The sequence below is a fragment of the Sus scrofa genome, chromosome 8, assembly GCF_054392235.1.
Source record: "Sus scrofa isolate SSC_HxYL_T2T_F1_AM1 chromosome 8, Sscrofa_HxYL_maternal_Yorkshire_Landrace_v2.0, whole genome shotgun sequence".
NCBI classification, from domain to species: domain Eukaryota; kingdom Metazoa; phylum Chordata; class Mammalia; order Artiodactyla; family Suidae; genus Sus; species Sus scrofa.
Window position 1 is genome coordinate 109,343,903 of NC_139390.1, and position 288,358 is coordinate 109,632,260.

Consider the following 288,358-nt stretch of genomic DNA (forward strand, 5'->3'; position numbering starts at 1 on the left):
ATTTAATGCTTTGGATAGTATGGCCTATCAAATTACCCATGACATTTTTCACATAACTAGAACAAATAATCCAAAAATTTATATGGAACCATAAAAGACCCAGAATTGCCAGAGTAATCCTGAGGGAAAAAAAACAAAGCAGGAGGCAAAACTCTCCCAGACTTCAGACAATATAACAAAGCTACAGTAATCAAGACAGTGTGGTACTGGCACAAAAACAGACATACAGATCAGTGGAGCAGATTAGAGAGCCCAGAAACAAAACCAGACAACTAGAGTCAATTAATCTTTAACAAAGTTGGCAAGAACATAAAATGGGGTAAAGACAGTCTCTTCAGCAAGTGGTGCTGGAAAAACTGGACAACTGCATGTAAATCGATGAAACTAGAACACACCCTCACACCATGCACAAAAATAAACTCCAAATGGCTTAAAGACTTAAACATAAGACAAAATACCATCAAACTCCTAGAAGAGAATATAGGCAAAACATTCTAACATCAATTATACAAATGTTTTCCTGGATAAATCTCCCAAGACAATAGAAATAAAAACAAAAGTAAATGCTGTACAGTAGAAATTGACAGAACACTTTAAATCAAGTATAATGGAAAAAATAAAAATCTTAAAAAAATAAAAAGTAAAAATAAAATAAATAAATGGGACCTAATCAAACTTGTAAGCTTTTGCACAGCAAAGGAAACCATAAGAAAAATTAAAAGACAGCCCATGGAATGGGAGAAAAAAGCCAATAGCATTTTAAAGAGCAAGAAGCCCAAACAATCTGTCCCTAATGCCCCTCTAACCTCTACTCCTTCACTTCAACACATTCCCTTCCAGGGCCTTGGCTCTTGCTGTTCCCTCTGCCTGGAATACTCTCCTGCAGAGATTTACATACTCCCCCCACCCCCTCACCTCCTCTTTTGGCCTGAATATCACCTTGCCAGTGTCACCTTCTCTGACTACCAATTCCCACACCCTCACCCACTTCCAGGTTCTATGTTTCTCTATACCACTTATCACCATCTGACATATTATGTTTTATTTGCCTATCTCTCCAATTAATCTTATATTAAATTTTGTTCTGTTTACTTCTGGTCTTCACTTAGCTCAGAGTCTGGCACAGAGTAGGTACTCATAGAGACTGGCCAAATGAATGAATGACAAAAATAAATTGCTATTTCCATTACATAACCTCCTCCTCCCTCCAAAGAGATTAAATTTAGTTAATAATGTTACTCTTGGGAGTTCCCTTCGTGTTCAGTGGTCAACGAAACCAACTAGGAACCAGGAGGATGTGGGTTTGATCCCTGGCCTCGCTCGGTGGGTTAAGGATCCAGCGTCACTGTGAGCTGTGGTGTAGGTCGCAGACAGCTCAGATCCCAAGTTGTTGTGGCTGTGGTGTAGTCCGGCAGCTGTAAGTCCAGTTCAGCCTCTAGCCTGGGAACTTCCATATGCCATGGGTGTGGCCCTAAAAAGCAAAAAAATAAAAAATAAAAAGTAAAATAATGTTACTCTTTATAGGCAGTTTTAAAGACACATTTTCCCTCACTCATTTTATGAATCATGGCTTTATTATATAAGTTTCAAGATATTTAAGTATTTAAAATAAACAAAATATTGAGGGAAAAAAAGCTGATGAGAGATAAGATTTTCAGAATATTAAATGTAGGAGTTCCCATCATGGTCCAGAGGAAATGAATCTGACAAGTATTCATGAGGATGTGCGTTTGATTCCTGGATATCAGGTGTTGCCGTGAGCTGTGGTGTAGGATGCAGATCTGGCTAGGATCTGGCATTGCTGTGGCTGTGGCATAGGCCAGCGGCTACAGCTCCAATACAACACCTAGACTGGGAACTCCATGCGCCACAGGTGTGACCTTAAAAAAAATGACAAAAAAAAGAATATTAAATGTAGACAAAAATTTTAGAATATAATGATTATAAAAGATTGAGGGGAATATCCCACTTGGGGAATATAATTTCAAAGCAAACATTAAAAAATTTAAATGGGTAGATATAGGCATGTCTTAAAAAAAGTTGAAGCCAAAGGACAAATTATCACTCCTGTTATTAATCTGCTATGAAACCTTTAGATTCTAGATAATATAGTAATTTGGAGCAAATAGAGATTTTGCTTAAGCCAAGAAATGCTTTACCTCATCCACACAATGCCACTTGGAAGAGTTCTGAGATAATTACAATGACATTCAACAGTCCCTGACCAACTTTAACAAAGTGTGATTTCAGACACCATTTTTCTGCTAAAACATTAATGATATCTAAGCCAAGACATTGAGCAATGGGAAAGTTCAGTATCAAATGGAAAAATGCCACTTCAGTATCATTTTCATCAATAGAGACATGAAACCTTTCTTTGTTATATTAAAAATCAGAGAATTATTTTGGCAACAATTTACCTATAAATGAATTAAATCCATTTGAGACTTTCAAATAAAATTTTGTAAAATACATCCTAGAGATTTTTTTCTCTCACAAAAGGAGTGTTTAAGACTATCCCCAAAGGACTAATTTTCAATACTTTGAGATTAATGCTAGGAATCCCAGAGGTTGAGATGGTTGAATGCAGGTTTAAGTTTGCTAATAATGAGGAGGAACACTGAGAGGAAGATGCCAGATAAACCAGAAGGTAAATCTGAAAATGTCCGGCTTTTTACCAGCAAATCCATTGCATGCTCTTTGTGTCTACCAACTGCAGAGGATTCCAAGAACTGAAAATATGCTGGGAATATGTGAGGCAGTTCCCTATTTCCCCCTGTTCATTTCCTTTATCTCATCCTTGGTCTACCCTCCTGTCGTCTTCTCCTTTCCTATCTCATTGGAATCAAATCCTCCCAGAAGCACCCTTAGTTAAAGAGACACAAGCATATTAGGCATGCACAGCCCCCAACGCGCGCGCGCGCACACACACACACACACACACACACACACACACACACATCCAATGCTCACACATTTTATACTATAATATATGGTGCTTCTATAGACAACAGGACCAATAAACTAGTTTACAAATCCTAAGGCCAATGTTGGCAGAAGCTGAAAAAGGAAATATTAAATCCATTTTATTTGTCAACTATACCTCAACAAAGTTGGAAAAAAATTAAATATACGTTTTTCAGATTGAAATATAAAGAAAGAAATTAACAGGATTTTTACTTATATGTAATTCATTAATGTCAAATCATTGAAGAAATGTCATTACACATTAGGACATAAATACAAGTAATAGACTCTAATCTGCTTGAAAGGCTTATTTGTTGACATTATTTTTTTTCTAGAAGGTTGAAATTCTCTTTATCTTATTATTTGGTTAGTAGGATTTTTTTTTCTTTTTCCTTTGAATGTTTCCCTTGTTTCCTGGAGATTGTAGACATGGATATTTTACTCAGTTTATAAGTATATTAGGAGATTTTTAGCAAATAGTTTGCAAAAGAAGAAAAGAACTGGGGCGAGGGTGGGGGCTGTAGTTTCCAATGAGAGCATTTGTTTCTCTAGGGCAACATTTGGGTTGGTTCTGAGCTCAGCACAAGGTGAGGTTCTTCATGTCACTGGCTTTAAGCTATGAGAACATTACATGGAATGAACATCCTCACCCTTCAAATGAAGGGTAAACAGATGTTTTCCCATTTAACCACCAGGCTTATTTCTCATGTCATGTTTTTATAAAATGTCCTCCATTTTAATTGCCCAAATTAAAGGGTCAGAAAAGTAACTATAATAAAAAGTTTCCCACAAAAATCACCACCCATTCTTAATTTTTCCATGCATCAGAATGGAAGCTTGGCAGTCTTGTCCAAGTCTCCCAAGGTCTAGCCATATCCTTGACACATGAATTAGTTAATGTACAGCCCAAGTGGATTGTATGTTCATTTCTGTCATCCAAATGTCTGCTGTTACTTTGAAACTCTTCATAAACTCTTTTGAGTGTTTTGCACACAGTGCCCAATTTTGAAAGACCTTTTCTAAAAAGAAAAAAATACTTTTTAGACAAAGCATCAGTGAACTAGCCATCAAAATTCTCCAGACCTCTGCAAAGAGTTGAATTCAGAGAGTTAAGCACTTCATCCAGAAAGTGCCGCTGTGATACAGATGAAAGGAAATGAAAGTAATCTTTATACGAGAAAAAATCTAGGCCTGGAGAAATCTTATAAATGCTTGCTGGTTCAGTCTTTAAACTATGACTCATGAGCCATGGTTAATGAAGTATTCCTCTTCAGCTTTCAGTAATCATGAAGGTAGTTTTTATAAAAGTAGTTTTTACTCTACCCATAGTGATAGCTAGAAAAGATAAACTCCCACACCCGGCAGTGGTGGGGGCAGCGGGGGAGGAGCTTCCGATCTGTGTGGGAAGCTGTGGGTGGTCAGGGACGGGACGCCTCACGGTCCATGATTGGTGTCCCACTCATTTAGCTCCAGCTGACTTTTAGTTGCTTAGTTGATCTGTTCTCTCTCTCTCCCTCAAATTCAACACATACATTCAAAAAGCAGGTTACAGTTCTCCTTAAATGCTTCAGTTTGTATCAACTTGCATCAGCAAACGGAATAAATTATTAAGAGCTTATTCACACACATTTTATCATTCAAGCTATGTGTTCCTGTAAATATCTTATTGGGTTGTTCCGTTTGAAAATAAAGATGCTGTGTCATTCAATATATTAAATTCAGCATTTCATTTGAAATTCTCTTAAGGCCTTGGGTCATAGCCAAGGAAATAATTTCTATCTCTGCATCATTCAATTTAAGATCATGGCTCAAAATTACTTTAGGAGAGAGTGCACCCTCCCACAGAAACACCTACCAAAGAGGAACTGATGTTCTGAATTTTATTTTTTTCCTCTTAAAAGGATTAGCTTTTAAATCTTTTTTTAAATGTTAATTAGTATACTTCAATTAAAAAATCTTGTTAAGGAATTCCCTTTGTGGCTCAGTAGTAACGAACCCAACTAGTATCCATAAGGATGTGGCTTAAGGATCCAGTGTTGCCATGAGCTATGATGTAGGTGGCAGAGGAGGCTTGGATCTGATGTTGCTGTGCCTATGGTGTGGGCTGGCAGCTACATCTTCAATTCAACCCCTAGCCTGGGAACTTCCATATGCTACACCTGCAGCATCCCCCCAAAAAATCCTGTTAAATATGAAATAATAACTCTGTACAATTGCAGGGCCTCTCAATGTATATCACTATTGAAAAATTTGCTCAAACATCCAATAGTGTATTAAAGTACATTTATACTTATGTTAAAACATTTACAAAGAAAAAATGTTAATTAGCTTTTATTCCATCAAAGATCAAATGACATCAAATTGCCATTTTTGCATATTTTGTGTAATGTATTTATATGCGTAAGTATCTGTCTTTTCATATGTTAGTGTGTGTACACACACTCACAGACACACATATGGAAAGGTAATGAAAACAAAAAATAAAACAGAAGTCACAGTAGCACATTACATTTTCACAATCTGTTATTTTTACAAGCCTGCCAACACCAGAAAAGGTCTCTGGTGGGCATTGAAAATTTAGCAGATGGAGATGACTACAGACATGCCAACATTCCCAAAAGAGCTTTGAAATCATTGTGAGGCCATGCCTCTCTGTCATTTTAGCAGCCTTTTGCTCCTCATTAGTATAGGACAACTGGGCTGAGTGCAGCACTTTCTTCCCCAGTTTCAACACCCATAACCACAATCAGAGGAAGGACTTCCTCTTTATGCATAGTTTTGGCACAGGTTTCTTTGGAGTAATTTCCAGAAATTAGCCCCTGTCAAATTATCCACCCAGTTACATCTGAGAGCCCAATGGAACCATGTCAAATACCCTCTGGGAGAAAGACCCCAGGTCTTCAGATTCTAGCAGACTTGTCCCACAGTCACTCAGCTGCCATGGCTGAAAGACCCTCACAAGCTTATGGTCTTTTGAGAACATTGTGATTCTGCTGGTGCTCCCTCGATAACCACGAGAAGGATCCAGCTCTCCCTAATTTTCAAAGCACAACGAAGACTAGGATGTAATTTTAATCAAGAATTTCCTAAAGCGTTAAAGATAAGAGACATGTAACTCAAAAAGTAGTTTACAACTGCTTCCAGAGACCCAAAGATAACCCTTTATAACCTGGGAGCCTGTGGTGGAGGACGACACAACCTCCGACACAAAGGAAGCTTCAGACATCCACGCTTCAGGGTTCAGGTTCCACCGGAGGAAAGTATTCTCTTCTGCCCAAGCTGATTGACAGACCTCCTGCTATGTTCTATTTCCTTGATATGCACCGTCTTCAATCCTTATCACAACCAGGTGATAATGATAATTACCACCACCATAATAATCCTCTTTACAGCTGAGGAAAATAAGACTCAAATAAGTTAAAAGCCCTTTTGCTCAACAACACAAAGCCACGATTTGAAAAGCACAAGTATCTGACTCCCTCACTTCAGAAATCTAGAGGCAACTAAAACTCTGGTACTGTTCCCAGCGCTAACAGTACCAGATTTAGTAAAATTTACTAAATTTACTCAAATATGATTTAGTAAAATTCTGACAGATTATTGGGTGAAGGAGATGAGGGGGTACTTGGCCATGAGGAGGGAGGGAACGACCTATGCTCTGAATGGGCTAGAAGGAAGCACTGGCTGTGAAAGAGCACCTGCGGCACCACGCCTCATTCAGACTGGTTTATGCATTCTGAATGCAGAGGAAAAGATACTCCTCCAGCCTCACAGGGCCACATCTGCCTCACCCTGCAGCAGGAATCCCAACAGATCCTAATACTGCACCCCCAAAGGCATGAACAGCAGGGAGGAAAGAGAGAGAAGACAATGTTATTTCTATTGTCCTTAAGAAAGCTTCCTTCCAGAGTTCCTGCTGTGGTTCAATGTTAACAAACCTGACTAGTATGCATGAGGACATGGGTTCAATCCTTTGCCTCTCTCAGTGGGTTAAGGATCTGGCATTGCCGTGAGCTACGGTGTAGGTTGCAGATGGGGCACTGCTGTGTCTGTCTTGTAGGCCAGCAACTGCAACTCCAATTTGACCCCTAGCCTGGGAACTTGCACACGCTGCAGGTGTGGCCCTAAAAAGACCAAAAAAAATTAAAAATAAAAAATGAAAATAAAGAAAAGAAAAGGCTTCCTTCTAATCCCAAACTAAGTCCACTCTTACAGATAAACATCGGGTAAGCCAAAATCCATCTGCTGACTTGGACTGAGAAGGTGAATGTAGATATAAGAAGTCAGAAGCTACAGTAGCTGCAAACTACAGAAGCTTGCAGAGATTTGAAAAGTTATATGGACATTATGGAGCCAAAAGCCAGACTCTGGGGATCCAAAGGCCAAGACTGAGGATATGGTTTGTGAAGTCCAGAAGAAGATTTCATTGCTGGAGAGAAGAGAGGCCAGAGGTGAAGGACAAATAGTGGGTCTCCACCTGGCAGTCAAGAGTCAATATAAGATCAAGTTATTTGACAGTAAGGCAGGCAAGAATGCACATTGTTCTTCTCAAAAATGAGTGACAATTTGTAGTTGTGCCTACCTGACATAATTAAACTCACTGCAGATAGTATAATTCTTTGCATTGTCATGTAGATTATTCAACTGCTCTGAAAATACAGCCATTGTAATGGCCCATTATTTCATTTCTTCTGCTCTCTCAAATATTTGATGTAACAGCTGCATCTTTAAGCCATAGCACTTTTACCTTCAAGATTCTGCAAGTAACTATGGTGACAACAATTCCTATAGAATTTATGAAGTGTGTTCAAGATAAACTCTGAGCTTTTATGAGATTTGATTGCAGAAATCTCTATCTTACAGCATGACACTCTTCAAGGTGGTTAATACAGGACCAAGATAGCACACTTCTTTCCCAGTCGTGGTGTAAAGACAATTACTAATGATGTACAAATATTGCAAATATTCATAAACAATATATTTTAGCTTTACCCTCTAAATATAACTAAACTTGACTTCATAACCCTAAATTCTCAGACTAACAAAGAAACCTTTTAAACTGAGCTGCCAGAGTTGCACAAGCAAAACCAGCCATGCAGTAATCCTAAAGATTAGTGTCCGTATGGTAACACTAGAATCTGCTCAACCTACAATGACCTTTTCCCCAGAAGTCACATTTTAGCAAACTCTCCAGACTCTGACTCAATATAATTTAGTGCTTTTGTTCAACCACACACATGCAAGATCTCAAGTCATCCTTCATCGATCAAGATTATTAACAAACGGAAAATGGATGAAATCATAATCACTGAGGAAATTTCTCCAGGTCAGAAATAGACTGAGATCCCCATTTCGTATACACACACACACACATATTTATGCATATATACATATAATTTGTATTAAGTTAACAATTATTTCATAGATCCCTTCCCAATATTTTCAAGACTACTTTATTGTAACTGCTACATTCACATTTACCTTGATTCCTCTTCTTTTTCACCAGCTTAGTTTTACTGTCTACCTACAACCATCACAGTGGGAATCAGAAAGGATTTTTAGTCCAAGACAAGTCCTTTGATCTCCAATACATCTGTTCCACGATGGTGATGATGTGGACCCAAAGAAAGGTCCTGGGAATTGGATGATTACACTTGAGGCCCTTTGTCTTTTCCACCTTCTCTTACCCAACAAGCTTAAGCCTCCTCTTACTCTCCACCTGGGGGTTTTCCTAACAGCAGCGTAGGGACATACAGTTAGCTCTGTACAACTTTTCATTCATAGATACAGAGTCCTTTTAAAAAAAGAGAGAGAACCAAGTAAGAAATTTTAGTGTCTCATCTCAAGAAATTCTGGGTATAATAGTTTTTCTTACTCCTGACCCTCACGGCTGATTTCAAGATGTGATAACTGGTTCTGACCCAGCTCCCTATCTGGATACTTTGGCTTTTTTGCCCCTTGATTTTCATTCCTGAATTTCTCCAGTAACTTAGTATCCCGATTCCATTGCTTTGACTGAGTTTTCTGTACTAATTGGCAAGTCAGACCTCCGAGTCTCCTTCAGAAAGCACCCTGATACCCACAGTTTACCCATGCAGCACTCAACGAGCACTAACACTGTCTAGCAGTCCTGTCAGCTGAAGCTGAACCTATGCTGAGACATTACCCATTGAAGTTCTAGGAACTAGAACAGTTACGTTCAGATTTCCACTTGTTTTGGAACCACTTGCCTGTGTGAGGGCATTATGTATATTTATAAAAAGTTATCTTCTACTTATAAATTCTGTTTGCCTCATCTCACTTTTTTTCCTCACTCAAATTCCTGGTCTGGGTATATTACTCAGGGATGGTTTTGGCACTATGTCCAGAAGACAGTATAAACAGCCCTCATCTGAAGGTGTGAATCAGTCTCACACTCCCAGGCTCCTTTACTTCTATTTCAGCATCCCCAGTTGAATTTGCTTAGGTAACAAGAGGAGATGTGGGTTTAGGGTTTGGGTGTTTTTGATTTTTTTTTTTTTTTTGGAAGTTTTTTAGGAGGTTTCTTTGTAAGGAAATCAATCAGAGTGAGAAAAAAGCCCAGCTTTTCCAAGAAGCCCCAGCCACAGTTGTCTTTGTGAGCAAGCAAGGACAAGAGGGCAGGCAGCTGCTGGATCCTCTGGCTGCCCCCTCGCAGCCAAGGGCAGGTCCCCAGAATCACTCCGTCATAGGGTCAGCGAAGCAAACTGTGGCTTTTTGAGACAGGAAGTGAGGAGCGTGGGTGGGCAGGGTATTCGACAGAAGTTTGAGGAGTGGTTTCAGAATGAGGCAAGAAGGGCTCCAGATCTGCTGGAGGGATTATAGCGTGAAGGATAAGGGATTGTTCATGCTCTTTTGTTTATTTTTCTCAGAAGTGGGGCTGTAGGCTGTGAGTTAGATACCCTTTAATGTCTTCCAAAAGACAAAAATAAAACCAGAATTAAATTTGAATGTAAATAGTTACAGTAATTTTTTTTTTTAGTATCTTATAGGACAGTCTATCACTTAGTTTTTGCTGGGTATCAATCTTTCTAAAAGTTAGTGAGGTAATAAAACAATAACTATTTAGTTCACAATTCCATGGATTGCCAGTTGGCCTGGGCTTAGAGAGACAGTTCTGGTCTCAATGGGACTTGTGTATGTTTGTAGTCAGCAGCTTGTCAAGGGAGGCAATTAGGGTTTGGGGGAGGTTGCTGGCCATTAACTAATCCACAAGCAGGGAGCATCTGGAATACTCCCTTTGTTGGGAGTAGTTGAAAAGTCACATTGCATCTCATCATTAGGGTAGAATCTGTTTCTCTACTCCCTGAATCTGGGCTGGCAGAGTCATTTGCTTTCCGAATATAATATGCAGGATGCCAAGTTGTAGCATTTCTAAGCCTGTTTGCTCCTGCTCTCTTTTTTTAGATCTCTACTGGGTTACTAATGAAACATTGATGAAATATCAATGAAATTCAAATTGCATCTAGAATTGAAAATATGGTCAAAACCATCTGCCTCAGGTAGGAAATCAAACTTATGTGATATTGTGTTGCTTCAATAACTTAAGGAAAAGTTAATTTCTCTCTTATGGAGTTTGAAAGCTGTCATCACTTTTCACCCAACATCCATAAAGCACTAAATTTCCTGAAAAATGACAAATATTTAAGTTGGGTTTCTTCTTGCTTTGATTATTGCACACTTGTTACTGCTTCAGTAGTAAATCCCAGCTTCTTTATGGAGGTGGATATTACCGTGTGACTTGGTCAGAAGATACTTCTACCAAAAACTGGAGAAATTAACAGACGGCATGTCTCCAAGATCCTAAGAGTCTTTGGGTCTTGTTAAACTATACCAGTGACACAGGAGAGGATGGAAGTCTTAGAGGCTGAGAAATAACAATGGCCACAAGAGAGATTTCTGGGATGGTTCATGGCTTTAGAAACATACAAACCATGTAGAATGACCTCACCTCCCAAGGACCAGTGATTCCAAGTACAGCAACTGGGATTCCCATGACTTCCCACTCCAATTGGAAGGAAACTTGTGGACAAAGAATGTCACTTGCCATATCAGTAAATAAAAGATGTTGCAGCCATCAAGCCATCAGGCACTGCAGCCATCACACATGATTATGCACCTTAAAGGGATTCAGGATGGAAAAAACAGGATACGGGCCCTAAATAGCTAAGGTGCATATTAAAGCACTGTTTTCAATGAGCCCAGATTCTTGCATCTTCCCATACAAAGAAAAGAGCTAAATTCACTGACCTATCTTATTTTTCTTTATTTAGCAATAATCTTTTGATGTTCTGACTACCCATTTTTGTTTGTTTTGCAAAAACTCCTATACATGTTTGTTCCCTTACCTCTTTGAAACAGTCTCTCAGAGCTATCTGAGAGGCTGACTTCAGGAATTAAGTTCTCAGTAAGTCTGCCAAATAAAATAATTCTTAACTCTTAGGTCATGCCTTCCCCCCGCCCCCACTGGCACACCACAACAGATCAACTAGGAGAAATCACTGGAAGATGTTTGATGAAAGAGAAAAAAGACCAGTCCAAGTGGAATATACTATAGCTAACAATGGCTGACCAATCTTGCTAATCTCATGCTAAGATGAAGTAAAAAAAGATGAGGCCCTCCAGGACAGGATAAGGGAGGGAAATTCTATTCTAGAAAATGCAGTGGACTTTGAGAGCTGCAAATAATGCCACAACTTCTGATGCAAGACCTAACAAATGAGAACTTGAACATAATCAAGTTTTCCCATTCTAATGAGTAAACACCCCACCCACAACTTACTCTCCAGCTATCAGCCTGCAACTCAGTTTGTGGCTACGTTCACAAATTTGACTTCTTCAGAATGAGATGGGTTATAATCAGGAGGGCTGTTTACCCCTGGCAATTCACAAAGCCTGCCATAAATGGGCAGTTAAAAGACTGTCCCATTGGTGATGTTTCATTTGTTGAACAGGGTGTTGGTTACGTGGGTTTATTCAGTTTTTGAAAATTCATAAATCTGTATATGTGTGATATATGTACCATTTCAAAAATATATTATACATCAATAAAAAGTTTAAAAGAAAAAATAAGACTACCCCCAAATGCTTCCAACACTGAAGTTTGGATATATCTGTGATTTTGCTTGTAACCGTGAGATGATGTTTTCCAGAGAAATAAATAACTTGTTTTCCTATTGCCTGTGGTCACAGCTCTAAGAATGAAAAAGAGAATCAGGCAGGTATTTCCCCAGCTGAGCCTGGCGAAAGCTCCTGGGTATGGTGACAATGACAAGGGAAGAATGAGAAAAGGATTTCTCTGCACTGTGAATAAGAGGACTGTAGGGAGTAAAGTGAACATGGACTTCCTCCAAACAGAGGGTGACAGGGATTTCACCAGAGTGTCACCAGAAAAACTCCATGATCTCTTACTGTGGAAATAGCAGTCTCAGAGACAAAATCTCTACATTTTGGTAAATGTGTTAGAAAACACCCAAATTTTCCACCCGTGAGTCTTTCTCCTATTTTGTCTCCTGTATATATACACTCCTACCACACTAACGCAGGACACTTCACTTCCAACGCTTCTGCTCACTTTATGTGTGGAGTGTTTCCCCCACAGCAAATAATTTTCTGCCACATAAGCTGGGTGTCCATGAATTCAACTCAATTCTGACACCACCTACCTGGAAGTAGAATCAGACCCCACACTTTAAGGGCTCAGTCCTACAAGACTGTTCCCCACCAGTTCAGACACCCATTGAAAGTCCAGGTTGTCATCTGTGCTTCTGACTGACAGGCTATAGATCAGAGGTTTGCATGATCTCCTCAAGCTCGGTTAACTTGCTAGAGTGGATAACAAAACTCAGAGAAATATTTTACCCACTAGATTACCCATTTGCTATAAAAGAATATAACTCAAGAACAGTGAGATGGAAGAGATGCATAGGGCAAGTTATGGGGAAAGGGCATCCAGTGGCTCCCATGCCCTCTCCCCAAATCTCCACGTGGTCACCCACCTTGAAAGCTCTCTGACTCCTGTCCTTTTGGGTGTTTGTGGAGGTGGCATTACATAGCCATGATTGATTAAATCATTGGACATTGGTGATTGATTCAACCTCCAGCCCCTCTCCGCTCCTGGAGGTGGGACTGCTTGGTTGAGGAGTTCCCGTCGTGGCGCAGTGGTTAACGAATCCGACTAGGAACCGTGAGGTTCGGTCCCTGCCCTTGCTCAGTGGGTTAACGATCCAGCGTTGCCGTGAGCTGTGGTGTAGGTTGCAGACGCGGCTCGGATCCCGCGTTGCTGTGGCCCTGGTGTAGGCCGGTGGCTACAGCTCCGATTCAACCCCTAGCCTGGGAACCTCCATATGCCACAGGAGCGGCCCAAGAAATAGCAAAAAGACAAAAAAAAAAAAAAAAAAAAAAAAATTGCTTGGTTGATTCTCTAGGCAACAAACTTCCATCCTTAGGGTGGTCCCAAAGTTGCCTCACTAACATAACAAAAGATATCATCTGCTCACATCTCTTAAGGAATTTCAAGGGTTTTAGGAACTTGGTGCCACAATATCACAGAGGGTCTTTGCAGGTAAATGAACTGACCCATGGAATATCACACTGTATCCATCCCCAAAGGGCCTGGCCTTTATTTCTTTGACAGAAACTCCACACCATCTGGCCCATTCTGGGGCTGGATAGCTTCAAGTAGAGTGTTAGGGCAGAGGGTTTAAAATGAAATAAAGAAGTGGATGGACAGAGGGAAATTTGACACAGTACAGTCTTTTAAATTTTGTATCTATTTTGTATCTGCTTCTCACCCCAGGTGACTTTAGAAATTCTTGGTTTATTAGTGTAACAGTCATAATAATCACTCTGGGATTGTGTGAGAAGTATATGTTTCTGTGACTCACAAAGCAGGATCTGAATCCTAGCTCTACTGATCAGGGTCTGAGATCAGACATCTCAGCTGGGTCCTTCAGATCTTGGCAGGGCTGATATTGGATACCTACTCCCACTCCCATTCAGGTCTCCTCTCTTACTGCTGATGCCTGTGTTGAATCAGGGGCCAAATATTTTGAATATTACCTCTGCTTCTCTAGTTCTCCTCATAGATAATAGGGGCTGGTTACCTTATTTGCTAGTTACTGGAAAGAACACATGAGATAATGCAATGCTTCTCAGAATTTACTGTTTATTAACGAGATTCTCTCTCATACCCAGAGGTCTTATTAAAGTGTAGATTTTTGATTCAGTAAGTTTGAGATGGGGTCTGAGATTCTGTTTTTCTTACAAAATCTTGCTAATCTGAAGACCTTACTTTAAGTAGCAAAGACCTTACTTTGTGAAGCATCTGGTACACAATAGATGATCAGAAACTATTGCCAGTCATTATTCCCAGTTATTATCATTATCAAACTTATAAATGTAAATTGCTTCCATTTATATTTAACTATCATGCAACACAACAATGACAATAAAGTCATTCAATTATCCAAGCTAATTTTTCTTATAAACATAATTTTATCAATGGGCTCTGTCCATATGTGCTTATTCTTTATATTGCATGGCTCATTTATTCACAATTTTAGAAACCAGAGAGAATGACCATGAAAATCTCTTCAATTTATATATTTTTTAAATTCTCTCTCCATTTTTATAGATAAAGGAGAAACTACAATTCATTGAACTACAAGAAGTATTCTTAGTTTCACCCAATCAAAAATATTGTCAATCATAATTCTTATTAGAGTCATCCAGTAACAAAAGATTACACTCAGTAATGATACCAATATAATGTGTATGGAGAAGAAAAACATTGGAGGAATATGCAGCAAATTTTATGAAAATGGTGTTATTTTTGGGAACCATAGCCTAATAACAGAAGTTATTTCTCCATTTTATTCTATTTCTATATAATATAGTTTTATACTCTTAGACTTTGCATAAGTCCTATGTTTGACATTTATAATTTAAAAATTAAAAAGAGAAAATAATTATTATTTTGAATTCTTGGTTACTCTTAACTTTCCAGAACACTAGCATCTTTGTAAGACAGAGAAAATTTCCTTCAGAGTGAAGTACTTTCCTTTACTGTCAAATATTTTTATAGAACAATGAAGGACATGATGATAACAGTTTTTCCTAAGGCCTAGGTACTGCTTGGCAGTTAATTGGGCATTCAAGTATACAACTTCTTAATTGTGCTGGAAGTTCAACTCCTCTAGGTCTGGTACTTTGCTTTAAGAGCTGAAAGAGTTAATGTAATTCCATATATAGAATCCACTCAGAGTAGACACACTGTAGAACAAAGTGAGAGTTATATTTTTTGTGATTTTTTTCTCATCTACACAAGAGACCTTAAAAAGCATAAAACCAATCAAAATGAAAAAATTTTTGCTATTCAGGGTGATACTGAACCATAGAATCTTTGACCCTGATGGGATTTTAAGCATTATCTGTCCCAATCACATTTTTAGGTAAAGGAATTGAAATTTCCAGGGGTTAAATGACTTTCATATGTAATGACACTGTTAGAATGTATGCCATGGGGGAATAACGCATTGGTTTAAATTAAACTTCTATAAAGAGATCTCAGCATTTTGCTCCTTGGTATACAAAATTATTTCCAATACAAGCTTCAAAATTACCTTGTGAGTTTCAAAGTTTTACATTTGTTATGTAATCTTCTGAGTCCCTAGGGATAAAATACTGAGGGCCCCTTCTCAAACTTTAGCACAGTAAATGACTTTTCCATAAAATATCCATAAAGCTAATCATTTTAATGACAGTATCTACAGTTTTAAAGTTCCGGTCTATTCCCAAGTGTACAAACTCTACAATGCTGCAGATTTGGACTCAAGATCTGAAGATCACATGAAAACAATTGGCAGCAGATGAGGGTCATGGAAAGTGGAAATCACAGCTTAAGATCAAAAGTCATTTTTCTAATTTAGATTTTCAATTGAAAACAAGAAGCTTCTATAAGAAAAATGTCCCTTTGCGCAGAATGTCTAGGCTTTCTAATGCTCAAACTCAGTTTTTGCACAGATGGAGAATGTGTAGACTATTCAAGGCTGGTCTTGCAAAATTCAGTCCAAAATGCCTGACTTCCAAGTTAATGCTCTTTGGGTGGTAATTCCTGCAAGATAGGAATGATGAAAAGCAAATTTAATGTTGAAAACAGGTATGGTTCTTGAATTTGGATGAGAAAATACACTCATGTCTATTGAAGACAGGAAGGGATTCAGTTGTGGTGAGGGTAAAAGTCTTCGGGATCGAGTGTCAAAGAGGTCTCCTGAGATGTCTCCACTCTGTCAACACCTGCGGTGTCTTATAAAGATCTCCACATCTTTGGGCCAGGCGCATAGTGATAACTAGACTTTGTCCCAAACAGCTGCATTTCTGATTTATCTACATCTGTGATTCATGTCTATGGTTTCTTTCTCTTTAGAAATGAGATTTATGCCCCTTCTCCTCCCTAATTGTTTTTCTGATGTACCCTCTTTTTGTCAGAATTTTATAGAAAAAAAAAAAAAGGTCTAGTTCTTAGGGAAAAGTAGAACTGTGATATTTTAATAGTTTAAATTATATTCCATTTAGCCTTTTGTTATCCGTGCTAGAATTTAAAAAAAACAATGTATGCATACACATACACACACACACACACACACGCACGCACACGCACACACACACACACAGTAATGAAGAACTCAGTGAAAATGCATAGAATTACTCAATTCTTGAAAAGGATAGTTCTGTGGGGGGGGGGATAGACAAAAAGAAATCAAATTTGACCATTAAAGCACAACTATAACTGTTCCCAGAGTTTTATGAACAGGTATTCAATTTTTCAAAATGAAGAAAAAATTGTTCTCTATGTAAATTTTCTTCCAGATGAAGATTTATCAAATAGCGAAATCATCTGTACTCCGCATTGTTATGGGAATTTGAATCTGGGAGGGAAAAAAGTGACATTTTTATGAAGTAGAAAGGGGAAATTAACACTAAGTTTTATTCTTCATAAAATAGGCTAGGAGACAGTAGAGCAGAAGTCCTAATATTACTGTTCTGGTTTGATATCCATCCAGCTGAGGCTGCTGGCGTAACCATCTCCGTCCCTTAAGTACTATTACAGGTGATATCCTGAGTTCTAATGGAAATACACTCTCTGGTTGAACCTCTCATAGAAACCATGAGGACCAAAGTCTGGCAAGAGGCCATGGCCTCCCTCTTGAAGGACTCTGGAGGATTATCAAATGTCCTTCATCTGCAGGAAGCTCTCGCCCAACAGATGGAATCTAGCTTGAACAACTCCTGAGAAAACTGTATTTTAATGCGACAAACATTATTAGGTTGATTTTACCACATTTCTTGGAAAACCTTACAGTGATGAAGGCTTTGAAAGTCAATTTCTTATCTGTGGTACCTGGGTGATTGTCTGCATTCAACCTCCATTCTTCCTCATGATTTGGAATCTGGGATGTTGGGAAGCTGAGAGGAAAAGGAGCCAGAGTTATGGCAGAGAGGGAGAGAAGCAGGCCTGGAATTGGGCCAGAAAGCAAGCATGTGGAAGTACTTTGCTGTCTGCCTGAGGACGCCTGTGGACGGCCTGTACATGAAGCACAGCTGAGGTCCATTGGAGCTTTGTGACTGAGTGACACATTCAGTTCATCTTTAGAGACAGGTTGGATTTGCCCTTTCCCAAGCCTAAATTTGGGAAACTTCCTTACCTTAGCCCCTCTAATACTCTCAATATTACTTCTGGACAAAGGAAGAAATATTGAATATGACTTTTTTTTCCCAAATTCAACTGTCAATGGCTTTGTCTTACTTTTCCCTCAGTCACTTGTACCCTCAAGCCATATGAAATTAATTTTAGATCAATCACATTAGGTACTAGTCTTTGGGTTTTATTTTCCACCCACTTTCTTATTTTTCCCAAAAGGTAAATCACTAAACAATATGCTCTTTCGTGAACAGTAAAAATCACTTGGTCAGCAGATAGCCAGCTTTTGCTTGCAGTGGATGTTAAGTGGCTAGGATGTGTACTAGAGGCAATATAGTGCTCTATGGACCAGGAATGCCTTTATTTCATGACAGTGTTCTAGAGAGGGTCCAGCTTCCCCTTTATAGTTGTGTGAGGTAGAGATAATAAGACCTGTCCTTCTGTTTTAGAGACCCCTCCCTTCTCCAACATTTTCGTAAGGTAAATGAAAATAATGTCTTATTCCATCTTCCGTTGATAAGCATCACCATCCTCACTGTCCATCCCATGGTTTTTAATGGAAAGAGTGTTCCTGCTTCATCTTCAATAAACTCTGAAAGAAACTTCCAGGCTTTCTTCACACCTTTTAATTTAGGGGGTCGTCACAAGATTGATCCTTGGATACACTCTGGGAACACTTCAAAGTGTTTACAGCAACAATGACATGGTACATTTGTATAGCACTCTGTCATTTTAAAAGAAATTTCAGAAAAGGAAAATATCAGTTAGAACTAAAGCTTCCAGGGTATAAGAATGACTTGGCTTTCCACCTTATTGTTGTTGGCTGATAAATGTCTCCTTGCTCTTTTGGTATTACACTAAAATGGCATATTCTTGTGAAAGTATGTATTTTCCTCACATGGATAGAAACTAATGGTGTAAATGTCATTTTGTGTTAACTCAAAAGACCTTTTAAAAGACATACTCAGAAGACTTTAGGAGATCTTAAAACAATCATAGTGGTATTTTCACATCAAATATGTTTACATTAATAAATCAGATTAAAGACTGATTATTTACCCCCTAATTTCTGTTTAGATTTTTTTATACTGATTGTATGTACAAACTACATTGCACTCTGGACTTTTTTTCTTGTGGAAAAAATTTGAAGTTATAGAAAAAGCAAAAAAAAAATCATAAACTCTCATGACCTCATCACTCAGCATGGATATTTATGACATTTTTGTCATTAAAAGAAGATACCTTTGAAGTTCTTTTTGGGAGTCACTGAGTTTCCAGTGTGTGTTTGTGGAGTGAAATTATAGAAGTGGAATCTTCTCACTGTGTCAATCTGTGTTTCTGAAGTACAATGCCTCTTCTGATGAGAGTTGAAATGCAATAACAACAAACTCTGATATAATCTATCTTCTCAAGAGTGTTGATCACATACTATTGGCTGTTTACTTAATCTCACCATGTCCACCAGAAAAAATGAATATCCAGTATAATCAAATGGCATAAATAACCACTAATTATTACTCTTGGGTATTTCATCCACAATGATTTCATTTATGAGATGGTATATTTTTTTTTACTATTTTGGAGAGGTTTGCCCCTGCCAATAATTATACAGACTATCGTCCAGTGCAATGAGAAAAAATATGCATAATTCCTATCTTATAATGCCAGTGAAGCAATACAATTTCCCCTGTAGGAAAACACTCAGCAACTCCTTTTTATTTTATTTTTTTATAAGAGAGTGGGCTTATTTCTAAACTATTTTAAAGAGTGGTTAAATGTTAACCGGGGTGCTAGCTCTCTCAGGGAAAGAAATAGGAAGATGAAACAGGGGAACATTCCTAGAAATGAGTGTGTGACCTATGTGGTCTTTACAGTAAATTATACTAATTCTACATTTATGTTTATGTGTTGTGGCCCTATTAAGCTGATATAACTTTTCCATTAAGTGGGCAGGTGGATTTCCTGTAGTACCTTCAAGTGCCTGAAGAGGTATATTGTTTTCTTGTGTTTCCATTACAACATAGAGACTAAGAGGGAATCCTCTGTGGTATTTTTTTACATAGGTTGTGAATCTTGTTATCTGTAGGCTGTATTTGTATCCGAAAGGTGAATATTAATAGCCTCTTGGCAGCAGAGTGACTTTCTTAAAAAAGGGGTTTCCCTGTGTATGGGTGGATTAACCTTTCAAAATATATGTTTCTACTTAAACCACTTAGTTACTGTTTGATTCAAAGGTTGTCATAAAGACAACCTCTCCACATCTTTATTAGACCTTGTAGTACGCTTACCTAGATCTGAGCGGAACTTTCAGTATAGAGCATGGTGAGTAACGGATGCCTTGTGCCTCTACTTTCGTTTCGCTTACTTGCTAGAGTTTGCTATAACGTATTTCTTTTTAAAATGCCTGAAGTTTTTGTATTAAGACGGCATGTGTGATTTTTGAGTTCGCTAATATTAGCAAGTAAGATCTGGGTGCATGTATTCCAGGTGGGAAATGAGATAGAATTTATAAAATGTAATAATGTGTGATGTTCTCCTGTAAAATTTTTATAGCTTTCATGAGTTATCCCCTTTGTCCATGTCAGATAAAGTAAGCTTTTAAAATGACACATTTAACCATATGGTGTTATCCTATACACTTAACTATTCCTAACAATCCTGTAAATACTAACTAAATTTAAGTACTCACAAGAATAATCTTACTGTGTTTGTCCTCTTAGGCTATATTTCAGGGTTCAACAATCTTAATTAAGCAATGATCAGTGCAAGGTGCCAGGCAGAGTGTGTCACAGTAGTGGAGAGCCTTGCTTGTATTCTTCACGGTATTATGTAATCCTGTTGATGGGAAGCATAAAAGTTCTAAAATGATGTATTTCTAAATATGAAGTCACTGGGTTGTTTTATTTAAATAGTCAAATTTTCCAAAAGAGATTGGAAAAAAAAACTTCCCTAGGTAAAATTTAGTTGTAAGCCATCAGATTGACATCCAAGGAAGCTTCATTTTAAAATCCAGCAGTGGACAAAGACAGACCAGATAACTATGAGCACAGTGATGATTTATTTTAATTAATTTAGCTACATTAAATTTCTGGCTTAGCCACAAAAAACTTTCTGCTGTGACATTCTAAGAGACTTCATTCTTCTTGGGAATCTCGGTCAATGCCTTGTTAAAGAAACTCTGAAAGAACTTTTTTAAATGGCAAAGCATCCAAGGACCTGCTCCCATAGCCGGCCCACACAGGAGCTTAACGTTATGGGTGACAAATAAGTATATGCAGGATGGGTCAGTCTTAACACAGACTATTTTTAGAAATGCTTTCCTCAAATTTTTGAGGCTATTTTTAAAAAATCAGATTTGTAATATATTTTTAGAGCCCAGAAAATAAAAGGGAAAAATTTCTCTAATTTTCTCCTTTGCTTTTCACTCTCTGTCTCTCAGCTGGCTTTTCTCTCTCTCTACCAAGTCTACACTAGTACATCATAGGCTTCCAGGATAATTTTTCCATTGAAATTTGAAACCACTGTACAATTTCCCAATATTAATGAGATAAATGAGGCATGAATTTGTAAGAAATAATAATTCTTAAACATGGGAAATTTAGTATTAAACTCAATTCCTCCTGCTAAAGGAACCTGAAACAAAGGCATCAGAGGGAACTGTGGAACAACAGAAGAGACAGGCACTGTTCTACATGCCTCATCAATCAAGGTCCCTGACTCCTTGACCATCTTTTTCCACTGAGTTTAAGCATCTTCACCTAGATTGTGAGGGGGGAGGGGAAGGAGACTGAAGATGCTTAGTAAGTTCTTTGTCAACTGAATACTTCCTGCCGAGGATAAAACCTTAGGCCTCATTTTAACTGCTAACTTTTTAAAAAATTGCTCTTTAATGTTTTATTCTTAAGCACTTTAGCTATCAATTTCTAAGCTTTGCTTCCTCATTAAGATTAGATAATGCAGAACTCTCAGAGGAAAACCTTTTAGTCACGGTTGTTCTCCTATCTGTTTGGTGTTGTGACAGTTTAAATCTTTCAAATATTGTTTTCGTGAAGGAAGAAGGACTTGAAAGAAATGGACTTTACACACACATGCCCCCAAGACTTTAAGAAAGAGGTGGGAATTTTTAAAAATGTCTTTCTACTGAAATTGCACAGAACATGAGTAAAAAATTAATTTTATTTGAAAACACGGTGAAGATTAAATATCTCCAGGGTTTTTAAATAAACTCAGTATATGGAGGAAAATTATCCTAGTGGCTGCAAAGCACAGTCCCATCAAATGGATCTCTTGATGGACCTAAGAATGTAAAAAGTCTTGGAAGACAGAGAGAGTCACAGTGGGGCAGTTAGTACACAGTTAATAGAATATTAAAATAATCAAAGCTAATTATTCTATGTTTTTGCTAATCTGACACAAAAATTATGCAAGAAGAAATATATTAAGTAGCATAATTAATAAATATATTTGAAAGTAAATTACCCCTTTTATAGTTTTAAGTTACATCTTAAATTATAAAGATGGCAAAATGTTTCCTTTTGCTGTAAATAAATATTGATCAGTAGAACAGGTTATGTCCTGATGCCTCTGAGATAGTTTGTATGCTCACAAGTATATCAGTACATTCTTCAATGGGTTGCTCTATTCACTTCTTTTCCTTCAATATTAAAGAATACATTACCATTTTTCACAAGCTCTTTACCAGGAGAAGTTGTTCAAAATTGTTCTGGGAAGACAGCTTACATTATTTTAACTACAAAAGGGAAAGCAGTGGTAGATATTAAAAATAAAAGAAAAATTGTTCAGCCTAAACATGAAAATATGCTTCCCTTTTGAATTTTTCTTATAGAGAGGAACATAAAATACTGGAACACTATCAAAACAATCAAATTTGATTTACAATTGAAAAAAGTGAGTAGGAAGGTTTTCAACTTTAAAGTGTATCATAAAGACAAATTTAATCCTACCTAAATATGTGTCAAAAAGATAAAATTCTAATTAGAGATCTTTCAGTTGCATATTTAAAAACAAAAAATATATCAAAATCTAAAACCATAACATTAACATTTAGATAAGACTAAGGCAGATACTATATAATTAGTCTGAAAGAATCTTGAACTTTACATGTAAAAACCAAAGGATAGATGCTGTATCTGAATGACCATGGGTCAGTTCTCATTCCAACTTTTCATTACCAACAGAATGAAATTTATTTATTAAAATTTATTATTATTATTATTTATTAAAATCTCCAGGCTGAGCCCAGTAATTATCAGTTCTTATCATGCTAAAGAGTTTTTAATTTATTTTCATTTGAGTCACATTGATATAGCATAGTTCTTTAAACATAAGTTTGTTAATCTTGTGATAATCATCTGGATGTTAAAATTCCAGGTAATTTCTACGTAGTCATAGCTATTTAGATTTATCACAATTGCTTGATTTTAATAATATTTATTTTGAAAGTATAGTCAATGACATGAGTGTTTTTGCTAAAAATTTGGTTCAAGTCAGAATACACTCACCTGAAGCACATTCCCATAGAACAAACAATACTGGCTTTCATGATTTTCATGATTTTCAAGAAAACAATCAACATTCATAAATAATAACATACATAAAACAATCATGTCCCCAAAAAATCACTTTCTCTACAGGCTTTCCAATGAGTTTTGAATGTTAAACAGTATTTAAATTTTACAATGTTTATTTAGACCTTACTATTCACCAGGTAATTTGGGCAAATTTCCTTGTAGAGGAGGTGAACTGGAAATGCTTTCAGACATAATCTGTTGTTTAATCTTTATGTTTTTTCCTGTTGAAGGTAGGAAGTATTTTTCCTGCTTCACAGAGGAGGATATTGGGGCTCAGAGAGTTAAAATAATTTGCCAAAATTCACTAAGTTTGTTGAGTATAAACTCACTACGTTTGTTGAGTTAAAATAATTTGCCAAAATTCACTAAGTTTGTTGAGTATAAGAGATAGTTTGTTAAGTATAAGAGATAGTCGGGACTCACATCTTTTGACTCTTAATCCAGTTATCTTTCTAATACACATATTAAGAAAGATGAATTTATAATTTGGGGGACTTCACCGAAGTTCTTCAACAGAAATCCACAGTATGAAAACAATTCCTCAGAGAGGAATAAAGACCAAAAGTAAGTACATGCTTGTCTTGCTGTGGGGTGAAGGACTATTCTATGGACAAGATCTTCTCTATGGGATAAAAACTGGCCATTGGTCATGTTTCAGTAAGCCTCTAAGACACATGCATCACAAGCGATACTGCACTATATATAATTCCAAGATGACCCATTTCACAGCAACTGAGTGTTGGAAAGGCTCTTAGCCATTATAATGTCCAAAGGCCCCAGATTTGAGAGATGGTGATAAACAATTTACCCAGGGACAAACAAGTTTACGGACAGCCCTGGTGACAGAATCTTGGTCTCTTGACTCCTGTTTCAGGAAATTTTCCACTTTCAGTCCCCAAATGTTAGTTTTTCATATAGAAGTTGTTCAGGTGCCCTGAAGTGCTTGAGTTGTACAGGTGCCCAGAAGTGGTGGTAAAGAATTTTACTTTATTGCTATAAAACAAAAAAGACTTCTTAGAAGGAAATAGATGATAAAAGTCCCCTGATTTGGCACCTTTCTCAGAAATAAGAAATGGAAAAAGGGGGGGGGGGTTCTTCTTTTAGGTATTTCTTTCTTTTGGTTTAACCAAACAATGTGTAGCCAAAAATCTTTCTTAGTCTCAATTTCCTTCGAGTTGTTACCGTAAATGTGAGTGAGATAAAATTTTCCTCTCTTCCAATTCCTTCCACAACCACAATCAAAAGGCCTTAAGTACCTGTTTTGAAAAAGGAATCATATTTGCTAGAGAAAATAAATGAATGAAACCTAAAACGTATATGTATTTTTAATGGCATTATCATATTCTTAAAAAATAAAACCTTGAGCATTTGCCAAATTTAGCATAGAAATTATCTGAAATATCTTAATGAAATCCTAGCTTTGTGCTTATAAATTTTAGGTTGATTTTTGTAATCACCTGATATACTTTATAGTCTCTGTTCCTAGGTTAATTCGATTCCTTTTTTTTTTTTCTAATTTTTTTCAAGATAAAATGACTTTGATGGGGAATTCTGGGGATAAATTTTCTTGAACATACAAACCAGTTTAAAGAGTAATTTAGACTGAACTAAAGTATCATTAGGAAACCATGTTCAAGATTTTTAATTAAAAATATTACAATTCCATATACCACTAGCAGCTGACATAATTAATATCCTTCAATTCAATCATTCATTATGTGTGACACATTTAGCATATTTTGGCACTGTACCAGGTACAGGGAATTCAGCTGAGAGCAAAACAGATGTAAAAATCACAGGACTTAGAGTCTAGTGGAGAAGATGGCCTTAAGCAAATACTCATTTCATACCAAAACGGTGAAATTACAATTATGATAAATGCTACAAAGGGGAGATGCATACAGTTGTAAGAGTGCATTTTAAAGGAATTTGTCCAGTGTAAATCAGGAAAGATTTAATTTGATGGAGGAAGAATCTCACGAGAAGGAACAGTACCTTCAAAGATAATAGCAGAAGGGAGAATGGCACCTTCAAGGAACTAACAAAAAGGCCAATGGGTAATTTTTAAAAAAGAGAAAAAAAGAGGCTGGAAGATACTTCTGAGTCAGTGGGGGAAGAAGGTAGCATTTTTGGTTATCTTAATGACTATGGCTGGTAATGTTAAGCACCTTGCCATACCAGAAGAGTTGCGACAAAACAAAGAACCATCACTACCAGTTATCCAATAGTGACAGTTTTGAGACATGAGAGCCCTTTAAGCTATCTTAAGGACTTTGGTCACTGTAATGGAAACCCATGAAGGTGGTTTTATTGTGGGGATGAAGAGATGGGAGACGACAAGATCAAATATGTGTTTTGAAAAGTATTCTGGAGTTCCCGTCGTGGCTCAGTGGTTAAGGAATCCGACTAGGAACCATGAGGTTGCAGGTTGGATCCCTGGCCTCGCTCGGTGGGTTAAGGGAGGGTCTGGCATTGCCCTGAGCTGTGGTGTAGGTTGCAGACGCTGCTCGGATCCCACATTGCCGTGGCTCCGGCGTAGGCCGGCAGCTACCACTCTGATTTGACCCCCAGCCTGGGAACCTCCATGTGCTGCGCATGGGTGTGGCCCAACAAAAAGACCAAAAAAAAAAAAAAGAAAGAAAGAAAGAAAAGTATTCTATGTCTACCATGGAGAGAGCAGATTGAAGGGAGCCAGCAGTGGGAAGGGGCACACCAGTTAGGATGCTCCTTAAGTGGTCCAGGTAAAAAGAAATGGTATTGTCAGTGGTTTGCAAGCATTGGAAAGAACCTGTAAAATACATGAAGTTATTTCTTTCCAGCCAATGTAACATAACATTAAACATAAAGAAAATTTATTTGGCCCATTAGCTCCCCACTTCTTTCTTGAGTTTTGTACAAGTCATTTAATCCTACTTTAAGGAGAACCAAACACAGACAACAATAGACCCCTGTCACCTTCCTGCCATAAGTATTAACCCAGTAGTGATCCTGGTCATTGTACCCAGTGCTGACAACAAATATTTGGCAATGATCATCATGGAATTTTAGAACCCACGGAACATTAGATATAATCCAATCAGGCCTTGATTCTGCAGTAGAGGGCTAAAACCTAGAGAAAAGAATTAAAATGCTTAAAATTTTAATCTAATTAATTTAGGAATTGGGACCAGAAAAAAAAGTAAAAACAAACAAAAAATTTTCTGATTTCTAATCTAGTGCATTTTTTTCATCATTTTTTTTTCTTATTAATAATGGCAAGAGTCTCAAAACTCATGTATTACTACCTACATATTGGCAACAAATATGCTCATACTTCAGAAAGTTACAAAAGGCTGTGAAAAATAGATCTGATGGTTGCTGAAAGTCAACAGAAATATTGTTTAGGCATATTGCTCTTTGTTCACTTTGCTTTTTGGAGTTTTTTTAAATTGAATTTTAAAAACTTTAGGCAGGACATTCATTTACTTGTTCTCCACAGGCCCAACCACTGCCTACTGTCACCAATTTATCTTAACTTCTTGACCCTGCCGGCATTTTCCCACTCCTGACTGAAACCGCTGCTATTTTTCCAACCTCCATTTAACCTGCTCAGCATGAACTGACCATGCATGCTACCTATTCTGTTTGTAAAATGTAGATTGGCACTCAAGGCATGCCTAATGCTGGAAGCTAAGGACATTCACTTACTTCTGTCTCCACAAGTTTAGTGGTACATTTACCAAGTCAGTCATATTTATCCCCCCAAGCTATAGGGAATTGCATGATTTACTTTTTTTACAATTACGTGATTTAAATAAAAGTTGTATAAGCTGATGATACATGAGTACAAAAAAATATAGTTGGTCTATGCATGGATTTCCTGTCGTGGCTCAGTGGTTAACGAATCCGACTAGGAACCATGGGGTTGTGGGTTTGATCCCTGGCCTTGCTCAGTGGGTTAAGGATCCGGTGCTTCCCTGAGCTGTGGTGTAGTTCACAGACGCGGCTCAGATCCCGAGTTGCTGTGGCTGTGGCTTACACTGGTGGCTACAGCTCCAATTATATCCCTAGCCTGGGAACCTCCATATGCCACGAGTGAGGCCCTAGAAAAGACAAAAAGACACACACACAAAATTGTTCTATGCAAGATAATTTGAGTATCTTGGAAACATCCAATAAAGGTGAGTTGTCAAATTTAGATTGGATGTGGGTGAGGCAAATTTAAAAGATTGGAAAAATAACAAAAAACCTAAAAGCATTCTATTTTCAGACAGCTTTGTAAATGTCTTATAAGTTTAATTCTCTTGTAAAGAAATTAAAATTCACAGATTTGTTGTGGGCCAGAAAGCCTAAGTGGAACACCATCGGTAGATCCCTACTGAGAAAAGAGGTCTTGGCAACTGACATGCACTTGCATACTTTAAGTTACAATAAATTAATGTGGTTTTAATATATTATTCTTTATGAGTCCCAGTTTTAACCAATTTTTGGATCAATTGACTACTTGTAGGTCTCTTATGTGATCAATAAGAAAGCATTTATATATTAGGCTCCAGTATGTCATTTCTTTAAAAATTAATGTAAGACTATAAGTGCTTTTATATATGTACTGAGAATATAGGTATGCATGGTTTTCAAAACATCATAAAATCTTTATTATTTATCACATAAAGATGTAAGGATAATAATTTTCATGATGGTTTAGTACCTAGGACACTTCATCTTAAAAATATATTGAACCTAGTTAACATTTGATTTTGAATTCTGTTAATTAAGGTGGACTCTGGAATGAAACAGATTTTCTGGGGAAGTATTATGAGTTCTAAATTATATGCCCCAGAGAGCAGAGCATTTTATGCAGATAAAAATCACTTGTCAGCCTCAGGTTTTACTGCTTTTAGTAAAATGTTCAAGTTTTTGATTGCACATTTATTTTGATACATTCCAATGCTATAGCGTAGACTTGACCAACATAACAAATTTATACAATGGTAGAATTCTTTGGCAATTTTTAATGTGATATTTCCAGGGTCTGTAAAACCCATTTCTGCATAGTTAGCAGGTAATACTCTCACCATAGTCCCTGAACCTGACTTTAAAAATCCAAGTGTATTAAATGGCAAAAAGTTAATAAAACTTGGTTTACTTCCAAAAGTAAGTTTATCCTCTAAAGTTGGGTTATTTTGGAACTGCGAATTGTGTAAACTTCTGTTTAAACAATCAAACAGTTTATGATCTTCACTGATGTTCTGAAATCCATCCAAGAATCCAGGACATCTTTTGGTTAAATTAAACAGAAAGCAACAACTGCTTCTTGACCAGTAAGACACTCCTTAAAAAGAGGAAGAACTGGTAGGAGAGAAGAAAAGGAAGAATAAAGTAACCAAACAATGGAAACAAAGAAATGTGTTTGCTTTTAGCTAAGAGGATGCTGTCAGCCAGTTAGGTATTCTAACTTTATGATCTTTTAATTGTAAATCTTTTGGTTCCCAGAAATTATATGTGGTTTATACCGGTTTTCTCCCATGAAAACAAAAATATAAAACAACTTTAAGTAAAAATTTAAGCCCTCTCATTTTCAAATTTCCTTGATTTAAAAGACAAAAATAAAACAATGAAAACAAACCGCTAATGTCTGAGCACTTCTGTTGGCTATAGTGAGTCCTTTTGTCCCCAAACTCTTAATTGTCACTATCACTCATTTTTCATTTTAACATCTCTCCTTTCACACAGTTAGGTATCTTAATTCTACCGTTAAAATATTTGGTCCTCACTGTGCTTTAAGCACCATGTAGGATTCTGGGGATGAAAATAAGAAACACCTGGATTTGTGCCTCTTAAGTATAGCGTTCTATTTTCTCAGTAGGATGATGAATTCTTTGAAAGCAAGCACCTGTTTCTTTACTTGGAATCTTAGAAGCTGAGAATTTGAGAGTCAAAAGGAGCCTTCAAAGATATCACATCTGCTAACACCTATACCAAGCTCTCCCAGTATGAGTTCCTCCCAACCACCAAGAGTTAAAGTGGTGAAATGACCATGATTACTTCCCTCTTCCCTCCAAGATTCCATTACAATGACACCCGTTAGCAATTAGAACTCACAAATCATATGCCAGGCACTACTGTATAAATTTTATTTTCCACTTTTAGATCTGTATGCTGGCTTATTTAAGTGATTGCTTTCCAATTGTGGTTTCCTCCATCCTGTCTCATCTTACTTCTTTTTTATTTAGAGAAGTCTTTTCAGTATTTCTTCTAGAATGGGTTTAGTATCGCTGTTCTCTTTTAGCTTTTGTTTGTTGGAGAAATTCTTTATTTCCCCTTCTATTTCAATAATATTCTTGCTGGATAGAGTATTCTAGACTGCAAATTTTTTCCTTTCAGAAATTTGAATATATCTTACCACTCTCTTCTGGTTTGTAGCGTTTCTGTAGAGAAGTCAGCTGATAGACTTACGGGGGTTCCCTTATAATTAACGCTTTGTGTTTCTCTTGCTGCCCTTAGAATCCTCTCTTTATTTTTAACTTTTGCCATTTTTATTATAATATGTCTTGGTGTGGGCCTGTTTGGGTTCAACCTGTTTGGGGCCCTCTGTACTTCCTGTATCTTGATATCAGTTTCCTTTAGATTTGGAAAGTTTTCAGACATAATTTTTTCAAATATATTTTCAATTCCCTTTCCTTTTTCTCCTCCTTCTGGAATTCCTAATATGCATAGATTATTATATTATCCCATAGATCTCTTACACTGCCTTCATGTTTTTTCATTTGGTTTTCTATCTGCTGTCCTGATGGGGTGATGTCCATGATTCTATCCTCCAAGTCACTAATTCATCCATCTGCATCACTCATTCTGCTCTTTTCTGGCTTTAGCTCATTTTGCATCTCTGCAAATGAATTTTCTAACTTTTCTATGTTCCTCCTTATATTTTCTAGTTCCTTCCTAAAGGAATCTGCATTACTGTTCACATCTGCTCTTAGTTCCTTGATATTCAGCCTGAATTCCCTCAGTATTTTCACTATCTCCCTTTTGAACTCAGTGTCTGTCAGACTGCAGGGGTCTGTTTCATTGCTTGCTGCTTCAGGTGACTTCTCCTGCTCTTTTAGCTGGGAATGGTTCCTGAGCTTCTTCATCTTGCTTATGTTTTTTCTTTTTCTGTGAGTTTAGGGAAGCCAGACCGTAGTCTTGGGGGGCTACTTCTGTGCAAGAACACCCCTTTGTATCTTGTAGGAGGTTACTGTTTATTTCTGGTGTGGGAGTTTGGATATTTGCTGTTTCTTTCTTCAGTGTGAGCAGGCTGTTATCCCCACGGTGCTGAGTGTGTTTCCAGGGAGAAGGAGGCAGTGGGTAGGGCTAGTAGTCAGTGCCTGGTTGCTGGGCTCTTCACAGCAGCAAGGACCTGCAGGAAGGTGGTGCAGGCTACTCCTGGTCACAGGGCCCTGGGAAATGGTAATGAGCCTGAGGCAGATTTACAAGGTGGCCGGAGCATTTGGCAGTGGCAGGCGCAGGGTATGAGTTCCCAGGGAATGAGAGCAACAGCAGGTAGTGTTGGGTCGCAGTGCCCTCCTCTGAGGTGATTGGGCTGCAGGTGGTGTCTGTTCTTGGACCCCTAGGGGTGGCAGGCCATGCCAAGCTTGTGGGCACTGCCCAGAGTGTTCAGCAGTAGCAGCAGTAGGGCCAGTTTGCTCCCAGGGGTGGGAGAGCAACAACGGGTGGTGTTTGGTCACAATGCCCTCCTCTGTGGTGCCCTCTGAGGTGGTTGGGACCACAGGTGGTGCCTGTTCACGGTCCTCTAGTGGTGACAGGCCACACCCTCCTCTGGAGTCAGTGATAACTGTGGTGGTTTGCCTTGCCAACTGTAGACCATCCAAGAGGCACCCTGTCCCACTTAGGCCACACAGGAGGTGCTGCACAGGCTGTTCCTAGTTGCAGGATCCTGGAAGTGACAGTGATCAAGCTTGTGAGTTGAGGATTCACCTGAAGCAGCAAGCAATGAAACAGATCTCTGCAATTTGATTGGGGTGCTTGTTCACGGAGTGCCCACCTCTCAAGTCAGAGATAACCTCAGTGGCTTGCCCTTGCCACCTCTGGACCATGCAAGAAGCACCTCGTCCTCTTAGCCCCCACAGGAGGCACTGCAAAGGTTGCTCCTAATTGTAGGTTCCTGGGAAGGGACAGTGATCAAGCATCTGGGCACTGCCCAGAGCATTTGGCAATGGCAGCAGCAGTGTGTGAGAGCCCCCAGGGGAGCTAGAGCAACAACAGATGGTGTTCAGGTGCAATGCCCTCCTCTGTGGTGCCCTCTTGAGGTGGTTGGAGCTGCAAGTGTTGTGTTGCCTGTCCTCGACCCTTAGTGGCAGTAGGCCATGCCTACCCCTGGAGTCAGAGATAACTGCAGTGGTTTGCCCCCGCCACCTGTAGACCACACAAGAAACACTCCGTCCTGCTTAGCCCATATAGGAAGTGCTGCACAGTCTGCTCCTAGTTGCAGGGTCTTGAGAAGGGACAGTAATCAAGCACCTTGGAGCTGCCCAGAATGTTTGGCAGTGGTAGCGGCAGGGCAGGTGTGTTCCCAGGGAAGTGAGAGCAACAGTGGGTTGTGCTCATTGGCAGTGCCTGCTGTTTTTTTGCAGACCCCTGAGGTGACTGGGGCTGCAGCTGGAGCCCACTCACAGGTTCCCAATGGTGGCAGACCCTCTGAGATGAATGCCGCAGTCCATCCCTGCTGCATATACATCAGGCAAGGCCACACTTAGCGCCCCCCCCGCCCCCGCTGCCCTTAGCCCACATAAGAGGTGACCATTCCTCTGAGAGCCCAACCTCAGGTGCAAGGAAATTCCTATGAGCTTCCTATTCCGCTAGCCTGCACAAGAAGTGCCCAGTCTGCTATAGCCAACACAAGAGGCTTCTTGCCACCCTTAGCCTGCACCAGAGGGGCCCCGCCCTCTGAAAGCCCAAGCGCATGCGCACGGGGATTCCTATGGCCGGCCGCCCCTCCTCCTCTCACGTCCCCAAGAATGGCTCTTGGCTTCTCCTGCAGGACCAGACCTCCTCCCAGGATCCCTCTGCCATGGCGTCCCACTCCCCAGACCATAGGACATTGCTCCTCCACCTGCTACGCTTCTTAGCCCCTCAGGCTGTGCCCACACACCCAGCCTTAGGCCTCTCCCCTGAACTGACCTCTGGAGCCTGAATCTCAGCGCCCAGCCGCCACCTAAGCATTTCAGGCTGTGGTGTCCGGGTAAGTGGTGCAGATGATCTGAGCGGCTCTCGCTCTGCTTTGTCCTCCTCAGTCCAGCTGCTGCACTTTTCTCTCGACTGTGAGGTCCTTCCATCTCAGCTGATCTCCCCATCGGTTAGGTGACTTCTCAGGATTTGGGTTCCTTTTCTCTTTCACAGCTCCCTCTCAGGATTCCTTTTCTCTCTCTCTCTCTCTCCCTCTCCCTTTTTCCTTTTTTTTCTTTAGTTCTACCCAGTTATGTCAAGAGTTTCCTGCTCTTTTTGGAGGTTTAAGTTCTTCTGCCGGCATTCAGTAGAGGTTCTGTGCAAATTGTTTTATATGTAGATGTGGTTTTTTAATGTGTTTGTGGGAGAGGGTGCCATCTTGATACTTTAACGTATAAATTTTACACATATCAACATATTCAAACTTCATTATAGCCCTAATGAGGTAGGTACTGTTATTATGACCCTCTTACCACAGAGGCACAGAAAGGTTGCAATCTCTCAGTCAACGAGTCACTAGAGGAGAAAGGACTGGACTTGGGCAGTCTGGCTTCCAAGCCTGCTCTTAGTCGCTATGCTACTCTGCTTCTGTATATGCAGAGAAAATACATTTTAAACGTTTACAAACAGGAGAAGGAAGCCAGCTCCATTATTTTTCACCCTACATTTTTAAACCGCTAATAGGACTAAGCTTTCCTATCTTCACTTTATTTACCAAAATTTAGCCTGATAATTTAGGCCTTTTCCAAAAATTTTCAAAAGAATGCTAATCTAATCTACTTCTTAGATTCTAGAAGTAATTTCAGAGGAGAGATTTCAGTATTTAAGTCATAGTAGTTTTGTTGGCAGAGAGGAGTCACCTTATGGTCACACTTCTTATCAATGATAATAGTGTACAAAGCTTCTGTGTCTGGTGCACCACAAACATGAACATTTCTGGGAGAAATAAGGACTTCTCAGATGACCCTGCAGGGTAAAGGACAAATGTCACAGACATGAGAGAAAGGAAACATCTGTTGAGTTCTACCTAAAAGTTAACAGAACTAGGAGTAGAGCAAGCAGAGACCATAATTAGTGTACAAAATTGAGCCGTTTATATTGTAAAGACTTCAGGATAAACTATCTGAGAAATTCACCTTGAATGGGCAAAGGTTAAGAGGAGTCTAGTATCCGATCTTTCCTTTATCTTTCTACTATTCAATATTGATACAATTTGCTTAAATGAAAGTTGCATGATCTGTGTCTCGCTTGTCCAATTTAGGATTTGTTTCAAGTATTCAAAATGTTTATCAAGGCAAAAATGTTTGTGAACCTCACTTAAACTGCAACAGGCTGCAGCATGCTGCTAGAACTCAGAGTTCTGACTACCGTGTTTCCTGGTTTGGTGGAGCAGGTGCTTTGCTTCCTGCCCATTTTCATGTTTCCACGCCTGTCAATTAAAATCCGGGAAGTCCATGCCCTCCCTTCCAGGCTGGTTTTGAGAAAAATTAAACGGAGTGAGAACTTCAGTAGAATTCCTTGTTTTATGGTTTAATGTCCTCCTGACTTACAATTAGTAAAGTGCAGAGAGGCACGTAAATTTCTGCTATGTCTTGGGAGACTTCTGAAGTTGTTCGTTTTCTCTCAGACTCAGAAAAAGTGAGGCACTGATACTGAGAAAGGCCCTTGGTCCTCAGGGTTGGTTTAATTTTATTTGCTTCCACTTGAAAGAGAAGCCCTTTAATTGCTGAGTGTCTTTTTCTGATTGTCTTCTTTGTTATTGTCTTCTTTGTTCCATGTGGTAGAAATGGGTAAACTATTATAAATTACAACTGTTCCTGGGAAATGGACCTTTCTGACTATTGCTAATTGATATTTGGCTTCCTGGAGAAGAATAACAAGTGTAAAATTCCAACCTATGAAAAGTCTCTTTAGAAAGGAAGTACAATATTTGGTAAACTGCACCATTGAGACTATACCTATCTTGTCTGTTTCTAGTGCCTTGGAGGCATTTTCTGTCAATTTTTAACTGTAAAATTTTAAGTTTGGAATTTTCCCTCTCCACCTGCTGTTTTGGGGGTTGTTCACCAGCAGAGCTTAAATAATACAATGCCATTGACTAAGAAATATATTTTTATGAGTTTTCATTTATAATATAAACATTTCATATTTTACTGTTTAAATATTTCAGTATTAAAATTGGATCTCACCTTGTTTCAAATGTGAAATTTCATCTGTTCATTAATGGAACAACAATAGAAAATCATTGAGTCAAACAGCTTGACATCTAATCTTAGATCAGCCACTAATTGGCCAAATCATTTCCTCTTTGGGCTTCTGTTTTCTCTGCTGTAAAACGATGGTGTTATAATTCTCAGTATTCCCCAAGGTCTCAAATTCTCTGATTCTCTGATACTCCAAGACTCTGAGTGTCATTTTAGTTCTACTGAGAAATTAGCATTTTTAAAAGGAATAGTGAAACCATTGAAAACATTTTTTAAACTTATTGCAATTTTACTTTATAAATTAAATTTTAAAAACATCATCTTCCAGAAATTAGAGGGAATACTCAGGCAAGTTACTTCTGTCAGGTAGGACCTCACTTGTGTGCCTTTTTGATGCATCTGCAGAATTGTGTATAATTTCCAGAGTGTCACATGAAGAAACTGGACAATTTTGCGATTTTGTATAGGTAAAAGATTAGTTGGTGGTCTAATTCCTCCAACAGTCCTGAAAGACATTTGCTTTCATCTAGAAACTGGCTGCCATGGTGGTAATGAATGACTTTTAAACAGCTGTCACAAGCTGAAAACCAAACAAAATTAAAAAGCCACCCTCCCACACTATGTAAAGACAGCTTGCCAATAGCAAAAACAAATCCTTCTTGGAGCATTTTAACAAACAAGCCTTTTTTTTTTTTTTTTTTTTTGCTACAATTAAATAGAAACTCATAAAATTCAAACAAATGCCACATTTCAAACATGGCTTCATGTTTCCCACAGACCTGAACTGCCTAACTTTTCTAATGGGATCCCAGCAATTAGTGGTTTCCAGATGCATTTAAAATGTGTTAAGTGCCTGCAGGAATTGGCTTGTAAAATATACACAAAGTCTTCACATGTTTCAATCTCAAGAATCTACTATAATCCCCATGAGGGACTATGATGTCTGTATAATGTTCCGCCACAGTTTGGTGCTTAAGTTGCAATTAATATTAAATAGGAAAAAAAGTGGGAAATGAAAAAATTTCTGTATCTTAAACACATTTAAAAAAAAATTTCCTCCTTCTGTTTTAATGATCACATTACCAGTCCCCTTGCTATCTTGAAAATCACAGAAATAGTCTCTAACTCCTATTGGAGAAAAGAGTTGAGAAGAAAACTCTTGGTGCCATTGGGTTGTTAGGCACTCCTGGAAAACTTATTCCTGGACTGTGGCTAATTGAACTACAAACATGTCAATCTGACAACATTAACAGTTTATGACTCGTGCGTTGGAATGTCCAGCTTTCTTTACTTGCTCCTGGACAATTTCTCCCTGTCATGACACTCTTCCTTCACTGAAAGACTGGGTCCTTATGTTTACACTCCATATTTTACTTCTGATTAAAACTAGGCAGAAGGCAAGTTTGCAGTCTGTCTTCTTATAATTGGCAGAACTGGAAACAAGACATGAGAATAAAAACATGGCTTTGGGGGGAAATGCATTTAACAGGTGGTTTTTCCTCCAGTGACTGACATAGTTATCTTCCCTTGAGACACAGCCAAGCCTCATGTCCTTTACATTTTTTTTTTATTTTAGATTCCAAGGGGAAGACTCTTAAGTAAAAACGAGAAACACGAAGAGAAACTGGTCATGTTCACCAATCAATCAGAAGATTCCGAAAGGTAATAACATTTTATTTGGAGGATGTATGCCTCTAATAGTTATGTTCTAGTAGGAGCACTTTGCTTTCAGACAAGAGTGATGAGTCTATTAAGAGTAGATGAGAATCTATCTGGATACAACCATAAAGCACTGATAAGTAAGATATGGTGGGTAACAGTGTGGACTATTTGAACACATTTTCTTTCTTTCGTGGCTATTCAAGGGGCAAGAAGCATGGTAGATTATGGAAGTTATTTGATTTTTTAAAAGTATGTGATAAATTTCCCTTAACAAGTTTGGATCTTAAGAAAATTCCCCTTGAATAGCACACATTTTCTCCTGGGAATCAGTTCTATTCCGTTAATAAGGGGAAGAGTAGCTATACCTTCTCTCCTGAGTTATTAAATCCTGAGCTCAGGTATAGGATGAGAAATATGCTAGGTCCCTTGCCAAAAACATCTTCTTCAGTCACTTTCCTCATTCTGGCTTCAAGCTTCTCTCTATTCATTGACTTAACATAGTTTTTTCTATGACTTCTAATTTGGCACCTTTAATGTGCAAGATATTGTGCTAGCTGTTTGCAAACCATGAATCAGATCCAGTGCTTTTCCTCTAGCTGCTTGCAGTTTAGAAGTGAAAAGCTGCATATGTAAGTGTATGTTGAATCTTTTGTCTCATAAAAGAGGCACTGATAATCTGTTCTGAGAAATCATAGGAAGGTAAGATTCCTAGTTGTAAGCATAGAGAAATACATAAAGAAGGATTTGTTTGACTTAATTTCTGGCAAAAATAAAACAGGGAGAAAGATGAAAAAGGAGAAAAAAAAAGAGTATTCCAGGCTGAAGGAATGTGTATGAAAATGTCGTGTAGGTAAGTTGGTTGAGGACTTGTGTTGAGACCAGTGAGTGATTCAGTTTAGTCTCCACATCCAGCATGTAATACAAAACCTATCATGACTGAGAGACTAACTAGCTGAGAACTTATTCTAATAGGCCAATGTTTCTTCGTCTATAGAGACAAAACTTTTTTCAAGTGAAAGATAATTTAAAGAAATAATAACCATCAAGTTCTTGAGTTGCTCAAACTAAGATTCTCATAACCTGTGGATTTGGAGACATATTCTCAGGGTTCTTATTCTGTGAAAAACTTTTCATTAAAAGGGGCCCATATGTACTTCCTATGTGAGAATCAAGACTGTGCACAAGGGGACCCATTTAGAATTTTGAACAAGGATTAACAATAAGCTAATCTGGTAACAGTGTTTGAAACTGGCAAGAGGGACAACTAGAAACCTGAATAAACATAGAAATGCTGATTTCTCCTGTTCCTCTCAACCAGCTACATTTAGTATCAACAAGCATTTTAGCCTTTGATTTCATAAATTTGGCATTTTATTATGCATTACTCTTTATTATTCTGTAACTGTACTATGTGTATGTTTTATCTCCTTGATAAGATTTTATCTTCCTCGAGGGAAAGAACTTGACATACAACAGTATTACCTTCTTTAACAGTAGGTTTATAATAAGCATTAATTAATTTTATATAAATTGTCATAAAATGTGTAAGTAAAACATAAATTCACATCACAGGAATAGTTTGAGGATTTACTGATTACATTGACAATCTCTAGAAACTATGGCTATTACAGAAGCATAGAAAACAACATATGATAGTGAATGACTTCCAGGAAAGATGATCCCAACGCTCCATTAGTAGAAAAGGTCCATATTTGGCAAATTTTGCATTTAAAAAAAAAGAATGAAAGAGAAGAAAGGAAAGAAGAATAAAGAAAGGAAGGCAGACAGACCTGTTGTTTCTGTGTTCTGAAAATATGTATATCCTGGCTTTTCTTTCAGTATGGCCATGATGCAAAAAGCAGGGATTATCCCCCCAACACACACGCGTGTGCACACAGGCACACACGCACACACACCATTTTCTTCCATATGGAGAATTATAAAGACTCTGCTCCTGAGCCCCATTCTATTACCTCCTCTCCTCAGCCACCCATATTAATGTTTAGACTCTCTCTATTTACCCATGATGAAAATTACTCAGAATTTAGTAGTTAACATGGTTTCTGCAGTAGTACAATTTTGTATTTCTGAGAGAATGAGAGGTAGGTCCTTTGACAGTAGTTTAAAATGTTCCGGAGATACTTTTCAGGTTACCCTTTATGATGTATATGACTTGGGGTCCAGAAGAAGGATAGATGGATGAGGCAGATGCTGCAGTCCATGCCTCTGTCTCAGGGAAGTTGAGAAAGAGAGAAGGAAGAATGGCATGAAGACATGCCACAGGATAGGAACAGAATAGAGAGTGCTGGGCATCTTTCTCTCCTGAACCTACTCCTTCTACTTGGACTATTTCAGGTTCTGCAGGATGAAACTTGCTACCTCTTGAAGGTGATACATTGGTATCATAGTTGTCAAACCAAACTTCTTTTCAGAGTAAAGGAGCAGAGTAAACAAACTTGGACCCCAGTGAAAAATTATCAAAGTGAATACAATACTTTATGGTTTTTATACTTTTCTTTAACAAAACCTTGAAGCATATTGTTTAAAAACAGCTCCACTCAACATATTATGATCCTGGGCTCATCTTTGTTTTGACATACTCTTATAGGACCAGCTCCTCACTTGAATTTTTCTAAAGCACATTATTCTAAAGCATTTAAATTTTTCCCTGTACTAACACTTATTGTAAGGAATGTATTTTTAATAAATTATGTGTTCAGAAAATTATAACCTAGCAAGGAAAACTGTTATGATTCATTATAGCCTCAAGTAAAGTAGTCTCTGGAGAATAAAATGAATATTAAATTCTTATGATGTGCCCCCTTTACCTGGCATTAAACTCCTTCATGTTAGTACTTGTTCAACCTACGTATTAAACAGTCAAATACAGTCTCTGTTATTCACTGCCTTCTGGGAAAAATACACTGATTTCAGATGCACTTAAGGAGCTCCCGTGTACTTCCCCATATTCAAAGTATTCAAATGTCCTTATGTAAAACACTGACGTACTTTAAAAATTAAACAATAGGGTTTTTTTCCATGTGTATAGTATAGTAATAGTACTATAAAAATAGTATTTGTTAGCCAACAACTTCTGGCTATTAAATGTCATTTAAATATTCATATTTTTGCTCATAAAGGGAAGAGTGGCGTAGGGCGGTTTATGGGGTGATAGGCAGATGTTTTGGTTGGAGCAAGACTGTGTGGTAAGCGAAAGCTAAAATGATTATTTTTATAATAGTCTCCACATTTTTACAGTTCTTTTGGCCTCTTTGTTCTTAACTTTCTTCTTACCTGACCCTAAATTAAACTATTCTGGAAGGGCAGCAATAAAGGGCCATTTATATAGTTGCTATCTACATTGTAGAGAAGTTAATGGCATCGTCTACTTTCTCAGACAGACATACATTATTTTCTACCCATTCACATTGTTTTGTCAGATAAGAGAAATTACTTTATATATATAATGATTTACTTTATATAATGATTACTTTATATATATAATGATTTTTATTTTTTTCCATTATAGCTGGTTTATAGTGTTTTGTCAATTTTCTACTGTACAGTACAGCATGGTGACCCAGTTACACATACATGTATACATTCTTTTTTCTCACATTATCATGTTCCATCATAAGTGACCAGACATAGTTCCCAGTGCTGCACAGCAGGATCTCATTGTTAATCCATTCCAAAGGCAACAGTCTGCATCTATTAACCCCAACCACCCCATCCATCCCACTCCCTCCCCCTCCCCCTTGGCAACCACACTGGCATGTTCATTGCAGCACTATTCACAATAGCCAAGACATGGAAATAACCCAAATGTCCATCAATAGATGATTGGATTAGAAATTACTTTTGAAGTGCTGAATAAGTATTTTTAATGAGTCACAGAACATTACAGATCATAACATTTTTTCTCATAAATTTTACTAATTCTTAGTCATGCTTTAATTTAAATAGTTTCAGTATTAAAATTCATGAAACAAATGTGTTAGTTTTTCAGAAATTATACTTTTTCAAACTAATAAACATCCACAGTTATATTGGGCTTCTGGACAACAGTCTAATTAAGTCTCTTCTCTTTCCAAAATAAAGAAGTAGCATCTCAAGCATGTGTTTATGTGTAGTATATTACATAAAGTTAACTTTCATTGGATGGATACATTCACAGAGATTTAAGATAGGGTGGCTTTTAGAAAACTTGTGTTTTCAGCCAGGCTCCACACATTTCAGAAAAACTTTTTCCACACAAACCACACCCATCGGGAGTTCCCATTGTGGCTCAGTGGTTAACAAATCCAACTAGGAACCATGAGGTTGTGGGTTCAATCCATGGCCTTGCTCAGTGGGTTAAGGATCTGGCATTGCCGTGAGCTGTGGTGTAGATTGCAGACACGGCTCGGATCCCACATTGCTGTGACTGTGCTGTAGGCCAGCGGCTATAGCTCCAATTCGACCCATAGCCTGGGAACCTCCATATACCGAGGGTGCAGCCCTAGAAAAGACAAAATAAAAAAAAAACCCACACCCATGGGATGAACACAGACATTCCATTTTCTAAGGTCCATCTTATACAAAATGCCCAAGAAGATATCTATAGTATATCTTTTATTTTTTTATTTTTATTTTTATTTATTTATTTATTTCGCTTTTTAGAGCTGCACCCACGGCATGTGGAGGTTCCCAGGCTAGGGGTTGAATTGGAGCTACAGCTGCTGGCCTTCGCCACAGCCACAGAAACACAGGATCTGAGCCACATCTGCAACCTACACCACAGCTCATGGCAATGCCAGATCCTTAACCCACTGAGCAAGGCCAGGGATTGAACCCACATCCTCATGGTTACTAGTCCGATTCATTTCCGCTGCACCACAACGGGAACTCCTTTTATTCAGTTTTTAATATGGCTACATAAATTCTTTGATTGATCCAATGCAACAATCTCTTATAAAGTTTCTGCTATGTGCTAGGAAGTGTCTGGGGAAATGTTATTGAAAGGAATACCAAATTAAAATTCTGCAAAGGAGCTTATCAGTAACCTGTGAAAACTGGTACTACCTCTTAGCATGAAATTTGTGTGTCTGGAGACTGGATCTGCCAGCTTTTACCTCAGTGGAAAAGTCTTTGAGATTAACTGTGAAGGCACAGAACTTACTTGGAGGTCTATAGTAGGCCCCAGGCAGGCGGCAGAAAACATGCAGCCAGTAGAAAGATTTATTAGTCTGTTCTTTGGTGTGTGTGACTACTCTTAAGATTTGCCCTTTTTTCACAGAAGGCTTCAGAGTTTAAGCTAACTGCATGTCCTCCAACATGGTAATTAAATACACATACCCTTTTAAAGCAATACATTTAGTTTCTGTGGCTTGAATTTGACATTGTTTAAAGCCAATTAGCATGATGGAAGATTTGGCATTAGCAAAATTCCAGTTTTCAGGGAAAGTTGGAAATAACAAATTCACAACTCTTTATGCTGACAGGAAATTATGTAAAAGCACTAAGTGAGGAAATAATGTGGAAAAATGAAGGGACTTGGAGTTTGAAAAATTCACTTTGGTTTTGGTTTGAATCCTTCTCTTTTATTCCTTTATATATATAAATTGAAATTTTAAATTTAATATCCTCAGCGAATTGGATTTTTTCATCTCTTGTAGGCTTCTACTTTGAATACTAGTACCTCTTTGTTCAAACATAGGTTTACTTTAGAAAGTAGTCAGGTTATGTTCAGAATTTGTTTGAAATAAATTTTTATTCCCTGCTTTTAGTCATTTATATCATGTGCTAATTTTTATATTGAGATAGTGCTCACTTTATATGCTGAATATATTGCTCTGCTAGGAAGGATAGCAATTTCATAAATCCCACATCACCTCACTTTCCAAGGCAACTGCACTAGACAATCATTTTTCCATTTGACATCAAGGAAATATTTCTAAGTTAGAGACATCTGCTCTCCAAATACAATTACTTTCATTGTTCTAACCATGGAAGTGCCATTATTCTCTTTATATCACCAGATCAATGTTTACAATTATTGCAGAAAATATCAGCACATTAAAAAGTAAAATAAAATTTATTTAAAGACACATCTTTTAGATGATTTGCCTTTTTTAAGTAATTTTTTTCTCTGTGCAGTATCACACTTTTATTAGTTTAGAATATAAACAGGAAGGGAAATGTAAATTAAGATGAGCTTCACACTCTATATTGTTATTGTCAGTATTTGATTATGAGATTCTTAGGGTCATATTCATAATCAGATTTACATTTATTTAATATTTTACACAGCATTGACAGTCTTTTCACATTTAAATCTAAATTTAGAGTAGATTACAAGATACACAGAAAAGTAAATTTCCGTATGTGATTCTTGATTACGTCCAATTGCTTCTGTGTCTTACCTGCTGAATAGTGATTTGCTCTTTATGGAAAAAAGAGCTGATCACAGTGAGTAGCACACAATAAATACTCTGAAATGTTTGTTGAAGGAGTAGGGGAATGGATACTAATTTGGCCTATAAGGTTTCTCTACTTCTCTGCTAAACAGAGCATTTTTCTGATCATTACAAATTAAACTGCCACCTTCTTATTCTCTTTGTCTTCATCTTTCTCTTTCCTTTTGAAAATAGCTTTTTTATTTTCTAACTATCACATTGAAACATAAGTTATAAGTCAGTTCTTTCTCTATGTAGCAACTTCTTGTTCAGTTACTTTTTTTCTAACACCCTCATTTCTTGAGCTTTCTGTCCTTCTCTCCAATCTGGATTGTCACTCTTTGGCCAATGGTGCAGCCTTTTTCCTAGAACTGTCTTTACTACCTGATAACATCTAATCATTGGTTCTTTTCTGATCAGTTTTTCTCGTGAGGGTTTTTCCAATTTGTAGTCTTGAGATACATGAATGGCTGTAGGTATTTAGAGCAAAGTGAGGGAGGACTTAGACTACTACAGTTTATTGTGCAGATTTTCATGCAACCCCTCATTCCCAAACCAGACCTCTTCTATGTCTTCTGTCCCTGAATCCAGAGGCTTTTAGTTTCGTCTTCCTCAAAGAATCAACCTCTGGCCGTGTGAGTGGTAGTTGCTTGGCCACCGAGGTTCACGTGAGAAGAGATCTGGGGGTTCGAATGCTCCAAAAATCAGAGAACAAATCACTTCCCTTGTTTTCAACTTTTTCTTCTTCGGTCCTTTCAAGTACTCAAGCTTCTCAAAGACCCTATGGGGCAAATTGGCCTCACTTCTTGGTGGCTTCTCTCTCTAAAGACATGGGTTTTAACTTCCTCTGCTCCAGTAATTCTGTTACAACTTCTGCTTTTCTTTTTCTAAAAATGGATTGTGAAGACTTTCATCCAGTGTTGTCTCCTCTCCCAGTTCTCTTTGTCCTTGTGGGTTTATGATGGTCTAAAAAATTCATTTTTTAGGATTTTAACAGGACTTTAAGGAAAAGAGTTAAATTCATATGTGCTATATACCTTACAGGTATCTTTTTGTTACAGAAGCAGACTAAGTCAAGATCAATTTTGAGGATTATTTTATAAATGAGACTTGGTGTTTAGATACTATCTGAAGCTTAATGTTTTCTGACATTTTCAATTTAATGGCCAGAGACCCAGTAAATCATCAAGTGTATTTGCATCCAGTTAACTTCATAGAGTGTTAATGTGTTTCATTCAATACTTTGCACCCGAATTCTCCACATTGCTGATTTCAACCCTGGCATTTGCTGTTGTTTTCACTTGTATACTTTGCCTTGGTCCAGTCCCTTACCTTTAGCCTCTCAGAATCACTTGGTTTTGGAAAGTCTTTTCTACTCACCATAGTTAGGGGTTTTGCTTTGTAAGCTGCATTCAAACCTTGCTCATTAATAATCCAAGTTAAGCCTATTTATATATGTTGATTTGATCAGCATGTGTGTTCTCAATACTGTCTTATTAATGTTAATATTAATTTTAGATTTACTGTGTTTCTCAATTTGTCTTCTTTGCTTATTTTTAGTACTTATTTTTGCATTTAGGAAAACTTATATTTCAATGAACTTATTCTAATTTATACTTTTTCCCTTCTACAATTTTTAATTTTGTCAGAACACATAATTTACATAATGCTTTTTCATACTTGTTCTCACCTTTTAATCTTGGGCATATTTTTAGATACATTATTCTAATACTAATCAGTAGTCCTTTTGTCAAAATTTCTTTTAGTTTTGATACATGTAAAGCAGCTTATTTGGATACAAGATACTTTACTCATATTTTCCTAAAATTTTTTTAAGTGCTGTGTCATTTTTGTCTTGCTTTTTATATTTCAGTCAAGAAACTTCGTAAGTTTCTTGGTATTATTTTCCCAGAGGGCCAATTCTTAAAAATTGAATAGTTTCACTAGACTCTGTCTTGTAATTTTAAAGGTAAGTGGTGGTCTGGGGGGACTTTCAACAAGATTTTTTTACTTTGATTATAGTTTTAATTGTAGTTTTATTTCATTGTTTTATTTTTCTTATTCAGAAAAATCAAATGTGTATTGGATCATTTTTGCTGTTCTATACCAAGTACTTTCTTTCTGATCCTATTTATTTCTTCATTTTATTTTTGTTCCTTTACTCAAAATCTCTTATGAGTCTCTATGAGACTATCCTTCCTTGTGTACTTTGTAATTTTTTCTTCACCCATCCGATAATTTTTATCTTTTTTTCAATTTTCTTTCCTGAATTTAGTTGTATCTCATTTTAGTTTGTGCTTTTATTCACTTCTGTCCTGGGTTTTTTTGAATTTATGATTTAAGGTCCACCTTTATAACCAGAAATGCTTAATTAGAGCTGTTTAATTCTCATTAGGGTATGTGTTTTATTACAATTTTCCTGTGCTTTGAGTCTGGATTTTTAGAGAATATTTTCATTGGCTAAAATCTTTTGATTCTCACTTGCTGTTTTCTTCTTATAGTTTATTTGTTTGTTTGTTTTCTTTTTTTTAGGGCCGCACCCGTGGCACATGGAAGTTCCCAGGTTAGGGGGTGAATCAGAACTACAGCTGCCGGCCTACACCATAGCCACAGCACATGGAATCCTTTACTCACTGAGCAAGGCCAAGGACCGAAGGGTTCGTTACCACTGAGCCACGAAGGGAACCCCTCTTAAAGTTTTTAATGTTCATCGCTCATCACTTTATAATCATTTTCCTGGACTAGGAATAATGTCTCTATGTAGCCTTGATGAGAATGTCTCTCTAGTTTTCTTAGTTCAAGAGAACCCTCCTCTGCTAGAAAAAAGAAACACTTTTTTGGTATACTAGTTCCAGGTTGATGTGTATCCTGATTTTATTTCCCTGGAGTTCAATTCCGCAGCCTGATTTCTTAGATCTCTTCACCACCAGACTCCACAGGATGCTTCTTCCTTCCAAGTCTCATCCTCTCCTTCCCACCGGTGCCCTCCGAAGGCCACCACTGTCAAGAGACAGATCTCCTTGCATCTCTCACATTCATGTGTGTCTTACAAGTACAGGCACTGATTAATTGTTCTGGGTTACATTTTCAAAGATATTTATTTTTAAAAATTCTTAGAAGACAAAAGCAATGTCTTCTCTGGACTAAAGCACATAATTGCTTAAGTCTCATAATACAGTGTCTCCCTTTGTAGCTGGGGCAGGCAGATTTATTCATTTTCCTAAGATCAGGACTCCGCCTCTGTAATGCAATAAACTTGGTCACAAGTGCCACCTGGCTTCCTTTGCACCTCATTGTGAAAACTAAACTTGAGGAATTAGCCCAGTTTAGCAAAACACTGACACACTGGCTATTGCTATTTCTGTGAGCAATAAAATTCTTTGTTTCTCATATAGAAGTCCCTCTCCTTGTCAATATCTATGAAACAACCGATGAGCTAAATTGTTAGCCTACAAGTGGGTTAAAGTCTCAGCCTCTTCACAGTTCTTGATGGTAGCATTTTAATCTTTGAGTCCCTAGGAGCTAGTTTTCAGACATATTTTGAGCATTTTCCCATTCAGAATGGGAATTTTTCCTGTTTTTTTTTTATCAAAATATCTGGTATATTCCTTTTTAAAAAAACACATTATGAATATTTTCAAGTATACACAAAAGCAGAGAAGGTTTTATGATGAACCCCATAATCATCATGGCATTTTTTTATTACATTAAATACATGCGCAGTCTTATTTCATAAACATCCACAGCTACATCTCAACTTTGGAAATTTTTTAAAGAAAATCCAAAATGTCATTTCATCTGTGAATATTTCAGTATTTCTGAAAGATAAGACTTTCTTTTAAAAAAGTATAGCCACAATATCACTGTTAAACTTCACATATTTAACAATATTAACAACACAACTTTCACATCAAAAAATATCTAGTGTTAAGCTTTTTCCCAATTCACTTATTTCTATTCACACTTTATTGAGTTAGGATAAAGCATTTGAGTTTATTGATCTAGCTGCTAATTATCTTTTGGTCTACAGCTTCCTCTTATCTTTCTCTTCTTTTTTTCTTACAGTTTTGTTGTTTTGTTTTGCTGTTGTTGTCTCTTAAAGAAATTGGGTAATTTATAACATTTGCCAACAGCAATCATGTTGATCATATAATAGATGTTCTTCTGTCTGGTGTATTTACTATAAATTGCTCTTTAGATCGAAAGGCTTGGTCAGAATCAGATTTTATTTATTCATTTGGCAAGACTACTTTATAGGTGGCAGTGTATACGTCTACCAGAAAATACTTAATGTTTGTTCGTCTCTTTTTTGAATTACTATCAGCCTCTGACAGTTGTCTAGATCCATTCACATATTGTTATGATTATAAAATAGAAATGGAACATTCTACCATTTCTTCTTTATTGTGTAAAATACTTCTATAAATAAAAGTTTCTCCCAAAACCATGATTATTTTGAGGTACAAATTATAAAAGAGAGGCAATGTAAATAATGTGATTCTGTCATTCTGTTTTTGAAATAATGAGGATTTTTCCTTTCTCAGGGAGATTTTATTGATACTCATCACCACTAGAACCCAATGCTCATCACCAAGAAGACTCCAATTGCTCCTCTTTTCAACCCAGTCCTAATCAGACTCCATTGTGGCATGGTTCCCAAACCTAGCTCTATTGGTTTGGGATTGAAATTTGTAGTATTCTCTGCCTCCTATTGCTATGGACTGAATTATATTCCTCCAAATTTTATGCATTGAAGCCTTAAACCCATGTGACAGTATTTGGAGTTAGGTCCTTTAGAGGATGATTAAAGTTAAATGAGATCATAAGGGTGGGGTCCTGATGCAATAGGATTAATGTCTTTATGGAAAGAGACACCAGAGAGCTGGCTTGAGCTCTTTCTCGCCACACATAAACACACACACACACACACACAGAAGAAGAAATCATATGCGCATGCAGCAAGATGACACAATGTGCAAGCCAAGAGAACAGCCCTCAGAATAAAATCCACTTTGCTGGCACCTTGAACTTGAACTTCCTAGCATCCAGAACTGTTAGAAATAAATTTCTGTAGTTGAAGCCACCACTCGGTCTGTGCTATTTTCTTATGGAAATTCAAGTAGACTAAGATACTTATTTATGCTACAGATACCAATTATGGTTTTTATTTGCCCTTCTTGTTAATCTTAAAAATTTTGGAGAATGTGTGGAGGAATGTGGATTACACAACTGCTAAAATCTAACAGAAATCTAGAAGTCCAGGCAATATACTGGGAAATATTCTCCTAAAGAAATACACATACTTTTATTATCAAAGTTAGGATTATCAAACCTGGCTCAAGACTATTAGAAATGTTGCAGAGTTCAAGGATTTATTTTCTCTATATATAGTGGTAATCTTTCTTTTTTTATTATATAGTGTAACTTATTAGAAGATAATGAAAACTCTTCTTATCAATGGCTCAGGGAAGCTTACCCACATCATTTGAGCAAAGTTGATATAGTTCTTATTTATTGACAAGTAAAGAGTATCAAGCAAAGCTGATATAGTCCTTATTTATTGAAAGTATGGTGTTTCTTTTCATAAAGACACTAATCCTATTGCACCAGGACCTATCCTATTGCACCAGGACTCCACCCTATATTTATTCATTCTCTATATCAATGTCACCATTTAAAGGCAGGACTGTGGTTGAGAGTGTGGTTTCTTGAGTCAGACTGCCTGAGTTCAGGTCGTACTTTTTAGGTAAGTTACTTAACCTCTCTAAAATCCTCATTTTCTCATCTTCCTGATGGGGATAATAATAGTTGTGAGGATTAAATAATACATACAGAGCTCTTGATGCATAGTAAGCATTCAATCATCTGACAGATGTATTTAAAGCAACCAACAACCAACCAGCTTGGTTTATGTATAGAAAATGTTTTGTCTTAAGAATATTTCAAATTTCAATAATTTTTTTCCTTAGAAACAGTCATTAAAATTAGGTACAAGTCTATATAATACTCCAAAATGTGTCACCGACTTACTTCTTATAATAAGAAATATAAGAAGCATCTAGGACAATTTTTAGGCCATACTAAACGTCAATAAATATTTGTTGAGTGAGTGAAGTAAAATCACATAATAAAATTGTGAAACTGATATTTATCTCACCCCATTTGGGATCAAGGATAGAGGATCTTGAGTCTTTTGTAATTATGTTATAGAGCTTCAGAGACACACATGAGTATATGTGAGATTTTCCATGACTTTACTGATCTGAATGTACAAGGCTGTATGGAACTTTGTTATTCTCTCTGGGATCAATAGCCTTTCTATTTATAATTCTACTTGGGTTTATATAAGCATCACTTATACCCACTATAGCATCTTTTTTCTGACACCAAAAGAGTGATTTTTTTCCACACCCAATTCTCCAAAACCTCTGGGTGTCCAACAATTCAATTCAATTCTGATACTAACTACCCCACAGATTAAGGGCTCAACCCACAAGACTACCCCCACTTTGAACTCTAGTCACAGGGGCCACCTATATTTCTGACTGACCAAGTATAAACTTGGAGGTCCCATAACCCTCTCCTCGAGTTCTATAATTCACTATAATATTAATACCTTAACTCAGAGTTAGAACAGCTAAATAGAACATTTAAAAATCATCAGACTTACAAAATAGTGTAGAGAGCTTTAAAGAAATACGGTGTCTACATAAAATTAGTTGCTTAATACACTGGCATTTAATAAATCACGTACAGAGACCCCCAACTTAAGATTTATTGAATTTATGATGGTGCAAAAGCGATATGCCTTCAGCTGGAAAGGTACATCAGATTTTGAATTTTGATCTTTTCCCAGGCTAGCAAAGTACAGTGCCTTACTCTCATGATGCAGGGCAGCAGCAGTGAGTGGGAGTTCCCACTCAGACAAGCGATCTCAAGGGTAAACAACCAATACACTTACAATCATTCTGTACCCATACAGCCATTCTGTTTTTCACTTTCAGTAAAATATTCAACAAATTACATGAGATATTCAACTCTTTATTATAAAATGGGCTCCATGTTCGATGATTTCTCCCAATTTTAGGGTAATATATAAATGTCTTAGCACCTCTAAGGTAAACTAAGCTAAGCCATGATGTTCAGTATGTCAGGTGTATTAAATGTATTTTCAACTTATGATGGGTTTACTGAGATATAGACCCATCATAAATTGAAGAAGATCTGTATTGGTGCGTCCTGGTTCCTACCAAACTTGAATAGATTTAATATTGATGGAATCTTCTTTGGATTTTCCTGAGATTTGGTCATTATTTTCCCTGTGTAATTTAGGAGTTCCTGAATTATAGCTGTCAAAGCTTAATGCCTTCTTTATGTTTTGAGCTATATATTGTTTTTTTGTTTGCTTGTTTTATTTTTTTACTGATCTTGAGGCTGCTTTCCTCTGCACTTCTGAACAATTCTCTGAACTTTCACAGTCCCTTCACCTTTTCTCTTCAATTGTGGGTAGTTAACAATACCAACAAACAGCAAAAAAAAATAAAACAAATCAAAAACCCCAGACCACACACATGGTATTCTCATTAATGTGACTCTCCATAACTGTTCTTTTCCAATGAGAAGATTTTCCTCCACCTGACCACCTTTTTTTTGCTCTTAGCTCTTTGCCCTTTGGAGTCAATTTAAATTTATTTATGTTTTGAAGCAAAATGTCAAGATGGACATACACACCCCATAAATATAAAATTAGATAGCTCTGTACCCTCAGGAGCTTAAAACAAGGAAAAAATCCAGGTTATATCCAAGTGTAACATTTCAACACCTTTAAGTAAATTTGTATTTAAAACGTCAGAACACTAAATAATGTGTTTATGATAAAATGCCTCTGACAATAATAATTCCTAGACTTCTCATTTCTCAAACAACCCAAATTTGCTCCTCCCTGAGTCTTCTGTCTCAGTAAAGGGCAACCAGCGTCTCTGCGCAGATTGCTGAGTGGCTTTCTGACTAGACTCCTTGCATTTACCCTTGCCTCCCTACAGACTACTCTAAACCCAGCAACCAGAGTGATCTTTCTAAAGTATGTCACATATTACTCTTTTGCTCAAAACCCTCATCTCTTCATAGTAAAAGTCAAGATTTCTTAATACCCACAAGCTTCCTCGAGCTGGCTCCCTTTTGCTTTGGTAGCATGAACTACAGCTCACCCTCCAGCTCCCTCTACTCCAGTCAGACCTTCCTCCTTGAGTTCCTTGGACACAGCCGGCAAGCTCTAGTCTTGGCACTAGCTACCTCAACAGGGAATACTCTTTCCAGTAAGCCATGTGGCTCAGTCCTACACCTCCTGCAAATCTTGCTGAAATGTCACCTTCTCAATGGGCCCTGCCTTTGATCACACTATGTAAAGTTGCAATCCTTACCTCCCCAGGCCAACATTCCATAGTTTTGATCACACTTACCTTGCTTTGTATTTTTTCTATCACATCTCTACCTGCTGAAATGCTAGCTAGACAGAGAAGTGCTGCAAATGCAAAAGAGAAAAGACATCCATAAAGAAAAATCAGTCAAGCACCAAGACTAATAACTACAGAAGAGAACAAGCAAATAAAAATAAAGATATTGAAATGAGATCAACATGATTGTTAATTAGGAAAATACAAATTAAAACAACAATGGAATACTAATTGTTGGCAAAGATATTAATACATCTAGAGCTGACATCAGTTGTAGGAAAATCATGGCTGATATAAATAAAAATTGCTATAACAAATTTTGAAAGTAATCTAGAAGCATTTTTCAAATATTAAACTTTTATATCCTTTGACTTGATAACCTAACTTTGGTAAATCTATTCTATGTAAATAAAGTACCAGTATGTAAGAATGTATCTAGACAAATATTTCTTTTACAGCATTGATTATAGTGACATTAAAAAGAAAAAACAATTAGAAACAAATTAATATTCCATCATAAGATAACACAAATTTGATCCATTTATAATTCTCAATATTTGGCCGTGAAAAATGATTAGTTAGGAGTTCCCATCGTGGCTCAGTGGTTAATGAATCCAACTAGGAACCATGAAGTTGCGGGTTCAATCCCTGGCCTTGCTCGGGGGGTTAAGGATCTGGCGTTGCCATGAGCTGTGGTGTAGGTTGCACACGTGGCTCGGATCCCATGTTGCTGTGGCTCTGGCATAGGCCGGTGGCTACGGCTCCGATTGGACCCCTAGCCTGGGAACCTCCATATGCCGCAGAGTCCTGGGAACCTCCATATGCCGCGGGAGTGGCCCTAGAAAAGGCAAAAAGCCAAAAAATAAATAAATAAAAAATAAAAATGATTAGTTAGATCTATGTGTATGAACCTAGAAGAATGTTCATAAACATGCAAGATAGCCAAATAATTAGCAGAGTAATATATAATATGACAAAATTTTAATTTTTTTGAAAAAGGAAGAAAAGAAATATATATAAATATCATATAAATATACACATGTCTGTATAAGCATAGAGAAAAGCATAGATACTGGTGCTAACACTAATTATCACATAAAGTGGAACTGAGAGAAGAAAAGATTTTTTTTAAAGTCTTCTTTCATGTTTGCTTGTTAAAGTGTGAAAATATCCTATACAGAAAAAAATAAAATGCACTATTATTTGAAAATACATGTCTTAGTACTTTGATAATGCATAATGAGGTTATGTATCATAGCAAAGTACCTATATTTTTATCTTAGTCCTCAAAAAAAGTTTTAAAATCAATTATGTGATTCCATTATTGAGTTGATCTAGGGTAGTTCCTTTAATTTGCATAGCAGGAAAATGAGCTCCTCATGGCCCAAGGCAGGTTCTCAGTATATGACTAAGGAATAAATGAATGGATGCATTAATTACTAGACAAAGAATGAGCTAAGTACTTGCCCAAATCACTGCTAGCAGTGGCAGATGTACATCGAGAATGCAGATTCCAGGTCCAGGGCTCTTTCCATTAGGAAGTAGGCATGGGAAAACAACAAGGAGAAAGATGTGTGTATTGCTTACAGCAATGATAGGCTTATTTGGAAAACTCTTATAGCAGTCTGGCTCTGATTTTGCCTAAGGCCAAAATCAAGATGCACACAGTAAAGAACCATAATTATCTTTCCCTCTTAGAAAGCTTATTACTTTCTGTTTTGGTTGTTTTGTTGTTGTGTTTGTATTTTGCATTTTAAAGCACACAGAATAATCCTTGGAAACTGCTTTTAAACAGATGAGACACAAGACAGTGCCTAATACCCAAATGTTCTACCCTGGAGCCTACTGCTCTGTCAGAAGCAGGCCAGTGACCACACACCATCTTGCATGGAACGGGCTTGTGGTTTCTGCAGTGAGGCCTCCCGCAGTCCTTCCAAGCACTAAATAAAGCTTCAGTACGGCTACCCAGTTGTTCTCTTTTGTGGAACATTTGATTAGCATGTTTTCTGGACTTTCCTTACACCCCAAAACTTCCTCTCTTGCCCCCTACTCATTCAGGCTCGTCAGAAGTGTCCACTGACGTAGCTTAAGGTCCATTCATAAATTAACCGTGGTTATCGTAGCCACCAAATTTCCCACTTGACCTTCAACTCCTACTCTCTTCCCCAACACACAGTTCTGCTTTTACTAATATTGAGCCTCTTACCAAAAAGTGACCTTTACTTTCACTCTCACCTAGCAGATCCAAAGAACCAGTTTCGCTTTGTAATACTGCCCTTGAGGTTTAGTTCCACCTAAGGTATGTTATTTTCCAGGGCAGTTCTGTTTTCTCTCTTAATAGAGACTGAGCAGAGGACTTGAAATGGCCAGCTGGCCTCGGGGCTCTAGAAATCTGCTGGATGAAAAGGAACAAAAAGCTCTTTGAGGGAATAAAAACAAAAACAAACAAAAAATCTGTTGAGGAAACAATAGCCAACATGCCTGTTTGCTGGCAGTAATCCCCTGATCATTAAATCAACCACACAGTAAGTGTCAGCCACAGTTCTGTCTGAACCAGATTGTTGTGTCATAGGAAAAAGATGTTTTCTAATCGGCAGTCGGTTGGTGGTTACCTAAAGCGCCAAGGGAGCTGGGAGCCTGCTGGTCAGGACGTGTGTGCTCCAGGGTCTCTTTATGCATCCAGAGACTGCCAGTGACCCAACAGCTGCCAACTGCCAGTGACCCAGCAGCTGCCAACTGCCAAAACTTTGTGTAATGATGAAAAACGTTGCTCAGAAATGTGGAAAACCCCCTGAGCCTGGCAAGTACTAACTAGGTACAGTTTTGAGAAACTGGGTCTAAATAAAGACAGTTGAGGCCCCTACTATAAGGTTTTTGAGAAACTTTGGACTTACAAGTGTCCTCTTAATTTAAGATTATGCGAAGGGAATTTATAATTGTTATGGTGTCCTCTTTGTGAAGACCTTTCTGAAGTTGTCCCAGTAAAGCCATTGTCTAACACTCTTAGGTGTGGTTGGTGTCACCTATTTGGGTGAGAACAAAGGCAAGAGGAATTTCCTTTAGTGAATCTGTGTCCATTTGGGGGCATTAAAGGAACCCATTCAAAGTGGTTTCAGTGTCTCAACAAATGAACAGAAGAAATGCCAGATGCCACTCCAGTGTTGCCAGGTAAGGGCTTTATCTCCGACGATGGTTTTTCAGAGAGGACATAGTTACCAGGGCACCACTAGCCAATAGTTGCCTTTGTCTAATTGAGAAACAGGTGTTCCTTCTCCTGGGTGTACACAGCCCCATGCAAGAGCACCTGGCTTGGCAAAAGGAGAATGGATGAAATTCCAGCCTTCCCCAACACCAGCCAGGTGCTCTTACACAGCAATCTACACAGCTGTCATCAGTGAGTTACCCTGACAAGTTACCTGCTCTGATGTCGCTTCCCAAAGTTTAAGCAAGCTTCCTTAGATTCCTTTCTTATCCTAGGGTATCAAAGGGCTGCTTCAACTCCAGACCTTGTGATGTGGGGTTGACATGACCCATTTCTTCTTCTCTGGGACATTCTTCCCCAGCCATTGCAGCTTGGTACACACAAGCAGTTCCAGTTCAGTGTAGGGGAATTTGGAAGATAAAAATCAGTTCAGTTACCGGTTTAATTTCACATCTCTCAGCTTGTCAAGGGTTGAAACCTTCAATCAATTGTTCCCAGTTGCCACTTCCTTTTCTAATCCATTGACCCCCAACTCATGCCAGGAAACTCGGAGTCCTTGTTTTCCCTGCCCACTTACTTCTGCCAGGCAGGGATATTTCCAATCTACACGTGTAGCATGTTTCATATAGGCCTCATGCCTAATTTTTTAGCTTTTTATTTTTTAATTTAAAAGAAAATTTTTGGCTGTACCCTAAGCATGCAGAAGTTCCCAGGCCAGGGGTTGAGCTTGTGTCAAGGCAGTGACAACGCAGGATCAGGCCTGCTGAGCCATGAGGGTACTCCCTGACTTCTTTTACTTTTAAATGGAAACTGCTTGCAAAGTAAAAACAAACTCCATTGACTTTGCCCTGTCGCTATTACTAATATTTTACTCAACTCTTCCTGGCTCTCACATCCATCCCTTACGTCCTTGAGGTTGGTTCCCCACACACACCCCCTATCTCCTGGAACACTTCTCAGGTTTCCTTTTCTTTGGATTTCCTCCAGATTTTCTATTTGGGGGGGTTTTGGGGTTGGGGGGTTGTTTTTGTTTGTTTTTTTGGCTTGAACTATCACTTCTCTCTTGTCCTTGCACTGTGTTTTCAACTGGGCCTGCCATGTTGCATCTAGGTTCTCAAGTTTTTTATTTGCTTTGTTTTCATGTTCCACTAAACATTCTCTTAATTTTTCTACAAATTTGTATTTCTAGCCATCACAGAAGATCTATACCCCTTTTGAAAAGATCTCTTTAAAAATATTATGTTGAGGGAGTTCCCGTCGTGGCTCAGTGGTTAACGAATCCGACTAGGAACCATGAGGTTGCGGGTTCAATCCCTGGCCTTGCTCATCCCTGGCCTTGCTCAGTGGGTTAAAGATCTGGCATTGCCGTGAGCTGTGGTGTAGGTTGCAGACTCTGCTCGGATCCCGTGTTGCTGTGGCTCTGGCATAGACCGGCAGCTACAGCTCCGATTCAACCCCTAGCCTGGGAACTTCCATATGCTGCAGGAGCCACCCAAGAAATGGCAAAAAGACAAAAAAAAAAAAAAGTTAAAAATATTATGTTGATAATCTCTTTCCTAGTAAACTCCATAATTCTACTTTTTTTTTAAATTTAAATATCTTGGAGCTGTGTGAGTGTTTTATGAGGTAAAATTCTAGGTTCACATATTCACTTTTGAGAAGGTATTGTTTTCATAACATTCCATGATTTTATTAACATTCTCTTTGAACCTACTCAAGTAGATATACTAAACTCTTGATTACCTTAAGGCAGTTAATCTTGATCAGCATAGTTAGTCCTCACTAGATCGTCTAAGCCATGTTTATTAACCAAATTGACACCAAATTCCCTGTGAGTTTGTTCAGAGGCAGGAAGATGTTATAGCTGCTATTTTTAAGAGATTCTGAAATGTAAATTCTACAAGCATAGGGATCTTTTTTTTTTTCTTTTCTGTTCATTGATATACCAGGAAGAGTGTCTGGCATATAATAGATGTTCAGTAGTTATTTGCTGAGTGGATAAGTGATAAAATCTAGTCTTTTGTGTTTTCACCTCTGTAGCTCTGCGAGGATGATTTCATAAGGAAAAAATCTTCAAAGCCTTCAAGGCCAAGTAAACCTCTTTGTAACTAAAAATTTAGGCCACAGATATCAAACTCATATGTTTTGGGCTATTTTTTCCTCTGAAAATGATTCTCTACAATGAAGCTCATGTACTAATTTTCAGACTATTTCTGTAAGTTTATGTATCTTTCCTGTAGTCCAGTCCTTTTGTCTTAGCATTTTGGTTTGAAAGTCTTTTTAAAATGTCATTGCTATTGTTTACCTTTTCTTTCCTGTAGTTTACAAAAAAAAAAAAAAAAAAAAAAAGAAATCTTCCCTCGCCCAGATTCCTGAAAGAAACCAAATATTTATGCTACCCAGAAATTTGTCTATTACATACATCCCTTAGTTCTTTTCTAAAACATGTTTGAAAAACACAACAGAACATTTTTATATTTACTCAATTTTTGAAATTGCCTTTGCCTATAACCTTGGCGAAAAGATTTTTTTTGTATATTTAATCAATCAAGCAAGATTTATCCTTATGGAAATTCTTTCCACAGATTAAATGACTTTCATGTTAGTAAATCTCTATCATAAATTCCACTGCTCACTGAAAATAATAATAATAGTCTTCTTATATGACGATTCTTATTAATTAAAATAGTATTAACAACACTTGTGTCTCTGGTAGCTAACACATTTTAAGGAAAAATCCTAAATGTGTCTTCAAGTTGTTTCAGAATTCTTGGATGAATCCCAATATTTTGTTTATGTTTAGCTTTATAGCTAGGTTTAGAATAGATCTTGTGTATACTTAAGCTTGGACTTAGATGTTAAAGAACACTCAAAGTCTTTAACAGTTAAGTCAAAAATCATTCTTAACAACCATCTACTTGATAAATACAACTTTTGCATTGTACCGATATCCCCCTCCCTGCTGTTTTTTGAGTGGTTTTTGCCTGTCTTTGGTGTATTGAAATACATTGTATTTTCTTAAAGTTCATTAAGCCTAATACTTGGCGCCAAGTCTATTAATGTTTGTTCTTACATGTTTTAAACCGAATTTCTATTCTACCCACGGATCTCTTTACTAAAGGAAAAGCCTTTAATGCTCTGATGATGTATTAACAAGAAAAGGTAAAATATAATACTTTACATTCTCATATTCCCAATTTACAAAAATACATGTGCATATAAAGAAAAAGGATAAATTTACCATGATTTTACTCTAAAATTTCTATATTAAAGTTGTATTACTATTATAGTAATTATTATAAAATTTTTACTACAGAGGATTGCAATATGTGTTATCCCTATTTATCCATTTAGCATTTATTATGACTTGATGCTGCTAGAGATGCATACTTATATTTGGTACGAATGTATGTTTTTAAGCAATTATTAATTTTTTTCATCTTCAAAACTAAATACCTTTCCCTGAGTATTTTATAATTCCATTTTTCTAAAAATAAGTCTAATTCCTTGGTTATCTAAATTTCACTAGAATTCGGAATATAATTGTGTTATGATCTCCATTAAACAGTCAAGCATACATAATTACTTCCTGTTCCAGTTCCTAATTTTTAGCTTTTAAAAACCAAATGTCATACATGGCCCTTTCTTGTCTTACTGTCTTTAAACGAAAGCACATATCATAGAAAAAAGAACTGTTTATGAAAAGATATTAAAAAAAAAAAAAAGGAGTTCCTGTCATGGCTCAGTGGTTAACGAACCAACTAGTATACATGAGGATGTGGGTTCGATCCCCGACCTTGCACAGTGGGTTGAGAATCCCGCGTTGCCATGGGCTGTGGTGTAGGTCACAGACACAGCTCGTATCCTGAGTAGCTGTGGTTGTGGCATAGGTCAGCAGCTACAGCTCCAATTCAGCCATTAGCTGGGAACCTCCATATGCCTAGGAAGACCAAAAAACCAAAAAAAATTGTTTTAAATAAAAAGATCTATCACTACAACTACCACTGGTTGATCTGTTCTAATTTTTTTACCTTTGGCAATCTATACAAAAGCCCTGCTCAATAAAACACAATGGTTGAGAAGAACTCAACTTGGGCAAGTTACTTCATCTCTATGAACTTCCATTTCCTAAACTATGAGACAAGGGAAGCAGTCCCTACCTCAAGGAGCCTTTCTATGGATTGAATGGGATAAAGCATAGACAGTGCTTAATGCAGTGCCTGGCTAAATAGATGCTGTCATCACTGTGACTAGCCTGGCCAGGGGACTGTGTGTACATGTTTCAGTACGTGTCATCTGAGTAAGAGTAAATGTCATTTTTTTAGTAGAATGCTACTGTTTCCCATACATTCTATCATCACTCATAAAAACAATGTCATCTCATCCACCTGCTGGTCCTTGTTTTCACTACAGAATGCTTCTGGGCCTTTGGAGGTGATCTTTTTTCACTTGTTCACAGAAATGCCAGGTATATGTGAGGTTCACTTCTGCTTGCCAAATATTCTAACTTACTCAGTTTTTTTAATTCCTTCCCTGGTCTTTGTATGGTTGCATTTATACAAATATGTGAATTGCTTTTATGTCCATCCTGTAGGGATATTTGAAGAACAACAGCAAAAAAAAATTATACCAAATAACCATTTCACTTCACTGGTTTCTCACATAATCATGACCCTTGATAATTTCTATCTGAATTAAATAATTTGATATTTTGTAAAAAAAAAAAAAAAAAAAAAAAAGGGAAGCCAGTGTTTTTTTCCATTTCACTCTAGAATAAATGATCCATTTTCTATACTCAGAAATAGACAAAGTCAATAATAGTTTTATTTTATAGGTTTTGTATCTAAAAATAATGCTGTGATTAAAAATCCATTTTAAATCCCTGTGATAGTCTTTGATGCCAAAGATCATGTCACTGTGTTTTAAAAAAGTAATTAATGAAAAAAATCTTATTTGATGTGCATTTCTTTTAGAATCCTATCCAAAATCATGAGGAAATAGACTTTTGAAGGTTAATGGGCTTTTTACATAAAGAAGTTTTAGAGAAATATTTGTTGAATTAAAAGAAAAAGTCTTTGAGTTTGGGTTTTTGGTTGGTTTGGTATTTTTTGGTGTTTTTTTGTTTGTTGGTTTTGTTTTTTTCGATTGTGCATGGGTTTTAGCACTAGCTCACATTTCTAAACTCAGGCTTCTATAATCTGAGGATTTCAACAGATCCTGTATGTTTATTGTAAGAAATCCACGGGGAGGTGAAATGCCAGACATTACAGAGCAAAGATGAAGACATTCAAGGTTTGAGGCCTTTCTTTTGTGTTTTTTTCCTATCTGGGCTTAAAATATTATGGTGAAAATAGCTCGTTTCATTTTTGGAATCCCTTTGCTAGACCAGACTATCAGAGTAATTTAATTCACATGAATGCTTTTCTTCCATAATCTTTGAGAAAAGCACAAAACACTAAATCATCTTGCTTTCTTTTGGTTTGCACTAATTTCACAGTCTGAAAGATTTGTTGGCCTGCGTCTTAGTTTCTGCAACATAATGAAATGCTAATTTCATTTTTAAATTCTATTTTTATTATAGTTGATTTACAGTGTTGTGTTCATTTCTGCTATACAGCATACTGACCCAGTTCTAATACATTGAGTATAGATGTCAAATCCAATTTTGTTTTATAGGTTTACTCTTTACATACATTTTTATTCTAAAATAATTTCAAGCTTCCAAGAATATCCAAGTGTACAAAGATTTGTTTTTCCCCCCAAGTCATTCAGAAACAAATTGCCACTGGATTATTTAGTGTGATGTTCCCACAACCAAGGACATTCTCCTATGTAATCACCAGATGAGCATCTATCAAGAAGGAAAGCACATTTCCTCTACCTTCTTAGGTTCAGGGTCAGGGCCTGCTAATTTTAACTGACAAAGACAGTAACAGGAGAAAGAAATATACATTATTAATATTTTATTTGCATTTGAGTTCACAGAAAAGAAATAAAATTTAAAAAAGCAATTAGACTAAGGAGCTTCTATACCCTTCTTAGCAAAGGAAAGAAGGTTTGGACTTGAGGGGACAATAACTTGTAGAGAAGTGACTGGGAGACACATGTGCATCTTAGTAAGGTTTATGCAGACTCACTTTGGTTGCCAGCTCTTCAGCTGCAGCGATGAGTTCTTCCTCTCATCCTGGGACAGGAAAAAGGCAAAAATTATGCTACCTTCACAAAAAGAAATTTATGCCCTGCTTTTAGGAAGATCAGGGAAGAGCACATGCCTCTTCCAGTACTAGTTTTTAATTGCCTTCAGCTCAAAATAATCCTCATATCAAAGTGGCATATTTTGAGGGTGGTATATCCTGATCCTTTTCATATCCAAATCAGAAAATGAACATTACAATACTACTATCTAATCCGTGAAGCCATTCAATCTTTTGCCAGTTTTTCTGTTTGTGTCCTTAGAGAAAGAAGGATCCAATCCAGGATAATAGATTGCAAGTAGTTTTCATGATTTTTAGCCTCCTTTCAATCTGGGACAGTTTCCCAATTTTTGCTTGACTTTCATGACCTGACACTTGATATATATTTTCAGCAGGAATACCACAGATATGAAGCTATGTTTTTGATACATCCTATCAGATAGTCAGTGTGGATTTTCCTCACTACAGCTGATTTTAATCTTGATCATTTGATTCAGGTGGAGTCTGCCAAGATTCTCCAATGTAAAGTTACTCTTAAATATTTCCTTTAATGTTCACTAAGTATTAGGGGAGGAAATTACATAAATATGAAATTATGTAACTATCTCATTCCTCATCAAAATTTCAGCCCCAACTTTTAGCATCCATTGATATTTCCTATTTAAATTATTACTATAATGGCTGGAGTTCCCATAGTGGCTCAGTCGTTAACGACTCTGACTAGCATCCATGAGGACACAGACTCGATCAGTGGGATGCAGGCTTGCTTAGTAGGTTAAGGATCTGGAGTTGCCGTGAGCTGTGGTGTAAGTTGCAGATGTGGCTCGGATCCGGTGTTGCTGTGGCTGTGGCGTAGCACTGCAGCTATAGTACCGATTTGACCCCTAGTCTGGGAACATCCACATGCCATGGGTGAAGCCTAAAAAAAACGCTACGATGGCTATGAAACTGATTTTCTAATACCGTAATTTCTTCTATATTTATTAGTAAGTATTCTAATATAAAGATTTCTCCTGTCCCCACTTATGTCTATTTCTAAATTTATTATCAGTATAAATTAACTAATCCTATTTAATGAGTTATAATGCATTTTTATCAGTACTTATTTTGATGCTGAAATTGTTCTATATTTAACCAGTTCTTTAAGTACTTCCTAATTTCTGGCACAAAAAATTTCTAGGCTCATCAATTTCACATCCACATGAACATCACAGGAAAAAAAAAGAAAAAAGAAATAAATTAATATGGACCATTGCAATCTTTAATAAAGTCAACTTACACTGTAGCAGGAAAGTTATCAGAGGAAAATCTATTATATAAAATTTAAACAATGACTGCAAACTAAAATAAAAAACTTTTATTAAAAAAGGAATGTAACTTTATTAAAAGTTTAAAATCCAGAAAAAAAAATGACTTGCAGTTACTACAGAGGTATACACCACACATTTCTTTTTCCTGAACTCAAAATTTAAAGTAAAAAAATTTTTTCCTTATAATTTTTATTAAAATATAGTTGATTTACGATGTTTTATCAAGTTCTGTTATACAAAGTGATCCAGTCACACACATTTCCCTGTGCTGTACAGTAGGATCCCATTGCCCATCCATTCCAAATACAATAGTTTGCATCCCCAAACCCCCCAAATGCCCATCCATCCTACTCCCTCCCTTCCCCCCCCAAGGAACCCAAAGTCTGCTCTTCTTGGCCATGATCTGTTTCTGTTTTTTGTTTGTTTGTTATTTTTACATAGGATCATCTGTTTCATATTTTCAATTCCACAAATAAGTGAAAATTTTAACAAAATGTGAGCAACATCAGAAACTAGTTTCTACCTGAACTGAATGCACAGTGCCCTCTAGAGGGATCATTTAATCAATGCACTATTTCCAACTGCAAAAGAACCTGTTTGTATCTCGGGACAAAGTTTCAGAAGTTCTCATTAAATACATAGGTTTACTCTACACATTCTAATAACTGATCATGATATGATTCATAATATTATTTACTACCTCTAACAAAACTAATGTAAGGAATCCAACAAAAAGTGGCTGGCACTTTATGAGGTAAAGAATTGGGTCATGTGATCACAAGATAAGAAAAGACATCAAATTTTCATATGTCAGTTTGTGATTTTTGGTAAAGCTTTTATTAATCTCCCAAAAATTTCATGCAGAAAAAATGCCTCCATAATTTATTCCATTATTTCCTCACCATCCATAGACAAATCAGGTGTAGATTCAGCTTGGAATCTGCTTCAATTGTCAGTCTTCCCTTGGCTCTGTTCTGCAAGTCCTGCTGCAAATTCCAAAACTGCTGATTAATTAAAATCAGAACTGTAGTCATGTCTTGAAATGACATTCTCGTACAGATGTGAAAAATTCACATTTAAACTGATAGAGTTTAAATAAATATTACTTGATGGTCAAATAAATAGAAAGATAAACTATTTCTCCCATTATAAAAATTTTATACTGCTCTCAAGTATATGGCATTTAAATTACTTAATACCTCAGATATAGTTATAAAAAGTATCTCTTTTTTATATCCCTTGCAGTAATGCTAAATAATCTGAATAAAATTATTTCACTAGTGGCTATCCATTTTTTTTTTCTTTATTCATTTTTAGGGCTGCACCCAGGGCATATGGAAGTTCCCAGCTAGGGAGTCAAATCGGAGCTACAGCTGCTGGCTTACACCACAGCCACAGTTACACAGCATCCAGACTGCATCTGCAACCTACACAACAGCCCACAGCAGTGCTGGGTCCTTAACCCAGTAAGCAGGGCAAGGGATCGAGCCTGTATCCTCATGATACTAGTGGGATTCGTTTCTGCTGCGCCACCATGGGAACTCCCTGGCTATCCATTAAAAAAAGTTCTTTCCAATATTTTCCCCAATAAAATTCAGCTTTAACAATACAAATTTGAGTTGAGAATAGTTTTAACATAATATTGTTTTATTTGATGATATTTTTACCTAACTATATAGTCAAGACTAAATAGAAATGAGATTCTAGGGAAAATATAAATATTAGACATGACTCAAATTTACTCTTCCGGTCTTCCTAGGTAATGTTGCAACTTGATATTGTGTAGAGATTTGAGAGATACATTTTGATAAAACAAGGGAAAACTATAGTTGACACCAAAATGTGGTTACATCAGAGGTGTATAACCAGATCTCACTGATCTACTTTGCTTTTTTGATACAGATATAATTTCATAATATATAATTTAATGTACCTGTTAAAAATGCCCATTTCCAAATACAGTGTAGTAGAGGAAAGTTCTCAACTGGGGCTCATAAGAAAAGACAGCTTAGTAACAGAAAAACACACAAACAAATTTTCTGTAACATGGGAGCCCTCTTAAGGAAATGAAGACCCAATGAAGTGGCAAAACCTAAATGCTTTTATTCTAAATCGAACAAAGACAGACAATTGTGGAAAACTAACTGAAGCATATGGTGAGGCTAAAGGAAGATAAGAATTATTTTAACAAGGTCTGTTTGAACAGATTTCTCTTGGTCTGAATTTCCCATCCTCAACAATAAGAATGCTTCTTTCTTCCTAGATAGGGAGGGCATCTTTCCCAAGGGAGCTTCATCTCATTTTCAGGAAGAAAGCAGGGAGATTAGAATGCTCTTTTTATATCTGCTGTTTTTCAAGAATCTTTTGCTCAGAATAATCCTTGTGCTGAAGTGGCATATTTTGGGGTGGCATACTCTGATTGTTCAACATTCACAGTAAAATATATAATTTTGCTCTGCATGTAATTTGTTTTCAATAAATAAATGTTAGCATATTTTCCCTGTAGAACAATATCCAAAAATATTCACTACATGATACAAGGTTAGATTAAGTGCCAAGGTTTCCTTGACCTAAAAATAGAAGGTCTTAACTTACAATGCCGGTTGAGAATTATGTTTCCTATCACCTGAATCTTTGAGATTTTTCACTTTTTATAGTCTCTGCTTCTTCAAAAGAATGAAATTTTAAATAAATAAGAAACAACCTTGATGATACAGTACGTATATATTATACATAATATAAACAACCTTGATGATGATGATAGTATCAAAACAATAATAATAACAAAAACACCAAGGACTCTACCCCTCTAATGACCCATAAAGCTGTTAAGCTATGTCCTTTCTATATCCTTGTTAGAGGGTGCATTTTGCATCATTTTCAATTCTGCAATATATGGCAGGGAGGGGAGCAATGTTCTCATGACTTTTCCATTTTTCTGCTGTTCCTCTACTAGGGTCTCTGCTCCCTGAAGGAGAGAAATTCACATTCTAACAAATTCACATCCTGGTTTTCTAGGCTCAGAGAGCTTGCTGGAGGAAAGAATTACGCTTACTGCTTGCTCCTGGATAAGATTGTAGCCTCACTTATATTTCTTCTCAAGAATCAACCTGACTGCACGTTTAATTCCAGGGAACTGGGAATGACTCCTCAACTCCTAAATCCCTCCAGAATCCTGTTTGCTGATGCCTAAAACTCTATGGCTTGTCACAGATAGGTGTGTCCCCCCCATCATCTTCATAGCAAGAGGGCTTTGTCAGCTCCTCTTGCCAGAGGCAGATGTATTAAAATGAGGAAGGAAGAAATTACATTGGTTCCATGGAAAGAATGCAGAGAGGACAGAGGAGCAGCCTACATGTGACTTTTTAATACAAGCATCCCCTCCTTAAGGACTACCTGGCATCCTTATTGGCCTCAGACCTAGTTCTTGACTATTTGTTCTCTTGCCAAACATTCAATGACCGCACTGAGGCTCTGGAGATACGGTGATAAGCAAGCAAGTGGAGCCTGTGTCTGGCTCCAGGGGCTTCTGATCTAAGGGAGGATCTATGTGAGGAAACACACAATTACAATCAAGTGTAATAAGCTGCCTAACGGGGGAGATACAGGTTGCTGTGGAAATACATAGCTGGAATATCTCATGCAACCTAGGATTTGGTCACCATCCCATATTTAAGGTGAGAAGTGCAGGATGGCTAACATTTAGACAGACAGAAAGGCCAAGTTATGTGTATCAGAGTATCTTCCAGTGAAACTGTGTGTATTCACAGAGGCCGTCTCCTGTCTCTGTCACTCCGTTCTTGTGAACCAGAATGCTTCGCTGGTGCAAAACAGTTCCAATAAGGAGACCAAACCTGTCTCAGTAGGATAGTTGTTGGAGGATGTAGTTTCTACAGAAGTGTGCTCACCTGTAATTTCTCACGGTCTAAGCAGCACCTGCAGCCCCCCTTTATCTCCACTCCAATCTGACTCCTCTGCCTGTGTGTTCATCCAGCACACAGCCACAAGTGGTTTGGCTTGGGTATGGGGCATCAGTTCAGCAACCTGGCCCATCACAAAAGCAGAGAGGAAATAAACAGGGATCCAGCCAAGAATACAGATTGAGGGCAATAACAGAGTCCATATTTATAAGAAATATCCATATCCTCTAGGCTTTCATTTCAGACATGCAAAGACCATTTTCAGACACATATATAAATTATTAAGCCACAGAGCCTTGGGTTAAACTCTAGGAATATTCATTCTTGCCTAAGGCCAATGCTACTTTGAAAATTCTGTTCGCAAAACTTTTCTATTACTTCCTTAAGCCACAACTGTTAGAGTTCTCAAACAATGAAGACGCCATGACTTGTGGACCTAAAACAAATTTACACAGAGTCACTTCTTCAGTAGGTAATTTGTTTCTCCTCAAAATAGCCAGGAGCATGCTTAGGGTACTAATCATAATCACAAAAAGTAAAACCTAAAAATTACTGCTTAATTATACTCTTTTATACAACAATTCTCATTCTGGATCCCAAAGGTTACAATTCCTGGTCTTTGAACATCTGGAAGCATTTCTATTATAGAAGAAACTGCTCTTGATTTTTCCTTGTCTTATGTTTGGAAATATGCTTTGTTCTCCAGAACCTTCCCTAAAAAGACTTGGCTTGTGACATAAGATCAAAGCATAACATATGACCTTGGCAGTAGGGTAGGAGGAAGTGTGGACATTTGAGGGGGGTGCATGTGTGCAGGAAGAACAGTAGTGTCCTTAATTCTTGCTCTGGCTTTGCTCTCTGCCGCTTAACCCCTCTGAGCCTCATTCCTCTATTTTCTAAATTCAGGGGAGGAATTAAATGATCTTCAGGGTATTTCCAAAATTGTGGTTTATGTTTTGTCTATTGATTGTAATTCTTTTCTTTAGGAATTTACACGACTTGCCAATACTAATGAGGCAACCACAAGTAACCATGAAAACCGGGTCTGGGGGTTTGGGTTGCCTGCTCCTCAGAAATCGTTATTAGCGACTGGACATTCCATGGTCTCAAAGTGTAGATATCCAGTGGTGTTAATGTACAAGGCACAAAAAGTTAAAAACATGACAGTCCTACAGATATAAGATGAATGTATGTCTTCTGTTTTAATTCAACTTATTAATTAATGAGTTATCCAGAGAGGTAAGAAGGCTCATTCAAAGAGCATTTGAAGAGCTGGATGTTTACAGGCAATTTAGTAAAGGAATGGCAGAACAGGATATTGGATTAGATGCAAAAATGGTAATGCCTTGCAAGGCAGTAAACCAAAGATTTTGAGGTTATCTTTTCTACAAATTAACAATATATTGACTCTAATCAAATAATAAAATGTAAATAAATATTTCTTTGTACTGGTGACCCTTGAATATGTAATAGAAGTCTGAGGGTACCAAATATACCAAAAACCTATTCACCTCTTTCCCTGTTCTCTCTGGTTGCTCACCAGGCAGATTGCTACCTCCCAACCCTAGACTAGGGGAAACCAGTTTGTACATCATATGTAACTTAGAGAAAACTTAAAAAAAAAAAAAAAAAGCTTCGTATTCACATTGGCTTATCCTCTTGGTAAAATCTAATTCATATTAATATCATTTCTATTTAATTTATTCTTCTGAGTGAAAGACAGGAAGAAGGGACAGTAACATGGGAGATTTATATCCATGTAAGTTTAAAACAACCAACAAATAAGCCAAGGGTCCAACAGGGATTTACTGGACTTAGTAGAATTCTGTTATCCTCATCTTGAAAAACTCCTAGCCTAGCAGTACTGCCTTGTAATTCTCTCTTCACTTGCAGTGTCCTAAAGAGGCCACTTTGAAGTTCCCACTGTGGAACAAAGGGTCAAGGATCCAGCACTGTCTCTGAGGCGGTGCAGGTTTGATCCCTGGCATGACGCAGTGGGTTAAGGTTTCAGCATTGCCACAGCCGTGGTGTAGGTCACAGCTGCAGCTTGTATTCATTCCTTGGCCCAGGAACTTCCAAATACCATGGGTGTGGCCAAAAAAGAAAAAGATGAGGCTACCTCAAATAGACTTTAGTTAATAGTATTTGATTCAGAGTGATTTCTGAATTTTCATAGATCCTCCACAGTTTAAAAAAAATAATAATCAAAGTACATTCTTAAAGAAACCATGATGAGATTTGAATTTAAAACAGTCACTCGTGGCAATAACAAACTGGGTCAGTGATTTTTAGCATTTGGGGAGATCAAGAAAAAGCTATAGACTCTCTCCAGAAAGAGACAATAAGCATATAAGACATACAATATAATGTATATGATTTTATACTTAATTTGATTTGGGATGATTCCTGGACCCCATGTGTCTCATCCTGGATGCTGGTCCACAGCTCCCAACTTAGGAAAACAAGGAGCCACACAAAGGCTATCGGTGAAACACCTGGACCTCAAAGCTTGTCTCTCAAGCCTCTCCTGAAACTGGTCTTTTTAAGTCAGCTGTATTTCATTTGCAGGCACCAATAGGTTGTTTTTTGGGGGACTGAAACAGAAATGCCCATCAGAATGGAAAACCTAAACCCAATTATTTGGGAATAACACAGTTCTCTATGGTCCTGCAGTAGTTAACAGCTCCTAAAATCACTGGCAACCCAAAGGTAAATTAAAAAGTCATGGGCTTCAGGGTACATTTTCACTCTGTCCCTCATAAGTCAAGTGACCTTAAGAAAAGATACTTGGAGTTCCCTTCGTGGCGCAGTGGTTGACGAATCTGACTAGGAACCATGAGGTTGCGGGTTTGGTCCCTGCCCTTGCTCAGTGGGTTAACGATCCGGCGTTGCCGTTAGCTGTGGTGTAGGTTGCAGACGCGGCTCGGATCCCACATTGCTATGGCTCTGGTGTAGGCCGGTGGCTACAGCTCCGATTAGACCCCTAGCCTGGGAACCTCCATATGCCGAGGGAGCGGCCCTAGAAAAGGCAAAACAAAAAACAAAAAAAAAGAAAAGATACTTAACCTCACTGAGACTCAAGTTTCTTAACTGAAAAATAAGAATAATTAGGGGGTAGGGCCCAGAACACAGAAAACTAGAGCCAAATCCCTTACCTAATCAGCCGAGTAGAATCAGGGAACATGCTCCCCATGAATGGCATGGGGGGTGCAAGACGTGTGGAGGAAACAGCAAACACCAATCCCCAGTGAGGGAAGCAGGTTTGGTATGTTCTGTACACTGTGCTGGGGCAGGTGTGCCTGGAAGAATGAGGCAAGGTGGAGGGGAGCAGAAGATGAGCTCAGAAACACAGCAAGGGAGCCAGTTTGTTTTGGGACTTGAAGGTGACAGCAGGTTGTATCAAAATGATCCCCTTTGGGATTTGGGCTCAGTAATATGTGACATGCCACAGAGGAATGGATTACCAGAAAGGATTGTGACCTGTCGAAAGCCAAGTCTGGTTCAGAATAGGTCATAATGCTGCCCCAGGGCTAAACATTCAGTCTAGTCCAAGTCCATTGGACTAATTAGTTAATTGGGAATCTAATTAACCTGAAGGATTTGGAGGGAGGTTATGAAAGGAGTTTTGTGATTCTTCTCTGGGGGTTGTGGGAAATCTCGAGGATAGGTCCAAACTCAAGGCTGCATATGTACAAAATTTTGGGCCATGAAGGGTTTACTGTACACCCAGTAGCTTGCTGTATATGGTGGCATCATACAGCAGACATGAGGTACAGATATTTCACAGCCCAAAAGAAAGAAAAATATAAATATGGAGGTTAAGTTATCTAGAGTTTTTTTCTATAACAAGTAAAGGACACCAAAAAGCTAGCTTAAGAAAAATAAAAAACATAATTCGTTATAAAGATAAGGAGCGATTAGCAGAATGTAGAGGTAGGAAGGCAGCCATGCCTTAGAAAAAGCTGATTTGGCACTAGAAAATTGCCAAGCCTCTCTCTAGCTCCCTTCCTCTCTGCATTTCCCTTCCTAGCTGCTTCATTCTTAGCTCCCTCAACACACAGAAGAAAATCTCATTGGCCAAGCTGGGATCAGTTGTTTACTTTTGGTCCAATCAGCTATAACTAAGGAAGTGAGGCCACAGAACATCAGCACGCATGGCTGTCAGTCCTCTTCCTGGGAACCACTCTCAAAGAAGCCAGCGCTTTGGGCAGACAGCCCAGGCAACAACTGCCACAGGGACATGCCATTAAGTCATCCACCTAAATATTTATTTTACTTGGGGACAATTTTGAGAAGTACTCCTGAAAGAGCTCCTACCCCAATCCAAGGGATTATTTTTAGAGGGTGAAAATGAAGATAGGTTAAAAAAATATATATATATATAAATATATATAAATTGCAAATATATATAAATATATATATTTATTATTTTTATATTATATTTAATATATAAAAATATATATTATATATAATATTTTTATATATAAATATATATAAATCGCAAAATGAATGCATTTTTCTCTTGAATTCAGTTTTTAATAAGAAAATTTCTCCATCATGCCAACATGATATAGTGGAGAGAAAAATGGACTTGAGTCAGAAAATCTGATTTAAATATTGATATTATCAGTTAATAGTCATAGGAATGTAGGCAGTTCATTCTGGTTCTCATATAAATTATGCCAGTTAGACAAGATTCTCCTTAACATAACTTCCAGATACTCTTTGATTCTAATATACTATTTTCATTTGGTGACAAATAATTGCTTAAGGATTTGTTCTCAGGTTAATTGAAGACATACAGCAAAAACAGACAAGAGACAGGTTATAGGATCTGAGCTTGATCTTAGCCTTGCCAATGTTTTTTGGTTTGATGTCACATAAATAAGTAGATTAGTTAAATTCCTAAGCCCAAGTTTGTTCACCTGTAAAATGCAGGCAGTGCTGACTACTTCAATGGGTTACTGTGTCCACTTAATAAGAAAATGGTTGTAAAGCACCTGGTTTACTGTGAGTGCTCAGTCCTGGTCATTGTTATCAGTGAAACAATAAATCCCTAAACTTGCCTGTATCTTACTCAATTACTTTTAATAAACCTGTAAGTAAGGGAAAATTAAACTCTAATGCTCTTTAAAGTTCTCTAATGGCAGCAACTAATGACTACAAAATGAGATTAGAGATCTGGAGATTCTAAAGGGGTATCATACACAAATAACACCCCCATATCATTCACAGGCTCATAATAATTTTTAATTACCTTGTAAAATGTGCCTTTCCCACGTCCCCGGGGCAGATGCGAAAGCATGGAGCTGGATAATAAAATCTGCGATCTGATTGAGAGGAATGCTTCTTTTGATCCCAAAGGGGTCACTCCGGGGGCCATGCTGAGTCACAAAAGTCTGTGTCCTGTAAAGGTAAGAAAACACCTTCTTTCTACCATTTCTCAATATAGCCTTCAGCAGCTTGTTCACCAAGAAGAACGCATGGGGACAGTCCTCAAATCATTTACAGTAATGCACTTCCTTGATGGCAGAGAGGACAAAAGTGAACCCATATAAACTTCTTTTACACAGTCACTTCCTGTTACCAAAGAAACCCTCACCAGATGGTCTTTCCAGTTTAAAGTGTGGTATCAGGCAACTGTGACTACAGGAAAGGGAGGCGGAGCTCAAGCCATTAGCAAGAATGCATAATGCCATGACAGCTCTTTTACTGGGAGGAGTTCATCTAATTTGCGTAAACCCACTTACATTGGGTTACTAAAATCAGCACATCTCATGTCCACTTTTTAAAGAAAACATAAGACTTTTGAAAACATAAGAAAATTCAAAGGAGTTGTTTGAATTTCCTCTTGTTTCAGGATACTTGTCTATGGTGTTTCAAGCAAATAAAATTCAGTGGTAAGCTCAAGCTAGGAGTTTTGTGGATGACTTTCCAGAAATAATCATAAATGACAACATAAGTGCTTAAGCTCTGCAGCCCTTATGAAACTGTCTCTAATGATCATTAAAAAAAAAAAAAAAAAAGAAGAAGAAGACCTAACATAAGTCAGTTAGAGAGTATGGCTGACTTTAAAAACATGTACCTAACTTCTACTTTGGCTCTTAGTTCTAAAGTAATTCATGCTCATTGTGGAAAAGATGTACTAAGCACAGGGAAAACTATAAAAATCATGAAGAGACATGATTTTTTGAGATTTATTGTAGAGCTAATGAAGCTTGAATTCCCCTAAATAAATATTAACTCTTGTAACTAAATTGCATTCACAAATTTGTGTCTTTTTCTCTTAGAGAAGTTCCTGGAATTGTATAAGCCTCAGGTTTCGCCAAACCTGTATCAGCCTCAGAAATCCCCTCCATGTCCACTGCTCCTAGAGAGCCTAGCCTCTCTTAGCACTGGGGTCTGTCTGTGTTTCTCCTTTCCTCTCTCTCTGTCTCTCCCACATACACACACACATACACACACACACACACACACACACACACACACACACACACACACTTTGTTAAACTTAACCTTTTTGCACTTAATAATATGTTGTGGATTCTTTCCTTTATTTAATGAACAAATAGTATTGTGTATGTTCTTCCCACTTCTCCCTGAAAAAGAAGTATGTCTTTTCCAAGTTAGAAATGACCCTTGCTAGCATAAGGGGCCAAGAGGCTTCTCCCCCACTCCTTCCTTTCTTCTCTTCTCACCCCCATTCCCAACCCATACCTCTAACTTGCACTTTCTTCCTTCATGGAAATATGTGCTTTTTTGTAGTGGCCGTCTTGTCCAATCCCGGAAAGTTAACAATAACAACTTCAAAATATATGCTGATGACTTCCAACACATACACTTACTAAACATGGAGATCTTTTCTATTTTTATATCAACTTCACTCGGGATTTTTAAAGGTGAAGTCAATATCTTTCCTGCTAAAACTGCTTAATTTTTTTCCCACTCTCCATTTCCCACTTCCCCAAATACGTGTTTGTCCTACCACCCCATAATCCTTTAATGGACCACTCAGTTTCATGTGCTAGACCTTTTCACATGCTGTTTATTCTTCATGGAAACCCTTGCCTCCTTGCCATTGGATTAATTGTCTTTTATAACAAGGTTTGAACATTTCACGGTACCTCTTTAGTCCCATAGAGTTCTCCAGCCCCTTTTTGCTCTGTTCCAAATAAATACCTTCTTTATGCCTCATTTGGAGGCTTTATCACCTTAGTTCTATAATTATTTAGGTATAGACGTGTCTTTCCCACTAGTCATGGACTTCCTAAGGATGGGATATTGTGTCACCTGAATATATAAAGTATCACAACATAAGTTTTTCTAGAAAGTACCAATGTTATGTAACATGTTCAGCTTCATGAACCATAATAAAACTAGATTTACAATCACTTTATCTCTAGAATCCCTCCATAAATAATTCTCAAAATCTACAGGGGAATATTGCATGTACACTCATAAACCTAGTCTCTTATCCTAAAGCTGTTGACTGCCAGTGGTTGTCAGATGCTCACCTACACTGCTGCTTCTAGAGTCAGCTGTACCACTCTCGATGGCATTACTGTGGTACCACTCATTGTGACAAGTAAGCCTAATATTTAGATATATTCTCCAGAGCCCAAGTGCAGCTAAACACTATTGTTCTCTCCACTTCAGTGCAAAGGACTTTTTCTTTCTCAACTTTTGTCTCATGGGTTCCCAGTGCTACTTTATACATCCAGTGTTTGCCAGAAATATGTGTAACAGTCTTTTTGATGTTCCGTTCTTTGGGTTTTAGCTATCATCTATTGAGTGACTATTCTAGGTCAGCAGTTTGCAAAGCATTTCTATACATCAACTTACTTGATCCTTATCTTTCTACAGATGGGAAAACTGAGGTTCACTGAGGTGAAATAATTCTCTCATGATCTTACAGCTAATAGAATTGGATCCTGGACCTAAACCTAGATCTGTCTGACTGTCCACTGCCCTGTACATCCTGCTCTTAATATTCCCTCCCTCACACAAGAATCATTTGGTGACTGGGCCCACGCCCAAGCTGGTATCAGGAACATTGCTGTTGTCAGAGGAACCCCTCCTTTTCTGGCTTAAATCATCACTCTTGGAGCAAGCTACTGTGCCTTTACTCTCTCTGAAGGTGAGGTCTCCCAGGAACAAGCCGTGGAAGTTTTTCTCTATCTCACCAACTTCCGGCATTTCCTCTTCAATTGTCGTCTGATGTATCTTCAAATATTTGATTCCTTAGGTAAACACAGCTTAGTTTCCAGCTGGAATCTCTGCCAAATTACTATTTACATTAGCACTCTGCAGAAGGAAATCCTACATTCAAAACAAACAAAAGCTTTTATATTGTGAGATATTGATGAAACTGAAAAAAAGTTTAAGAAAAACTCTTTGGGGGTGAGATGAAGTTAAGCCAATGACAGAGGAACAGTAACGTGCATTTCTCATTTTCCCACTGAATGAAGTAAGCATAACAACAGTAAGACAGACTCCCATTCCAGGAGGAGGAAATAAATTTATGACTTTATGAGATGGGAAGAGTGTAGCTGAATAAAATTAATATGATTTAATGAAGAGGCCTAAGACATATGTCATGTTCCCTTTTTGCTCTATCTTTGCCAAGGATAACAGGGAGAATTACTATAAGAGAGAATGAACAGACTGACTCATTGGTTTGAGGAAACAAAAAAAATTATTGATAAACATGAGGAATTCCATCAAGTATTAAAGTAGGTTTTAATATTCTAGGGGAACTCAAGAAGAAAGTTGGCAAACAGAAGGCATTGAAAGTCTTGTAAACAAAGGATAAATAATTTTCTCAGTAGGAATAATATTCAATTCCAAAATGAGTCAAATGGAAGTTATATTAAACTAAGACATGGTTTTAATACTATGAGAAAATTAATATATAAACATTAATTTATAACTCTCTAATTTTATGTCTTCAAATACGAAAGAAAATGATAGAAGGCTTGAGCTATATATCCTGAACAAAGACATTCCAGTAATGCTTGCAAACAAGGATGCAGCTTGGTATCGGGAAGAGAAAGTGTCCAGATTTTAAGAAGATACACCAGAACCAAATTTTCTTGAGATCATTTTCTTATCTTTAGACACTATTTTGCTTTTCTGATTTTAACTAAGAAACAGCACTAGAAATTGGCTTTTAATAAATTCTGTGCTAGCTGAGGGAAGATTTCAAAGTAACTAAAGACAAATTCTAGCTCTGGACATTCTTCTCACAGTGAAAAGCCTTGGGAAAATGCTTTGAATGGTCCAGAGAGTAATACGAACTTATGACACTTTGAAAGATTATAAGGGAAAAAACTTCTTGGAAACTACAGTAAGTTGACACACGTTTTCTGTAACCACATTGAAAAAAAAAAGGTCTAGTTTCCCTTTCCTTATTTCTCGTTTTCGAAAGTTAAGCTATTTCTTTATCAAAACCAAAGTTTGATTAGCAGAATCTTGTTTTCTCATCTCTAAAATGGGTTGAGACAAGACTATAATGAAGTGAGCGAAAGCGTGAAAGCATTTTGTAAGTGTAAAGAGCTAAAGAAACACAACACTCTCTATTATGATGATGATGTCATGATGATGATGATGCTATGCTAGTGGAATTAGCTTGAGCTTCAAAGTCCTCTTGGGTTTTTTAATACAATTACTGGCTTGCTTTTTGAATCCCATTTTTTAATTTTCAGTGGTGGTAACTATGGAGTATTTCAATCCTTTTTTTCTGTTAGGAAGAAAAGTTGCATTGTTGTGTGAGGATCTGTTTACTATTCTCTAAGAAATGTCTGAATAACGGGTTAGAAAAACAGAAAGTTAAACACCAAGAAGGCCCTGTCTCAATTTAGCTGCTGCACTTTGTGGTGTTTGAGGCTCACAGTTGGCAACCTGGATGAAGTCATTTAAAAGAACTATGTATCTTTCTATTATCTCTAAATTTGACTAGTAGTTTTTAGTCTTATAGTTCTAAAAATATATTCAAATCTCAGAAGCAAATAGATTAGTGGATAGAGAAGCCAGGATGTGTTTCCCAAAATATCACCATAGAGGCTAATCTGTGACATATTACTCCTTCCATTCATCACAAAGATTTTAAAAGCTTCTGCTCTCTGTGAATATCATGTATATGCCCAGATAAGGAGATCCTGCCATGTGTGCTCATCTTGAACTTGAAGACCATAAGATATAACACCACCAGATGCCACAGGAAAACAAAGATACAAGTCTGTAAGCTAAAATCGAAACCTGAGGCTTGAGAATTAAAATTCTTACTAAAGAAGGGAGACAAAAGCTCTCACCGATATTTGAGAAGCAGACGGCCATCTATAGGACGAGAGAAGTGAGGCAATGAACTCAGGCTCCTCTTGGTTGACAGTAAGAGATACTTTTGAATAGGACACTCTTTCTTACTCAAAGGTTTTCTTTTCCTTCACTGGGAGGATTTGACCCAAGTTCTAAAGAGAGGGAGTTAGACAAAACTTGAAGATTCAAGTTTGGAAGATGTAAGCAGTAATAATTCTGGAAGCTCCAATGCAAGCTGCATTGGTGGCCAGAGGAGCAATGCAACAACACGAAGGGGTGCTGGTGGATGATGCCACCAAGCGTTAAGGAGAAGGGTGACATCCGGGTGGAAATTATAGTATGTGTTATAATTTAACAATTTAAAGAATGTAAGGCACCCAGGAGCCTGCAAAGAAAAGAAAGAGAATTTAGAGTCTCAGGATTTCTACTGAACAGCCACTTGGAGTTAAAGGTATTAGACATACTTTCGGAATCATCACTCTAATTTTGGTTGTCTTCTCTTAAAGTTATATGACTTCAGAAATTACATTTGAAAAGAATTTAGATACGTCTCTCTTATGCAAAAGGAATAACATCAGCCTCTGTGTTCAGAAATTTGTAAATTTAAGGAAGCAAAATTCTTGGCTTGGGAGATACTATAAATGAACATGTTCATAAGAGTTGTTTAGCAAATATGTGTTCTTTAATCTGTTTAGATTTGTGACAGAATGTGGATCTCTTATAGAGAATTCAAAACCTAAGCCGGGGTTTGGAATATAATGTCTCAATTAGCCTTCTTTCTCAAGCAAGCCTTCTAGTTTGGTTAGAAATATTTTATTTAACATGTATGTGGAAAATACTAGCAAAATGGGCACCTTCGTCTCTCACTGAAGAAGGCTCATATCCTTCTAACATCTACCTTCTAGATGAAATGCATCTTAAGACTCTTGTTACCTTCTTTTATACTTGGAAGGAGAATGAAGCTTGACCCACCAAATATATAGATTTATTTTCCTATGGGATTCTGGGACAAGTAGCAAAAAGTGAGATCATTTATTATTTTTTTTCCCTCCAGTGCAAAAATTTACTTTTTAAAATAAATGTTCTTTAAACCATTAAAATGGGTTAACAAATATTTGCAATTTTTTTAGGCTATCATATTGAGAGATTTTCTTTAAGTCAGGCTCATTTTCGGACAAAACCCTCCCAAAAGACAGTATTTGATCACTTGTGTTTCCACAAGTCATTGCTATAGGCTCCCTTTATTTCTGTCATCTCTACAAGTACATGCTCTTTCTTAGTTATTATACATAATTATCTAAAAATAGTACCTAAATCTAGGGTCTGTTGTTGTCTCGGGAAAGGACTGTCTCTTTCACCTGAGTTCTTGAAGCTGATCACTGGTGATTATGAAACAATGAGGAAAGGATGTCATCATCAATGGAGTGGTCCCTTTAATCTTTAGGTTTTATACTCAAAACCCAGAAAATACATGAAAGATATATCTGTGTTGCTCATCTGGTACTTAGCAGATGAGCCAATCCACAATCCATAATCAATAAACATTTATTATAAGAATGAGTACATGAATGAAGCAGAGTACAAGAGAAAAATAAAATGATTTGCAGTGATAGTGAGTGATGCATCATGGATTAAGCTCCTGGCAGATAAGAGAACATTTTTAGAAAGTTCAAATGCAGAATTACAGTTTTGAAGGGTAAATTTCTCTTTTCTGACCACCAGTCATGAGAAATAGAAATTAATCTCTAGGCAAGTAGTGGTGAGAACTGGCAAGATTTTGTTTGGATATGATCTGAGGTCAAGCCAGTTCATATGTAGACCTCAAGAAAGTTTAATTCCCTTGAAACTTTTCTAAATTACATTTCTAATGGTTCAATATCCTGCATCAAACAAGCAACTTATGTTTTGTCCAATAACTTTTAGCTATGTTATTCCTGTCTCCTAATATAGGTAAAAGATAGTTTGTAGTGAAAAGCCAGGGGAGGACTCAGTTCTGGTATGAGTTCAGCCACGCACTCATCATGGAATGACCATGTGCAAAAGTCACTTCACATCTCTCAACTTCAACTTACTCCTCATTAACATCAAATATGCCTCTGCTGACAGCCTCACAGCTGTCAGGAAGTTCAAATTTAAGTAGATAAAATGCTTCAAACCACAGAACTCACACCTGTAAAATTGTAATTTTCCTTGTTTTTTAAGTTGAATTTAGTTCCTAGGACCCCTATCCTGTCTTTCAGAAGATAATTTAATCCAGTTGACTGCAAGAAATCTCAGCCACTCTGGTGCTTTCTCAGGCAATTTATAGTTTCAATGCAGTCATATTTAGGAATTCTTTCCTCTGTCTCAGTCTCCCCATAGCAGCACCTACAGTCTATGAAGCAGATTTTGTGAAGAAATCCAGATGGAGTAGGGTTGCCAGACATGGAAGATAAAAATACAAGGTGCCCAGATAAATTTGAATTTCATATAAACAACAAAATACTACATGTTTACTTTTACCAAAAAAAAGTATTGTTCGTCTAAAATTCAGATGTATCTAGACGTCCTATCTTTTTCTGGCAACTTTAGAGTCAGGGCACTGGTTTGCGGTACTCCACCATCACTGCCATCAGCACTAGTGTAATCCACTCCTATGGTCTTTTCATTGGCTTAGAGCCTCACTAATAATCACTGAAGCTTCTAGGTCTCTCTTCTCATCTCCCTTCCTCAGATACATGTGGTAAACATTGCATTTCCCTTAATCTGACACCCAAGTATCTTAAATCCACAAAATTGTAGTTAACCACTTTTACATCCTTCTCAGGAATGCAGGAAATTTCTGGCTCTGCTTCCACACCACCCTGGGGTTGAAGTATCTATTTCAGGACTTCTCTAGGTAGACATGCCCCAAAGTCCCAGCTGTGTGCCGTCGTGTTATGGAGGATTTCTCTTCAAGCCTTGCCCCTTCCCCAGGTTTAAGCCAAGGGGTAAGGCTAAAGCTCTGCCTGCTCTGTTCAATCTGAGCAGTTTAGTAGATGATGAATCAGTCCCTGGGAGTAGAAAAGTTGGGCTCAGTTTCCTCAAGAGGACTCTTAGCATTCAGTACTCTTTTCCTCTGATTCTTTTCCCATTTTCCCTCAGCCCTTGATATGTTAATCTGCTCCTCTCTGGGTGGTTGATGTGGAAAGAGGTAAGGAATAAGTTATACTATCTCTTCCCTGCCCTCTTCTCTACTAGTTGTTTATGGCATAAGACTTTATGCCTCAATTCTGATTGTTTCTCAAACATTTTATTATGAAAATTTCAAATATATAGCCAAGTTAAAAGGATGTTATGGTGTCTGCCACATAGATTTTACCATTAAAAATTTCGTTCTGCTTGGTTATCCTATATCTATCCACTCATCCACTGCTTCTTTCATCTATTGATCCATGTTAGTTTTTGAGGCATTTCAACTGTCACAAAAGGAATTCATCTTTAAAATTTTGTTTTAATATACTATTTTCAAAAACACTCACTCTTGCAATTCAAAGTTTTGGTTTTCAGGATGATCTGTAGAATTTGGAGAATCTGTTTTGAAATTCAAAGGCTGAACTGGGGCTGTTTTGCCCTTTGCATTCAATGGCAAACTTATTCAGCCCTTACACAAAAAATATCTCTTATGAGCAAAAAAAGGACTAGTCACATGAAGACAAAGTACTGTGTGTTCAGAGGATCATCGGTTATTACTTCAAGATATTAACTTATAAGATATAATAAAGCATTTTATACACATAGGAAATGCTATTGAAGACCATATGTATGCCTTTTAAAAATTCCCTCAAAGCATGTATAATTATTTGTATTCTTATTAGATGTTCACCAAGATCAGGAGAAAAAAAAAATATTGAGGGGGTTTTGTGTGAAAGAAAAATAGTAGTGATCACATAGCCAAAATAAGAAAGGATGAAATATTCACCTATGAAATGAATGAAAATACATTGAAACAGAACAGTTTTTTAAAAACATGGATTGATATTCTTACTTGATCCTTTCTGATTTGAAGGCAAAACATGTAACTTTGTCTATCCCTGTGAACATTCTCCTCTGGACTATGTTCCAAGAAGCAGGAGTTTACTATGATTTCCTACTAAAGATTTATGCATAAATAGATTAAGTAAAAATGTATATATCACTATACTGAACTCTGAAGTTAGTATGTTAGTTCTGAAGGCTAAGATGATGTATATCGACCCTACCTTCCAGAAGCTTACAGCCTCTCTGATGAGAAAGGCACATAAAATCAATGACAGTTTTACAATAAGTGCTAGAATTGATGCTTCACAAAGTGCCCTGGGATCACAGAAGATAACTAACTGCTCTGGAAAACCAGGGGAGCCTCCAAAGGGGTTGGTGGCCAGACGGGGTCAAATGGTTTACTGCTTTGGGCAGCACTGAGAAATCTTTAGACATGGAAGTTTCATAAAGTCTGCAGTTTCCTAAAGATTACCGACTAGTCAACGAAATCCAGTTTGCCCTGTGATGAATGTGAGATGCACTAAAATCTAAAAGTGTGCAGTGGAAGTAGACATCTATGTACTGCACGGAAGAACTGCTTCAGAGTTCCAACCTGGAGAGACACGAGCGTATGTCCCCCATGAGACACATCCCTCATGGGGCTCTTCTGGTCCAAGTCCAGGTTTGGTGTTTGAAAGAGAGCAGTTTATTAGTTTGGAGGTCAAGCAGTTGATATTTCTGAACTTTAGATCTTTTACAAACTCTTGAGAAGATATCCAATTCAACATTATAGATTTAGTCTGGGGTAAGAAGGAAGCTTTATGTGTGTATGGGCACTATGTCTACTTGCATAGGCACTAAGATAATTGGCACTATTTTAGGTTCAAGAAATATAGAATGAACACATAAGCTAAAAATTTCTGTCATGGAGTTTACATTCTAATGGTGGGAGGCAATGAACAAAGAAGAAAATTATATAGAATATGATATACAGTGTTATGGAAAAATATACCAGGGAAGCTCTGGGATGGAGAGCAATTTTAAGTAGGGAGACCAGGTAAGATCTCAATAATAAAGAGATGACATTGAAGCAATTGCCTGTTGCAGGTGAAGGGATGGATGGGGATGTGGTTATTTAAGAGAAAGACAGTTCTGGGCAGACAGAATAGGAAGTGTACATAATAGGTTCATGGACCAGCAGTGTGGCCAGGGCATAAAGCAGAGTAAGCAGGAGTGCACTGAGAAAGAGGTCAGAGCAGTACAGATTTGAGTGTGTAGGACCCTGTGGGCCACTCTAAAGTGTTCTGCTTTACTCTGAGTGAGATGGGAAGCCACTGAAAGGTTTTGAGTAGAGGAGTGATGTGAGATGGCATATTTTAAAGATTTACAGTGGCTACCGGATTGATAATATATGGGAGAGGAGCAAGTGGGAGCAAGGAGACTATCAGGTTATTGCAATAAACCAGGTAGGAGATGATTGTGGTTTGGTCAAGTCAAAAGATGCTAATCATCTTGCTCAAGGTCACATAACTAGTAAATGATGTAACAAGGATTTGACAGGCATATATCAGTTACTGCTGGTTGCTCCCTTAAGAATTTTCATGTGAATAAAATCAGAAAGAAAACATTAAAGTTCTCATTTTGAAAAGCTATAAAAATGAACCTGGGAAGTCTCTAGGCTTTTGTGGCAATATGCTCCTCTCCTTTCAGAGAGCTTAAAAAATGTTCAGATCGATTGAGCACATAAGGTTCTTAGTTCAGAGCATGAAAGTTGTCACTGATTGTGCTGGAGAAGACAAGTTTTGTGGGAGAAGATCAGGGAATAGCTTTTATACAAGTGGAGAAGGAGATACCTATTAAACATCCGAATAGGGATGGCAAGTAGGCAATTAATATAGGCATTTGTAGTTCAGAGCTGTGGTTCATTCTGAGTGCCCCAGGTGAACTGATTATTAAATATTTTTATTACCAGGAGTTGTGAAATATTTTGAATATTACTTTTGATACTGTCTATTAAGTTGGTATTGCATCTGTCAATCTAGTCCTTCAATATATAGTGTATATATCCAGTGTTATTTTTATTAAAGAGCCACTTTGATCATTTAATTCCTTTACTCAAGGGTCTTCAGTATTGCCCTATGCAATCAACTTAAAATTTCTTGGTCTGATACTGAAAGTTTTTCACAATTTGGTCCAAGTCAACTTTAGATAGACCCAACAAGCCCCACTCTAGTTATAATGGTCTTGCTAGAATCCTTCATACTTAGGTTTGTCCATCTCTATTTCATTTAAGCTGCTTCCCTTATGGTAATATAGCTCAGCTATGAGATTGATGGCCTTATATTTAAGGTCATAATATTATTAATATCTAAGCTTTTATTTATATTATCATAGACAGCAACCCTAGGAAGAGGACACTATTACTATCCCTATTTTACAAAAAGTAGAAGTTGAGCCTTAGAGCCCTCAAGTGTCATTTCCAAATTTACAACCAGTGAATGGCAGAGCTGAGATATGAATTCAAATGACTGGACTAAAAGCATTTAGTCACCACTAGACACACTGTCCCCTACCTGGAAAGAACATTCACTTAAAAGTCCATGCACATAGATCTGAGGTGCAAAGGAGTTTTTTCAACTCCAATTTCTAAAAGGATATTAAAGAAAAAGCTATGTTTATTTTGCCTGCTAAAAATACCCCTCCAAGCATTTATAGAAATATGATGATCTCTCTTGGACTAAGAGAGATCACATTGGTGAATTATCACCAATGTGAATGGTAGTTACAGACCACTGGTAGTTCCTTGGTCCTTTACTTCACCGTATTTCTCTTTGTTATTTTCCTCTAGATGTTATTTTAGTCACTTAAGGAATGAGGACTCTTCAGAATTGCTTTGGAACCATGGAATGATATCTCCATTTCTCTGAAAGTTATTGCAGCTAGTAAGACTTCTCAGGAAACAAAACTTGACTAAAAGGCAGACTCTTAAAGTAGATAGCACATGTGAAAGGGGTGGAGGTGAGGGGAAGAGAAACAGAAAATATCCAGTTTAGTCCTAGGACTGCACTAATGCAAATTCCTCTTTTCTCAAACCCAACTTGGGGCTCTCCAGAAGAGTTATTCCATAAATAAAAACATATTCATAAATCACCACAGGTTCTCTGGAGCTAACAGGAAATCTGTTTGTTGTTAAACTACCATTAGCAGAAGAGGCAAAGAAATTATACTGAAAACTGCAAAGATACAGGATTTCCATTCAGTGGAATCAATCACACCATGATGGGCTATAAAAATGTGTGTATAAAGGACACCTGTACAGAGAGGACCCAAAGGCAGTAGTGCCAAGGATAGTACTTTCAGCAAGAAAACGTTCCAACTACTTCTTTTGGCAGAGTTACCACATCCACTGGGTTGTTCTTATCAATCACCCAGATAAAGGTAAAGAGAACCTTAAACCATATATAACTGTAAAGGAGGGGGAGCTGAGGCAGAGGTATTGGGGTGGCAAGAACAGTATGTTATTGTCCTTCTTTTCTGATGAGGAAATTTTAGTGTTAATGAAGTGTCAGTCTCCAGGAAACCCCTGCTTTATATCCTCTAAAATCAGATCATGTGTGAGTCATGAGCTTTACCTTTAGAACTCTGAACAATTTGATTCCCACTTGTATTTTTGGATGTTGCCTTAAGGAAGTATCATTCTATTTCACTCAAGTGCACCCCTAAAACAGACTAAGAAACCAGCAGGAAGCAAACACACCCACACATTCTAGGTGGAGAAAGCCACTGATATCAGGAAGCAAAGAGAATTCAGCAGGGCTGGGACACAGGGGAAGTTGGGGAGTGGCAGATCTGAAGGAGACAAAGGAAGGTCAAATCGTGGCCACCCATTCATTCCCTTTTAAAGGATTTTAATTGGGGGGGATGTACAATTTATCCTACTTAAATTGTGGATATCAGCTGGGGGCGGTGATCTAAAGAAAAATGTAAATTAAGTGATTTACTGTAAACTTTCTTTTCTCCTTTCATCAACACATTCTTTCCTTTCATATTCTTGCCTTTTCTTTTTGCTCTCTCTCCTCCAAGTCCAGAAGGGGGTCTTCTGCTCTGTCTTAGCCCAAGTGTATAGCTTCAAGCATTTGTTTTTCATGCTTTAATCTGAGTAACTATCAAGTGCTCCATTACCTCAATGCCCTGTAAAATGACAATTCAACCTCATTAAAGCTAGATGTTAGTGCAAAAAATGATTTGTGCATGACCTATGGAAAAGATAGTCTTAAGCTTGAGAACCAAGTTTATAATGAATAAATGAATGAATTCTTTGTAATGAATTCTTTTCTCTTTCAATTCCATAAGAATTAGTATCACTTACAGAATTATGTATGACTCATTAAATTCCAAATAGCTAAGCTGACATGTATAAGGCATTGCCAGAAAATCCTGCCTTTAGGGAAGCAATAACCGAGTTGTCAAAAAGTCAACAGTTACCTAACCACCCTGGGAAACACAATGAAGTTTTGGCAGTTAGGCTGCTGAGGGAAGACTTGGTTTGCCCAGGCTTTCTGTGGTAACTTCCTCCTCTAGTGGGAGAAACTGCCAGTAAAGGAAGAATGACAATTTACATACCAAGGCAAGGCTAATCTGCCTTGTGTGTTAGTCACAGCCTGCCTACTTGAGACATCCTGGGAAATCCCTAGCTGGTAGAGAAGAAAAGTTAAAATCATAGTTGCTGTGTTTATAACCTTACTCTGTGTAATTCACATACAGAGTTACTTCTGTACATTTTAGTGAAAAACTGTTACTATTATTTTCTATCATGAGTTAATTATTTGTGCAGTATTTTTAAAATTATGTGTATTTGCTCTCACTTTAAAAGACACCGTAAGAGGCATTTTCTTTGTTTTTTTCTTTTGGTTCTCCAAGACTCCAGGAAAAACGGCTTCTGTGGCACATTTTGTCCCGAGCACAAGTAGAATGAGTGGTGCAGAAAGTTCTACAGAGCATGCAGAGGTAAGAACACATTTCTAGGGTATCAATGGACCATGTGAAGCTTGGGCAGCATTGCTAATGCAATGATTAATAAGAGTAGAAATGGCTAGTTTGTTTTCTTTAGCTAAGATCTGCTCTAAATTTTTCAACAATGTTATTCAACAAGGAAAAATATCTAGGTTATCGTTGCATTTCCCATGGCTTCTCTGAAGTGCATTTCTTCTTCTACAAAATGAGAAATTAAATCCTGTCCTTTCAGCTTTTCAATTCCGTGTTTCATACTTTGCTCTTGATTTAAAGGAATCAGGTTTAATGTAAATTTAAAAATATTATGTTGGTGTGGTTAGAAATACAATCTATTATAGCAATAGAGTACCTAGGGTAAAACATTTATAGACATGCAATTAATACCATAGTTTTTGTTCTGTTATTGGTTAGTGTACCAGACTTACTAATTGAATGAATGTGTTTTCTTAAAGTTTTTCTTAAAGATAACTAAGATGTAATAGGAAACAGATTCTTTTGTCCATTTAGGTGTTTAATTTAGCAATGTCAGAACTTGAATATCTTAGAAGTTGGTCTGGATATTAGGGGAAATGAGAAAGCAAGGCCCAAATACTTTGAACACAGATTACATTTTATAGGGAATAATTGCTGTTCTCTAAATGGGACTTAGAAGGACTAGTGTGACTAAAAATCTTTCTAATGCTTCATCAGAAACTGGCAAGCAAAACAAATACAAGTGAAAAGTTTCGACCAAACTATTTACTTAATTGATCTTTTTTCATTTTAATACACACCCAAGACATATGAACTGAATGATGATTAGTCGCTAAAGAAGTCTCTAGTGATAAACTTATGGCTTATAAACCATACCTGTTGCTGTGCTCGCTCTCCCTCAGATTTAGTATTTTAACTAAATTATTTTATAATTTTTATAAAGAGTCATTTATAAATAACTCTTATGTATAAAAAAATCCAGTGTCAAAATATTTCATAATTTTTTCTAGAGAAAATTATATATGGAAAAAAGTGTATACTATCTGATTACTCTTAATCTAGATTCCCAGAAGGCAGGGTCATACAAATGTTTGCTGGACACAGATTTTTTTTCTTTTTTCTTTTGTCTATATCATACACACACAAAAAGACTTTTTGAGGACCCCAAATCCATGTTCCCAAGCATAGTTTGCAGTGAAAGAAACTTGATCTTTAGAATGAATCATGACAACCTGTGTGTGAAATGTTTTAAAAATAGAGGTGGGATAAATAGGTGGAACACATGGAACACAGGATTTTTAGAACAGTGAAACTACTGGGCATGATATTATACTGATATTACTGATATACATGTCATTACACATTCATCTAAATCTATAGAATGTACAACAGCGAGAGGGAACCCTAATGTAAACTGTGAATTTGGGTGATGATGTGTCACTGTCGGCTCATCTGTTAATAAATATGCCAACCTGGTGGAGGAATGGCAATAACTGGGGAAGCCTACATCTACAGGTATAAGAGAAATCTTTATACTTTCCACTCAATTTGGCTGGCAACCTAAAACTGCTATAAAAGGTAAGGTCTATTAAAAATTTTGATCAATGTCAGGGTGCCCTATGTTTGGCAAGCTCCCAGGGTGACTCTGATGCATTCCTGGGTTGAGAACCACTAGTCTAGAATCCAGTTTCCCTGCACCTCTGCTTTGCTCCACCCACCCAGGACACACTAAGGTTGGCTTGCAGCATTTTCCAAATCAAAGATGCCTATATTTCATCTGCTCTGATCCAGAATAAGTCCAGTCCCTGGGAAGTCTTCCTAAAAAAAGAGAAAGGTCAATTGTAGGACCTAATATACCTGTCATCTGGAAAGTGATGTCACTTTTAACCCTGGGCCAAACCAGCTTGAGGTCAGAAGCAGGTAAAATCATTCTGATTTTGTGGACCTACAGAAGAATGTTTTTTGTTAAATGCAGTCTTACTTATACATGGGTCTGAATAGGAAGTGACTAAGAAAACTAAAAACAGCATCTATGAAAATGTAAAATACCATCAAACACTAAAGCATTGAGTGAGACAAAGGTAATTAGAGAAAAGATAGGAAAATAGTTTTATAGGAGTTCCTGTTGTGGTACAGCAGAAATTAATTTGACTAGGAACCAAGAGATTGCAGGTTAGATCCCTGGCCTTGCTCATTGGGTTAAGGATCTGGTGTTGCTGTGAGCTGTGGTATCCGTCGCAGACATGGCTCCGATCCTGCATTGCTGTGGCTCTGGCATAGGCCAGCAGCTGTAGCTCTGATTCGACCCCTAGCCTGGGACCCTCCATATGCCGTGAGTGTGGCCCTGAAAAAAAAAAAAAAAGAAAAAGAAAAAAAAGTAGTTTCATAAATAATTTCTAATGAAAAAAGTCCTTGAAATCCCTTGATGATTGCAAAACAACATTTCCTGTAATATTTCTGGCAAAGGCCAACATGTTTTGAAAATATTTCTTAATTGTTCATGAATACCCTTAAGCAAGTTCATTGTCCACAATAACAATTGAGCCTGAAACTGAATAGCAGATTCAGGGGCTATCTTCATTTTATTTATTACTTATATGACTCAGCCATGAGATGATTATAAGACTATTGAGTTAGAACAAACAATACTTAAGTGAACTTTGTTGGTGGTCGATTTAGACAGATGGCAGGCAGAGCCTTTGTACTTTCTTTAAGAAAACTGAAAAGGATGATTAATTTTCACTGTGCCAGTGATTTATTGTTAATCTAAATTTGTAACCTAAGGGCTTTATACAAAGAGCTGGTTAAAAGTACACAATACCAGATCATCTATACCCGCCTCTGTAACATAAGCATATGATGGTCACTGAGGTAGCTAGTTTATTGTACTATTATTTCAGAATCAGTTTGTTGCCATTTAACTGTAATTGGTCTTTTTTTCTTGATGATTCTATCACTCTTCTGACTTTTGCCAGAGGCCACGCTTCAGATCATGGCACATCTATAAAAATGATTTTTTAGAAATGTTTACTGGGTAAATACCTAACATGTGTCCATGAAACTTACCTGATTTCTATACACATTATACTCTGAATATTCATTTTTTGGAAAAAGAAAGAAATCCAAATTCATAAAATCCTAATATCTTGCATGCCTATTCTACAGATACATTTGTAACTTATTACAGAATTATTTTGGTAGTTCATTCATATAAAGGAATCTAAAATATAAAGCTTATTTATCAACAGGTCTCTATGGAGGACTACAGTGTGAGGATTATTACTGCTAAAATATCTTTTTTTTTTTTTTTGGTCTTTTTGCTATTTTGTGGGCCGCTCTCGCGGCATATGGAGGTTCCCAGGCTAGGGGTCTAATCGGAGCTGTAGCCACCGGCCTACGCCAGAGCCACAGCAACGCAGGATCCGAGCTGCGTCTGCGACCTACACCACAGCTCACAGCTCATGGCAATGCCGGATCGTTAACCCACTGAGCAAGGGCAGGGATCGAACCCGAAACCTCATGGTTCCTAGTCGAATTCGTTAACCACTGCGCCATGATGGGAACTCCTAAAATATCTTTATAAATCACATGAGAGTTTGTGAAGGACAGCATTTCTTCTGTTTATTTCATAGACTATTTTGATTCACTCTTTTTTTTTTTTTTTCCTTTTTTAAGTGTGCTCAATCGTCTAGAAGAAAGAATTTAAATTCTCTTGAACAAAAGATACGGTCCCTGGAAAAACAGAGAAAAGAGGTAATTTTGAAATAGCAGTTAAAGCAACATGTGCCATGGATTATTGCTGAAAATAAAATAGTGTGTCACCTAGCACCTTTTACTTTTGTTACTGGGTCACAGTACTTTTCCTCTAGGATACTTGACCGCATTATTTTGAGGGCAAATATTTCTTTCTTGAAATATTCACCTATATATCTCTTACTCGGTCTCTTGGTGTTTGAGCAAATGATTTTTAAAAAATGACAAAGTCATAAATCCAGTAATTATAATCTTAATTTTTTTTTAAAACTGAAAATGTTTCTTCTACATGCACTAGTTGAATTTATCATCTGTGCCTTTTATGCCCTGCAAATTGACACACCCTAAAACTCAAATTGTCAGAGGCTTTGTTGTGTGGTTGACTTAGGTGCTATGACATCATGAGTTGGGCATCCCACCAATTGGGGTTAAGGAGCATTATCATTTCAAAAAGCTTGTTTCTAAAGTATTATTGGGAATCTGATGGATATTATCTTAAGTTCTGTTTTTCTCAGTTTAATAAGTATTCGAACCTCTCTTTTCTCCTTGACAGAAGAGGTGAAAAAAGTTAACAATTTTAGCACTATGTTACCAATTTTGTAATTTCTTTTCTAAATCATTTTCTGTATTACAGCCTTCATCTTTTTTTCTACCATACCTTTTACCCTTCTTTGATACTATATAAAATATTGTGCCCATCTGGAAAATTACTGAACTATAGCAGAGTGATGTTACCATAGCATAGAAATGTCCCTAAAATGACAACAGATCAGAGATCTTTATATAATAATAAAATATAGTCTTATACTAAACAGTCACATCTATTTCCAGCATAAGAGTTATCTAGTAACTGCCACTCTGGCTTAGATATTTTGTTTTTTAATTAAGAGAAAGTCTTGCTGACTATCTTCTTAATGTCTGTCCCATATGGATAGGTGTTGGAATTTCTCTAAATGTGGCAAGTTGTAAACTTCCCTTAAGAAAACTAAGAACAGATCATAGGTTAAGAACAGATCATAGGTTTGTTCTTTTTAATCTACTTAGCACATATTTTTAAAACTTTCAAGTTGTTTGCAGCCTGAATTATTTCTAAATATTATTATTAACTATTCTTCCTTAAAATCTATGTTTTCAAAAAGCTGATATTATCCACTTGGTGAGTATATATTACAAATCATGTGCTGACTTTAAAAAACACATTATTGCAAATAAATCATTATCCATTAATAGAGCTTAGAATTTTTAAATACATATTCTGCTTTTAAAAAACTAGAAGAAATATTTCATTAAAATAATCAATGTAAACATACAGAAAAACATAAAGAGGTTTAAAAAAGACCCTTCATATATTAATAGATCAGAAAACCATTAATACTTAAAATTTTTACCAGATTCTGGTTGGCTTAAACAAAGATGAATATTCATATAACTAAGCAAAGTTAAAAGTTGCTTATTGACTGCTCAGCTGACTAGTCAAGGTATATCTAAAACTTAATAGTTTTTCATATGTGAACCAAGTATGAAAGAGTGCAGGGTGTTCAATTAAATCATCCCAGATTTACCAGAATTTAGTGGAAGGAATACTGTCTTCACACACACAGCTTCAAAAATCTTAGTAACCTCGAAAAATGATTTTATTTTGGCTAAATTTCCAAATGGGCAGAAATCCTTTGTTGATTTACTAACTTTTAATCATTTCAGCTCCTGGAAGTTAACCAGCAATGGGATCAGCAATTTAGAAGTATGAAAGAGTTATATGAAAGAAAGGTAAACATCTCTCTGTCTGGTATTTCCTTTAAATTAGTAATCTGGGGGAGCCAGTTCTGTGAAGATTCTCATTGATTTCAACTACAGGAAATTTGTGAATAGCCAGCCATCTGTTGAAAAATGATAAAGGGGAGGGTGCCAGGTTCATCATTGGCCTGTTGGTGCTGAAAATTAAGGAAGGAAGGAACAGTATCAGTGAATTGTCTTGAGCATGGCAAAAGAAAGGTACTAAAAATAGCCTCTAGTGATGTCTCCAGTGTTCTTATGCACATTTATCACAGCTCACAGAGTATCCTGGCCTCAGCTTTGTTACAAGCAGCCATAAAAACACAAGGTGATAATGTGAGGTGAGAGATGGCTTTCAAGTTCATACTGTGTTATTCAAGGCTAGCTCTCCAATTCTTTAAAGCATGAAGCTATTCTCCATAGATAAAGAAACAGTGTTAACAGTGTAAGGGGAAGTGGGGCTATCCTCTCTTTTCTCCAAAGCATGTTCTCTATACATAAACTGGCTTCAGTGAGAGAGAAATTTTTTTGGAGAAAATATATTTTAATGGCTAAAAGTCAACATAATTTAAAATCACTCCACATTCAAAAGAGAGAAAAAAAGTAATTCCCCCTAGATAATTCAGAATTAAGAAACGTGACCACAAGTGAGTAATACAGCAGTATTGGTCTTTTCTTCCCCATTTTGATACTCAGAAGTATTATATTTAGCAAGAGCAGGATAGTGTTCCCACTACACCTGGCCATGGTCACCCATCTTGTACTATTCAATCTGGGGCAGTTTGGGGGTCTCCAAGAACATGATCCCAGAGAGAATGTTTAAATTTCCTTCCTGAATGGCTTTCAAGTGCTTGAAGACTAGGGTTAACAGTGGGCACAATCCCCATTCTTGATTAAGTGCCTGTTCCTAAGGCTTCTGTCTCAGAGTGTTGGCATTTGGTAGCAGGTCTAGTGCTACAGGTTACTGAGCGGGCAAGGCCATGTCTGTTTTTCTGTGATGTAGGCATATTCATTTATCCCCTGACCCGCGCTGTCGTTTTCAGCTTAGGCCTGGCACACATTGAGACTTGAAAATAGAATGACAATTAGAAGACCCTCTGAGGCCCAAAGATTTATTCCCTCGAAGGTGGTTTGAGAAAGGAGGGAAGCGCTGAAGGCTTAGTGTTGGCTTTTATCTGTGGGGGAAGCTTCTTTTTAAATGCACATGTCCTAGTAATGGTTTGGGGCGGCGGGAAGTAGAGCCTCCCTAGGGGACGCCTAGAGGTAGGCCGTTCTGTCCAGGGTGCTTAAGGCGCCAATAAACTCAAGGGTTATATGGACCTCAGACCAGGTGCCTGCAACTGCCTGTGAACCACTTTCTCAGGTCGCAGAGCTGAAAACGAAATTGGATGCAGCAGAAAAAGTCCTGGGCACGCTGGAGAAAGAGCGGCAGCCAAGTTTGAGAGAGAGCGGCGCACGGAGCGACCAGACCTGGGAGAAGCTGCGTGAGGAGGTGGGCGGAGCTCGGGGGGCACCGCCCCGCCCCCAGGAGCGGGCTGGGCTCCGCCTGCAGACGGTTGAAAACCGACCGTTTATTCAGATTTACTGTCTGCCTAGCAGGACCGACGTGCAAGGGTGTACAGGTTGCGCAAGTCCCCCGAGCCAAAAATAAGGGCCGCTTCTCTAGAATCTAAAGGAAGGGGGTGCCAAACAGGCAGGCCTTAATTTTCCAGGCATCACCCGCAGGGAGAACTGATTCGGGGATTTGAGGATATCTTTCTATCGCCTTTCAGCCTTAGAGAAAATTTCATTCTGCGTTTTTGCTTTTACTCACAAAGATTAGTTTTAGGACCAGTGTTGATAACATGACAATACCTTGTGTTTTTGCAGCTGCTTTTCAGCTTACAGACAGCTTTACAAATAAGTATTACTTTTGTCATCTTAAAAAAGTAACATTTTTAAAAAGTATCTCACCATCATCTCATTTAATATTCTCAGCCCATCTGTGAGGAGAATCTTACCTTTGCCATTTTAAAGATGAGAAGGCAGAGATGTAGAGTTTAGATGCTTTGTCAACGTCGATAATGTAATACATAAGAAAATGGTACTTGAACCCAGTCTCCAGGTTCTAAGACCCACTTACATCCTCCCCTGAGATGGCAACTTCTCTGAAAATAGATTCCCCGCGGTTTATTTTAAGTTATGGAACCTCCTGGATATTGTAGAAAATGGGAGGAGGCCCTTGAACCTAGATGACTTCACATTTTTTGAGGTATGTTAGGAGATAACAGAAAGTGTAAATTTTCTCAGGTCAAGTCTGGTGGCTGATACTGTAATGCACTGGCTGTATTTTAAAATGTGAACAAATCTTAAGGCAATGTCACAAGATGCACAAGACAGTCCAGTTTTCCTGCCTCACTAAAGGTATCTTTGGCACAGTAAGTCTGAGGAAAACAAAGTTTAGCTACTTGATTTCTGCCATTTAAGAGCCCCTTTCTGTTCCATGTACACCCAGCACAGGAATCATGGCAATTTTTTCCTTAGGACCATTTTCTAGTTGAAATAAATTTCTCTAACATCATACTAAAGTAGAAAAAGACTGGTAAGTTTTCTACCTGTAGAAATAGGCCTATTTAAAATAAACCAAAGAGAAATGTTTTCACTTTTGGAGTTTCCACTGTGGTGCAATGGGATTGGCGGCATCTTGGAAGCACTGGGACTGGGTTGGACCCCCATCCAGAGTTGCAACGCAGCAGCAGCTGCGGCTTAGACTGAGTCTGGGATCTAATTCCTGGCCCAGATCTCCGTGGGCCCCGGGGCAGCCAAAAAAGAAAAAAAAAAAGTTTTCATTTTTAAAGAAAGCCACTCACCTAAAGTAGATTTCCTAAATCTAACCATTGTGTTGAGAAATATTAATTATCAAAATAATATACATTTAACATATATATTAGCTATTTTCTCATCTTGGTTTTCCTAAATTCCAGAATGTTTATTTTACTAGATTAAAATCACAATCTCATTAAGATCCAGTTTACGCCACAAAAAGCTTATTGTCTAGAATATAAAATTAATAGTAGGAGATAGACATTGTCTGAACCCAGAGCTTATTAATATCTAAACCACCAACCTTGCTTCAGTTATTAAGAACACTGGATTCCTTGAAGGTCATCTAAAATGTGAAGGAGTGATAGCAGTTGCACTAGCTCATCTCTACTTTTTAAAAGTAATAATTGCAACAATACAGTATTCTGAATAATTATCTGTAGTGAAGGGTTTTATTAGCCTGATATTTTATCCTCTTCTTCCTCTCTCTAGTCAGAATGATGCAGGACTGGACTTTGGTATTTTTTGTTGCGATGACCCTTTTTGTTTTTTCAGAACTTTCAAGTACTTTTACTGAATCACTTATTCACCACCTTGTAACAGTACATGGCAAGTAGCTTATTATGCAGATTCATTTGACCCTGGAAAGTGAGGAATGGATTTTTCTATCTTCTTCTGGGGTCACAAAACTTAGCACCACTAGGGTAACAAAGATTTCTTCTATCCTTATTCTGACCTCCACCCAGAGAGTATTGCTCAAATGGAAATGTTAAGTGAAAAATCTAGCAGGTCCTATTTTTATTTATATTGTTTTATTATATCTAAGAAGCATTATCACCTACAGGATCATCTACAATTTCATCTCATCTGAATTTTATTAATTTTGATTTTGTTTTCTTGCTCTTTACCTCAGAAGGAAAAGGAGAGCCTAAACGAAGAATTACATGAATTGAAGAAAGAAAATAAGCTGTTGAAGGAAAAAAATGCTCTGGCAAACCAGAAGAAGCAATGTTATGAATATGAAATAAAACGCCTCAATAAGGTATCAAGCCAGCTCAAGCTAGAGAGGTCAGATGAGAAGTCTCTGTATAAAAAGCACTTTCTTGCCTGAGACACAGCAAAATCTACAATGCAGTTTGGCTCACAGTCCAGGGGTCTTGCACAGAGTCTCTGTAATTTTACAAATCACACTCACTTGCCTTGTTCAGCCGTATTTAGCTAGGTAGTGTTTTGGGAATTCATGTCCCTGCAAAGAATTGTCATGAAAAAGAGAGATGAGAAGACATTATAGAAGAGAGTAATAACTTTGTGTGTGTGTGTGTGTGTGTGTAGTTCAAAAAACCACATAAAGCTAGTGGGTGTTTGTGAACAGTAACATATCTCTTGGTCAACCACAAAAGTTTCCTGAGGAAACAGGCTGCTCTTTAAAATCATCACAGTGGAGCTGCCGGGTGTGATGTAGACTATGTGGAAGCAAGCTAAATGCCAAACTCAAGGCTGAGATGGTGATCTTCCTGGGAATAAGCCTAAAACTCACCAGCAGTGGGACATGAGGAAGTAGGGGGTAGGTCTATTAAGAAAATGCTGGTGATTTAATGACTTTGCTCCAACTTAACTATTCAAAGGGGCTGCCCATGAATTGCTGCAAAAGGATGACATGTGTGCGTGTTCATGTGTGTGTATGTGTGTGGTTTTATGGACTAAACTAAACCCTAAGTTTCTGGGGGAAGGGGTTACTGACTTGTTCAGGAAAAAATTAGGTCCTTTGCTGCTGACTTTTCCAAGAGCCATGTCATATGTGGACCACAGGAATACTTGCATTGCATGATTGAATAGAGATATTCATCTCTCAAGCTAAATTTTTTGACCAAAGTAACAGAAATTGTCTTCTAAAACAAGAATAGGTGACTAGCTGTCTTCTAAAACAAGAGTAATTAAACACATGCTTGATGCTTATATTTTGGACTAAGTCATCTTGCCGTTAACTAGTGTTCAGAGATGTTCAAATCCCCAAGGTATTAAGTACATGCCTGTACAGTTGATAAGGTGCTTTACAAAGGTGATTCTATATTTGATCTGGTTGTGGGGCAAGTGATATGGGAGAAAATGGGAAATTTGGGGGACTGACTTAATAAACAATGTATTTTGCTATCCTTTAAGAGAGAAAACCAATGTTCAGAGATACAAATTCGGGGCAAATGAATTTCCCTTTTTATTCTCTGCTGGAAATCCTCTACAAATGAATTAGAGGAACTAACATTAATTGAGATTATCTTTGAAATCTCTCCCTATTTGATATGTTATTTACTTATCAGTTTTCTTCTATTCCCTAATTCATTTCTGTGTCATGTATGCACAAGGATATAAAGTCTATAAAAATTAGAACAGCCAAGAACTTTTTGTAAAACTAAGTGTACCCAGTTATACTTATTTTTGTTGAAGAAGATACCCAAGGGCATTCTTTTCATCAAGTTCTTGATGAGACTCCAGACGAGAAGCCAAAGTGGGAGAAATTACATAAGTCTAGTTAACCAGTACCCCCATGGGCAAAATTGATTTGTCTGACATCTCACCTTTGTGAGATGAGTAGATATGTTTAATATATTTGTGGTGATGGTAAATTGCTATTCTAGAATAGGTTACGTGTATTTGTTCAAGGAAGTTGGGAAACCCCAAGATGAAATAAATGTCGATTAGACTCACCTTTCATTTATGACTCATTTGCAAAATTTCTAGAAATCTAAATAGCATGAAAGGTATAGCAGGAAATTCAAATATAATAAGACCCATAAAAATAGTCTATTCATAGTTATAGAATATTGACCCAACATGTTAGACTGTCTCAACTTATTTGGCTCACCCCACTCTGCTACTACTACTGACACATTTTAAAAATATACAATTATTATGATACTTCCTAGAACCATGTAGCTTAGCAACAAATTCTAACAAAACATAAATTATTAAACAACTTCTGCTGTTTAGTAATTCCTGGAGGAAGAAAAACATTCTTGTTTTTCTTATGACTTCCTGAAAAATGATATTTACATCAGGCTAGACAGTATCCATAGACCTTTAAGACATCTATAAGGAAATTTCTAGGCTAACTACACATAAATTTAAGACCATAAACTTGCTTTTTGTTTCCACTGTTATGACAATATTGTATAGTAATGCAGGTAAGTGAATTACTAATAGTGTCATCAAATGAACATCATTGAAGCTACTAAAGAAATACAGAGGAAGTGGATTTTTGGAGCTCTGAAAGTGAACCTATTTGTATAGAGGACTCATTTGATAATAAGCAAGTAGTTATATTGTGGGTGGGCTCTGAGACCACAACAGAATGAGATATGTTCTGTCACAGTTTTCGAAAGTCATTTTATTGAGCCCATCATGTACCAAACCTCTTCAGAATAGACAGTGTCTTTTATATAATCTTAACAAAGTATTATATATGTGAGAGTGCCATGGCCTCATGAGTAAGGATGATGATCTGGTGGCAAACCTAAGTGTCTGTTATTTCCTTCACTTCCTCACCCCATGGTGAAAACACCAAGTTGTAAGTTGTCAAAAACCAGAGCACTCTCTTCACCCTATAGTGGGTTAACCGATGTTTTATTGGAGAATAAATATGACTGTGGTTAGGTCAGAGCATGGTATGCTGAAGGTGTACAGAGCAGAAGAGTATGGATGTAATGGATAGTGAATCTGCATGGGTTCCCATTTATGAATTTCCCTCTCTGTTGTTGGGGAGGTGATTATATAGCAGAAATATATTACTCAAAATATCATCTGAGATCAGCAGCATCAGCTTTAGAAGAATGCAGGTTCTCAGACCCTATCCCTAGATGCACTGATTCAGGATCCTTGATGGCAATGCCCAGGGGTGGGCATGTTTGTTACCTCTCCTGGTGATTATGATGCTCCCTAAAGTTTGAGCTTTATTGCTAAAGCATATATTTGACTGAAGCAGAGACTCTAGAGAAGGCTATAGATGTTTTTTTTTTTTTTTTTTTTTCCATGGTTGGCTAGGTGGAGGGGGCTCTAGCATCAAGGCCTTCTCAAATAACAATGAGTTGAATAACATAAGCAGAAAAGAAAAGACAGAGATTCTGAAAAAAAAAATGCATATAAGCTAGAAAATCAGAAGAAAGTTATTCAATGATGAAAGTGGCATTAAAAGTGAAATTCTGGAGTTCCCGTCATGGCGCAGTGGTTAACGAATCCGACTGGGAACCATGAGGTTGCGGGTTCGATCCCTGCCCTTGCTCAGTGGGTTAAGGATCCAGCGTTGCCGTGAGCTATGGTGTAGGTTGCAGACGCGGCTCGGATCCCGCATTGCTGTGCTCTGGCGTAGGCCGGTGGCTATGGCCGATTAGACCCCTAGCCTGGGAATCTCCATATGCCGTGGGAGCGGCCTAAGAAATAGCAAAAAGACAAAATAAATAAATAAATAAATAAATAAAAGTGAAATTCTACCTTATGAGTACATTTGATATTAGTGTAACAATTGTAGAGAAATTCATATGAAGTGGAAACACTTAGGTCAACAGTGTGCTTATCTTATAACATAGGCTCTTCAGGATGCCTTGAAATTAGAAAGTTCTTCGTCTCCTGAAGACTGTTTGGGGAAGTGTGAAATGGAGTGCAGCCATAAGGAGATGAAAACAGAAATGGAAGTTCTCAAACAGCAGGTGAGAATTTGAAAGTGGCATGATTGTGCGGTGAATTTACGTCTGTTGTTCATGCTGTTTTCGACATTTCTAGCAGTCCTGCTATTCAAAATGTGCCAAAGATTTTTTCATGTGTTTTAATGAGAATTACCTAATTTTAAAGCTTGATGGAAAAATATAGATCAACTAGCCCAACTCTCACACTTTATAAATGAGAAAATTGAGTTTCAGTTGGGTTAAGTGGCTTGCCCAAGATCACACACTTAAAAGAGGGGCAATCTAATTAACCTTTTGGTGAGATTCTATTAGCACTGAGTCTAGAGAGTCTCATGTAGACACAATTTATTTTGAAGATGCTATTAACCCAAACTCTGGACCTTTTCAGAAAATGGTAGTAGCTGGGCTGTTATTCAGTAGCTACAGGCCTCCAGGCTTTTGAACAGTGAGGGCAGTTTTCAAGGGAATACTCTGCTCTGATGACTGAAGAGCCAGATTTGTTCATCTACCCTTACATACTGTTGGTACAGCCTAGGAATTTATTGATGCACAATGGCTTCCTCTTTCCCACTCACCCAGCTTCACTGACTGTTGCCAAGTGCATAGCAAGTGTAAGGGATGTTCTCTCTACACTTCTGCACATGTCAACAGCATAGGGTTGTGGAGATAGAACATACTTGAGTCTAAATTTAGTTCAGCCAGCTGGAGCTAGCTTAGCTTAGGGACCACCCATCATATCACATCTCTTTTCCTAAGAGAGCTTAAATAAGCTAATATAGGTAAAGGGCTAGAACAACTCATGGTGATATAGATAAATACAGAAAATATAAAAATTCCAGTCTCTGAAGCATACATTGTCAGTAATACATTAGCAGTGAGGGAGAGGGTGTCATATAACAAAACTTGGAAAGTACTATTTTCTGATGTCCCTGGGTATGACTTGGCTGTTTTGCTCTGATCAAGTTCCAGTTACAAGGATTCATGATGCAATACATGGAAGTATTGAGCAATTGTGATATTGTTGTTACTCACTTTATTATTACTTCATAGGAAGTAATCTATAAATCTAAAAAATTCAGAGCATTTGATTTAAAGTTGATTTTTTTTCTTCTATCAACCCCATTTGAATAATCTGCTTCATTACACTCAGGATCAAATATATAGCTTAAATAAATCCATGGAGAGAATAAGGTTATAGTCAGAACATCAAATCTCTGCCAAATTCTCAACCCCTAAAGTACCATTGGCACTAGCCAGGATTCCTCTGAAAAAAGTACTGCTTACATTCAAACACTTGAGTCATCTTCAATGCTCTCACGTAATATATACCACATGCCAGAAAATTGCTCTTAAACATGGTGTGCTTGCTTACACATGCTCTTTACAGTAATGGTTTAGTTCATATTCGATACAAACAATGGCAGGTTTTCTGTTTTTCATAATCCCCAGGAGTAGACCAGAATCAATCTCCTTAGTTTTTGTGTGGCTCTTTTGCTTACTTTTTACATTCGCATTTTAACTGTGTACATTTCTAATTGAACACCTACAATCATTATATCACCAATGCTGCATAAAACCCTAAAGGATTTAAATTCACAAAGAAACTGAACTAGAATCTTGGCCACCTAAGTGATGACATCGCTCTCAGTGTTGTGTTTGATAGAGTGTTCTGTTCTAATCAGATGGGCTTCTCCCACTTCAAATGCCTCTGGTAATTATTTACAGAGCCTTGGTTTAACTCATCTGGATTTGAACCTCAGCTCTCAATCAAAAAACAAAAAACAAAACAGAGCAAAAGGTCAGCTTGGCTGGGTAAATTCCCTTGCAACACTTCTGCCAAATAAAAGCCTTAAAATTAATAAGTATATATATAAAATCTGCCTCTAGGGTCAGGTAAAATGTTTAATTTCTTCCTCTCTTGGCTATTACATTTGGTCTTGTTATTATTGACTTAAATTGGATAATCATTTAGTTAAAATTTGTTGCACTGTTAGCAATGATGGTATAATGTGCATTAATGTTAATAGACAAAATCTAGCTGCTGAGTTCCCATGTAAGTTGTAATTTAAATCTGGTTTTAGAGGAATTCCTTTGTCTCATTCCTTAAACTTCATTGTGTTCATAACTCTGCATTCTAGTCTCCAGGCCATCAGTCAACACTATGCCAATTAAAACAACAATAATTAAATCTGGGTTTTTGTTTTGTTTTGTTTTGTTCTGGTTTGATTACTTTTCCGGAATATTTGGAGTCCCTCTCAAAAGGCATTACTTCTTTTTTAATGATACACCCCCACAATTGCTTATAAAGGGCAACTCTGTTGAACATATTTCAACAAACATGCTCTGCTTTCCCATGTATATGAGCCTTTCATTTCTATCTTCTGCTCAGCTTATAAGTTATATTTAGAAACTTGGGCATGCCAATATTTAGTGGCTTCACTTAACAGCTATTGTCAGTAAACTGTCTTTAAGAACTTCAAGCAGTATTCATACATCAAAGCCTTGTTTTAAGGACGGATGATTTGCCCAAAACTGTGACAACACTGGGTAGGGGGAGGGGAGAGTGGAGTGAGGTGTCATGAAATAGAGGTGAGGGGAATTTTTTTTCTCAAAGTATCCATGTTATTATTTTACTTCTGAATTCCTGATACATGCTCAAGGAGGAAAACATTGCAAACTTCCCTCCTGGACAAAGTGAAAAAATAAAATTATAGCCATATGTATCAAGGTGGAGTCCCCCCCTTGAAGAAATATTCATGAAAACAGGACAGGAGTATCTCAGATTGGACAAACCCAGGTAACACTTCTTCTGAACTCATTTAAATTACTTAAGAGAAAAGGAAGCTAAGAGTAACAGCAAGTTAATATTTCTTAGGTACAAATATATGAAGAAGACTTCAAAAAGGAGCGATCAGACCGAGAAAGACTTAATCAAGAAAAAGTGGAACTACAGAAAATTAATCAAACTTCTCAATCCCAGCTGAACAAGCTGAATTCTCAGGTATAGGTCAAAATCATCTTTGCCAGAACATGTATATTTTATTTTTATTTTCTTAATTTAAAAAAATAGACTTTTTGGCTTCTGTTAATTGGCACTGGAATTTTTTTTTTTTTTTTTTTTTTGAGAGAGAGAGAGAGAAAGAGGTTAGCACCTGGAATGAAATCATTCTTAAACCATCCTGTAAAGAGATGAAAATGACTGGAGAGTCCTTTTAACTTAAGTATATTAAGAAGTTACCAAGAACTTGGATTCCAAAGTCTTTTATAAAATCCAATTCTTTTGATCTTTTTCTCATAATATTTATCTTGCTAGAAAAGGAATTGAACTACCTAGCACTCAAACTCAAAGCCAAAACACTCCAGTACAGTGAAATTGTTTCTAAACTTGTCATTTTCTTTGAAGGACTATGTTAGAATGTTCCTGGCTTCCAAAAACATAACATATTGCTAAATGTCATTAGTGAAACCAAGAATTTTGTTCAATAGGTTCCCAGATTTAATGTAAGTGGAGCACTCTCAAGGAAGCCAGAGAGTGTTAGCCAGTTTATTAGAATAGAGTATTAAATGTAAGTATACTAAAATTAAGAGTAATAGAATTTATTAAAAGTAAGCTCAAGAAGTTGCCATGTGGGTAAATATTGCTGTTAATGAGGAAAATGTAGCTAACTCAATTTTGGCTTGAGTAAAGAAAATAAAACACAAATTTCAATTTGCAAAATTATGCTGTGCTTTTCAATAAATAGGAAATCGCTGTGGGACATGGCTGTGACAGCTCTTTAGCTTCAAAATTCTTAGTCTTAGAAGCGAATTTAAACTATTTGTCATCCTCTCTTTCCTAATACAAAGTAGACTGTGAATTAAATTTAATTTCTTCTTTGACATCTTTTTTAAGGAGTAACTTGAAATCCCTAGTTTTATACGGAAAATTATTTGACAGAACCATTTCCTTTCTAAAAAATTAGAAGGAATAAGATAGTGGTAAAACTATAATAAAGACACTTTTTCTGAAAATAATTCATACAATCTACTTTCTACAGCAATGGGTAAGAAAATGTTCTGATTGCTCTCAACAAAGAAATTACTGTCTCAACTTTAGGTCTTTATATGCAAAGCAGCCTTAATTTCTTTTAAGTTGTCACTGCACAAATTATTTTACTTCCTGCCATATTTTAATTTTATTCATTCTGCTATGTTAAATTCAGATTCATTATAAATATTTGTCTGAATTGGCAATGTTCCTGCCATTATAGAAGTTCTAGTACAACCAGAAACACACAACCATCTACTTAAATTATAGACTATAATCCATAGTTATTTTTGTTCCCGTGTCATCTGTGATTTTATGTTATCAACAAAATAAATGTATTGTCTATAGTATGGTATAACCGTGCTTATGATATGTTAAAACTATCAAAATTTTCCTTATAATGTTAGTACAAGCATCTGTTCTTCAGAAGTCTCATTTCTTCAGGTTAAAGGATGATAGAATTCAAGATAAGTAACAGATAGCTTAAAAGTGTATGTTAAATGAATTAACAGCCAATTAAATGCCATTATATTATCGAATCAGCTTTACCTTTTGAATAGCATATTACTTGAGGTCCAAATTGGCCATTTGACCAAAAAGGAAATTTTAGGTCAGATAAAAGGTATTAGTTGGTATTATATTGCTGGTATTAGTTGCTTGTATACCAGAGTTTATCCCTCCTATCACTGAGGATGTTTTAAGACAATCACCGGTAAAATAGTCAGTGTGGAGAGAGATACTTAGGAAGAATTCAAAGATGAGAGCCCAGTGTTCATGCTTGCTTTGACAATAGGTGAGAACCTTGAGCAAATATTCAAATTTTCTCTGCTTCCTTTTCTTCATCTGTAAAATGACAAAGTTGTTTCTAATAACTCTGAAACCTCTGTCTCAAAGTAAGTTGCTTAGCCTCTCTCAGTACATTCATCTGTAAAATAGAGTAATGATACCTACCTCATAATTCACAAAGTTGTTCTCAGGATTAAGTTAAAAAAAAAATCTATATAAAAACATCTAGCGCAAGCTATGGCTCATAGGTATTTCATAGTCTCTTGGAAGGGGAAGTTTTGTCTTTTGTCTTTTTTTGTTGTTGTTGTTATTGTTGCTATTTCTTGGGCCGCTTCCACGGCATATGGAGGTTCCCAGGCTAGGGGTCGAATTGGAGCTGTAGCCACCGGCCTACGCCAGAGCCACAGCAACGCAGGATCCGAGCCACGTCTGCAACCTACACCACAGCTCACGGCAACGCCGGATCGTTAACCCACTGAGCAAGGGCAGGGATCGAACCCGCAACCTCATGGTTCCTAGTCGGATTCGTTAACCACTGCGCCACGACGGGAACTCCCGGAAGGGGAAGTTTTAATGCTTCATTATAATTAGCCTGCTACATTCAGTTCCTCATAATTTTGATGCTTTCTTTCTGCAAGGCATTCTGCTATATGCTGTGAGGGAATTTAAGTGATCTGTGCTACTATAAGACTCATATATTGTGGGGGACATATCTAGTCTATGGCAATGGCAATGCAGATTCCATTTCTGTGAATTTGTCTACTCACTAAAATATTCTTGTCACACCAAATCAATGTTTGTGCCACCTTCAAGGTCATTTGCAAATTTGCAGAGAGCAGCAAAAAACTTCACTTTCCTCACACACTTGTTCCCAGTGGAGGTCCAACAAGATGATGCTGTCTCCTTGTTTTAGCTCTCATACTGCAAGAAGTGTCCTTTTCATGATCTATTTAGTGCCACATTTTTCATATTTTTATGCTTTTTGTTGGTGATTTCATGGGGGGGGGGGGTTGGTTTTTTTAGGGCCATACCTGTGACATATGGAAGTTCCCAGGCTAGGGATCCAATCGGAGCTGTAGCTGCCAGCCTACGCCACAGCCACAGCAACTCCAGATCCAAGCCATGTCTGCAACCTACACCACTACTCACAGCAACACTGGATCCTTAACCCACTGAACAAGGCCAGGGATTGAACCTGAGTCTTCATGGATGCTAGTCAGATTCATTATTGCTAAGCCACAATGGGACTCTGATTCCATTTTTTAAGGGGCACGCCAGGCTTAGTGCTGAAGTGTTGGTCAGTGTTCCTAAGCACAGGAAGACTGTGAGGTGCCTTACAGAGAAAAGATGTGTCAGATAGGTTCAATCAGGGATTACTATAGTGCTATTGGCCATGAGTTCAATGATCGTGGGTCTATAATATACATTAAATAAGGTATCTTTAACAGAAACACACATAACACAAGATTATGTATTGATTTGTTAACAAAAATGATATGACCAGAAGCTGGTAGGAACCTAAACCTGCATTTCCCTGAGAGCAGTGGTTCAGTACTTGCTGCTTCAGTGTTCACGGTGACTTTATGGAACATAACTACTGTGAATCATGAGAATTGACTGTACATAGTACACATTAGGCTATAAAAAGTCATGGTAAGTATAAAATGCTATATGAAAGGACCAGGAAGGAAGGAATAATTCTGATAGATGGGCATTGGAAAGGTGTCATTCAGTAGGAGACATTTGACCATGCTATATAGGGATGTGGAACATTGGGTATAGGGAAGAAAGTAGCATGACTTGAGTCCAGGAAAACCAGCTTTCCCTAGGTGTGTCAGATGTTGGGGGAACCCAGGATAAGTGGCTCTTCTGAATGAGGTTGGCCTTTAATAGTGAGAAGCATAGGAAGTTCCCTTCATGGCTCAGCAGTTAACGACCCTGAGTAGGATCCAGGAGGATGCGGGTTCAATCCCTGGCCTCACTCACTGGGTTAAGGATCTGGCATAGGTCACAGACATGGCTGGGATCCCAAGTTGCTATGGCTGTGGTGTAGGCCTACAGCTGTAGCACCGATTTGACCCCTAGCCTGGTAACTTCCATATGCTACAGGTGCACCCCCTCCCCCAAAAAAAGCAAAAAAAAAATAGAAGCATAAAGTATAACTGTGACTTTGAACAGGTTACTAGGCATCTCATGCCTCAGTGACCTCATCTGTAAAATAGGAATAATAACATTAAATATCACATTGGAGTTTGAATGTGAGTTATTAAGTGTAAAGCACTGATCAGTGTCTAGATATATTAAGTGCATAAACAGCTTCTAAAACTTCTTAAAATTTATTTAAGCCTTTGAATGTATAATGACCAATTCCAATTACATTCAACAAACAATAGAAGATGTTTTTATATCCATAGCTGTATCTATATTTATAGAGAGAGCTAAATATATCAACCTAAAACTGAGAATTATAATGACTTCAACAAATTGGAACAATTTTAAATTATCCCAACTTTCCAAACTTCATTTGGGAATTTCAAGATAGAACCAATGCATGTGTGGAAAATCCAAAACTCAACTATTTTCGTCAGCATTGCTGTTATCAATGCATCACTTCTGAGCAGATCACTGCCAGCTGGGTCAAGAGTAGCTTTAGGACATTTGAGTTCTTTCTGATATACAAATGCCTTTATTTTTTCCACAGATAAAAGCTTGTCAGATGGAGAAAGAAAAACTAGAAAGGCAGTTAAAACAGGTATGTTGATCTTTATTTAAATTCAGCAGCACCCTTAACAACGTTAAAATTTCCAACTTTGTTTTACCCACACATTTATTCCCAAGAACGGCAGTTCCTTGTAGTCCAAATTAAAGACATATTCAAACTCTGCTACAGATGACCTAGAAAAATCTGTGTTTTTCATTGTTGACTGAAAGGTCAGTGAAGAGATAATGCTTAATACCTTCAAGGCCTCTCAACCCTAACACTCATGAAATACACATACTTTACAGACATGTTTTTACAGTAGCACAAGCCTCGGTGTGTTTCCATTCAAATGAAGGTTCCTTCATAGACCCACAAACACCTGAGAAATACATTTCTTTGGTATTTCTTGCAGTGGCTTACACAATTTAGAGTGGAATGCTACTTCAAAGACTTGTGCCTTCTTTTAGAAAGTAGAGTGTCTTCTTGGGCATTGAAGCATTCTATCTCATTGATTCTCCAGTAGCTTTAAGGAATGGATATTATTTTTCTTATTCCTAATTTCCTCTCTGGACTTTAGTTATATCATAGGAGTCTCTGGCTGGAGTTTAAGAAAATATTTTAAGGCTTAATGGCTGTTTCTTCTTAAGCAGGGACCCTCTGTGAAGAACTCAGAAACATAAAGTTAACTCTACATACATTTCAAGCATTTCTCATTTATTTAACATGGAAAAATAGCTGCAGTTTCATCTGAAGTAAAATTTGTTCTTTGAACATGTTCTGTATCAGTCCAGAGTCTGCATTGACAGGCCTTCTATCTTGAATTAGGATTATGCCAGATTTAGGACAAACCTTAAGATTTAAACCAAACCTTGTGGTTGTATAAAGCAAGTGTCGGCATGGCTCCCCAATTTCACCCACTTTCAGTGAACCAACAGTATTGTTCTCCTCAGATGTATTTCCCAACCTGTAATTGTGGCTGGAATTTCCATCTGCGGGATCCATGTGTACCAACAGGTCCTGGGGCTGTGCAGGATCTACAAAAGCACCCAGTAAGTAAGAGCTCTTATTCCAACAAATAAGCATTTATATCTCTAATAAGTGCTAATATTCTCTTTTGGTAGAAATTATGTCTGCCTTTGGAATTTTGGCACATAATACTGTCGACATAAAAAAACCTCTATTGATCTCAGCCTCTAATTTTCAGAGTTACAGTGGCCAATGTACATTACAGTTATCTTTGAGACACTATATCCACAGGATATATAGATATAAATAAAATAGCTGAAAGGTATCAAATTCAGCTAAAATTACTTGAATGAACATATAACACATGAGTCTTTTTAAATAACATACTTGACTCTACCTAAAGGACATTTCTATGAATAAAGAAGAACAAAGTGAATATAACAAAGCAATCTGGAAGATGCTATTTTCAGTTTTAAACTTATATTGAACTACTATGAATATTGCTACATTTGTGCAAAATAGTTTTTGACATTTTCCAATTGAAAGGATATTCTTAAAGGATCCAAGAAAAAGTGACCCACTTAAGTTTCTCTCATGTCTACCCAGGCAAAATGAAGTGAACAGTAGAGCAATTATTTATGAGTAAAATTGATTGAGACAGTCAACCTGAATAAGTCAGAGCCAAAGCACCCTCCTTTTCCTTCTCTGTAGTGGTATTCCACCTACCCTCTCCCATGATCTGGATGCTTGTCTCTACTCTCTATTTTGCCTACACAGACAGAATCTTTATACAGGAAATATATTATGCAGTTTTCGGCATCTTGGATTGGCTCAGACAACCACCTCCCATGTAGTTATTATTAACTGCATTTGTAACTATGCAAAGAATCTGAAATTTTTCCAGCAGAGGTCTAAAGGAGTGCATGTTGCTCTTTGTTGCCTAAACTGCTCATACTTTTGTATTTGAGTGTGGTGCAAAGGCGTTTTCCCAAGGGAGGAGATAACGGCTCTTTGGGTGGCGGAAGGATGTCAGAATTTAATGAGCATCTTTTATTTGACCCTGATGTGACACTGCACACAGCTGAGAATTTGGTTCTTTTTGTGTTGTTGTTACTTCTGTCTGCTCTCCCTCCTCCATTTTCTTTTTTCCTTTACTTGTTTGCTTACTTTTTACTGTACACCAGAAACATTTCTGGCAATCTCCAAATGCAAATATCATTTCTTAGATTTTTTTTCAGAATGTAGATGTAAATTAATATCATAGGAAACATAAAGAGATAGAAATTTACTAAGGAGATAGTGTCTTCAGATTGGGGAACTAGGGAAATACTCTTGTGAAGAGTTAACTATTAAAACCAAGTTTATCTAGAAGTAAAAATGACTATTTTCTTCAAAATGTCATTTATGGAAAGAAGGCAGAAATTCACCTACTATAAAAAAGCTCATCAAACTTTTTCTATCCATTACAAGAGATAAGGTAGTCCAGATCATATAAAATTATCACCAGATAAAGGTCTGTATTTGAAAATATATTCCAAGTCATGTATAATGGCCACATTTTCAACCAGCTAAACAAAATCTCGGTATAATGATAGAACTTAGAAAAATTCCTGGAGTTCATTTTAAAAGCATATTTCATGTTCCATACTTATTTCTAAGCCTGAATTAAAGCTGGTGCTATAGTTTTTGTAAAATTATGGTATATTCACCTTCCTTTGGCAACTGTCCTGGAATATAAAACTGAGGCTCACGTCACTTATCCTATGTGTTATTTGATACATCTAAAAATAAACGAGGAGATGAAAAACAGAGGTGATCTCATTTCCTCTTTTAGATTTTTCATGGACCAAAGGGAGCCAAGAGCCTAGGTGTCTGAGTGAGGGTAAAGTGGGGTCAGACTATACAAGTGCAGAATTTCTTAGTGTCTTGTCAGATAATTGAACTTTTAGGCTACTTTCAGTGGTATGGCAGCCCTGTAAAATGCTCCCTATTGGCTTGTTGTCAGAGAAATTTTCCCTAAGTTATTTTCAGAAGGTAATTGAATAATAGAACAAAAAGTCTATATTCTCTGTGTCTTAAGAAGGGGTCGGAGACAGGGATAAGCATCTGGATCATGAAGACAGACCCACCTCTTGGGTAGGCAAAGCTGAGATTGCTCTGTTCCAAGTGGTTAAATGCAAAGATTCTGGCCCTCAAACTGTATTTAGAAATTCAGGTCTATTGCTTATGATTTATCTCAATGCGGTTTGTTTGACATGTTCCCTGATGTTCAATATCTAGCTGTTCTAATTGGTGTAAATCTAAGAGAAAATCCCAAGAGAAAAATCCCAGTCTGCCCTCTCTTCACATTGCCTCTCTAGTCTAAACTATCTGAGCAATTTAGAATAGTTTCTGCAGAGGCACAATACAGAGGAAAAGATTTTCTCTGCTTTATCATCATGAGCCTCTATAAGCCATGTCCTCACTTAATGACCTAGATTTCTTCCTTGAACCACCGGAAGACATTAAACGTGTACCTTTTTGTCGTAGTCACCCCATTGCCTCCTGTGTGAGGGTTTTTTTTAAAAAAAGTTTTTGTTGATAATAAATTGTTTAATTTACAGGCTATAGTAAGTTTTACAAAAGTGTTTATACTTCTGCACATATATCCAAAACACATCTGTATCCAAAAAAAAAAAAAAGCCATAATCCCAAAGTAGTAGAAATTCTGACCAAATACAGAGTGGATTTAGGAGGGAGGTAGGGAGATGTAAGAGTGATAAGAGAAGTAAAAGAGGTGGACAAGACTGGCAACAGGTTTGGATAGAAACTACTTTCGTATTGCCTGCATAACAAAAACAACATAGTATAGTTATATTTTTAACACGCCACTATGTTTTGTTTGAAGCCCATATTGCTATAATAACTTTTTATTGTTCCACACAGCCAGACTATCGGTGGTATGCTCCTGACCAATTTCCGCCAGATGTGCAGCACAAGGCAAATGGTAAGACCACAGCTGTATTGAGCATTCTTTCATGTTTACATTTTAATGGGATCTTTTGGGGATGTTTACTCAACATCCACTCACTGGTACTCAGGGAGGACCTACTATAAAGTTGTGTTGCATACACAACTGTAATGTGATGCACCTGGGGTTAAATTGCACTCCTTTAAAAAAGAAAATGTTGGAATGCAGAAATGCATGGATCTCAATTCTGGCTTCTGTTCCTGTTCAGTCTCAGAGTCAGTATTCCATCTGGGGTTAGAAATGACAACTTCCATTTCTAACCCCAGCAGAGCTGTATTATAACAACAACAGCAACAAAGCTCTGTGATTCTACTACAAAGGACAGATGCACATCCACCAACCTAGGTTGAGTTTGCTAGACAGATGTTTTAAATGTCACTGGCAGACAGACAGAGGAAACCAAAGGCTCAGAGCTGTATTCCTTAATGACCAAATGTCAGACTCCAAGTTCAGGCCAGAGATGCCCCCAGCGCCCTTCTCTAAGTATGCCGGGAAAACCTAAAAAGTCACCTACGAAGTACTCACAACTAAGAGCACTCATTTATTTTTCTTTGGTTTTCCATTCTCCTCTTTCTTTCCAGAATCTGCTATACTCTCTACTGCTTATTCTTCTGGTCTCATGAGGCCACCAGGTGTGGGCTGGATAAACTGGGCTATATTCATAATCTCACTTCTGTTCTCATCACCTATAATCAAAGTGAGCAATGTCTGCTGCATGTTTAAAATCCCATATGACACACACCTGTTACTCTTAAGTTGTTAATTTTGAAATATTGGAATCTATCTAAAAACCTGAACATGAACCGTATTTCAATTTCAGGCCATACTTGAAATGTTATCTCATTTAGTTCAGATCTGAGATCACAAAATTCTCATTTTCAGTACAAGGAGTCCATTGCAGAGTGAAAGTAAGGAGCCAGGGATACCACATGTAGTTTTTCAGGCTGTGAACTTCACAAGTTCAAGAGGCTTTTCATGGTAGTTGTAAATGGAGCCTCCTACAGTTGTGCAGTGCACAACCTGGACAGCTTTTCATAGCGGCACTGGGAGTGGCACTGTACACAGCCGCATTTGGAGAAAAAAGATAAAAAGTGAGAACTCTATAATAAAATGTCTAGGTGTTTATCAGAAAACTGTAGGGCTTTCTTTTTTTCTTTCTGTTACTAATATAATAATTAGTTTTAATGAAGTTCTTGGGTTCCAATCATAATGGAGAGTTTTTAATAGAAAGGCATACTATTGACCATGATTGTTGCATAATGCCTTTGTTTTAGAAATCCATCATTGTTTAATAGCTCACCAAATTATAATTGCCACCCAATTATAATTTTCCATTTTATTATTCTATTGGTCTGGAATGAATATTAAAGATATTTTCTCCTGAATTGGAATTTAATCACTGGAAAATACAACTGTGCAGTAGAGAATTCAGTAACATCATAAAGCCATTTATATATCGCTGTTGCATTCTTCCTGGATCAATGTAATAGAAATAATGATTATGTAAAATAGAAATGAATTGTGATGGCCTTCATAAACTAAATAATATGTAAAAATTATTGAAACCTACTGATTTTTATATACTTGGGAAGAAACATAGAGCTTTGGGATATATAAACTATTGTGTGAGAGTGTCTACAGAAGAAAAATTACAATAAAAAATAAACCTCTATTAGGTAGCAACTTAAATATTTTTAAAACATTCTTTTTTGATCTTCACAGCAATGCTATAAAGTAGGTTTTATTATCAAACCCTTTACAGATTAGGAAATTGAGGCTTGGGGAATTTAAATATATAGATTTTTTTTTTCTTTTTCAGATTCTTTTCCTTTATAGGTGATTACAAAATATTGAGTTTAGTTTCTTGTGCTATGCAGTAGATCCTTGTTGATTATTTTATATATAGGAAATATTTTATTTATGTATAAATGAAATGTATCCTTAAAATGTGTAAATTTAAATTAATATTAATTTGTACATGTGCTTTATAGATTGTCCTAGTTCTCACTTTCTATGAATTTCCTTTGACTCCTGACAAATTTATTTTTCTGACCTCAATATATGTAGGATATTTTTATCCTAGTATCTTCCTTTATAATTATTTCTCTTATTATAATCTAACCTGAAATAATGGCTCTGATGTCTATGTGTGAAATGTTTCTAGAGCAGTAGGTAGACTTGTGATTTTTAAAAGGTACTGTGGATGTGTAATTGGCAACTAAATTTCTGTGACACCACTGATCCTCCTCTGACATCCCCAAGGTCTGGGGCAAGCATACAAGGAAAGCTACATAATTTATGTATAAATAGTTAAATGTTATGAATCAAGCTTAGAAGCTATTAAAGGATAGTCTATCCTCCTATTGATAAATACACCTTGGAGGCTAGGGTCAAATTTAGAATGCTCAAATTCCAACCAGTTCTGGGCCAGAACACAGTGGACACAGAGGACAGCCCAGCTGGCACATCCCAACTTCGTCTATATTCCTCGTCACCCCACTGCAAACAGCACCCCTTGGCTTCCAGCCTATGGAAGAGGACCACATGGGGCCTGGAAACATTCACATGGCGGAGAATTTAGGGATCTGCGTGTGGTTGCCAGGAGCTTGTTCCAAAGGAAGGCAGGCTCACACAGTGAGGAGGTCTGGCTGGAGGAGGGCCAGACCAGGGTCTTCTGAACAGTGGGGACACAGGGAAGAACTCCCTGGCCCTGGCCGAGGATTAAGGTCAGTAGCTACTGAGTACCACATGGAATAGTCTTCAGGTCAACTAATTTTCAGCCTTGCTCTCAGTTACCATCTGCCATTATTTTAGAGTGTTTGGGGGACACATTGAAAATCAAATTTCTTTCAAAACTAAAGATTTAAATAAAGGTTTTCAAGGCTTTGAGAATTACTTGACTTTCCCTCTGCATAGCATTAAATAATGGCATTTTTCTACATTGCAGTCCACAGATGTTAATGGGTTACAGTTTCTGTTTAAACATGTAGTTTTATGAAGAACATTTTAATCTCATTTTATCTGTTATCAGAATGGGATGCAAAATGAGTTCCATGTTTCCAAAACAATTATGGCACAGTAGAGTCAGTATAACCTTGAAAGCATGTTGTTTCCTTTCTCCTTTGTGAAATGTCAAAAGGCTATGCTTTCTGACTGTATTGTATGCAGTCACTTCCATAACTTCCAAACTTTTCATGTGGGGCGGAGTTGAACTTTGTCTAATGAGCTGAAGCTCAATTGTTACCCACTTGGAACAGCATGAAATGTAGGTATATGAAAGCGTGTTGTGAGCAGACATTATTTCTTTACAGTATAAAAAATAAAAGCCCAGCTATTTTAACTGGCCTTTACCAATGCCTAAGAACAACTAGTTAACTGAACACTGACTGATTTTGTTTCCTAGGGCTACCATAACAGAGTGTACCACAAACTAGGGGCTTTAAAACAGCAAAAACCTTATGCTCTCACAGCCCTGGAGGCTAGGAGTCCAAAATCAAGGTGTTGGCAGGGTCGTTCTCCCTTCACAGCCTCTAGGGGAGGGTCCTTCCTTGCCTCTTTCAGTCTATGGCAGGCTCAGGTGTTCCTTGGCCCTGGCAGCATAATTCCAATCTCTGCCTCTAACTTCACATGGTCATCTTTCCTCTGTGTCCATCTGTGTCTAAATACTCCTCTTATTATAAGGACACTGGACATATTGGATTAGGCTAATCATGAGTAACCTCATATTAACCTGATTAAGTCTTCAAAGTCCCCATTCCCAAATAAGGACATGTTCACAGGGGCAAGTCCTTCAACTTATCTTTGGAGGGAACAAGATTAACCCCATAACACTAACTGTGTGCCAGAAACTATTTTTAGGTGCTTTATATTTATTTCTTCTCGTTTTGTAAGTGTGGAAACCCAGGAGCAGGGAGAAAATGTAACTTATCCAATCCCCATGGCTAGTTATTGGCTAGGATACAAACAAGCCCTATCTAGCTCCAAAGCCCACGTTGTAACCACTAGGCAATATGGAACACCCCATGTTCTACATTAAGTAAAATGTAATAAGCACTTTTGGATTTAAATACATTCTAACAGTCCTGTGCTGAAAGCCAGAATCTTTATTTCTCAGTGTGTGTGTCTTTTTATAACTGCCTTTATATTTTATACGTTACAGATGATTTTATATTGGTAAATGGCTTGGATTAGTTGGATTTTTTTTCCCCAGTTCCTTATAGTGATGAAGAGATAAAGGAACCAGTGTAAAACATTAAAAACTACTTAAGAAATATAAGAAATAGGAGAAACTTAAGAGACCATACTTTTTATAATTTTGAATACAGATGAATAAAGTATGAATAATATTTTTCTTTTATAAGACACCCTACTTTTTAAATTATCTTACCAGTGGTTAATAGACTTGCCCCTGTGAACATTAACCACTGGTAGTGGTTAAGAGAGAAGATTAATTGAAACTTAGATGATTTTAGCCTGTTTCTAGATTGTTAGAGAAGAATTACAGAAGAAGTGCCACCTCACCTTCAAAACTCTAAAATTCAGCCTATCAGTAAACTAAGTGATTTTGCTAAGGAAATATTAAATAAACTGCAAGGGTACATTTACATTTCAGGAACATATGAAAATACAGATGAGTAAATATATTCCTTCTCAAACATTGAGTTTATAAGCAAAGACTAAACATTCAAATTAACGGTCTGTGTAGAAAGGCAGATAGATAGAGCTTAGAAGAGAAAAATACCCACAATCTCGACTAGTCACAATCCTACCAGGTAAACTGAACTGTAGTAATTTTTTTAAATGAAAGATAAAAATCCATAGGGAAGGAAAGCAAAGTGTATATTATATAGTTGCATCTCAAATGGGAAGAACATTTAGTAACCCAGGTTTCCTTACTGTTCGTGCCATTCTCAGAGGTTAGCAGGTATATAGAGAGTAGAGTCCCTGCAATCCTTTTAAAACCTCTCTGCTGCCCTAGTCCCCCTCCCCTCTTAGTACCAACTGTACTTCAGATTCAGCTAATCCTTGATGTGGAGTAGCCACAGACATGGCCTCGGCCACCAAGATTTCAGGGTCCTGTTCAGATCACTTTGGCATCAGGCTACTTAACCAGCAATTTTGTGACCACAGAAGCCTAGAGTGTAACTGACACCATTATTAAATAGTCAGGCACACAATTAGTGGGTGGAATTTCTCACCAACAAATAAGGCAAAGCCAAGGCTTCCTAGCACTGGGATGACCCATGTTCCCTTGTGGCATTTCTCTTGTCTGCCCTCAGAACTGTGGAGCCAAGTCTCATGACAGAAGTCTCTTTCCACCTTCACTGCCTTCCTTTCAAGGAACTGAGAACCTCTCTTTGCCTTTGTTCAGACTTCCATGCTGCTGTGGATCACCTCATGGGCCACAGCCTCTATCCATCTAAAACACGGGGATAGTAACAACTCTTGCCTCTGTACCTATTTCACAAGAGTACAGTAAAAACTACACAGGAACTAATTTTCCCCAATGTTTTCCTAAGATACCTAAGGATAGGTGCCATCAGTGGATTAATTCTAAACTTCAGGATTGATTAGACCACTGGGATTATGCTTCTGGGTCCAAATTTATGTTCTCACCATATCAGGTATCTTTTTTTTTTTTAACATGTAAAAGCTTTTTAATCAAATTAAGGAATGATTCCAGACTTTTAAAAATTATTATAAAGTTATCATAGTCCCATGTAAATACATTCTACCTATATTTCTTAATTTTGTCCAATTTAGTGCATAATCATATAAATTCTGTCTTAAAAATATTCCAAAAATTCAGAAACATACATACATATCAATTATAATTTGGTGCCATAAATTGCATGTAATTTCAAAAATAGTACAAATATGTTAGGAATGTTAAATGGCTAGGTTCCTATAGAAAATGTAGATATCATTTCCAAGAAAGTATGATATTGCTATATTTAATATAACTTTAAAAAAGGCATTTTCAATTGATATATAGTTGATTTAACATTATATGTTTCAGATACACAACATAGAGACTCACAGTTTAAAGGTTATACTCTATTTATAGTTATAAAAATATTGGCTATATTCCCTGTGCTATACAATAAACCTCTGTAACATTTATTTTATACATAGTAGTTTGTATCACTTAATCCCCTACCCTTATCCTTCCCCTTCCCTCTTCCCCTTCCCCACTGGTAACCACTAGTTTCTTCTCTATATCTGAGAATCTGTTTTTTTTCCTTTTTTAATTTACTTTTTTCTTTTTTTTTAGGGCCACGCCCATGGCACATGGAGGTTCCCAGGCTAGAGGTTGAATTGAAGCTGTAGCCACCGGCCTACACCAGAGCCACAGCAACATGGGATCCAAACCGTGCCTTCGAACCTACACCACAGCGCGCAGCAACAGCGGATCCTTAACCCACTAAGTTGAGGCCAGGGATCAAACCTGTGTCCTTATGGATGCTAGTCAGATTTATTTCTGCTGAGCCACGACAGGAACTCTTTTTTTTTTTTTTGCTTTTTTTAATTTAATTTATTTTTTGAGAGTGAACTCCAAGAGTCTGTTTCTTTTTGTTGTTGTTATATTCACTAGTTTATTTTTTACATTCCACATATAAGTGATATCATAGAATATTTTCCTTTCTCTGACTTATTTCACTAAGCATAATACCCTCTAAGTTCTCCATGTTGTTGCAAATGGCACAGTGGAACAATTTCATTCTTTTTTATGGCCAAGTAGTATTCCAGTGTGTGTGTGTGTGTGTGTGTGTGTGTGTGTGTGTGTGTGTGTGTGTGTATAAACCTCTTCTGTATTATCCATTCATCTAATGGCGGAATTTAGGTTGTCTTTTCATTTTGTCAGTGGTTTCCTTTGCAGTGCAAAAGCTTTTTTTTTTTTTTTTTTTTTTTTTTGTAATGGCTGCATCCATGGCATTAAGAACTTTCTGGGCCAGGGATTGAACCTGCACCTCTGCAGTGACCTGAGCCACTGCAGTCAGATTCTTAAACCACTGTACCACATCAGAAACTCCACAAAAGCTTTTAAGTTTGATTAGGTCCCATTTGTTTATTTTTGCATTTGTTTCCTTAGCTTTAGGAGGTAAATCCAAAAAAATACAGCTACAATTTATGTCAAAAAAAGTTCTGCCTATGTTTTCCTCTAGGAGTTTTTATGGTTTCTGGTAAATATCTTTTTAATGTAATAGCCACAGTTCTCAGAAGAATACTTTTTAAGGCTGGAAAAGTAATTTATATTGTTCCTATTACTAGAATGTTAATTTAGCATATCTTTGAAATACCAAATGCAGGGCAGGAGGTATAAAATGCTTAACATATACTAAATTGTTATCATGAATAAGGAAAACCCCTTACTTCCTGGCATTTATGATTCTTTTTCCTGTGACTATGAGTAGACTTTGATTTTGTCTTCCCTGTGATACTTATTTGTGGCATTCTATCTTCCTCCTATTAAAATATTCTGAATTTTTCATATTGGCTTCCCTGATATATGATCACATCTTAGAAACTGTGATCTTTTCTATGGCTTTGGCAATAAGGCATCCAGTACCATATTTTTAAAGTAGTTTATTTGCAGTTAGCCCTCTGTGGGGTGAGTACTGAACTGAATAATAACATATGACTTACTTTTGTAAGCAAATGCCCAAGCCATCAAAATGCCAACAAGAATGGAAAGTAGTATAGAACATTCTTCTTCAGGCATGATTAGAACTAGGCCACGAGTGATTTCACAAAATGCTAAGCCTATGTCAATTCTGAAAATAATAACTCTCCATTTGCTGCCTCTTGATTTCTCAGTGTAAACTTGTGGGGGCTCATGAGTGAAATATTTCTTTTCTTGCCAGCCACGAAGTTTATGTTAGCCCTAAGCCAGGGGAAGAGAAATGAATTTTTAATTTTTAATCTGAAACATTTTCTGATGTTTTTCATAGCTTTCTCCTCAGAAAAGAAAGCCAATCAGTAGAAGCACACCAGTGGAGGAGCACAGAGGCCAAGGGAGCCCTTGGCCCGAGGCCCTCGTTCTTCTCTCTACTGTGGTCTGTGCCTGCACATCGTCTACTCCACCATTTGCGCTGGTAATGTTTCCCTTTGGCATGGATGGAGGATAAGGCTGTGACAGCTGAGATCCTGACCAAGTCTGAGGAGGCGGAATCTCACAACCTCATAACATCAGTTTCCTCGAAATGAGATTTGACAGATGGATTATGGGCCTTTCCTAGAAACTCTCTTCAGCATATTGCTATTGGATTTTCAGGGATGACTTCATGATTTCAGCCACTCCACTTGAAGTGCAGTGATATTGTATGTTGATTTAAATATATGTTCCCTGGGGGAAAAGTTTTTGCAGTTGTAAAATTTTAACATTGCTCCCATTATTTTTATAGGGGCATAGTTCTTTAGTCAGTTTAACTCGATGCCACTATGTTCGTCATTGTTGGCCTTAGTGAACTGTAAATAGAACTGAAGAGATGTATGTACTTCACCTCTATACTAAATGAGTGGTTAAATCTGTATAAAATGGTAAACTTGAAACTATTCTTTAAACAAATCATTTCTTTAAGATGAGAAATTGTGAGCATACCTCATTTTTAGGTGAACTAGATTGTGAAAGATAAAATCCTTATGTGATGGTGATAGCTTTGCTGTGTACATGTATACTCACAGAAGTAGTTCAGAGATAGATGGATTTGCATTAAATCTATGTTTTTTCTTCCTGTACATTTGAGTAATCATTACCAAAAAAACATGGCTCTGTTTTCTCAAACCAACAAAAAATGGAAAATGAATGTCTCCAAATTTTATTGCAATTAAATTATACAGTGACATGACAGATGTCTAAAAAATAAGCAGATTTAAAAAGGATTAAGTTCATCTATTTAATAAGGATTCTGCTAGGACCAACTGGAGATCCTTCGTGGGCTGGTATAAAGCAGGAGTGTGAGGTCCACAGATAAAAGAAAACCAGGAGTATCTGCTGTAGCTGCAGTCAAACAATCCAGAGATGTAGCTGAGACTATCTGGCTCCAACTTCCAGAAGTTAGTCTGCTTAATTCCAGCTCAGTTTTTTTTTCAATTTCTGGAAATATTTGAAGCTTTGTCTAACACAATGGCAAAAGAGCCTTAGGCAGTTGAATACTTTCAATCTCAGTCTGGCTACTTAATTCTTGATAATTCTTGAGAATGAATTATCCTTCTCTTATGTTAATTCACTAAAGGGTTGTTTCTTCTATTCCTTTTTAAAGAAACAAACCATTCTTGGCCACTACTTCAGTATAAGTGAATCAGAAAAACAACAATTGTATCAAAACATTCCCTTGTGGCACAGAGGAAAGGAACCCGATTGGTATCCATGAGGATTTGCATTCGATCCCTGGCCTTGCTCAGTGTGCCGGGGATCCAGCATTGTGGTGAGCTGTGGTGAAGGCCACAGATGCAGCTTGGATCCAGCGTTGCTGTGGCTGTGGAGAAGGCCAACAGCTGTAGCTCTGGACTCAACCCCTAGCTTGGGAACTTCCATATGCCACAGGTGTGGCCTTAAAAAAGCGAAATTTAAAAAAAAAATAGTGTATTTTTTAAAATTACTATTTCCTTGGATTAGTGAAAAAGTCATTGTAATACCAACTTCTAGTTGTGGATTAAGTTTGTCTAATGTTTCCATCAGAAAAAAAAAAATTGAACAAACATGCAAGAAGTACCCTTTGATTGGCTTGTTATAGGTCAATTCAACAGCAGTAAAACATGATTTAACCATTCTATTACTATCACTGAAGTCATCCTATCAACTAATTAGCAAGCTACCAAGCACTGACAAGATTGTGCAAATACTAATGTATTGGGAAAAAATCCAATTTAGGTGAGACCTAATTTTATTTCAATTCCCAGCAGGTGACTACAAATGTGCAAAGAGGACCCCCTTGCTCAGAGTACTATTGTCGTTCTGAAAGGACAGATTTCCACAGCCCTGGCCTGAGAATCAGCCAGTTGCTCCCGTGTCCTTTTCCCCAGAACATTTCTTTGGAGACTCTCTGTCTCAGATCATTATAAAGGCTATACTCTTCTGCTGTGGCACTTACTTCATTATCATACATAATTTGTAGAAACTGTTTGAGGAAAAAATGTGCCACTTTGAAAGGAGAGGAAGTCATACCACATAGTCTGTTTACTTTGGAAATGTAAGATCAGGCATATTTTAAGTTTTCAGTGATCATGGAGAATTTGATCTTTGACTTGAAGGCGTATTCACTTTGCCATGGTTGTGATGTGATGTCAGAAAGAAACATTCTTCCTTGGGGTCTAGTTAAGTCTGGGAGTTAGGCCAGCCTCTAACACTCACTGGCATAGATTTCTTAATTCCGTTTTCTTTATCAAAAAAAAAGGATATATTAGTCCAAAATCCTAACATTATTAAGCATAGACTAACTTCCAGATAATTTTCCTTCGTTTAGTTATTGAGTTCTGTCACCCAGTAAGAGAGGTTTAATTATCCCCTTGTTATAGGTGATTGATCAGTGTCTCATGGAAAGAAAATGGCAGAGCCAGGATTCAAAACTAACTGGCCCAGGGCCAACAAGTTCTTTTACATGCTATAATTCTGCTTCCTAGATTACACCAGCAGGTTCTATTTGTTTTAATGGTTCTTTGGTTCTTCATCAAGTTTCAGGACAAGAGCATAACTTCTTAAAAGAAAATATCTTTTTTTTTTTTTTTCCTTTTTATGACCACACCTGCAGTACATGGAAATTCCCAGGCTTGGGGTTGAATTAGGAGCTACAGCTTCTGGCCTACACCATAGCTCACAGCAACACCAGGATCCTTAACCCACTGAACAGGGCCAGGGATTGAACCCTAATCCTCATGGATACTAGTTGGGTTCTTAACCCACTGAGCCACAATAAGAACTCCCAGAAGATAATATCTTGTTAAGAAAAAATACCATATAATGTGTAGAATGTATGTTACCCTCTGAATTAAAAGAAGTTAGGAGAAGTATCTCATTTAAGCTCCTACATAGAAAAATAGACACTTAATGTTAAAATGTATTAAAGGTACAAGTGTGGGCCTTATTGGTTGCTTTTGTGTATTAATACTTTTTCATGTAGCTTGGTCACAGGTAGAATTGAATCTAAAAGACATACCTCCCAATTCAATATTTCAATTTAACAATTATTCTTAAAATACTCATTTTCAAAAATGTCCAGGTAACTCAAAACATCTCACACTGCTTCTTTATGTGTTAATTTTGGTTGAATCTATATTTGGAGGAAAGGGCACAGTCATTTAGCAGCCATCATTCTCCACAATTTGAGGGTCCCTTCTCCACATTTCATTTCTGTTGTTTTTCTCCTAATCTCCCTGGGCACCTGAATGATATTAAATCCTAGGGAGATATAAAATCATTTGCATTGCTCCTACAGCCACACTATGATCTTTTTACTAGCTTAAAATTGCTTAAGATCATCCTAGTACATACTCAAAAGAAAGAAAAATATTTGCTATAATCCTTACTTTCAGTAGTTTTGAAATTTTAATTAAAATGATTTTAATTTTTCTTGCCTAGTTTTTTTCATATATATATATACCTCTTCAATTACATCAGTCTTTGCTCCAAGGGAAAAATATGTCATGGGGAAATAGGTTCTACCTGCAGCCTTTGTAATTCATAGAAAAGGAAAGTTTTACCACCATATACACATACTACACATATACACACATACACCAGACACCACAAACATACCACCCAGGCTTCACATGCACATGCACCACACACACACACATGCACACACATGTACACGCTGCCTCTACCTCCTTAACCTTCCAGGCAACACTGTGGGTCTCTAGGTTTTCCATTTGTGGCTGGGTAGATTTATTCAAATTGGAAATTTTGTATAATAAAGCTAATTTTTTCCATTTTGCTTCAAATCCTTGTGTGTATAATATATTGCCAAGAATATTGACAAACTCTATGTTAAGCCTCTACAGGAAGTGATAATGTTGAGATCTAGAGCCAATTAACTTGCCAGTAATTGCTGACTAATATGAGAGGAATGTAATGTTTGGAGAAATGTGTGAGTTTGTGTGTCCTACACTCAGAAGTTAAAATAACTTCTCTCTGCTCGTCTTCCAATTTATTCACTCCAACATAAGAAGAAAGAACACTATTTATGAGGCTCACGAAGTACTGCTTTGATCAAATAAATCCAACCCTTAGGGCTTCCCAATATGCTTGACTTATTAACAAGAATTAATTTGCAGGGAGAAATCCATCTCATGAACTCCTTTTCCTCAGTCTGCCCTTGAAGGGTGGAGTGTGCCTAGATGGACTGGTGATCCTGTTTGCACATCTGTGGGAGAAACTCACGTCTCCGTTCTTCCTCCTCTGCTGCCATAGGGCCATAGCGTGATGAACTATGTCAGCCAACACAGATCCACAGGCAGCTGGCGAGCACCAGCCCTATCCACTCAGAGACACATCTGTAGACAGGGGCTGGCTTTGTGCTGTTGAAGCTGTTCAGAGTGTCACTTCACATTCATTTACCACATGTGAGCCGTATCCATGTGCTCTAGGAAGGGAGGCTGAGGAATATGTATGCAAGATCTCAGGGTCTGGTCTAGGCTGAGATACCCTGCATTTCTCACAAGGGATTATAGCACTGAGCAAGATTTAGCACATAAAGAATGAAATAGGTCTCCTCCCCTCCTTTGATTCTAACTTCCATAGGTTCTTTCTGTCTTCCTGCTTCCTGACGTCTCCTGAATTCCTTAAACCAAAAATGTCTTTCCCTTAAATTTCCTCTATTTCTTCTTTCGTCTTCTCGTATTTCTTTTAAGTAACTGAAGTTTCAAAAGGACAATCTGGATGCTAGCATAAATGTAAACAGTATGATCTCGAGTTCTCTTAGGAAATGTAGTAACTTATGTGGGGTCTCAAGATTCCAGTTTCTGAATCCAGACCCCTCTCCTGATTCTTAATAAAGAGCTCAATGTGTCCCAAACTGTTATGAGTGGCATCTTCACTTCCAAACACACTCTGTCTTCTCTTCCCTATTTTTATCTACAGAATTGTCATGCATCAAGTCCCACAAACCAGAGACCTGGGAAATATCAGCCCCTCCACACTCTGCTTCTTCTAATCAACCTTCAGCTGCAACCCATTCTGCCTCCCCAACACCTCTTGTTCCTCTCCAGAACCTCACCTTTGGCATCTGTTCATGCTTGCATCACCTCTCACCAGAGCTACCCCTGTATCCAAATGTCAGTGGACACCTTGCCCTGCACCCTCCTAACCTCTCCAGGAGTGGCTTACATTTTTTAGTAGCACAGGGCCCTGAGCTCCTGCTTCTGCTGAATGAGCTCAGCTTTGTGGAACATCTCAGTGCTGCTCATGCTGCACACTAAGCAACCCCAGTCATTCGGCCACATCCCTGAATTCTTTCCTCTGCACCCTAACACATACTTTTGTGTGTAATGAAAGATTTGGAGGAAATCAGTGAGGACACTACCATAGTGAAACACAGCTGGACTCCATGGTTCCCCGCCCCCATGTTCTCCCCTTGCCTTCCATTTATAGAAAAAAACTTTGGTCAAAGAATAAGTTTAATCAGAAAAGTGAGAAAATGCAGAAGCAAAGCAAAAGAGTCAAAGGAGGCCAAATAATAATAGTTTAGTATAACCATTAAGCAAAATCAGGGACCGTCTCAATTCCTTCTCAAGAGCTATAGATAGTATTTGGAGCCATATCCTTTGCCTTGTAGAGACTGAAACACCCTTTTAAAAGCTCTTGTCCACTAATTATCAGTGGAGGGAGTTGGCTTTGGACCCGAATCTGCTCTCCCCTGCTCCCCGCAGTTGCCAGCCTCTGAAATAAACTTTCCTTTGAATCCACCTTGCCTTTGTATTTTATTGGCTTTAGAGCAGCAAGCCGGACCCCACCTTTGCTAACAGCTTCTGGTACCCAGCGTGACGCTGAGCTCTCGCGATAACTGGCTCCTCCGGGTTTTCCAGAGGAGAGGCGCCCGCCATGACACGACAGGCGGATGGCTGCTTTGCTCCAACTTCTTGTGGCCAGCTGATCCTGAGAGGGGTTTGGGGGACAGTTTTTCAGCAGCTGCTAAAACCGTTTCGGGGATCCTCCCTGTTTCTCTCGTGCTCAGCACTGGCTGCCAACTTAAAATTTCCCTTGGTGGAAAGGAAAGGTGCATCTGGACAAGCCGAAAACCTCCAAGCCCGGGTAAGTCCACCCAAGAGCACCACACAAACTTCTGTTTTGAGTATGAAGAGCTATTGGGGCATTTTGCCAATTGGTTCTGACGTGTATCTAACACGAGGACTGTGTGTTTGCGGGAAGTACTTGTTTGGGCCTCCATATCAGTCGTCATCAGAGGTTTTGTGACATTTCTGTTTTCTGGTGTATCTGTGTTCCATTTGTGTGATTGGTGGTCTTGTTGTCTTTTGTAAAATGACAAACTCAGAGTCAATTCATTAGAAAGATTTTACCTCTGAAACTATGACTAAAGAAAAAAAGATGATTTAAAAAAAAAAAAAAAAAAACATATGGCAGCAGTACTCTTTGGACTCCAAAAAAAGTTGATTAAATGAAACTCAAAAAAAATAATAGGGAGTTCCCGTTGTGGTGCAGTGGAAATGAATCCAACTAGTATCCCTGAGGGTGCGGGTTTGATCCCTGGCCTCGCTTAGTGGGTCGGGGATCTGGCATTGCCCTGAGCTGTGGTGTAGGTCGCAGTCTGGTGGGCTTGGATCCCGAGTTGCTGTGGCTGTGGCATAGGCCAACAGCTGCAGCTCTGATTCAACCGCTTAGCCTGGGAACTTCCATATGCTGTGGGTGTGGACCTAAAACAAAGGAAAAAAAAGTGGGCAAATTAATATGGATACAGAAGGTGATAAAAGTTTTGTAAAGGTGATTTGATAAGAGAATTGTGTACATTGTTAAGATCAATTTAAGATTAGATTGAATTTAGGTAAATGAATTTTATCATTAACAATAACCTGGTGCTAAGCTGAAATTTGGTTTCCTGTTAAGAGAACAGTTTTCCTGGAATATTGAGGTGCTTTTGATAACAGATTATAACTTTCTATATCTAGCTAATTTTGAGATTTCCAGAGGACCCCAAGGCATCTCAGTGAGAAATATTGGTTAAAAAATTTAAAGAATTCTAATAAAAAGATATTATTTTACTTGATTTTTTTTTTTTTTTTTTTTTTTTTTTTTTTTTTTGCTTTTTAGAGCCGCATATGTGGCACATGGAGGTTCCCAGGCTAGGGGTCTAATCGGAGCTACAGCTGCCAGTCTGTGTCCCAGCCACAGCAACACAGGATCCGAGCTGTTTGCTACCTGCACCACAGCTCACAGCAATGCTGGATCCTTAACCCACTGAGGGAGGCCAGGGATCAAACCTGCAATGTCATGGTTCCTAGTCAGATTCGTTTCGTTTCCGCTGTGACGGGAACTCCTATTTTACTTCTGATCATGCTTTTGACCCCAAAATTCAGGATGGAAAAACTTATTCAGTGAAGTTGTCACAGAGAATAAATACTTATGATATGTGTCACTGCTGGCTTTAAGTTTACTGCTTGAAGCACATATACAACGTTTATGTGATGATTGGGTATAATTGATAAAATGTATAACCATCTATAAAATGTTTCGCATTCAACATACCTCTGTACTTGTTTGTTATGTCTGATTAGTTTACCCTCATGTGAATAACTAGGCCAATATGTAACAAAAAGTAGGCCTGGCACCAAGGGACATAAATGGACCCAAAGTAGGCCACTGAGCCACTCTGGAAACATTGGGAAAATATATTATCAATGCTTTCTATGGAAACATTTGCAATTAAACTGGGGGGAAATGATAGAAAAATCTTCACATACTGAGATATGGGGAAGTCATTCTGGCCTATACATGATTTAATTTGAACTTTAGGCCAACCAAAACAGCCTGTGCTTTAATCATTAGGGGGAAAGAAAAACACATTCAGGGAATAATACAAATATGCATTTTGATTATTACACTCATTGTACTACTAATTTTCAAATGTTTTTCCGGGTACTATGACAAAGTAATCAAAGAGAGAGGTAATGTTTTCGTAATACAAAATACTGATTTTAAGCTTGGAACTTGAAATTATTTCCAACTGTGTCCATTCCCCAAATTAGGTAGGACTACTCCCCATTTCAGCAGAAAGTAACCAAAGCAATCAGTGCCCCATTCCCTCAAGCACTGGAAAAAATTGGAATGGAAATGGAACTAAAACAGAGTTCCTCAGCCAAGTTTATGATTAACCTCTCTATCCAAAACTTGATTCCCTTTCTTGTTTTGTACCTGTCCCTCCTCAAGACTGAGGAGTGTTAAAGAAAAGGGGGAAACTAAAACACAGCTGGACTCTATGCCCCCACCCCACCCCCCACCCGCCATGTACTTTGCCTGCCTTTTGCCTGCAGGAAAACTTTGGTCAAAGTTTAATCAGAGAAGTGAGAAAATGCAGAAGTAAAGCAAAAGAGTTAAATGAGACCAAATAATAATAGTTTAGTTTAGTCGTTAAGCAAAATCAAGGACCTTCTTAAGGTTCCTTCTCGAGAGCTGTAGATAATATTTGGAGCTATATCCTGTGAGCTGCCTTGTAGAGACTGCAATTCCTGTTTACAAGCTATTTTCACTGATTGTCAATGGGGAAAGTCAGCCTTTGGACGTGAGTCTACTCTCCCCTGCTCCCCCAGTTACCAGCCTCTGAAATAAAGCAAACTTTCCTTTCTATCTACCTTGCCTCTTTATTAGCTTTAGAGTGATGAGCAGCCAGACCCCACTTTTGATACCAGTAGTATTTGATACCAATATTATCATATATAATATGTTAGTGTATGATACCAATTGTGTACGATACCGGTAGTATATTATTGCTTGTAAACAAGGCTCTCTGTAATTGCTTAGGTCTTCTAGGGGAGATATTGTGGGACCATAGTTCATGTTGTGAAAAAATGAATCCGTGTACAGCTCCAGTACACTCACAGAGAATAGAATGGGAGAGAAAAAGTGGAAACAATAAATTTCAAGTAATGAATCTGAGAGTTTATTTTCACTTTTTGGCAGCCCAGTAAAACAGTTAGGAGCTCTGGTATTTTCAAACTGTGTGTAGTGAAGCCCTAGGAAGCAATCCTAAGAGCCACCACCAGGGGGTGAAAAAGAGACAAGTGCTCAAGGTCCTGGCCATTTACCTGATCCACCGAGAGAAGTTCCACTGCCCTGGGATGTGGCGATTAGAGCTCCATTTAAGAGTTAACTTGAGGAGACCCTGTCCTGGCTCAGTGGAAACAAATCTGAGTAGCATCCATGAGGATGCAGGTTTGATCCCTGGCCCCACTCAGCAGGTTAAGGATCCCGCCTTGCCATGAGCTCTGGTGTAGGTTGCAAACACAGCTAGGATCCAGTGCGGCTGTGGTGCAGGCCAGGAGCTACAACTCCGATTCGCCCCCTAGCCTGGGAACCTCCATATGTCACAGGTGCGGCCCTAAAAAGACAGAAAAGAAAAAAAAAAAAAAAAGCTTAAAAAGCAGTGGCCTGAATAATGCACAAATCCTTATTATGGCTTCCAAGACAATTCACTTCCAAGTAGTTCCTCCTCAGACATCCTCCCACTGCCAATAATCAGTGGCCTCCTTCCTGGCCTCCTAGAGATCTTCCCTCAGAGAAGTCTTCCCCAGACACTGGCTCATTCCCTCTTCTATGCTTTCAACCACACCTGCTTCATACATTTAGCCATCATTATATTAGTAACATTGTTTTAGAAACTTTTGGTTTATGTACCAGTTTTCCTTGCTTATCTATTTGCTCTAGAGAGAAGCACTTTAGTTATTTTTATATCTCTGACATGCAGCACAGTAATTCTGTGAGTTTGACAAAAATACTCAGCCTCCATGAGCTTCAGATTTTCCTTGAATAAGTATCCCACATATTATTTGGGGCCTTCGAGACCCTCTGATATGGCTTGTCATCTCTGTCTTACCAACTCACCATGACTTCCAAAGCTCATGTCACCCTGGATGTAAACCTGAATATAAAATTCAGAACCTTCCAGAGTTTCCACAAGTAATCTAATCCCTACAAAGAGTTTCTCACAGTTTGTAAAGTCCTTCCTGAAGATTTGTGGGGTCAAAGGGAATGCGTTCATACAATCCTACAAGTTCCTGTCTAGTATTTATGTACCCTGCCTTGCCTTCTATTACAGTTTTATTGCCCTGTTATTTTTATTTTTACTTTCTCTTTTGCCTTTTTCCACTTAGTATTCAGTTTCTGAGCTTTTATCCAACTTCCACTTCTTTCTTTTATGTCAATAGCAACAAATATTCTCCCCTTTGTCATAAATACAATGATGGTCACTTATTTTTCAAATGTGTGCTTGAGGTCTTACCCTGTTCCCGAGAAGATTATCTTTACATTCTGTCACCAAAACAACAAACAAAAGGCAAGGCTCTCTCTGAAATGAATTCTGATAAATTCAATTTTCTCTAGATGTTAAGGCACAAAATGAAGAAAATAGTTAATATATGGAATTATTTAAGGATTAAATTATATAATGTATATAAAGAGCATAACATGGTGACTGGTACATGGTAGGAACTCAATACATTCTTTGGTTTCTATAAAGAAAAATGTCAATGTTGATAAAGGCTGATCAAGAACTGTACAAGTCAGCCTGCCACAGTTTCAGGGATGAGCAGAAGACGAATGACTCCAGGGTCAGAGACAGAAGATTTCATTACTCCCAGTGATAGGAGTAGCCACAGTATCAGCATTTTCTCATGTCATTTCTCTGAGCCTGATTCCCACAGAATAAAGTAGAGACTGCCAGGTGACATCTTCACATGCAGTCGGCTGCATTACAGGAAAGGAACCCTGACTTAAAGGACCCAAGCCTTTTATGATGGGCAGTAAGCCTGCCTGAACTTTGCTCTGGAAAGAGACATTGTCTTTATTATACCAGACTGAAAACCAGTCTGCCATTTCCTCCAGGAGATAGTTCCTCTATTTACTGAATCTGTTTACTATGAAAATATTAAAAAAAAAAAAAACAGAATTTTTTGCAGAATTTCTGTTTGCAAGATGTACAGAAATGGGAGACCCCAATGGAGAATTATCTCCCAGCAGATATTTATGAATAAAATCACAAATTTTCTAAAAACTGTAATAAATTTAATCTGTATGAGCTCTGAACTAAAACTTGGGTTACATGTACAATAACTATCATTTATAAAATGGGAAGCTTCCAATTAACTCAGTCTTAGATATATCTTGATACCCTTATCAACAGTATGTCTTAAAGTCAGAGTTCTCATCATGGCTCAGCAGAAACAAATCCAACTAGGAATCATGAGGTTGCAGGGTTAAGGATCCTTACTCAGTGGGTTAAGGATCCAGCGTTGCTGTGAGCTGTGGTGTAGGTCACAGATGTGGCTCAGATCTGGCATGGCTGTGGCGTAGGCTGACAGCTATAGCTCCAAGTAGACCTCTAGCCTGGAAAGCTCCATATGCCACGGGTGCGGCCCTCAAAAGCCAAAAGAAAAGACCAAAAAAAAAAAAAAAAAAAAAAAAAAAACCAGTATGTCTTAAAGTCAGTTATTAGGCAGTATCATTCCTTATATATCTTTGGTTTCTATTGTATGTGATACTCAAAAGAATGATTAAAAAAATAAGATTTCCTCGTTCTCTGAAGAAAGTTACTCTAGCATAATACTTTTTTAAAGGTATTCAAGAAATCGTTGCTTTCTTGCTTTCCACCATCTTTTTGGAATAGCACCTCAATGCCCTTTAGGAAAATTATCTTTTTCCTCTCCGGACCCATTTTGATCGAAAGTGTCCTGTTCTCTCCTAGGCAAGAGATAACCATGTGATCCAAAACAGGCCAGTTGGATACTCCTTTGCTGGAATTTGAATTTCAAGCCAGCAATTTGCCTTGAGGAATCAGTGGTTTCTACATTTCCCCCTTAGATTGACCATGTTCTACAACTTTCCTGATATTCATGTGAGTAACTCAGCATCTCTTTGATCAATTCTTTGTCAGTCAGAGTTAGTTTCTCTAGTTTGAAACAAAAGAATCTTAATCACAAATGTTGTCCTTAAAGCTGAGATTATTTCAAGGGTGTTATGAGAAATATACATACCATGCATATACTTTTTTTTCTTTATCTTTGAAAATGCTAAGTCGGACTGGTGGTAGCCTTATAATGACATAATCAGATCCAGTATGATCAAATGAGCTAAACAATTCAAATGTTACGCTTGCCAGTCTTACAAAATATTACGTCGGATCATTACACAGTACATTTTAATATATTTTAAAGTGGAAAACACCATAATAAAAATAAACAATTATTCACTTGGATTTTCTCTGAAATCTGACAAAATGCCTTAAGAAGATATTTTAATGAAGCACCTTTGGGAAAAATTCCAATGAAATAAAACCACCAAAGCCCACATCTAATGTCCTTATTTATTTAGCCAAAGTGCTTACTTGCATGTAACTGATAATTTACGTTTTAATAGATTGTTAATAAATAAATCATAGGAAATAGAATTCTTTTGTGTAAAAACTATACCAAATGAGTTTTGTTTTAAAAAAAAATCAATGGGATGATGGTGTTTCTTTCCAGCAAAGTTAAATTCTAGTGTTATAAACTTCAGATTATTCTGTAGCAAAATGTTAACTCAGTACAGAGCAGCTCCTCAATGAGAAATTAAGGTAAAATTCCTGATGGCTTCCACATTTTCTGTAAATCAGTACATTTTGGACAGTTGTTTGATTCCACACATATCCTAACTCTAACCTTGATCAACTGTCTATTTTGGATGTTATTGTTTGTCAGTGTCATTTACTAGAAATTCCTTTTGTGTGCATGAAACTATTGTGTGTGGAGTGTTGGGTGATATAAAAGAGAGGCCATTCCCATGTTTTCTGTTGTCTATGGAAAAGCATTCTAGCAGCTCTGGGGAGAATGCATTGAAGCCAGGGGAGCTTGAAGCTCCTTTTAATTTCCAATCTACTCCTTGGTCTTTCAATGTCTCTAGCAGTATCATCTTCCTTCTATATATCACAGGAGGCAATCAGTCAAATTTGGCAATTTAAAGTGAGCAAAATATTGTAATATTCAAGTATTCTACCAAAATTTTGTAAGGTTTTTTTTTTTGCCAAAATATATTATTTAACAATTCACAAAATGTGGAATCATTTTTTCCAAAAAGATTACTAGCTTTTAATTTATTTTTATGTTATACCTAGTTTGATAATGTTCTAACAGTATGACAGAAATCTGTCTTTAATGTAAAATATTAAAATTAATCCCAGAATACAAATTAATTACCAAGAAAATTAACAAATTTAAAATGAATTTTTTATAACATAGGGAAATGGAGAACCAATATTTCTGATATAACTTCATATTATAATCATAAATTTAATTTTTTCCACTTTTATTATGTGTTTTTCAGAAGGAATTACCATTAACAATATTTGGCAAACTTTTAATTTACCTTTGGACATTAATTATTGCTTTATTACCAAATAATTTAGCATCTATTTTCTTTACCCTCTACAGATTGCTTTCAAGTAAACTGAAAAAAAAAATCATCAGGTTAAAATAAGGTTTTTACTGATAGATGTAGTTGAGATTGTTTAAGAGCTTTTATCCTAAGTCCTGCAAAAGATTCACTTTTATCAAATAAGAAAGTAATAAATAAGCAAATTTTGTAGAAAATTTTATAGAAAGTGCATAGAATTTGGAGTCAGGTACAGATTCTGTTCCAGCCAATGCTGGACAACTTGACATGCAAGGAGATAATGGAGCAGCAGTTGTCATTCTTTTTTGACATTATACTTTCATTTTTCATTTACCTTTTCAGTCATCTTTCAGGTATCCTTATATAAATAATATGCAAAAAATTAAATTACATTGCATTTTATATAAATAGCTTTATAATATCTTTATGACAAATCAATTATAAATACTTGGTGTTAGTAATATATACTTACATTTTAAAAATACATTAAAGTGCTACCATACCTAGGGTTAGTAAGAATGTAGCAATTGTACAATTCAAGGAACAGGCTTCCCTGAGAGTTTATCTTTCAGTTTTAAAAATCTGAGTTATTAAGTTCATAATATTTAAGTCACAATTCAAAGCCAAGGGCTACTTGAGTCAGAAGTGTTTATTTTTAAAACGCCAGAGTATTTAACATTTTAGCTATTACACAAAATTCTTTTCATAATTTTTATTCTTTCTTGAAATTCTGAAAAATTTCAAGGTAAACTCAGGTTCCAGGAGCATTTATCTTTAGAAAAATAAATCATATCACTCAAGGAGAAGCTAAATCACAGGTGTGGATTTAGGGTTAACAATTTGTAGAATGAGGACTTTTTATGTTATAGTCTAGTTTGGAGGCATCCTGATGAAGCCGAGCTTATGTATATCATTTTATGTAGAGACATTTTATAGATCAGACAATATTCCAGAGTAAAGAGTTTCAAGCACATTCTTGATATTAGTGTCTGCAAGACATCTCCAGTTTCCAAAAGACAATCAGATTGTCAATTAGTTTCTACAGAATATGCACCCTAGTTCCTAATTAGATTATTTCAAAGACTGGAGGTACAGATTCTCCTAGGTGCCCCTGAAATTTAAGTAAAAGGACATTAATGGTAAGAAGTATATAAGCCAAATGCCTTTCTTTTACAATTCCCTGTGAAAATGATTTATATATGATTTTATGCATGTTAAATCTCTTATATATAAATATTTAATTATAGCATTAAATAGTCAGATTGACAATTAAACTATTCCAACAAAAAACTAACCAAGAAAGAAAAGCTAAGATTCTGGTAAACATTTTTCTTCCTTCTGATAACTTTCTGAACGTTCTTTTACACCAAAAACATGCCACCTTAGTGCATTTCAAATTCTTTATAAAGGATGTCCAAATTGATTGCTAAAGAAGTTACGTGGCAGCTTGTAAAAGTTAGCAACAGTCATGCCAGTGTGGCATTTACATGTCCTTGAACCGAGGATTGCTGGAATAAGAAGCAGAATTTAAAGCTTTAAAAAATTATTCTCCCATTTTCATCTGAATTGGCCTCTTCGCAATCTTCTGTTTGACTAGGCTTTGGCAGGGGGAAAGAGGGAGTTGGCAGAAAGAGGGAAGGTTGAGGGTTGTTAGTGGAATGGAGGAAGGATGACATCAAAGAACATCCATCGTCTGACACTCCATAAGAAAAACCAGTTAACTTCATACATTGCAGCCAGAGGCCAATTTAAGTGTCAGTGCCTTGGAGGCATTGAGGTCATCTTTGGTAAATTAGCAGCCACATCATGATGCAAAGCTACATCATGATCATCAGCCAGGCCAACAGAGAACACTTCCTGAGAAAGGCCATCTGTTATGGTTCTTTGTAGAATAAGAGTCATCAAGTTCTTTTTTGGAGTTTCTGAATCTTGGCATGTGGTTCATGGCCTAAGATTTGATGTGCAGAAGCAACCATAAGTGTGTAAATGCTGCATTTACCATATGTGGTATTTAAAGGTAACACATGTAAATATTTTTAAAACAATATAGGGAGTTCCTCTTGTGGCTCAGCAGGTTACAAACCTGGCTAGTAGCCATGAGGATGCAGATTTGATCCCTGGCCTCACCCAGTGGGTTAAGGATCTGGCAATGCTGTGAGCTGTGGCATAGGCCGCAGCTACAGCTCCAGTTTGACCCCTATCCCAGGAACTTCCATATGCCACACCTGCAGCCCTGAAAAATAAGCAACAATAAAGTTTCCATTGCTGACCAAGCCCTTTGAGTAAAAGCCAAGGGCATGCCTCTTCAGCATCATGGTGGCAGCTAATTTGCACACACTTGAGCCTGGCTTAGCTACTTGCTATATAGCAATGCATCCTTACATGTTTTGGGTTGGTTCTTATTTTTGCCAACTTCAGTCTTTGATTTCATTTTGAGAAATCATTTAGAAATTTTGAAGTGGTCTCTGTATTGTTGGGCTGCACCTAAGTCCTTTACTTTCTGATAAAGCAAAATAGAACTCAAAGGCACGTGTGACAAAAAAAAAATCTGAGTATCTAATTAGGGCAAACCAAACAACAAATAGACTCACAGCAGTCTTATTTCAAAGCTATTCTTTGAACTTAAATTTTCAGCCTTAATTTGAGTCCTTCATTATATGGAATAGATGTTTTTCAGAATGTTGGCTGTGATATGAAGCTAATACTGGTGATTTTTTCATTGTCTTACATGATAAAGGCATATTTCTAACCCCAAACTCCTCCAAACAGAATTGAATTCCAAAATTTCTAGCAAAAAGAGACTGAGTATCAGGTTAGACATGAGATTGCTCTTGGCCTTACTAGACTTCACGCAAAGTCCCTTGAGAATTTGCAGAATTACCACCCCTACTGGAGATGTTTATTCTATCATTGCTGCCAATTTTCAATGATTCCGAAGTGATAGAACTCCCCACATTCCCCAAATTCTTTTGACCACATGTTCATGATTCCCTAAATTGAACATGTTTTTCTCTTTTGATTGGGTATATACTATACAAATGTGGGTCCTGCAGTGAATTCAGATGGAACAAATGAAGAACGAGTCTGGAACTCGGTCTTCTCTGAACTTGTCTCTGAGGCTAGACTCAGAGCTAGACCATGATTCCTACATGTTCCACATCTTTCCTACAAAGGAAATGAGCTAAACCCAATATTTCTAAAAGATTTCACTGAAGAACCTCTATTGAGAAGAAAAAATGAATGTGTTTGAAACATAGACCCTTTAGGAAGATTTCTATCATAGGCTAAAAATTCAGACTATTTGTGAAGTCTTAAGTCACAATATGTATTTGTTTTCATATATAAAATATTGAATAAAACTGAGATGTCAGCAAGATGGACCATGCATATTTTGTAACGACTTATACTCCAGACTAGTATATTTCTCCGGTAAGATGCATTCTGTAGTTTTAAAACCTGACAAGAAGTTTCTTCCTGTATTAAAGTCTTCAGAACTTGTTTCTAATGATGCTAGGCTGTAATACCATACATCGTCAGTAGGTGTCACCACTTCACATAATTTACTAGAAGGTGAAATTCCTTTGTTCACTGTCCAGCAACAAAGTAGTATATTTTAAATTTAGCATCATTAATGTAGAAGGGGCAGAAGGTAGCTTTATTTAAAATCAGGATATTTTCTACTAGGAATCTAGAAAAAGTTAAATTCTGTAGATAAATGCTATGTGAAATCAATGGGGGGATAATGGCTGCGTCCCTTGGAGAGGCATCCATTGTTTTCCTAGAATTTGGGATAACAAATGTACTTTTTTGATAGATTTTATTCCTATTCTGCCTGCAAAATTTTAAAATAAATATATAATATTGTTTCTAAATATACTAAAATAACTTTCTTCTTAAAGGGGAAAAAAAAATAACACAGTATTGTGGAAACTCATGGGATTTGGAGTCAGACCTAAATTTGAGCCCATCTCTTCCACTTACTATGTGGACACTTAAACAATTTACTTAAACTTTTTCTTTTCTTTTCTTTTTTTGCCAGAGTCCTTATATCTTACTTACAAGGTTTACACATCTGACAGTTTTTAGATGATGAATAATGTATGTAAATCTCCTTGCACATAGTAGGCATTCAAAGGCCATAGTTATTAGCAGTAGTCATGTTTCAGCAAAGCCTCAGAAACTACATTACCAGCATGGCATATGGTAGTGTTGAACATTATTATTAATAGTAGTAATATTAAAGTTAATTTTAATTTGCTCTAATGCAATATGAATCTAACATTGAAGAAGTAAGTATATTTCCATATCAAATCAAGTTCCACTTAACTTTGAATTTGATATTAAATCTGCTCTTTTCCTTGGACTCATTTACAATAAGCACACTGTCTGAAGGCCAGGCAGTAGGGAATAAACTGTAAAGATCAGGACATCCTCCCCAATGGGAAGGCCCAAATCCAAATATGGAGGATATAAGGGTGCTGGGTACATTGTAGTGCTTAAAAGAACATGAGCTGCATGATTGAGTCTTTTCCAATCAGCCCATCTGGGATTTTGATTACCTACCTCTGTCCCATGCACAGAATGGAAAACGGCAACCATTGAAAAACTTACATCATGGGCAGAGGTCTAATTGAGGTTTTGTGTGTACAGTTAAAACAACATTCTACATTGGTCTTGGCATTTTGCATTTATAGGGACACATTCAGCACACTCATACCACATAAGCATAGCATGCAACTAGAAGGGAAACAAACATGTTTTTTCCCAGTATAACAGAGCCATATCTGCCGAGGCTCTGACACATTGATCTCAGCTGGTCTTTATTTCACCATCTGGCCCCCTTTCCAGAGCTCCCTCAAAAGGGATATCTCTCTAACTAACCCATCAGGGCCTTCTCTCCCATACATCAGTCTATGTAGAAACAACAAAGGAAGTCAATTGTGCTGATTTTCTGTGTAAGGCACCATACCAGGCTTGTTAGCAGAAGCCTCCTCCTTCACCCAGCCTGGCTGGCCTCCCCTTCGCAGTCAGGAGTCTCCATTTAAGTCCCTTTTAATGAGAGGAGCTGAGAGCGAACTCAATAGTCCCAACCTTCCTCTTAAAGGAACTAGGCTCCACCCTCCCATCACAGCTACTTCCAACAGCATTCCTAATAAGACTCAATAATGTTTTCCTGTGATACTTATTCAGTGCCTACGCATTTTTATTTTCGGAAACAACAGTGCTGTTGGTTCACCTGTTTGAGCTTATTCCATTAGTAGTTCTGGACCACTTCTCAGTTTGTTGGGTGAAACTTTTTTACTGATGAGATGTGTTCAAAGAGAGGACAGTGTGCAGAAGCTCTTTCTGCTTCCAATTATTTCAGTGATTTATTTGGAGCCAAATAAGCCACTTAATCAAGGAGTGTTTAAATAATGCAGGGGTCAGCTGTAGCTGAATCTTTGATAGCTTTTTTGATTTAAGATGCATACGGACTCCCAGACCTGCCTATGGACATCACCAGGAAATCTATTCTATAGTATTCTCTTTATGTTTGTTTCCACCTGATGGTGTTCTTCAAATATGGAGTGGCACATTCAAAGATACATGTAGCACAAATCTCGCTCTCACAAATGATTGAAGCAAATATATGTCATCACATTTTCCTCCAAGAAAACTTTTTGTGGAAAATTAAAAACTTGTCCACAGTTTTCACATCCTCTGTTTACTTGGTATGACCTAGTCAGCCTTGCCTGACAGTATAATCAGCTCTCACCCACTGAGGTCACATTTACACAACACTTCCAGATTGCACTTGTCACTTGGGTTATGAGATCTTTGGCAAGCAGACCGGGCAAAATCGGCAGTATCTCTTTGTGGTAGAGATAGAGGTGCCCATATTTCCTCGGGTGTTGTTTTGACTCAATGGCTTTACCACAATGCTTTATGAACTGTCCAAAAGCTGTGATTTTGGGCATTAAGACACTGATTTCTTTACTGTAAAAAAATGACATTAACATTTATAAACGATGGTTCTCAAGTGTGGCGCCCAGACCAGTATATCAGCAACAGTACAGAACTTGTTAGCAATACAAATTCTCAGGTCATACTCGAGAAGTTGAATCAGAAACACCAGCGGGTGTTTTAACAGTCTCTCCTGGGGCCTTTGATGCATGCTGAGCTTTCACCTGTGAGATCCTTAGCAGACAGCAGATTTTACCTGCACCTTAATTGGATAACAGAGAAGATTCTCTCTTGCTGAGAAAAGTCTGAACAAAGCACTGTACAAAGGTGCCTAAATAATGTTTTTGAAGCCTTTTGCCTTTACTACAGAATCTGAATCTGAAAGCCCTGTTGAAAAGAAGCAGGTAAATAATTCTAGGCAGTGGAAACAGCCTAGGTGTATACAGCAGGTTCCCACAAAATAACTGGAAGGCTGTGTGCCTCTTTTACTTGTTTTAAAAATGAGAATCTTCATCTGTAGGCTATTCCCTTTTTTCCCTACTAAGCACAACCTCTTATTTAGGATGTTATTTTGCCCAAGTACTCTAGACTTCTCCTAATAGGCTTTCTTCTCAAGCACGGTTTTCTTAATCCTCTCAGGTCAACTCCAAACATAGCCATTCTAATCATCTTTTCTGTTGTTGTTTCTTGACTTGATGTGCTGGTAATTTCCTTTAATCTCCTCCCATTAATCACCAAGTTTATGTCTTGGGCATTTATATTCTCCAGTAATCTTCACCAGGCTTTTTGGTCCTGTATGGTCTTCTGCACTCATTCACCATCTCTATCCAAGCCATTATTTTATTAGTTTCCTTCAGTTGGTCCTTTGAGTCCCTTATCTTTGCCTTTTCCTGGCATCTGTTTAATATCTTACAGCATCACGTGGCCTAAATGTAGGTAAGCTGAAGGGCTGTCCACAGTGACAGGATGGATCCAAGACAAGATGAAATGGGGACAACCTCCTTGTGGGTGAAACATTTTAAAATAGAATCTCTGGAAGAGGATCAAGGTTGTTGGGGGTAATAGACCACAGATGGAGGTCAGGTTGGCCAGCTTGGAGCCATATCCTTGTCATCACTTTTTTTGTTCCAGGCACTGTGAGCTACCTCCAGTTTTGTCCTACATGCCTTGCATGTTGCTTCCCATCTTTGGTTTACCCCATGCCTTTGTGCAAGTTACGCAAGGTGGTCCCTCTGAGCAAGTATACCCACAAGGCAGACATTTATTAAAGGGGCCCGCCTGGGTGGACAAAATACAGACAGGTGGCCCTTCTCTTATAGGGCTCTGGTCTTAGAAAGTACAGAAGGGGCTGGATTTCAATGTCCATTGTCACTCCACTGCTCTCCCTAGTGCCTTTGTTTTATGCTAAAACTGTATAATACGACCCATTGCGCTGCTTGTCTTTTCCCCCATTTCTCACTGCTCTGTCTAAAAACGTGGTTCTCAAAATACACTTCTTGGATCTATAGCACCATCACCTAGAAACACGTTAAAAATACAAATTCTCAAACCCTGCTGCAGACCTTCTGCCTCAGCAAGCAGCAGTCTGTGTTTAAACAGGCCTTCTGGATGGTTCTGATGCATATGAAAGTTTGGAGACAATGGAAAAATACCTGGCACATAGCAGGTACTTAGTAAATATTGGTTGGTTAAATGAGTAAATTAATTTCTCTATCAAAATTAAGCTCAAGCACTATTTCCCTGAGGCTTCCCTGGCCTCCATCTCATTTGGCTATGCCCCTTCTGTGTTCTCACCTGCACTGTGCAGTGAGGTTTAATGCCCTGCAGGAAATCAGTGGACCACTTAGCTGTTTCTATGACTTAAATTGGTGCTCCTTCAGGAGGAGGATAGGGTAGGAACTCTGTTTACTGAACTTTGTCTTTGTACCCCTCAGCACATTCCTTTATCCATAATAAGAACTCAGTTCACATAGAAGGAAGCAAAGGAGGAAGATGCAAACAAGCAAATAGGCAAAGAACAACACAGTAGTCACCAGGCTGGGAATTGATACTCCCCAAAGGACCTGGACTAGAAGTTTTCTCTGTATAAAATTCCAATCAGTTCAAAAGCTCACGCTCGAAAAGATCTGTCCTTATTGTGCCTGAAATAATGTGCTATTTCCTCTTGCACATTATTAAGTTGTCTTGCTTTTACCTTAATAAGCAATGTATTTATTCAAGTATTTAAGCCACTCGTGTCTAAGGCAGCGTTCGTTTTTATTTCTAGGTCTATACCGAAACAGGGTCAGAGAATGAACATGGCCAGATCCTTAAAATACCAATCCAGTCAAGAGCAAGAGTCCAAGGATACTGGGAAGTTGGCCTCATGTGGGTGAAGCCCCAGGGGAGGGAATGTTTGACAACCGTAGAAAATGGTCCTTGAATCTTCCTGTCTTGACAACTGCTCCTCAGGTCACCACAAAACCATGCTTATCAGGGTTTTCCCCTTCACTTCCCCTTTAGCATCCTTCTTCAGCACAGCCTATGAAGGATTAGCACCTATATCTATAAAACTATAGAACTAGGATGTCCCAAGAAACTTGTTTTAGTGTTTTAGTTTGCTAGGGCTACCACAGCAAAACACCACAGACTAGGGGCTTAAATGTCAGAAATTTATTTTTTCACGGTTCTGAAGGCTGAAAGGCCAAGATAATGTGTCAGCTTGGTTTCCTCTTGGCTTGCAGATGGCTGCCTTCTCTCAGTCCTCACATGGTCTTTCTTCTGTGTGTTCTCCTTGGAATCTCTGTGTGTATCCAAATTTCATCTTCTTGCAAGGATACCAGTCATATGGGATTAGGGTCCACTGTAATGGCCTCATTTCAACTTAGTCATCTCTTTAAAGGTCTTATCTTCAAATACAGTCATATTCTGAGCTACTGAGCACCAGCTTCAACATACACATTTGGCCCATGTCATATGGGAAAGCCTGTCCCTGGGTTGATTTGGAAGTAGGTTCAGCCATTAATCAAGATCTTAGGCAAATAAATGCACTTTCTCAGGTAGGTTGATGTGCTCTTTGCCCTATCTCCCTTGATTACCTGTACACAGACTTACCTGTATCTAGACTTATCTGAACTCTTGATCCCAACTCAGTACCAGAAATGTCCAGGATCTATCCTCTGGCTTTTCTGGATGTGCAAACTACCATTTTAACCATTTTTAAGTGTCCAACTCAGTATCATTAAATATATTCACTATGGCTCTTTCCACCATGAGGGTTTTGCAGAGAAGCTGGCAGTCTGCAACATGGATGAGGAATCTCATCAGAATCTGACTGTGCTGACATGCTAATCTCAGACTTTCAGCCTCTAAACTTACCCACTGAGCAGAAGATTGTCATCCTCATTTTGCAGTGAGAAGCCAAGTCCAAAAAGGTTCAAGTGACCATACTCTTCAGGTGTTTTATAACTTCCCCGTATATAGAGAAGGGATTAAGATGGCAGAATAGAAGGACTGGAACTCAACTTCTCTCCTAAAAACAACAAAATTTGCAACTAAATACTGATCAATCTTCACCTAAATGGACAGGAAACTTTCGAAAAGATATCCTACTCCAGAAGACAAAGAGGAGGCCACATCAAGAGGTAGGAGGGGCAATTATGCAATATAAACAACCTCATACCTCCCGGGTGGGAAGCCCCACAGACTGGAAGGTAACTGGTTCACAGAGAATCACCTATAGGAGTGAGAGTTCTGAGCCCCACATCAAACTCCCACGTGTGGGGATCTGGTACTGGGAGAAGGAGCCCCTGGAGCATCTGGCATTGAAGGCCAGTGGGGCTTGTGCACAGGAGCTCCACAGGACTGGGGGAAACAGAGACCCCATTCTTGAAAGACGCACACAGATTTTCATGTGCACTGGGACTCGGCAAAGCAAAGCCTCCATAGGAATCTGGGGCAGGCCTGAATGCAGTTCTTGGTGGATCTCCTGGGAAAACGGGGTGAATGTGGCTTGTTGTGGGGGAAGGGCATAGGAGGCAAAGCTTTTGGAAATATTTATCAGTATGGTTTCTCTGCAGGTGGCTATTTTGGGAAAATCTGTCCCTACCCATCAGTGCTGAGAAGCCCCAGGCCAAACAACAATCCAGGTGGGATCACAGCTTTGCCCATCAGTAAACAGGGGGCCTAAAGACCCCCTAGGCACACAGCTGCCTTTAATATTACCAAGAGACAAAGCCCCACCCACCAGAGGGATGGGAGCCAGCTCCACCCACCAGTGGGCAGGCACCAGTCCCTCCCATCAGGAAGCCTACAGCAAGCCCCTGTACCAGCTTCAGCCACAAGGGGGGCAGACACCAGAAGTAAGAGAAGCTAAACTCTGTTATCTGCAAAAAGGTCACCACACCAAAAACCTATAAAAATGAAAAGACAGAGAACTATAACTCAGATAAGGGAGAAAGAAAAAAAACCCAGAAAAACAGCTAAGTGATCAGGAGATTCTCAGCCCCCAGGAAAAAGACTTTAGACTGTTGATACTGAAGATGATGCAAGACATTGGAAATAAACTGGAGGCAAAGATGGATAATTTACAGGAAATAGCAAAAAAATACAAGATATAAAACTTAAGAAATGCAGAATATAATAACTGAAATTAAAAATTCATTAGTAGCAGCTAACAGCAGAATACAGGAGGCAGAAGAACAAAAAGTGAGGTGGACAGACTAGTGGAAATCACTGATATGGAAAAGAAAAGAGAAAAAAGATTGAAAAGAAATGAATACAGTCTAAGAGTACTCTGGGACAACATTAAATGCACCAACGTCTGTATTATAGGGGTGCCAGAAGGAGAAGAGAGAGAGAGAAAGGGACAGAAAAATTATTCAAAGAGATAATAGCTGAAAACTTCCCTAACATGGGAAAGCAACCACTCACTCAAATCCAGGAAGCACAATGAGTACCATATAAAATAAACCCAAGGAGGAACACCCCAAGAGACATATTAATCAAACAGATTAAATATATTCAGTGTTGCATAGTCATCATCACTATTTTCAGAATTACTCATTATCCCAAACTGTACTTATTAAACAGTAACTTCTCATCTCTCCCCCAACCTCCAGCCTTTGGTAACCTCCATTCTATTTTCAGTATTAATGAATTAGCCCTTTATGTGTACCTCATAGAAGTGAAATCATAAAATATTTGTCCTTTTGTGTCTGGCTTATTTCACTTAGCTTATTTCACTTAATGTTTTCAAGGTTCATCCTTGTTGTAGTGTGTATCAGAAAGTCACTCCTTTTGAAGGCTGAATACTATCCCATCGATGTACACACCACATTTGCTTATCCACACACCTCTTGATGGACACTTGGGTTGTTTCCACCTTTGGAACTACTGTGAATAACGCTACTGTGAACAATAGAGCTTTTACTGTATAGAGTAATGTAATAGTTTCAAATTGCTGGAGGGGGTGTGGAGAAAAGGGAACTATTGGTGGGAAGGTAAGCTGGTACAACTACTATGGAGATCAGTATGAAGATACCTTAGAAATCTATATGTAGAACTACCATATGACCCAGCAATCCCACTCTTGGGCATATATCCAGACAAAACTTTCCTTAAAAAAGACACATGCACCTGCACGTTCATTGCAGCTCTATTCACAATAGCCAAGACATGGAAACAACCCAAATGTCCATCGACAGATGATTGGATTTGGACCATGTGGTATATATACACAATGGAATACTACTCAGCCATAAAAAAAGAATAAAATAATGCCATTTGCAGCAACATGGATGGAACTAGAGACTCTCATCCTGAGTGAAGTTAAGCCAGAAAGAGAAAGACAAATACCATATGAAATCACTTATATCTAGAATCTAATATAAGGCACAAATGAACCTTTCCACAGAAAAGAAAATCATGGACTTGCAGAATAGATGTGTGGTTTCCAAGGGGGATGTGGAGAGAGTGGGGTGGTTGGGGAGCTTGGGGTTAATAGATACAAACTGTTGCCTTTGGAGTGGATTGGCAATGAGATCCTGCTGTGTAACACTGGGAACTATGTCTAGTCACTTATGATGGAGCATGATAATGTGGAAAAACAGAATGTATACATGTATGTAATGTGTACATGTATGTAATGTGCAAAAATAGAATGTGTACACCATGCTGTACAGTAGAAAAAAAAATTGTATTGGGGAAATAACTATTAAAAATAAATAAATTAGTTAATTACTTTCCATGAATTTTTATTTGCTTTGTATATCAGCGTTCTATTTGAGGGTTAAAAATAATAGTTTTATTGGTAAAGTAGAACAAACTAATGCTTTAAACTCAAACTAGATGCCATTTCTGCCTTCTATTTACCATGTACACTTGGGCAAGTGACTTAACTTCTCTGGGACTTACTTTCTTCATCTGTTAAATAGATTGATATAATAATGCCTGTTGTATAGGTTGTAGTGAGGATGAATGAAAGAGCATACATAAAGCACCTGATCTAATGTTTGGCAACAAGTACAATAGTAGAAACTGGTAGCCATTAGCATTATTTCCAAATGGCCAAATACTCCAACCCCTATACTTTTCATTTAACCAAACTGCTTTCTTCATCCCATTGTCACCTATCTGACCTTTGTTCCCATTGCTGTTAAGAGTTATTTCAGTCACTTGCATAGGTCATACCACCACTTCCCAATTTTCTACCTGTTTAATATTTTATTATCAGAGATCTGTTTTATCAAGTTTACCTTCTGCTCTAGTTTATAACTTCAAGAAAGATTGTAGGAAAATATATTTTTAGGTGTTTTTAGAAATTTAAGATTGTTCATGTATGAATTAATTTCAGGCCCATCTATTAAAAAGTGCTTATATGACAAAGACTCCTTCCATCTCAGTGAAAGGGCAAGGGTGATTGACCTTTAAGGCCTAGATAGAAGACATTCATGGACCATATGACTGAACTATTCATTTTTAATTTCAAAGTGGCATTTTGTTACCCTGCAAATACATGGGGATCCCTGGGTGGGGGCCTCCCAGCTCATAGGCCTAAATCCAAGAAAAACATTGAGAAGCCCTGGAATTGGTCCCAGTGTAGGCAAAAGGTGCAGAGATTCTACTCAACCCAAGACTGCCCTGGTATACAGTTTGTCTGCTCTGGGTTGACCCACTCATAGTCAAGGAATATAAGGGATAAAAGAAATGTCCTGCTTCAATCCAGAGACCCTCTCACCTGGAAATACAATCTGCAAGTTTTAAAAGTTTTGTTCAGAACTTAATCATTTTAATTTTAAACCAAATGAAAAATAATGATCCAATTAGCCTTGTCAGTCTTTTGAAATAAAAGGCATCAGCTTTACACAGATCCATTCATTTGTAGATTTGGGTTTTAAGTTCATGAAACCAAGATAACAATAATAAGAACTTTGACTTCAGAATTACTTTATTCCAAGTGTCCAGAGGTTTTTTACTCAATAGGCTTTTTTTTTTATTACTCAAATGAATTCATCACATCTGTAGTTGTATAATGATCATAACAGTCCAATTTCACAGGATTTCCATCCCATAGCCTAAGCACATCCCCCCACCCCCCAAACTGTCTCCACTGGAGACCATAAGGTTTTCAATGTCTGTGAGTCAGCATCTGCTCTGCAAAGAAGTTCAGTCTGTCCTTTTTTCAGATTCCACATGTCAGTGAAAGCATTTGATGTTGATGTCTCATTGTATGGCTGACTTCACTTAGCATGATAGTTTCTAGGTCCATCCATGTTGCTAAAAATGCTGGATTTCGTTCTTTTTGATGGCTGAGTAATATTCCATTGTGTATATGTACCACATCTTCTGGATCCACTCCTCTGTCGATGGACATTTAGGTTGTTTCCATGTCTTGGCTACTGCAAATAGTGCTGAGATGAGCATTGGAGTACATGTGTCTTTGCAAGTCGTGGTTTTCTCTGGGTAGATGCCCAGGAGTGGGATTGCTAGATCAAATGGGAGTTCTATGTTTAGTTTTCTGAGGACTCTCCATACTGCTTTCCACAGTGGTTGCACCAATTTACAATCCCACCAACAGTGTACTAGGGTTCCTTTTGCTCCACACCCTCTCCAGCACTTATTGTTTCTAGACTTTTGGATGATGGCCATTCTTGCTGGTGTAAGGTGGTACCTCATCGTGGTTTTGTTTTGCATTTCTCTAATCAATAGGCTTTTAATCTGCTTTTAGACACAATGTGATTGGAAGTAGCACTGCCAAATCAATAAAAAAATATCCAGTCCAGCTACTATTTTGGAATCATTTAAATGAAACATTTGAATAGATTGACCATTTTGCTAGTATGTTGCAAATTAGAGCCATTTTCAGAGGTCAAGTTTTCATGTTTCTAATATTTCACTTTAGAGGGCACTGATATTGAGAGGAAGCCCTTCTTGTGCTGTATGACTAAAGCAGTTGTCATTGTCATAGCTAGGGAGTGACCAGCATATATCTGAAGTCAGAGTCTAATAAATATTGCTGAAATGAATAAATGAATCGTTTATATTACTCTGTATTTTTGGAGACATTTGTACCAGATTGTTTTAAATTAAATCGTAATTTTATCTCATCACAGTCACTCCAGAGTTATGTAGTTTGTCCACATTGTTTAGATTATCTAATTTTTTCTATCAAATTCCTAGTGTGTTCTTTTTTTTTTTTTTTTTTTTTGGCCATTTCTTGGGCCGCTCCCGCGGCATATGGAGGTTCCCAGGCTAGGGGTAGGGGTCCAATCGGAGCTGTAGCCACCGGCCCACGCCAGAGCCACAACAACGTGGGATCTGAGCCGCGTCTGCAACCTACACCACAGCTCACGGAGAGCCACAGCAACGTGGGATCTGAGCCGCGTCTGCAACCTACACCACAGCTCACGGCAACGCCGGATCGTTAACCCACTGAGCAAGGGCAGGGACCGAACCCACAACCTCATGGTTCCTAGTCGGATTCGTTAACCACTGCGCCACGACGGGAACTCCCCTAGTGTGTTCTTAAACATAGGAAAGTGTTTTATTCACAGGTAGATAATTCTCTTTGTTTTTCAGCTTAATCATTTGGTTTCTACCTTGTTAATTGTAATTTTAATATTTTAAATTACTTCTGCTATTATCCTTGTTATTTTCCTTTAATGCTGATTTCATTAAAGAGGAAAAAAAAAAAACAGCCCCTAACTTTTGGAATCAAAGGTTTGTTTCTAAGTAAATGTCCACTAGATGGAACTATTGTTTCAAAAGAACAAGAGTGATGCCTTAGCATTTCTAAAGCTTTCCCATTGAAACTTACCTCATAAAAACTGATAGATAACATCTTTTTCTTTCTTTTTTTGCTAACTCTTTTTATATAAGTGACATTACCATTTACAACATATGCCATTCAAAGGCTTATGTTTTAAAAATCTTTGCATCTCTAAGACTTTATTTAGTTGAGGCTTCAACGCATTGATAAGCTTCCTCTACATGTTATCCTACAAGTGTATGCTTTCAGCAATTGATAAAGAGAAATCTATTTGCTCCTCAGCAAACTCCTTGAGGTAGTGATTGAATATCAAAGGGTACATATTTCATAAAACAAGTCTGAGTTACCATGATATCATTGAAAATACTGTGATTCCTTTTTTCTTTATAAAAACTGAATTTTTTGATCATTATTATATAAGTTTCAGGTATACAGCATCGTAATTCAGGTATACAGCATCGTAATCTATATATGCTACAAAGTGATCACTACCACAAATCTAGTTGCTATCCATCACCATAGAGTTTACTTTTTAAAAAGTAAACTTTTAAAAAGTAGAGGAGACTTTTTAAAAATTAAATTGTAATAGTCATAATACCTTCTTAAAGCCTTTCTTCAAAGCCCTCACAACTAAAAAGTAATTTTTAAAGTTTTGAGAGTAAATGTTCTTCCTTACATAATTTACTTAATAGTAAAACTTGGGGAATAAATTAAGGTTCTCAAAAACTAATAGCAAAATAAAGTCAAATGTTAGAGTTTTTTCCCAGTTTATTGAGAAATAATTGACACACATCACTGTATAAGTTTAGGGCATACAGCAGGTTTGATTTACATATGTTGCGAAAAGTATCATCATTATAGGTTCAGCTAATATTCATTTTCTCATGTAGATACAATAAATAGAAAAGAAAGAAGAAAAGAAGAAAGGGAAATAATTTTTCCTTGTGATGAAAACTTAGGATTTACTTTCTTAGCAACTTTCCTATATGTCATACATCAGTATTAGCTGTAGTCACCATGTTGTACATTACATCCCTAGAATTTACTTATCTTAAAACCAGAAATTTCTACCTTTTGATCCCTTTCTTCCAATTCTCCCTCCTTCCACCCACCACCTCTGATAAGCACAAGATCTCTTTTTCTATGATTTTTTAAAAAACATATTCCACAGATTAGTGAGATCATACAGTATTTGTCTCTGTCTGACATTTCACTTAGCGTAACGCCTACAGGGTCCACTTGTGTTGTCACAAATGGTAGGAGTTCCTCATTTTTTATGGCTGAATAATATTCCTGTGTGTGTGTGTGTGTGTGTGTGTGTGTGTGTGTGTACCACAACTTCTTATCTATTCATTCATCAGTGAACACTGAGGATATTTCCATGTCATGGCTGTTGTAAATAATGCAGCATTGAACACTGGGGTATGGATGTCTTTCCAAGTTGGTATCTTTGTTCCCTTTGGATGTATTCCCAGAAGTGGATTGCTGGATCATGTAGAAGTTCCACTTGTGCCTTGGATGTCATATCCAAAAAATCATTACCAAGACCCATGTCAAGGAGCTGTATTCCTCTGTCTTCTTCTGGGAGTCTTTTGGTAATACATTTAAGCCTTAATCCATTTGGAGTTAATTTTCGTGAATGTAAGATATGGATCTCTTTTCATGCTTTTACATGTGAATATCCAATTATTCCAACACCAGTTGTTAAGTAGACTGTCTTTCTTCATTAAGTACTCTTGGATCACTTGACAAATATTAGCCCTTGGGTTTATTTGTGGGCTCTTTACTTTGTTCCACTAATTGTCTATTTTTATGCCAGTACTGTACAGCTTGATGCCTGTGTGGTATTATGATATTGCTTGAAATAAGAAAGTGTGATGCCTCCTGCTTTGTTGTCCTTTCTCATGATTTCCTTGGCTATTCAGCATCTTTGTGGTTTCATATAAATTTAGGAGTGTTTTTTCCACTTCTGTAAAAAATGCCATTGGAATCTTGATAGGGATTACATTGAATGTAGAGATGGCTTTTGAATGTAGAGACACTTTAACAATATTAATTCTTCCAATCCATGAATGATATACCTTTCCATCTATTTGTGTCTTCTTTTATTTCTTTCATTAATGTCTTGTAGTTCTCAGAGTAGAGATCTTTCACCTCCTTAGGTAAATTTATTATAAATATGTTGTTTTTTGATGCTATTATAAATGAAATTGATTTCTTTCTTTTTTCCCTGAAAGTTTGGTTTTAGTGTATGGAAACGCCACTGATTTTTGTATGTTAATTTTGTATCCTGCAACTTTACTGGATTAACTGATTAGACCTCATAATTTTTTAATTTTTTTCTGGTCCGATTGCTCTAGCTGGGACTTCTAGTACTATGTTAAATAGGAGGGGTGAGAATAGCCATTCTTTCCTTCCTCCTGATCTTAGAGGAAAAGTTTCAGCCTTTCAAATTAGTATGATCTTAGCTGTGGTGTTATCATCTATAGCCTTTACTGTGTTGTTTTGTTACTTCTATGACTAGATTTTAGAGTTTTTATCATGAATCGATGTTGAATTTTGTCAAATGCTTTTTCCACATCTATTGAGATGATCATCTTGAGATGATTCTTATCTTTCATTCTAGTTGGTTTTTGTTTGTTTTTGTTTTTTTTTTTTTTGTCCACACCTGTGGCATGTAGAAATTCCCCGGCCAGGGAGTAAACCCATGCCACAGCAGCAACCCAAGATGCTGAGTGACAATGCTGGATCCTTAACCCACTGAGTCACAAGAGAACACCTTGTCTTTCAATCTGTTAATGCGATGCATTGATTTGTGTATGTTGAACCATTCTTATATCCCAAAGATATCAAAAATTTAGTTTTGACTTAATGTTATATGTACAAATACAAAAGTAGTTCACACACTGTAAGTTTCACTTATAAAATCTTTATACTTTGAAACATCTAGAAACTCTTTTTCCAGGCCTAAAAGATAAACAACGAAGTTAATCTACTGTGAGATTGTGAGCCAGTTTGTTATATAAATAGCTACATGCTATTGTTGTTTGGCATAAATGGCAGAGGTAGAACTGAAGTCAGCCTCCTCACGTAATTTCGCTAGTAAATGCAAAGCAGTGTGAATCCTTAACTCCAGTGTTAGAATGATTGCATGATCATTGTTTGTTTATCCATCCAGTTACCCCTTCATTCACTAACTAGCATTTCTCAGATTCCTAATAATAGTGTTTTTAGCATTCAGTGTTTTCTACGTCTTTGTTTTTAGTATGTTGTCGTGCTTTTCTCATTTGATTCCCAAATGTTCTACATTTTTAAACATAAAAAAAAAAATTCTATAACTTCCCACCACCTATTGAAAACTAGTCCAGCTCTAGACTCCTTGGTCTGACGTGGTGGATTTCTTTATTGCAGCCCCAACTTACATTTTGACATTCATCATCTATTATTTCATCTATTTTACCTTTCATTCAGATATTATCTAGTCACCATTCCCTAAAGATCACCTTCATTTCATTTATATTTTCCCTTTGCTTAAACTGTTCTCTTGGTAATGAGCTCCACCTCTGAGTTCCTCACAGATTTCAAGAATTGTCTCAGATTTTACCTCCATTATGAGTTCCTAATCCATCCCAAATCACTACCAACCTTTCCATTCAGTAAGCTATCATTCTTTGCCTTTTATTTCTAAGTCTCTCATGTCATCTATCATTTTCTTTTTTTCTTTTTAGGGCCACACCAGTGGCACATGGAGGGTCCCAGGCTTGGGGTCCAGTCGGAGCTGTAGCAACCAGCCTACGCCAGAGCCACAGCAATGCAGGATCCGAACTGCATCTGCGACCTACACCACAGCTTATGGCAATGCTGGATCCTCAATCCACTGAGCAGGGCCAAGGACAGAACCCTCATCCTCATGGATGCCTGTCAGGCTCGTTAACCACTGAGCCAAAACAGGAACTCCCATCCATCACTTTTCACTTAACAACAGAGTTATTAGCATGTTTTATCTCCCTCTTCCAAACTGAGAGAGATGACTGAGATCTTGGCATATTTGTCTTTGCATCTTGAAAGCTCTTATCACGCTATCTCCCATTACCCAACGTGGGACCAACTGGACCCTCATCGCTCTGTCCTCCTGATACTAGAAGGGATTACCTCTTCCTGGTAAAGACTAATGCTTCCACCAGTGCACTGTATCTCATACCCTCATTCCCACCTCCTTAGGGATCTCCTGTCACTGGCTATTCTCTTTTCCTCCTTTATTGGATTCTTCCCATCAGTACATAAACAAGCTTAAGCCTCTCCTAAAATCTTTTCAACCTGATACACTCTTTCAACTAGCACACTGTCTTCTCCCTTAACAGCCAAACTTCTTGAAAGCATTTTCTACACACACTGTCACCATGTCCTTGTCCACTCACTTCTGAACCCTGTATGATCTGGCTTGCGTCCCCATCACTCAAATGAAGCTGTTAGCACAAAGGGATACCCATTACCTTCTGGTTGCTAAATCCAATGGGTACTTCTTAAAATATTTTTTTTGGGGGGAGTGGTCTTTAGATCACCTAAGACTATTGACCATTCTTTCCTCTTTCAAGTACCCTCTTTCCTTGAACTTCTGTGACATTTTATGTTCCTGGATATCCTCCTGAGTCTCAAATCACCTCTTAAAATGTGAATTTTGGCCAGTGTTCTGTCCTTGGCTTACCTCTGTTCTAAGTCTACCTGCTTTCCCTGAATGGTCATCTAATCCATAGTTTCAAATGCCATTAGACTGGTAACTTTTTGGTCTTTGTTTTATCTCCAGCCTAGTCTTCTAAACTTTATACCTACATAAAACCTGATAGACTTTCTGTTTGAATGGTCCATATGCACCCAAAGTACAACATATCCCAAAAAAATGCATCACATTTTCTCCCTTAACTGAAATCTGTTACTTATTTTTTAACTCCTCATCACATGGAAAGGTAGTACCATAAATCAAATTTCCCAAGTCAGAAACCAGAGTATCTTCCCGGAATTAATCCTTCTTTTTTATTCTGTGTATTCAATTAATTCCTGAACCCTGCTAATTCTAACTTCAGAGCTTTTGATTACTATTCCTTTTCTCCAATCTCTCTCCCTTTACCCTGGTTAAGACCACCAAAATTTCTAACCTGAATTTCTGCCATAACTTCTAACTCATCATTCTGCCTTTCAGTCTTGGGTTTTGGTAATTGATTTTCCATACTGAGGGTTGAGTAAACTTGACAAATACAAATCACCACACTGGTCCAACACATCAGTCATGCTAATGATTTGTAGAAGAAAGTCCGACTTCCTTAAGATAGTTTATAATAGTGTGCATGACCTGATTGCTGCTCATATTTTTGGCCTTTTCTGTGGTCACAGCCCCTTCAAACTCAACATTCCTGCTCTCTTAATATCTCCAAGTTCCCTCCACATACTCTGCTCTCTCACCTTGGGCTCTATATATGTGCTGTTTCCTGTATCTAGACCATACTTTTTCCCATGTCTCAACCCTTTTGCAAGGCTAATTCCTTCTCCTCTACCACGTCTCTTAGCTCACATGTCATTTCCTCCAGAAAATCTCCACTATCTTACTGCACCTGGGTCAGGTATTTTATATACTTCCAGTGGCATCTTATACATTGTAAATCATGCATAATTGTTATTGCCTATTTACCTATCTATATGCTCACAAATTGGGCCTGTGTCTATTTTGTGCACAGCCATAACCTAATGGCTAATACAGTGCCTAATGAAATGCCTAGTATATAGCCATGACCAACATGCACTGAAGAGATCGTAGGTGTTGAAAAAATGTATGTAGTATGGATTTTAAAAAGTAATCAAACCTACCACAGTGGGGAGATAAGGGCTTCTGGGCTTGGTTAAATAGGTTTTTCTGTTTTGTTTTTGCTCTGTGAACTATACGATAACAGTGGTTTTATCTAAGCAAGTCAATAACATGGTCATACACATAAACCATATTATGAAATAGTAGGGCAGTTCTATCAAATTACATTTTCGTATGTACTTAGATGGACAAGTCTACAGTAATCGCCACATCATAACACTTGGGTCATCCTGAGGTAATCAACACTAACCTTTAACGGGGTCTGAATAAATGAATTAGCTTGTTGAAACTCTGTACATTCATGGCTTTACACTCAGCCTGTGCATGTATTTACACATTATAATATTTATGTCAAAGAAGTAACTTATCATAGATTATACAGAATTATGGGAGCAATTACTTTCCTTTTTGCTGGATAATTCTAGTCATTCACAAATTGAAATGAATTCTTCAGCTCGGTTTTTAGAGCCATTATCAAATGTAACATTTGATCCAAAATAGCCCAAAATGGCTAACTGCATAGAATAAATACATAGTAGTGTGCCTAAATCCCAGAAAGTCTTTAGTACATAATTGGCAATAGCTAGACAAGCAAGGATCATTGTTTAAATTCCCACATCATAGAGATGAGGAAAAAGGTGTCCTGAGAGGTCAGATTTTGTTGTTAAGGTCACCTCACTACATAGACACAAATCTCTCCTGTTGTTAATAGGCACATTGTAGAATCATTTGTCACATCTTCCTACCCAGTGCTGTTTCCATTACACTGTGCTGTCTCTGACCACCCTTACTTCTTTTCATTTGCAGCTTGTCTGAGCACTCTCACTTTGGCTTAGAATTTCCAAGTCTTGCAACCTTGAGAAGGTATTTCAATGCAGTATGTGTTCTACCTCGGGTTGTAAAAAAAGAAAAAAAATTAATGAAGTCTTATCTAGAATTACAATGTAAAATACAGATAAGGAGTTCCCGTTGTGGCGCAGCGGAAATGAATCTGGCTCGGAACCATGAGGTTGTGGGTTCAATCCCTGGCTTTACTCAGTGGGTTAAGGATCTGGCATTGCCATGAGCTGTGGTGTGAGTCGCAGACGTGGCTTGGATCTGGCATTGCTGCAGCTGTGGTGTAGACCAGCAGCTCTAGCTCCAATTAGACCTCTAGCCTGGAAACGTCCATATGCCGTGGGTGTGGCCCTAAAACAAACAAATAAATAAATAAATAAATAAATGGCAGATAAAATTGGAAGATCCCCTTATGGCTCGGCAGTAATGAGCCTGACTAGTATCCCTGAGGATGGGGGTCCAATCTCTGGTCCTGCTCAGTGGGTTAAGGATCTGGTGTTGCCATGAGCTGTGGTGGAAGTCTCATACGTGGCTCAGATCCCACGTTGCTGTGGCTGTGGTGTAAGCCAGCAGCTGTAGCTCAGTTTGACCCTTAGCTTGGGAACTTCCATATGCTGCTGGTGCGGCTCTCAAAACAAAACAGATAAAATTGATGATTAAGTTTTTCAGGCAGTTTAATCTTCATTGTTTGTGGAACTCCTGATATCCTTTCAAAAGTTTGATATATCTAGGGAGGGGAGTTTGCAAACTACTCTAAACTGAGGGACTTAGATATTTGGTAGCAGGAGTTCTGGAGTCTGCCATTCTCCTTGGACTTGGAGCAAGCTTGTTGACATGGTAAGGCATTATTTTAGCATTCTTATTGTTCTAATAGTGTTAATTTTTTTTAACTACAATCAAGCACTAAATAATTACTACAGTAAGATAATAACCTAACTCAAGAGTCCAACGAGAAAATGGGGGGAGAGTTCTCATGCTTTGTCTCCTTGTCAGCTTACATGCATTCATTCAACAACTTAAACATTGTTTGTGTATTTTTTGTACTATTTTCCCTTGAAGGAATTCTCACTTAGTGCTCCTATAATCAGAGACTTGACCTAAATAGACAATTTTTTTTTTTAGTAGCATAGTTTATGTTGCAGACACTGGCCAGTGGTTAAAACAGTCACATGTTCCATCTGCCATGTTTTGCTTTCCTCCCATTCATGACTCCAAATCCTCTCCATATTTCATTTCCTAGTAATTCTTCAATGTCTATTTCACCCTCACTCTCTCATGAATGAAGCCAGATCTAATTCATCAAAAAGAGACTGATTGCTTTCTCGCTTAAACCCTTATGGCATTTACTCACATTTCTTGTATGCTATTTGGATTCATCCATTTTAGAGTTTTCACAGTACTTGTCTTCTCTCTGTCCCATCATCCACTCCTCTCCATACCACACAATGCACACTTCTGCTTCTACTTTGAGACACTTGCTTTCTTATTTATCTATACATCCACTGGAGCAACTAGCTCAATGCCTTGAAAAAGAATGGGCTTTGAGAAAGATGAATTGATGACAAATCCTTGCCTTACAATTGTTTTAACCTAATACGTTGGTGATGTAACCTTTTTGCATCTCAATTTCCCCATCTGCAAAATGGGGAGAATATTTGTCTATAGTTTTTAGTTAAGATTGCAAACATAAGTGGGAGTTCCCATTGTGGCTCAGCGGTAACAAACCTGAGTAGTATCAATCCCTGGCCTTGCTTATTGGGTTAAGGATCTGGGATTGCGGTGAGTTGTTAGTATAGGTCACAGAGGTGGCTAGGCTCCCATGTTGCTGTGGCTGTGGTACAGGCCAGCAGCTACAGCTCTGATTTGACCCCTAGCCTGGGAACTTCCATATGCCAGGGGTGCAGCCCTAAAAGATTAAAAAAAAAAAAAATTGCAAACATGCATATAATGTCCTCAACCCTGGGCTAGAAGGAAGTCTATCATTACTGAATACATGATGTAATTTGTAGCATGGAGCTTTTGTCTACAGATTCCTGTGAGTGCAATTTTAACAGTCTTTCTACCAGTGGTATATAGCTACAGGTATGTAAATACATAGGCCAGAGCTTGCCTTGTAAATTCAGTTTTGTAAAGGCTGGATTTCTTTCTACCAAATCTGTTTTGTAGTCCTGAGCCCACCTAAGGCAGTGCAAAATGATAGAAATTTGGAGCAAGAAAACATTGTTTTTAACCTAAGCTGTAATTGTTTGTATGATAACTGAAGAAGTCAGACATTTGTGTCCTCAGGTTTATGTGCCTAAAATGAGAAGAATTCTGCCACATTTGCCTCACAGGCTTTTAGTGACGAGCGGAGAGAATTACAGAAGTGAGAGCCATTTGGAAACTGTGAAAAAAAATACAAATATGAATTAAACATTTAGTTGGCTTTTGTAAAATTTTTAAATAGGTACTATATATACTTTATACTCAATTTTAAATATACAAATGGGTACCCAATGAAAGGCAAGTCCTTCTCCCACTCCCTTCCCCAAGCCACTTAGCTCCCCTCACTAGGGGCAACAGATGTTATCATTTTTTTTGTTTATCCTTCCAAACATATTTATATATTTATATGCAATATATTATGTAATTTTTTATAAAAGTCTCTAAGAGCCTCCCACACCTTCCTCCAGTCTAACTTTCCACTTAACACTTTTAAAGCCAGAAATAACTAGTTGGTCAGCTTGCACTGTTTACTGTATTTACTACTAAGAGTGACTCACTCACTGAGATTTTGTCATAAGTCTGAAAAGGCCATCATTCTCAGCACACAGTACCTCCCTCATTCCCTGCCCCCCTGTTCCCAGGGAGTAGAAGGCCCAGTGAAGCCCAAAGTTTTATGTCTTCTGCTCAAAAACATAATAACTAAATGGTTCCTGTTTTCACATGTTCCAGCTGAAACCACAATCCATTGAAAATCAGTTGTTTTACCTTTTTCATCTACATGCCCTTGTTCAACTTGGATACATGTGAAATTATTTATTTGGATTTTCCCCTACATTTACTTGAAACCATTGTTCATATACTTGAAACAATCTTTTTTTTTAATTTTTTAAAATATTTTTTTAAATTTTCCCACTGTACAGCAAGGGGGTCAGGTTATCCTTACATGTATACATTACAATTACAGTTTTTCCCCACCCTTTCTTCTGTTGCAACATGAGTATCTAGACATAGTTCTCAATGCTATTCAGCAGGATCTCCTTGTAAATCTATTCTAAGTTGTGTCTGATAAGCCCAAGCTCCCGATCCCTCCCACTCCCTCCCCCTCCCATCAGGCAGCCACAAGTCTTTTCTCCAAGTCTATGATTTTCTTTTCTGAGGAGATGTTCATTTGTGCTGGATATTAGATTCCAGTTATAAGTGATATCATATGGTATTTGTCTTTGTCTTTCTGGCTCCTTTCACTCAGTATGAGATTCTCTAGTTCCATCCATGTTGCTGCAAATGGCATGATGTCATCCTTTTTTATGGCTGAGTAGCATTCCATTGTGTATATATACCACATCTTCCGAATCCAGTCATCTGTCGATGGACATTTGGATTGTTTCCATGTCCTGGCTATTGTGAATAGTGCTGCAATGAACATGTGGGTGCATGTGTCTCTTTTAAGTAGAGTTTTGTCTGGATAGATGCCCAAGAGTGGGATTGCGGGGTCATATGGAAGTTCTATGTATAGATTTCTAAGGTATCTCCTACTTGAAACAATCTTAATCTTTGCTAGTCTTTTGTGTGATATTTATATCCTATCATATTCACAAGATTATTTTTCAGGTTAATTAAAAGTGTCACTATTTCCAAGTTCTTCCAAATGTTTAGGTGAAAAGTCTACATTATCTTAAGTATGTGGCTTTAATATTAGAGACTTTCTTTAATATTAAAGCTCTTCAAAGGAACATTGTAAACCCTGAAAGTTCTTAGAGATTGTGTTCTTTGAAATCTTCTGGTAGGTACATTCTGAATTTTGAAGATCATGCTTAAAATAATCAAGATGAATGTTTTAAGTGATCATCTGTGTTACTCTTTGGTCACCTATTCAGTCAGGGTCCAATCAGATGAAAGAAACCTGTCTGTTCTTTAAATAGAATTTAATATAACCAGAGAACTGAAAAGGGCAAAAAGGGAACATGGAGGTCTCCCAGAGGTAGCAACTGAGAAAGCAGAGGGCCCCCCAGGGCACAAGGAGAAGAGGTGGTATTATTTAATCTACCAGCCTGGAGTTCAAAGTGTAGAGGAGCTGAAACTCAGATCTCTTTGGATGAGGCAATCAAACTCACACTGCTGTGTCTGAGCTGTGACCTGTGACCTGAACCTCTGAGGACAGGACCCCAGTGTCCCTAACAGGGTCTGATGAGGCTGACTCTACAGAAAACTGCGAGTAGGCACCAACTGCTACTACTGCAAAATACCACCATGGCCAACAGGCGAAGCCCCTCTGGGGCGGAGCAAGTGAAAGCAGCACAGGGGATAAAACAGGAAGCGCTGAGGAAGGAAGTGCTCCTCCTCCCTCCTCCAGTCTTGCTTTCTGCCCCCAGCATCCCCTGGCAGAGCTGAGCCGGAGCAGCTGGCAAAGCCAAAATATGTTTTGTCAGGTCCCAGCATCAACGCCACAAAGCCGGGAGCACGAGAGAGGTGGGTGCAAATCAGAGTGAAAAGAACTTAGCGCCAGGCACAAAATGCTGTACATATAGCCTATGTATTTATATATTCAAAGGGGAGCCTCATACATGTAAAGACATTGAAAAGAGACTCATTCCCAAACCGTAGCAATGAGGTTTTTACCCCTCATTATTTTTTAGGAACCTGTGAGCTTTCCACTGCTTCTCAAGCCCTGGTTAATAGAATTTATAAATTATTCTCTTCTATGCTTTTATAATAACAAAAATATACTAGAAGTGTTTGCTAAAACACCATAACATTACTCTTAGTTAAGAATTAAGTGGAACATAAATCCTTTATCTCCACTCTGAAACAGAACTATTCCTCCTCCCTAAATGAACATTTGTCTCTTGAGATGCGTGAATTAGGTGTTTTACTCACTTAAGGATGCCGTATAAAAACAAGACATTTTATGTTTACTTTAGGTTAAACTAAATTAAGTTGGCCTTTAATTTGGTTCTTCCCATTTTCTAGTTCACTTGAACAAAGATAGTGCAAGAAACCCATAATAGACCTGGAGGGGTGTGTGTATTTCTGGGAGTGTGTATACTTATATCAAGTACAATCTACAGGAATCAGCATCCCAAAATAAAAGTGAGAGTTAGAACAAAACTGTCGCTATATTCCTCTTATAACTGACCTAATTCTGTAAAACTTAGCCCCAAATATATCTTCAAAAGCACAAAAAAATGGCATTCCAAATTAATATCACCTCTTTTGAATTATGTTGATGACTTTCTGTTGAGTTTTTGAGACTGTGATTATATGAGTTGGTGTAGATTGAAAATGGCCACAAACTCTTTACAGATCCTTCTGTCAAGAAGTGGAATCTACCTCACATCTCAAATCTAGTCTGGCTTTGTGAGTTGCTTTGATCAATAGAATGGGGCAGAAGTGACATTGTGCCACCTCCATGCCAGACCTCAAGGAGGACCATCTCGATCCCCATTCTTCCAGCCTCAGGAGCTCACTGCCCATTGCTCTCTTTCCTGTATATTTCCTGCCTCTGTAGGGTCCTTCAGCAGCTTCCCACCGCTGTGGATCAGATAGGAAAGGCTATCTCACTTCCCATGTATACAAAGCAGCTATGTCATAAGATATTATTTTAAGTGGTACCATAGCAAATATTTTATTTATTTTAATGTGTATAAGAAAAAAAAAAACCAGAATGTGAAAGAGATATCACTGTTTAGGTTGTTAATTTCCTTTTAAAGTAAGCTATTTAATAAAAAAGAACGTCTACAGTTTAAACAAATCAAGTAAGTAATAGTAAAGACTTTAAATATGGAAAACTTTTGGGAAATTCAGCTTTAAGGCATACTGGCTCAAATCCCACTTGGTGCAAATACACAATCCAATTTACTTTCTCTCCTTTTACCAAGAGTGCCCCTCTAACTTCAAGATCCTCCCCACTTCAGCTTTCTGTCTTCTTTCCTTTCACTCAAATTTCCCATGAAAATCAAGCAACTATTCGAAGCTTTTCTAACTAGTGGTGAGATGGGAATTCTTAAAATATGCTACTTTCCACCCCAGTAGATGTCATCATACCATTTTGTTTTCTCATTACATAAATATTGACTCTGTGATGTTACCTCTAGATGTGGTGCTAAGTCATATATCAACCCTTTTATCTTGGGTTTCTTGACTCCTCTGATGCACATGGTCCTCTGTGTTTTCCTGCCTCCTTTACTTCTCAAATCCTCTGCTTCCATGTACTCCACTGACTATCCTTAAGCCTAATCATTTTGCCACCTGTCTTAATTTTCTCATCATTGTTTAGTTTAAATTCTTATCCACGCTCTCTTTTCTCTCTTCTCTCTTTTCTCTCCTTTTTCTCCCTACCTCCCATTGCCTTTATTCATTTTCTTGTGTTTCTTCTGCTACATGTACATTCTTGGACTTGCCTCGAAATACAGAGGAGAAGGTAGGTTTATAAACGTATTTGCTCATGTAAAGATGAACAGAATCAAACATTTTAGCACTTTGAAATTCTTTCTGCACTTAGATCCCACATCACCTATTCCCTTAAGAACATTCTCACTCAAAATAAATCACAGAAATTCTGGTGTAGAATTGATTGGATAAAAGATTGTCTTTAGTTCTTGAATGAGACTTTGTATTTAACACAAATTACACATTCCTCATAGGTCAGCATGCAGTTTCCCACATAGATAAGGTTTTTGAAAAGTACTTTCAAAATTGGAATGATTTTTCTATGTTTTGACAGATGTACAAATGAGTTCTTTGGAGTTTAATGTTTCAAATGACCTCTGAGTTTCCAACCTATTTGCATTTTCATGATGTTGTTCTCTTCTAATTGCATAAAAAATGTCCAACTCCTAAATGTTCATTTTCTTCACAATAGGAATTCCCTCAGGTTTTGACTGAGTAGTTTAAGGTTTGGGGATTTGAAGTGATATGATACCACTGTGATTATCACCTTAATAGAAATTTATGTACTTGGAAATACAGAGTTATTGATAAAATGCTAGGAAGAAAAAAAGAGAAAAAATTCGAGGTTTTATATTGGGAATATTTTATAGAGAGAATATGTCATATAAGGATTAATCTGAATAAATGAAGTTGATTTAGACCAATAATCTAAATTTATATTGGCAAAAATCAAATTTTTCCTTTATAACACCAAGAGTGTTAAGATTCACATCAGACTATCAGAATGAAGCTGTTTTGCCTATTGTGAATAGTGCTGCTATGAACACAGGGGTACATGTATCTTTTTTAATGAAAGTTTTGTCTGGATATAAGCCCAGCAGTGGAATTGCTGGATCATATGGTGGCTCTATATTTAGTTTCCTGAGGTACCTCCATACTGTTTTACATAGTGGCTGTACCAATTTACATTCCCACCAACAGTGAAGGAAGGTACCTTTTTCTCCAGACCCCCTTTAGCATTTGTTATTTGTTGACTTGTTAATGATGGCCATTCTGACTGGTGTGAGGTGATACCTTGTAGTTTTGATTTGCATTTCTCTAATTAGTGATATTGAGCATTTTGCATATGCCTGTCGGCCATCCATGTGTCTTCTTTGGAGAAATGTCTATTTAGGTCTTCTGACCATTTTTCAATTGGGTTGGTTTTTTGTTGTTGAGTTGCATGAGTTGTTCACATATTTTGGAGATAGGCTCTTGTCTGTTGCATCATTGGCAAAGATTTTCTCCCATTCTGTGGGTTGTCTTTTTGTTTTTTTAATGTTTTCCTTTGCTGTACAAAAGCTTTTGAGTTTGATTAGGTCCCATTGGTTTATTTGTGTCTTTATTTTCATTATTCTAGGAGCTAGATCAAACAAGATGTTGCTGTGATTTATGTCAAAGAGCATTCTGCCTGTGTTTTCCACTAGGAGTTTTATAGTGTCTGGCCTTATATTTTAGTTTTAATCCATTTTGAGTTTATTTTTGTATCTGGTGTTAGATAGTGTTCTACTTTCATTCTTTTACATACAGTTTTCCAGTTTTCCTGGCACCATTTATTGAAGAGGCTTTCTTCCACTGCATGTTCTGTCCTCCTTTTCATAGATTAGTTGCCCATAGGTACTTGGGTTTATATCTGGGATTTCTATCATGTTCCATTGGTCTATATTTCTGTTTTTGTGCCTGTACCATATTGTTTTGTAATATTGCCTAAAGTCAGGAAGCTTGATTGCTCCATTTTTGTTTTTCTTTTTCAATATTGCTTTGGCTATTCAGGGTCTCATGTGTTTCCATGCAAATTTTAAAATATTCTGTTCTAGTTCATGTAAACAACCTAAATGTCCATTGACAGATGAATGGATTAAGAAGATGTGTACATATACAATGGAATATTATTCAGCTATAAAAAAGACATACTAATGCATTTGCAGCAACATGGATGGATCTAGAGACTCATACTAAGTGAAGTAAGCCAGAAAGAAAAAGGCAAATACCATATGATACCACTTATTTGTGGAATCTAAAATATGGAACAGATAATCTTATCTAAAAATAACAAACAAAGAAACAAAAAACAGAAACAGATCATGGCCAAGAAGAGATGACTTGGATTTCCTGGGAGAAAAAGGGGAGGGAGTGGGATTTGGGGGTTTTGGGGGATGCAAACTGTTGTATTTGGAATGGATGGGCAATGAGAACCTACTGTATAGCCCGGGGAAATGTGTGTGATTGGGTCAGTTTATTGTACAACAACTTGCTGAAACATTGTAAATTAACTATACAATAATAATAATAACAAAGCAGACACAATTTTTTAAGTCAAAAAAAAATGAAAGCTGTTTCCTCAGAATAATTTCAGTGGTTCACTTACAATTTATTATCTAGAAAAAATGGCTTTACTCTTTTTAAGTGACCTGGAATAGTGCAATTTTTTTCTTCAATAGAGCATATGAGAGGCAAGAAGTTACTTCAGAAAATGAGAACCACCTCTGTTTCTCATTACCTTGCACATACAGATTTTGAATTTTATAGGGTAGTGATTCCTATTTGATCTAGTTTTATAATAGAATCTGACTTGGCACAATGAAGTAAATATTAATATACTTGTTTCCTAGATGTGATATTTAAAACTAGAAATGTGACAAAATCCAGTGTTAACTGGTCTAATCCAGTAAGGAATTTAATATATTTGAGTCTGTTAATGCACACTGAGAAGCTTAATAGAATTTTAACAGAATGCTATTCTGTTCAAGAAAAGTTTTATTTTCTCAGAGGGAAATTTTTAATATGCCATACTACCAAGAAACAGTTAAAAACGGATGTTGATATGACTGTACTTGGCTTATTCTTGAATTCTTTAGTTCACTCCCCATGTTTATGAGGGATTACCTAGAATCCATTCCAAAGGGAAGGAGAGAGTGTCATAGCCAAAAGCATTGTTTGAGTCCAAATTTCTTGTTGCAAATTTCTTATAGAGTGACAAGTTCTGACAGCCTCAGTAGCCTCATCTCTAAAATGAGCATCATGACAGTACCTACTGATGATTACTCTTGTGGGGAAAAGTGAGCAGTAAACTGTGGCAGGCATGGAAACCACCCAGTTAATAAAACAGGGATTAGACAGTCAAAAGGTTAATGCTGGGATTCCTCTTTTTTCTTTTCTTTTCTTTCTTTTTTGTTAAAGTAATTGAGCTCTAAGGTTAACAAGTTCCTTGTAATGGAAACATGGAAATTGGCTGAATCAAACATATATGTAATCACATGTCTACTTTTCATGAGCTGCACATGTGAAAATTTTTAAAAATTATGTTAGCCCTCTTAGCCACACTGTTTTCCTAGACAAACTAGTTTATCAATACCTTTAGGGAAGGACCCATACTATGTCAATTGGATGGAGTTTAAATGATTTTTGAGTAAAAGACTCAAGCAGCTAAATCAGGTTGGACTCTTCCCTCCCTCTGGTTGAATCTTGCAGACTTGAGACCTGGGAAGTCTGGGGCTAGAATTGACAAATTGGTACACTTTGTGAAATCAGTTATATGTGGTTAAATTTGCTCTTATAGAGTGACAAGGAGCCACCAACTCAAATTCTGTGGTAAAATCTTTTTGTTTTTTACTGCCTATTAACATAAAGAATCAAAAAGAGAAATGAATATGTGAAAATAGTTGATAGAGAGGTTCTAAGTAATATACCTGGACAGCCTGGGGCGCTGGTTAAGAGCAGAGGCTTCAGGATCAGACAGGATTCAGGGTCACTTCTGTCCCTAAACCTCAGTTTCCTCATTTGTGAAATGTGGAAAATTTTGTTTTTCACTCTTTGTTTAGAGGAATCAACTAGATAAAATTTGTAAAAGGAAGGATATTAGATATTGCACATTTTGTAAACATGAAATCACTCCTTTTGATCATTAGAGCAGGTTTTGAATGATTCTATTCATTTTATGTTTTCACTTACAAAGTGCTTTCTCATTAGGCAGGGGCAAATGTTTTGGTACATTTTAAGGCAAGTTGAATTCAGGGAACAAGAATGCGCACTTATTTAGTCCCTATTTATGTATCTAGCTTACATATTCAAAACAGTTTAATTCTGACAATAAAATTCCTCTCAGGGAATTATTATTATTTCCCTTTTACAGATGATAAGACAGAGCTTGAAAGAGATTAAATAGGAGTTCTCATTGTGGTGCAGCAGAAATGAACCCAATGAACCCTGAGGACTCAGCTTCAATCCCTGGCCTAACTCAGTGGTTCAAGGATCCAGCATTGCTGAGAGCTGTGGTAGAGCCTGCAGACGGGGCTTGGATCCTGCATTGCTGTGGCTAGGGTATAGGCCAGCAGCTGCAGCTCCAGTTTGACCCCTGGCCTGGAAACTTCCATATGCCATGGATGCAGACCTAAAAAGAAAAAAAGAGAGAGAGAGAAGTTAATCAGATTAACTTCCCAAGTCATACTGTCTCCAAGTTGTTAAGGGGCAATGTAGGACACTGTACATAAGACCTCTGATTCAAAAGCCTGTGTTCTTTCCATTCTATTTGATGACACTGGGCCTCACAACATTTAAAAAATAACCAGGCTTTGTCTGAATGGCCTTAAGGCAGTATGATATCACTGGCATGTAGCTACCAGGCACTTGAGCCAAACTTTCTGCATAAAAGAGTTTTCTTCTTAGCTGTAACCAAACAAGCCATGGGAGGTAGAAAACAAAGAAATTTTTAAATGATCTCAAATTATAGGAACATACTAATCACATAATCCAGGACTCCTTGTTATATCTAAGAATATCTCCCCACCCCTGTTTATTTCAGCCCTTTTTCTACTCTAGACTGGTCCAGTGTTTTTTGAATCTCTTTTGTGTGTGCACACAGCCCAGCATCCTCACCACAGTGCTGCTAGCTTGGCTTGCACAATCTGATCTCCCATCACTACATAACTGACACAGTGCAAGCTATTGAAAACAATCCATGGTTATTTGGTCAGCAAGCCTGGACCAAAGAATACTGGTCGAATACCAAAGGCTGTCACCAATGGATTCCTTCTTCCAGAACATTGGATGCACTCAGGAAATGTTTTTCTGGATTAACATTTTCTATCACATAACCGATAAGATGTAATATATCAATTAGTAAAATTATTCACAGGAAATGCAATGAATGAGCAAATATATAAGTTGATCCTTGAAAAACACAAGTTTGAGTTACACAGGTCCACTTATACATGAACTTTTTTCAATAAATACTGCAGCACTGCATGAACCTAGGTTGGCTGAATCAATAGATGAGGAACCACAGATAGGAAAGGCTGACTCTGGAACTTGAGGATCAGAGGATTTTGATATCCACATCAGGTCCTGGAAACAGTCACTCAGAGTTACCAAGGAAAGACTATACGTTGAAGTGAGATAAATAGGAGATTTTATTCAAGAGGGACCTATTTACTATAATCAAAAGAATGACTCTTTTACAAACCAGGAGTGTTGTTCTTAAGTGTGGCAAACAATCCTTGCTTTAATGTTTTATTCATTTATGCTTTACTCCTTGCCAAGAGGAATGAAACCCAAACCCTGACTTATAACATGATCACTCCAATCTGCTGAACTTATATATCTAATTTCTTTTATTAGATTAATTTCACTACCAAACACATCCCAGCTAAACTATTTTATTTTCTGCTTCTTAATGCATCTTGATACTTCCTTCCCCTGAACTTTTCTCTGGCTTTCAGCTCTCACTCACTTTTCCATCAATTCAAACCATTTCCAATGGTAAAAAAAAAAGTTACATCCAGCAAATTTTACTACTCCCTTGGCAATTATCTCTTGGTGTCTTATGTTGTGACCAATATTTGAAAGCCAACTGACCTGTCACTATTATGTTATATGCTCTCTGAGGGCAGGGCAACATGTCTTTTTAATAATATAGCATCAGGATCTATTGGGTAATAGGCACTCAATAAATATTTATTGAATGTCTAAAGGAAGGAAAGAAAATATATCTGAACTCATATTGTGGACTTTACCCAAACACTATACTTTAGATTTTGTTTTGTACTCTTTAGCATTAAGTTCAGTGCCTTGAATAAAGATTAAAAAATTTTTGATATACTGAATTAATCTTTGAAAAGACATGCAAAATTATGTTTCAGGTTTCTAACAAAATTTTTAATTTTAATCCAGTGATTCTTTTGTAAGATGATAATTCTGATTACATTAAATGTATTTAAATGAACTGTAAAGATTTTAAAATATCTCATTCTACTTCTCAAACAAGCTAAAACTCAGGAAAAATATATTGATCTTTCCTGCACCTTTAAACTTAAGGTTCTTTCCAATAACAGTGGGTCTTTTAGGTAACATTTTCTGAATATGTCACAGTCTATGCTGTTTCTTCTTCCTTCAAACCCTCATTGACTCCACACCCCCAGCCTTCTAACCCAAGGTGACTGACCCATCCTCTGAGTCTCAAATCTTTTATTTAGATACTGCTTTTTCTAAGACTCTTTCCCTGATGCTGCGCACTCCCATCTTTCTCATGGATTTGCATAGCACTCCACTATTCCCTTATTATATCACATGGTAATTACCTACTTCCCTACTAAACTAGATTCCTGAGAGCAAGTGCCCTGCTTACCCTTTTCTTCCCAGCAGCTAGCATAGAGCTGGGCATATAATAAATAGGTCCTCAACAAGTATTTATGACGTGAATAAAGGCCCTCAGGAAGAATGGTGACTCAAGATTAATGTTTCCATTTAACATTGGTTCCCTGTGTAGGAGTCAGCAAATTAGAGTAATCATTGGGAATTCTCTTTGTGGCTCAGCGGTTACAAACCTGGCTGTTACCCATGAGTAAGCAGGTTCGATCCCTGGCCTCACTAAGTGGGTTAAGTATCCAGCATTGCCATGAGCTGTAGTGTAGGTTGCAGACACAGTTTGGATCCCACGTTGCTGTGGCTGTGGTATAGGCCAGCAGCTGCAGCTTCTATTTGACCCCTGGCCTGGGAACTTCCATATGCTGCAGGTGCCGCCCTAAAAAGGAAAAAAAAAAAAAAAATTAGAGTAATCGTTAATTCTGAAGGGAATTTAGAGAACTACTTCAAGAATTGTGTTACAACCTCTGCCGTGGAGAGGGTAAGGTAAGGAAGGGATGAAATTGAGCCAACAGACAAAAGAATGTCCAGTACTGATTCGGTAGAATTCTCAGGCCTGGTGTGATACTGTTTTATCCAAGCTTCAAGATTTGTATGATGGTCTCCACCAGTTCTTTTCTTCTCGTCCCCAGAGTAGAAATCTTAACTACAACACTCTATAGAGTTAAATACACACACACACACACACACACACACACACACACACATCTATGAGTCTATTTACATCTGTGTTAAATATATATAATATATATATGAGTCTATTTACATTTGTGTAAAATAAGAAATATGTTAGACAAATAAATACACCATGAGATGGTGGCCATTCATTAGTCAGAATACTCTAATAAGGCTTTGATGATCTTTAAATTTGTTTTCATGCTTAGACCTATTCCACATGGCCGTGGTTCTCAGGAACCACTTCAAATCACTGAGAATCTTAGAATCACTGAAGATCCCAAGCAGTTTTTGTTTATGTGGGTTATTTCTATCAGTATGCAATGTATTAGAAATTAAAACAAAAATTTTAAAAATACATGTTATTTTAAAAGAACCATAGCATATCTACATTAACATAAATAATATCATTTTTTTTCTGAAAATAACTGTACTTTCCAAAGAATATAGTTTAGTGAGGAAAGTGGCATTGTTTTACATTTTTGCAAGTCTCTTTAATGTCTGGCGTAGTAGAAAACTGGATTCTTATACCATTTCTGTTCAGTCTGCTGTGATATGTTTTGTTTGAAGTAAATGAGGAATATCTGGTTTCATACAGATATATAGTTGGAAAATTAAATAACAGTTTTAATAACCTTTTCAAATAATTTTGAATATTTTTCTTTGATGCTACACCAAAACTCAACAAGTGGTAGTTCCTTAAATCTTATAATTGCAATGCAGAATGTGAAACCATATCAGTTTACTTTTCATACTCTATTATATTGAAATTCATTGGTCTCTCTTGTGCTTTGAGTGGATCCTTAACTCATGCATGACTTTAGAACATCCATTGTGTTATTGGTCATTTGGAAAATATGCTCACTACATTATGCAGATCTTGCAAATATCAATACATTTCATTGTACAGTATCAAAAACCACATTAATTAAAAAGATCACAATGCTATTAGAAAAGAGTCTGTGTACTGGGAAGCTGTCAAGTTCATGGTGGCAGATAAAAGTTTTCTAAATTTCTATATTTTTTACTTGAAAGCTCAAATTTTTCATTGGAAATAAATACTGCTAGTTGTTTACCTTGAAGTGACAGGCTCACTTAATTTGTTTTAGAAAAAAATGTGTGCCAGATATTCAAATGTGAATAACCATAGTTTGTCAGTTTTTCTTTCAAGTAAAAGTGTATTTCATGAAAAAAATCAGCTAATTTAGCTCATGGCTCAATTACACAAGTGTTTTAATTCAGGACAAACACTGTAAATTGGTTATTCAGCGGAAAGGTTTTATGTGTGCCTCTCACTTTGCTGTACAGAATATAAAAAAGATAGAGACACGGGTTAAAATTTAATAAATAACTACTAGTACAGTGTGGTGCCTTGATTGGTGCTAAGGTGCTAGCAGTTTTAACCACCATTGCTTTTGTACTATTGTGCAAATATACAGTAAAAAAAGGCGAAGCACCATATTAGAATAAATATGATAATACTTTTGACCTAAAAGACCTCCCTGAAAGGGTCTCATGAACTTCCAGAGGTGTGTGGACCACACTTTGAGAAGTGCTACCTTAAGAACAGGGGCTTAGGAGTTCCCTTCATGGCTCAGCAGTTAACGAACCTGACCAGGATCCATGAGGATGCAGGTTTGAGCCCTCACCTCGCTCAGTGGGTTAAGGATCTGGGGTTGCCATGAGCTGTGGTATAGGTCATAGATGCTGCTTAGGTCCTGTGTTGCTCTGGCTGTCGCGTAGGCCAGCAGCTATAGCTCTAATTAGATCCTAGCCTGGGAACCTCTATATGCCGCAAGTACAGCCCTAAAAAGAAAAAAAAAAAAGAACATGGACTTAAACTAGGACTGCTCTTAAATAGACTTAAATTACACTCTGAAGTTTATAATAGTTTTGGACTTTTAATTTTTTCCCAATTGACTGAATATTTATAAATTTCATAGTTTAAAAGTAAATTTATAAATAATCAAGTACCAACCAAACACTTGAGTACAGTGGAGAACCTAATCCTCACAAAACACCTGTAAGTTAGCTATAATTTGTTCCATTTTTATATTTAAAAAACAAAACACTGAAGCTCAATTGAGATTAACCTCTTTGTCCCACAGCAAATAATTATTAGGGTTTAGAATTAAATTCAAATCTTTCTGACTAAATAATGCATGTTCTAACTTATATGGCACATCACCCAATTCTCTCAAAACATATTGAGGAAACTTATATAAATATAAATATACACAATACCATGTACATTGGCATATGTTTTTGAGAAGACAGCTATATTGATATATGCAAAGCCTTATGTTCAAAACAAGGGATATTTGGCAGAGCTTTCCCAAAAATATCTTCCAGAGTTCTTACAGAACTTCCCCCCCTCATTAACTGGCTGACTTAATAAGTCACTCTAACATTTTTTTGGACTCACTTTCTTCCTAATAGCAATTTTAAAGCACTATCGCAATCCCTAGTTTATTTGCACTCACACCAACCCTGTGAAATCATAGGGTACATACTGTTGCCACCACAGTATTGAGGTAGAAACTGATTCTCAGAGAACTTCCTAGACTCCTTAGCCTTTCCCTCTCCACCTGCTTTCCCCTCAGCATCATGCAAATAAGATCCGGTGTCCCACATAAGAAAAACAGAAGTACAACTACAAAAAAATACTTATCTTTTCATCCCTTCAGGGCCAAACTACTAGGGAAATGAGTTATGTTCTCTGTTCCTGTGATCTCACCTTCTCTATCTGCTATTATCTGGATCTATTACACAAGCACAATAGAAACTATAACTGCTTAGACCAAGATCACTGAGACATTCTGAAAAGAGTAGTAGTCACTTTTTAGCCCAATTGTCTCAATCACTTGGCCACTTTCTGCCCGGTCACCAATTCCATACTCTCTCAGCTTCATCAATACTGCTTCTTCTTAGTCTCCTCTTACCTCTGTGGTCTCTGTTTCTTTTGAGTGCTTCTCTTCCCCCATCCAGCCCTAGAACATAGGTGTTCTGCCATGTTCCTTCCTATGTCTTCTCTTCCTGGCTGCCCTTCCATTCTCCCTGGCTTCAAGACATATCTGGATGCTGTTAATTCCTGAGGGATCACTCCACCTTGGATCTTCTCTCTGAAGAACTCAGGTTCTGGATGCCTACATATTGCTGCACTCAGATGGCCCACATGTGCCCCCAACTCAACAAATTTAAGACAACTCATTCAATTTCTCCTAAAACTGTTCCTCTCTATACCTTGCTTCTCTTGGCAAATGGCACCTTCATCCATTTGCTTGCCCCAGTCAGATGCCTAGAAAGCAGTCTAGACTATTCCTCCTCTACATTACCCTCCATGACCAATCAATCACTGGGTCCTGAGGTTCTCTTTCTAAACATCTCTAGAGCTGTCCTGATCTTCCAGCTGGATTTCCCTACCTTAAATTTTCCTCTGGAAATAACATCCTCACTATTATCTGTCTTCCACAATGATTCCAGAAAGGTACTTTTCCAAAATTCATATTTGATGACATTTAAAAACCTTAAAATCTGTCCTTGCTTAAAATCCTCAGTAGTTCCCCAACCACCTTCAGAAAGTTCTGGTTCTTTGGGCCTTTACAGTGTGATGGGACCTGACCTTGCTTGTTTCATCTGCAGTCCAGCCACACCTAACTTCTCCCAGTTCCCAGGACAGACCTTGCACTTTGACACTTTTCTAACCTTTTCATTTTTCTTTTCTCTGTTCGTAGAAGTCCTTTCCTCCCCCATCCTTGTTTGCTTGGCATTCGTTTCCTCATCCTTCAGAACTCTACACTAAAACCTCTACCAAGAGTAACTTCTAAAGGGGAGTTAGCCGCTTCCTTTTTCATGCTCCTACAGAAACAGGTAAAAACACACATTATAGCACTAATAAACTTTTCATTGATGCCTGTCTCCCCTCCAGGCTGTGAACTCCTTAAAGGCCGGAATCATGTCTTACCTTGAAATCTCAGCGCCAAGACATATATGGTACACAGTAGACACTTAATAAATGTTTGTTAATGAATTCTCCAATGACTCCTTTGGGGCCATATCTTAAATGCAGAAGTTGCTTCTCCAGATCTTCTGAGCAAAGATCCAGAGATTCCTTTTTCCCACCTCATCCCTTTTTCCCTTTCAACTGATAAAAATGTTGGCACAGTGAGCTCAACATCCTTTTTGGCGTTTAAAAATTCTAAGTCTTTTATACAATGATTTTGCGGAGTGAATGCGTTTTAGAAATTCACCTGTTGCAGTGTTCTCATTCAGGACCTGCACTGGACAGCCCTCTGTGACCAAGTATTTAACAAAAATATGACCTCGGTAGGGTTGATTTTTCATCTTCGTTTTTCTGTGGCGATGAGAAGCAGTCAAGTTATTTTTCATACTTTCACTATTGACACTAAATCTTAATAAACTATATGTTCTGAGAATCTAAAGTGTCTAAATTTCCAGGTTTGCTGGAAACTAGGTTCACAGTAGCAAAAGTGAGATTACTAAATAACTTAGTCTTTTTTCTTTCTTTCCCCTTTGTTTTCCTGCGCCACGGCCAGGTTGCTAATTAGGTAACTTTTTCTCATAATTACCTAGTCAGCCTTAATGGCTTCACACGCTCTGCTGTCTCACTGGTCCTGTAGGGCGGCTTTTCAATTGTTAAAACAGCTGCTGAGTTTCTAACCGGAGAAGGCTCGGACTCAGAGTGCGCCAAGAGGGAAGAGCTCCCCGAGTGAAGGCTGTGGTAGGCAGGCGGCCGGGTGAAAAATGGGACATGAATACACAGTTTGCACACTCTGCTTTCAGCCTCCACCTTCTAGATTTAGCTCGTCTTCCCACCCTGCCCTCGAATTAACCCCAGAGTTCCCCCTTATTGTGCACCCAGGTCTCGAAGACAGTGTGATGGTCCCGCGTATACTTCTGAGTTTCGTAGCTCTGAGGGGGTCTCGGTGGGCCTCCATCTGCTTCCCCGCCACTGACGGGGAGGTAAGGACTAGAGTACATTCCCCAGCGATGCCGCCAGCTAGGATCCCTGTTTGGGGAGCGTTGGGAAGGCTTGCGTGAGTGGGGGCGGCGGGGGTGTGTGTTGGGGGGTGCGCGCGCGCGATGGCGCGCAGCGGGAGGGAGGGAGAAACTGAGCGGGAGGCAGTGGGCAGAGGAGGGAGGAGGAGGGAGGGGAAGGGCGGGCAGTGGTGAGGCGGGAGGGGGAGTGACTCTGGGCTTCGGCAGTGACACTCTGGAGTGATCACACACTCCCAGCTCAGAGCCGCGAGAGAGCGGGGGGAACCCAGTCGCGTACCCGCCGCCGCCGCCCGGTGCGCCCTGCTCTCCCAGCGCAGCGCCCCAGCCTGGCGCCAGTGCCCGGAGCTGCTGCCCGCGGAGCCCTCGCCAGCTCTGCTCTCAGCTGAAGCATCCTCCCGCCGCCCAGCGCCGCACTCTCCCTGCTATTTAAAAGGACCTCCCGCCACTCCCTGGCTCTGCCCGGGGATCCCCTAGTCCCGCGCTTCTCCCCGCTCCACTTCGCAGCAACTTAGGCGGCGGCGCTCAGCCAGTCTTCGACCGCCTTTGAAGTTTGCAGCGCCGGCCGCAAAGTTGAGACACTTTGGCCGATTTAATTCTTCTCTTTTAACTGCCTTCTCCTCCATCACCCATCCACCCTTCACTCCGCAAGTCCCTTTGGTTCATGAGTACTGGTGCTTAGTATCTTGGCCCGCGCCGGGGACGTGGACTGTTGCGCACACCACACCTTGGGGGAGGAATATTTCTTCTCCCCTGGAGAAGCAAACATTTTAAGGTAAGTAACGAGAGAAAAGCAAACCTCCTATGTTTCGACACCTTAGCCGGCCACTCGAGACCTAGCGCAAGGACAGTTCACACCCGAGGGCTTATTTGGGGTGGGGGTAGGGGTGGAAGCACGCACCCCCTCACTTTGTGGGGTCCCGCTAGGTTCTCAGTCACCGCTGGGCAAAGGCGCCGGATCCTGGGTTGCTGAGGGCGTGAGTGGCGTTGAGCAGGTCTCCCTCGGTTCTCCAGGGTGGCTTCGCGGCAGGGTGGCCCCAGCTGTGTTAGGAGGTGGAGAGAGTGCACAGGCCTGGGACACCGAGTTCGATGCCCCGGGTGAGGCGGAGTCCCGGGAGCGGTAAAGCCTTTATCCCCGACTTGGCCTGGACAATTTCTTTGCCCGCCTGCCGGGAGGGCCGCTGCCTCCGTCCCAGGGTTCATGCCTCCGCCCACTGCTGGAGAAAGACTGTGGGACCGGGGACTTGCAAGGCACATCTGCTAGTGAGGCGAAAACCTAGGGGTCTGGACAGCGCGCGAGGCTCGCCCGCCGGCAGCTTGGACGCGGGTTCCAGGCGGGCTGTCCGGAGCCGCACAGCCGGGGACGCTCGGATCTGTGCTGGCTTCACCCAGCGGACCCCCCGCCGTTCTGGCTCCTTATTTGTCCTCTGCTTAGTAGGCGAGAAACTTACTCGACCTGGCCTGGGACCCGATCCCACTTTTGCGGGGAAAGCAGAGCGGTCACCAAGAGGACGTTCCTTCCCGCCCCAGATGGAGTGACGGGGCGTCGTGCCCTAGACTCCCATTCGAGAGTCGGGGTTCGGTCTAGTCTGCGCCACCCTCAGGGTTGCAGCTGGGGCGGCCCTGACCCTCAGGAATCCGAACGAGTGGTTCCAGGTCCCAGCTGCTTTTTGGGGGCCCTTCGAAAACTGCTGAATTTAGGGTGCGGTTTCATTTCATTGTGCGCCCTTTGAGCCCCTTACTCACTGCACACCCCAGACCTCAGAGGTAAAGGCGGGAGAATTTTCTTCAGTTCCAAGCACCCGCGTCGCCAGAGTCACCGAGGCCGTTGCAGTTTACCGTGGCCACCTCTGGGCTGCTGCTGAGCTGTCTTTAGGGTTAGGTCGTGGTTCCCCTCCCAGTCCCCTTTGGGGCGCTGTCCATCTCCTGCTCTGGGTACAAGTAGCTCCCTGAAACCAAGACCTTGAGCGGGAAATGAACCTGAGAAAATGTTTTGGGGTTGGTTTGTTTTCAACAGAGTTCTTTTTAGCAACTTAGTTGGATTGTAAATTTATTTCTCATCCTTCAATCCCTTTAAATCATACAAAATATATACATACATATCTTCATTTTGTTGCTGATTCCCCAAAACACACTACCCTCTTTCCCCCCTCCCCCCTCCTCCCGCCTTGCTTCCTGAACCCTTTTTATTTTCTGAAGGAGGGAATCTCCACACCTCCTCCTCTCCTCCCACCCGACCCCTGAGTGCCTGTGAGAACCAGGGGAGTCGTCAATGGAAATAAATAGGACCCTGCTCCATTCTCCGCCCCCTTCAAACAAGTAAAATCCTCCCTGGGCTCGCAGAAGAAGAGATAAAACATCCTTCCCGAGGGAGCAGTTGTGAGGATTTGATGGGATTGAATTGTTTTATTATCTTGAAAGACGTGATGGATGGATGCGGGAGCAAATAGAGAGCAAATATGCGTACAGCGCAGAGTGTACTGAGGGCGATCAGTATTTATTATCACTCGTTATTGTTTATTAAGAGTGATAATAAGACCATAACCCTAGGTGAAGACTGTTTTATATTTGGTTTTGATTTTATGTCAGTCTCTTGTTACAGTGGTTTCAGGAAGTGAAAACACCAAAAGGGTATTAATTCCTCACACTCATTCTGCATATGGAATTAATCAAATGTCCAAAAGATACTGTCATTTTACCAAAGTTTTAACCCATGGCCTTTTATAAGGTTACAGTCTTATAAGTGTCCTCATTTGCCTCAGTCTGTCTCCTTAAAGTTCAAAAAACTTGGCAACATAATTAATTATGGTCCCAATTCCCATTTTCAATCTTAACCTATATTCAGGATTATATTAAAATATCCCACCATTTATCCTTTAAAAGTGATTCTGATGAGTTTAAATTCTTGTGGGGGGGTTGGGAGTGAGGGGCCCAGAAGTTTGAGAAATTAATGCTATTTCAGATTTCTCTCAAAAATCCTTCACTTCTTCCTTTAAAAAAGAAATTACAATTGTTTTGCCTGCACAGTTCTTAACTTCAGTAAATGTACTTAATCCATACCACACACTCGAAACATAACAGCTAGCAGCTTTGTCTGTATTAGTGTTTTCATTTTTATGTCAGGACGTTTTATTCATTAGACCTGTTTGTCAAAGTCCGAGACTCAGTGTGGCAGTAACACTCTGTTTTAATTAGAAGCTATCACAAAATAAGCTAGAACTCTGTAATGGGCCTAAATTGCTATGAATTATGTGTGGTTTAAATTATTTATTTCAGCAGAAATGAAACGATGAATATAAAACATCTTTTAATTCCTTGCAGGTACTGCTTTTCTCTCTTTAAAATGTAACAAAATATATAATTGAAAATTATCCTTCTAAGAATGAGGGAAGCCCCCACTCTCAGTTTATTTGTCCTGGGTCTATTGAACATTCATATTGTAAAATATGAATGATAAGAAGTAAAGAATAACAGCATACTGAGGGAATGCTACATTCCAAGTAGCCACAGTGGGTCAGATAACGTAATGTAGTGACTTTTTCACTTGGCTTTGTGAACGTGGTGATTCAGATTCTCATTTTCTCACGTGGATTTACTGACCAGACTCTCTGTATAATAGTGGGGGAAATGTATGGTAAAATGCCAACAAATTATTTGAAGTGAAGGGAGGAAAGGTAGAAATAAAGTGTATCTGTCTGTTATCTCCCTTTGTTCATTTTTTTATTCAGTCTATCTAGAGGTCAGAATTTTTATTTTAAAACTGTGTGTGTTTGTCATTGTTAGGACAGAGCTTATTTTTCATTTTGCCATGATGGATGAGTAGATACCAGAAATGGAACTGTTATACCTGAATAAACAGCTTAGTAGTGTGAATTCCACATAATTTGTGTTAATTGAAATTATTTTAACCTCTCTTAGTTTTCGCAATGATTAGATGGTTGATTCCAGTAACCAAGCAGTACTCTCTGACAATATTTTTGTTCTCTGTCTTGTCAGGTGTTGCTTTGGGGACCAATGCATCCATGTTAGCAGCCCAGTAATGAATGAAACTAGCCAGGGTCACTTGCCATCAGCCAGGCACCAGAAAGAATGTCCTAAAAATCATCTCTACTGGGTCTTCTGCAATAATCATTTGGATTTTTCATTTGACCTAGAAATGCTTTCTGGTACCTCTAAATATTTATTTTGGAATCATAATTCTGAAAAATGTATTTTCCACAGTTATTTTGTGGAAGCAACAGCTTAAAAAGTTATAGCTGAATACTCAATCACAATCACACCAAATCTTTGCTTTGAAAAACTAATTTTAAAATTAGAAGTCCTCCAATATTTTAACACCCCATTTCAGAATACTTTACAATTGAAATCCTGGATTTAGGCTAAATTGTTTTATTTTTCTGCTGTATTTACAATGCATATTGACACCTAGGATATATGCAGTTATGCTTCTACATTAATGTCTACCTAGGAAGAAAAGTAAATACTTTACTGCTATTGTTGTTATTGTCATTTAAAAAAAAAAGAATTCTATAGTAAGACATAGAAATAACAGAATTGCTAATATTTTATACTAATAGTATGCTAACCATAAATTTAGTTATACTGTTGGAAAAACCAATACCATTTTAGGATGAGTCTTTGTTTGGATGTGTATATAGACTCATGTATCTCTTGCAACTTCTGACCTGACTGACACCTGACATTCGGTGTTCCATACCTACCAATGCCAGAGCCAATATCGGAAGCAGGCTTGTTCTTGGCTGCTTACTTCCTAAACACACTTCTTAAGCCCGAAGGTGCTGTATGCACACCTTCCCTCTTCCTTTTGGTATTTTACCAAAAACTGCAAACCAACAAATCCATATATTTCAGTCTTTTGAATATTTGAAACATATGAAATATATAATAGTAATTCACCCCAAATTTTTTTAAAAGCATTGCTTGCTTTGCCTTTATGAAATGCAAAAATAAGGTATTTGATCATTATGGAATAAAAGCAAACTAGCAGTATATTTCTTCAGACTTTTCTCTTTGGGATAAAGAAACAGATTTGACCACAGAACAGCTGGATATTGGGTCCTGTTACAACATCAGTTTTTGGTTTTTTTTTAAAGAACTCACCAAACTAGATTTGATTTAAACTTCCCTTTAAAGTCTGCAGATCTCAAGTTTTTAAGTACAGAAATTTCAAAGATTACATGTCATTATTCCTTCAATAAGTTCTGGATCCTTTGGAAACTGATTTATTTTAGTTAAGTTTTTGGTTTTCATTTGTCAGTTTTTTTCCTGTAGCAAATTTGGACATGACATCTATTTAATGTTTCATATATTTCCCTGAAGTATTTATTTTTAGTTTCACTTGCGAAAACTCTGAAATGAATATTTTCTTTGCAAAAGAAAAATATGGCAGACTGTATATAGTTAGCTTATCAAATGTCTCTTTAAATTATTCTTTTGAAAGAAGTTGCTGCCTTTTATGTAGTTGTGAGAAAAGAAAAAAGCATTTTTAGAAATAATGGGGTTGTGTAAAGTTTAGAAAGAACTCAACAAAAACAATATTACATATGATTGGAAATCAACTCATTTGAGTGGAACTCTTAGATACTGCTTCTGCAGTATAGAGATTTTATATATAATAACCAAATAGCACAAATCAGATTAGCAACATGGAGTTGCCATCATGGGTCAGCAGTTAATGAACCCAACTAGGATCCATGAGGACACAGGTTTGACCCCTGGCCTCACTCACTGGGTTAAGGATCCAGCGTTGCTGGATAGGCTTGGATCCCAAGTTGCTATGGCTGTGATGTAGGCCGGCAGCTGTAGATCTGATTAGACCCCTAGCCTAGCAACGTCCATATGCTGAGGGTGCGGCCCTAAAAAGACAAAAGATCAAAAAAAAAAAAAAATTTAGCAACATGTACTCATATCTGTTCTATAGTTGGGATGATTTCTGTCAGAATTACAGGAAGTGGAGACCAACTGATTTAAATGGTGATTACATAATTTCTGTCTATTAATGTTTCTTCTTCCTACTGTGAAATCAAGGTAAACACCCTGTTTCTTCCAGCTGTGTGCTCAAAGAGCATATATTTCACAGTCTAAAGACGTAGCCAAAAATATGGGCTATATTCAAATGGATGTTTTATCAACAAAAAATAATTATCATAACTACATCTTGTTCTCTGAGGGAACATCCTTATATATACAGATCTAGATAAAATATGAGACTGAAATTTATCATTTTCTAAAATAAGTAGTAAAAACTGAACTCATAATTAGAAAGATTTGTGAGATGTGATACCTTCTTGAAATCACCATGACTATTTTTAAAGTTGTAGATACTATGTGCAAGTGTTTATATGCAAAGATAGATAATATCATATCTAGGATTTCCTGTTGTAGCTCAGTGGTAACGAACCCAACTAGTATCCATGATGACTTCAGTTCAATCTCTGGCCCTGCTCAGTGGGTTAAGGATCTGGTGTTGCTCTGAGCTGAGGTGTAGGTCACAGACACGGTTCAGATCTGATGTTGCTATGGCGTAGGCTGGCACCTGTGACTATGACTCGACCCCTAGCCTGGGAACTTCCATGTGCCACAGGTGGGGCCCTAAAAAGCAAAAAAAAAAAAAAAAAAAGATAATACCATATCTAGACATTTGACAAACAAAAGTTAAACATGGTGGTACTTACTTGCAGATATTATTTTTAAAAGGGAAAATCTAATATAAAATGGCTTGATTTATTTTGAGTTAATTTCTCTAATGTATGTGCAATTTATAGCACACCATAGTGAAAAGTAAATGCTAGCAATGCTTATGAACCTAGGAGATGGGTTTGATTACTGTCTTTTGTTCAGGTCATATGTATTCTAAGCCCATAGGCATGCATAATGTAATATTATGCATTTTATTCCAGTAGTGTGTTTCTGATTAAATTATCAGTCATACCACACACACACAAATGTACATGACCCTTCTTAGTTATCTTGTTTAAAATATATTTAAAGGTAAATACTAATATATATCAGGATTTAAATCTAAATATTGTTCATATGTTGATAGCATTTGATAAATGTTGTAATTTCATATTAAATTACAGCATTCACTAAAATTCACTGATACTATCAAAAGCTTCAAATTGGGATTTATTCAGAAGTAACTGGATCCTGTTACTGAAGAGATATTTGTTGCCAACTGTGGTGACAGAGATCAGAATCAGCAGTTCTGGCTAAAACACTTGGCAAACTGAGAAGGGACTTCAACTATTTACCCCTTGGCCTCTTCAGGTCTCAGATGCCTCAATTCTAGGGCCAGTCCTTCAAAGTTTGCTAAAATTGCTGTGAAGACTTATTACATGTTATGGAAAAATAAAACTGCCTCATATAGGAGATATAAATTTAATACTCTAACAATTACAGTAGCAAGTTTATCTGTACTAATAGATGAAATAACAGACAGGTTCCATGAGAGATGTCTTGAAAAGTATTGAAACCCTGCCCCAAATGTCACCAAGGTCTCTTATGGTACTAAAACACCACCTGAAAAAAGATGTTTTTTCATTTTTAATTTTATTTTTCAGTGTTCCTAATAAATGTGAAAATATATACCCCTGGGGTGGGAAACAGGGTAGGCTACAATTGACCAGCATCTTCCAAAGATGTTAAAAGCTAGATAAAGCAAGATTGGAATGAGGCTAGTTTCAGATAAAATTATAGAAAGCTTTGATATATATCTTGGGCTCTCTGAGCCTCCTTGTTTAGACAGGCTACCTTCAACATATACCTGTTCCATGTTCTCCTCCTCTGGTTATTCTCAGTTTCTTTTACTCTAGGATAAGTTATACTCAGGGATAGCTTCGTGGGTTGCACTTAGGAGGGGCTCCCCATGCTCAGTTGAATACCTGATGCTGTCGTCCTGAAATTCTTAATTTTGGAACAAGAGCTCTTACATTGAGTCCCACAAATTAGGTAACTCACCTTTATTCTACTTGGCTGTGAATTTAAGATGAAATCATGATGTCAAGGAATTGGGAATCTTGATGTCAAGGAATTGGAAAAGACATTTGAGATTATCTTTGCAAGGTTAGGTCCATATTTTGATTTAAAAATATGTCTTTTAATTAAAATGAAAGATAGAGGATACCTCTTTAAAAAGCTAAAGTAGAGGCTTCCCGTTACCTCTAAAATTATACAGAATAGTTATCCACCTTCTAATAGTGTCAATCTTGTAGAGCAGAGTTCTCTAAAAGAGAGTATCCTTTCACCCTTATTATGGTATACACAATGTCTCATTATGATGAAAAGAGAAAATGTCAAGATATTTATATTTACTTATATGTATACAGAAGGAAAATAAGTTTTATTAATATTATTTAGTATATCTCTTGACAAACATACTCTTACTCAGCATATCAGATGGTCATTGAACAATAAAAAATGGCAGAATTGACAGCTTCTATGAAGTAAAAATAATGCAAGGTGAAAATGACATTTTAATCAGCATTTACAAAAAGTCAGCCCTGACTGACTTCCACAAATCAACTAGAAAAAGATTTGAAACATACAGTTTCACTCGCTATGACTATGATATTCATCCCAGTATAGAATGCCTTAGGTGTTTTATATAAATGAAATAGATAGAGATAGAGATATTTTAATCACAATTCTAAGAGTTTTGAAGACAACACATTATAGAGCCAGAGGACTTGAAAGGAGGTAAACAGGTAGCTGAAAGAGCCCTCAATTAAATTAGCCACGCTTATTTGCAAGAGTATTCTTAGTTATTTATATAAACATTTCATAATTCCTCTGCTATCAATAATTGGATATTGTACTCCATTATGTTATGAAAATTGCAGTACTCTTAAGAGTTTAAAAAGCTATCCAGCTTTCCTATCAGTCTCATAAAAAGGTGTATTGTGGTAGATTTTGAAATTTTTATTGGAAATTTTATTGTATTTCAGTATCGTTGTCAGTTAAATTATGCTAACATTGTGTTAAGGTTGTTTCTGCGCTTTGGATTTCACAATGTGAATGAAAAAGCTTCTATTTATTAATAATATCATAATCCTTAACTGTTTACAAAGTACTTCCACATCCATCATTTTCCTTAATCTTTACAGGAAACCAGTGAGGAGGGTATTTTATCCACCTACTCCTGAGAAATTTGAGACTCAGTTTCTGAGAAAAGAATTACCTAAGCTCACAAACTTTTTTATAAAGTGATAACTCTTTGGTTTCAGGGAAAAAAAATTGATGGAAATGTCTAAAAATATAAAATTGAGGTTAATTGCCAAACTAATTTTCAGGGACACAATTTGCTTAGATTTTTTTTACAATTTAAGTATTCAAAAAATCACTAATTTAGTCTAAATCCGTAAGACCTTACTCATAGGTTTCTTATGTAATACTTGGTGGGTTTCATTTGTTTGTTTTGGTAATAGTTAACTTATTAGGGAATTTTTTAGGGGAAAATGATTATGTTTTTCACTTTTAAGTCAATATTTAAGGCCATGCCTAAACATCCTGTTTTTGAGACTAAATATATTCTAGTTTAAAATAACACAAAGGATGAGCAATGATAAATAGACAAATAATGCCCCATATTTGTCCTTCTCAAAGGATAAAAAGTATTGTTTTAATAGGGGGAATTTTTGAAAGTGAAATGATGTATCAGTTTCTGACTACATGTAAGTTCTGCGGAAAAGTTCCCCTGCCTCCTCACATTTCCAACCACTATTTGCACAGATTCTTCCCCAATGACAAAAGGCAAATGAGTTCATCACTTTGATTTATTAAGTCTACATATAGCCATGGAATTAATTGAAAGCAAGTTTCTTTTCCTTTCTTCAACCTTCTTCTTAATGAATCCCACTGACCAAACCTGGGTATTAAAATGCCCTGAGATACACTATTTGTTGAGTCTGGTGTGTGTGTGTGTGTGCACACGTGCATGCGCTCACACAATAGACAAAGCCTTTGGCATACTTTAGAGAAAAGCTGACTAGAAAAGGAAATAATAAAACATATTTTCCACAGAAGAAAATCAGGGAATTAGGTATTAGAAAATGAGTTATATGTTAAAGGATATAATCATAGATTATATGTTTCTTAGAAACATATAATCTATGATTGTGTAACATATGCCAAGTGTTTATGGTAGATACAATACTGAAAAATCAACACGTTACAGAATTTTCTTTTAAATTAGTAGTAATTAATAGTAATTCAGCTCTATGGTTATTTTATTATTCCACTAAAAATGTACCATTTTTTGAGAGATAAGATTTGAAATTAGATCAGTTATTAGGTTTCTTAAATGATTTCTCAAAAAAATTAGGTGAAATTGTACATTTCAATGTAATGATGAGAGCTATTATAGACATAATGTAATAGGATATTTCAAATATCCTGGAAGTTTAAAGTCCTTTAAAATACAATAAAGAATAAGTAAGTTCAGACAATAAAAGTATTTATACACACACACATACACACACACACTCATATTAACACCTCAGCCACCAACTTCAGTCTATAATTGAACAAAAATCTCTGCATTTAAAGTTTATTCACACCTACAAAGCAACAACCGCCAAGAGGCATTGTGGAAACATCTTTTGCTCTTGGCAGATTCTATCTTGTAATGAGCCCTGAACACCGTGGAATCCCCCCCACCCAAAACTTATTCACTGCAGCTTTTTCTTAATACTTTAAAAGTTTTTAATAAGAACAAATACCACACCTAACTATATATTTTACTTTTGGGAGGGAAAAAGGAATGAAATCATCATAGGTCTAAATTCCCATGTTGGATCAGTATTTTATGGTTTGTCATCTCTGTAATTGTAGGCTTTCATATTTGTATTATTTTGTCACAATTTACTATAAACTCTTCATTAAAAGTGACTGTGTTAAAAAAACAAAAGTGACTGTGTAGTCTGTCCACATTCATCTGCCTTTTGAGTGTCCTGTTCTTTAATCATCTCTTAATCCAGAAATAATAGTGCAGAATATCCCAGGAACGGAGCCTAATCCTCAACTTTCTAATCTCAGCACGTGTGTCTTAAATCCTTTGCTAATCTAGTGCCTGAAAAGCCTGAGCATACTCACCTTTGAATCAGTTTTAATCCAGTTTTTTGTTTTTGTTTTTGTTTTTTATGGCTGCACCCACAGCATATGGAACTTCCAGGGCCAGGATAGAATCCAAGCCACAGCGGTGACCTATGCCACAGCTTACAGCAATGCCAGATCCTTTAACCACTGTACTGGGTCAAGGATTGAACCCTCCCCTCTGCAGTAACCTGAGCTGCTACAGTTGAATTCTTAACCCACTGAACCACAGTGGGAACTCCTAATCCAGCTTTTTTTATTAAACAGTATTGATGTCCTCAGATAAGGGGTATAAAGGATAACAAAAAATATATATGAAGGGTTTCCTACTGTTGTATGATTGTTTTTAAAAACCCAACATCTTGGCCTTTCCTCTGTTTCTAGCCAGTGTCATTAAATAGGAACGTAATCTTTTACCTGATAGATTAAGTAAATAGAATGATCTGAAGCCAAAACTCCTCATATCTCTGTTTTAAGAGCAAGTAAAAACGTGTACCTTTTGCTGTTGAATAAAACCTTGCAACTATTTTGAGAAGCTGGTTTATAGTATTTTCAAAGAAGGAGAACCTTCTTTACTTTTAAAAGAACATTCATGTCTACTATTTTTAATCTTATAACAATCCTGGAGATAATTGTCTTCATTTTGCAGATGAAACTGAGACTCAAAGAGATTAAGAGACTTGCTCAAAATACAAAAGCCAATGATTATTTAGTTAGAATTTCTTCAACTCAGATCTTCTTACTCTAAGTCTAGTGATCATTTTCTATTTTAGATAGGAATTTTGGCAGCCTTTTAACTGTCCCCAAATGTGAATGAATAAATGAATATATACATAAAAATGACATAACAGGGGAGAGTAGAAAAGAGTAAAGAGCAAACCAAAAATTAAAGTTTTTGTAAGAACATTCAATCTTGAATTGACAGGAACCCAAGATGTGGGAACAGCCACCTGAGACATTCAGACAGGGATAGGAGAGTGAGAAGGGAAAGACAAGAGCGATTCTCTAAACTTCTAGATTGTCAGGAACCAGTGTCCTTGGAGAATATGATCTCATCTCTCCAAATACATGGCTCCAAGTTTATGGTTTGTTTTTGGCCTTGGAATTTAAGGCCAAACAGTTTGAAGACTTTATTTCCTTTAACAAGAACAACACACTCATGTGACAATCCCCTTTTTTATTCTTTTTTTCTGGAAATAAGAATAATTAAAACTTCAGCCATTTTAACTATTTAAGATCCCTGGTATATCTACCTCACTCATCTGTCTTTGGGTTATATCATCAATTAAGAGTATAGTTATTTTTATTTTATTTATTTATTTATTTTTGTCTTTTTGCTATTTCTTTGGGCCACTCCCGCGGCATATGGAGGTTCCCAGGCTAGGGGTGGAATGGGAGCTGTAGCCACTGGCCTACGCCAGAGCCACAGCAACACGGGATCCGAGCTGCGTCTGCAACCTACACCACAGCTCACGGCAATGCCGGATCGTTAACCCACTGAGCAAGGGCAGGGACTGAACATGCAACCTCATGGTTCCTAGTCGGATTCGTTAACCACTGCGCCACAACAGGAACTCCTGAGTATAGTTATTTTTAAACGACTGTTTTAATTTTGTCCTGGGCTTTGGCACAAGAAACCCTCTCAAATCCTCTTTGACAGCAGCCAGGCTGTAAGGCTGTCATGTCGAAACAACTGTAGGGTGAGAGGAAGGAGTTAGCTCAGGACCATCAGATATTTAAGGAAAAAAATGGGATTGTATCCATGGAATCAATTGCTACTTCCTAGTCTGTGGTATTTCTTATTCTATGGTAATAAATAATTTCTTCTTGATGGCATCTTATTTATTAATACTGTACTTGCCAACCCAAACAAATCTATGAATAAGTTAGGAACTTTGGTATAATTTTGAATCTTCTTACAATTTCCCAAATGGTAATGGTTCATTAATCCATTATTGGGCTTTAAGATAAATCTAGACGCTCTCCAGGGAGAACAAACCTGCATGCCCCGCCCCTTTTTTTTCCATATGAAGAAGGTAAAGAAAAGAGAAAGCTGTGAAATCATGTGGATATAGTAATAGTTCTCAAAGTAAGAGGAAAAAAGGACATGGACAATCTCTATTTCACCCCTGTTTCTCCCTAAGTAGTGTTTAAGATGTTAAACTTCAGAAATGGATGAAAATTAGAAATCAGAAAGTTCAAACAATGAAAATCCTGGGGATGAAAATCTACAGCATATTTGCCAGATAATAGGATTGGAGAGACAGAGCTACTCAAAGTACTATCCATGAGCTATCAGCATCCACATCTCACAGGAGCTTGTTAGAAAGGCCAAGTCTCAGTGCCCACCTCAGAGCTTTGGAATTGGAATCAGCATCATACCAGGGAGGCTGGGTGATTTGTGTGCACATTAAGGTTTGAGAAGCATGGGTCTATACAACTCCTGTTCTCAGATCAGAATGTACCTCAACCAAACATTTTTTACATGTTTATAGAGGAAAGAGGCCCCCCTGAGTAATGTGCTGTGTTATTCTAACCAGGACATTCTCGTGCTCTTAAGGAAATAAGAAATACATCCTTATACGCGGCCCCTGCAAGCACATGCCGTCTGTCTAGAGCAGCCATGCCAATGGATACCCATGATGTCCACCTCAAAAGATATTCTTCCTATCTTCTAAGGTTTCATACAGTAACTATTATAAGTTTGGCACCCATAAAATTGTCGAAACATCCATAACTTATTTCCTATTTGGCTTACATTATCTCTTGTGAAACTCCATAAATCAGCAAAAATGATCAATTTTATTATTTTCATTTCCACTTTTCATCACACCCAAGAAATGTGATAGGCATCTGTTCGATGTTGGGTTCAGTGATCAGCATGTCACTGTTGTGGAGAGACATGTAGAGAGCATGCCCTTGCCACCCTGGCGGGGGGCGGCTCTCAAGAATACATGCAAACGGAATTCAAATGGTTTGCAATCGAGATTGTTCTACTGAGCACAGAAGAATACACAACTAAATTTCCCTGTGGTTATAGATGCTTGAGGTTTGAAGAATGAGTGGGAGTTCGCCCCCAGATAAGGGGCAAGGGTACCCCAGAGGACTGTGGGGAAGTTGTAGGAATGACTTTGTAGAATGAATAGTGACCTAAAGGACCTTGCATGTGTGGCCTTCATTCTCTACTTCATGGGAAGCATCTGACTTTTTTTTTTTTTTTTAAGCAGAAGAGAGAAACAGATTTTGTTTATAAAGGGGGCAAAATAAAGCCAGGCAGAAAGAGTGAGAGAAATAGGTATGAGAGCAGTTAGGGGAGATGCAGGTGAGGACAATTTGAGGCCTTGGCCATTTGGATAGAGAAGAGAGAACAGCTTATAGAAAAGATGCAGCAGATAGATTGGCCAAATTTGATGGGTAACAGGACCTGGGAAATAAAATATCACATTACGTTAAGGTTCCTAGTTTAGCAGTTGGCAGGACCATGCTGCTGAGGTAATACTAGTATGTGCTGATTTCAAGGTGGCCCTTTTGCAGCCTCACCAGGAACTACTGGGAAACAAACATGGAAACCAAGGCTCAGAGTGGTTCCACTTACTTCATCTGCCCACAGTGGCAATGGTATGGAGGAAGGGACAGGGCCCAGATTCAGATTCCATCCTCACTCCCAGGTCCAGCTTGTTAAGGCCACCCCTGAGCCCCTCCACACCACTGAAGGTTAGATGCTTGGGAAGAAGAAAAATGGGTCTGAAGGTAGCAATCAGCCCTGAGGCTTTGGCCAATACGCACCCCCAACTTTCTGGATAGTCCAGAACGATAAGGGATTTTTCTAGTAGGGGGCATTTCAGATTACCTTACTCTCTGCTATAAGTTTCTTAAAAGCAGTATAATTAAGCAACTATTTATTTTGTGTCCACTTTGTGCAAATACTAAAAAAATAGTCTATATAGGGGATGTAAAGAGTAAAAATTGATTTTTGTCTAAGCGACACTTATGAGTTCACTCATGCTATGTAAGCCTCTTCAAATGCTTTTCTTTAGGGACAAGAAAAAAATGTAAAAATAGCTATAATTCAAGTGAGATAACAAAGTATGAAAGAATAAAGTCTCTGGTTTTACCAGAGGACTGTGATTCTGACTTATACTCCTCTAAAGTCCCCAGAGAACTGGCAATAGGCACTTAATAAACACTAGCTCACTTACTGACAGTGTACAGAGAGAGCTCAGATAACAAACCGTCTAAGTAAACACCACACTGCTGCAATCCTATTAAGACTCTCCCTGGGGAAAGTCAGGCAGCATCCTTCCTCTGTCTGAACACCTCCTACTTTTCAAACTGTTCTGTTCAGTTTAAGAGCTTTATTAGATAAGTATTTTCTGAGTCCCAGTCTCCTTCCCTATAATGTCACGCCAGCAACTGGGACTAGCTGGGCTAGCCAGAGGGCTTCTAATCCCTCATATCTGATAATGGACCTTAAAACATGGTGTCACGCCTCCTAGCACTCCCTGGGTTTAACATGGCTTGTTGTTCCCTACCTGATGTGATTATCACTGGCCTCTATGGGTCAATGCCTGTCTTCTGGTCCCTAAGGCTTGCCAGAGTGTCCCTCTTGGTAGCTGAGGGTTGCAGTTAATGCACAGGTGAGGCGGATTCTCAGATGCGAAGCCCAGGAGACAAAATCGGTCTTTCCCCTTTCTCTTCCTCAGTTTCTTCATCTGTGAGAGGTCCCTTCCAGTCCCCAAATTCTGTGACTCTCCATGGCTTAGTCTCCCCCATTCAAGTCCCTGCTGAAATGTCTTCCTCAGAGAGGTCTTCCCTGATCATGCAACCTAAAAGCTATCTGCCAAACCTTCCCCTCTCTGTGATTCCCCCAACCTCTTTCATTTTTGTCAGTGCTACTGCTCTCTGGAATCATTATATGTAGTTGTTTACTCCTTCATCACCTGCCAAATTATAAGCTTTGCAAGCATGAAAACCTCATGCACACATCTTGTGCACTAACTATATTTCCAGATCTCAAGAAGTGCCTGGCACAGAGTAAGTGCCTAATAACTGTTGAGTCAGCCAGTGAGCTCTGCAATTCCATTATGCCTACTGTCCTAGAAAATTTTACTGTTGTCACTGCCTTGTGGATGAGTATCGCTTTTTATGACATCATTAGAAACTCGGTTGTATAAGATTTCTTTGTTCAAAACTTAGGGAAAATGCAGCCCATGTGTTTAGCAGACATAGCTGGCAGAATTATCAAAGCAAATTTTAAATCCAGGTTTGTCCTGAGAACAGGAATATATTTGAACTTAATTTAAGTAACTGTTTCTGTTAATATAATCAGTAGAACTAAAGAAGTCCTTTAGATTTTGAAGTTCATTTGAGAAAGTAACATGTCTAACTTGAGATAGATAGAAAGGTCATAAAAATTCAAGGTTGTTACTGATGGATGAGTGAAGAGATTGATCACTTTTTAGTCTTTTGTTCCTTCTTCAGTATTTTGCTTTCATCTTTTAGTTTTATCCTTGCTGTCAACTAACACACAAGACTAGTAATGATCTCAGTTCAGAAGATACAATGCTTATTTAATTTGGATCAATCAATATTTAGTGAACACTTAATATATATATTACAGAATATCTGAAAGGATTGCTAATTTTTCTTTTTTAGACTATTATCTTTTAGAGTTTGGCATGTGTCCTAATAGCTGTGCTGGGTCACACCTTTGCTTTCCCCATTGCTTTTTCCTCCTGGTCAGTGAGCTCACCACCTGCCTCTTCCTTGCCCACACCGGGGTAGCCCACCTCATTCTCATGTTATCTTTCTGTCCTCTATTAGTGGTACTTCTCACCAGAGAAGTGCCTGGTAGCATCCTTTTTGGAACATTTGACAGATGTGCCTTCATCAGAAAACTTATCCATTAGCCTATCCATTTGGACACAGCTTACGAAGAGGTCTGGTCACATACGCCAAACTGCAAAGTTTTCTCTTCAGATTTTCTTCCTAACTTCTGTATCTTTCTCTCTTCATTTCCTGCTCACTTACCATAAACAACCCCTTACCAGAACTTCTGACAAATTAGCCTCAAATATTAAGCATCCTTCCCTTTAAAAAAGAAGCAACTACTGGTACATGTGTATGTATTGCCTTTCCCGGTATGTCTCACCACCTTCCCATTTCCCACCATGACTACTGAAATCAACATTTTTTTTCCAACCCACTCATCTTGCTACTACCCACCTTGGCTGTGCTCCTTTATGTTTCTCATAACATGAAGATAACACCATCTTCTTTTCTCCTGTTTTCGAGTACTTTATCCAATATAAGAATTTAAAAGTGCAACTAGGATGACCAGCAATTTAAAATTCTTTGATATCACCTGGAAATCCTGCTTGACTAACCTCATTTGTCTATGATTTCTTCCATCTCTTCATTACTTATGTTTTGCCATTTTATTGTAACTGTGTTCCTGGAATCAAGGTATTCGGTTCTTCTCTTTTCCTCACTTTCTACCCCCAACTCACCTGCACATTATCATGACCTTCCCTGTAAAATTCACCCCAAATCTCTCCATTACTCTCCATCTCCTCCACATGCTTTAAGCCATCAGCATGTTGCCATGGACTACTGCAGTAGCCTTGCCTTGATCTGATCATTTTGTTTTTACAGAGATGAGATTGGTTTTTGCTTTTATAATTATCCCTTCCCTAAAATCCATATTCTACACTATTGATAGAGTTATTCCTAAAATCCATGGACCAGATCATGGTCCTGACCTGCTGAAAGAGCTTTCCCTCACATTCAGGATATAATCCTAATTCCTTTATATGATTTTCAAAGTTGTATATGATCTGCCCTTTGCCTTTCACTCTCCCCTTCATGCACTCTGTTCCACACTGAGATCCTTTCCTCTCAGAATACCCCAGGCCTAGTGCCACCTTAGAGCCTTTGCACCTGCTGTTCCTCTGTCTAGAATGCTCTTTTCCCTGAAATTTGTTCCACTAGCTTCCTTTACTTCATATCTCAGAGTAACTTTCATTTCCTCCAAAAAATCTCCTCTAAATATGCTATATCTAAAGTGGCTATCACCATACTATCTTTCACACAGGCCTATTTTAATTCTCTGCATAGCATTTGTGCTATGAATACCAGCCAGTAGTGCTTTCTTATTTATGTATCTGTGTATGTGCTGTCACCCTCACTAGAACATAGATTCATTAGATCATTCCTGTCTCCAGAAGAGTGAGTGTCTGGCATGTAGCAAGGACTCATTACATATATGTTAAGTAACAAAGTAGTGCATGAGTGATATGGACGTTATTGGACTCTGGTGTCTGGGTAACTACTGTCTTTATAAGTAGATTATAAATTACTAGGATATTTCTTTTGAGCCCTCATATCATCCAGTTCAATTTGAAGTATGGAGTTAGTGCTTGGAAAATTTTTATTCTCTTGATTTTTATGTATTTATTTATTTATTTATTTGCTTTTTAGAGCCGTACCCATGGCATATGGAGTTTCCCAGGCTAGGGGTCTAATCAGAGCTACAGCTGCTGGCCTACGCCACAGCCAAAGCAACAACCAGATCCAAGCTGCATCTGCGAACTACACCACAGCTCACGGCAAAGCTCCGGGATCCTTAACCCACGGAGCGAGGCCAGGGATTGAACCCAAAACCTCGTGGTGCCTAGTCGGATTTGTTTCTGCTGCACCATTATGGGAACTCCTTTTTTTTTGTTTGTTTGGTTGGTTGGGTTTTTTTGTTTGTTTGTTTTGGGGGGGTGGTTAGCTCTTTTGACCGTATTTAGTTTTTGGTAGCCTAAGAAATCTATGGAGTACCTTACCGAAGTTTCCTTCCTGGTTAAAATAACTGTAAAAATATCATCTATAATTGATATATTATAGTCCCAAACTTCAATGAGTCTACAACGACTTATTGAGTAGTGAGTCTACTACTCACCCACCTCTAGGGTTTTAATGGTTATTTCCAGGGGAAGTAGAACTGAGTATACTTGCCAATAGACCCTCACATTAATATTCTTCTTTGTTATTACCATGGTTATGGAAACTCTTTCTCTGTCTACCTATAAAAGTAACCATTCAGTACATGAAATGGATGGACATGTTTCCATAAAAGTAGGAAACATGTCTGTCCCTTCACTTGTGTCCTTGGCCTGTTCTTTCTTGTCTTAGAATTAGATACAGAGGAACCTAGGTTGTTGTATGTCCTTAAGGAACTTCTTTCTGCTTTATGCTGCTGGCTTTTGCAAGAGATAGAATGAACTAACCCTAGACTCAGAGGTTCCCAGCTGTAGGGTACCTTGGAGAACACTTGGGCCAACAAGCCACCAACAAGGATGAGTTCTCCTGTCTACAGTGGAAGTGTCTTGACTATGAGTCTTATGATTTTCCCACTGAACTATGCTTCCTGACCTTGGAGGTGGCAGGGGAGGGAGATTTTGTGTGGAAAAGAAAATAGTGATCTTTGAAAAAGTAGCCTGTTTTGAGGAAATACTTGTCCTTGCCTCTGGAGTACTTCTCTGTGGTCTTAAGCACATGATGTGAAATTTTAAGGACCCTCTTCAGATCTTTTCCCAGGAATTTCAGCAGTTGCTTAAAGACATAGATTGTAAACCATTAGATAGTTATCTTTTAGCTTTCTAAGTTTTCTCATCCGTTATAAAGGTAGATTTTGCTTTTACAGACCTTCACAATTAGTTCCCTGCTGATCTCTCTTTACCTCTGTATAGGAATATTTTCTTCCTCACTTCTTACTAGACCATAAACACCTCAAGAAGAGAGGATGGCTTGTATTATTGGTTCATCATTCAGCGTTCTGCATATAGAAGGCGCTGGATTGACATTTGTTGAACTCTTGCTGATGCAGTTCTACTTCTGTGCCTTAACTCCCTGATGTCCCACCTCTGTCTCCTATCCCTAAATCTAATTCATTCTTCTCCCTTCACTTTCTTTCCTCTCTGAGTCCTTCTCTGCCCTCAGCAGCTCTTGGTGATTCTTCATTCCAACTCTATTAAGCACTTATTTCAGCCACCCCTACACAGGAGGGTTCTTTTATGCATAATTAATATCAGCTCAACTCGATGGTAAACATTGGAATAGTACATATGCATTTTCAGTACTGTCATACTCTCAGTGTATTTTAGCATGTTTCACACAGCAGGGACTCGGTGTTTGCTGACCATAACAGTTAATGTCTCACCTTCGAGGCCAATATGTGCTCCTGCTGGATGCTGCTGGCACGCTGCCATGTTCTATCTTAGCTAAATTTTGTGGAGGATGGGGTGCGCAGTTTGTTAACTGCTTTGGGGAACATTGCACAGGAAGTCATTTCCATTTTGTTGCAGATCAACAGGAAATAAGACTTAGTTGCCAAACTAAAGTAAGGAGGGGGAAGGAGTGGGAGGGATCGGGAGCTTGGGCTTATCAGACACAGTTTACAATAGATTTACAAGGAGATCCTGCTGAATAGCATTGAGAACTTTGTCTAGATACTCATGTTGCAACAGAAGAAAGGGTGGGGTAAAAATGTAATTGTAATGTATACATGTAAGGATAACCTGACCCCCTTGCTGTACAGTGGGAAAATAAAAAAAAAAAAAAAAAAGAAAAGCAACCAAGCATATTATTCCTCCCCTAGGCGTTTTCATTGTTCCAGGAATCAATAGTTTCCCCTAAGATAGTGGATATGATCCCAGCTATCTCTGTTGTACCTACAGAGGAAATTTTGGTAGGAGGAAGACATTCAGTATCTTGTTCCAGTTTTACTTTGCATTATCTTCTGCATTGCTTCTGAATTTGTCATATTTTCAAATCACCTATCAGATATATTTTAGGAAATGTACTTCTTCTTTTAATACGAGTCTTAGCTTCCTGAATCAAATACTACTTTGTCTCTGTAGTACATTTATTTTGACCATTTCTATTGTTCATTACACTTTTTTTTTTTTTTTTTTTTTTTTTTTTTTTTTTTTTTTTGCTTTTTAGGGCTACACCCACGGCATATGGAGGTTCCCAGGCTAGGGTCTAATCAGAGCTGTAGTCACCAGCCTACGCCAGAGCCACAGCAACGTGGGATCAAAGCCACGTCTGTAGTTTACACCACAGCTCACGGCAACACCAGATCCTTAACCCACTGAGCGAGGCCAGGGATTGAACCTGCAACCTCATGGTTCCTGGTCAGAATCATTTCTGCTGTGCCACGACGGGAACTTCAGTTGTTCGTTATTCTTTCTATTGACATTAATGATGGTGGGAATACAAAATTACTTACTTTAAACCTGATCTTCTTTCAAGCTGTTCTTATTATGTAGGCTTGGCCATCTTTTAAAATTGGAGGGCCCTAGCCTTGGCCCTGCTATGAACTGTACACCATAAGGATCAGAGGGGAGGGGATGACAGAATGGAAACTTTATTCAGATCTTTGGCATGTTTTAATTTTACATTGCTTTTTCATACTAATTTAATTTCCTTCCAGAATGAAAGTTGGCAATCATTTAGAGAAGTGGTAGAGGAGGTTGGAACCATTGAAATTGAAATGTCTGTGAAGGTTCCTAATCCATAGATTATTGACATAATGAACTCTAAAACCCTTAATAATCATTCCACTCTGTAATGACAGCCTGCATTTAGAGAGCTTTAGCCATGGATTCTGTGCCCCGCACTGGCTCTGCTCTTTTGGGCTATAGGAGTCAGAATTACTGCAGCTGTCTTCGAAGTGATCACAGAACAAGAGCTCACCTAGTGCTGGCAAAACACTCCTTAGCGCAGACCAGGAGCTCTTGACTTCTACCTGCTTCATTTTACCCCTTTCAAACATGGAAATATACCAAACCACGATATGCTCAATTTCCCTCAAAGTTTCAACCACAGCAGAGGCTATTTCTGTATTTATAAGAACAACCAGGAGTTCCATGGTGGCACAGAGGTTAAGGATCCAGCATTGTCACTGCAGTGGCAGTGGCGGGGGGTGGAGCTAGGGGTGCAGGAGAGGGGGTTGCTTCCATGGCAGGCACAGGTTCTATCCCTGGCCCCAGGAACTTCCGCATTATGCATGTGGTGCCAAAAAAAAAAAACGTTAAAAAAATAAGTCAAAATATTTTTTTAAAAAATAATGACCAGTTAATTTCAGTTAACATTTTCATTCTTTGTGAAAGATAGCAGAACAAAACAGCTCCTGGGAATTCAGCTTTTTTTCATTTGTTTCTGCCTTGAGGGGATCTGTGGGTCGAGGGTAGGAGTTCTACTGTTAAAGTGCACAGAGACACACACACACACACACACACACACACACACACACACGCATGCACGCGCGCACACACACACACACACACACACGCACTCCCAACCTTCCTTGCTCACAGAGAAGATCCTGGGAGACACAGGGTCTTTTCCCTGACCAAGGCTACATTTTTTTTCTTTACAGCTAGATCAAATGCTTCAGATTTATTATCAGATGTGGCATGGATGACTCAAACAAAAACAAATGCCCTTGAGTTTAAAAATAGAAGTTAAAAGACTAAATATTTGCACTTAAAAAGGAAAAGAAAATAACAGAAATCTCTGTGGCAGACCATTCCTTGAAATTATCCTCACTAAATTATAATCATGCACTTTCCACTCCCTGTAATTAAACATTAGATTTTATTTATTCCAGATGCATTTGCCTCAAGTAAATTCAGAATGCCCATCTTTCTTTTTGGTCATTGTAAATTTATTTCATGTTTGTGGCCTACATGTGATTGGGTGCATTGGATAGTTTTTAAGTGAATCTTAATGACACTATGAGTTTTCTTTTTAATTGCATCCCATGTGAGGCATATTTATACTGATGAATCTGATCTTATTAAGTTTTATACCATGTAATGTCCAAAAATCTTGATGACATTTTTTTACAAATATGTTCACATGTTCTACAAGGAACATGCAGGACCTTGGTGGTTGGTGGTAAAGGGAAGGAGGGATTTGTTTAGATCGTGTTGCAGTTAGGTAGGGCTGCTGGCTGCCATTCTGAGGAAACTATAGAGCTAAGAAAACCTGCAGTGCCTTCATTTATATGACATCTTCTATTAAGAGAGCCTTGGAAAGTTACATGAAAACCTGAAAGAACTTTTTATCTACAAGACTTGCAAATTTCTTCAATTAGTGAGGTAATGTAACTAATCAGTGATCTATAAATATTAAAGGCAAGCTTTTTAGTGGTTTGAAATATTTCCCTACTCAAGATTCTCAATTAGGATTTGTGGTTAAACCCACTTAATACAAATTTTAGAGAAGCAAAAGAAGTAACCAGATTTATTTACTATCATTGTTTGCACAATTTCAAATAATAATTTTTTATTTTCACTAATTGGGTTAACCAAGTGGATTAACCATTGGCTTAACCAAGATAGTAAGTTGACTATGTAACTGAAGATAACTTTTGCAAAATGACAGTAATGAGCTGCTGTTGACTCCCAAGGGAAAGTTTTATTTGCTTTTAGGCCCATTGTGGTTTTTTTTGTTTTGTTTTTTGCCTTTTTTTTTTTTTTTTTTTCGTCTTTTTGCCTTTTCTAGGGCCGCTCCTGTGGCATATGGAGGTTCCCAGGCTAGGGGTCAAATAGGAGCTGTAGCCGCCAGCCTACGCCAAAGCCACAGCAACGTGGGATCCGAGCCACGTCTGCGACCTACGCCACAGCTCACTACAAAACTGGATCCTTAACCCACTGAGCAAGGCCAGGGCTCGAACCCACAACCTCGTGGTTCCTGGTCGGATTCGTTAACCACTAAGCCACGAAGGGAACTCCTGTTGTGTTTTTTGTGATGATAGAAGTCATCCTGGGTGTTTAGTTGATACATTGATAAATTATTCAAGCTCCCTTTGTTTCTTGCTTACCATCTGACCATTTTACAGTTCTCAAGTATTGCCACAGATTTGTGGGAAAAGGACATGCCAGGTCTGTTTGACTATTTAACTATGCTAAAGTCCCCACAGACTAAAACGTTCAAGTTAATGCTGAAAATAAAGCCTTAGAATTATTTGTATGCTTTCCGTTCTTCATCACTTGCCCCACTTCCTCCCTCTGTAGGACAAAAAAATACCTAGAGCTCTTCGCTGGCATTTTCTTTAAAACTGGTCTGCAGTTCACTGTGGGGTGGGGCAGCAGAGAACCCAGCAGAGAAGGTAAAGGTGAGTGGAATAAGAAAAGCAGCCCCAGTCATCAGAGTCCAAAACACCCAAAAGCAACCTCTCTCCACCCTTCTAAAGCTATAGTAGTGTTTAGTGTTTACCTGCTCGACAGAGAGGGGTCAGCACATAGAAAAATAAAATTGAATAGGAGTTCCTGTCGTGGCTCAGCAGTAATGAACCTGACTAGTATCCATGATGACGTGGGTTCAATCCCTGGCCTTGCTCCAGTGGGTTAAGGATCCTGTGTTGCCATGAACTGTGGTATAGGTTGCAGATGCAGCTCGGCTCCCCCGTTCCTGTGGCTGTGGTATAGGCCAGCAGCTACAGTTCTGATTTGACCTCTAGCCTGGAAATTTCCACATGGCGTGGGTGCGGGCCTAGAAAGACCAAAATGATGATGATGATGATGATGATAATAATAATAATGTATATATAAAAGGTTCTTTTAGAACCACTGCTCATGGATCTTTAACATCAGCTAATTGCATTCATATAATGTATCTAAATAGCTTGACCTTAAATCTCTGTGTATCATATAAACGAATAATATTTAAAGTGACTTACTTTTCAGTGCCTAAAGCTCTCTCCACCTTTCTAAGTATAGAATAATGATTAGTCTCATTGGACAATTATATTTCAAAAATGATTTCTCCTTTTAACCTAGAACCCATTGGCATTCCAAAGGATAAAAGGATCTCACATCTTCAGTACTCTAGATTGCTAATAATATAGATTAAAAACTGAGGTTTACCAAATCATTTTTCTCACTTCAGTCTCGGTCAGATAGGAGGGAGTATGCCAAATGTGGAGAAGGCTTCTGACAAGATGAACAATCAGTGTTTCAGATAAGCACTGATAATACATGATTCATTAGAACTTTTCAATCGAAACAGTTAAAGTCAAGTTTCTCAGCAGTAGTATAACACCACCTACTTTTGGGGGCTGTTAATCATTGTGCAACCAAGTCGATTGATCTACCTAGCAAAATAAAAATATTTAGAATCATCCTAGCAACTTTCTACCTCTGTTAGAACTAGACCCTTGATTGTAGATAGATAGCAAAATTTCTTGCTGTGCAAACACATTTTCAGAAATATCTACCAAGTGCCCTTGGCAGAAGTAATGATACTGAAAGAGAAATTCTGAGAAGTGTTATTTAATTTAAATGTAAATTTAAGCTCTAGATAAGCACTACATACCTAAAAGGAACAAAAAGAAATAAGAGGAAAAGTTATGCCATTAGAGGGCACTTTTGTAATCTTAGAAGAAAAGTCTGTCCTTATAGACTGGCTTACCCAAGGCTTATTTCTTAAGAAGAATATATTCTCAGTTGTTTATTTAAAGTAACTAATTATTAAACTGAATGTCTGAGAGAGAACATTTTTTGGAAGGGAAAAAAAATCTATAAAATTCTATTTTTTCAACAATACTTAAGTAATGCTTTACATTTGAATCAGTGAGTAATAAATTATAAAAATATGCACAATGTCTGCATAATTATTTTTGATTAGCTGTATTCAGTGCTTCTTTTAAGTACATTTTGTCCAAAAAAATTCTGCCTATAACCTGATCAAATTGAACAGATTATTAACTTTCTCTAATAACTGAGTATGTTTTTCCCAGAAGTAGATGAATGTTATTAGATAACATTTTGAAAACAATAATGCACCAGAATATAAAGTCTTATGTTTAGGGAATCATCCTAATTTTTTTCAGTTTTATTGAAAAATAATACATCATTCTATAAGTTTAAGGAGTACAGCATGATGGTTTGATTTACATATATTGTGAAATGATTATCACAGTAGGTTTAGTTAACTTCCATCTTCTCATGTAGATACAATAAAAAGAGATCATACTAATTTTAAAGACTTTTCTGAAAGATACCTATTTTTCCCATAATTGATGTGGCAATTAAAATGGTTAAAATTGTTTCAGAAACAAAAAAAAATGTGACCTGATAGAATTTTAGCTGTGGAAATGTGACATTTTATATAACGAAAGCAAAAGATAAAGTGGAATCTATTCCCTACTGATGATAATCTGAATAAAAAATATCTACCTGAGCCAGTAGATAAGCCAGTAAAAATAAAATCAAATCTTAGTGTCAAGGAACTGTGAAGAGTTTGAGAATTTACCCTCCTTTACAAGCTAACAAGTTAGCCTGCCATAGTTTCATGGGTGCTTGATGGCATGAGATTCTTGGGTTAGAGACAAAGGACATATCGCTCAGAGCATTAGCAAAAGCCACAGACCCCCAGCAGCAGTATTTTCTCCTACTGACTGCTTGACCCCCAATTCTCACAGGATGATGCAAAGAGGGCCTGATGGCAGTCTATTTGGGGGGAACCTGGATTTTTATAATGGGTGATAATCATGCCTTCTCTTGCTCCAGAAGCTTTTTCTTCAGAGACTGTTTCCTACATGAACATCCTTGAAAAGATTATCTGGAACAAAGGCAGTCAGTTCTCCTGCTCCCCAAATATGCAAAAAGAATCACAGAAGCCCATGGAGAATTGTCTTTGAACAGTTACTATGCATAATCTTATTATCTGAAATTGTTTACTTTACTAAATATTACATTGCAAGGTAGCTGATGTGGGGGAATATATAATAATCATATTTACCATATTTTTAAAGTCACTTTTGATGGTTTGGATATCTCATGTTAGATTGTATTCACTATGTGATCTTACCTATCCAAGCCTCAGTTTGATCATTTTTGAAATGGGATAAATGATAGTACCTATATCATTGGGTTGTTATTAGCATTACATGAGAGAATATGTGTACAGCACATATACAATAAAATTTATTAATATTGTTATTAACCCAAAATTTACCTCTTGTAATTAGCTGGTTTGATAAAGAGAAAGTTCCTCCCACAGGCAGCTGAGGATGCTGGGTAAATCCCTACCAGCCATAACCATCTAGCTCTCTAACTCTAGGGCTGACCTAAATATCTCAAATATCCTGGGGCATTGGGCAGCTTGTCCTCCTCATTATGTAGAGGTACTGTGCAATTGACAGCTTTAAGGGAAAACACGGGGCTAATGAGAGAAAGCTGCCCTTGAATGATTCTAGGGCAAATACACCCAAGTATCTCACACTCAAGTGCTGCCATGGCATGTTTTCTCTAAGTTCCTAATAAATATGGAAAGCCAAATTCTAAGCATTTCTAAAGAGACGTATTTTATTATCTGGCCTTTTCTGCTCTCAGGAGGCAAAGTTTCAGAGATAAAATAAACTGAATATGTTTTATTATGCTGAAATAATAAGTGTTTCTTTACAAGGGCAGCATATCAAGTTCTCTTCCAATTTTCCATGTCTGTTAGCTACAGGACAAAGGGTGACAGAGGGGAGGGATTAGGGTTATGAGGGGAGGTGCCATACACTTTACTCCACTGTGTCCCTATTTGTTTCAAATAGTTTCACTGAGTTTTGATTTTGACCCATCCAGCCATCTTTGGCAGATAAAACCGTTGTCTCTTGTTAATAACTTCATGGGAGCACCCATTTACATCCCCAGCTCCCTTTGGATTTCACCTTGACAACCATCTGGATATCTGTGGCACAGATTATTTAATGAAACTTAAGGAGACTGGTCTTATTCCTAAACTACAAGCTACTTGGGAACAAGATTTTAGTATTTAGTCTCAGAATCATCATTCCTTTTCAGAGTTTAGAGATCATCCAAGCAAAAATTTTATAAAGTTGAGGTCCAGAATGTTCAGTGAATTGCCTAGAATTACACTTCTAGTTAGGAGCTGAAACTAAAAGTTCAAGTTTCTTAGCTGTTTGTCAAATTTACCTTCAATTGCAACACAATTGAAAAATAAGAATGAAAAATAAGAGCCTTTCGTAAGAAATTATTGTTGCCTTCTTAAGAGATATAATAAAGGATAAATGTTTGGGCTCTGCAGTCGATTCACCCTCTGCTTATGTTTAGGAGGCTTATTCTTATATAAGAATAGTACTTAGCCTCACAAGGTTTTTGTGAAGAGTAAATGCAATAATGCAGTTAGGGAATTTAGCACTGTGTTTTGCACATAATAACTCTTAATTACTGAAGATATTTTATATGGAAAACTGCAGCACACATGGCAGAAAACAACTTTTGAAAAAGTAAGTTAAATGGTCTTCTGAGCTAGCTCACTGAGAAAAACTACTTCTTAGACTCTCATAAAAAAGAGAAATTTATTCCCTTCAAAAATACTTTCAGTTGTATAGATCTATTTTTGATAGCACTCAAAGATAAAATCAAGTGATAGTTTAAGTAGAGGTGACCTCATAGCTGTGGCAATAACTATTTAGAAATAAAACTGGCAATCACTCCAAATTATCACAAATATTTGCATTTGACTTTCTCACTATTCAAAGTACTTCACTGTAAAGACACTCTATTTCCCTAATGCTAGAACTCACTGATATATGTTGTCAAAGGGATAAGGGAAAACAACTCCTTAGAGTTTTTTTCTGTGAGGAAAACAGGCACCAAATCCTCAAAGGAAGCAAAGCCTTTCACTAGCACTTGATGAGAAAAGAACTCACCTGAAGCTTCCTGTTGGGGGAGGGAAGCATGTAGAAGATGGTGTCCTTGAAAAACCTCCCTACAGCAATGTGCCCTAAAGAATGATCCATAATACTTTAAGGATTTTTGATGAAAGTCAGTGACAAATGCCAAAATGTAACTCAATGAAAACACTCTCCTGGAGTGGTAAATACATAACTCTGCTGGAGATTAAGACAAAATGACCTAACTATAGAACTTCCCAATGGTCTTTCTTGATTTGAAGTGTGAACCCAAGCCTGCTTTTTAATATGGTAAAAGTTTATATATAAATGGTGTGTTATCTGATAAATCTGTCATGTGAGACAATAACAAGTAACTCACCTTGTGATATTGGACAAATTGCTTATCCTATGAGAAAGTTAAACTTCATAATCTCTTAAAATCTCTGATTTATGAAAATCTGATTTGCATAATAAGAATAATTCTATATCCATATGACCCTTAGTCAATTTTTTTTTTTCTCTTTAGGGCCACACCCACAGCATATGGAGGTTCCCAGGTTAGGGGTCACATCAGTGCTACAGCTGCCAACCTGTGCCACAGCCACAGCAATGCCAGATCCAAGCCATGTCTGTGACCTACGACACAGCTCACAGCAAAGCTGGATCCTTAACCCACTGAGCAAGGCCAGGAATCAAACCCCATCCTCATGGATACTAGTTGGATTCGTTACTGCTGATCCACAATGGGAACTCCCTTTAGTCGAATTCTAAGGAAGAATAACTGTCCAGTGGCAATTTTCTGTCTCTCAGTGGGTCTCTGTGACTTATGTTACGGTTCATGATTTGAGACATTTGTGTAGAGATAACAATATTGGCTACGATAACCGTATTGGCTTCTGCTATAATGAAAGGAGGATTTTTCTCTCTGAATACTCAGGGAATTAATGCACCAAGAGTCCTTTCATTTCAAAAATCTTTTTAATGTCTGAAATTCTGGTGAATTCATTATTAACTCAATGAAATACTTTAGGGGAAAAAAAAAAAAAAAAACAGGAAAGTTGCCTTCAGGATCATGTACCTATATCCAAAATACAGAGTACAGCTTTTCCTGTCAAAACCAAAGTAGTGGTAACCCTTTAGAAAGTTTGCAACTTGCCCATGTGTTTTGCCTATAGAATTAATGTAAGCCTTTCTTTCTGTTGCCCCAGGATGGTGCCTCTCCACTGGTGTATGCTGTGGCTGCTATTACCACTCAGCTCAAAGACCCAGAAGTTACCCACTCGAGATGAGGAACTCTTCCAGATGCAAATTCGGGACAAGGCATTTTTTCATGATTCATCAGTAATTCCAGATGGAGCTGAAATTAACAGTTATCTCTTTAGAGACACACCTAAAAGGTATTCTCCCTGCAGTAGTTCCTCTATCAATAAGCTCATAAAGGTGTCTTTAAAAAAGAAAGGAGCCTTTTAGATTTACTTTAGATAATTTGCAATCAAATTCTGTGTAGCATTGCCTATTTTTCTCTCTGTAAGAAAAGCAATGGCAGTGCAACTACTAGTCGTTATGTACAGGCTCTTTGATTCTTGCTAACTGTGATCTCCTTTGGGGTGGACAGAGCAATCCTTGCATGTCTTATGTTTTAGAATGATTGTTTTTTTCAGGACAGTAGGAAATTTCTGAGAATGACTCTAGAGGGTTAATGGAATTAATTGAATACATGTGATTCTTCAAGGGTTTGCATTGATTCGTAAGGATAATATTTCTTTAATCAATATGATTGGGTTCTGAAAGCATCTTACCAAACAAGGATTAAAACTGGCTGCTCATTTACCTTCACTCCAAATCAGCAAATGGCGCTCACATAATGCTTCTAAATATTTTGACTTTTAAAAAATTACATATATATCGTATAACTAACTAAATAATATATATCATGTAAACTCTTTATATCTAAAATTACTTATTTTGCAATGCCCAAACTCCTCTCTATCATATTTCATATTTTCTTTTTTTCATTTTGTAAAGTTTTAATGAAGTATCATTGATTTACATTGTTGTGATAATTTGAACTATTTCTCCTTTTAACCTGGGGTGCCTTGGCGTTCCAAAGGATAAAACTGTGTCACATCATCAGTAATCTATTTTCCAAAGTTTGAGATGTGTCAAATCATCAGGTGATCTTTCTCTTGTCACTTCAGTTTTGATTGACAATAATATCAGGTAGTGCTCCCCTTCCACTGAATGACACTGTCAATATTACCCTCTGGTCAGTCTGAATGACAGTCAATAATCGGCTTTCATATTTTGACTGGTGTGACCTATTGTTTGGGTCATTTCAGCACCACCTGAATGAAATTATTTGATAGAATGAATGTAATGGATTAGGAACTGATTTGTCAGTGATACATAAAAGAATTATGACTCTTCTGATGACAGCCATAAGAGTGAAGACACAAAATGCAAGGATAATTACACTGAAGGAAACTCGATGCTCTGGTATTTACAGTGGCTCAGTCTGTAAAAACAGGGAAGGGCAGAGGAGGCAGTCCTAATGATTCAAATTAGCCATAAATATCAGCTGAATTCATGCTGAACACATTTTGCTTTTCATATTCTTTTGTCTCTTGAAATTTTTGAGTGAACAAAATTTTTTTGTTAAAAATTACTTTGATTTCCTAAATGTGCTTTGTGTACTGCTTTGCAGTGTTCTTTAAAATATAGGATTCCTCATTATGCAGTCATATCACTTACTTAAATAAAAAGGTTATCCTTAATTTTCAATCTCTTAAAAATTAAGTAAGTCTTAGTTCTAAGAGTTGTCTTAAAATTAACATTTTTTTCTTTGAAGCCCATGTTTTTATTACAAGATATTTCAAAACAACACATACTACTTTCCTCCCTCCGTCTTTATTTCTTTCCTTTGTTCATTCTTTTGGTCTCTTTTTCACCCACAAATAATGATTGGGGACTTTGATATCTACATTTGGATGCAATGTTAACTTATACTAGGTAAAGAGTTGTGACCACAATCATTTCTAGGGGGAAATATGTAGCGGCAGACGGACATAGACATTGTTGATATTATAACTAAAGTTGCAATTCCAGATAAAGTTTGGTGGCAGAGGATTGCAAAAGACAACAAATTCATTAATTATTCTATGTTTATACATAAATTCCAAAGTCTAAATGGTTCATGGAGTGTTTATCCCTCAGTTCTGTATCATCATAATTTGGGGCATGTTTATCATATTTCTGTCTCCCTCACTGGCCAGTACATACCTGGAGCTCGGAGATCATGCCCTGTCATCTCTGATTGCAGCTCCCTTCCATGAGTACGCTGTGCATGGTAGACAGTAAACGTTTGTTGAATTGTTAAAGTTTATTCAGATTATCCTTTATGCCTAATCATAAGTGCTTCCATATGAAAATGTTGACTTAGAGGGACTCCCTGATGTTTTATATGTATAATGATTACCTTGTGGAATGTAAGCATTGTTTTCTTTGTTATTGCTTGCTTATGGCCTATATTTAAGTTACTAAGACATAGTTGCTTACTTTGGGAAAGAAACTACTTTCTTATTTGAAATAAGAACGAAAGATAATGGATGAACTTGCACACTGATTTCTGCTTCAATGTCAGCTCTGCTACCCATGTAAAAATCAAAACCAAAAGTTTTGAGTACTTTTTAAATCCCATGATGCTTTATAAATTATTTTGTCTTACCTAATTCTTTGTAATGCAGCTAGGTTCAGTTGTGTTTATGTGGTTAATATCACCTATGCAACTGGCCAAAGGAACAAAATTCTACTCTCCAAAAGCTGACCAAATTAAAATTAAACCATGTGACACCTATCTTTAGGGATACTTAAGGTACATAAATTTTCCATCCAGTAAACAGTCCAATCATCTAGTTATTTTGTCTGGATGATTGTGTAACTTTGCTATATTCTGAACAAGTTTTTTTTTTTTTACTATTATATAGTCTTCACTTTATTTGTCTTTGCACAGCCCTATGTCTACCTCCACCTCCTAATTCTTTGAATAGTAAGGGGAGAAAAAGCACATGTATTTCTATTCAGATTCTGTATCTTCAGGCGGAAACAGACTCTAGATGTAGGTATCCTCAGGCTAGAATAAGGTTGGTGTTACGATTCTTGGGTTCTATTTATTCATTTAGTAATTCATTCATTAAAAAAAGATTTATCGGAGTCTCCGTTGTTGCACAGTGGAAACAAATCCGACTAAGAACCATGAGGTTTCGGGTTCGACCCCTGGCCTTGCTCAGTGTGTTAAGGATCCTGCATTGCAGTGAGCTGTGGTGTAGGTTGCAGACGTGGCTCAGATCTGGTGTTGCTTTGGCTCTGGCATAGGCCAGCACCTGTAGCTCCGATTAGACCCCTAGCCTGGGAACCTCCATATGGCGTGGGTGCAGCCCTAAAAAAAAAGACAAAAGATAAAAGATGAGAAAAAAAAAAAAGATTTATCAGGTACCTTCTACATACAGAAATCTGTGCTAAATTCTGGAAATAAAATGACATGGAAAACGAACCCTCAGTGGGCCTTTGTGGGGAAAATGATATTAATCAAATAGTAATATAAATAGTCACAAATTGCAATAGGTGCCCAAAGTGAAAAATATAGGACACTGAGAATATATGAGTGAACCTGATCCAAAAGAGTAAGAAAAGGCAGTCTTGAAGAAATGACATTATATAATAGAAAGGGCATGAACATCAACTGTATTTCAAGTTTTGAATTTATTTATTTATTTATAAATAATAGTAAGGATAAAGCAGTATTCCAGTGGCTTTAATATTGGAATCTGGAAGTGAAATGTGGTTTGAGCACAGAAGGTAAAATGGATGATAACATGCCAGTGACGTCAGCTGAGAAGTTTTAGATTCTGAACAATTAAGAAAAGCTACACACCCATTCATTAGTTAATTCCACAGGTATTTATTAAGAATTTAGTATCTAAGTCTTCATCAGTGAACCAAATGCCCTGCTCTCTTGTAGATCTCATTCTAGTTGAGGGAGATGAAAAGATAACATCAGGCAATAATACATATCATGATACATACATATAATGATACATATAATAATACATCAAGTAGTGATAAGTGCTTTGAAGAAAAATGAAGAGAAGAGCTTCATGGGTAGGAAGATGATATCTTAAAGGGTCAAAGTAGCTCTATGGCAAGATGGTGCTTGAGTAGAGAGCTGATGCAGTGACTGAGCAAGTAAGGTCAAAAGCTGGAGGAACAGCATCTCAGGTGGAGGAACAGCAAGTGCAGAAGCCCTGAGGAATGAGTATGCCACAAACATTCCAAAGACAGCAAGAAACTGATGAAAGGAGGAAAAGACTAGAGGAGGCAAGTTTAGAGATTTGGTTGTGGGCCCAAATCATTGTAAGTTCTGTAGCTTTTATTTGAATGAAATAAGATCTTGGAGGGTTTGGACTTAGAGATGCAAGGATTATCTCCTCCTAGAAGGAGGTAAATAAGCTAAGAAGTCAACATGGAAACAAGACCAGTCAGAAGGCTATTGCCATGCTCAGGCACGACAAAATGGTGGCTTGGATCTGGTGGTACCAGGGAAAGTGGAACAAAGTGATGGGTTCTGGGTATATTTTAAAGATAAAGCCTAGGGAGTTCCCATTGTGGCTCATTAGTAACGAACCTGACTAGGATTCACGAGGATGCAAGTTGAATCCCTGGCCTTGCTCAGTGGGTTAAAGATCTCGCATTGCTCTGGCTGTGGTGTAGGCTGGCAGCTACAGCTCTGATTCATCCCCTAGCCTGGGAACTTCCACATGCTCAGAGTGAGGCCCTAAAAAGACCAAAAAAAAAAAAAAAAAAAAAAAAAGATGAAGCCTAAAATGTCTGCTAATTCAGTGTATGTGGAGTGAAGAGAAAGAAAAAGGTCACAGTGGTCAGGTTAGAGAGGGTGTTGAAGTGGATATGGCGAGAGTAGAGAGGCAGGAGATACCCAGGAGGTGCAATCTCTAGAAGATAAAACTTGCTTATTCTTTTCCCTGAAACCAGTGAGCAGCTCTGGGTTTGCTGCAATGGAAACCGCTGTTTCCTCCCTTGAAAAATTATGGACTTTGAACGATAAATGAAATCATCTAAATTATTCAGAGTAAGAATATGTAGTATTGTTATAAATAAGCAATATAAGCAGTATTTTTATTCTCCTTAAAAGTTCTTTTGAGGCATCATTTTTAAAAAATCTGAGGGGTAAGCTTGGAGGAGAATGTTTTTATCTTTTAAAATTTTGTTTTAAAATCATTAGGTTATTTAAGTCAACAGAAAATCATAAGGATAGGGAAATGTGTCTTTCCACTGACACAGTGATCTTTAACTTTTATAAATATTCCTCAAACAGTAATTAGATACCTCTCTCCACAAAGATATGGAACAGTAAAGCTGTGAATAAAAGTCATAAATGTACCAACAAAGACCTACTGTTTAGCACAGGGAACTATACTCAATACTTTGTAATCACCTATAAAGGAAATATGAATAGTGTTATTTTTCCAGAAATCAGTATGCATTTTAGAACAACATTACTCTGAAAATGATCTTTTGGAAGAGTCAATGACTACCTTAGAGTGCCCTCAGGTTAACTTAGAAATTATCTCCAAATTTATGGAAAATCAGTGCCTATAGGACAACATACCTGGAAATTCTTCTTGGTGTGACTTACTTTGCACCAGCAGGCCTGTGTTAAATTTTTTTTTTTTTACCCCCAACTGTTAAATTTTGATTCTTAACTCAAGCAATACCCAAACAACACATTTTGGTTCAAAATCACTTATTTCTCATTATGTTGATAGGAGGTCTGGTTGCAGAATCTTGGGTTCTTGGGCTTCCACAGTTAATGCTGAAAGTATCACTTGTGTCAGGTAGCCAGTTTTATTTTCTGTTAATTGAATATAAGTTAAGTGATTTTTCCAGTAATCTTGGTTATAAGCATTAGAATGAATTACTTCAGTCTGAACTGGTCCACTTTCCCACAGGTATTTCTTTGTGGTTGAAGAAGACAACACTCCATTATCAGTCACAGTGACTCCTTGTGATGCACCCTTAGAGTGGAAGCTGAGCCTCCAGGAGCTGCCAGAGGAGGCAAGTGGGGAAGGCTCAGGTGAGCGGCCCTAACCTCTGGATGGATGGCGGAAAGTCTTCTGAGACATGCAGCCTTCTCTTAGTAAGAAAAAACAGCAGGGATGCGTAGGTGAAGCTGGAGACTCGGGGATAGAAATGAGGGAGATGGGAGTTGGCATCAGATGACGGTGATTTGGTAAAATAAAAGGTTCAGAGAGGCAGGTGTGGACGACTGAAGGCTTGAGGAAAGGCAAGAGGTGTGAATCAGTTTCTCTGGCTGTGGTTTGCAGTCCTGCCTGAACATTGGAATCACTTGGGGGCTTTATATGCTACTGATGTCTGGATCCTACCTCAGAGGTCGTGATTTAGCTCCCCTGGGGTGAGCTCTGGATACTGGGACTGGTGAAAGTGCCCGCCCCCCTCCCCCAGGTGAATCTAATATGTGACCAAGGATAAGTGTCTCCAATCTCTGGAGAATGAAGGATAGAAACAAAGAACAAAAAGGCATTTAGCAACACTGAAAGTTCAGGATGAGAAGAAAGTCAGGAGGAGGATTTGGTTAGGCATTTAAAGAAGATGCAGTTAGTGGAAAGCAAATAGCAAGATACAAGGAGTATAGTCTGTCTAAGACCCTGGATTGATGCTACTCCCTTATAGGGGTGAAGGCTTGAGACTGGTGTCAGGACAGGATGCTAGCAAGCTGGATACTTACAGTGATGAGGGAATGCATGCAGTAATTAGGAAGATACTGAAAACCCATATGGAGAGTGATGAGATTGGGATTGAGAAAATGAATAGTGATTTGATTGTGTTGATCACATGGTTTAGGAATATAAAATTTTATATATTTCACTCTCGACCTGCAGTGATCATCTGGAAAAGATACAACCCCAGTCTGGCTATGCAGTCCTTCTCCAGGTCCTCCAACTTATCCACACACTGAAATCTGTGTGATAGCTGATGTCAACAGTAACAAAAATGGAAAACATTATTTTAGTTTAAATACTGTCCTTACTTTCTTCCTGGGCATGTATTCTACACATTGAAAATTAGGTCCTCTTACTGTGCTTTGCATTCTATCTTTTAATGAGACTGCTCAGTCCTACTAACAAAAGTGAAATTCGTGAAAATGCTAGCTATTCAAGTGCAAACTGATAGAATCCTTTTAGTAAGTAGATTGATAGTAGGGATTAGTCTCTGAGATGTTTGCAGTCTTTGGCCTAAAAATCCCACTAATTGGAATGTATCCTGAAGAAATAATTTAGAATAATAAAAGCCTTACATACATAAGAACATTATTATAATAGTCAAAAATTAACCAGCAATATTATTTTTATGATATAATATTAAGTGAGAAAAATGGAGGTTTCTCTAGGTATTTATATGCATGACAATAAAGTTACAGTGAAAAATAAGAGAGAATAATATCAATTGCATAAAAATATATAAAAGGATGATAGAAATAAGCCAAAATATTAATAAAGGACAATCTCTGGATCAGACATTATTAGATGATATTTTTGTCTTTTCTTTATATCTCCCAGTTTTCTACTGGGAACATTTATCTTTTTATAATGGAGAAAAACTAAATAAAAATTGTCTTAAAAATCACAATTTAAGGTTGGCAAGCCACAGCATATGCCCTTATGCATAGACAGCTTCTCTTATGTCTTTTAGGTGATCTAGAACCTCTGGATCAGCAGAAGCAGCAGATCATTAATGAGGAAGGCACAGAGTTATTCTCCTACAAAGGCAATGATGTGGAATATTTCATATCTTCTAGTTCTCCATCTGGTTTATATCAGTTGGAGCTTCTTTCAACAGAGAAAGATACACATTTCAAAGTATATGCCACCACAACTCCAGAGTCTGACCAGCCCTACCCTGAATTACCTTACGACCCAAGAGTTGACGTCACCTCGCTGGGACGCACCACAGTCACTTTGGCCTGGAAACCAAGCCCCACAGCCTCTTTGCTGAAACAACCCATTCAGTACTGTGTGGTCATCAACAAAGAGCACAATTTCAAAAGTCTCTGTGCAGTGGAAGCAAAGCTGAGTGCAGATGATGCTTTCATGATGGCACCAAAACCCGGTGTGGACTTCAGCCCTTTTGACTTTGCCCACTTTGGATTTCCTTCAGATAACTCAGGTAAAGAACGCAGCTTCCTGACAAAGCCTTCCCCAAAACTGGGGCGGCATGCCTACTCGAGGCCCAAGGTTGACATTCAGAAAATTTGCATAGGAAATAAAAACATCTTCACTGTCTCGGACCTGAAACCCGACACACAGTACTACTTTGATGTCTTTGTGGCCAACAGCAACAGCAACACGAGCACTGCCTACGTGGGCACCTTTGCCCGGACCAAGGAAGAAGCAAAACAGAAGACAGTTGAGCTGAAAGACGGGAAGGTTACAGATGTGTTTGTTAAAAGGAAGGGAGCAAAGTTTCTACGATTTGCTCCAGTCTCCTCTCACCAAAAAGTCACCTTCTTTATTCACTCTTGTCTGGATGCTGTGCAGATCCAAGTGAGAAGAGATGGGAAACTTCTCCTGTCTCAGAATGTAGAAGGCATACGGCAGTTTCAGCTGAGAGGAAAACCTAAGGCCAAATATCTCATTCGACTGAAAGGAAACAAGAAAGGAGCCTCTCTGTTGAAAATACTAGCCACCACCAGGCCGAGTAAGCAGTCATTTCCCTCTCTTCCTGAAGACACACGAATCAAAGCTTTCGACAAGCTCCGTACCTGTTCTTCAGCCACCGTGGCTTGGCTAGGTACCCAGGAAAGGAACAAGTTTTGCATCTACAAAAAGGAAGTGGATGATAACTACAATGAAGACCAGAAGAAAAGAGAACAAAACCAATGCCTTGGACCAGATACAAGGAAGAAATCAGAGAAGGTCCTCTGTAAATATTTCCATAGTCAAAACCTACAAAAAGCAGTGACCACAGAAACAATTAAAGGTCTTCAGCCTGGAAAATCTTACCTGCTGGATGTTTATGTCATCGGACATGGGGGGCACTCTGTGAAGTATCAGAGTAAAGTTGTGAAAACCAGGAAGTTCTGTTAGTTACCTCAGATAGAGATACAGTTCGTAGAACTCCTAGAGAGACATGCAATCACTTTAAGTATAAGCTGACTACTCCCACAGCTGAGAGAAGTTGTGACCTGTATTTGTACTATGGAAGGAAGGATATCCACTCATGTATATTGGTGTTCATATAAGTAATTGTTGAAGGAGACTTGGTCCAGTGAGCCCCGATGGTACCTAGTGTGCATCTGATATCAAAGATAAAGGATATCTTGAAGGAATGGCCATCCCTTGCTTTGACCACTGCATGAACTGCTTCTAAATTATTTTATTACCTAAAAGTTTAAAATATGCCATTCATTGCACACAACCACAAATGCAAATCATTCCTTTCAATAGATGCTAGGATATATATATAAATTATTTTATAAAGTCTTGTTTTAAATGTCAGTGTTTCTATAATTGTAAACTATTAAATTCCTTTCCTGTTAAAGTACAGATCTAACCTAAGTATATTAAGTGGAAAGCCCTTTAGTCATTTATATTGCTATTGTAAATTCTTATCTGTTGAGTAAAATGTTTAAATATGTATCTCATGTACAAAGTTGACATACATTATATTCATGTATATAAAATTAAAGATACTAGATTATATACTGTTCATTTTCCCAAGCAGCTACCTTGGTGTATTCCATTTCTCTTCTGTCCCCAAAACTGCAACCTTTATGTAATTTGGCACCAAAATTGACCCTTTTTTAGTAGTTAAAAGGCATACCGCATTTCTCTAAAGGTACAATTATTACAATTTATTTGTATTTTGACACTGGGTAGGAGCTAGCTTTTGTGAGGCTTGAAACAACACCAGTGGACTTAAAAGAATAGGACAAGTCAGACACTCTAGCTCAATAAGTATTCAACAAATCGTCCTTAACCCAAAATATATTACCTCTATTTTAAAAATAAGCCTCTATTTTAACTACAAAATTGGGATATTCCAAGTATTTTCCAATTGTTTATTAGTGAAATAATCATTTTGATTTTAAGTGAAAGCATCCTAGCCACCACATTAGTGCTATCATTAGTTATGAGAAAACTGTGGAAGCTGCTGTTGTGTTAACACTAACAGTCTGATACTTTTAACTTTGATTTTTCATGAAAGATTAAAAAGCAGTTTAGGTGTAAAATACAATTTAGGCAAAGAATAATAGAAACCATTTACCAAAAACTCTCCCATCGTGGCGCAGCGGAAATGAATATGACTAGGAGGTTGCAGGTTTGATCCCTGGCCTCGCTCAGTGGGTTAAGGATCTGGTGTTGCTATAAGCTGTGGTGTAGGTTGCAGACACATCTCTGATCCTGCGTTGCTGTGGCTGTGGCATAGGATGGCGGCTGTAGCTCCGATTTGACCCCTAGCGTGGGAACCTCCATATGCTGCATGTGTGGCCCTAAAAATTAAAAAAAAATAAAAAAATAAAAAAAAAAACTGCACAAACGACAGTTTTATACAGTTACTCCACATTTCTATATATGATGTGTCATGAGAACATTGGATCAGGATTCAAAAGAGTCTGAGATTTACAATCAACTAAGCTATATGGTTTTAAGAAAATCTGTTACCTCCCATTGTCCCTCTTTCCCATTATAAGACTAAGTGATGATAGATTTGGATAAGATGATATTTTAGGATACCTTCTATCATAAGATGTTGTCTTTCGTAGAATTCTATAATTCCAAATGCTTCTGTAACTACAGGTGAGGTCAGGTATAATTCCTTAATCACTACATCTCCCCTACGTGCTGGCATTCCCTTTCATGCAGTAGGCATGCATGAGTAACATTCCTGTGGAGTATAGATCGCTATGGCTTAGGGAGTATAAGTATTGGTCCTTATGAAAAGTTCTCTGCTCACCTTAGAAGAAAATATCCCCCTTAAAACTGCCATATGTGCCATATGGAGTTCCCATTGTGTCTCAGTTGTGCCACAGCTTGTGGCAACACCTGATCCTTAACCCACTGAGTGAGGCCAGGGATCGAACCCACATCCTCACAGAGACACTATGTCAAGTTATTAATCCTCTGAGACACAATGGGAACTCCATATGGCACATTTTAAGGGGGATATTTTCCAAAAGCTGTGGCATAGGTCGAAGATGTGGCTTGGATCTGGCATTCCTATGTCTCTGGCGTAGGCCAGCAGCTGCAATTCCAATTCAACCCCTAGCCTGGGAACTTCCATATGCTGCAGGTGCAGCCCTAAAAAGAAAAAGAAGAAAAAAAAATGTACCATCTAATTCATCAGTGTTTAGATATGAAAACAAAAATTATCATATATGAAACAGTGTGACACCTGAAATACATGTCCCCAATGGCCTTGCAACCAACCAACTTGGAAGGAGAACTTCAAAATTGACAATATCCCAGAGATATTCTATCCTAAGTTATAACTGTGGTGCCTTTGGAAAGATAATCAACTTTCTCATATTATTAGCAAATGTATTATTACAGACGAAGTTGCTATATGAGATTACAATAGAATCAAAGAGTCATTGCAGCTTCTGAAGGTGATGGACTTAACTTTCAGATATTGCTTAATACCTGGGAAACCCTGGGAACCAGGCCAAGTCAATTTAACAAAGCTTTTACTTTTCAGCCAGCTGAGATGGTGGTTTCTATAAAGTCTGGATTTTTCAGAGAATTCTTTAATGGCCCCAGTGAAATTTGCCTTTTAAAAATTATAGGAAGATTAAATACATATTCTGAAACATCTGTCACTCATAAAAGAACAGAGAAACCTATTAAAAATAAAGCTGTCTTATGTGTTTAGACTTTAGGAGCATTCAGGTGAACTGAGGACAAGAAAGAAAATTTTTTTCTTAATTAACCAAAGGACTAGAAAGTAGCTAATATGAAAGCAGAACCTTTTCTTTATTAAGCTCAAGGATAGCTATATTGAGTACAGGGCATTTAGAATCTCAAGGATAGCCATAGTATCGCTGAGGAAGGAGGAATTTTTGAGGACATTTCATTCAAATTCATTATCTTTATTTTTCAGGTGCAAAAGGAAATTGAAGACTAGAGAAATAAAAAGAAAGTTCTCATAGTCAGATAAGTAGTGAAATTGCTTAGACACCAAAATCCTTACTAGAATATAAATCACCAGTTCTTGGTGGGGGGAGTGTTACTTGTGGATTATTTTCCAAAGGGAAATAAACTTTTTGTCTTATTTATGATTTCAAAGCAACTCATTGTTTTTTTTTTTTTTCTTTTTTTTCAGGTTCCACCTGTGGCTTATGGAAACTCCTGGGCCAGGAATCAAGTCTGTGCTTCAGCTATGACCTGTGCCACAGCTGTGGCTCTGTGGTAACACTGAGTCCTTAACCCACTGTGCCACAGGGGGAACTCCTCAAAGCTACTCATTCTTAAAGATCATTTCAAATTTCCTTAAGAATGTGTGTATAACCCGTAACTGACAACTTCAAACTTGTTAAAAAAAAAAAAAAAAGGATGGTTATTTTTAGAGACAAATTATTCTTATCTAGGTTTGCATGCACATATAAGGCTATGAGATCATTAGTCAATTGTTCTATTCTAAAAGTATTCAGAATTTACAAAAAATAATAGCAGATGCTTTTCTTGGTTAAATTACTTTATGATCAATGTCTAGATTAATTGTCTTAAACATGCATCAGAGGATTAGCTCTGGAAAGGACATAACTCATTGCTTATCTTAGTTACTCATAATACATTTGGAAAAGTTAGTTTTTGTATCCTGAAAAGTGAAATGAAATGACTTCAAACTAAAATATCACTTAAATGAACTTTAGAATTTGAAATCAGTTTAATGGTTTTTAACAGTTTGGGAGGTCCAGACATCTTCAATGAAAGCACGCACATACGCACACACTCACTCACTCACATACTTAGTTTTGCATACGATTTCAAGGAATTTATCTGTTGGACCTGAAACCAATTGGGATTTCTTCCAACACTTTACTAACACCTCTTAGAGATCATCTAGTTCTATTGTCTCACTTTACAGATGAGAAAATTGAGATCCAACTAAGACCGGAAAACAGCTTCCTGTTCTCCCAGTTTAATGGTCACTCCAAGACTTGATTTTAAGCACTTCTTTACTCCAGAAAGCATATAGAGACCCACCTAGAGTATGCATCTTTGTCTGTCTGCACTGGCTTATTCCAAAACAAAAACTAGCACCTAGCCTGAAGAGCAAGATCGTTTGGAACATCTCCAGCCACTTCCTTCCCTGCTTTTATATGGTGCCGTAGAGATAAAGTCGGCTGGGAACTTAGCTTTGGGTCCTCCCCCGAGGACCCAGTGAAGTGACCATGGCCAGATATCAGCCGTCCTCTGTTTATAGTTGTCCGTAGGACCTTGAAGTCATCAGGGCACACTCATCATTATGTTTTTCCCAGGGAATTTTGGGCAGAAAAATATGCAATGTCTTGGGATTTGGGTCTTTACTATTGTTTTACAGGTGGGAAATGGGATAGAGAGATCAAGGAAATGGAACATGGAGGAAGACAGTTTTATCTAATTTCTTTCTCTCAGTGGCCAGAGAGATCAAGAGACATTAGAGATCTAATATAGCTTAATTTTATTAAGGTTTTGGATTCTGTCCTACACACAACCTGGCACTGGAAAATTCGACCTAGATCACTACCCACTCTATTAAAATTGTATTCCACTGTTTGCTAGGAATGGTTGATCATGTATCTGGGTAAGACTTCCTTCATTTCTATTTTTTGCATTCCTCCTCCTTAACCTTTGAGAAATAAGCATAGTAATCAAAGTTTAGAGATGAAGTTACTTAGACTGGATTTTCATGTCCACCCTTATATGTCTTTCAAAGATTGCTTAAGATATGCTTTTAAAGAATAAAGCAAACAGAAGGCTATTGATCACCATCACAGAAAAATAATTGGTTCGCAGATTGAAGAGTGCAAGCCCTTAGACATAGTTACGTTCCTCTGTTGCCATTACTCAGATAATAATAACGATAGTGTGGCATCAAGTGTTAGAAGAGGCAGAGAATAGTTAGGGAGGGGCATTGAGTCCCAGGAAAGGACTCCTTAAAAAAAACAAATAAGAATGGTATTCCCTTGTGGCATAATGGGTTAAGGATCTGGCATTGTCACTAATGTGGCATGGTTTGATTCCTGGCCTGGAAACTTATGCATGCCATGAGTAAGCCTAAAACAAAAAAACTAAAAACAAAATAAGAATGAATGTAACTCAGCATCCTATAGTACTACAGGGGAGAATTTTCAGAAAAGTGTATGGTTTTCTGGAAACTTGTTAGAAACACAGAGTCTAAAAACTTTGAAGCAGGGATACATCAAGCAGCCTCTCAGGATGTGGACATGCCCCAAGACTTCAGAATTTTGAATAATTTTTTGTGAGTCGAGACTAAAGTGTATAACAGAGAATTCATAGCAGATGGGTTCTTGCTATGGGTGATGAGATCCAGAAATAACGGTAAAAATAAATCAATAAATAACCATTTTACAACTAAGAGAGGTGATAACTGCACTGCTTTGTTTATGAGTCTGGTATTATTGTCAGAAACTGGTGAGCTTTGGACAGCAATTTCGAAATGCTTCCAGTCTCTCTTCTTGTGAAAATATCCCCAAGATTAATATCCAGTCAAGTTGCTATAATTTGGAAGGGAGCAAATGTCCATTGTGTATTCATAGTTAGCCCATGGTATAATCCTACTTTTTGTAATTGAGGCAGCACAGTATAAAGTTATTTTAAGATACATTTCACAAGACCCCCACAGTCCAAATTTAATTACAATTCTGATAGGATTTTTCTCCTGAGAAAAATTATCTGTAAGAAATGGAACCAAGTACATTAATACATAGCAGGATTAGAGGTTTGTTCAGCCTCACCCTTTCCTATAAAGTGAACTCAGGCCTATTAAATAAAATTAACATATTGCTCCTCTTACCATGCAGGCTGGAAAATTTCCCCAATGCCAAATCAAGGAGCAGTTTTGGGAAGCAGTGTGTTACCTCAGAAGCCACAAAGATGTCCCATAGGCCTCTGAATGATTTTTGCGCTCTTCTACAGATCCGCATGACTGAAGTATCTGGATTGTGGCTGAACCATTTAAGAGTTACAACAACAGGAGTTCCCATCGTGGCTCAGTGGTTAATGAGTCCGACTAGGAACCATGAGGTTGCGGGTTCGATCCCTTGCCTGGCTCAGTGGGTTAAGGATCCGGCATTGCCGTGAGCTGTGGTGTAGGCCAGCAGCCACAGCTCCGATTAGACCCCTAGCCTGGGAACCTCCATATGCCACAGGAGCGGCTCTAGAAAAGGCAAAAAGACAACAAAAAAAAAGTTATAACAACAGCTATGGTTTGCTATATGAGCAATTTGCTAAGAGCAAGGGGTTGTAATCACCAATATGGCCCATTTCCAGTGGCTGTGTTTCCACGTAATATAGCAGTTCAAAGTAGCCTTAGACATTTAAGGTTTTCTGCTCTTTCTGAATGCAGTAAGAACTTTACCTGAGATCAGTCAAGAAGCAAGTGAAACAAATGAGAGAGACAAACAAATATACATAGGTCTTTAAATGACCCAATAAGATGCAACCAATTTTATTATGGTAAAATGTCATTTTAAAAACATGTTTTTAAGGAAATAACTTTAAAAATTGATTTTTAAGCCATTTTTAATGGTAGTATTGGATATCTCCTTCCTGCCAAATAAAGCTTTACATTCTTCCTCAAATGAATAGGCCAAGATCTAAATTACAGGTTGCTCAATTTTGCCTTTTTCAAACATCAGGAACATAATCACGGTTCTCTTGGCTTATCCATGGGTAATCTTCAGGTATGGAAAAGGATGACAAAGATATGAAAGCAGGGTAAGATCCCAGCACTTACAGTTAAATTACTTGTGTTTTGTGCAAGTTTTGTTGACTAAAGGAAGAGATCTGGACTTCAAATACAGCTGTGTGCTGAGCAAACTTGACTGCTCTAAACACTGAAATTCAGTTCCTTTGCCAATTCCATGGGCAAGCATTCCGGAGGCCTGAGTTGAAATGTGCAGATAAATACTCTGTGCTAGAGTTCTTGGTGCCAAAGCATACAGAATACTTGTGTTCTGCTGTGGAAATCTTGGAAGAACAGAACTTCTGTTTTTAATATCTCTGAGGATTTAAAACAGTTTTTAGACTACTTATTACCTTTCATAAAACTCACTCCTACTTTAAAAGTCTCTTCTTGGCTTACCTATATTAAAAAGAGGAAAAGAATACTTTTTGATTCCACTGAGTTTTGTCTTCTTTATTGAAGTTAACCAAGCTAATAAGAGAAAGGACAGCAGTGGAAAAAGTATAGAAATGGGACTCAGAATGGGTATTTTAAAAAAAAAATGTGATCTTGAGCTTTCTCATTTGTAAAATGAGAAGGGTGATGATCTCTAAGATTCCTTTTGGAAAAGCAGGAAAACTCACAACTTTTAAGCACATACTGAGTGCCATGCATGTGAAATACAATTATTTAGTCCTCATAACAACCCTGAGATGAGGACATTATAATATTTTCATTGAACAGACAAAGAATCCAAAGAACAAAGGCATTGTATAATATGCCCAAGGTCACAAAGTGAATTAAAAATGGATACATCTGGCTCCAAATGTATGCATCTTTTTATTTCCATTTGTATGGCATGAGCTCTCGTGCTTTTTAGTGAATTTGCAGAATAGAATAAATGAGTAAATTGATAAAGTGAGGAAAAGTTAAAACATTCAAAGCTTGGCCTGGACATTTATCGACAAATTATCTTTGACATGGGTAAATATGAAGAGCTAGAGACAAAAGAGAAGTACTTCACGAAGTATCACTAAGTTCCTTACTATGTAGAATTTCTCCATTTCATGATGTCTTACATCGCAACAACATTTTTTGGTATTTGCTTATATATCTTATTATACAGAATTTGCTGTAATGCTTACATATGATGAAACATGTCTGTAATATGATGGCAATAAACCTTTATTTAATGCTTTTGTGTTTTTGTTTGTATGTATTTTTAAGGGCCTCACCTTCAGCATATGGAAGTTCCCAGGCCGGGGGTTGAATCGGAGCTGCAGCTGCCGGCCACAGCCACAGCCACAGCAACACCAGATCGGAGCCACAGCTTCGACCCATACCACAGCTCAGGGCAACATCGGATTCTTAACACACTGAGGAGAGCCAGGGATCGCATCCTCACGCTAGTCAGGTCCATGACTCTCTGAGCCACAATAGGAATTCCATAATGCTTTTGTGTTTTAGTATATAGAGTTGACTGTGGTTGTTTTGGGTTTTGTTTTGTATTTACCTTTGTTTTGTTTTTGTTTTTGTCTTGTTAGGGCCACTGGATCCTTAACCCACTGAACAAGGCCAGGGATCAAACCTGTATCCTCATAGATATTAGTCAGGTTCATTACCCTGAGCCACAATGGGAACTCTCTGTATTTACCTTCCTGAGCTGAGACATTAGGTGATAATCCATACAATAATCCTATAAGATATATGCTATTGTTTTCCACATTACTGATGAAGAAACCAAGGGTCAGAGAGGTTAAGTAACTTACCCGATATAACACAGCAAGTAAGGGGTGCAGCCCAGTGTCAAATCCAGGGTTATAGATAAGGCCAGTGCTGGAAGGGATGATTCTTGTTTCCTTCCTCTGGGAAAGATCCTTTGACTATTGCTTCCATGGAATTTGCTGGCACAAATTTACTTTTCAAGGATTGCTGGGCTGTGCTTATTCTACTAAGGACTTACTTTGTTGGCACAGTGAGTATTTGCCATTGACATTCCTGCTTCACTTTATTATACCTTTGTTCCCATATGAATTTTCCCTAGGTACTAGTCCAGCTGCTGCTGGAGTCATAGGCTGAAAGCTGGTGAACTCTGTGCTCTGCCTGAGAAGAGAGCAGTTGATGACAAGACTCAAACATCACCTTTGGGGCCAGTGAGTCAGTTGATATGGCTTCTTCTTTTGAACTCTTTCCTAGATAATACTAAGGGGAGATGAGGACTCTGTTGCCCCTTGCCCCACCCCATTTAAAAAATATTTTTTCCAAATTGCTAACGTAGTGTTTATTATAAAAAGAAAATTACTACCAGTGAAAAATTACTAAAATATATGACATGAAACTTGAATTTTCCCTCTAATTCTTTTTCCCGAAGAAAGCTATTTTTAGCAATTCTGTTTAACATTCCAAAACTTTTCCTTCCCTGTGTATAAATTTATATTTATTATTACCATTCATTTGTATCAAATATGGAGTTGTACTAAATACACAGTTTTGCTACTGGCTCTTTTCATTGAATTTGGTATTTGGGCCCACATTCCATGTCTGCTTGAACTCATTCTTTTTTAAACATCAGTTCTTCCCAGATATTCCTAGACACGTAAAATGTGTATCAATATAAACACACAGTGGTTTCTATCAGTTACATGTGAAACCATCCCAAATTCAGGACTGAACTATTGCCTTCTGCCTTCTGCCTGTGTTCATTGTTGCCCACGTGCATCTTCTCCCAGCAGGTGACAAAGTCCCTCCTTGACCCCTTGTCAGACTCAGCTGAGCCTTTTAGGCCTGGATCTTCAGTGTCTGTCTCGCATAGCCCAGTTTTAGCAAGAACCCTGCTACTTCAGTTTAGCTAGCATTTCTCACCCTGGAATCTGATCACTCTGAATATCTGACCAAACTTCTTACTCTTTACCCCTCCCAAACAACATCTTATCACCCTGGCCTGCCTTCAGTAAGTATCTCTTTAGTTCAGTGTAGTAAGAATTATCACACTTCCACAGTACTTTTTCATCCACTGACTCCTCCGTCCATCCTTCTCTTTGGCTATAAACCCCTGCTATTCTTTACTGTATCCAGGGTTGAGCCCAATCTCTGCCCACTGCAAAACCCCATGACACTGTAGTAGTCCCTACACCCACTGCAGCAGTCCTGAATAAAGCCTACCTTACTATTTTAATAAGCATCAGAATAATTTTTTAACACAAGTAAAATGCTTCCAGACTTTGTCTTCATCTTTAGCTTCATCAGAATCTTTGCGGGTGTGTTCACCCGCAAAATGGAAGACTGCTTAGGTGTTCGTGCACACATGATACTAACAATCAGGCAAATACATTCAAATGTAAGTTCAAAGGAAATGTTTCTAAAGCACAGTTTCAGTGATTTTTATATATTCATATTTATATTAAACACTGTTTGGGAGGATCTGTGTTTCTGCTCCCCACTAATGAAGTTGACATTGGCAAGTAAAGTTGAGAATCTGCGTAGAAATTATCCCTAAGTCCATGTGAGGAGGTTGGGTTACAAACAGGTCAGTCATCCCCTGGCTTCTCTTTTACAATCACCTTCCTAAACCTCTACCCCCCACCCACGTAAGACAATGAGAGCAAGGAGCCAAATCCTTTTTAAGTAGTTCTTCAGTCTTCTTGTGTCTTGAATCATAATCCGTCTCCTGTCAGGGGCAGGAATGGTGGGGAAAGAGAGTCTCTTATCTGTTCACCCAGTGCTCCCAAATAATCCTAAAAATGACACACATCTTCAAGCCACTTTGAGGCTTTCTCCTCTGCAGGCTGCTCTTTGGAGTGTTCAGGCAGGTGGCTGAATGGCAGGCACCAGGAAGGGCACAGACTGGTTCAGCATCTCAGCCCTCCCTAAGTTAAATATCATGACACTCTTCTCTGACAAGAGCTTGAGCAAATACCTTTGAAATTCCCATTTCATGCTCATTTTGAATTATGGTTAAATGAAGTAACCGTAAAAAGTGAAATGAAACTACTCTCAAGGGATCTACAGAGGACCGAACTAAGAATTGAAAAGTACATAACAAAATGATTATTGCATCAGCATTTGGGGTAAGATAAAATATACAGTTAATGCTAACATCTGGTTTGTTGTACAGGTCCTGATTTTATATGTATTTACAAAAAATTATGTGTATTTTTTATAAATACACAGAGGATAGAAGGTTATTTATAAAACCATATAGAGAATATAACCGTAAAATATTTGTCTTGGATTTATACTTTCATGTCACAGAATGAGAATGTCTTATAAATTTTCTTTCTTAGACTGCCTTTGTCTGGTTTTCTTATAAAGATTTTCTTTGCTTCACAAAATTAATTGGAGAGATTTCCTTCTCTCTCCATTCTCAGAAAAAAAATTGTATATTATTAGGAAGTTATTGCTTTTTTGAATATTTGATAAAACACCTGTGAACCATCTGGTTCTATTATGCTTTGAGTGACTATTTATTTACTGATGGTATTCACTCATGTTTTCTATTTCTTCTTGAATTAAAAATTTGATTTATATTTTCTTTAAAATTTGTCATTTTACTTAAATTTTCAAATGCACTGTTCCAAATTTGTTTACAGTATTATATTAAGCTCTTTAAATATCTGCCTATTTATAATTTTATTTCCTTTATTATTTTCATTTATTTTTATTTTATCTTGTTATTTATTATTTGTCTTGCCATTTTCTTAAATTTTGCAAGAGCTCATCTGTTATTTTATTTTTCTCAAAAAAAGATGCTTTTGGTTTTATTACTCTTCTAAATTATTTCTTTGTTTTATGTTTTCTTAATTTCTGATCTCTCGCTTTTTGTTTTCTTTGCATTTATACTCTTTTAAATTGTATGAGTTGATCGCTTAGCTTATTTGTTTTTACTTTTTTATTTTCAGTGTATTTTAATGTATGCAAATTTTAAGAAATAATTTAGGCAGCCACAGGATTCCAGAAGGAAATACAGATTTTGACCAGAGGATCAAACTGTATTACAAGTGTATGAAACAACCCCACTGAAGGGAAAGCTTGGGGCAGAAAAGTTGCTGACCTAAGTAACTTTGGAAATGAATGGAATTTGTAAGACTAAGAGCATAAGAAACTTACATGAGCATATGGTCCAGTTGATAAAGTTGTTTCAAATGGGAGTGAGAATTCACATTTCTGGTAGTGCTATACATGTACACTGGAATTGGACAATAGGGTAAATGTGTGACACAGAGGTGAAGCAAGTTTCTCACTGTTAGAATGGGAGCTCACTGATAAAACAAGAAGAGGCTAGAATAATCCATATGGGTGATGAAATAGAGTTGGAGAATCCAGTATAAGCTCATGTTTATACTCATGTATAAACTTATGTTTAGAATAATACAGTTAAGATGGTTACATATAAAACACTTATCAATATGTAAATAGGTATCTCAAAAATGCAGCCAGCACATGTCTAGTATTCAAAAATATAGTTTTCCGGTGAATCCACCAAAGAATTCTAGTTGTAAATATACCCTTAAGCATTTAAATGAATGTATCTACTGTATGTGTTGGCTGCATATTTGCTAAATGAGTGAGTTTATAAACCATTCTGAAACTAAAGGTGGTGCTTTTTATTCACTCATTCATGCAACAAATAGTAAGTGCCCTTCATGCACCAAGCACCATGCTGTGTATTGGGTATATAAAAGGGAGAAACGAGACATGATTACTATCTTCCCAGAAGGTCTAGTTTAGTGAATACTATACTATTCTTTCTGACAACTGAATTAAGGCAGATGCCTACTTATGTACAGCAACAACAGAGAGAAGCCCCCAAATTGTCTGAGTCCCAAATATTTTAGCTTGGTTGGTGAGGAAAGAAAAAACAAGGCATCTGATTCTTTAGAAGCAATTTCAATCATTAAGACAAAAACTTGTGTTAAGAAAAAGAAAAAGAACCAACACTACGTAGCCTTGATTTTCCAAGGATCAGGAGATCATGACCCTAATTATGACATTCGCACACGTGTTAAAAGGTAGGATTTCTTCCTCCCTGCATTTCTCACTTGGGCTCAGCATACATGCAGCAGAACCTGGGTCATGGGAGCAGATGGAAGCTGCAGAGAGAATGCAACCAAAGAATATTCAGGGCCAAGAGCAGTGGCATCTCAGGGCCATCTTGTTGTGAAGTGAGCAGCAGTTGGACTTTTTCAAAGCCTTCAAGAAGGAAGTAGAGCCTTCTAATGAAATCCGCATATGTTTAAAGCCATCCATATTGACTACATGTGAAACATCCATCTTCGCCAAGAAAATAAAACTTAAATTAGCACAAGCTTAAAGTCGGACAGCCTTAAGCTCCAGTGCCAGCTCCTCCACTTACTAAGAAGGTCACCTGGGACAAGTTGCTTAGTTAAGCAAACCCAGGCTCTGAAAGGTTAAGCAAACTGCCTGAATCATACAGCTGAGCCTTGTACTCAAGTCTTACTCCAACGCAGAGGCCACTTTTCATTCCCAAAGCTGTCTCCCTGAGCAGAAAGCCCAGAGGGATCAGACACTGTCACTACACATGGTCAGTTGTCTGTCCCTGAGATGGGAATGCCCACAGTGGGTGCAGAGGGTCACACTTTGCCATGCTCCCTACTGGTGTCTCAAAGTGCTCAGTTTCTCCCCTTAAAAGGACGGATCCTCTTTCATTTTGCAATATGTAATAGAACATTCAAGAAGTGGATCAATTTTATCAAAATATTCATGTAAAAAATAAGCTCAGGTTTAGTCACAAAAGCTGAAAAAATAGTTTCCGTTTTCCTGTAGACTTGGCATTATTTTAGTCTGTTGAACCCACTTGTGAAAACCTGTGAATCTCTTGGTTGACACAACAGTGTTTCAGGTACTCATCAGCAAATCTAGACTTCTCATTAGGGGGCTGATTAATAAGAGCATATTTTAGGTAATGCATCCAAGTTCAACTATAAACTTCATATAAAAAGAATCAGGACAAGAAAAGGATATAAGCCCTCATAAAATGAGAAAAAAAAATAAGTTTCATTGAATATTCTGTTTAAGTTGAGCATACAAAAGGCATGACAATAAAGAATATTATTCTATTCCTATGGTGAGTCACAGAGTCAAGGGAACATACACTTCACAAATGGGGAAGTACTCAGGGCTTATGAAATGCTGGGCTAAATGCCATCTTGCCTTCCCAGATTTGTGACCGACATTTATATGAAATATTATTTCCCATTTAATCAGGGCTCACAAGTGTCTGCACAATCACCAGAATCAGATGCTACAGAGAAATCTGGATCAACACACTTAACCAAATTAAAGGCTCTATGTTCCCCCTAATGTGTTGTTGTTGATTGCTTGGAAAGCCAATATTTCCAGCCCATTGACTTTAAATTCATTCCACTCCAAGGTGTTATTTTGCACGGCCAGCACTCCGGTGTTACCCCTGGCACAGCTGTTGATTTCTCTGTAATTAAAATCCTTGTGGGGAGAGCAGAAAGCTGACCATTTACATCATTTTCTCATTAGTTTGGTTTTTCATTCCTATTGGATCATTGTTTGGGCTTGTCACAGGGAAACTTTCATTAGGGTCTTTTGGCTGCAATGTTGTTTAAACAGAGCAAAGGGAATTCAGAAACCCAAACAAATATCTTTTCATTATTTTTAACTGATAAAAGAAAGACGCTACCAAAGAAAACAACCTTTAAGGGTGTTATGTCAGTTGCGTTGAATATTTGATCTTCAAATTTAGGTAAAGACTCTAAGGTTTAAGAAAATTTTGCAAATATTAAGTCAAAATTTTAAGAAAGTTAGTTTTCTACTGGTATAAAATCTAAGAGCCAGAAACTCAAGAATGTGGAAACTACCTCTATGTTGTTGACTTTCTTTCCTTGGTTATGACGTTAGCCTTGATTGCAGATCCAAAGATACAACTGAAAATTGCTGCTTTGGGGCCATTGAAATCCTTTTGATTTTTACTAATTTTGACCTCAGCCATCTCTTCCCAAATTCAACTTACCATATTTGAATGCCTGTTTATGTACATACGTATCTATCTGTAAAATACATGTCTATATATCCACCTTTACATTTTCGTTTCTTGTGGAAGGCCACTTCTAACTCTGGCTAGATGTGTTGTTGCTAGGTCAAACAGAAGAGAGTAAAGATAGCTGCTCCCCCTCACCCCCCACTGACTCTGTTCTGAACTGACCTTTATCACCAAACATTTAGGGAAGCCTCGTACCAGGCTTTCACACATAGTTAGATTATACCAAGAAGCCATAAATGAGCTCAAGGTTGCTGACACAATTGCAGACATCAGGATCAAAAGAGGAAATTGCATTGAAACTAAACCTGATTTCAGATAAGAAAATCTTAGCCTTTTTTTTCTCTCTTTTTTCCCTTTTGTTGATATTAGTTTTACTAAAGTTTCCTCTTAAACTGTCTTTGCTTTCTTATAAACCAGAAAGAAGTCCCTGGAAAACATAACTATAACATGGTCTGGGAAAGCATATGCATTTTGCAACTGTAAAAATTCACGACTTCCCCTTACCTAGATTACAAAATAACCATAAAGGATTTATCACTTGGATAAAAGGAGAAACAGTGTATTAGTAATAACCCATGCATTGAGAGCTGGCAAATCTTACCATTTAAATGTATTATCCAAACATTATACTCTTCCAAGGGCCAACTAAAAATGACTGTTTGCAAATAAAAGGTAAACGCCCCTCTCTAGGTCTGCTTAATGTCATGACTTGGGCTTCTGTGATTAGTTTCTTTAACACATGACTGTTCTAAGAAGCTTATGTAATGGTCCTGCTGTTTCACTCCTCAGTTATTAAAAACATTCTCTAATCCTCCACATTTACAATATAGATAATGTGGGTGTTTTGAAACAAGGGCTGTAAATCTGCAATGCTATGAAGCAGATGGGCTCAAATGATGAGAAATCAACAATATACCTTGTCGACAATTAAGAAACAGAATATAAACAATCTCACCCCTCCACACCAAGTAATTTCTAGCAAGTCATAAAACCACAGAGAGAGTGAGAGACCACTATAGATAATTAATCCTGGAAGAGCTCACTCAGCTAATCCAAACATCCTACATTTAAATGTAAAGAGACAGACTCAGAATGATGAAGCAAGTTGCCCAGGGTCACACAGCAAGTTACAGAGGCTGTTCCTTGATTACTACTCAAAGGCTTTTTTCTACAATATTTCCTTTCCTTTGTTTGGCTCCTCCATGCACTGGCACAATTTCAAAATTAGTTAGCAAAATTTGACCTGATAGTCATAATTATTTCTCAAAAGTATTCTTCAATAATCAAAACTCCATGGAAATATAACTTCCAGGTTTATTGGTAAAAGTAACATGCAGGAGGATAGACTTCTAGTCTCCTATGTGTTTCCAACTTGCAATAACATTGATCATTAAAAATATGTGGAGCTTTAGAAATAGCATGTACTGATTCACAGTAATAGCATTAAAACGGGAGATTGGCCAGTAAATCATTTCTCCTTTTAGCTGGACTTTAAGACACACCATATCTAATCAAAGTCTATTTTCTTTTGATAAACAAGTTCTGACCCACTCCTACTTACTCACAGTCTGGGGAACAATAAGCATTAATAACAACTGTGTGAAACTTATAAGGTACCAGTTGTTTGCAGGCATCTGGGTGAAACTAAAAACGTTGCTTTCTAAAGCTAAAGGCAATGAGGACTGATAAATGCCAGAGCTGGTGCAGAAACAGAAATTCTACATCCTCTGTCCTTCAAAGTAGTGACAAGCCACAAGCAATACAAAAGGAGAAGGGCAGCCTCATCAGAGAGAATGCTGCTGATCAATCAGTTTGCCTGCCCGTGCAGTACTGCAGAGGATTTCCAGAGAATCCAGCTTTGTGAGGAAGAGCAGAATGAAGGCAGAGTGGGGCTTTTGAGGGCATGTCTGGGTCTCTCCTGTGATAGTCGTATTAGAGGGAGCCATAAAATGGGCTAGTGATAGTTTCTTACGCCATTGTAAACAGGAGTGAGACTGGAAGGTTTTGTTATTTGCTTTGTTTATTTTTTCTATCTCTAAGACATAGATTTGGGGATTTCGAATAGGAATAGTGGGACAAAACAAAATCCTAGTGGTAAACTACTGGCATGGACTGCTTTAAAAGTATCAAAGTTTACTATACAAAAGATATCCTCTTATTTGCTTCCAAATGAAAATATAAATCTAACCTGAAAGGAGGAGTTGAGAGTGAGAAGTTTTATTGCTCTGCTCTTGAATACCAGAGCTGGATGATTAGAAGGGAAGCATTGGGGTAACAATGCAACTTGGACTGAGAAAAAGAGAAAGGACAAGTCCCATTGAGAAAACATTTTTAAAATTCAGGAACATTAACAATCCTATGGGAATAAAAGAAAAAAAAAACTTATGTTATCTAACAGTCTGTGAAGATTGCATTTTTTATATCACTGGGTGCTCTACCCCAGGGATCCATGGAAAGTTATAAACGGGCATAGACTGTTGAGAGGCCAGGATGTACCAAAACAAAGCTTAAGCTGGTGGTGCTGAACTGGGAGTCAAAGTGAGGGGCTCTGCCCAGGTGGAAACCTCACTGGCTGTGCATGAATGTCATTTCATTTTTCTGGAGATTTACCTTCTCAGCATAAAATGAGGAGTTGGATTAGAGGTTCTCTAATATTCCTTTTAATAATAAAATTTTATGATTCATAATATAAGTAACTCTATGCACTCTTTACTTGCCTGAGATCACTAAAAAATATTTGGTGAAAATTAAAAAGTAGAACAAAAAGGAACATTTTATGTATTTGAGCAAGTTTTAAATCAAGGAGATTTCATTATCATTTAAATTGAATAAAATTTTTAGCAAATTAGGCAGACTTTATCAAATGCATTTCAAAGAACAGTAAAAATCAGGAGTTCCCATCGTGGCACAGCAGAAACAAATCTGACTAGGAACCATGAGGTTGAGGTTTCGATCCCTGGCCTCGCTCAGTGGGTTAAGGATCTGGTGTTGCCGTGAGCTGTGGTGTAGGTCGCAGATGCGGCTCAGATCCCACATTGTTGTGGTGTGGTGTAGGCCAGCAGCTGTAGCTCTGACTTGACTCCTAGCCTGGGAACCTCCATATGCCATGGGTGTGGCCCTAAAATAGCAAAATAATAATAATAATAATAATAGTAAAAATCAGATATCTTTCCTAGGTAATAAAAACTTCCATTATGAGCTTTATCCAAAGTTTCTTTCATGTTTCCAATTTTAAGCCATAAAAGAGATCTTGGATGTTTTAATGTCTGGTTTCCTCATCACATAAAACTTAAGACAATTTTACATTCAGATAGCTCTTCACTGTTATGCTATTCCAATAAAAAGGATGTAAATATTACATTTAAATATTTAAGTATTTGATACTTCCTATGACACAATTTGTCATAAAATAATTTGACAGTCCTATTCTTAACAGAAAATCCACAATAGTCACACCTTATGTATTTGTACAAATGATCTACCCCTCAGAGCACTCACATATTCCTTATTTCACCTAGTTGTTACAGCACCTTGGTAGGTAGATCTTTTATCCCTACATTTAGGTCGGGATACTGAAGCTCAGAGACATTAAATGACCTCCTGGCGGTCACACAGCTGCAGTAGCAGAGCTAAGACTGTGCTGACAGCTCTGTTGTCAAATCCAGTTCTGCTTTTCTCTTAATTTAATAGAGTGTGATTGTCCTTAGAAGGTTTGTGTCTTGCTCTATCCCTAATGCCCAGAGGAGTGTCTACCTAGCAGGCACCCAACAAGATTTTGTTGAATGTACTATTGGTGATATTATTATAAAAGTAATACATATTTGCCATAGACATTTTTTAAAACAGAGGAGTTGGGGGAAAAGTACCAATATTCAACCATCTAAACATAATCACTGTTACCTTCCTGATAAATATGCTTTCATTCACTATGCACCTTTATCCACATTTTAGTTTTATGTTGTACTTTGTGATTATGACAAGATGTATTAGACACATGTATATATAAATATAGGTACACATACATATATACATATATACATTTTTTATTCTTTCTAGCATATCTTTTGAGAAACTTCACCATTCTCAATCCATATAGTTTAGATGGACTGATTTTTCTCCTTCAAGGGCATTTAACCCTGATCATGGTTCAATAATCATTTAGAAAAACAACAATAATAATAAAGCCAGTATTTGTTCCATGTTTAGTATGTTCCAGGAACTCTAATAAATGTGAATTAGTAATTTGCATGTATAATCTCATTTTTTTGCCTGCACCTGCAACATGCAGAAGTTCTTAGGCCAGGCATCAAACCCATGCCATAGCAGTAACACAAGCTGCTGCAGGGACAATGCCAGATGCTTAACCCACTATACCACAAGGGAACTCCTTGCCGTCATTTTTATTTTTATTTTTTTTGTCCTTTTGCTATTCCTGGGCCGCTCCCACGGCATATGGAGGTTCCCAGGCTAGGGGTCGAATCGGAGCCGCAGCCACCGGCCTACGCCAGAGCCACAGCAACGCAGGATCCGAGCCGAGTCTGCAACCTACACCACAGCTCACGGCAACGCTGGATCCTTAACCCACTGAGCAGGGGCAGGGACCGAACCCGCAACCTCATGGTTCCCAGTCGGATTCGTTAACCACTGCGCCACGACGGGAACTCCTGCCGTCATTTTTAAAATGAAGAAACTTAAATATAGAAAATGTATGAACTTCCAAAAATCATAAAAATAGTAAGTGGTAGATCCAAAATTTAAAATTGCAGGGTCTGACTGCAGTGCCCATGCCAGGCAATGTGGGAAGAGCCAGCTCCAGAGTAAAGCCAAAGAAGGAGAGCTGGAGATGGATAGAGAAGGAGGCTCTGCAAGCACATTTTTTTTCCCCCACAAGCAGATCCAGCTATTCCTGAAGACATATCCACTTCTAGATGGACAGGCACAGGTATGGAATACCCAAGAGAATTCATGGCTTCATTATTTAACAACAACAACAAAAAACCAAACACAGGCCCAAATATCTACCAATAGGAGACAAGTTGCCATATTGTGATTTATAAGAAATATATATTTAGTCATTCAGATGACAAAAATTTACTTCTCATATATTTGGTCTTCATCCACAGTTCTTGATTCACAGCTCCTAAAATCTTTGGAATTTCCCAAGTATTAAGAGTGATAAAGGTGTCTTTTATTATGTGAATGAGATGACTTTTGGAAAGCACCTAAGGATGAAGGCTGGTTACCAGGAGAACCAACCATGCAATTAGAGGGTTGGAAATTTCAGTATATCCCCCTAACCTTCAGGACGGGGGCTAGAGGTGGAATCACCAACAAGTGACCAATGAATTTTATCAGTCACACCTATGTAAAGAAGCCACCATAAAACCCCGAAAGGACAGATTTGAAGAGTTTCCAGTTTGGTGAGCACATGGAGGTGCTGGGAGAAAGGCTCAAAGCAAGAAAGCAAACATGGAAGTGCCACACCCTTTCTCTGCACCTGCCTCTTTTATCTCTTCCATTTAGCCATTCCTGACCATAGTAAATAAAATGTTCTTCTGTATTCTATGAGCCTCTATAGCAAATTATCCAAACCCGAGGAGGGAGTCTTAAGAACCTCTGATTTTTAGCCATTTGTTCAGAAGTACAGGTAACCACCCAGGCTTGCGGCTGGTGTCTGAAGATAGAAGAGAGCAGTCCTATAGGACTAAGCCCTAACCCTGTAGGGTATGACACTACCTCCAAATAGACAGTGTCAGAATTGAGTTGAATTCTTGGACACCATGCTGGTGCCTGAGAATTCCTTGTTGTAGGTATGGGGAACCCTTCACACCTCACATTGGAAATTGGGTTCTGAGTACATCAAAAGACCAATTTAAAAAAAAAAAAGCATGGAGTACTTATACAATGGATATATGTGGCCATTATAAACACCTCTATCACTTGATATGATACCTGGAAACCAGCAATTCTTTAAGGAAGGAGAATCTTATGATCTTTTGATTTTATGGAGAATTTTTTGGAAATTCTCTTGAATAATCTTGATTTCATTTTGTTTGTACCTAAAATTGGGAAATAAAAATGTTAAGCAGACAATATTACCATCAATCAAAATTCACCATTAGAATATGAATTTCTATTAAGTTGAATCTGCTAAGTGGCTGAATTAATCATTCACCTATGAGACAATCAAGTCACAAAAGTTAAAGAGCAATTATTTATACCAACAGTAGGTAAGCTTGTAGGATGAACCATGATATAGGTAATGCTCCCCAATCAAAGAGGACTTCTGATTTCTTCAGAAACTCACATAAAAATGAAAACAAGTTAAGAATTTAGCCATAATAAAAGTGGAGACTCACTTAAAGCATAATGGTCCAGAATCTCATAATGACCTACCCAGTCACTATGCTAAACAAGCAGCATTAACTAAAATTATCACACCCATACCACTCAAAGAGTAAAAGCCTTAGAGAGAGTCAAAGGCCATCATTACTTGTTGAAGATAAGCCCCTGATTCAGAGAAAAAACATTGGGGAAGATCAGAATGCAAAATGCTTAAAGATAATTGTGTTCACAAAACCATTGCCCGGGCATACAAAATGATCTTCTGGAATTTAGAAAAAAATGCTTCATCATTTTACCCATAATAGCATATATAAATTGGTCATGGGGAGTTCCTGTGGTGGCGCAGTGGTTAAGGAATCCGACTAGGAACCATGAGGTTGTGGGTTTGAGCCCTGGCCTTGCTCAGTGGGTTAAGGATCCGGTGTTGCCATAAGCTGTGGTGTAGGTCGCAGACGCGGCTGGGATCCCACGTTGCTGTGGCTCTGGCGTAGGCCAGCGGCTGCAGTTCCCGTTCGACCCCTAGCCTGGGAATCTCCATATGCCGCAGGAGCAGCCCTAGCAAAGGCAAAAAAATAAATAAATAAATAATAAATAAATAAATATGTCATGGTATTGAATCATCATTGGCTAGGTAATTTTAAGAGCATTGCCAAGGATGTTTCCAGTGTATGTCTTACATACACATTTTTTTTTGGAAGTCTGACTTCCCATAACTTTTCTCCACCAGCAAAAAAGAATCTAATGGATTATTGGATTTGTCATTCTCCCATGTGATCCTGCTAACAAAAATTTAGTAGCTATTTAGCTGCAGTATCAGAAATCATATTTCCTTTTTATGGCCTCTTCAGGAACTCAAAATTTCCTTATGTTAATGAGCCAATCTCCAGCCTTAGGGAAATGTACACTCACCGAAAGTCACCAAAATTCTTCTACTGAAATTCAGCCATTTCAGTGGCATTGACCTCATCAGATTGAGAATAGGTGTTAGATCGATCATTTTGGCTGTACTAGTGTGTTATTATTATTTTTTAATATTCTCTGGCCAGCATTTTACCACCTGTTTAACGCCACTCAAGAAACCTGCCAGCCTCTGCAGGGGATCAATCATTGCCTCATTTCTTTTCTGATAACCAGTGTCCTACTAAGTTACTATTTCTTACATGAACCCCAAGCTTTATTTACTTAACATGCACAAAACTGTCTTGTGTATACAGCATAATAGCGAGAGAGTTTCAGAGGATACCTAGATGCCTGCAAAATGAGTAAAAAAAGGAGAATTACCTGGAAAGGTACATGAGAGAGTCAGGCTGCCACCCCATGTGTAGCACATAGACGGTTATTCCAACAGTAGGCATAATTGACTTAGAAAAAAAAATGGGTGAAATTTGTTTCAAATCTAACTAAGAAGAAGCTATTTGTAGCATTGCAAGCGCTCTTGAGGTGCCCCCAAAACTAATTTAAATTTACGAGCAGGAATTATCATGGACAATCACATAGCTCTTGATTTGTCTTGGCTGGGCGAGGAGTAATGTATAACTAACACTCCTGTTGCACCTGTATAAATACCATTAGTTAGGTGGGAAACTCTGTGACTGGAATTAAGGAAAAATTAACCTGTCTCTCTAGAACTTACCCAGCTGTATTAGGGATCTTGTTTTCATGGCTTGGATGCAAAAATCTAGTTTCCTGGTAGAGCATATGCTCAAAAAATCCAAATTTTCAGATATTTAAGGTTTAGAATGAGATACATCTTTCTCCCTAGGAAAACATCTAATTTATATTTATTCTTACAGACCATCATGGTAGATGTTGGGGGGGGCATTTATTTGTGAGAAAAGAGAAATAGCAGAGAGAGTATCAAGAAGGGGAGTGGTTGACAGAGTCCAAAGCCACAAAGAAGATGAGCACGGTGAGAGTAAAATTTTTTAGTATTTCTTTTGTATGATTATCGGGATATTATTGACCTTTAAAAATCCAACTTCAGATTAGGAGTGGGAGATGGATCACTGCAGGAAAACTAGAGTGGAGAGTGTATATGAAAGTAGAAACATTCAAGGACAGTATGGAGATAGGGTACAGGATGAGGAAGTCTAAGGATTAGTAAGGAAAAGTTTTTTTCCTGTCTGCTTTTTTTGTAGTAAGAGTGTGGCCAAAGTCAACCTCTGTCCACAGGTGCCAAATAGAAATGTGGAGATAGAGTTTTGGGTGAAGGAGGAAAAAAATATATCTTTTATTGCTTTGCCAGGCAAAGGAGGCCACAGCAGGCTAATGCCCTAAAGACTGTGCCTTTTTGGGGGGAAGAATTGCAAGGGGTTTTCGAGTCTAAAAGGAGAAAAACAGGGTTTCAGATAAGAAATGCCTTCTTCTTTCTTTCAGGGAATCTTAAGTCATCGAAGCTGGTGTCAGGAGATCTCAGCATGATCCTGGTGGTACTCTTCTGGGTTATGGCATCTAAATTTTTCCTAGAATAAAAATACCTTTTCCTAGAAAAGGGCATATTGATCAGAGATGAGCGCAAACTAGGAAAATCCTTGAAAAACATCGCGTGCTAATAATCTTTAACCCACAGGCAATTGTGCTCAGGGTGCCTAATCTTTAGCTCACAAGTGATTGTGTTTAGGGTGCAATCAAATGAAGAAGCTCAAGGAAAGGCTCCAAGCTGTTCAATTTTAAAGTATTCATTTCTAAAAGAAGCATAAGGAATACACCTTTTCTCTTAAAGGCATATAAGATGCCTACATCATTATATGTATCCCTTGAGGGGGAAACCAGGATCCTGCCCCAAGGTTGTACTATTGTTTGACTGTTCTTCCCCTGTCTTTGCATCCCTTTCCTTCCCTGATCAGCAACTGTCTGAACCTGCCCCTTGGAACACATGGAAGGTCATGGAGGCTGAATGAGGCCCATTTCCTAAAAATAAGAAATGGGGGAACACAGAAAGTCTTTGGTGCCCAGGAGCCCCACAGGGCCCTGCTTGGTTTCATTAGTACCAAGCAGGTAGAAATATGTTGATAGAAATATGTTGATGGAGATCCCGTTGTGGCACAGCAGAAACGAATCTAACTAGTAACCATGAGGTCGAGGGTTCAATCCCTGGCCTCGCTCAGTGGGTTAAGGATACAGTGTTGCCGTGAGCTGTGGTGTAGGTCACAGATATGGCTTCGATCTGGTGTTGCTATTGCTGTGGCTGAGGTGAAGGCTGGCAGCTATAGCTTGGATTCCCCCTAGCCTGGGAAACTCCATATGCTGAGGGTGTGTCCCTAAAATGAAAAAAAAAAAAAAAAATGTTGTTGTTGTTGAAGAAAGAGAGCTAATAAAAAGCACATTGTTGAAGATACAAGCCAGATGGGAGATAATTTATAGACAAGTGACTCAGAAAGTTCAGAAAGGAAGGGCACAATGAATGTAAGTGGTATTTTCTCCCAATGACCAGGATAAAGAAATTTGTGAGAGCGCTCTGTGCACAGCTGAGAGGAATTGTGTCTCCTCAGATATGGCTGGGCTTCAGCTGGGATGCCGCAGGCCGGCACCTCCAATGACAGAGCTCAGTCTCCTTAGAACTCACCAGGGTTTAGCTGTAGGACAATACAGGGCTGTGTTCCACTGACGGGAGCTAGGTTTCCTGATGACTGAGGTGACCCCCAAAGAAAATGGTCATCCACAGTACCCAAGACATGGCGGCTACTAATATATTCTTCCCACAGAGCCTCTTAATAACATGTGGACTTCTGCAGGGTGTTCAGCATCACAGCTTTGTTTGAACTTGGTCTGGGTTTGTTAGCTTGGAGGTGAGCTCCGCTGAACTGGTGGTTGTGGCCTGCACTTCCCAGCTCGCCAGCAGGTGGAGCCAAGCCCGCCTCCCTTACCCGTGAGGTGCAAGTGTGTTTCACTGGCAGCCAGTCTCTGCACGGGACTTGGACCCCTGCGCCGCTGATAGGAGCTCTTTCTGTTCAGGACCACCCAGGTTTCAACTTTGGGACAATGCTGGTTGCATACCTGCCAACAGGAGCCAGATGCCTTCAGGACCCGCTGGGAGGTACACCTGTGGGAGTAAAAGGTAAGGGGAAAATGGGGAAGAGTTTCCTATTCGAGGCTTATTGCTAAGGGATGTTCAGAGGACCCAGCAGAGGAAGGGTTTGATGTGAGGATTGTGGTTTTTAGTTTTGTATGAGGTGTGTTGATAGTTTCCAGTATCACTCATGGCTTCTGGTGGCCAGTTTCCTCGACACCATTTGTTGAGGGGGCAGTCCATTCCCTATTTTGTGTTTTCGATTCTTTTGTCATGATTTAGCTGGCCGCATATGAATGGGTTTATTTCTGTGCTATTTTGTTCCTTTGGTCCATGTGCTTGTTTTTGTGCCAGTATCACACAGTTTTGGTTACTGTAGCTTCCTAATGTAGTTTGAAGTCAGGAAGCAAGATGCCTTCAGATTTGCTCTCTTTTCCCTGGATCATTTTGGCTGTTAGGGGTCCTTTGTTGTTCCATGCAAACAATAAGATTGTTTGTTCTGTTTCTGTGAAAAATGCCATTTGAATTTTATTAGGGATTGCTTTGAATGTGCATATTGCTGTGGCTGGATGGATGACATTTCACAAATATTAACTTTTCCAATGCCTGAGCATAAAATAATTTTTATTTACTTGTCTTCAATTTCTTTATCAATATCTTATAGTTTTCAGTGTGCTCATCTTTCATGTCCCTGTTTAAATTTATTCACAGGTATTTTGTTCTTTTGATGTTATTGGAAATGGGATTGTTTTGTAAATTTTTCTTTCTGATGGTTCATTATTAGTATATAGAAACACAACTGATTTTGTGTATTGATTTTATATTGTGAAGCTTTACTGAATTCATTTATTAGTCCTAACAGTGTTTTGGTAGTTTTATGTGGAAAACTGGAATTAAAAATTCCATTGTTTCTACCATATCATCATTCATAGCACCTAAGACATGGTGGCTACTAATATAATCTTCCTAAGTGTCCCTTTAAAACATATGAAATCCTACAAGGATAAATTGCATTGTCACTGTGAGGAAAAGGGAATCCATATCATTCAGCCTCTATGGCAAAGTTTGATGTCTTCTCTACTTTTCTGTCCTGTTATTGACATAGTTGTTTTGAAAAGCAATTTATTTTCCAATAATTTCAAACATGAAAAGTTTTCAAGAGCAGTACAAAGTACTCACTTTTGCCACTTTACACAAAATACTCCACCGTGTTTTACCAAAATAGGGACACTCTTACAAGGAACCCTCATATAACCCCCAAATGGGAATCGTTAGTTTCTTACAGTAATCCAATTTACAAATCCACTTCAACTTTCACCAACTGCCCCAACTCTGTGGAAATGTCTTTTCTTCATTTGGATCCTCTTTTCTTTTTTTTCTGGAACCCCGAATGAGACTTTCCTTTCTGTTCAAAACCTTGGTGGAGTTAAAACGTGAGATGAGGGAGTTCCCGTCGTGGCTCAGTGGAAACGAATCCGACTAGGAACCATGAGGTTGCAGGTTCCCTGGCCTTGCTCAGTGGGTTAAGGATCTGGCGTGGCTGTGGCTGTGGCGTAGGCTGGCAGCTGTAGCTTCGATTAGACCCCTAGCCTGGGAACCTCCATATGCCGTGAGTGCGGCCCTTAAAGAGAAAAAAATTAAAAAATAATAATAAAAATAATAAAACATGAGATGAGTACATGATCTGGGAGGCCTTTCCTGCATGGCTTCTTTCACTTCGGATGTTGTCGGTGTTCATCCATGTTGTAGCATGTCTCAGTACTTCATTTTTTCCATTATGATTAAATACACATAACATCTACCATTTAAACCATTTTATGTTTACAGTTGTGTCATTAACTACATCTTCGTTGTTAAAAAAAATATCCTTACCATCTCCCAAGCTTTTTCATTTTCCCCAAGTGAAACTGGATCCATTAAACACTGACTCCTCTCAGCTCCTCACAGCCACTTTCTTCTGTCTCTGAACTTGACTCATCTAGAAATCTTGTGTAGATGAATCATAGAATTTGTCCTTCTGTGTTTGACTTACTTCACTCAGCATAGTAACTTCAAGGTTCATTCATGTGCCAGAATTCCCTTAGTTTTCAAGGCTAAATAATATTCCCTTGTATATAAATCACAGTCTATTTATTTATCTATCAATGAACACTTGGGTTGCTTCCACATGTGTTAATGTTACTGATGCTGCTATGAATATGAGTGCACAAATATCTGTTCCAGTCTCTGCTTTCAAATATTTTGAGTAAGTATCCTGATGGATCCTATGTTAACCCTATGTTTCTCTTTTTGAAGGGCTGCCATATTATTTTCCACAGTGGCAATACCATTTTACTTTATTCATGTATATGGCAGAATAATGTGGCCGTTCATGGATGTACTGCATATTGTTTATCTAGTCACCTGTTGGTAGACATTTTAATCCTTTCTACCTTTTGGCTACCATGAACAGTGCTTCTGTGAATATTTGTGTACAGTTTTTGTTGGAACACCTATTTTTAATTCTTTGGCATCTATAATTAGGAGTGGAATCATTGAACCATATCATATTGTACATTTATCTTACTGAGGGAATTTCAAAGTATTGTACACATAGGCTACATCATTTTATATTTCCACAAACAATGTTTAAAAGCTCCGTTTCCTTCATATCATTGCCAATATTCTCTGTTTTTTATGTTTCTTGATTATAACAATTCTAGTGTGTTTGAAGGGGTATTGCATTATGGTACTAATCTGCATTTCGATCATGACTGCTGATGTTTGACATCTTTTCATATGGCTGTTGATCATTTCTAGGTCTTTTTTGGGAAAGAGTCTGTTCAAGTTTTTTGCTCATTTTAAAAATTTGGCTAGGAATTCCCGTCGTGGCGCAGTGGTTAATGAATCCGACTAGGAACCATGAGGTTGCGGGTTCGATCCCTGGCCTTGCTCAGTGGGTTAACGATCCGGCGTTGCTGTGAGCTGTGGTGTAGGTTGCAGACGCGGCTCGGATCCCGCGTTGCTGTGGCTCCAGCGTAGGCTGGCAGCTACAGCTCTGATTGGACCCCTAGACTGGGAACCTCCATATGCCGCAGGAGCGGCCCAAAGAAATAGCAAAAAAAAAGACAAAAAAAAAAAAAAAATTTGGCTAGGGGTTCCCTTCGTGGCGCAGTGGTTAACGAATCCGACTAGGAACCATGAGGTTGCAGGTTCAATCCCTGGCCTTGCTCAGTGGGTTAACGATCCGGTGTTGCCGTGAGCTGTGGTGTAGGTTGCAGACACGGCTCGGATCCCGCGTTGCTGTGGCTCTGGCGTAGGCCAGTGGCCACAGCTCAGATTCGACCCCTAGCCTGGGAACTTCCACATGCTGCGGGAGCGGCCCAAAGAAATAGCAAAAAGACACACAAAAAAATTGGCCCATTTTTGTTATTGAGTTGTAAAAGTTATAGATATATTCTGAACATCCTTTTATTAGATATGTTCAATTTTTTTTTTCAGTTCTATGGGCTGTTTTTTCACTTTCTTAATGGCATTCTGGATGCAATCAAGTTTGTAAATTGGAGGAAAAAAGAAATTTGTTAGAATAAAAAACAAGATGAAAGGATAATTATTCCCTCATTAAGGACTAATTAACATATAAAATGTACCTATTTAAGGCATTTAATTCTTTTCTTTTCTTTTCTTTTTTACTTTTTAGTGCCACAATCACGGCATATGGAGGTTCCCGGGCTAGGAGTCAAATCAGAACTACAACTGCCAACCTACACCACAGCCACAGCAATGCAGGATCTGAGCCACGGCTGTGACCTAGACCACAACTCATGGCAACACCACATCCTTAGCCCACTGAGCGAGACCAGGGATCAAACCCGAAACCTCATGGTTCCTAGTTAGATTTTTTTCCACTGCGCCACAATGGGAACTCACTCCTAAGGCATTTAATTCTACAAATTTCAGCAAAGCTATACACTTGTATAACCACCACCACAATCAAGATATATAAATAAATAAAATAAAATAAGCCCACAAAATCTTTGATATTCCTTCCTTTAAGAGCTGGAGCTTTGACTTTTGCTGTAGTTGATTCCTTTTTTTTTTTTTTTTTGGATGCCCCACCATATGGAGTTCCTGGGCCAGGGATCAGATCTGAGCCATAGTTGGAACCTCTGTGGCAATGCCAGATTCCCTGCACAGAGCCAGGGATAGAACCTGCATCCTCATGGTTACTAGTAAGTTTTGTAACCCACTGAGCCACAGAGGGAACTCCGTTCTGCCATTTTTCTTGAGCAACCCCTTAGCACAGGGTAATGCTATTGTAGTCTATTTCTGAGTATTGACCTAGAACATGCTTTTTGTCTGTCCAAATGAATAAAGAACACTAGAAGAATATTGCTTTCCCGGAAGGGTATATTGTTTTCTTTCCTATCCTATTTCAAGGGCTAAATTTACTCTCTGGACACTTGTAATGTATATAGAGACTTCGGTCCTTATACCATTAGCCTTTTTCTACTTTATCTTTTTTCTCCATGCATATTTATCGAGTGCCTATTATTTGCCAGCAGAGTTCTAAGCACTTGGGTTATTCATCAAAAACAAAATAGAGAATTTCTGAATAAGAACATTAAACATAATAACCTATAATGGAAAAGAATAGAAAAAAATATATGTATGTATGTATACCCAAATCACTTTGCTGTACACCTGAAATAATATAATATTGTAAATCAACTATACTTTAAAAAAAACCTTTAATTTTTAAAATGAAAAATAAACATTCAATAAGCCAGTAATAGATGGAAACATTTTCAAAATAATGAAAGTAATGGAATTCCTGTTGTGGCACAGTGGGTTAAGAATTCAACTACAGTGGCTCAGGTCACTGCAGAGGTCCAGGTTGGATCCCTGGCCTGACACAGTAGGTTAAAGGATCCGGTGTTGCTGCAGGTGCAGTGCAGTGTACAACAGCGGCTTGGATTCACTCTCTGGCCTGGGAACATCCAAATGCCACAGGTGTGGCCATTAAAAAAAAGAAAAATAATGAAAGTCGTATATGAAAAGCCCACAAATAACATCATACTCAATAATGAAAGACTGAAAGCTTTTCCTTTAAAGTTGGGAATAAGACAAGGATATCCACTCTCACTACTACCATTCAACACATTCTGGAATTAGACATGAAAAGGAAATAAAAGGCACCCAAATTGGAAAGCTATCTCTGTTTGCAGATTATGTGATCTTATATGTAGAAAACCCTAAAAATTTTACAGCAAAATAATTGTTACAATAAACAATTTTAGCAAAGTTGTAGCATACACAATCAACACACAAAAATCAGTTGCTTTCCTATATGTTAATAACGACCAATCCAAAAAGGAAATTAAGAAAACAATCACATTTGCTATAGCATCAAAAAAAAGTAAAGGAGTTCCCATCGTGGCGCAGTGGTTAACGAATCCGACTAGGAACCATGAGGTTGCAGGTTCGATCCCTGGCCTTGCTCAGTGGGTTAAGGATCCAGCGTTGCCGTGAGCTGTGGTGTAGGTTGCAGCCAAGGTTTGGATCCTGCATTGCTGTGGCTCTGGCATTGGCCAGTGGCTACAGCTCCAATTCAACCCCTAGCCTGGGAACCTCCATATGCCACGGGAGCTGCCGAGGAAATGGCAAAAAAGACAAAAAAAAAAAAGTAAAATACGTAAGAACAAACTTAATCATGGACACAAAACACTTCCAGACTTAAAAGCTACAAAAATATTACTGAAAGAAACCAGAGAAATGTCCATGCTACCCAGAGCAATCTACAGAATCAGAGCACTCCTCATCAAAACAAAATAAAAAATCGTTATAAAAAAATTCCAATGGCATTTTTGTAGAAATAGGAAAAACCATCCTAAAATTCATATGATGTCTCAAGGGACTGTAAATAACCTAAACAATCTTGAAAAAGAACAATGTTGGAGGCCTCACACTTTCTGATCTCAAAACGTACTACAAAGCAATAGCAATCAAGATGGTGTAGTGATAGCATATATAGACCAATGGAACAGAATAGAGCTCAAAATTAAACTCTTGCATATATGGCTAAATGCTTTCTGACAAGGGTGCCAAGACTACACAATGAGGACAGATCAAACTCTTCAACAAATGGTGCCAGGGAAACTGGATATCCACAGGAAAAACAAAACAAAACTGAAGTTGGATTTTCACCTTATACTGTATAAAAATTATTTCAAAATGGATTAAAATACCTAAATACAAAACCTGGAAATATAACAATCCTAAAAGAAAACATAGGAGACAAGTTTCAGAATATTGGATTTGGAAATACTTTCATGGTCATGACTCCAAAGCACAGACAACTAAAGCAAAAAGACAAATAGGACTCTATCAAATTTTAATCCCTGCTTGCATCAAAGGAAACAGTCATCAGAAAAAAAAAAAAAAATGGCAACTTGCTGACTGGGAGAAAATATTTGCAAGTCATGTATCTGATGAGGGGTTAATAACTCAATGAACAAGCCAACAAATAACTTGATTAAAAAATGGACAAAGAACTTGACCATTTTTCAAAGAAGATATGTAAATGCCCAAGCAATATGAGATGTTCACTAATGATCACTAATCACTAGTGATCACTAATCTCTATGAAAAGATGTTCACTAAAGATGATCACTAATCACAGGAAAATGTAAATCAAAACCACAATGAGATATTACTTCAAATACATCAGGATGGCCACTGTCAAAAAAATATGAAATATCTAGTCTTTTCTAAAGTGCATATTCAGGACAAACATCTTTCATCACTTATAGCATTTGTAAAGTTTCTCTCCAGTAGGCATTCTCTGATGTCCAGCAAGGTGACAACTCTGGTTAAAGCCTTTACCAATTCTGTACATCTATAAGGTTTTCTCCCCAGTATGTATTTTCTGGTGTCTAGAAAGTACTGAAAACTGGTTAAAGGCTTTGTCACCTTCTGTATGGTGTGAATGATACTTCTCTGCAGTATGAATGATCTGATGTTGAGTAAGTTTTGAGCAATCGGTAAAGGTTTTGCCACATTCTATACATTCATTTGATTTCTCCCCAGAATGAATTTTTTGATGTTGAGTAAAACTTTTGTGCCATTTAAATGCTTTGAGGAGGAGTTCCCGTCGTGGCGCAGTGGTTAACGAATCCGACTAGGAACCATGAGGTTGCGGGTTCGGTCCCTGCCCTTGCTCAGTGGGTTAACGATCCAGCGTTGCCGTGAGCTGTGGTGTAGGTTGCAGACGCGGCTCGGATCCCATGTTGCTGTGGCTCTGGTGTAGGCCGGTGGCTACAGCTCCGATTCAACCCCTAGCCTGGGAACCTCCATATGCCGCAGGAGCGGCCCAAGAAATAGCAACAACAACAACAACAAAAGACAAAAAAAAAAAAAAAAAAAAAAAGATAAAGGCTTTGAGGAGTTCCTGCTATGGCACAGTGGGTTAGTGATCTGGCTTGTCTCTGTGGCATTGCTGGTTCAATCCCTGACTCTGTGCAGTGGATTAAGGATCCGACATTGCTGCAAATGTGGTGTAGGTGGCAGATGTGCCTCAAATTCGACCCCTGGCCTGGGAATTTCCATGTGCCATGGTGTGACTGAAAAAGAGAAAAAAAGAAAATAAAGGTTTTGAAACTTTCATTTCACTTGTAAGTTTTCCCTACACTATGACGACCATCTGATGCTAAGAGATGAATGCTGATTTAAGAAAAAAACATAAAATAACGAGCGTTGGTGAGGACACAGAGAAATTGGAACCCTTGTGCAGTGTAGGTGAGAAAGTAAAGTAGTGCAGCCATTATGGAAAATAATAGGGAGGTTCCTTTAAAAATGAAAAATAGAATTATCATATGACCTGGCAATTCCATTTCTAGGTATATAGCCAAAAGAATTGAAAGCAGGATCTTGAAGAGATTTTACACACACATGTTTATTGCAACATTAATTACAATAGCCAAGAAGTGGAAGCAGTCCAGATGACCATAGAGAGATGAATGGATGAATAAAATGTGGTACATACATTTCAAAGGACTATTAAACAACCTTGAAAAAGACAACCTGTGCCATGCTACAACATGAACAAATGTTGAGGACATTATGCTAAGTTAAATGAGTTAGTCACAAAAGGACAAATATTATATGATTCTACTCATATGAAGTATCTAAAGTAATCAAAATCATATTAACAGAAAGTATGAATATAGTTGCCAAGAACTGAGGGAAAGGAAAAAAAAAAAAAAACTAGTGCCTAGTGGATATAAAGTATTGATTTTGCAAGATTAAAAATTCTAGGGGAGTTCCCACTGTGGTATGGCAGGTTAAGAGTCCAGTGTCATCTTTGAGGCCACACAAATTCAATCCCCAGCCTGACATGGTAAGTTAAGCATCTGGTGTGGCATAGGTCACAGCTGCAGCTTGGATTCTATCTCTGGCCTGAGACCTTTCATCTGCTATGGGTGCAGCCAAAAGAAAAAAGAGATCTGTTGCTTAAATCTTAAATATGCTTAACATTATTGAATGCACAAAAAAATGATTAAGATAGTAAATTTAATGACATGAGTTCTTTTCTTGATAAAATTATTAAAAACAATCAAATAATTCAAAAACAAAACATAAAATCTGTGCCACACATTAAAATAGTAGCCACGTTTTAATGGAATCACTAACTTCACAGAACATCCTGCTAGTCAGCTCTACTGGTGATACCATTACAGGAGGCCATTATGAGTGGGATGTAGCAGTAACTTCCTAAACACCTCAGTAAAATAGTTATCCGCCAGGAGGTGATATAACCCAGAAAAGTGCATAGTCTTTAAAAATATGATCTCCAAAATGAAGATATGAAACATAAATTGCTGCATCTTGCCCCAATAAGAAGAAGCATAAGGCTTGAAAGACCTTTATAAAGGATTTGGATTTTGAAAGCAACATACATCACATTTGTGATATATGCATGTGTGTGTGTGTGTATGTATAATATAATATATTATAATATATATTATAATTACTCATTATATTATATCATACACATGCATTATATATATTCATGTGTATGTATAATATGCATGTGTGTATAATATATGTTATAATATATTGTATGTATATATATTATACATACACATGCATATATGCCTATTAACACATTTTTTCTCACCCAGATAAGCCATAATGCTGCCAGCTTTGATTGGCCCTGCGCAAGAGAACTCTTTCCAGCTATTTCACAGTAAGCATTTTCCAATTAATGGCTGCATACCACATGCTCACAGCAGTGTGGTCAGTAGAGCACATCTGGAACAGCAATTATGATTTGAGTCACCGCCTTATTAATTTCAGAAAAATTCTTTTTTCTTCTGTAAGACCAAAAACCAAGTTGGAACATGATAGGAAACACTACTTCTACTAATTTCAAGTGTTTAAAGATGACATTAATGTCTGTAATCACCCAGAAAAATCTATATTGCTTTTGGTTAACTCTTGATAGGGAAGGGTGATTACAAATGCTTCCTCTTGGCAGTTTCATCAAAATAGTCTTTACTTCAGAAGTTAGTGAGCCAATGTATACATTCTGCTACTTGCCAAGTATCCCTATTCTAAAATCTATGTCCATAGATGAAGGGACTAACCAGGCCATGTTAGTGGAACCATTGTGTCCACTGTGAGACAGCCTCAAGCCAAAACTCCATGTGTCCCCTGAGTTCCATAAGCCCCATCTGTGAGCCCCACAATTCCTGAAAAGTCCGGTACACAATGATTTCAATAAACAGTCACTCCTGAGCATATATCCAGAGAAAACTCTAATTCAAAAAGATAGGACTTCCTGTCTGGCCTCAGCAGAAATGAATCTGACTAGTATCCATGAGGATGCAAGCTCGATCCCTGGCCTTGCTCAGAGGGTTAAGGATCCAGCATGGCTGTTATCAGTAGGTCACAGACATGGCTTGGATCTGGCATTGCTATGGCTGTGGCGTAGGCCAGCAGCTACAGCTCTGATTTGACACCTAGCCTTGGAACCTCCATATGCCGCAGGTGTGGCCCTAAAAAGAAAACAAACAAATAAATAAATAAATATTAAAAAATTAAAAGATACATGCCCCAGTGCTCATTGCAGCACTATTTACAATAGCTGAGACATAGAACAACTTAAATGTCCATCAACAGAGAAATGGAGGAGTTCCCGTCACGGTGCAGTGCTTAACAAATCCGACTAGGAACCATGAGGTTGTGGGTTCGATCCCTGGCCTTGCTCAGTGGGTTAAGGATCCTGCATTGCCATGAGCTGTGGTGTAGGTTGCAGATGCGGCTCGGATCCCCTGTTGCTGTGGCTCTGGCGTAGGCCAGCGGCTACAGCTCCGATTAGACCCCTAGCCTGGGAACCTCCATATGCTGCAGGAGCAGCTCAAAAAAAGGCAAAAAGACAAAAAAACAAAAAAACAAAAAACAAAAACCAGAGAAATGAATAAAGACGTTGTGGTACATAGATATACAATGGAATATTATTCAGACATATAAATGAATGAAATAATGCCATTTTAGGAACAGGGATGGACCTACAGATTATTATACTGAGTGAAGAAAGTCAGAGAAGGACAAATATCATATGATATCACTTTTATGTGGAATCTAATAAAAATGATACAACAGAACTAATTTAAAAAACAGAAGCAAACTCACAGATTTCAAAATCAATCTTGTGGTTACTTATTAAGTGAAACCATTGGGGGGATGGAAGAATTGGGAGGGTAGGAATAGCATGTACACACTACTCTGGAAAACTGATGATTAATGAGAACCTACTGTACAGCACAGGAAAATCTACTCAATAGTTTGTAAAAACCTATGTGGGAAAAATGAATGCATATATTTCTATGCATGACTGATTCACTTTGCTATACACCTGAAACTAATACAACATTGTAAATCAACTATACTCCAATAAAATTAAATTAGAAAAAAATAAACAGTTGCATTTTCCTTTAGTGAAGTACAGCATTATTATCTACAAAATAACATTAGGCCTTATCACAGTGCTCGCTCTTTAATGTACTCTTCACTAAGGAACCTCTGAAAATTACATGGGAAAGTATTCCTTTCTACTGAGATAATTCAGTTCAGGCTGCTGTATTGGTTAGGTATAGAGAATTATAGAAGATTTCGGTCAGTTGCCTTGCTATTTCAGTTTGAGGATCCCTATTGATCAGTAGCTACTGCCCAAGTTTTCTGTAGGTAATACCTTTCTGATTACCACTTTTACCCTGCTGCCTACTGTGATAACCTTACCTATCCTAGTTCTGGTGATTGAGAGTTGCTATTTAGTCTTCGCCACAGTCATTGAAACCCTTAAGCCCATTTCAATAGCAATATTTTCTAACTTCATTGCTAAGAAAAAAGAGAAGGACCCTCTTTTTTAATCTAATGAATTTTATTATATTTATAGTTGAACAGCCATCCTAAAACCTAATTTTAGAAGATTTCCATCTCAAACCCTCTTCTTTTGATAATCAAGTTTCAATGAAGCTAGGGTTTGGGTGCTATAATTAATCTAAGCCTGCTTAAATGTTCCCATTCTCATTTTTAGCTCCCATCTCTCCTAAAGAATACTCTAATTTTTTTTTATAAGAAACCAGGTAAGACTACAAATTCAGTTTGCTTTGTGAGGTTGGACTCTACATCTGATTTTCGTTATTCGAGTACAGAAGCACTAAGAGATAATGCATTTTTTAAAACATTCATAAAAAAATCTCTGGTTCTCTGCTGTTAACTGAAGAATTTAAAACCCTGAGCTTTACACTTCTTAAGTCTCTAGAAATCAGGAATCAGGTCACCACAAGCCTTGTTGTATTCCATCCATAATAGCCCATCACAGCAGCCACTCAGCCTGCCCAAACCTTGCCTCAAAGATCTTTATTCCAGGGGACAATTTAAACAACTATTTTGCTGTTGCTATGTTCCATTTTCCCCTGGTAACTGGATTGTCCTTACTGCAAACCCAAACAAATCAGATAACCAAACTTAGTTTACCATACTTGAGGTTTAGTTGCCTGTAACTGTTTGAGACAAAAGTCCAGTTGCAGGAAACCAAAACTATTCTAGCAATTATGAAGAGAAAGGGATTTAGCTGTTTAAAAATCTTAAAACTGGGATTTCCCTGATGGCTTAGAAGTTAAGGATCTGGCATTATCACTTCTGTGGCTTGGGTCACTGCTGTGGCACAGGTTTGATCTCTGGCTCAGGAACTTCTGCATGCTGTAGGCACGGCCAAAACAAAAATAAAAACAAATTTAAGAAGATCTAGCTAAGCACCGTTACAGCCATAACTGCATCTTGTCAATAACATAGTAAGTGACTGGATACTAGTCTCTGATGAAGAAAAATCCCATCCTCAAGGAATGTGCTTACTTGCAGAAAAGCAGAATGGTATGCAGAATTCCTCTCCTCTGCCTCTCTGGCCTATAAAATCCTACATGGCTATTTCTTATATCCACAACCTCAAACCAGCCTCTAAATGTTTTGGGAAGCAGTATAGGAAAATTGACCAGAAAGAAGTTAAATGAATGCCAAGTGCCAATCCACCCTATTCACCACAGAAAAATATTTTTCTGTAAAGAAAATATATTTAAAATACATTTTCAAGACTTCTGGTTCTAGTAATTTCGTTTTGAATCTCATCACATCCACTCAAATCTATATAGACAAATAAGGGGGCAAATAGGAACAAAAAATTCCCACAAACTGCTTTTTTTGTAAAGCAAGAAAATACAGATAATCTAAAAACTACAGAATATGTATAGGAGGTATTGCCATAGGCAGATGCAGGAAAACTTCAAGACAGAAAAACAGAGTGCTGGGAAGCTAATGTGAACAAATTCAAAAGATCTCTAGAAAATATCACTTCCAGAAGGAGACAGCATCATCAGGAGAGGGAGCTGCAGAGAGCAGGGCTGAGATCAAATAGAGCTCAAAGCTGAATAAGGCTCATTCAGCCAAAGATCCGGGAGCAAGGCTGAGCACGAAAAAATGAGGACTACAGCCAAGGGAGCTATAGGTGAAATTTTTAAAAGATCTAGCAAAGTAGGAGCTCCCACTGTGGTGCAATGGGTTAAGTATCCAGTGTTGTCTCTGTGGAGGTATAGGTTCAATCCCCAGCCTGGCACAGTGGATTAAGGATCTGGCCTTGCTGCAGCTATGGCATATGTCATAGCTGCAGCTTGGATTTGATCCCTGGCCCGGGGACTTCCATACACTGTGGTTACATCTTCCCCACAGTGGCCCCCCCAAAAAAAGATCTAGTAAAATACAAATCTGATAGGTGTGCATTCATCACCTTGGAAGGCAAACTAGTATCTTTTGATGATAGTCAAGAGGAGATCTCTGGGTTATGGAGAGAGGAGTTTGGCAAAAGCCTTGGCTGGTGGCAGAAGCCCTTCTGGATCTGTTATGGATCTGGCTGTTAGAGGAGCTGGAATTACATAGATGGAGAAGAAACTGTTTATCACTCTAGCACAGCGATTTTCAACCCAGGGCAATGTTGTCCTCTAGAGGACAACTGGCAATGTTGGGAGGCATTTTAGTTGACACACTGCAGAACATCCTACAAGGCACAGCAATGAGTTTTAGAATGCGACCTTGGCTCATCTCTTCCTCCACTGGAAACTCCTGCCTAATGGTCTGAGAAATTGAATAAATTCAAATGCTTTGAAAAAGTGATAACTGCAGAATCATTTCAAGACACTATAAAGGAAACTGAAAAAGAGAGGCTCCATCTTTCCATTGTAGATAATGAAAATTCTCTAACATTGTAATTGAACTATCCTAAATTTTGAAGTTTCATGGAAGACTAGAGAACATCAGTAAAATAACTAAAGGAAGAGAAATAACTAAAGGAAGAGATGGACACATAAAAGGAGAAGATAACTACAGTCCGAAAATATGAAGTAAATCTGGAGACCACAGATGATTTTGAACATGTGGGAGCTCAAGAAACCACTAGAACAAACAAAAATACAAACTTCCTAAGATTTAAAACCACGATTTTTTTAAAAAAGCAAATATCACATGGTGGGAAACTTTTAGAGATAGAAAAAATAATAATATAAATACTAAGACCAAATACATAAATAAGTATAACTAGATTATTCTCACTTATTTTAAGTTTTGAACCACAAAACTGATTCAGAAAAGTTAAATGTACACAAAAAATCAGCAAAGGTAAAACAGACAAATAAAAATAAATTAGGAGTTAAGATGTTCTGTTATATAAGGAAAGTTTTACAAGCCTCTTGAAGGACAGAAGGTAAATTTGAGTGGAAACATTATAAAAAATATATTTTTAGCAGGAAATTTTAATATTGTAAATATGTGACTTTCCCTAATTAATTTATGAATTCAGTGCAACCTCAATTAAATTACAAATGTTTGAGGACTAAATAAGTTAATCCTGACGTTATTATGTAAGAATAAACTCAGTAAAAATATATAGGAAAATGAAAAATAAGTGAATTGGGGAATAGATTATTTTATATGATTTTTTTCCATTATAGTTGATTTACAGTGTTCTGTCAATTTCTACTGTACAGCAAAGTGACTCACATTATCCTCCATCATGTTCCATCACAAGTGAGTAGATATAGTTCCCCGTGATATACAGCAGGCTCTCATTGCCTATCCACTCCGGATGCAATAATTTGCCTCTATTAACCCCAAACTCTCAGTCCATCCCACTCCCTCCCCCTTGTTATTAAAACAAAGTGTAATGTTCCAATAAATACCCTGATTCTAAGGTAGGAACAGATGGGCAGATCAATGATACAAAATGGAAAAACACAGCAATATACTCAAACACATACAGGTGTTTATGATATGTCAACAGTAGTATCTTGAATTAAAAGAGTAGGCTTTAAAATGAAATCTTAAAAGTTCTCATCACAAGAAAAAAAAACATTGTAACTATGCAAGGTGACAAATATTAACTAGACTTACTATGGCTGTCATTTTGCAATGTGTGCCTATATTGAATCATTATGTTGTACACCTGTAGTTAATATACTGTTGTATGTCAGCCCTACCTCAGTTTTTAAAAATTAATGAGGTAAAGGCAGACATGGTATTGGAACCAAAAAAGAGAGAAAGTTATATCATTTATTCATAAGAATTCTATGGGATAAATCCCAAATGAAATTTTTTATTAAAGTATAATCGATTTACAACATTGTGCCAATTTCTGCTGTACAGCAAAGTGACTCAATCATACACACACACACACACACACACACATTCTTCCAAATGAATTTTAAATGTAAGATAAGAAACTTTAGAATTTCCTAATTGGGAAAGGAGAAGTGAGGAGAGGAAGAGAGGAGTGGGGAGGGAATGGCAGAGAAGAGAAAAATATGGTCGCTTTCTTTTTACTGATATGGAACGATTTCTAAGATAGAGAAAGTGAAAAGAGTAGGTAGACTATCTTATATAGCAATGAAGGAAAATAAGAATATATATGTGTATAAGTGCTAGAAGGACATATGATAAACTAATGAAAAGTAATTAGCACCAGAGAATTATGTGAGCTGAGAATAGGAGATTCCTCTATATAAATCTACTTATAGCATTCCGATTTTGAAACTTGTGAATATAATATCTGTTCATGAAATTAATGAAAATGGTTAAAAGAATAGAGATGATACCATATTCACTGGTGTCATCTATAAAACACTAACTTATACATATCTTCCAAATTTACTCTAGATCCCAAATCACAAAAAGGAAGAAAAAAGAAGACATGGTTATTATCTACAAATGAATACCCTAGTTTGGGTGTCAAGAGGATTGTTGAAATAATATATGTGCAAAAAGCTAGTATTGCAAGAGAAAACAGTCAAATTTAATGTATAATGATACCCCAAGGATCTGCTCAGTGTGATAGTCTGCTGTGCATTGTAATAGAACTACAACTATGCTATTGGAGAGGAAAGAAAAGTCAATACATCAAAACAGACGTACCAGATCTCACCTCACACAAAAAGGCAGTGACAGGTTGGTGGCATTATGCATCCTGACTAGGAATAAAAACAATAGGCTGAAAAAAACAAAACTGGGTCAACTCAGGTTAAAGGCAATCATAAGACAGTTTCAGGATAGATTGCGAAGGAAAACTAAAAGTCTGTGTGTCAGGACAAACTCTGAGTTGGGAGATGGGCTTCCAGGTCAGAACAGGGAAATTCACACTATACCTACTTCACTCTTTCACCTCTGAAATATTTATAGGTTAAATTTGATTTAAAAGAATGATCAGGACTTCCCTGGTAGCCTAATGTTTAAGGACCTGGCATTATTCAAACCCTGGCCCATGAACTTCCACAGGCCATGGGGGCAGCCACCTCGCTAACCCCCCCCAAAAAAAACCCAACAAAAAAGAATGATCAAAAATGTCAAACTTAGAAGAAAATGAGATCTCCAAAGAGGATATCTCAGAAGGGTGGCACCCGATCTAAGAAGGGTGAGAGAAATGGAGGAAGCTTTGCAGACAGGGCTTTACATGCCAATTGCATGGACATCAGTCCCTAATGTTTTTGTTAACACCAACTTCTTGCCTTCCTTACTTCCTCCCACCTAATGTGTCTGCCTGCTTTCTTTAGCAGCTTCCCTCCTCTAGCAAAGAATACATAACCCTGGGCTGTTGCCCCAATGTATCAAACCTTAAGCGCAGAAACATCTAAGTAAAACTTCCACCCTTCATGCACTACCATAAAACAAACAAACAAACAAAAAACCCTGGCCTTCCAGGGCATAACCATTGTTTCCTCTCAAGAAATGGGCTAGAGACTTTGCCGCAACATTTTCAAAACAGTTTTATGTTCCACTTAAAATTTAGTGAAAACAGTGTTTCATTCTTGTTGTGTATCACAGAATTTCCATGCCAACCATGCACATGTGAAAGTTTAGCATTTTGCTTTAAGTGTGGATGCTAGCAAGATAATTTCCAAAGAGGAACCAGATTTCTAGCATCAAGTAGTTGGCATTTCTTGAGTCATGGCAGCCTTTTGAATACCACCATATGGGAAAGGACAGCAGCAAACCCAAGGATTCATGCAAAAAGTAAATAAATAAACCCAAAGTGAAATGATTTAGGATAGCATTCACTTATGATCTGGAAAGGGGACTTTTGCTTGTTTAATATTTGTTTTAACATTAATTTCCTCAAAAGGATTTCTGCAAAAGAGACTCTTCTTGTATCTGCGGAAAACAGGTTTAATGCTTGATTGTTGTTTGTTTGTTTTTAGAATTAAGGATGGTTTTTAAAAGAAATTATTTTGGCTGCACTTGTTTGATCATCTTGGCTGTGAAAACATTTTCAGAAACTATGCAAATCAGAGAGGCTTCAGCCCAGGATGATGATGGAAGAAAGTCCTGAGCTCACCTCCCCCCACAGACACACTGAATCTGTACCTACATGTAGAGTAGTTCCTCCTAAAGGCGAACCAAGTGCTGTTTGAACAGCTTCTGCAAAACAAATAATATAGGAGCCCCATGCACACCAGTAGGAGAAAAGGCACCTGTCATCGATAGAACCCCACCCCCATCACGTGGCAACATGCAGTAGGGAAGAATATCACTGAAAGGCCACATGCATTCTCAACAATCCTGGGCACAAAGAAAAACAGCAATTTAAAGGGCACCTAGAAGAGCTCTCACCATAGCACAGTGGGTTAAGAATCTGATTGCGGTAACCTTGGGTTCAATCCCTGGCCTGGCACAGGGGGTTAAAAATATAGCCTTGCCACAGCTGCAGCATAAGTCACAGCTGTGGATTAGATTCAGTACCTGGCCTGGGAATTTCCATATGCTGTGGGTGTACCATAAAATTTTAAATAAAAATTTAAATAAAAAATATGGGGTACCAAGACCATGCATGAAGGAAATCCATTTACCAACCTTAGAGGGTCTGCTGAATGTGCTGGGAACGGCTGGAACAGTCTCCAGGGTTGAACATGCTGACCAGCATCAGTTTTTGTACTCTCTCTTCACCTCAGCAGAGCAGGTATAGAAACACAGTCCAAGTGATAGAGCTGGCCTGCCAAAGTTCCCCACAGGCCCTGGCCCACACCAGCTCCTGTCATCCCCCCTTGGTGACTTTGGTGCAGTATGCCCCAGGCCCCACACCTATATCCACTTTGGTTCAAGCTGTCCCACCAAGCTGGCTCCCACACAGTGTATCCCAAGCCCCTTAGACCATGCCCACTCCAGTATCCCACCAAAGCAGCCCTGGTACAGCACACCCCAGGACACACCCTAGCCCATACTCTCTCCAGCTTCAGCCATTCCACCAGGATGGCCCCAATGTGGCACCTCCTAGGACTTCCTTTGGCCCATACCTGCTGCAGTCAGTCTGCCAAAATCACCTGGCCCATGCAGCCTAAACAGGGAAGCTCCTACACAGGCCATGCCTTCACAATGATGGGTAGCAGCTGTTTCATTTAATTCATAGAAGCGAATAGTGAAAATCAAACAAAATGAAGAAATAGAGGAGTATATTCCAAATGATAGAATAAGATAAAATTTCAGGAAAAACCCTAATGAAATGGAGATATGTAATTTACTTGATAAAGAGTTTAAGGTAATGGTCATAAATATGCTTACTGAACTCAAGAGAAGAATGTAAGACACACTGAAACCTTCCACAAAGGTTAAAAAAATGTAAGAAAAAACTAATCAGAGCTGAAGAACACAATAACCAAAATGAAAAATATACTAGAGGTCATCAGCAGCAGATTATATGATAAGAAAAATGGATCAGTGATCCGGAAGAGAGCAGAGTAGAAATCACCCAATCAGAATAGCAAAAAAGAAAAAAATATTTTAAAAAATGAGGATAGGAATTCCTGTTGTGGCTCAGTGAATTAAGAACCTGACATAGTATCTGTGAGGATGGTGGTTTGATCCCTTGCCTCACTCACTGGCTTAAGGATTCAGTGTTGCTATAAGTTCAGGTATAGGTCACAGATGAGGCTCAGATCTGGGTGCTGCTGTGGCTGAGGCCAGCAGCTGTGTCTCTTATTAGATCCCTAGCCTGGAACTTCCATGTGCGACAGGTATGGCCCTAAAAAAATGAGGATGGTTTAAGGGACATCAGAGACAACCTCAGATGTGCTAACATTTGCATGATGAGGACCACAAAAAGAAAAGACAGAAGGAGCAAAAGAATTATTTGACAAAATAAAAGCTGGAAACTTCTCTAACATGGGGAAGGAAACAGATACCCAGGGCCAGGAAACACAGAGATTCCCAAACAAAACAAATCCAGAAACCTATACCAAAACATATCATCATTAAAATGGCAAAAGGTAAAGGTAAAGAATTTTAAAGACAGCCTCCAGATTCATTCTATAAGGACAGCATTACCCCAATACTAAAACCAAACAAAGACAATACAAAAAAAAAAGAAAATTACAGGCCAATATCCCTGATGAAGATAGGTGCAAAAATCCTCAACAAAATATTAGCAAACCAAAATCAACTGTATATTGAATGGGTTATATACCATGATCAACTGTGATATTCAGGGATGCAAGGATGGTTTAATATCCACAAATCAATCAATGTGATATGCCACACTAACAAAACAAAGGATAAAAAATCCTACAATTATATCAGTAGATGCAGAAAAAAAAATTGACAAAACTGAACATCATTTATTGTAAAAACTCACAAGGAAGTAGGTACCAATAGAACCAATTTCAACATAATAAAGGCCATGTACAGCACACTCACAGGTAACATAGTTAAAACTATTTTGATTTTATGTTATATGCCATTGGAAAGGCACTAAAGTGTTTTATACAGGAAGTGTCATCACTAGGTAAATATTTTTAAAATAGCACTCTGGCTTTTCTATACAGGATAGATAAAAGGAGATAAAGATGGAAATGAGGAGATTAGATAACTAGAGACTATTTTGGTAATGCAAAACAGTGATGATAGTTTCGGCTTGAATGGCTTCAGTGAAATGTCGTTTAAGAAGTATTATGGGAGTTCCTGTCATGACGCAGTGGAAACAAATCCAACTAGGAACTATGAGGTTGTGCATTCGATCCCTGGCCTTGCTTAGTGGGTTATGGATCCAGCGTTGCCGTGATCTGTGGGGTAGGTTGCGGATGTGGCTTGGATCTGGTGTTGCTGTGGCTGTGGTGTAGGTCTGCAGCAACAGCTCCAATTAGACCCCTAGCCTGGGAACTTCCATATGCCATGGGTGCGGACCTAAAAAAGACCAAAAAAAAAAAAGTATTATGGAGTAGACCCCCAGAATTTAGAGATTCATTTGATGTGAAGATAGGGGGAGAGGGAGATAGATATCAAGGATTTCTTTCCCAGTTATCCTGTCTTAAGAGTGTCAACTAAAATTAGGAGAAATGAATTTGAGGTCTTTGAGAGCTCTTAGTTGTAAAATTCCATAATTTTGTAATGTTAAGTTTGTTCGTTGATAGCTTCATTATTTATGGGTATTATTATTTTAAATGTACAGTTTATGGCATGTTAAATATAAATGTCAAATAGTTTAAAATTATTACTATCAGGCAAATATAAATGAATATATATCAAATATATTTAATTCATTAATAAATGGATGTTTTAATTGGCTCAAAGAACATTAAAGAAATATCTATCTGAAATTTTAACATGAAATGTTAGAATAAAATTGCTAGATTAGATACCAAACTGGTTAATATCTTACAAGATGATTAATTTTTGTGGTTATCTGTTCCACCAGAAAGAAACTATTCATAGAACCTTTGCTCCTACAGAGTGGTAACATACACCACTGTCAATCAAACATCAAGCCTAGTGCTGCACTGAATGGACCTCAGATCATCTCTTTTGCCTATTTTCAAATTTCAGTTGAAATTCAGTTCTGTTAGGTACATTATGGTGTCCATAGTGGAATAAGTGAAATTGCTCATTTCAGAATAATATAGGTTTGTAATAATTCTATTGTCATATTTGGATCCAAGTGAGGGACAAGCAAAAGAAGTCTTGAACATAAGACAATATCAGGTGGAAAAGTGAGTTTTATGTAGAATGATGATAGAATACTTCCTTCAGATTTAAATGGAAGTTTGTCATTTTTGGTTGGTCACTAACGTTTTGTCTTAAACTCAGAATTCTAATTTTAAATATATCATACTGATTTTTGGTGGGGAAAAAATAGTCTCCTTAAAACTGAGAGCAAAAATAATAGTAACTTATTGCAGCCAAAAATAAGATTTAAGGATATTTTCCTTACATGTTTCATATTACCTTGGCTTGCCCAGTCGGCAGCTTCATAGTTTGAATGTGTTGTCCTATGAATTGAAAAGCTGACCAGAGTTTTTTGAAGAGCAGATTTTGGGAGGTTGCTGTTTAGAGCCCCAGGTATAGTTTCAGGTAAACCTTTCATTCTTCTCCTCTAATAGTCACACTTAAGGCCTGATTTTCTCTCAGATGACTAATTATGAAGCATAAATAAAGTTCTTTAACACTCGGTGTTTGTTTTAAACTTTCATATTTTCTCAGAGCATACCTTTGTGGGCAGTAGCTCATATCATTACACATCTCACTTGCCAATGGGAAGTCTAAGCCATGAGAAGCAAACACCATGCCAATTATTTTCCGCTAAACAATTCAAAGAAGCTCAGATTGTATTCTCCTGGGGAGTTAATGGGAATCAAATCATGGGGATTTAGTACTGGCCTGGAATTTGGGTTCCTGAAAACATATTTTGAAGGTCAAATATAAAAATTCTTAGAAGAATTTTATAGAGGAATTCTGAGAATCTTTGGCTTTTTAAAAGGTGTTGCTCATGATGAATGATGTGTTCTATTGTGAACTTGGATAAAGTAATTCCCAAAGGTGTTTTCTTGCAATAGGGTGGGAAAGAAGCCGTATCATCCTAGTATCAGATTTGGGAAATGAAAGTGAATTTACTCCCAGGGCTAGGATTTGTCTGTCATTTACTGACTACTAAGTAAGCTCAGTGGCCCAATTCTCTTTCTCTTCCTGATAAAACTAACATAAAGGGCAGGAGAAAATTAACTATTTCTTACTGAATTCAGACAGTTCTAAGAATAATTCAATGATTTCTCTGGCTTTTGGCATGCATATTTGGTTGCCCTTACAAGTTAATTAACTGGATTATAGCCAAAAACCTCCCTCATTTTCCACTGGCCATGCAGAAAACCAAAATGGTACATTTTCATAAGTGCTCTGGAGACCAGGGAACTTGTAGAAATTCGGCACTGGTGAGGAAGCATTCATGTTCCTTTATACCTATCTCAAAGGTAAAAAGTAGAGTTTTCAATACAAAGCATTTGTCATTACCTAAAATTTAAATTTTTCATTAAAAATAGCAATTATCAAAACAATTTAATGTCTTAGATTTTTTTAAAAAGAGCAGAGATACGGAGTTCCTATTGTGGCGCAGCAGAAATGAATCTGACAAGTATCCATGAAGACATGGATTCGATCCCTCGCCTCACTTAGTGGGTTAAGGATCTGTCATTGCCGTGAGCTGTGGTGTAGGTTGCAGATGTGGCTCAGATCTGGTGTCGCTGTGGCTGTGGTGTAGGCCAGCAGCTGTAGCTCCGATTTGACCACTAGCCTGGGAACTTCCATATGCTGAAAGGAGTAGAGATAGTTTTGGAATTCAATATCATATCTAAATCATTTCTAAGGAGAAAAGTTCTAAGAGCAACTCCATTTACTTCATCAATATCCACAACTGGAAAGAATCTAGTGTACATATCTAAATATTTCAACATTAAGGTGCGCATGTTTTCAGGCAAAAATCACACGTGTTTACTTGATTTTAATTTTGTGGACATAATACGAGGGGAAATTCTCTTTCTTCCATGAAGGCTTAAGAGAACTCATACTTGGATCTTTCCAAGTTTGGAGTAGAACTACCTCACCCATTTGTCATATGAGAAAAATATCCTGTTTACTCCCATTTTCTTCATTTAAGACAATTACATGAAGTGAACGGGTGGTCTCAGGGAGAAAATTTTCCCCTAGTGGAGAGTGGGGAATGACCAAAACTAAGATGTCAAAACCTGTGCTGGAAATAGTTTTTTGGACTTTGTAATGATAATGATGATGGTGAAAACAATAACAGTAGTGGCAGCAGCAGCAACTAAGCTTAACCAAGTTTTCTGTATGTACCAGGCCCAGTGCTGGTCTTTAGCATCACCTCACTCATTCTTAGTCATCATCTCTCTGTGAGATCTGTCCACATGAAAAAGCACTCACGGAGTTCCCATCATGGCTCAAAGGGTAACGAACCTGACTAGAATCTGTGAGGTTGCGGGTTCGATCAGTGGGTTAAAGGTGCAGCATTGTCATCACCTGTGGTATAGGTCACAGACGCAGCTCAGATCCCACGTTGTAGGCTGGCAGCTACAGCTCTGATTCCATCCCTGGCCTGGGAACCTCCATATGCCGGGGTGTGGCCCTAAAAAGACAAAAGACAGGAAAAAAAAGAAAGAAAGAAAAAGCGCTGACATTACACACAAATAACCAAAGAATCTACTTTAGAAGGATCTGTAGACAAACTCCAAAATGGTCCACTATATTAACAGAAAGTCTTTGAAATATGATTCATTATAAACATATAGGATACTTTTATATTCTGTTCATTGGCTTTGCCACAGTACAGTACTTGAGGCTGCCTGCTGTGGGAGTCTATTTCGTTAATTCCTCTCTCAGTCCCTACAAATAAAGAGTCAACCTGGACGTGAAACAATTTTAGTCATTCTGACATTTAACTTTTATTACCCTTACTTAGATCAGTGCAAGAAAGTAAGGCCTTGAAAGACAAAGTCTGTGCACATCTAATTTTGAGGTTCATTGTCTTTATATACATCCTCACAAAAGTCATTCTTCATGTCTGTTCTGCAAGCCCAGCAAAGGAAACTGCAAATTTGCTTGTAGTAAAGTTTCTTCTACTTCTGCTTATCAGTCTCTAATATCAAAATGTTTTTTCTTCAAACCTTTGAATAATCCTTTGAATAAAATCCTTCTGAAAAGATTCAACATGTTCTATTGCCTTCTTGTATCCCTGCAGTTCACTGCAATGTCTTGGAAATTTGAAATGCAAATTAAAATGTCTCAGATCAAATTTGGTTCAGAAAATTGCCCAAGCCAGCTGCCAAGCATTGGCCAATCAGTAGGTAAGGAAATGTAGGATTAAAAAATAATAATAATAATGGAATGACTTTAGGAGAATTCAGTGGCATAAGAGCACATATTACAGAACTCTTTCTTCTTGGACTTGAGGCCAATCCAGGTACTTGACAAAATAAGGCTTCAAGATGCCCTTGAAGCCTGTCATCCTTTCTCTGCTAGGACGTTATTAGTAATGAAGGACTATCTTTTGCTATGTTGTATAATTGTCATATGTGAATATATTGCTTTGAAGAATAAAGTGAACAATAATTAGGGTGATTGTTGGGTCACAACCTCGGGAGCTTCCTGCGTGTAATCTGAAACCAGCTGGAGGGCAGGGAGAGACCAAAGAGCAAGGCAGCCCTTCCAGATTGGTAGGAAGCAGTTTTTACATAAGAAATCTACATAAGATGAGTAGATTTCTGCGCCCATGGCCAAATCTTAAAACTTTCTAAAGAGGCCTCACTAGGTTTGGGCATGTACACCATCCAGATGGTCTCCACAACACCTTTCTCTCTTAAGGCTACATCCTTGAAACAGCTCCCACTGGGGAACTTAGGCAGCGCTTACATTCCAAGGACAGGGGTGGGGGTGAGCAGCTTCTGGCCTGGGTCCAGCCTGAGGGTCAACTGAGAGTCATGTCCCCTCATTTACCTCCTCAAAGGGAAGTGACAGCCCCTAAAGTGCTTTTGAAAAGGATGATTCTAGTAAATAAGAGTAGAAGGAAAGATGGACTGGGGTGACCTATATGAGGCCCCTAACTGTTTAGGGTCAGTGACCTCTCAGTCAGGTCGCAGCAGAAGAAACTTCCCAAACTGAGAACTGTTGCCATTCCACCAAGATGACTACCCTATTTGGAGACTTTTACAGCATTCTGGGTGAGTTAAAGCTTTTCCCCATTACCATGGAAAGAGGGAGAGAAGGTGACACAGAAGAAAATAGAGGCAATGTGACCTTAAGTCCCCCTTGGCCATTGATCACTTTTGTAAACAAAGCTAAAAACAGGAAAATACATCTATTTGTCCAGCCTCTTCTTTCTCTTCACACCTCCTTCCACTAACAATTCTGAGGTCCACTCTGCAATCACATTGACTGGGCATTCCTGCTGAAAGTTCCATTAGAACGAGTTCTGCTATAATGCAGTATTTCCTGTCACTGCCCTTTTGTTCTGTCACCTCTTTCATTTGAACTTTATAGGTAATGAATAAGACCTGTACAAGGTGGTTTAGAGGCAAATAGCAGAATAGACTTGTATGGACAAAGATTTAAAAACGTTACATCCCAATGGAAGGCAGACATGATTTCTTCAGATATTCCCCATGGACCCAGAGCAATGGAAATCTGTCCTTAACACTCTACAACAGCTATGCTTGCTTTGCAATTTCAATTCTTTTTAGACATATCAAGCACTCCAAGATTGTTATAGAGTTGCACACAGTATTTTCAAAGAATTTCTTTCTGTCATGATGGAGTGAATGTACACTTCATCCATCATCTAGAGAAATCTGTCTTGGGGTCAATTTTGCATGGTACTCTTCATCGTGTATAGAGGAAACTCTAAGGTTTGAGGTAATTTTTTTAACATAATGTACATCCTTCAAATGTTTTTTCCAATATACCGTTATGAAAACACACAGAATATGTCCATTCTTGTGCCAATAAGAATATTACCTCGCTGGCAGTTATTGAATACAGCCTCTTAAGAATTGTATCTAAACTCTGTAGCTATTAATCAACCTCCAAATATAATTCAGTAAATGAGGGGGTAAGCTGAATTCTTACCACTTCACATCAAACATAGGTCAGTTGGCATTTATCAATTAGGAAAGCTTCAGCTCTGCAACAGGCTCACTTCTTGGGGAAATTCCCAAAGCGGAATTTAAAATTCCATGCCCTATTTATTACAAAGCACTTCAGACTGTTAAAGCTCCTTTAAGAGTTCACAATGAATTTATTGTACAGTCGTACTGCCAAATGTAGAGAGTCAACTGATAGACCAAAGTTGTCCCTAGATCAGTACCTAATTTATAGAATTTTTCAAAAGCATAGCCCTGCGTAGGGGAAAATAAGTCACAGTTTCTAAAACACACAGGAGCCACTCAATCACTTGGTTAGCACTCCTACACAGTGAATACATTCTGTGAGTTGCAAGATCACGTGTGCTCTTTTTGTGACTTCGCTTCCTGTGCCTGCACCTGTACTTGTGTTGTACTTGGATACCAGAGCAGACAGTTCTGACTCAAATCATTAAGCAACTTGGAGTTCTCTTGTTTTCTTTTCTACTCAGTTTTGTTTGGCCTCAGTGGCCCAGATGCAGGGTAACACCAAGTTTATGTACTTTCATAATATGTAGTACAAGTGAAGGTATAACTCACCTAGGCTTGACTCGGACAAAGCTATTATTGGGCAATCTCAGATCATTGTTCATTATTCTCAAAGCTACTCAATAGGGATTTTGACAGCATTGGTGAGAGCAGTAGCTTTCAAATCTAGTTTTAAAATGCCATCCATCCATCATAGATTTGCTGAGCACCTCTTATGTTCAGTTAGGTGTTAGCGTTTTTACCGTAATTATAGAAGACAGCTAAAGAGAGTATGATTCTTAGTTTACAAACTCAAGTGAGAAAAACCTTTAAAAAATGTATTTCTTGGAATTCCTGCTGTGGTACAGTAGGTTAAGAATCTGACTGCAGCAGCTCAGATCACTGTGGAAGCGCAGGTTTTATCCCTGGCCTGGTACAATGGGTTAAAGGATCCAGCGTTGTCATAGCTGTGGAGTAGGTCATAGCTGTGGCTTGGATTCAGTCCCTGCCCTGGGAACTTCCATATGCCATGGGTGTGGCCAAAAATAATTTTTTTTTATTTTTCTTTATTTTTTAAAAATATTTCTTTCTTTCTTTTTTTTTTTTTTTTTTTTTTTTTGTCTTTTTGCCATTTCTAGGGCCACTCCCGCAGCATATGGAGGTTCCCAGGCTAGGGGTCCAATCAGAGCTGTAGCTGCCGGCCTATGCCAGAGCCACAGCAACGTGGGATCCCAGCCGCATCTTGCAACCTACACCACAGCTCATGGCAACGCCAGATCCTCAACCCACTGAGCAAGGCCAGGGATCAAACCCGCAACCTCATGGTTCCTAGTCGGATTATCAACCACTGAGCCACGATGGGAACTCCAATTTCTTTATTTTCTTTAAAGACTCATCTTGACAAAGGTGAAAGATAATTGAGCTTCAGTCATTACTAGGCTCCCCTTTGCAAAGGTGCGGCAAGGTTCTAGAGTTTTATGTAAACATATGTATATGTTTTATAGCACATCAGAAAGTTCTTTAGGTCAGTGCTGCTCATTTTTCTACACTGGTCACACATGTGACACCGAGAGTTATAGTCTAAATGGACCCAACAGGACTGGTCATGCTGATCTTGTGATGTCACCCTTGGCAAGGATATTTTGGGGAAGTTCTGGTCGCTCAAAACAGGCCTCTCTGAGTGTATTGTGCAGCTATTCCTTACAAGGACTCTGGCAGGAAACAAAGGACAGTCCCCTGCACCTCACAGACCTCCATTCCTTCCCCAGTCTAGAAGGATCACTTTCTTTACTCGCCACTCCTCCAGACTATGGTTTGCTGGCTCAAGCTTTGGGAAAATGAAACCACAAAAGGAAGTATCAAACAGACAATTTGTGCTTTTTTGCTTTATGACATCAATGACAATCCCAAAAGAGGAAGAGAGAAATGTCAGAATTCCCAAAAAATTTACTAATTTTTGTACTGATATTCACCCAATTTAAGAAAAGTAAGAATTTCTATGACGGAGGTTGTACATGTCCCCATAGTTCTTGAAATAATGTCTACGGCCTGGCAAATGTCTTGCACCCACCTGCCCCAAGCACCTGTCCTATGGCAAAGAAGATGGAATTAACCTGATTATCAGTCAAGGTTCACTCCAGGAATTTAGCAGTCGGCCATCCAAACTGAATAGCTACTGCATAGAGGAAAGGTTGGGGTGTTATGTTTCATTATGTGGTTTAACATTATTTTCATCCCCAAACCTCACAATATTTTCTGGTACTCTGTGCATATAATACTCAAATACCAATTTCAACTTAGGCAGTCATCCTAGGAAGCCACATGAAGTACAGGAGACAGCAAACCAAGAAACCAAAAATTTGATTACTAACCACTATGTTGCTTACCAGGCATGTTTCATTTATTTGCTATTCACTGGACACCCAGTCTGTACTAGGTTCTGTGCTGGGTACAGAAAATACAAACATGAATAGTCCCCTCCCTCAAAGACCCCAAGCTTGCAGTCTTCTCACTGATAGCCTTATATGTAGCATGTGTATTGAAAATATTTCCTACACCCCTCTGTGTGCCCCTTAAAGTATGGTAAACTTAAAGAGTAGGAAGTAATTTAAAAGCTTGCATGGGAGTTTCCATTGTGGCTCAGTGGTAATGAACCCAGCTTGTATCCATGAGGACTTGGGTTTGATCCCTGGCCTCGCTCAGTGGGTTAAGGATCTGGTGTTGCCATGAGCTGTGGTGTAGGGTGGCAGTTAATGCTCTGATTCTTCCCTTATAGGAACTTCCATATACAGCAGGTGTGGCCCTAAAAAGATGATAGATAGATAGATCGATAGATAGATACATAGATAGATAGATAGATAGATAGATAGATGCATGAATGCATGCATGCATGCAAGCTTTCATGAATATCCCTGATGTAATTTCTAGCACAAGAATTTTCAAATCTCTTTATTCTCAACTCTTAAACACCTGACATAATTACAGCAGCTCTGATCACTTCTTGAAAAATGGAAATGGTCATTTCTCAGTCCCCATCTTTAACTCTTCCTAGGTATTTGCTTCCTTGAACCACTCAGAGTTTCTTTAATTTTCTCTTCCCTTTGGTTTGCCTTCCAGCTCTCTCTACTGTTTGAATTTGCCCTTTGTTCAGACTCTGACTTTTCTATCCTCTTTACTGACACCTCTTCCTTACCCCCACCAACAACCCTGGTCCAGCTTCCCAAGCTGATTTTACACAGTGTATCTGAGTACATCTCTTCACCTTTCTGTAAACTGCCAGCTGTGGGTCATTCAATTGCAGGGTTTCAACCAACATCTTTTCAGATAATTCCTAACTGTACATCGTATTCCCTGTCTCTTGCCTGCATTCCAGGTCCCTATTTCCTGAGTGCCAATAAGATGACTTCCCTGAAAAGTTTTAGCATTAGCTGGACAACACTATAGCTCAAGAGCTGGCGCTGCCTCCTATCACTTGGTAACTTTGAATAAATCACACCACCTTCTAGGTCTCAGCATCCTCTGTTATAGAACAAAGAGGTTGGACCAAATAGTCTCCAAATTTCAGGCAATTCCAAAAACTTCATGCTAATTTATTTCCTAATCTGTACTGATCACCTTCTACCTCAAAACTCCAGTTTCTGTCCCTTTTAACTCTTTTCTGTCTTTTATATCATCTTTTACCAACTTCTCTCTTCAAAGTTTGTCTTTCCTTTCGATTCCAAATGCTACTCTCCTCTGCCATGTCAACAATGCTCTAATTTAGTTTCTTTTTTTTCTCCTGGTCCAAACCTTCTTTATTCTTTTTCTAAAAGTTTTTTGTTTGTTTGTTTGTTTTGTCATGCCATTCCCTGTGTAAAAATTCATGCTGCTTTTATTGTCAATGTCAGCTTTCATCAAAGTAGACCTAACAGATAAAAAGAGTGTGTGCTTATCCTTTACAAGAGATCTGGGAGCTCTCTGCAGATGCAGAAATTCTTTTAATATATTTTGAAGTTGAGTTTTCAATTTACTTTGTAATATATCCATATAAGAGCCATAATGTTTGGGGAATTGGAGGTTTGTCCTGAAGTAGTTAAGTGTTTGGACTCCGTAGAAGGATCTGTATTTGAATCCAACCTCACTCCTTACAACTGAATGACCTTAGGCAAATAAAAATCTCTTTGGTCCTTGATTATCCCTGTCTGCCAAATGGGGGTAATAACATTATGTGATTTTGTTTTGAGGGTAAACTAGTGACTGTAAAGTACTCAGCATAACTCCTGGGCTATGGTAAGGACCCAGTTACATGCTTTGGGCTCCACACTCAGCCACTTGAGGTTAAATCTTGATTCCGGTCCTTGCTAGCTATGTGACCATGGGCAAGTCACTTAACCATCCTGAGTTTCCTTGTCTAGAGGTAATGATAGCACGCACTTCTTAAGGTTGCCATGAAGGATAGATAAAGTAATCTGAAGTGGATTTACCATGAAATCCTTTGCCCTTTGTTCAGACTCTGACTCTTCCATCCTCTTTACTGACACCTCTTCCTTACCCCCACCAACAACCCTGGTCCAGCCTCCCAAGCTGATTTTACAAAGTGTATCTTCATTTCTATAGGCTCCTTCTAAGACCCCAAGACCTTGGTTTGGGGGAGGTGGATAGATATCTACTCACATGGTTATACTTACAAAAATAAGGTGTTTTATTCATATTTGGTTAAGACTGATGGTTCTTTCTATTCCAACTTCTCTCCATCACTGTTCCTCTCTGGTTGGGTGAGGTTGGAATGGCCCATGGCATTTTGGGGATGTAGCTAAGGGAAAGTTAAGTAGCTAGCAAAATATTTCAGGGCCAGAGGTCACAGTATAAGAATGTTCTATAGTGCCAGTCCTGAAGTATGTGGATAATCGTGGAGAAACCAGGTTTGAAATATGTAGCACCAGAAGCCAATCTGTGGAAATTTCTCTCTGGTTAGGAATAGTCTCCATAATGTATAGTGTATAATTATAGATATATAATACTTTTATTTTATTTTTCATGTACTTTAGATATTTTTTACTTGAAACGTATTAAAATAGAATGAGGGCGTTCCCAGAGTTGCTCAGCAGAAACAAACCCGCCTAGTGTCCATGAGGATGTGGGTTTGATCCCTGGCCTTGCTCAGTGGTTAAGGATCCAGTATTGCCCTGAGTGGTGTAGGTTGCAGACAGCTTGGATCTGGCTTTTCTGAGGCTGAGGCGTAGCCGGCAGCTATAGCTCTGATTCAACCCCTGTCCAGGGAACTTCCATATGCTGTACCTGCGGCCCTAAAAAATATAAAAAATAGACTGAAATCAGTCTTAACTGTAAAAAATACATGAATATCTTTTTTAAGACATGAATATCTTAAATATTTTAATTTAAAACATAAGGTACAGAATCCCTCTTAACTGATCTCATGCTTTACTCACCAATGTTCTAAGTGCTTTTTCTAAAACATGATGGTACATTCATCATGACTAAGATACCCTTGAACATGCCCATATTTCCACCAGACAAGTTAAATATTTAATGAGTCATTTGTGTTTATTTTCATATCTATTTTTTTATTGGTATAGTTGATTTACAATATTATGTCAATTTCTGCTGTATAACAAGGTGACCCAGTCATACATATTTATACATTCCCTTTCTTATATTATCTTTCATCATGGTCTATCCCAAGAGACTGGATTTAGGGTACTGTGCTGTACAGTGGGACCTCATGCTTATCCATTTCAAATGTAATGGTTTTCATCTACTAACCCAAACTCCTAGTCCATGCCACTCCTGTCTCCTTCCCTCTTGGAAACCACAAGTCTTTTCTCTATGTCTGTTCTCTGTGTCTGTTTTGAAGGTAGATTCATTTTTGCCATATTTTAGACTCAATATATAAGTGATATCCTGGTATTTGTCTTTCTGACTTATTTCACTTAGTATGAAAAGCTCAGTTGCATCCAGGTTGCTGCAGATGGTATTATTTTGTTCTTTTTTATGGCTGAGCAGTATTCCATTGTATATATGTACCACATCTTCTGAATCCATTCATCTGTGGATGGACAATGGATGTTTAGATTGTTTCCATGTCTTGGCTATTGTGAATAGTGCTACTATAAATATATGGGTGCATTTATCTTTTTGAATCATAGATTCATCAGGATATAATGCCCATGAGTGGGACTGCTGGATCATATGGTAGTTCTATATTTAGTTTTCTGAGGTACCTCCATGCTGTTTTCCCTAGTAGTTGTATCCATTTATATTCCCACCTACAGTGTAGGGAGGTTCTCTTCTCCACAACCTCTCCAGCATTTGTTATTTGTAGACTTATTAATGATGGCCATTCTTACTGGTATGAGTTGATACCTCATTGTAGTTTTGATTTGCCCTTTATTTTATTTTTGATGTCATATTCAATGAAGCTCTAATATACCATTTTAACTGGAAGTTGTAAAGACATTTGGGAATATTTCAATAAAGTAAGTGAAAAAATTATAAACTTCTAATTTGGTCATATCTTTTGTCATCTTTAATTTTACTTATTAAAAAACTAAGTGAAATTTCAGATAAAAACTAAAGAATATAAAACAAAAGTGTTAAGGTGAGTGATGAAATCAATACAAATTATTTTGATGTTGAGAAGCAAGTTGTAATAAAAATTCTTTAGATCATTTCAAAGACTGCAATTAATTAAAAGGAAGAGACGAATTTTGAATATAATAATAAATAGGCCCTGAGACCGGTTGACAATCAAATTCATGAAGAGAAATGAATTATGTATAAACTGGAAGAAGATTTACATTTTTTTATTATTGCATATTAAATACTGATAGTGAGCAAAATAATATGAAATGCTCATAACCACCTTTACAACCAAAGATACCAGTTAAAAGCTGCCTAATTATCTATTTAATGAGTATGATCATGACGCCCGAAAGATGTTAACAGAATCCAGGTTCTTGTTCACACAGCCAAAGAATGAACTTTGTGAACACAGAGTTATCAAGCAAGCAAAGTCTTTATTACAGGAAAGCAAATAGCTCCCAGAACTGCTGGGAGGGGAAAGAAGGGCCCCCTTTCTATTGTCTTATAGGGTTTTTAATCCCTTAAAGATGGGGGCATACCAACGTGGGGTCTGGAAAGATGAGGTTTTTTCCCATTGGCCTTGCTCACTTACCCATATCAGTCCTTGTCCAATAGGAGTTTAAGGGGTGGAAATGTCCTGTAAGTCTCATGGTTTCTTTGCCTTTTTTTTTCCCCTAAACTGAGTCACAGTGTGTTAGAGATCAATGTCCATCTGGGGGTAGGTACACTCCGTATAGTGAACAAGGCCTGTGGGGATGTTGCTCCTTGGAGTTCTTAAGCCACAAACGTTTATCAACAGCCATATCAAAGAATGCATCGAAGCCCATGCTCCTTCACTGACTACCTGAGTCATTATTCTGCCTCAGTCACTCCCTGCATATATACCCACACAGGTACACACACACATATAACTTGAAGTGCCCTGAAGCCCTACAGTCTATAAATTAAAAAACATATTAAGGAGTTCCCGTCGTGGCACAGTGGTTAACGAATCCGACTAGGAACCATGAGGTTGCAGGTTCGGTCCCTGCCCTTGCTCAGTGGGTTAATGATCCGGCGTTGCCGTGAGCTGTGGTGTAGGTTGCAGACGCGGCTCGGATCCCGCGTTGCTGTGGCTCTGGCGTAGGCCGGTGGCTACAGCTCCGATTCAACCCCTAGCCTGGGAACCTCCATATGCCGCGGGAGCGGCCCAAGAAATAACAAGACAAAAGACAAAAAAAAAAAAAAAAAAAAAAAAAAACATATTAAAAGTAGGATACTTTAGCAAACTTAAGAAAAATCCAAAATATTTATTAATAATATTTTGTGAAGCTACAAAATATTTTTTCTAAATTGTTAATATTAAAACAAATTTCAAGTAATTATGCTAGAGGAAAGTTTATCTTTGTGGAAAACATCACTTAATAACTTTCATAAGAAATAGCAATCAAAAAGCATGCACCAAAAAGTTAGACAACAAAATTATTACTATATTTTTTTTCCCCTGGATTTCTGGATGTTTGTGGTTTCATTGAAAAATGTGTTTTGAAGTATAATTTCAATGCTGCAGAATGCTTATCTGTTTTTCTAGCTACTTAAAATTTTTAATTATTTCTTTGTCATCTCAATAAATTCTCATTTTTCATACCTAATTTGGGGTCTTAATTTTATATTTTTTTCCTTGGAGGTATTCCCCCCCAAACACATATGCATTAGACCCCACAAAACCTGGATCCAGCCCTGGCAGTTTGGAGAGGAATACTTGGCACATAGGAAGGTGTCCGTCAGTGTTCACTGTTAATGCTATTATCCTTCGTGTTTTTAATTTCTTAGCTTTGGTAAAATCATGCACTAAAAAATAGGGGACTTCAGGGTTCTGAGTAATGGTTTCACTTATCAAACGCAAATTCTTTTGCTTAGTAGTCAAAGTCTTCATTTTTTCTGGTCCTAGGCTACCTCTTATACAAATATTTGCTGTTGTCCTCAAGTTGTATCCTTGGTTCTATCCTGCCTATTTTCTGTTTACTGCTGACACTTTGCTCTCATTTAGGAAAACATAAATTAACATGAAAATGTGTTATGTATAAAATGTATATTTCCCTGAAAATAAAGTTTATAAATCTCAACTCAGTCATACTCTCAACTATGAAAAATAAGCGGAAATTTTTGTATAGAAAACATACAGCTGCATATAATTTGACTAATGGCTATTTCTGAATGGTGAGTGGTTATTATTTTACTCTTTATATATTTCTGTATATTCCAAATGTTCTACAATAAACATTTATTGAGAACAAATACTTAAAATTAAATAGAGCAGATATATTTTATTTGGTTATTTTTGAAGAGGAGAAAGTGCTTGAATAAATGTGCCTTATTTAGACTTTTCAATGGGCCATTCTTGGGAAAGTGGTATTCTAATTGGAGCTTAAAGGCAGGAACCTGGCATTCCTGTGATCAAATCTCAGAAATGGTATTAACTTATTCAGTAGCCTTAAGCTCTTCACTTAACCTTTTAGCTCACCCTTTGTAAAGAGAGGATAATAGCCATTCTTGGAGAATTACAATGGCAAATTAGCTTAGGTTTGTAAAGTATTTTAGAGATGAGTCCTTGTATTAAACTGCTTAGTAATTTTTGCTATTTTTTAAAGAAGTAATGAGGATGGTAATTAATTTCCTTAAGCGTCTATGTTCCTGTGGCAAAAGAAGACAGGATTTTTAAATAACATATAAAGTAAAGCTTGGAATGGAGGCACAATGACTTGGTGAATGAAAGCACACATGCTTGACAGTAAAAATCAGGTAAAAAATATCAAAGTATGTGTCCTTTCTCCGGGATCCACACCATTGGTTCTTTTTAAAATTTTGTTTATATATATATATATTTGGAGGCTGATTGGGAGTCAGTCGGACATCTGGAATGAGAGGAAAGACAATATTCTTTGCAACATGAATTAGAATATTAATAGGATTGGGTGGGGGAAACACTAGAAAATTGAGAAATGATTTTAATGAAAGCCTCTTCCTTGTGACAGTATCATGTTACTTTAATAAGCATGTTTCTGCTGATCAAAAATAAAATTCTCCAAACCTGAGTCAACCCAAACTTAACTTAGTTGGAGATGATGATACTTGTATAATTGAGAAATTAATGGAATAGATTGAAATACTAATTAAAGTCAAATGGGTTTGAAATCACTTCTAGATGCAAATGTTTCCAGTTTTTATCTTTATAAATCATTTGCTCATAGCAAATCAAAATATATTAGGAAAAAAATGTTTTTTACATCATCAAAAGTGTAGACAAAGAAAACATTATGAAATTGAGGAAGGGGAGGGCTAGCGTTTACCCTAAGGGTAGAAGGGCCCTCTTAAATACTGACAAAAGACCTGCTTAATTGTTTAAGAAAGTAGATTATGTCTTTGATTTCTTTTGAGGAACTCAAGTTTGAAATCAGTAGTGAACATGTGGTTTGTGTTGAGTTCATGTCAATGCGATTCGTTCCAGGTCTTATATCTGCAACTGTCCCATTCCTATCAACACCAGACTGTGAAGGAAAAAGGAGTCACGAAGCTTGATCTTTCAGAAGCAGAATGTAGTACATAGGATGTTAGATGACCTTGCCCATGCCCCGCAGTGATACCACATCCTCGCCTTAATCCTCATCCCTCCTCCTGTCACAAGGGGACTCCCCTCGTGCTGAGCTATTGCTGTGGAAGTACAAGAGCTGTCAAAAGCAATTTTGTAAAGCGGGGTGTCACTTTCCAGACCCAGTCCCTAAGATTCAGCCAAAAACTGGCCCAGCAATTTCGTACACTCCTACCTGCACCCAAGGAAACTTGCTGCCCATTATGAAGGCTTAGTGAGGGTTTGTCTTGCAACTTCTGGCTCTAATTTTGTTCTCTTGAACATTAGCTTAAGCCTTCCAGGAGTTCCTTCCAGTTTACAGTTTTCTTGACCTTACTTTACTTGCATTGCCCCTTTAATGGACAATGCCTGGAAACATAACTCAGTGTTAGAAAGTATTATTCAGATATTTGCTGAAGGAATTGTTTTCATTGCTTGTTTAGATATGACAGAAAAGTCATAGACCTGTGGCTTTCCTTATCTTGTGAAAGAAACTCACATTTATGAGGGTCTCTGGCTCTGTTTCAAAAAATATGTATCAGGAGTTCCTGTTGTGGCACAGTGGTTAACAAATCTGAGGTTTCAGGTTCGATCCCTGGCCTTGCTCAGTGGGTTAAGGATCTGGCATTACCATGAGCTGTGGTGTAGGTCACAGACACAGCTCGGATCCTGCATTGCCGTGGCTGTGGTGTAGGCCGGCAGCTGTGGCTCTAATTTGACCCCTAGCCTGGGAACCGCCATATGCCACAGGTATGGCCCTAAGAAACAAAAAACAAAAAATATGTATCAGATACTCCTGACGTTCTCTGTCAGCAATGTTCCAATCACAAAAATAAACAGAAAGTATAAGTACAGGGAAAGAGTTTGATACCATTATTTCTTATGGTTCTCGCTACTGAATGCCTTCTCTCTGAAATGTAGATTTTTGGCTAGTTGGTCAATAAAGGGAGAGTCATTTTTATATAATAAATATTAATAATAGGAAAAGAGTAAGTGTTATAATATGAGGGTACATTTTGATGTGTGTTTTAATAACCTGCATCTTTCAGTTTGGCATTTATACTAAAGAATTTGATCTTCTGAGGTATGTCTTATCTTTCCTAGAGTGTTTTTCATGTGTTTTGCATAGGCAAATAAATTTGAATAGAAAGTTAAAGCTGAATTAAACTCTGGAAATTCTTCCCACTTAAAAAAATCACTAATTTGGAATCCTCTTGTGGCACAACAGGTTAAGGGTCCAGTGTTGTCATTGCAGTGGCCCAGATCCTCTTGTGGCACAACAGATTAAGGGTCCAGTGTTGTCATTGCAGTGGCCCAGATCATTGGCACAGGTTCAATCCCTAGACCCAGAACTTCCACATGCCTTGGGTGCAGCCAAAAAAAAAATCACTAACTCTCATTTATAAATAAATTCACTAAAGAAATGGTTGAGGAGTTAAGGGGTATAATGGTTCAGCTACCTGAATGAAATCCAGAGAGAAGGCATTATAAACTGTTTTAACATTAGCCTTCTTAGTTTAATAGGAAAAAGCTTATTTTCACTGGTTCAAAGGTATGATCTTCGCCTCCATCCTTTTAGTTCACTTAATGTCATTATTGTATATTCAGACAAACACAGTCCATTGGCCATAGATACTAAAAAGGCAAGAGTCTGAGTTTTTTCATTTAACTCAGCTTCACGAAATATCTTTTATAGCCAAATATCAAGTATAGTGCCTTATCTTTACTGAGCACACTTGTCAAAGTGTTTTGACCACAAGTTTGGAGGCATGTTTCTTCTGTTTGTTTCCTGCAAGAAGAACTAGCACGTGCCTGTCACACTTTTATCCACACATAAGTAAAGCTGAACTTTCCAAGGGAAAATTATACATTGTTTTACATTTTTCATTTTAGTTGCATCACTTTTGTGGATTAGTAACATTTACCAATATCTTCATGAGTTCCAGCCAATTGTGCTCCTCTTCCCTTCACTGGGTAACTTGCAGTGGAACAACCATGAGTAAAGTGATGGGTCGTCCATGATTAAGGTCCTAGAGACTTTTCTCAAGTAAACAACGTGAATCACTTTTGAAGAGAGTGTAGTACTATCACAGTCATAAATTCTTAACTGAAAGGCAGATTCTTTTTTTGAAATTGAATAAAGTCCAGTGTTTACTTAATCGTAATGTACCAATGCTAATTTCTTAATTTTGACATATGTAACATGGCAATGTAAGATATTAGGGGAAACTGAGTAATGGGTATATAAAAACTCTCTATACCATCATGGCACCTTTTCTTTTTTCTTTCTTTCTTTTTTTTTTGTCTTTTTCAGGGCCGCACCTGTGGCGTATGGAGGTTCCCAGGCTAAGGGTTGAATAGGAGCTGTAGCCACCGGCCTACGCCACAGCCACAGCAACTCCAGATCCCCGAGCCGCATCTGCAACCTACACCACAGCTCACGGCAACACTGGATCCTTAACTGAGTGAGGCCAGGGATCAACTCACAGCCTCATGGTTTCTAGTTGGATTTGTTTCTGCTGTGCCACGATGGGAACTGCTCATAGCACCTTTTCTATAAATTATTTTTTAATTGAAGTATGGTTGTTTTTCAGTGTTGTGTTGGTTTCCAGTGTGTAGTGAAGTGATTCAGTTATACATATATATATAACATATTCTTTTCCATTGTGGTTTATTATAGGATATTGAATATAGTTCCTTATGCCATAGAGATCTTGTTGTTTTTCTGTTTTACATATAATAGTTTATATCTGCTATCCCAGATTCCTACTTTATCCCTCCTCTACCTCCATTCCCCTTTGGTAAACATAAGTTCATTTTCTATGTCTGTGAACCTCTTTCTGTTAAGTTCATTTGTGCCACATTTTAGATTCACATATAAGTGATATATGGTATTTGTCTTTGTCTGAATTACTTAATTTAGTATGATAATCTCTAGGTCCATCCATACTGCTGCAAATGGCATTAGTTCATTCTTTTTTATGGCTGAGTTGTATTCCATTGTGTATACATACCACATCTTCTTTATCCATTCTTCTGTCCATGGACATTTGGGTTGCTTCCACATTTTGGCTATTATAAATTGTGTTGCTCTGCATATTGGGGTGCATGTATCTTTTCAAACTAAAGTTTGCTCTGGATATATGCCCAGGAATGGGATTGCTAGATCATATGACAACCCTATTTTTAACTTCTTAAGGAACCTCCATACTGTTTTCCATAGTGGTTACATCAATTTACATTCCCACCGAGACTTCTCTCTACACCCTCTCCAGCATTTCTTTTCTGTAGACGTTTTAATGATGGTCATTCTGACTAGTGTGAGGTGGTACCTCACTGTAGTTTTGACTTGCATTTTTCTTAATAATTAGTGATGTTGAGCATCTTTTGAAAGCCCAGTCTTGACCATCAATTGTCTACCATTTATTTGCCTTACACTTATAAGTACAGTGGGATAAGAATATTTTAGGAAATAATTAGGATAAATAACAGTCAGTGAACATTTGGTATATGGTAGGCTCTCTGTTTTATATTCATTCTCTCATCCTAATAAGTAAAATTAAAGGTAAATATTTTAACTTTGCACTTGTTAACCAGGATTTACTATGAAGTAAGACAATAATATAGACACTCCAAACAATAACTTGGCAATTCAGGCATAACACCTATTTTGTACTTTACTGTAAATCTAACTAAAACAAATTTATTTTCTCTGCAAATGTATGTGTACAATTTTATGAGTGTTTGAATCATCCACTTAATAGCTCTGGTTCAATTTATTTGTATCTGGATCATTTTTCTGAATGATCTAAAGTTTCTTGTTTTCTTAAAGAAAAATTAGAAGGTTAAGGTGAAAATTTAACCAGTATTTCATTAGTAAGTACTCCATAAATATTAAACTCCACTGTTGTTGTTTTTCATTCCTCCATTTATTCAGTAGTATTTGCTGAATGATTTCCAGTAACCAAATACTGGAATACAACAGCAAGCACAATAAACAAAATTCTTGTCTGGCCACGAATATTGGGAGAAGATTTTACAAAATAGGACTGAATAGTGCTAAAACTTTGCATTTATGATTTTTAAATACAGAAAAATCATTTTATAGACACAAAATTAAGGAAGAATATGGGGGATGTATCCACAATGTTTTCTCTTTTTTTGTTGTCTTTTTTTTTTTTTTTAGGGCCACACCTGTGACATATGGAAGTTCCTAACGCTAAGGGTCGAACTGGAGCTGCAGCTGCCAGCCTATGCCACAGCTACAGCAACGTGGGATCTGAGCTATGTCTAGACCTACACCATAGCTCACGACAACACCGGATCCTTAACCCACTGAGTGAGGCCAGGGATCGAACCCGTGTCTTCATGGATGCTAGTCAGGTTCGTTATGGCTAAGCCACAGCGGGAACTCCCACAATGTTAATACCAACTATTTATAACCAAAGATAGACAGTGACAGCTCTTCACACTTGTTAGGAGTCAAGTTGAACTCCTGGGGAATTTGTGATACTGCCTTCTTCCGAACCATTGAGAAATGCCTCATCTCCCCCATCCTTCTGTCTGCTAAAGGAGTAACGGTCAGAAAAGTCATCTTATAGACTCAGACAAAGACTGAGCTGAAATATCTTCACATATAAATTTGTGGCTTGAAGTGGGAATAGAGGCATGATAGATGCAAGGGGAACTCACAAGGAGTCACTGGGAGAGGAAGGAGGGGGCAGAGCCAGACCTGCTTGGTAATGGTCAGTAAGTGGTGATGGGTAATAAAGGGGCCTGTCCACTGGGTGATAGCTACACAGGACTGTCTCCACACAGGCAGATGATGAAAGAAAGACTTCAGGGAGTTCCCGTCGTGGCGCAGTGGTTAACGAATCCGACTAGGAACCATGAGGTTGCGGGTTCGGTCCCTGCCCTTGCTCAGTGGGTTAACGATCCAGCGTTGCCGTGAGCTGTGGTGTAGGTTGCAGACACGGCTCGGATCCTGCATTGCTGTGGCTCTGGTGTAGGCCGGTGGCCACGGCTCCGATTCGACCCCTAGCCTGGGAACCTCCATATGCCGCGGGAGCGGCCCAAGAAATAGCAAAAAAAAAAAAAAAAAGAAAAAGAAAAAAGAAAGACTTCAGGAGAAATAAACTTTTTTATCCATTTTTATTCTTAGAGGAACTATCTTCTTGTGTTTAAACCTTTTAGGGGTGATAAAAATTGTATTCATCATCATACACAGATACTAAAATTCAATTTGAAATCTAATGGTTTAAAGAGAAAGTATAAAAATGGGCCATGAGATTGACCATTGATTAAGGAAAAGAAAAGGAAGAATCTTTTCTAAAATAAAATTTCTCCTTTTTAAATTCTGGCCAAAGGTTTTGATGGGCTTTAAATACATGGAGACATCTCAGAAATTGTATATATACTTCAGTAACTTACACAGGGAAACATAGCTATGAACTTCCTTTTGGAAGGTATGTAAAAATATGCAAGTCTGTAAATCCGAACAGAAATGTAAAATAGGCATACTTCAGAAATTCTGCAAGTTCTGTTCCAGACCACCACAATAAAGTCATGCAAATTTGTTTGCTTTCCCAGTGCATGTAAAAGTTATATTTACAGGGATTCCCACTGTGGCACAGTGGGATAGATGACATTTTGGGAACGCTGGGACTCAGGTTCGATCTCTGGCCTGGCATAGGATCTAGTGTTGCCACAGCTGTGTCTTAGGTCAAGACTGTGGCTTGGATCTGATCACTGGCCTGGGAACTCCATATGCCAAGGAGCAGCCAAAAAAGGAAAAAAAAAAAAGTTATATTTACACTATTCTGTGGTCTACTGAGTGTGCAATGGCACTATGTCTAAAAATACAATGTACATATCTTCACTAAAAAATACTTTAAGGAAGTTCCCTTGTGGCACAGTGGGTTAAGGATCCAGCATTTCTACAGCTATGGCACAGTCCATTACTGCATGGCAAGTTTGAACCCTGGCCTGGAAACTTCCACATGCTGTGGGTGCTACCAAAAAAAAAAAAAAAAACTTTGTTAAAAAAATGTTAACCATCATCTGAGCCTTTAGCAAGTCATAATGTTTTTGCAATAGTAACATCAAAATCACCAAAAAACACCATAACAAATAAAATAATAATTTAAAAGTTTGAAATATTGAGAGAATTACCATAATGTGACACAGAGATAGGAAGTGAGCAAATGCTATTGGAAAAATGGTGCCAAAAAGTCTTGCTCAAGGCAGGGCTGCCACAGAACTCCAATTTGTAAAAACTGTAATATCTGCAAGGCACAGTAAAGTAAAACACAATAAAACAAGGAATGCCTATATTTAAAGGAAATAAGTGTTCTTTCTGATAGTTTTCTTAGAAGTAAATATACATCAAACATAAATATCATATTGTACCAATAAATCAGTCTCTGGTTTTGCAGACCGCAGGGTCAAAAACTTTAAAGAAGCAAATTCCAATTGGCGTGAGCTCCTTCTCAGAGATCTCTATAATTTTCTTTATAGATTGTGGAACATCTATATAAATATAAAAATACTTATAATCAGAATATTATTTCTTCGTAGAACTAATTATCTACAGTGGAACTAGAATAGTGGTACCATGTTTATATCTCACCATCTCTCTAAGTACCCAAACTGCTTGGGTATGAAGAATGTGATGTGGTCTGGTGAATCAAGGAGATGTTAAGCTTTGGATTGGGAAAGAGAAACAGAGTGTTCTAGATTGATGGATTTAGATTAGCAAAGACTTGAAGAAAAAATTGAAGACTTGACCATGAGAAGATGCATCTAAGAAAAACAGGAGAAAATGGATGTTTAGAACCAGTTACAGGAGGGCTATGCCTCCAACCATATTAATGTATGATTTCCTTGAAGATTATTCATACTTGGTATTTATAATTATTGTTTGGAATAGTTTAACTGAAGAGGATGAATGGATTGGGTATATATTATTTATTGAATAGAGAGATTGATATATCAGATGAATTCACCTTCATAATTAATTTTCCCCAACATCCTTACACTCTAATGTGTGCCAGCTGTATTTTCCTCAGATTCTGGAAGGTTTGTTGAATGTCACTGAATGTGAAAGCAATATACTGTTCCAGAAGACCTGTGCTTTGTAGGGGAAATGACCTAGATTGGTATACTGTGGGATGAGCCATAAGAGTAACCCTTGGGTGATGTTTAGATGCAAACCCATTAAGTTAAATACTGTATTTACCAAAATTGCTTCCTATTGCTTAGAGGGAAAATGAGGGAGAATTTCCTTTTAAAGTGATAAATTCTTGTGTGAATCTGGTTTAAATTATCTAACTTAATGAATGGCTTCTAAAAGAAGATCATTCACACTTGCTCACTGTAGAATCAAGCGTAACAAAAAATTTAACCACTACTTTTTTACACTACCAAGCAATATTTATTTTATTGAAGTAAATATAAAACAACACATATCTATAAAAAATTATGCTCTACAGTGCACTACATTATCTAGAGATAAGCAATATCTCTAGCTGAAAGTAAAAAATAGTTGACATATTTTTTATAGAAGGGGAAGTTGCAATTTTGTGTTGTAACATGTTCAGTAACAAAAAATGTTTGCAGAAGACTAGAAAGGAAAGCCAAAAAAAATTATTAATAGCTTTACATGAAATGATTGAAATTTGCAGTCAGCTTTAGTCAGCTCTTTGACAGTGCAGAATGGGGGTGAATTCCTACTTGTTACACATTATACTTATTACAGTGTTTTAATTAACAAGGGAAATCAGCCTCAAAATTGTCTTCAGCAGGTTAAGTATGCCATTAACTATACTTGAAAATAAGTGTTCACCGTGATTTTTTTTTTATTACTCAGATGAATTTATCACATCTGTAGTTGTATAACGATCCGATTTCACAGGATTTCCAACCCATAACCCAAGCACATCCCCCCACATTGTCTCCTCTGGGGACCATAAGTTTTTCAATGTCTGTGAGTCAGCATCTGTTCTGCAAAGAAGTTCACTCTGTCCTTTTTTCAGATTCCACATGTCAGTGAAAGCATTTGATGTTGGTGTCTCATTGTATGGCTGACTTCACTTAGCATGATAGTTTCTAGGTCCATCCATGTTGCTAAAAATGCCGGTATTTCATTCCTTTTAATGGCTGAGTAATATTCCATTGTGTTTATGTACCACATCTTCTAGATCCACTCCTCTGTCGATGGACATTTAGGTTGTTTCCATGTCTTGGCTATTGCAAATAGTGCTGCAAATGAACATTGGAGTACATGTGTCTTTGTGAGTCATGGTTTTCTCTGGATAGATGCCCAGAAGTGGGATTCCTAGATCAAATGGGAGTTCTATGTTTAGTTTTCTGAGGAATCCCCATACTGTTTTCCACAGTGGTTGCACCAATTTACAATCCCACCAACAGTGTACTAGGGTTCCTTTTTCTCCACACCCTCTCCAGCACTTGTTGTTTGTAGACTTTTTGATGATGGCCATTCTGGCTGGAGTAAGGTGATACCTCATCGTGGTTTTGATTTGCATTTCTCTAATAATGAGTGACGTTGAACATATTTTCATGTGTTTTTTTGGCCATCCATATGTCTTCTTTGGAGAACTGTCTGTTTAGATCTTCTGCCCATTTTTTGATGGGGTTGGTGTTTTTTTGGAATTCAGCTGTGGAAGGTGTTTATAAATTTTGGAGATTAATCCCTTGTCAGTTGATTCACTTTCAAAGATGTTCTCCCATTCTGTGCGTTGTCTTTTTGTTTTGTTTAGGCTTTCCTTTGCTGTGCAAAAACTTTGAAGTTTGATTAGGTCCCATTTGTTTATTTTTATTTTTGTTGTCAATACTCTAAGAGGTGGATCTGAGAAGATATTGCTGTCATTTATGCCAGAGAGTGTTTGGCCTATGTTTTCCTCTAAGAGTTTGATAGTGTCTGGTCTTATATCTAGGTCTTTAATCCATTTGGAGTTGATTTTCATGTATTGTGTTAGGGAGTGTTCTAATTTCATTCTTTTCCCTGTGGCTGTCCAGTTTTCCCAGCACCACTTATTGAACAAGCTGTCCTTTCTCCATTGTATATTCTTGCCTCCTTTGTCATAGATCAGTTGGCTGTAGGTGTGTGGGTTTAATTCTGGGCTTTCTATCCTGTTCTACTGATCTATATTTCTGTCTTTGTGCCAGTACCATGTGGTTTTGATGATTGTTGCTTTGTAGTATAGTCTGAAGTCTGGGAGCCTGATTCCTCCAGCTCCATTTTTCTTTTTCAGGATGTCTTTGACTATTCTGGGTCTTTTGTGCTTCCAAACAAACTTTAAAATATTTTGTTTGAGTTCTGTGAAAAATGTCTTTGGTAACTTGATAGGGATTGCCTTGGGTAGTATAGTCATTTTATAATATTAACTCTTCCAATCCACGAGCATGGTATATCTTTCCATCCATTTGTGTCATCGTTGATTTCTTTCATCAGTGTCTTATAGTTTTCAGAATACAGGTCTTTTGTCTCTTTAGGTAGGTTTACTCCTAGGTATTTTATTCTTTTGGATGTGATGGTAAATGGGATTGCTTCCCTAATTTCCTTCTCTGCTCTTTCATTATTAGTGTATAGAAATGCCATCGATTTCTGTGTATTAATTTTGTATCCTGCAACTTTGCCAAATCTGTGGATGAGCTCTAGCAATTTTCTGATAGATTCTTTAGGATTCTCTAGGTATAGCATCATGTCATCTGCAAATAGTGATAGTTTTACTTCTTCCTTTCCAATTTGGATTCTTTTTATTTCTTTTACTTCTCTGATTGCTGTGACTCGGACTTCCAAAACTATGTTGAAGAGAAGTGGCGAGAGCCAACATCCTTGTCTTGTTCCTGATCTCAACAGGAATTCTTTCAGCTTTTCACCATTGAGAATGATGTTCGCTGTGGGTTTGTCGTATATGGCCCTTATCATGTTGAGGTAGGTTCCCGTAATGCCCACTTTCTGAAGGGTTTTTATCAGAAATGGGTGTTGGATTTTGTCAAAGGCTTTTCCTGCGTCTATTGAGAGGATCATATAGTTTTTATTCTTCAGTTTGTTAATGTGGTGTATCACACTGATGGATTTGCAGATATTAAAGAACCCTTGCATCCCTGGGATAAAACCCACTTGATCATGATGTACAATCCTTTTAATGTATTGTTGGATACGGTATGCTAGTATTTTGTTGAGGATTTTTGCATCGATATTCATCAGTGAAATTGGTCTGTAGTTTTCTTTTTTTGTGGAGGCTTTGTCTGGTTTTGGTATCAGGGTGATAGTGGCCTCCTAGAATGAGTTTGGGAGTATCCCTTCCTCTGCAAGTTTTTGAAATAGTTTCAGAAGGAGAGGTGCTAGCTCTTCTCTAAATGTTTGATAGTATTCGCCTGTGAAGCCATCTGGTCCTGAACTTTTGTTTATTGGAAGTTTTTTAATCACAGTTTCAATTTCAGTTCTTGTGATGGGTCCATTCATCTTTTCTATTTCATCTTGGTTTAGTCTTGGAAGATTGTACTTTTCTAAGAATTTGTCCATTTCTTCTAGGTTTTCCGTTTTATTGGCATATAGTTGCATATAGTAGTCTCTTATGATCCTTTGTATTTCTGTGATGTCCATTGTTACTTCTCCTTTTTCATTTCTAATTTTGATTTGAGTCCTTTCTCTTTTTTGCTTGATAAGTCTAGCTAGGGGTTTATCAATTTTGTTGATCTTTTCAAAAAACCAGCTTTTCGTTTCATTGATCTTTTCTATGGTTTTCTTTGTTTCTATTTCATTGATTTCTGCTCTGATCTTTATGATTTCTTTCCTTCTACTAACTTTAGGTCTTGTCGGTTCTTCTCTCTTGAGCTGCTTTAGATGTAAAGTTAGCTTGTTTATTTGAGCTTTTTCTTGTTTCCTGAGGTGGGCTTGTATTGCTATAAACTTTCCTCTTAGAATGACTTTTGCTGCATCCCATAGGTTTTGGAGTTTCGTATCTTCATTGTCATTTTCTGCTAGGTGTTTTTTAATTTCCTCTTTGATTTCTTCAGTGATCCATTGATTGTTTAGTAGCATGTTGTTTAGTCTCCACGTGTTTGTGTTTTTTGCAGATTTTTTCTTGTTGTTGATTTCTAGTCATATAGCATTGTGGTCGGAAAAGATGCTTGATATGATTTCAATTTTCTTAAAGTTACCGAGGTTGGCTTTGTAGCCCAGGATGTGATCAATCTTAGAGAATGTTCCATGTGAGAAGAATGAGAAGAAGAATGTGTATTCTGTTGCTTTTGGATGGAATGTCTTATAAATATCTATTAAGTCCATCTGGTTTAATGCATCATTCAGGGCCTGTGTTTCCTTATTGATTTTCTGTCTGGTTGATCTGTCCATTGTTGTAAGTGGGGTGTTAAAGTCCCCCACTATTATTGTGCTATTGTCAATTTCTCCTTTTAAGGTTGTTAGCAGTCGCCTTATATATTGTGGTGAAGCTATGTTGGGTGCATAGGTATTTAAAATTGTTATATCTTCTTCTTGAATTGATCCTTTGATCATTCTGTAATGTCTTTCTTTGTCCTTTAAAATGTCTTCATTTAAAAGTCTATTTAGTGTGATATGAGTATTGCTACTCCAACTTTCTTTTTTTTTTTGTCTTTTTGCTATTTCTTGGGCCGCTCCTGCAGCATATGGAGGTTCCCAGGCTAGGGGTCGAATCTGAGCTGTGGCCACTGGCCTATGCCAGAGCCACAGCAACGTGGGATCCGAGCTGCGTCTGCAACCTACACCACAGCTCACGGCAATGCCAGATCCTTAACCCACTGAGCAAGGGCAGGGACCGAACCCGCAACCTCATGGTTCCTAGTCGAATTCGTTCACCACTGCGCCACGACAGGAACTCCCTAACTTTCTTTTGATCCCTGTTTGCATGAAATATTTTCTTCCATCCGCTCACTTTCAATTTGTATGTGCCCCTAGAAGTGAAGTGGGTCTCTTGAAGACAGCATATATAGGGTCTTGTTTTTGTATCCATTCAGCCAATCTATGTGTTTTGGTTGGGGCATTTAGTCCATTAACATTTAAGGTAATTCTTGATAAGTATGTTCTTATTGCATTTTATTAATTGCTTTGGATTTGTTTTTGTTGCTCTTTTTTGTTTCCTTCTTCTCTTGTTCTTTTCTGCCTATAGAAGATCCTTTAGTATTTGTTGCAAGGCTGGTTTAGTGATGCTGAATTCCCTCAGCTTTTGCTTATCTGTGAAGGTTTTGATTTCTCCTTCAAATCTGAATGAGAGCCTTTCTGGGTAGAGTAATCTTGGTTGGAGGTTTTTTCCTTTCATCATGTTAAGTATATCATGCCACTCCCTTCTGGCCTGCAGAGTTTCTGCGGAAAAATCTGCTGATAACCTTAGTGGGTTTCCCTTGTATGTGATTTGTTTCTTTTCCCTAGCTGCTTTCAAGATTTTCTCTTTGTCTTTAATTTTGGTCAGTTTGATTAATATGTGTCTCAGTGTGTTCCTCCTCGGGTTTGTTTTATATGGTACTCGTTGTGCTTTGGGATTTGAATGAGTGGTTCCTTCCCCATGTGAGGGAAGTTTTCAGCTATTATCTCTTGGAATATTTTTTCTGTCTCCTTCTCTGTCTCTTCTCCTTCTGACACCCCTATAATATGGATGTTGGTGCGTTTCACGTTGTCCCAGAGTTCTCTGAGACTCTCTTCATTTGTTTTCAATCTTTTTTCTCTTTTCTGTTCTGCATCCATAATTTCCACTAATCTATCCTCCACCTCACTTATTCGTTCTTCTGCCTCCGGTATTCTGCTGTTAGCTGCTTCTAGTGAATTTTTTATTTCAGTTATTGTATGTTGCATCTCTTCTTGTTTGAGTTTTATATCTTGTATCTCTTTGGTCAGTGTTTCCTGTAAGTTATCCATCTTTGCCTCCAGTTTATTTCCAATGTCTTGCATCATCTTCAGCATCAACAACCTAAAGTCTTTTTCCTGGAGGCTGAGAATCTCCTCATTGCTTAGCTGATTTTCTGGGGTTTTTCCTTTCTCCCTCATCTGAGTTATAGTTCTCTGTCTTTTCATTTTTATAGGTTTTTGGTGTGGTGACCTTTTTACAGATAATAGAGTTGTAGCCTCTCTTACTTCTCATGTCCGCCCCCCTGTGGCTCAATTCGGTATGGGGGACTTGCTGTAGGCTTCCTGATGGGAGGGGCTGATGCCTGCTCCCTGGTAGGAGGAGCCAATTCTAATCCCTCTGTTGGGTGGGGTTTCTTCTCTGGATGGGATTAGAGGCAGCTGTGTGCCTGAGGGGTGTTTATGTAGCCTGTTTACTGAGGGGTGGGGCTGTGATCCCACCTGGATTGTTGTTTGCCCTAGGTTTTCTCAGCAGCTGACTGAAGGGTGGGGCCAGATTTTCCCAAAATGGCCACCTCCAGAGAAAGGCATGGTTGCTGAAAATTCCCTAGAGCTTTGTTTTCAATGTCCTTCCCTCACAACAAGCCACATTCACCCCTGTTTTCCCAGGATGTCCTCCAAGAACTGCAGTCAGGTCTGACCCAGATTCCCATGGAGACTTTGCTTTGCCCTGGGACCCAGTGCACGTGAAAGTCTGTGTGCGCCTTTTAAGAATCGGGTCTCCATTTCCCCCAGTCTGTGGAGCTCCTGTGCACAAGCCCCACTGGCCTTCAATGCCAGATGCTCCAAGGGCTCTTTCTCCCCTTGGCAGATCCCCACACGTGAGAGTTTGATGTGGGGCTCAGAACTCTCACTTCTGTAGGTGAGTCTCTGTGAACCAGTTAGTTTCCAGTCTGTGGAGCTTTCCACCCAGGAGTTATGGGATTGTTTATATCACGAAAGCACCCTTCCTCCCTCTTGATATGTCCTCCTCTTTTTCTTCTGCAGTAGGATATCTTTTTTAAGGTTTCCGGTCCATTTGGGTGAAGAATGCTCAGTCTTTTGTTGTGAATTTTGTTGTTTTTAGGAGAGAAGTTGAGCTCCAGTCCTATTCCACCATCTTAATCCTGTCTCTGTGTTGACAGTGATTTTTAAAAGTGCAGTGTTGATACCTTTCATGCTGCTATGATTTATGTAATTTAATTTTGTAATAAATTGTACTTATTGGAAATTAAGCTATTTGAATAAAAGTTTGTATTTTTACACATTTAGTACTTCAGATAATGGTGACTTTTACACCATTCCAGAAAATCAATATGTATTTACCTGGTTTGTAACATTGAAATGCTGAGTTGTATATTTGTGTCTGTGAGAGTGTATATTTTATGTTTTATGAAATTCTTTGACCCCCGGGTGAATGATTTAATCAAGACCACCCTCAGGAATGCTAGCACCCTGGTCAACCAGTTGAGAGGACAGAACTCCACTTTTGTGGAGTTTGTTGAAAAAGCACCTCTCAGCTTTCTCTGTAAAAGTAAAGAGGAGGAGTGGGGAGATGGAAAGGATACCTGTGGGGTTTGGAGAAGCAGGATTCAAGGTAAGAGCAATCCTGAGGCACAGGTTAGATCAGGAGTGGCTGGATGCACACTCCATGCTTGTGAAACCCATCAACTTCTTTTACTGGTTTCACCTAGTTCCTCTGGCATCTTAGAATTCCTGGGGAAATTTATTTCCATAATCTGACTGTTTGATTCAGAATGCATATTTTCTTCTTAAGAAAACACTGACAATCTGTCCAGGCTTTAGTAAGCATTTCACACCACATCCTGAATTTGACATCAAAATTTGCCTTTATTGTCACAAAGGTTGAGAGCAGTAGGAACACTGGCAGACACCAGTATGAGTCTTGGCTAGGTTTCTCTAGAACTTAATGTGAATTTATTAAATCCACAAGCTTAGGGATGGGCTTGAATGGTTTGGGAAAATGAGTTGAAAGATAGAAACCACAATATTCTGACAATAAGCTTATTAAAAATCCATCAATGTTACATTTATTACATGAGAAATGTACTTCATATTTGGTTTAAATCCATTCTCAAATCTTCATTACCAGATTAGCTCCACAAAGATATTGCATTTTACAAATTCCAAGAGATTAAAAAGGGGCAATCAGACTGGAGAAAGAAATGCAATGTAACGTGGCACTTGTTTTCCTTAGAGGATTAGATTTTCAAAGGAATCTTTTGATTAAGTATCATTAGGGTTAGACTTAATACCAGGATCCATATTCCCAGTCACATTATTCTGGCTTGAAAGAGTTAATATGTCTTTGAAATGTGAAGAATTTAGCTCCTATCTATTGGAAAGCTTGATAAATGGCTGCCCAATATGCTTTAAAATCTTTCTTATTATATTGTTCTTACAATATTCTTTTGAGACAGGTAATTATGACTGACTCTCAATTGTACTAATGGGATGGAAGGCAAGGGTAGCAGCAAATCATGATACTTTGTTATGACAGCCCTAGGAAACCATTACAATGGGTGCAAATATGAAATAAAGAAATAAAAACTGGGGGTTCCTGTAGTGGCCCAGTGGTTAACGAATCCAACTAGGAACCATGAGGTTGTGGGTTCCATCCCTGGCCTTGCTCAGTGGGTTAAGGATCCGGCGTTGCTGTGTACTGTGGTGTAGGTCGCAGATGTGGCTGGGATCTGGTGTTGCTGTGGCTCTGGCATAGGCTGGCAGCTACAGCTCTGGTTAGACCCCTAGCCTGGGAACCTCCATATGCCACAGGAGCGGCCCTAGAAAAAAAGGCACAAAAAAAAAAAAGAAGAAATAAAAACTGTACAAATTCCAGTAATGTCCTAGAGTTAACAATTTTTAGAATTCAAAAGTGTCTTAGAGATTAACGGGCCCATTCCATTCAATTGCAGGTAAGGAACTGAGTTATAGGGAGAACTTTGCAGCATATACGAGGTAGCGCTTGAATAAGACAGACCTGTCCCATAAAATTCCTATTCCTGGTCCTCTTTTCTCAAGTACTTACTATGTTTGGAAAGAAAGTAC

At 37.9% G+C, this 288,358-nt stretch overlaps 2 protein-coding genes and 1 long non-coding RNA gene across 23 annotated transcripts; 2 read left to right on the forward strand and 1 right to left on the reverse strand.

The window, feature by feature from the left end:
• The first annotated feature begins 19,980 nt into the window (after positions 1-19,980).
• TNIP3 (TNFAIP3 interacting protein 3) lies at positions 19,981-121,572 on the forward strand. Of its 9 annotated transcripts, none has more exons than XM_084973043.1 (14): positions 32,190-32,497; positions 36,262-36,347; positions 71,157-71,277; positions 85,076-85,162; positions 88,817-88,894; positions 90,596-90,661; positions 92,031-92,159; positions 94,383-94,511; positions 98,047-98,166; positions 101,018-101,143; positions 105,657-105,707; positions 106,607-106,705; positions 109,548-109,608; positions 117,585-121,572. In XM_084973043.1, the coding sequence occupies exons 2-14, from the start codon at positions 36,316-36,318 to the stop codon at positions 117,614-117,616; spliced, it is 1,131 nt and encodes a 376-aa protein (XP_084829169.1). In that variant the 5' UTR covers positions 32,190-32,497; positions 36,262-36,315; the 3' UTR covers positions 117,617-121,572. The 9 variants fall into 9 exon arrangements, with proteins under 9 accessions (XP_084829171.1, XP_084829169.1, XP_084829172.1 ...); XM_084973044.1 differs by having other exon boundaries at positions 32,264-32,497; positions 71,099-71,277; XM_084973045.1 differs by lacking the exons at positions 32,190-32,497; positions 101,018-101,143 and adding an exon at positions 19,981-20,008.
• On the reverse strand, positions 60,388-92,233 carry LOC106510483 (uncharacterized). 12 transcript variants are annotated; one of them, XR_014813102.1, is made up of 9 exons: positions 92,138-92,233; positions 86,999-87,086; positions 84,211-84,346; positions 74,047-74,182; positions 71,121-71,269; positions 69,019-69,162; positions 65,852-65,987; positions 62,846-62,929; positions 60,388-60,623 (listed from the first exon to the last, which is right to left on the reverse strand). It is a non-coding gene; the product is annotated as an uncharacterized LOC106510483 (long non-coding RNA). The 12 variants fall into 12 exon arrangements; XR_014813098.1 differs by lacking the exon at positions 60,388-60,623 and having other exon boundaries at positions 62,758-62,929; XR_014813099.1 differs by lacking the exons at positions 60,388-60,623; positions 74,047-74,182; positions 84,211-84,346 and having other exon boundaries at positions 62,758-62,929; positions 92,138-92,214.
• Positions 121,573-123,652: 2,080 nt separating the features above from the next.
• On the forward strand, positions 123,653-211,677 carry NDNF (neuron derived neurotrophic factor). 2 transcript variants are annotated; one of them, XM_084973083.1, is made up of 5 exons: positions 123,653-123,880; positions 129,540-129,689; positions 202,072-202,260; positions 207,886-208,010; positions 209,648-211,677. In XM_084973083.1, coding segments are annotated over exons 2-5 (1,710 nt in total). In that variant the 5' UTR covers positions 123,653-123,880; positions 129,540-129,687; the 3' UTR covers positions 211,042-211,677. The 2 variants fall into 2 exon arrangements, with proteins under 2 accessions (XP_084829209.1, XP_003482496.1); XM_003482448.5 differs by lacking the exons at positions 123,653-123,880; positions 129,540-129,689 and adding an exon at positions 172,265-172,840.
• The last annotated feature ends 76,681 nt before the right edge of the window (positions 211,678-288,358 follow it).

Coding starts and splice junctions, on each gene's coding strand:
- TNIP3 (XM_084973043.1), top strand. CDS start 36,316: ATGTTCACCAATCAATCAGAAGATTCCGAAAG. Junction 105,708..106,606: donor TAGAAAGGCAGTTAAAACAG/GTATGTTGATCT, acceptor TGTTCTCCTCAG/ATGTATTTCCCAACCTGTAA. Junction 109,609..117,584: donor TGTGCAGCACAAGGCAAATG/GTAAGACCACAG, acceptor TGTTTTTCATAG/CTTTCTCCTCAGAAAAGAAA.
- NDNF (XM_084973083.1), top strand. Junction 202,261..207,885: donor TTTAGAGACACACCTAAAAG/GTATTCTCCCTG, acceptor ACTTTCCCACAG/GTATTTCTTTGTGGTTGAAG. Junction 208,011..209,647: donor GGCAAGTGGGGAAGGCTCAG/GTGAGCGGCCCT, acceptor TATGTCTTTTAG/GTGATCTAGAACCTCTGGAT.